The sequence below is a fragment of the Toxotes jaculatrix genome, chromosome 1, assembly GCF_017976425.1.
Source record: "Toxotes jaculatrix isolate fToxJac2 chromosome 1, fToxJac2.pri, whole genome shotgun sequence".
NCBI lineage: Eukaryota > Metazoa > Chordata > Actinopteri > Toxotidae > Toxotes > Toxotes jaculatrix.
The window spans coordinates 28,620,072-28,863,902 of NC_054394.1; the positions used below are offsets into that span (position 1 = coordinate 28,620,072).

The 243,831-nt window shown below is 41.4% G+C and overlaps 1 protein-coding gene, 1 long non-coding RNA gene and 2 other non-coding genes across 7 annotated transcripts; all 4 read left to right on the forward strand.

Moving 5' to 3' along the window:
- Window positions 1-77,738: 77,738 nt before the first annotated feature.
- lrp4 (low density lipoprotein receptor-related protein 4) lies at window positions 77,739-178,315 on the forward strand. Of its 2 annotated transcripts, none has more exons than XM_041037521.1 (38): window positions 77,739-78,064; window positions 123,689-123,835; window positions 141,779-141,895; window positions 146,420-146,533; window positions 146,629-146,745; window positions 147,512-147,640; window positions 151,323-151,442; window positions 151,638-151,763; window positions 152,256-152,381; window positions 152,917-153,051; window positions 153,711-153,836; window positions 154,324-154,554; window positions 155,201-155,357; window positions 155,937-156,154; window positions 161,459-161,635; window positions 163,357-163,482; window positions 164,204-164,412; window positions 164,954-165,035; window positions 165,144-165,249; window positions 165,344-165,545; window positions 165,807-165,996; window positions 166,875-167,006; window positions 167,425-167,565; window positions 167,651-167,737; window positions 167,837-168,008; window positions 168,250-168,412; window positions 168,588-168,813; window positions 168,983-169,286; window positions 169,658-169,876; window positions 170,008-170,142; window positions 170,396-170,504; window positions 170,806-170,998; window positions 171,522-171,635; window positions 171,907-172,018; window positions 172,396-172,457; window positions 173,081-173,168; window positions 173,296-173,437; window positions 175,015-178,315. In XM_041037521.1, the coding sequence occupies exons 1-38, from the start codon at window positions 78,004-78,006 to the stop codon at window positions 175,354-175,356; spliced, it is 5,757 nt and encodes a 1,918-aa protein (XP_040893455.1). In that variant the 5' UTR covers window positions 77,739-78,003; the 3' UTR covers window positions 175,357-178,315. The 2 variants fall into 2 exon arrangements, with proteins under 2 accessions (XP_040893455.1, XP_040893463.1); XM_041037529.1 differs by having other exon boundaries at window positions 170,854-170,998.
- A 460-nt stretch (window positions 178,316-178,775) lies between these two features.
- Window positions 178,776-183,915, forward strand: LOC121181679. 3 transcript variants are annotated; one of them, XR_005894063.1, is made up of 6 exons: window positions 178,776-178,890; window positions 179,288-179,371; window positions 180,082-180,202; window positions 180,972-181,076; window positions 181,780-182,572; window positions 182,842-183,915. It is a non-coding gene; the product is annotated as an uncharacterized LOC121181679 (long non-coding RNA). The 3 variants fall into 3 exon arrangements; XR_005894064.1 differs by having other exon boundaries at window positions 181,780-181,956; XR_005894062.1 differs by lacking the exon at window positions 182,842-183,915 and having other exon boundaries at window positions 181,780-182,803.
- On the forward strand, window positions 179,448-179,561 carry LOC121186466. Its single transcript, XR_005894476.1, has one exon. It is a non-coding gene; the product is annotated as a small nucleolar RNA SNORD67 (small nucleolar RNA).
- LOC121186474 lies at window positions 180,763-180,875 on the forward strand. Its single transcript, XR_005894477.1, has one exon. It is a non-coding gene; the product is annotated as a small nucleolar RNA SNORD67 (small nucleolar RNA).
- Window positions 183,916-243,831: the final 59,916 nt, after the last annotated feature.

The window sequence follows — 243,831 nt, forward strand, 5'->3', positions numbered from 1 at the left end:
AAACACTTTGTGCCACAAATTATTTTGACATCCAACTATTTCACAAAATTTTAATTTGGAATAGGCATGAAAGGCAGTATGCCACACCAGATAATTAACCCTTGTGTTCTTGGCTATTGTTTTCTCATTGTTTGGGCACCTATGCACCTTTCTGCTGTATGTGTAAAGAAATAATAATGTTATATGTTATTCATAAATAGTAATGTTTGGGGCAGCCACCGCTTTATTTATTGTTTGGATATACAAGTACTTTAAACAATGGCAGTAATCACATTTCCCTCAAAACTGTAACTGACAAATGCAAAACCCAAAACTAAGTACATGAACTGAATTTTTAGAAGATGTGATGGCACACAAACACAGAGACACCCAAAAGAACACACATGTAGCCTCCCAGCCTTAACGTGTCCTAAAAACCTAAAGAAATGTGTCTTGAGCAGAAGAAAAACAGCCATGTAAAGATTACTCATAGGTAAAAAAAAAAAAAATAAGGCTGTCACCTGTTTGTTTAAGCTGTGCGGTAATCAAACTCCTCCACTGAATCGTTGAATAGTGTGGAGTGTTCTTACCCAGAAAGGCTGTTAATTTCTTCAGCAGGTCATGTTTTTGGAAGGAGCAGTTTCAGGTTGAGACGTGCTGACATCATTTCGCTCTCGCGTTTTACGAGAGGTGACATCTATGTTGAAACCCAGCTATGAAAATAGGGAGGTGAACTGGAATTACACAAGCCACTGGCACATAAAGATCATGGTGAACATGAAGTCAGTTGTAAGTGTATGTACACCTGCATGTGTCTCTGGCAGTTTGGCACATACACTTTATGTTTGCAGATCTGCCAAGCCTCCATGTGCCCTTTCCACCCTGAAAAAGCTGCACTCTTAAAAGCTCTTCTGAGCAGCTCATTCTAACAAAGAAGCAAACATGAATGAAGGTGTGAACTAAGCCTTTAGGTACTGCAGGCCTTCCTCTTTTGCTTTCCTAAGACTGCAAGCTCACGCGATGAGTGAGGTGAGGTTGGCTTCTGATACTTGTTTCCATTTAGGTTAAAATACTTGAATTAAATAAGGTCAGATTGGTAAGAATCTCAAATCGAATCTTATTATGTACTTTTTTCATAACCATGGTGGTGACATGGCTTTCGGGGTGGCAATGTTGGTCTATCAGTCCACCACTTTGGTAAAGACTGCATCACAACCTCTATTGGATGTATTTCTGGAAATATTTTGTACAGACATTTATGGTCTCCAGCATATAAATCCTTATGACTCTCGAGGTACACTGGCTTTATTGAATGGATTTAAATTCCCATCTAAGGCCATCATCAGATCAAACATTTAATTCGTCCAACACTTTATGACCACATTCTCGTGTTAAATGTTACCATGCTAACAAACAGCTAGATTTTAGCATTGCCGCTGTAAGAATGTTAGCATGCTGGTGCCAGCTTTTCAGAAAGAGCACTGTACAACACTTTGAGTCATTTCTTTAAATTGGAATTCATCAAGCAAAACCAACAGATACTCCAAATCTAATGACAAAATATCTAACGTCCTGTTTACTGCAGTGATGGATCAGAAAAGGAGCGTTCTTTTCAGTATATTTCAGTCTTCTCAGTATATTAGCATACCCCAGGAACCACACATCAGCCTCTTCTCTTGTCAGGGGACAGCTTGTCTTCTTCTGAGTCCTTGTAACAAGACGTTGTTAAAGAGGCATTTCAAGCAAAATTCTCAGGACATAGAGCTTTAAAGGAATAGCTGTTGGTTCCCTCAGTTATTCTCATTTCAGTTGTTCTCATTGAACTCTGTTTATACAGAAAAAATAATAATGTCCAAGGCTTCCCAGTGGCCTACAGAAACTTAAACCTAACCTAAAAAGAAATTCCTGTGGCTTAACCTCCTCAGTTATTCTTTTTAAAACTCTAATAAGACACAAGAATATAAGAGTAGAGCTTTGTTTGGTGAAATGAAGGGCAGATTTTGGAGGTTTAGAGGTTTTACTTCCCTGACTCTCACACCAATCTTTGATTTTAATGAAAGTTGCTTTCACAGAGCCCTAAACACAATGGATCCCCCCCACCCCTGCATACTCTTGTGAGGATATATGTCAAAGCTGTAACAGCATACTCCATAGTATCACTTTGACTCTGCACGGGTCACATTCCTTTGTGATGGTGGAGGACGTGTGAATGGATTCACCCATGTGAGAGACAGAAGAAAAGGAGAGGAGTTAAAGAAAAAGGGGATAATAAGAGGGAGAAGAAGAAAAGCAGAGAAAATTGCCAAAAAAAAGGTGAAAAGACAAGAAAGAGGAAAAACAGAGTTATGAGGGCGAAGTCTACCGACACAGAGCACCATCTGGCACAGCTCATCCTTCCCATCATACACATTCCTGTCTGACACGCTCACAAAGCGCCATTGTACTGAACTGGATCTGACTCATATCCTTGCTACTACCTAGCCTATAAGCTACAAAAACATGCACACAAAGATACACACAAGACACACACACACACACGTTTGGCCTTGAGCCACCTCCATTGTGCAGAGTTATGGGCTGACAGTTTAATATCACCTGTAAATGATTCTCTACTGTACCGAGGAGGAGGTGTGAACTTCAAAAGATAAGGAGAGAGGAGAGGAGGAGGTGGAGGATGGATGGATGAGCCTTGATATAGTGTTGCTCCAATGTTACGTGACCTATGGTCAAAGGGGACACAGCATTCACAAAGCTAAGTGTGCGTGTGCGCGTGTGTGCGTGTGTGTGTGTGTGTGTGTGTGTGTGTGTGTGTGTGTGTGTGTGTGTGTGTGTGTGTGTGTGTTTGTGCATGCATGACACGCTGCCCTTTCTCCCCTCACCTGTTAAGTCTTCATACCTGTCAGTCATTTACACATTAGCCACTTCATTCATGTCTTAAGAAACCTGCAGAAGATCAGACACTTCAATGACAGTGGTGAAAGAAGCACTTTTACGTTATCTTTATCATTTATATAATCACAATTGTGATGCCATGAAGTGCATTCAAATCCAGCCAAAAATGTACTCAGGGAAGGAAAGTGTTGTAGTGAGAGAAAGAAAGTGAAGTGAGAGAGAAAGAGAGAAAGGTGATAAATGAAGAATGGATAGAAGGAAAGAGTGCATTTCAGTTTATTTATTGAAGTTCTACTGTCACAGAAATTTCCCCCAAATTCCTAAAAATGTGGGTTTGTCATCTAGAAAAAAAATCCACCAGCTCTGTTCATAAAATTGTAGATGAGTATCATATAATGAAGATACAGCTCAATGGCACTCTCACTACTGGACAACAAACACAATGTTCACTAATCAATTCCTGATTAAATGAAATTCATATTCTGTGTGGTGGTCTATTAGATAAGACTGTAATGGTTCACAAAGCTAATAGTGGTCATCCAGCAGTGATAATCTTTCATTCTCATTGCAAACCAGCAGGGAGAGCTCAAGTGTTGACCTGAAAAGAAAAAAGTCAAATTCATTTACTGAAATAAGAAATCAGACTAAAACCATTTCTCAAAACTAAACTGAAATGGAGATGAGGTTATCCAAAACTAAATGGAATTCTTCTACTTTCAAATCCACTAAAAACATAAAGTTTGGGATCATTAACCCCAGCTACTGCAAATGAGACAGCAGCGTGTTGAGTAATTTCAAGTACAAACCAAAAACCGTGAACTGTGTTAATAGTGGCCTAAGTTTTTATCAAGGTCTATTTGAAATATATTAGGTTTTAAGAGAACCTGTGAAAGAAACTGTTAAACAAAAATATGAATGGGCTACATTTAATTAAATATTTAACTCATAGATGCCATGTTTCTGCATTGTTACATCAAGTAGAAATATAGATGAGCATACAAATACAAATTTCATCAAAATTCAGCCACATTTATTTTTTTGTCTGTAAAAACTTTGTGATCTCCAAATCAAGTTGAAGTTTTCCAGGCACTCAAAGCAAAGGAGAGGTTTTTTTTTTTTTTTTTTTTTATCCCATTAACACTTAAACAGATACCATGAGCCTTTGCTCTACAGTCATTATGAAAAGAGCAAGCAGGTTTTTTTTTTTGGTTTTTTTTTTCAGGAGAGCTGCACCCAGAGAGTCTAATGTCCCCGGGGCAGAGGTGTGTGTCCGCCAAATGGGACAAGAGAGAAAAATCCCCAAATTCCCCCTGTGAATGGCACTGAGTAATTAATCTCCAGCAGGGGTTTGCCCTTCTATCCGACATGTGAGTGACATGCAGGTTCTGTGTGTGTGTATGTGTGTGATAGGTGTTTCATTGCCTCTCCCCCAGGCCTGCTCCATCATGGCCTCTTCTTCTTTTGATGTTTCCCTTTCTTTATTCATTCCTCTCCTCTTCCTCTTTTCTTTCTGCTGCCTGCTGCGCTCAGTGTCCTATTATTCTTCTTTGCTTTTTGGTATTTTCCACTGTGAAATGGATGAAATGTGTGTGAATGTGCGCATGTCGAGTCAGAGCTGACAGTAAGCTGACATGTATAGGTGAGATGCTGTACATACAATACTCTGGGGCCTGCATGATTTCTTTTTTTTTTTTTTAACTTAATAGACAAGTCATTGGACTTTTAAGCTGCTCCAATCAATATTTTTACGTCAGCAAAATTATAATGACTGTGCATGACGGGAAAGAGGTCACTCATGAAGACAAACTCAGAGAATAATCCCCCAGCTCAGCAGGACACCACAAATCTCCTCAGCTTTTTTTTTTTTTGCATCTTTTAGCTCATATTTTGGTTTTATGGTCAAAAACTTTACTGTTTTGGTTCAGTCTCACTGCTTTCAACTCTGCCATCGCCAGCAGCAGCAGCAGGCAGGTGTTTTTGGCAAAAAGAAAAAAAACACTGTACAGCACCAAATGGTAGATAGACACAGTTAGTGGCCAGCTGGTTAACATAGAGGAGCATTTAGCTGCTAAAGAGCCAGGAGGTAGTAGAGACCAAACCAGAGCTAAAAGGAGTGTGTTTATTGGTGTTTATTACGTTCAACGTGGCCAGAAAAAGTCAAATAAATGATAGTATTGCTCCATTCAGGCTGGGAATCTGACGTCACCTCAGGCAAATCCCCACACATTGACAACAGACCCTATATACTGTAGATTACAGCGACTTATTCTCCAGAGATCCAAATCAAGACCAGTTTGAGTGCCGATGCATTACCTGGAGTTAGACTGAAAGTGCCTGGAAAACCAGTGGATTTTTGAGAACTTCAAATGTAACCGCTCACACGCAGCAGTCATGTGTGTCTGCATTTATCATCTGTAAATACTGGAACATTTTATTTTCCATAATTGTGCTTCCTTAAATAAGATCTTACTGGTGAGGAACAGCGACGGCGTATGGGCCGTAACTTGAGAAGCAGCTATTTGTGAGTAACACAGAGTGTGTGTTAGCGCTGCAGAGGAGGAAGGGAGGAAAGCCTGCCACATTAATGACAACCACACTTATGTAAAACTCCACACAGTATTTATAGAGTCAGCTGGGCTTCAGAAGGCCACAGTTGGAAAGTCCGCAAACCGCCAGTCATGACACACGTACACAGACATACAAGCGCACACACGCCCACAAAATATAACAAAAGAAAGCACTGTGAGGCAAACAGATTTGTTAAATGGCTTTTCATCTATCATTCCTCAGTCTCTGTGATCAAATTCATCTTGTACAATAGGCAACAAAAGACTCTTCTCACAAATGTATCTGTCATCTTCTTTAGGTGTTGTGTCTGGATGCAGGTGTGTACGTACAATATCTATATTCTTTAAAGCATCCCAGGATTTTGTTTTGACCCTTTAAAGACCCTTTATCCCTGAACTTCTTAGCTAAACGCCTCCACTATCAAACAGCCAAAAATGGTGTTTCCAACTGTCAAATGATGCTATTACAGTCGTAAAATCATTTCTGCCCACATCACACAGTCCGAGGTTACAGTTCAAGCTTATTTCACAGTAACTGATTATTATTATTACTAATTATACATTTGTATAAAATGGTTTTGATGTTGGAAAAATGGTTCAGAGTTTTAGGGCAAACTTCTCATTTTTTTCAGCAGAGGTCCTAATAATCTGTTGTACTCCAGTAGTATTAAGGAAAATTATATGATGCTTCATAGTCTTTTCCCTTTGAACATGACAGCTTCTCTTCAAGTTGTAATTTTCCGTACTTTTCTCTGTTAGTACAACGCAGTTTACAAAAAGCGTAGTGCACATTATTATTAGTATATAACGAAGTGTGTGCCGCTTTGAACCATAGTGGACTGGTGCTGGATGACAGAATCAGCCCTGCTGGGTGTCTTTGACCTGATAGTGACCTCACCGTGACTTCAGACTTTCTCTGCCATATTTACCAGAGCTACATCTGTGTTTACAGAGCTGCCAGGGAAACTGCACACACAAATATACACAACATCAGTGCTGACACATCTGTATCTGTATACATTACGGAGGACATGGAAACAAATGTGTACAGCGCTGCCATAAAGACGGAAGGAAAGTGTAAAACTGTTTAAAAGCTGCCTTCGTGCCCTCTGTTCTCTCATGATGCATTCTGCAATCTTTCCTGTGCTTTTCTTTCTTTCTCTCCAGAGACCAGAGAAAGATCCATGATTGAAGGCAAACCAATGTTTGTTTAGTTATTTAGTTTGTATTAGCAGAAGAACAGACAGTAGCTAAATGAACAGAACTAAACTTTCATTATCATGCACTATCATGCTTTGTACAACATATAGATACAGTAGGTCAGGCATGACAGTAAGCCGTGCTGCAGGATGTTTGACAGCTGACATTTGGGTTTAAAATTTTGACCTTTCATGTTAGCGTCCTCATATGGCCAATTATTGTAAACAGTGTTGCTGGATGCGCACTACAAGATTAATGCCAATACACTGTCAGCTTTTCCACGGTGAGCGATGGATTAATGCACAAAGCAATTTCCTTACTTAAGCCAGGTACTAAAAAAAAAAAAAAAAAGCATTATTTTGAATAGCAACCGTAAAACAACAGTTAGCCGACAGCTAATCCTGTGTTTAGAGGCTGTTCTTTAGCTTTATTTAAAAATTTGACCATTTGCTGTGCACAACAAAATGCATTTACATGCACCACGTCAACACAAACTCCACGCTGTATATTTAAAAGTAGATAGCTATTTTAATGAGAAAAAAAAACACTGTACTGCCAATGCATCCCATTATGATAGAGGGGCAGCCCGAGGTCTTGTTGTTATAAAAAAAATATAATTCCCACCTTTTTAAGTGGTAAAATATCTGAACCATATTAGAGTAACTGCATGCTGTTAGTCTTACCTTTGATTTTCACTGCGCATCATTTTAAGTTAGTTCAGTCAGCTGTTCTCCCACCATTATATTTATTCTTAAAGAACTGCATCAGGGTAATAATATCCTCGTCTTACACCTGCTAAGAAACATCTCATGATAATCCTTGGCCTGTCCATGTCCCTGTATGGGCACCATAATAAAAATGTAAACACTGTAAATAACTCAGTTCACAGTATGTGGAAGACGTTGTCTCTTGTCTGTTTTTGTTTTAATTTATTTGGTTAGTCACACACATACACATCATGCTGATGCACCAGTCACCAGCACGATGCCCAGTTGTAATTTCGGCTGCTTATTGGAGGTCATGGCCTGATGAATCATCCACAGCTCACAGAGATGTGTCCTTAATGAAACTGAACCAAACACGTGTAACCTGAGAGTAAACATCACAAACTAGACAGATTTTGCATGTCCTCAGCTTAGAAATATATATTTTCTATTTGAACTGTATCTGTATCTTTCATTAGTTTATTTTTAGCAAGACAGTGTTCCTCCAGCTTTTGGGGGGAAAGTTACAACAGATTCAAAAGTTTCCAAAGTGGAAAGTTAAAGAGACGTAACAGTCCAACAATTTCCATTGTTCTGATATGTGGATGATTTAATTCTTGCCGGTCCTGACACCTCCTCAGAGGGATAAAAGATGCTGGAACAGTGGGGGGTCCCCATAATTGGCCCTACCCGATGGATGGTGGAGTGAACAGGATTATGGGGGTGGTGTGTGTGTGTGTGTGTGTGTGTGTGTGTGTGTGTGTGTGTGTGTGTGTGTGTGTGTGTGTGTGTGTGTGTGTGTGTGTGTGTGTGAGTGTGTGAGTGTGAGTGTGAGTGTGTGTGCATCAAGGGGTACTTGCATTTATGGAACCAGATTCACCAGAAAAACTGTAAATTGTTAAAAAGTGCGCAGCATGCTTAACACATAAACTAAAGAGGCACCACTTTGTATCACAGTCAGTAACAGGCCTCTCGTTTGTCTTTCTGAATGAAAGACAAAGTGTGTGTGTGTGTGTGTGTGTGTGTGTGTGTGTGTTTCTCTCACAAGCTGTTGTTTAAAAAAATGTGTCAGTTGTATTTCTGCTCTTATCTCGTTAAGTTTTTCGTGTGTTCATGTTGGGCCTCTCACACCAGTGTTTGTAACTGCTTTGACACCAACTCGGCTTTGCACCAATATCAGATCATGAATGAAATTGCCACCGATCTCTGTAATTGTAGTAAAATAACTCTGCTCATTTTCAGCCTCAGTAAACTCTGACACACTAATTCAACAGACACATTTTAAAGTTAAATCAACAGGAAACAGTTATTTTAGATGTGTTTAGTTTTGTAGAAAGCGGGATTTACAGTTGTGTGTTTACACTGTAGCTATACTCACTTCTACAGGAAGCAGCCAGGGTTTGTCGCTAGGTACTTTTCTTTTTCAAAAAAGTCACTAAAATGGTCTGAGCAGTCAGTAAATCTAGCGAGCAAGGAGCTAAGTTGGCAGCACTGCCTGTAAATATCCCCCTGATGACATAATAAAAACCGTTCATGCTAATTCATTTTGAAAGAGCAACAGCCAATGGGTAAACTCCAACACCTGGCCAGCCGAACAATGGTGTAACTTCATCACTCAGTCAGCAACAGACATTGGCGTTCAGAGGGGCAGACTCCGCTGTTGCGGTCCAGCCAAAAATATTGACTGTAGCAGCAGTAAAATTTTTCGTTTGGCTTCACAGCATTGTGGTATTTTGAGTTCCTCAGGTGTGGAAATGAATTCCCCTGTCTTCTCAGATGGATTTCTCCATGGTTGTCGTCAAGATGAATAAATACCAAAACAGATGCAACAACACAGTCGCTGAACACAAACAACCTTGACAATATGTTGTACTAAGTCTGGAAGACAAGTAACATGCTCAGCCACTTAACACACACTCGAGCTGCATAAACTGTAATGCTACACCAAGGTAAATGGGTTTCACAGTGCACTACTGACAACTTAGACTCCACCAAACCCCTAACAACACATTTCTTGGCCGGTTTTTAAGGTTCTCATGCGACCAGCAGCAGGACGCGCACACAGTGACATGACTGGGAAAGCCGTCCACTGGAGCCTCATTTCTGTCCTCTAGAGAATGAATAACCCTCGCTTCAGCTATCCATCCATCCATAATCGTGTTTAGGAGAGGCTGAGACGCGTCCACAAGCTTTTTCCACACAGTAAATCTGCTTTTACAGCTGGGATATCCATTCATACCACCGCATGGTTTTAACAATTTACAGTTTGTTGCATGAGCAAGGAGAATCTATCAGCAGTGTGTGTCTGTGTGTCTGTGTGTCTGTCTGTGTGTCTGTGTCTGTGTCTGTGTGTGTGAATGCACAAAACTCAGAGCTTTATGGTAAAGCTCAAGGTCTTTTGAAGCTTTTCTGCTTGCTGCGTTCATGTGGTTACACACTGAAAACTGATCAGGTGTGAGTGACATCAGAAATCAGTGGAAGTGCTGTTAGATCCAAGGACACTCTAAGACTCCAAGACAAAAAGTGTTTTCTTTAAAACAAGCACACGCTCACAGACACACACAAGCACAATGCCAGCATTAAATAAAAGCAGCTGCCCCATGTGAACCACAAGGACAAACCAACAAAGGAAATAAAAATCACTGAAGGTGTTTTGACAGAGTCTTTCACCACTTCTCTCTCTGTTTCTGGCTTACTTCTCCATTTTGTAACTGTTTTTTTTTAATAGAAGAAAAATCCTCTATCTATACTCTGTCTCTTGGCTCAGCGGGTGCTGCGCTCCTGTGGCAGCCGGCTGCAGGATGAGGATGGGTAGTTTTGTCCTGCAGCCTGACACCTGGGAGGCAGATTCAAGCTGCCGGAAGTTCAAACACTCAGACAGACATGATGCCCCCTGAGTCACTGGGACAAATACAAAGACTCTGCAAAGACAAACCTTTCTCAGCTTCTCTTCCTCTCTCTCTCCCTCTCTCTCTCTCTCTCTCTCTCTCTCTGCTGAGTTTCAAGGCCAGAGGTGTCTCTGTGGTCCAACCAGTTCTATTGTCATTCTGCTGCTCACCTTCCTCTTTTATTTCAACCTCCACTTTCTTTAAAGATACAGTCCCTGATGTTGTTGTCCAAATGAAAAGGAAAAAGTGAACATGATTTAACTTGTTTATTGACACTTTAACTGTTCCTTAAATTCTAAAACAAATAATTTTTTATTCAAACAGTGAGAACTGGCTCACACACATCTCCAAAAACTTTTAAAAACTTTAAAAAAAGTTATAGACAAGCCTGCTAAAAAAAAAAAAAAAAAAAGAGAGAAAATCACTGATAAACTCCTGATTTGTGCTGTAAAAGTTTTAATGAGAAATGAAATTGGCAGTTTGTCTTGTCATTGGCATCACAAGCCTCCAAAATATATTTTTGTAGCTGACATCTCAAAAAAAAAGAAGTAAAACGGAAGTGATATCAGTGGCTTGCAGTTCTGATCGCCCTCAAGTACTGAGTTCTCTTGAACTCTGCCTCAGCCAAATGATAAAGAAAGCTGAAACAAAAAAGCTGCTTATTTTAAAAATTAAAGTAAAAGTCAGTGACAGTTGATGATCACATGTTCTTTACTTTGACATACTGGAAAAAAAAATGTTTTAAATTGATTTAAAACTGAAACGACAGAAAACTGACAAAGAGGTACGATAATTTGGTGTGTGTGTGTGTGTGTGTGTGTGTGTGTGCATTGTTTATTTTCTAAGACATCACCAGATCCCTTATCACTACCAATCAGCAGCTTTGGAGGGCATCCATCCATCACTGTCAGCGAGCTGTTAGCCTCTTTACACACACACACACACAAACACAAACACACACCAACTGCATTTCAGATGTGCAGGTTCACAGCTTCACACTTTGTTGACAGACTGTTTTGGCAGATTTTCCTCAAGAGACCTGTTCCGAAGGAAATTATTTTTTAATTGGTCAATCAGTCCTATCAGTTATGACATCAGTTTACACATCAACTTGTAGTACATGCTGAGATCAGAGGGAACAGCATCATCACTGATTGTCAACAAACCTTTAGTTCATACCAGTTCTTCTATTCTTCTACTTTCTATTTGAAAGTAAAAACCGTCCTCTGCTAGCAGCTGTGTCCCACCGTTCGGGCCACTGTACAGTACTTTTTTACAACACAGACACAATTTTTACTTTTTTTTCTTCCAAATAATTTCACTTCGACCAAATGAACTGTAGACTGGTAAAGAACCTACTCGTGTTACTGCATGCTGTTTGCCCTAGACCTCACTCTAGAAATAGTTGTAGAAGAAACACAGATTTAATGGTCAAGTGTTCCTTTATGTCAAATGAAAGTAAGACACTTCAGTAACGTGTTTTCTTTATGTCATATTGTAATTTTAACAAATGGTTTGGGTGTAGTAAAAATTTTGTACCAAGCTAATAAAATGTTTAAGTATGGTTCTTGAAGATGTTTTACCTCTCATCCAATCCTGACTAAGTCTTCACAGACATACTGCTAATATCAGATGCTCTTACCTGTCCAGAATTCTGGATGATACAGCTTCCCTCAAAAGGCTTCCAATTTTCCAACATTTTAGAGCTCCATTTCGGATATTCTCCAGTCACCCACAACAACCCCCCACATACCCACCCACCTCCACCTCCTACTACGCTGCCATACTGTGAGGACAAAGGTGCTGGTCCCATCTGAGTGGTTCTGACTGTGTACTGGCTGTACATCTAGCTTGTGTCCACAGCTGCTCCCAAGCATCTGAGTAATTCATCAACAATCACAATAACAGACCACTGATTAGATCACAACGTGTGTGTGCTTCTGTGTCGGGATTCAGTGAGTTCATCTCAGTGTACAGCATGGAACAGACTCTGCCAACCAAATCTTTTTCTCTGCAAACACAACCTTCCACAGTCAGTGGGACTGACTGGGTGTTAGAGGGCAGGTGGGCAGGGAGCCAAAGAATGGAAGTGGGGATCTCAGGCAGACGCCTGCGGGCTGGAGATGGCCTGGAGGCTGGGCAGACAGTTGAACCTGGTTTGATGGGTGCCGGTGAAGGCAGTACTGCTCTGATGGGTGTTGATGAGGGCAGGGTTCATGTGGAGGAAGAACAGGAGGCTGACAGTAAAGCAGAGTCCCTTCTGGAGGCAGATCAGGATGCTAGGGTCCAGAGGAGGGAACCAGAGACAGGGGACCCGGACAGGCCAAAAGGCGACGCTGAGAACCAGACGAAGTGGAGGCTGGAAACTGGGGCATCGGGCAGGAAGCCTGACAATCTGGCTGGGTGGGAGCAGGCTGGTTGGCCGAAGCTGAGACGACGGTCGACTGATGGTCTGGGAGGTCTGCCTGTGAGGCGGCCAAGACTCAGGAACAGACGAGGCGTCAGCAGGGGCCTCCAACGCATGTGAGGTATTGGACGAGGTCCCCGATGCAGGGTCTAGCTTGGGGTCAGTCATGGCACTGGGCAGCGGAGGCTCTGCAACTCTAGGCAGCTGAAGGATCAGCGTCCACAAGACCCACGCTTCCTTTCAGGTGCTCCAACCACCACATAGCTGGCGGACCGACAGGGAGACAGATTAAGTGGCAGGCTGGTGGTTACTTTTTCACATGTAGTATTATTGAACTCCTGTTTTACATGAAAAAAAGGCATGGATGTGCTCAGTAAAATTTGTAAGGCAACGTGGTTTTAAATATGACAGTTGTTCTTCTGGGTGTGACATGGTTGATCGGAGTATGATGTGAAACAGGATGAAAAAGGAAAGTTTCTTATTTTTCTGTGATGGATTTTTTCACAGTGGATACTGTTTTGGATTCTGAAGCAAAGCGTTTCTTCTTGGTATTGGTATATATATATGGAATATATTTGGATTATTCAGGATGCCCCTGATAGCGTGCACATACATGTTTGTGTCTGCTTGTGCATTTGTGTGTGTGTGTGCCCCTTTCGTATTATGCTCCAGCCGTTGCGTGCTGGACAGTTCTAATTGCATTCTTCACCATGTATCTGTGAAGGTGCCCGCCCCCCCGAGCACAATTTGTCCCTAATAGCTTATCCCCCCTTCTCCTTTTTCCCATGACGTTTGTCGCCTTTGGTCCCTGTCATGCTCCTCTGTCTCCGACCATCCAGCGCCTCATTGTGATGTTCTTGCAGCAGATGGGGGCCCTTTCAGCGACATCAGCTGGGGCTTTAGCCCACCAAGACATTAGTCATGCCTCCAGGCTACCAGGGACACAAGAAGGCTAATTGGAAACAGATCACACACACACACTCACACTTGTGATCACATTTACACGTGCAATCACGCGCACAGACGAGTGAACCCACATGCAGGCCACTACACACACACGCAAACGCGTACACATACTCAACATCACACACTTAATTACTCAGACCCTCGCAGTAATACACTCTCTCACAATGCGTCACACACACACTTGCACTCTCTGTCTTTCAGAGGCCCCTCCGTGTCCCCAAAGGAAGCACCTCAGGGTGAGGGGAAGGGGGTCAGTTTATTGTTTCTTATGAAGAGCATGTGAAACAAATGAGGGACTCCACAGACGGGTAATGAGAGAGGGATAGAGGGATGAAGAGACAGACAGAAAGAGAATCCTCCACCTCCATTAATGTGGCTTTTCCTCCCTCTGTATAAAGGACAGCGTCGTCCCGGCCACATTGTGTGGAGTCAGCCCAGCGTGAACCCTTAATGGCTAATAGCAGAGCACACACAATCCCCGATCTGGCTGCACATCAACTCTGCAGCTCCCACAATCAGCTAACCGCCTCTTAATTAGCTCATCAAGCCGTGACAGGTGGTTACACTTTAGTCATACAAAATTGCCGGCTATGTCCAGGCATGCCTATAAAGGCGAAAATCTTAATCATGGTAGTTGTGGACCAGGTGCAATTTTCCAGTGGTTAACAATTCACCCCCATTCATTCTTTGTCTTTTTATTTTCTTCCCGGTGCCAAAGGTTTATAAAGATAGTTTGATGTTGACGTGATGGTGCATTCACCAGTGTTTCCTGACAAGGAGCACACACAAAAAGCTGTACTGAGCACAAATTAGCCAGAACAGCTGACAGTTGTGAAAATAAAGAGGGGCTGTGTTTTTGAAATCCCCATACTACTGGCACCAAATCACACTTTCTGCAAATCTACTGTAAGTGTTGAATCCCTTATAGATGGTGCAGAATGCGGCGGCGCGTCTGGTTTTCGACCAGCCTAAAAGGGCACATGTCACTCCGCTGCTCATTGGCCTCCACTGACTACCCGTGGCCGCCCAAATCAAATTCATAGTCACCAATGCTTGCCTACAGAGTGAATTCTAGGTCTGCACCCATCTACTTGAACTAAATCAAACAGGCTTACGCTCCTCCACGGCCACCACAATCCTCCAAGGAACATCGACTGGAATGCCGCCATCCCTGCACACAAGGCAATCACAGTCCAGACTGTTCAAGAATCTCTTGAAGACTCATCTCTTCTGAGCGCAACTCCTCTCCTAACACCCCTAACACCCTAACATACCTAACCAGCACTTCGTGTGCACATTTGATGCGCTTCTTTACCTTATCTCCTTGCACCTTGTCTCACTGAATAGATTTAGATTTAGTACTTTAGACAGAAGCTTCAGCGCTGTACCTCTCGTGTAACTCACTTTGAATGAGTGAGTCTAAACAACCACAGTAGGGACTTGGGCTCCTTGTCTGTCTAGCTCTACTTACTCTAGCAATAGTCAGCCTAATGAAGCAGGACCAGTTAATGGGTGCCAAGTTATAAAGTTAAGAGACAGAGTGCATTCATTTACCACAGTCCATCACTGCTCAGTTTTGTGCAGACATTCAGCAGGGTCCAACAGAATTGCAAAAGAGAATTCACTGGTCAGTTTTTTTTTTAGGTTTGATAACATCCAAGGCAAACACAATGTGAAGTAATTTTACTGTATTTCAGCTCCAAAAGCAGTATTTCAGTTTGATGAATGTCATGGTAATACAGAGATATTTTGGCCATGGTTATTGTTATGAAAATTTGACCTGGACCAAACAGTAGGAGGCGCTACAGGAAGGAGAAGAACATCATCCCCAGCTTCCAGGCTTCCAAGCCACATACACCACCAACTTACTCAGTTAGAAAGCACGACCAAACCAGTGGTACAATCAAACACTAATTTTCTTGGAGTAGTAATTAAGAGTGCAGATGGAACAAGTGGCAGCATGAAGCAGAACTGGGCTTTCATGAGTCAACTTGAAAACAGTTGTATTATTCAAATGATCAGTCACAGATGATAATGATTCACATTAACTTGGAGCTCGAGATTGTTTGTCTTCTTGTTGCATCATGTTGCTCAAGAAACTAACTAAATGACATTTCAGCTTGTTTCAGCTTGAAAATAATTAATTTCCATTATCAAACAGCAAAGCAAAGGGAGCGGCTGGATTTGATCTGCGTGTATTAAAACCGAGTTATTGTTGTGTGTCATTACAACAAAAGTACTGGAGATTTTCCCCGGTTTCTGAGGGTGCAGTTGCATAGCTCATACAGCACTACAACAAAAATACTTGGCACCTGTACACAGTGCCTGACAAGCAGTGAAAATTACATTCAGCACCCATGCATCATAGGAAAAACATTGATTTTCGTGTGCTTTTAAGTCTGTGAAATTGCCTGAAGGTTTCTGGGTTTCCTACTCACTGCTGCCATTTCTACTGGTTATGGAAGCCTGAGGTACGAAGAGCAGGTGGAATGCACCACAGCTGACCATTCCAGGCTTAGACACCTGTCAGTCAAGCAAACCAAGCCAATAAACATTCTTCTTTTTAAGTCGTAAGCTGTAACATTTGAAAGTGAAATTACTGAGATTCAACTTCAACAGAACTGACCTCAGTGCAGTTTTCTGAGCCGGCATCTAGTGGCTATTAGAAGAATTGCAAGCTTATGCCACTTCTGCACAATGCTCTGTTGACAGTGCCATGCTAAATGTTATTATACAGCAAAATACAGTCAGTAAATCAGTCAGGGACAGCAGCGAGCTAGTCAGCAGCGCTGAACCTTGAAATACATGAGCGAGGGTGCTTACATATGCATATACATTTTTATGGGTAGTTGCAGTAAACAGAAAGGCTGAACAGAGAATGTGAATGAAGTGCTGTTCATGAATGAAAAATATATGAAAATGTTATGCAGGAATATATGGTGTTGGATGGGAGGTTAAAGCCTGCTGGTTGGAGTCAGGTTGACTTCCAAAATGTTTGCCTCTGCTTGGGTTTTGTATATTTCTCCTTTGCTGCCAGATGACGAAGAAACAGAGCGGAGGATGTCATTCAGTATCTGCCAATTAAATGATGCCCTGGAGCATGCCTCCCTAACGCAGCTAATTTGTGCATATTCAGAGGCAGCAGTTTGGCGGCAGCGTTGGTGGAGGCGAGTGGGCGGCTACTGTACCTGTTCTCCGGATCAGCCGACTCAGCAGCAGCGGAGCAGGGTGAGTCGTGATGGACAGCGGCTGATTAGGGGAAGTCCAGAGCAGGTTGGGTTTGCTCCGATGCCCCAAGGCTTTGTCAGGGAAGAAAACATCTCAGCCTACGGTGCAAACACGCCCCCCATTACTTATTTATTCATTCTTTCTGGGTGATGTCTTGACAGCTGAGGGCTGCACTGAGCTGTGATGAACAGGATATTGTTGTTGTTGAGCTGATCCAGTGACGAACTGCTCTACAGTCCACTGGGCTTGCCTCTCACGCTGAAAACTGGGCAATGAATGACACTGAGGAGGGTAGAGAAAGAAGAAGAAGAAGGGGCAAAGACACACACATAAGGAAACGGAGCCCTGAACCACACTGGCTGACGGTCAAATTGGACAGGTGTCATTTCATCACATGATGCTGACCTGAAATCTGTCCCGAGGCTGTAAATAATACATTTGGTAAAACATTATTACCTAAATTTTCTATTTAGGTATGTGTCCTTTGTGTCTATATTTGTGTCAGGCACCCAAAATACATATAGATAGATATAGACCCCAGAGATTAGTGAAGCCCCCCCCCACCTGGTTAAGGTCTTGGTAAAATATTTAAAAAGTAAACAGGGATGTCAAGCATGACAAACAACATATCTCCTTGATTAAAACGCAACCAAAACTATGATCTTTATCTAAGATCAAAGTCCTGTTGTTTATCCAAACCTAACCACACAAGACGTGAATCTGAGCCTCTGGTGTCAAAGTCCTGTTTTTTGCACACCCATCATCCATCCCAACCACCTACTTACAGCATTCATGTGGCACAAGAATGTGGCTCTTCAATCACTACTTTAAAAAAAAAAAAGTCAAACAAATTAGAATATGAATGTAATTACTCTGAGACAGGGTTGCAATATCACATCAAGACATTTCAAGTAAATTATGCTTTATGTATGATAAGCATCTACATTTTAATTTATGGTAACAAAATTTCCAGCACTCTATAATTACACAAGTTAATACATGACATAGTAGAATTATGTTATCCAAAACTGAACTAACAGTTAATGATGTGTTTATGTGCCACCACATAATACATACACACACACACACACACACACACACATATTAACACAGAAAAAAAACATTTGGTGAAATACAAACAACTTCATAAGAATAAAAATGAAGAAGCAATTCTGTTGGGAAATGTACTCCTTGAACTGTTGAAAGGCTTTTAATGTGAAACAGATGCAGGAAGTATTGAGTTAGAATTAACAGCAAAGAACAGTAATGATAGTGGCAGCAATTATCACAGTTAATGACAGAGGCCCAGAAAAGAGTGAGACTAAAACAAGTAAAAAATATATTTACAAAAATGACAGATTTACTCATGAAGACTTGTCTGTAATAACACTGGTGAACAAAAATTAGGTCAGAAATAAGGTAAAAATAAATGCCATTCCCAGTGTATAACAATGTATGGTGTTGGTCTTCACCTAAAAGCAGCACTCTGTGCAGTTATACATGGAATAAATATATGTGAATGAACAAACAAAAAAGAAAAAGAAAGCAAAAAAGTGTATGGGTGTATACACAAAACTGATATTTATTTCTCCATATGCTGCCACTCCAGCTGTGGCAGAGCACTCAGTGGATACAGAGATGAGATGCTGAGATAGGTTAAGAATAGAGTCACTGTTTGAACTCATATACAGCCCTGAAATGTCATCATCTTGGAAATACAAACATAATATTGAAGCTTCACGTTCCCCGTTGGCTCTCCTGACATATTTCATATATTGATTTTCTAACCTCTTCCTCAGGTTATATCCCTGGAAATACCCAGAAAGCACCACGCTCAGCTCCAGCTGAGACGCTGGCTGCTGTTACAAGTGCAAGCCACGTATACTGTATGTCAATAAATTCAGTTTGATTAGAACTTTAACTAAACTGTGCATTGCATCTAAATTTTATTTTGAAACCATATTAATTATAATGAAGCACAGTTAGGATGTGCAAAGTGTGCCGTATTTACTGACTGTATGTACATTTTATATGATTGACATGACATTTACATATCATTCAGCCAGAGAGTTTATTTCATAAGTTCCTACATTTAAACATCAATGAACCCTGAGGTGTTAATTTTTACAGCTATTACCTTTGTTTGCATTTAGCATTTATTGCTTCCCTCTCCAATAATGTGGGAGTTTCACACTGGAAATATCATGGGACTAATATTAATGTAATTTATGACAGCATGGGCTTTGAGTGCCACCACTTAGGGAGCAACGCATATGCATTCAATCAATAATCACATTCTGCAAGAGCGCACGAAACTGGGATTATTAAGAGAGCATTCTTTTTGTATGCAAGTAGACACAAAAATTGAATTATTCTCATAATCAAAGTAAGAGCAGGAATTACATTAGGCTTGTGTTATGCATGAAAGTAGAGTCACTTATTCTATTAGTGTAAATCCAAAACCGCCAGTGGAGATTATTTGAACATCCACTCAATGCTGATGTGCCTCCATTTGTCCCTTATTGGTCCCTTTTGTAAAGTGACAAAGCTAAATTTCTGTACCAGTATTTGTGTGTTACTCACTCGTCATTGTTCAAATCAATGCAGGGTCAGTGGGTTTTCATGCTCGTTCTGTGGGCGCAAAGCTCTAAATTGTCACATGAACAATTATAAGACAAAGGAAATACTCTCCGGGGAGAAAACATGAAAGCAGTCAGTGAAAGCAGACATGAAACATGAAATAAGTCAAGCTATCTGAGAAGAAGTCGATTAAGGTGACGGTCATGGGTTGTACCGCTGTGTGATCATAAATATTTATACAAACTTATCATCAGATTTAGAAAGCCACATAAATCCCTTCTTCATTACAGATTCTTCTATGACATGTGACTCTGGAGAAAACACAGTCAAAACAAGGTACTTTTCTAATTATTGTGACATTTTATCCTGCACATCTTCTAATAGTGTAATTTATTCTTTTAATTACTGAGAGTGATAGAGAGTAAAGCAGAGACGTAAAAACTACTGTGGTGATGAAAAAAAGATCTTAACATGGCAATTTTTCGTTCTGATCGTACTGTTTAACTGAATTCTGATTTAACTACAGAATTGCGTCATAAAAACACATGCTGCATAAGGTTGTGTATGTGCATCACAATATGACATCCGGTCTGTTACATACACACTGATAAGATGTTCCCAAAAAGATGGGGAGGCGAGCTGATCATTATTGTCCTTAATAAATAATTTTTGGAAGCATCTGCTCAGTGTGCAGGCACCTTTTCATTCGAGATTGTTCATAAAAACATGTAAAATAACAGAGTCAAACTCACATTCATAAGCACACATCAACACCACACTACCTGTCCTGATAGCTCCCTATTAATACTGAAAGCCAATCACTGCTTGTTAATTCTCTGATAGATCACCACTGCAAAAGATCAACTACTTGCTCAGTATCTATCTTCACAAAGAGAGACAGTAGTCTAAAAAACAGCACTCATGGTTCCCCGTGCCAGGCTCATGATGAGCAATGTACCAGAAAAGGCTCAGGTACACTTGCCCAATTTTGGAACCTGACACCAACCCAAAGATGCCCCAGGTGCTGCTAACATGAGTTCTTTCTCCACCCAAATCAGCTGAAGTCCACGCCTTAAAATGCTTGTCAAATTATGCAGCCAAGTACGGGCCAGAGCTGGGTTACACATGATCTGCTCAGGGTCACAACGCAACTGATTGTGCAGACAGTCAGGGGAGATTAGCCTGACTTGGCTGGCTTCCTAAGCGGTGAGATAAAATCTTTGTGCAATGCTGATCAAGAGGCTGCAATGGATGTAGATTCAACCGAAGTAAAGCACAATATTACTGTTTGGTTTTTTTCTCGCCCAACCTTCACTGTTTCCTTACCTCAGCTGATGTAAACACTAATTAGAGTTTTATATTTCTCCGCATGCAGTCGACAGAGCTTCGCCACAGAACAATCCACGTGTTCATTAGCGATAATCTGTCTGCAGCTCCCAGAAACGGTTAAACTAAGCTTTGTTTTGCTGCTCAGGGTTGGAAGAGTTTGACTCTGCTCTCCCTTGCCTGCCTCTGAAGCAGATAAACTCTAATTTCCTCTCATTACCCAATCAGATTGGAAAAACCACCGCAGGGGCTGATGTTTCCTGTAGGGCCAGGAAGAAAAAAAAAAAACAGAAAGACAACGAGACAGAGAAAGACAAAGAGGGCAGTCAGACCGATTTCTCAGGCAGTTTGGAGGAAATGTGAGAGAGGAATAAGCCACCACTGACTCTGAATAAGAAATGTACAAAGGTCTCTCACAAGACAGAAATAAACACCAGCATACAGGTAACAATTTAAACAGAATCCCTTGTGCTCAGCCATCAGTTCACCGGCACTCAGCACAGTGAAGTGCACACAAATGGTTGGCAAATAGAGGAGGGAGGAAAACAGAGAATTATCAAAATAAAGGGAATGAGGGAGGTGAGCACTCCTTAAACGTCAACTGGAGACCCTCCAGTGTGACGACAGGAGAGGAGGAGAGCAGAATGATGGACAATCAGAAGGATTATTTCTCACTGCCAAACCACTGTCGCCTCACACTCTCACTGTAGACGGCAGACAGTTTATGGCGGAGACGGCGGAAAGAGAGTTGGTGTTTAGCTGGCAGCATCGTAGACAGGAGGAAGCTTCTTATCTTGGACAGATGGACTCACAAACAGAAAGTCTTACAGTTAAAGCACAAGTTATGGTTACATTCTTATTGTGACCCATAGTTATGCTTCATTGTTAGGCGACCTCTTGCAGTACTTGTTACAGGAAGTCAGGTGACGTTGTATAAAGAGCCACAAAAGCCACACAGGGAGGAGGCTGGGCTGGATGGATGTGTCAACAAAACACAGGACTCTGACACACGAGGCTGCTGCTCGTTTCCCCTTTGAAATCAATAGTCATCATTGTTTGCAACGACCACGATGGTTTCACAATCTGAACTGCATATCTGTTATTGTAACCATGACAACAAAGGCCCTCTAACCTTAATAAATCAACAAAATCATGATTTTTCTCTATATCTAACCAAACCGTGACCATACCAACAGCACCAGTCTAAGCATTCAGTATCTGGGATACTGAATACGTATATGATTTCTGTGAGGGTTTCGTTGTCTGTACATGGTCTATAGATAAACACAATACAAATTCCTGAGAATGGCATCGATCTACTCATCTAATTTGCAGAAAAGTCAAACTATTCCCTTACAGATAGCATTCGATCTTAATAACGGTTAACAGCTTCTCACTGGGCAAACTGAAAAGCACAGCTTAGTCAGACAGGTTTAAATGTTCTGCCAATAAAAAGGTCAACACTCACTTTATGTGGACTCTAAATAACATTATTTTTCACAGCTTTCTTGTTCTGCAGCACACATAGCTACGGACATGAGTCTTATTTTATTGGTCAGTTTAAAAAAATCCAGAGTAGAATTTTTTGGTTTGACTTTCATTATTTTATTCATATGAATGTCAGGAAGGCTGCTGCTCAGGACACTGTTTCTGTGTTTTGACGAGCTGATGATCCAGATCTGTAGCAGCCAGTGTTGTAGTGGATATTCTGACATGACTATTACACGCACAAACACACACAGTTAAACACTGCCAGGAGAAAAACTCCACTGCCGCTGCCATTGTTACTTTCTGTTGCAGTTACCACAGCAACTAATACACAAACACACACGTCTAGGCTTGTGTTTGCTCTTGCGCACATGTCCGCACCACTTGCCCTCGCCCCTCCCCTCCTCCACATCAGGCACAACCACACACACACACACACACAGAGACAGTGGTGTTGAATGACAGTGCTCCCCTGACCTTGGCGGCACTTGGAGCTCGTCCAAGCGGGAGGCTGCTGGAGGTGCTGAAGCCTGAGCGGAGCGGCGAGGTGAAGGACTGGCAGCACTGTCAGCGCTGGAGCTGCTCCGCTCTTCGTTCTTCACCTCACATTCCTCCTCCAGTGGAGGCACTCATCAAATAATTTTGACTCTACATTCACCCACACACGCACACACCCCCTCACACACACACACACACACACACACACACACACACATCAGTGCCTGTTACCTCTGCTGCTACCTCTCCATGCCTTGCTGCAGCGCCGCTGTTCTGTTGACGCTGCCATTCTGACTCAAACGCACACAGTTTGTGTTAGAAAGTGCCAACCGCAGCTATTTCATTAAATAACACACTGTACTTCCTGAGTACCAATTAAAATGCCTGTCATACACTGTGCCCTCTTTTGTGATAACGGTGTCAAGATGGGAGGAGGGTCTCATTATTTTCCCGATAATAAAGAGTGTTGTGACACAGCGGCATTAATTTATAAAGATGATGTTATCTTATCTGCCTGGTAATCAGGGATTATTTCTGCTCTTGGAGATGAACGACTTTTGGACACATTCAGGCCCCAAAGTGACAGCACAAAATGCTTCAGTACCTCTCAATAGTATCGCATGTGTACTGCCAAACACTTTACAAGTTATTCTACAGTAATTGGAGTAATTTATATACATTTGCATACATATATACATACATCTTATGAGTTCTTGTGAACTGGTTTTGGACTGTAGTGGACTGTGAGTGTTGCATTCTTTTTGAACTTTTGTTGATTTCTTTATAGATTATCTGAGTCTGAGTCTTGAAATCCTGCTTCTTATGTGTCGGTTCCTGTTCTTTATGTTGAAAGTCATATTACTCTGATTTCGGTTTCTGGAGTTTTGTTTTCAGCCTTTCCTGTTTTATTTTGTAGCCCTGGCCCTTGCGTGTCTGTTCCCAGTTCAGCCCCTGTCTTTGTCTTGTTTCCCTCCTTTGCTGATTGCCTGCCACACCCTGATTTGTGTCACATGTTGCCTATTACCCCTGTAGATATAAGTCTCGTTACTCCCTTGTACTTTTCTCCGTTACATTTAATGGCCAACACACCTGTGTCATGGCAACACAAAGTTTGATGGGGCAAAAAACACAAGCAACCGGACAGGTTCTAATGAAGCCAGAAAAACCTTATTATTTGAATTACAAACAAACCCTTTTTTAAAATGCAAGAAACAACCACATTTACACTTTGTGTTGTAGAATGTCTGTTTACTGTGGCTCTTCATCATTCACTTACATGTTCACTGTTATAACCAACCTCCAAGACACAAGGAACTGAAATCAGTGGCTGGGTGAGTGTTCAGCTAAAACTGAATTTCTTTTGCTGCATAAATCATAGTTGCTTTTCTTATGTAATGCACTCTTTTGATTTATAGCATGCGTAGGTACTGTAAATAACAGTGGCACAGTTTTTTTAATAATTTCTCAAGTGGCTTCGACTGTTCTTTATTTAGATTTTGAATACAGGAAGCTATATTTTCCAAATTCCCATGGCTCATGAGGAAATGTCTGGAGGATAAAAAAAAAACATCTTACGCTGTAATTTCACATATTCGCAGCTGGTACATAATGAGCTGAAACATGAAAACCATATAGTCAGTCCAGCAGTGATTACAACAAAACACATTCCCAAGTAATCAAGTGAGATGCTTGTTGGCTTTGACTCAACGTCAGTTTGGGATGCGACATCAGCAAAACACTGACGCTGTTAGCATGAAGCACACTGAATATCACTTCTCCTTTCCCACTCTCATGAAGTTGGGAGTGAACTTCAGCCAGAGACTGACTTTGCTCTCTCCTTCTCGTTCTTTGCCTTGTTGCTCTTTGTCAGCATGTCAGAATAATGAGGGCAAGAGAAACGCGTCGTTTGGGCCGGAGCAGGGACAACCAGCTCAGTGCCCGCATGAATATTCAGTCCTGCATATGGTGCCTCGCATGAGGATCTGCATTCACTTAAAGGCACTAATTAGGACGCTTGATTTGAAAAGAAGTTGCTGTGGTTGCTGTCAAAGCTTAGTTAGGAGTTTTTCTCCGCTCAAGAGGAACGGGACAGGCGAGAGAGGGAGAAGGTGGATCTCCTCTGGAAGTGGGTTATTCAAGTGTGGACTGACCTGTAACAAAACACTGAGGAGCTTTTATTTGGAAGGGAGAGAGAATGTCATGTCACATCATGTCATGGATCACTGAGCATAAAGTGCTGGCTCTTTTTAAAGGGTAATACTGGTGTTTTTTTTAAGTTAGTGTCAACGGTTCAGGTTCACGTCCCCAGACTGGACTTATTTACAGATATCAGGGCTGTTTTTCCCTCCCTCAGAGAAAGCAGTTTTTACTCTTGATCAGGACAAAAAATAAATCAGCTAGAGGTCTAGCAAATCAATCACAGTAAACATCTTTCTGTTCTATCCTTCTTTCCTCAGTTTTTCATTTCAGTCCAATTACACATTGAGCACAAAATAATTTGGAACATCTCACAATATACTGAAATCCACACACAGCAATGCGCCAAATTACAGGCTGAGAAAAGACTTAAAAAATAACACCTTTTAAATTGTTTATTTCTATGATTTTGCTGTATTACCAGCCGTTCCTGCTGTTTTGTCCAGCCCCTGTATGTTCGCTCAGCTTCTGTCATTTTTGTCAGTTGTCTTTGTTGAAAGATAGTTGAAAATTACAGCAAACACAACCATCGAGTATTTGTTTTCAATTCTGTATCCCAAAAAACTCACAACAGTGTAATTTGCTTCATGTCAGTTTTCTTCTTTATTAAATTAAGCCTAATTTGTCTCTTTGTCAGGGCCATAGTAACACAACAGTCCTAGTCCCAGCCATACTGTGGTGCGCACGCACACATGAAACCCTGACCCCATAACAACAGTATATCAAAAAATGTATTGTAAACATAATGCAAATATACAGGAGAAATGTACATTTGAGGAAAATGTGAACCAGATGCGAACAGAAGTGAATGTTGTATAACTCTAAACACCACTGATATCCCTTTAACAGAAACCTTACCCTACATTTACTTGTTGTACACAGTTGTTTGACCCTGTTGTCTGTGCCGAGTTCAGTCTGTCCCACAAGTACAATAAGTGTTCGGATCACGGATTGACCACATCCTTACTCTGAGGTCGCCTCTCCAGCAGTAGCCAACCCGTCATGGCCAGCGCTCAGGATGAGTTAAGGCTTTGTCCCGCTGTAAATATCTGGCAACCCACTAAGTACCTATTTGGTGGTTTGAGGCCAACTCTTCCCATGTGTGTATCTCTTTCCTGTTGAAATATGGGTAGTATCTCCATGTCATCTTTCATCCGTATCACTGCTGGTGAGGACAGCGAAGGCAACCAAGAAGTTTTTTTGAGTTGCATAAGAAGCACTTTTGAGTCCAAGACTACAGTTAGTGCTGGGCCAGAATTTTTCTTCTCCAGTTTTCCATAATACAGTTCGCAGAGGAGGGAGGAAGTTATGGCCACTTAATACCTGTTTGCAATCTCTGTAATTAGAATAAGAGATTACATCAGTTCTGCTGTAAGAAATGATCCCACAAACATTAAAGACATACATAAAAACTTTCATGGTTTAATAATTAACCTTGGTGGCAGTTTAAGGTGTACTGCATTTGGGCAGCAGGGGGACTTTTCTGTTGCAGTACCCCAGTTGGCCACAGGGTCAAATTGGCAGGAAGGCTGACTTCACTCTTGTACGACATCAGTTGAAAGAAGGCCTGTATAAGGACCCTGATCCTTGAGCCCCTAAGTAGGGTGTAGTCTGTCACTGAAGGTACTGTATATCCTGGCTTTTAGGCATTTTGTTGATCTTGTTGGCATCAAAAACATACTAAAGCAAATCTGACTCTTGCTCTACAGGATATTTCACAGATGCGACCTGTCTTTTTCTGTTTTAATAGATATTTTTAGAGAAAATTTAGAGAAAGGAGTTATAAATAGAGAGATCAGCTCTGTCCAACAGACCTACAATGGGTCAGGGATTGTTCATTTTTAATGTTTTCTGATGTGGACGTCTGCACAGGGGTACTTGTGAATGCCTGTGAGAGGGGCAAGAAACAATCAGCGCCAAAAGAAATACTGGTTGTCATTTATACGGGCCAGAGTATGACCAGGAAATTGAGAAATTGCACAGAGACGCCAAGCTCTAGCATGAAACACAAGCTGGCAGTCAAGACTTAACCAAAACGAGCTAACCAGTAGAAACAAGTCACTATATGCTGAAGCGAATTTCACTGTTGACTGTTTATTTTTGTTGAGGTCTGCTGTAGACAGCAGCTCAGAAGGATTTCTCAATGTGTGACAACCGAGGACTGACGGCTTAAATTGTGTCCTCAAAGACAAACAGAAACAAGAGAAAGGTACTATGTGAGTTTTCGTGTTACCACGTGTTTGTATGGACCAGGCTGTAACACTGTCATTCTTTGTTCTCAAATGGCTGCTAAAAATAGCTAAAGTAGCTTAGCTGCCAACCTCAGCTCCTGTTGTGTATTTTAACTGTAAATGAAGCAAAGTATTTTTCTCTGCTCTCAGTCTGTTACCAACGCTCATATTTGTACTAATAAATACGGATAAATACGCAACACAACAAGCTGTTTAGCTTTGCAGCCATGCAAACTTCAAAAACCAAGTGCGCTAGCAAAAAACAGGTGCTATGTATTCACCCAGTGTATTTTGTGAAATAATTTTATTGTTTTTGGATATTGTATTCACATATTTAAGGGAACATCTCTTATTTTGTACTGAAATTGTTGCTAAAACTGTAATAGTATAACTGCCAAACAATGAGCAAAGCTAAAACATTCATCCTAAACACAGGTTTTTGGAGAAGGATTCCTGTAATCCTGTAAGGGAACAGTTCCCTGGAGCTCTAGGAAAAACTAATCGTAATGTCAGTATCGTGAATTTGTTGGTTTATTGCCAAGCTCTTGTACAGCTTGTAAATTACTGTGAAAATACAGCCAGCAGTGGGGTAGTTGTATTTAAGTGGATATCCTGTTGAAAAAATAAAAATAAAAAATTGGGTTTAAACAATCCTGACAATCCAAATACATATACAAACTTAATAATCCAGATAAACAAAGGTATGATTGTCCTACTTACAGGAACCAGCGGCCTGCTGAGAAACACTAAACCGTTTAATTGAGGCATTTGATTTGGGCTGATGATCAACACGTCCATATGGGGGCTTAATGGATTCACTTATAATCAAGCAAGCTTAGGAGTCAAAACAAAGAGCCTCTCAGTTGGAAAGCCTTAACTGTGCTTATGTAATGTGAATGCTGTTGATACAAAAACCTCTGTGACTGGATACTAATGATATCTGAGCCTTGGGCTTAATCCAGTATGACGAGTCCTGCATGTAGAGCCCGGAGCATGATGAAGTGACTGCTCTCACAGAGAGGCCTGTACCAGAATGGTAAAGAACTAAAGAAAAAGAAAGAAACTTTTAGGGTTATTACACTGATCTTGGACAATATAAATCCACTTTATCTATTACTAAACCAATTTGTAGACTTGTAGTAACTGTCCTTTGCTTTTCCTTTGTAACTTGTAATTAGAAAAACTGGTGAAATTGGAAGTATGATTTCGTGGCAATAATTTTCTGATTACTTTTCAGTCAGCTTGTCAATTACCTAACAAATCATTTCAGTTCCTGGCTTCAGTAATTCAGACTTCCTTAGAAATGTTGTAAAACTTGACAAATTTTGTTTTCGTATTCCTAGATTATGTATCGCCTCTAACAACCAATAAATACAAACCTTATAACTTTCCACGCTTGACCACAATTTTTGAAGATATCCTATATTTTTCTTTTCTCATATTGTTTTTCTGGAAAAGAAAATATTTATTTGCCATTTTATTTTTATCATTAGTATTATGATAAGTATGCATTTTCCCCCAGTGACTTTTTTCACAGTAAAATGGTGGATGGCACGCTCAGCCTTCTGTGGAGGGAAGGTCTATCTGTGATCTGTGTACTGAGCGAGACAACCATGCAGAAAGATTCTTGTAAATGCTTATTTTACCAAGTAGATTCATGTATTTCATGATATGCTATAAATCCACCCGCTGCACTTGAGCTGAAATTCTCATCTACTCACAGACAGGACGTTACGAGGCTGTGTTATCCTAAAAGCGAAATGTTTGGACTTAAAAGATCCACACAGAAATCTGTTTATCGCTGGAGTGCCGCACTGACATTGTTTACTGAAAACCACAGCAGCACTGAGCGGCTTATGGAAAACAAAACCCCCTGAAGGTTGATAACACTGTGTGTTTAACTGCAGAGAGAACCAGGATAGGAGATGTTCTGAATATTTCCAGCCCCCCCCCCCCCCCCCCCCCTTTGGCTTTTCTTCTCTCTACACACTCTCAATCTAATTTTATTCCCTTTATTCCTTTGCCAAATCTCCGTATCAGTTTATCTTTTCTCCTCCTCCTCTGTCCTCTTCTCTCCTGCCTCATCTCCTCAGAGGTGGGGTCGAGCCTCCGGTAAAGCCAGTTCGAGCCTGCGTTGTTGACAGAATCAGGATGGCGTCCTCCCAGAGGGATGCAGGAGTGTCAGGCTGGGACAGAGACTAAGGAGGGCTGCAGGTCTCGTATTAATAACCTTTTACATTCACACACACACATATTTATCCCATATGCTCATCACTATTCATCACCAGTCAACTCCATGTCCTCCTAAGCTGACAGGAGTTGGAGAGTCACAGAAAGAAAGAGAGAAAGAAAGATGAGGTGAACAGCGAGAACAAGGAGGGATAAAAGAGTCTATCCTTCAAGTTTTTAAAGTCTCTGGAAATTCGATAGTTTCTTGCCTCTGTGATTAATGTATTACTGATTGAATCAGCATGTTAAGGTTGGACATAACGCAGTTAGAGACGGCTTGTAGCTGCAAAAATGTTTCCTTTCTACTCTTCAGCTATATTTGTCATAAATCTGGATTCTTTTAAATGAACAAAGTCTAGGAAGTGAAAGGAATGTGTTTTTGAAATAGAAGGAAATCAAATGCAAGTTTTGTTTTTGGCATTTGTTTGCCACACTTCTGGCTCCGCACTAAAGATGGCAATCTTGGTCTTTCGGTCTGTCCAACCTTTGGTCCAGAGAGAAAATATCTCCGCAATTTTTTGATGAATTACCGTGAAGGTTTAGACAGACATACACGGTACATAGAAGTTGGATCCTAAGGATTTTGGTGATCCCTTACTTATCTTCTTGCAGCACCAACAGGTGAAAGTTTTCACATATCCTGTGAAATATCTTGAAACCCATGTTCCTGACAGGATGAAACACAAGACGCTTGGTGATCGCCTGACTTTTCATCCCACTGAGAAGATGTTGAACATGTTGAACGTTACCTGCTAAACATTAACATGTAAACCTTGTCCTTGTACACACGTTACCATTGTTACCACTACCATCCTTGCTTCTCGTGCACTGTGTAAATCCTACACCACCTTGCAGAGTTGCAGTATGTTTACCCTCCAGAGAAACCATTTCATCACATACACCTCCTGGATTGACACATAAACATCTGATGGATCCAGAGTGTGCTGCAGGCATTGTTAAATTATGCAACGGTACACGTTGTGGTCAGAGGAGCTTCACTGCCAGGCGCTTAAAAATGTGCCAGAGACGGGGCGAGACGTGGTCGAGGAACTATCACCTTTTTCCACTTGAGTTTGCAGGTCTGGAAACTGTTTACAGAGCTGTTGATTCAGCTTTATGGTTATTTTGGCAGCTGTAGTTCATGATGCAGTTGAGTTGTATAAGGTTGCGCTAAGAGGTGTTTCTAATATGGAGTCTGCACTAACTCACATAAATGGGATGGACAAAATATTAGTTATTGTGTGAAACTGATACACACGTCTCTTTTCAGAGACATGTTTGACAGATATGACTTTAGGAGGCCATATAATGGTGGTGAAGTGAAGGCAAGACTGCCGGTTATGTATTGATCTATCACGGTGTTACCACATGAAAGATTAAGACAACAGTCAGTCAATCCTCTGATCCTCGGTATCATCAGAGGAAGCTTTCTGGCTCTTCTCCATCGACAGAGAATCATATAATTAACTTACAGACACTGTCCCATTATGTTTTCTGTCAATGTGAACACTCTTTCTGACTCTACAAAGAAGTCAGTTCAAACAAGCTTCCCATGCATCCTTGAAGTCGGCGTCTTATTGATTATCAATGCACCAGAAAAATCTCCTTTATCAGAGGCCCCAGTTCTTTGGCTCCTAGGTTTGTAAGACAATCGTTCACGGTCAAAAATATTGATCCAATTAGTCTAATTCACTGTAATGGAGACGGGGAGAGCCAAAACAAAGATTAAAACCCAGCCTCTTCAAACTCAGAGGAAATGTAGCTCATATGTTTATCTCAGCTCCAATCACTGGCCGAGCTAACTGAAGCTGCACAGGAAAGAAAAAGACCTGCGCTCTGTTCTCCTGCCTGCAGTACTTGTAAGCATTTGAACTAAAAAATAAGCAACTTCCAAGAACCACATGGTACAGGCAGAAAATGGAAACAGCCCTCCTTGTTGGTTCAGCAGCACGATTTAGCGTGTTTGAGTTGAAACAGGGTCAACTGCTGATTCCTTTATACAGAGACGAATGTGTTTTCTTAGCCAAAATGAGCTGAGGAAGAAGTTACCGGCACGTAGTAAGTGGGTTTGTGATATAACGATATACAGAAAATAATGAAATGTTATCCTGACATAACCCAGGCTCCCCCTCCCTCTAATGCCCTTCTCCTTTCCTTCAACATGCCTTCGATCCGTCCCACTCCTCCCTCTGCTCCGCTCACTGCCACTTTCATCCCTCTCTCATGTGATTTCCTTTAATGTTGCAGCCTGCACCAGTTGGTCTGCACAAGCGTGTCTCCGCATGTGCGGGTACGTGTACTGTACACATGAACATATGTGCACCAAACTGCGTGTAACGTTCGACTTATAGATCCAAACAGGACACATCTGCAAGGCATCAGAGATTAATAATCCGACCAAACCACACAAAACTGGCACGGCAAAGGAAATCAAGCAAAACAAAGGGGATATTACATCCTCTGCTTGTTTAGGAAGAGCTAAATATAGATGGCACATTAGGGGTTTAGCTTGGCGTAACTGGCCTCACACAGAAGGAAATACATTTTCACACATTGTCACTTTTCACCCAACCTGTAGGTTCATCGCTGCCAGGGATGATGGAAGCTAATGAAGTGTCACAGTGCCGCGCTACTGGAGACGCAGCTGGGAATCTGTGGGAGTCATCGGGACAAAAAAAAAAAAAACAGGTGAACAAGAAGAGAAAAAGTAAAGTGTAACAAGAAAATGTGGGAGGTGGAAAGTTTGACAGAGATAGAGGCTCTTCTCTGCCCTGTCGCTGTAGATGAGCCACCAAACCTTGAGTGGAAGACACAGCGGTCAACTCCAAGTTGAGTCTGAAGCTCAGCGTCTTTTACTTCGCTTTCAAATTGCGACTGGTGTTCGTTATTCAATGAGCAGGAGAAGACAGGGCCTCTGAAAAAGGCTTGTCACCTTAAAATTAGTTATATCTAATTAGTATCCACACTCTCTGCTCTGTTTTATAACCCCTGAGAAAATTTAGTCATTTAGCTTCTAGCTTAGCCAGGTAGTTGTGAACTTTGTCAGTGTGTTAGGCATGTAGCAAGGGTAAGTGGTAACTGGGTTTATCAGAGATTCTATGCTGAAAATAGTTGCCTATTTAGTTACATTAACTTAAATACTAAGAAGTAGACTTAATGTAATGTAATGTACACCAACAAATTACAGACTTCCATGATCCCCAGCGGATGAATCCTGACTTTGATGATCCCCTGACTTTTCACTGGGCGCCAACAGCAGGTCGAGGTGTATGGCAGACGTTTACTGAGCTAAACTGTACAAAACCACTGGCTTAGACATTTAAAGTTCCCAGACCAAATAACAAATAATGAAAATCCTCAAACAAGAAAGATTAAAAAAAAAAAAAACTCATAAAAAATGATTGCTAAAGTGGTTTTTGTACAACTGAATTGTTACGTGTCTGTTGAGGTAGAGTGGGGTTGTGGGTTTCCTCCCTCCTTTTCTTTCCCTCCTCCTTTCCCTCACTCTCTCCAGGTGCTGGCTTCCTGGTCTCTGAGCTAATCAGCTGAAGTCGGAAGCTCATTGGCTCCTGAAGACTTCACCTGGCCAATCTTCCAAGAGGGCAGGGTTAAAAGAAGCACTGAAGCCTGGTGCTCACGCTCTCTTTTTCCTGATTGTTAGGCCTGAGGCCTGTGAGGTGCTGAGCTGTAGGTATGCTACATGTGGTCAGGGAGGAGGTGGATCAGGTAAGCTGGGGTGCCCTGTACACTCACAACACGTAGTTTTGGGCTGTCTAAAAACACTAGTCAGCGTGGTCAGTGCCGACCCCTGTATTTGTTTTATTTAAAGTCACTTATTAGTTAGAATAGCCAGGCCCTTTTGTTTGTTCTTTTGTGTAATACTAAGAGATAGATAAGGCTGGTTTTTTTGTAAGTTTTTCTTTCATTTGGTACTGCCACACGGTCCCCTCCTCCTCCACACTTGAGAGCCTGTTGTGATTCTGTTATTAAAACTTTTGTTTGCACTGATGTTGACTCCTGCCTACTTGGTTCAAATGCTACGTCCCAGTCAACCCCTAGAGACCATCGCAGGGGACGTAACATTAGTGGGGGCTCGTCCGGGATCTTTTTCCCTGAGCTAAACAACCAAAGGTTGGAGGAGTCTGTGTAGTCTTGGTAGCATGAGCATGAGTTTTGATTTGAATGACTTTATTGACAACCCCAGCCTGGATAAACTTGGGGCTTGTCGAAAAGATGATTTACTTTGTATTGCAGCACATTTTGAAATTCCGGTGGCAAAGCATGATCTTAAAAAAGAAATTAAAAATAAAGTGGTTGAGAAACTGGGTGAACTGAAAGTCCTTGAACTTCCTGTTGGGCCTGTGCATGATGAAAATGTGGCTGTTGCAGGTCCAAGTGTTTCCCTCCAGTTTACTCCTTCAAGGCCACAACCCAAGGGTGAGGCCCCACCAGCAACCTTGCCCCGTTTTGAGCCTTTTTCTCCAGAGATACCTGGGTCAGGTTCAGATCCCAGGCTCAAAATTCGATTGGCACGTCTTCAGCTAGAAGCCCAGGAAAAGGAGAGGGTGCGACAGGCAGATTATGACCTCAAATTGCAGGTTCGTAAGCTGGAGATAGAAGCTGATAAAGAAATACAATTACGCCGGCTTGAGTTGGAGGCTATGCGAATTTCCTCAGAGCAATTGTCACAAACACCTAATGCTTCTGTGTCTTTAGTTTCACCTCCAAAACCAAGCTTTGATGTTGGTAAGAATGTTGCTCTGGTTCCACTGTTCAGGGAGTCAGAAGTTGACTCCTACTTTCATGCATTTGAGAGGATCGCCACTGCACTAGACTGGCCAAAGGATATGTGGGCTGTTTTGCTCCACTGCAAGCTGGTGGGCAAGGCCCAGGAGGTTGTGTCTTCTCTTCCTTTAGAAGACAGCTTAAAGTATGATGTCCTCAAGGAATCTGTGTTGCGGGCCTATGAGCTTGTGCCAGAGGCCTATAGACAGAGGTTCAGGAACCATAAAAAGTCCAGTGGGCAAACTTTTGTTGAATTTGCACGGGAAAAAGGGGTTCTCTTTGACAAATGGTGTACTTCTAGTGATGTAAAATATGACGATGAGTCTCTTCGCCAGTTAATACTGTTAGAGGATTTTAAGAATGCATTGCCAGAGAAAATGGTGGTATTTTTAAATGAACAGAAGGTGACTTCATTGTCTAAGGCGGCTGTATTAGCCGATGAGTTTGTATTGACTCATAAAAATGTTTTTGTGTCCTCACGTCCGGACAGACCTTCTGTGTCTCGCCCAGCAGGTTCTAGTCTTGCCCGCCCCCCTTTCGACAAACCTAAAGGTCCCTCGTCACCTCCACGAGGGGAAAGGGAGTGTTTTTATTGCCACAAGAAGGGGCATGTAGTTGCTGATTGCCTTGCCTTAAGGCGTAAACAGACCTCTTCTAATCCAGCCCAGCCACAGCCCAAAGGTATGGGGCTGATTAAGACTGTGGCACCTCTTCCCCAAGGTGACACGGAGCCACAAGGTGAAAGGCCACAGGATGAACCTGACCCATGTTATGCCCCGTTCATCTCTGATGGTTTTGTGTCACTGACTGAGGATCCAGCTGATGGTCAGCCAGTCAAGATTTTGAGGGACACTGGAGGCTCTCAGTCAATTATTCGTGAGGATGTCCTCCCTCTGTTGAAAACATTATACTGTACTTCCAGTGTTATTGTACGAGGTGTAGGGATGAAGTATGTGGCTGCTCCTGTATGCAGAATCTATGTTCACTCCACATTGGTTAGTGGATTCTATAAAGTCGCTGTTCTCCCTGCTTTGCCAGTTAAAGGGATTGATTTCATTCTGAGTAATGACATAGCTGGAGGTCGGGTTACCCCTGTTCTGGAACTTCTCCCCAAGCCTGAGACTGGTCCTCAGCTAGATGATGTTGTTCACCAGCATCCTGAAGTCTTCCCGGCCTGTGTGGTTACCAGGTCCCAATCTAAGGAAGGTGATGTTGATCTGTCAGACTCTTTTCTGGTTTCAGGACAGATGTCCAGCCCTGAGCCCAGAAATCAGCAGGGCCAAAGTAACTCAGTACCACTCCTTACCAGTCATGGTGATATACACCTGCCGGCTACCCGAAAGGAGTTCATTGTAGCACAAAAGTCTGATATGACCCTTTCCAAATGTTTTTCTTCTGTTCTTAGTCGTGAGGAAGCTATGAAAAGGAAAATGGCCTACATCCTCGAGGATGGCCTGCTTATGCGTCGCTGGGTTGAGGATCCAAATGAAAACTGGACTGCGACATATCAAGTTGTTGTTCCTGCATGCTACCGCTCTCAGGTATTGTGTTTAGCCCATGATCACCCATGGTCAGGACATATGGGGATCACCAAAACTTACAACAGAGTCCTTAGGCATTTTTTCTGGCCAGGCCTCAAGTCCGATGTTGTTAAGTACTGCCGTACCTGCCATACATGCCAAGTAGCTGGTAAACCAAATCAGGTGATTCCCCCTGCTCCTCTTCAGCCTATCCCTGTGATGGGGGTACCATTTGAAAGGGTGATAGTTGACTGTGTGGGGCCGTTACCAAAAACTAAGTCTGGACATCAATTTCTCTTGACTATAATGTGTACTGCCACGAGGTTTCCAGAGGCGGTTCCATTACGTAACATCACAGCACCTGCTGTTACCAAGGCCCTGATAAAGTTCTTTACGGTGTTTGGAATGCCCAAGGTGGTACAGACCGACCAAGGCACTAATTTCAAGTCGAGGGTGTTTGGCCAGGCATTAAAAGAGCTGGGCATCAAACATGTGACCTCTACACCCTACCATCCAGAAAGCCAGGGGGCGTTAGAGAGATTCCATCAGACTCTGAAAGCTATGTTGCGGAAACACTGTCATGATTCTGAGAGGAAGTGGGATGACAGTGTCCCACTTGTCTTATTTGCTACTCGGGAAGCTGTACAGGAGTCATTAGGTTTCAGTCCAGCTGAATTAGTTTTTGGGCATGAAGTCCGTGGACCATTAAAAGTCCTTAAGGAGCAATTGGTCACTCTTCAAACAGAGGTCAAGAGTCTCCCCGAGTATGTGGCCCTACTCAGGACCCGTCTTCAGAAGGCCTGTGCCTTAGCTAAAGAAGCCCTGACCTCCACCCAGAGCAAGATGAAGCTGCATTATGATCTGAAGGCTGTTTCTCCTTCTTTCCAGCCAGGTGACCAAGTCCTAGTCCTGTTGCCTGTTCCTGGGTCTGCGCTATCTGCTAGGTTTTCTGGTCCCTATATCATAAGTGAAAAGCTTAGTGACACAAACTATGTTGTCAAGACTCCAGACCGCAGAAGAGGTACTAGAGTGTGTCATGTCAATATGTTGAAGCCGTATTACTCTAGGAAAGAGCAGATGGAGTCCTCCATTAAAACAGACAAGGAAACAACTGTCTCTCCCGTAGCCATGGTTCACAAGGTGAACACTCCTAGTGATGATGGGCTGGTAATGCGTAATGCTACACCACAGGGAGCGAAGCTAAGTAATAGTGAAATATTGTCTAGTTTATCCTGCTACTTGGCTCATCTCCCTAAAGGTCAACGTAGTGACCTTGAGCAACTGATTGGTGACTTCCCAAGCCTGTTTAATGATGTTCCCTCACAGACTTCTGTTGTAGAACATGACATTGTGCTAACTAATCCAGCTCCAATTAAGCAGAATGCTTATCGAGTCAGTCCGGCTAAGAGGGAGACCATGAAGAAGGAAGTCCACTATCTGCTGCAGAATGGATTTGCCATACCCAGCGCTAGTCCATGGAGTTCCCCCTGCCTGCTTGACACCAAGTCAGATGGAACCCCAAGGTTCTGTACAGACTTTCGCAAGGTAAATGCAGTTACCGTACCCGATGCTCATCCCTTGCCTTTGATGGATGATTGCATAGATGAAGTGGGGCCTGCAGCTTTTGTTAGCAAACTTGACATGCTAAAGGGATATTGGCAAGTCCCCTTGACAGCCCGTGCCTCAGAAATTTCGGCCTTTGTAACTCCTGATAGTTTCTTGCAGTATACTGTAATGCCTTTTGGACTGTGTAATGCACCTGCCACCTTTCAGAGGTTGGTAAACAGAGTTTTAGGTGACATTTCAAATTGCAGATCATATCTAGATGACATTGTTGTATTTAACAGGGACTGGGCCAGCCACCTGTCCACATTGAGGGAAATTTTTGAACGCCTTTCAGCTGCATCTCTGACCCTGAACCTTGCAAAATGTGAGTTTGGAAAGGGTACTGTACTTTACCTTGGTCAGCAGGTGGGGAGTGGCAGAGTGTGCCCAGCAGGTATTAAAGTTAAAGCCATCGCAGACTTCCCAGTACCAACCACCAGGAGGATGCTGCGTCGTTTCCTTGGCATGGCTGGGTACTATCGGAGATATTGTAAAAACTTTTCATCTGTTGCAGCTCCGCTGACTGAATTAACCAGTCCTTCTTGTCCATTTGTCTGGACTACTGACTGCCAGAAGGCCTTTGAAAGCCTTAAAGGATTGTTGTGTTGCTCCCCTGTGCTGTCTGCTCCTGATTTCCGCAGGCCTTTTAAACTAGAAGTGGATGCCAGTGCTGTGGGAGCTGGTGCTGTCCTCCTTCAGGAGGATGATGATGGCATCGACCATCCTGTGAGTTACTTCTCCCGTAAGTTTGATAAACATCAGGCGAAGTATTCCACAGTTGAGAAGGAAACTCTTGCACTGTTGTTAGCCTTACAGCATTTTGAGGTGTATTTGGGGTCCAGTGCTGAGCCCATCCAGGTTTTTACGGACCACAATCCCCTAGTGTTCCTCTCAAGAATGTACAACAATAACCATCGCCTTATGCGTTGGTCCCTCATTGTTCAAGATTACAATCTTGAAATACACCATAAAAGGGGGTCTGAGAATGTCCTTGCTGATGCTTTGTCTCGTTCTTGATAGCTATGTGATTCCAAACAGGTTTGGATTTCTAAGGGTGGGGGTGTTACGTGTCTGTTGAGGTAGAGTGGGGTTGTGGGTTTCCTCCCTCCTTTTCTTTCCCTCCTCCTTTCCCTCACTCTCTCCAGGTGCTGGCTTCCTGGTCTCTGAGCTAATCAGCTGAAGTCGGAAGCTCATTGGCTCCTGAAGACTTCACCTGGCCAATCTTCCAAGAGGGCAGGGTTAAAAGAAGCACTGAAGCCTGGTGCTCACGCTCTCTTTTTCCTGATTGTTAGGCCTGAGGCCTGTGAGGTGCTGAGCTGTAGGTATGCTACATGTGGTCAGGGAGGAGGTGGATCAGGTAAGCTGGGGTGCCCTGTACACTCACAACACGTAGTTTTGGGCTGTCTAAAAACACTAGTCAGCGTGGTCAGTGCCGACCCCTGTATTTGTTTTATTTAAAGTCACTTATTAGTTAGAATAGCCAGGCCCTTTTGTTTGTTCTTTTGTGTAATACTAAGAGATAGATAAGGCTGGTTTTTTTGTAAGTTTTTCTTTCATTTGGTACTGCCACACGGTCCCCTCCTCCTCCACACTTGAGAGCCTGTTGTGATTCTGTTATTAAAACTTTTGTTTGCACTGATGTTGACTCCTGCCTACTTGGTTCAAATGCTACGTCCCAGTCAACCCCTAGAGACCATCGCAGGGGACGTAACAGAATGAATGTTCGTGGTCAGTGCTCTGGCTTCTTGATTTGGTTTGGTTCCTTTTGATTACTGAGAGAGTGATTAGAGTGAGCAGCTTGCAGTCCAATCAATCACTGATCAATTCCCTGCAAACGTGGGAGGCTGCGGGTGGCTTTTCTGAGGAGCAGCAGCACTGGTATGTAACCACTGTAAATATCAATCCCACCTCTTTCCCCCTGCAGTTATCATGACAAACTGCTGCATTTATGAGATTGGAATACATCAACGCATTTCACTAAACATCTCCCCTGTGCGCCGTTCCTCTGCTGCATTCCCTCGTTCCCTGCGTCAATCACACCTCGCTGTGTTTCTTTACTCCACCCACCACCATCATCATCATCATCACCGTCGCCATCAACAATCTCTCCCCTGTTTCTCTCCTCCATCCCTCCGTCTGCACACAGCAGCCTTCCTAAGCTAAAATCAATATGATATGGAGTGTGGCTGCTTGCCTCTCAGCTGCTGCCTATCGAAGTGATTGTCACACACGCAGAAATGAAGACAGCCTCTATTATCTTTGATTTAGCCTCACATCGCCGGCACAGGATTTCTCATCTCCCTTCCAAGCAGGCCGTGTATCACTTGTTTAGAGTAAAAATATGGCATTTATGGTGTTTTTAATACCTGCGAAAGTAAGAAAAAAAATTACATTTCCCTTGCGAAAACATGAGCTATTATACAGGATTTATTAGATGCTATATATATATCCACTGGAATCAGTTTCTGAATACATTTGAGATGATAAACAGGCCTTCGTGCTTTCACACTTCGTATCTCTAAAGTCAGCAATACATTTAAAATCACATCACTATATATATATATATATATATATATATATATATATATATACACATATATACTGTATATATATTCCCCACTTGCCCCTGCAGGAGCTTGGCTCCTCTACCAGAGGCCTGGCAGCACAGTATCTTAGTTGTTCCTCGGCCTTCACTCTTCTGGACAGAGATCTCAGATGTTGCTCCTGGGATCTGCTAGAGCCACTCTCCCAGAATGGAGTTCACAGCCCTGAGTGCTCCGACTACCACGGGGACCACTACCGCTGACCACTTGGTATTTCTCAAGCTTCTCATGTTCCTTCTTCCTGATGTTGCTATCACTTGGGATTGCTGCATCTATCACTACAGCCGCCTTCTTCTGTTTGTCCACCACGCCTGTGTCCGGTTGGTTAGACATTACCAGTTTGTCAGTCTGCCACAGTCCCTCCCCCTTGTGTGTCTGAGTTTGGGTCCTTCGATTGGGTTCCTGGCCACAGCCTTATGACAGTATAAGTATAACTATAAATATGTAAATTACAAACATGTTTTTGAATCAAAATAGTCATACAATAACAAAGCTGCAGAATTTTTTTTTTTTTTTTTTTTTTGCCACATGGGGGCAGCTGAACATCCTGAAAACACAACATCTGACATATTATCGCCTTACAAAGTTGATTTGGCAAAAATATTAGCAAACAGTCTCATATTTACACTCATTAGTTTTTGATTTTGAGTCAGGTTTGTGTCCACTAGAGAAACAAGTCCAATATCCACTCTCCTTTTAGCTCTGGTTTTGTCTTCTTCAGCTCTGGTTCACACAAAAAAACCCTGAAAAGTGCAGCTTTAATTAAAATAGCCGTCAAGTGTGTTATGACTGGAGTCGATCTTTGTGGAAACATCTTTATTTACTTTTCAGTTGTCATATCTTCCACTGGGTGAATACATTTCACAGAACCTCTCGTCCACCTGACGACAACAAACAGCTTGATATTAGCAGCCTGATTTGTGTGTGGGCTTTGACAGAAGCCAAGTCTCATCTCTGAGACTCGAATGTAATTGTAGACGTTAAAGTGTCACAGAATGACAGTGATTACAGGAGAGGCACAAGCAGGGGCTTCACATGCCCGATGTACTGCTCACCTAAAGTGATGTCTGGCTGTAATTTGGATGCTCAGTGTTTATTGTTCTGGAAACATCTTTTCAGCTCTTCTTTCTGAAAGCAGTGACAGGTGCCATTATGAGTCTGCCTGCTATTTTTGCCTCTGCAATCAAACGAAACAAATTTTGCCAAGTTTTAACCCAGAAGTCAAAATGTTTTTTTTGACCTACAGATCATAGAATCAGTAACGTTCCAACATCCACAGATCTCAGAAGTTGAATCGGTATAATTTTCTCAAAAGACAAATGTTGACACGGAAATGTTGGGAGTCCATTCCCTGTTGCCGGAATCAGTAAGTTCACAGGGTAAAAGGTCATCAAAACTTAAAACCAATAAACAAGAACCTGTTAGTCCATGTGACTGCTGTTAACAAGTCCTGACTGACCTGTAATTGAAGTGTGTGAAATTAAATGGAGCATGTACAAAATTCAATAAGCTAAACTTTTCCACTCCAGTTTGGACCAAAGAAAAGCCAGCTCTACTTTTTCACTCCGTCCTTTGTTAGTTTTTTTTTTTTTTTTTTTTTTTTAGTCTCCCAGTTTGTCTGTAAATTCCCTTGAACTGCCCTGCAACTAATCTTTGTGGCTATCCTGTTTCTCTGTCCTTCTGTCCCCACAAACACCCTCCAGCCGAGGAGCTGTGGCTGTAATGACGCTTGATGGAATTACAGTAAAAATATTGATCTGCGGCTGGCTGGAACACTGAGCAGGTCCCTACCTTGGCGGCCAGCTTTACTCAGGCTTCAAGGTCTGTTTTTAATCCTGCAGACCATCAGAGGAGGCGAAGGACCACCTGGAATAGAATTATAATAACATGATTATAAAACGTGGAACCTGGGGTGATTGTTTGTTTGTTTGTTAGCAAGATACCGCCTGAATTATTTCAGTGAGGTCATGAGCCTTAGGTGATAGAGATTGGGTTTTGTTTTGGAAAGCTCTACTTCTAATTTATTTATTTATTCATTCATTCATTCATTCATTCATTTACTGTGGTAGAGATCCAGCAGCTCACAGTAGAGAAAAGACAGGAAATGAAAGGCGAGTAGGGTGGCACGCAACAGACACCACCAGGGCTCGTCACCTGTGACCATTTATAAACCATCAACCATTATCAACTTCTTAATTTACTCATTGATCCATTTACACTGGTGAGATCACTGTCAGTCTTTGGTTCTCACCTGAAAATGTATTGGTTTGCTTCCAAGCAAACTCTGGTGCAGTTTGGTGAAAGTTAAACTACCAGCATGGCACCCACTCCTCCACCATGCTGCACTACAGAATGTTTCATCTTCTTCCTTTGATTGCATCTGCCCTTTGTTTACCTCCAAGGTCCATTATGGAGCATCAACAGAGTTCCTTCAGTTATGGAATATATCAGAGCTTTAAAGAATAAGACTGACAATTTTGTTAATAAAATTATTGTCAATAAAACCATCAAAATATTAAAATAGGTCACAAACACATATAGTTCCCATACAGATGGGAACTATAATTTCTAGGAATTAACAGGAGTAAACAGTGCAGTTGTTGGGGGTTGTTTTTAGCCTCGGGTTTGGTGAACTAACAAGTACAACAGTATGACAGCATGTGGGTCCAACTCAAAATAAACCATAGTGTGTGTGTGTGTGTGTGTGTGTGTGTGTGTGTGTGTGTGTGTGTGTGTGTGTGTGTGTGTGTGTGTGTGTGTGTGTGTGTGTGTGTGTGTGGGTGTGTGCGCGTGTGCGCGTGTGTGTGTGTTCATGGTAATGAAGGAACATGTCACTCAGTGCAATGGTGTGGCTCTGCACCTGATGTGTTTTTAATAGTGTTTGGAAAACAACGGAGCTCTATGGCACAGAGGGATAAGCTTTATCAGGCTTTGGCTGTGAAAACAGTGCTTGTAAATAGGATCAATTCATTGTTAATTTTGGTCTTTTTTTGAAAATTGTTGACTTTAAGAACATGGTATCACAAACAACATCCAGATAATTAAGTATTACAGACAGCCAAAGGCCTGGACCAGAACTGAAAGTCTACGGTTGATCTTTAATCTCCTTCAGTGCAGATCAACAGATCGAATGAATGATGCCGTTGCTGTAGTGTGTGCGTGTGTGTGTGTAATGATTCATTGAAACAGGCTGGCCAAAGAAGAGAGGAGGACGATTGAGTCATGGCTGCAGAGTGTTTACAGCTTTTTGGTTCAGCTCTTTTTACTGTGTCTATAAACCTTTTTAATCAGTTCATAACGTGTGTAAATATTCTCTGCACCTCAACCCAGCATTTTACAGAAATCTTTTAGCATAATGTAATTGCATATGCTCACCAGAAAGAGTGAGTTGAGCCCAAACTGAAAAGTTCCTCAGAGCTGCGTTCAGTCGAGTGGACGTTCACTTTCTCCCTCTGTCAGACTGGGACGATAGAATCGATTGAGACAGACAGAAGGAACTTGGTCAATTGCTGTTGCACTGGGGTTATCTAATCTTCCAGCGATCTCTGAGATGATGAGTCTGGGGACAACAAAGCCATTTTCCCCTCCTGACTGAACTAATCTAATAGTGGTCTTATCCTGCCACTTCCTGTCTCTTTGGCTGTGTTTACAGTCCGACTTTCAGAGATGGAGACTGTGGTGCCCTCGATTGTTGCACTCGAAAAAATTCTGTTTTGTTTCTTGTTTGTTTATTCGTTTTTTTATCCTTATCTTTATTTTCCTATTTTTGATCAGTCATGATTGTTACATGCTGGGAGAACAAACCACATGACTTTGGGATCAGGGAAAGATCATGGCTTTTAAACAGTTTTAAAACAGTTTAAATAAACAAACTGTTGCCTGAGCAAGCTGTGACTGTCACAAGTCACTTTTTTTTATGCTGTCTCCCCCCCCCCCCCCCCCCCCCCCACCCCCCCAGATCCAGCCCCGCTCCATCCAGGCATCCATGACAACCAGAAGAAGTCACTGGAGCAATAACAAAGACATGATCCCTCACCAGCTTCCCACCAGAGAACAAAGCCACATCTGTTTTGATGGAGTGCACAGCCGAGCTTTAAGCGCCGCTGAACAGCATCTGAATAATGCTCTCTGAGGTGATGAGTAAAGTTTCTCTGTGTCGTCCATCTGGAGGAACAGATAGAGGCCAAAACTTGTATCTGATAACATTTTCAGAAAGCTCACTGTGCACCTGTTCACACGCTGCATTTCCAGATGTATCCCCGTTCTAGTGGGGTTTCAAAAATACTTGTTGGTTGGTTGAAAACACTGAAAACACGACGTCCAAACCTGTTGACAAGACCAAAGTGACAACACAGTTGTCATCATAAAAACTATGTTTTCAGGTCACAGCCATATGATAGAGATATACAGATATATGATCCATTTCTTCTGTGTGAGCGTGTTACATGCATGTTTTGGGTGTTGATGTGTCATTGATCTTCACCAGACGTTTCTCTCACCACATTAGTGGCAGCGTGTTGCCATCAGAGTAATGACAGATGTCACTCATTGGCCCTCACCTCAGCTCTCAGGTCCCAGATGGTGTTGCTACGGTTGCCCCCCCCCCCCCCTACACACACACACTTTATCCAATCACAGCCTCCCAGAACGCCTGAGAGAAAACCGATACGCTGCTGCTGCTGCAGCACCAAGGAAGTAATACAAGCGTTCCAGACTCTGCAAACACAGACAGAGAGAGACATGGGAAAAAAAGTGTGAAACAGAGAAAGCTTTATTGAATCTATAAACACACCGGGTGTTATTACACCTTGAAATGACTGAAGAAATCAGAGCAACTTCACCTGTGGCACAAACAGGGCAGGTAACCAATGAGGTCATTGTGCAGATGAACTGTGTAAACAAAACAGAGGCTGGTGAGACTCGTGTTGGCACATGTATGTCATAAATTCCTTTTCACAACTGCACCGATTTGGCCCAGGGCTTTGTTATTATCATTTTTGCATCCATATCTCACTTCCTGGTCAGGCTGAGCTGCTTGCACCGGAGTTACAGGAGGTCACTGCGCAACTTTCTGGACCACGAAGACGGAGAAATCTTGGCAGGATTTCATACGAGGAGCCTCTTACTATTTGACCGTGAGTCATCGGATTGCAGAAAGCCAGCTTTAAATCACCACTGACAGGGAGGTAATCATCTTTACTGGAGTCTGTTGTTCTTCAAAGGCCCTTGTCCATTTTTAGCTGCATGTCGTTTTGGGAGTTCATGATGTCATCCCAGCGTTGGCTTTCAGGCCGCTCTTTTGAATCCCTGGTTCCGTTTTTAAAACCTGCCATTAGCCAACCAGGAGGCAGGGAAAGCAAAACCACCCCCCACCCCCTGAACACACACATACACACACACATTTACATTCTGTCGCTTGGAGCAAGACGATACTTCCTGGAGTTTTAATGTGCGTGTATGTAAGCGAGAGAGAGCAGATACCCGACCAAAGGCACACTGAGCATCAGCAGAGAGAGGGGACAGAGAAAAACAAACTGAGCCACGACAGATTTTCAACTGAACGCAGCGGGGATCGTTTTGTTAAGAGCCTGAGGACGTGGAAGTTGCTGAGCTCACTCTGATTATATGTATTTAAGAAGAAGAAATAGGAGTTTCAGTTTTCTTTGCTGCTCTCCACAAATTCTTGCTTTGACCCTAAAACAGTATTTTTTTTTAGGGTCAAAAAGAAAAATGTGTAATTAAAAAAATAATTCTGGTACATTTGAACAGAGGAAATCATGTAACAGGGTTGTGTGAGGTTACATGACTGTTTTACTTTTGTAATTTGTTGTGCCCAAATTTCCTGTTTACTGTTTTCAGTTTTTCCCTTCCTGTGGGTGTTTCAAGATGTGACAAGAGGCAGAACTTTTAAAACACAATCAGCATCAGTGTTGCTGTGTTTTATGGCATGTTAAGTATACTCGCTGTATGCTTTTACATCCCCTGCAGAGGCTTTGCAGCGGGAGGCTGCCTCAGCTTCAGGCTACATGACAGCTAGCTCGTCAACATGAGCAACACCACCAATACAGTGATACAGCAGGGATGCACTTCCTGTTGCGCGCTGCATCTTTAAAACGTGTATTTTAACCTGAACCAACCCAAGGCAATTTAACATTAACTTGACATACAACACACACACACACAAAAACTTTTGGTTGACGATGATTGGTGGTTGCTGTGTGGGAGTTGCGAGAAGATTTGGGGTCAGAGTTGCTCCTCTTGTACATTGTGTATATAGTATAACCCTTCACTTTACTCTGGTCAGGCTTCAGATGCTCCAATCACGTGTTTGCCAAGCTCTGGCAACAGGTTATAGAAAGACAATAAATCTCATTGTGTTCTTAAACATTCTTTCCTCAGGACTGAGGGAAGAAGTGGAAATTTCTCTGGTGGAGTCTGAACGCGCTGTCCTCCTCACAAGACCAGGTGAAAGAAAAAGAGGGGCACTCGTTTTGTATTTTTTCCACATTAAATTTCCCATCCATCACTAAGCAGCGCAGAAATACTGGAACCGAACATCTGTTTCAGGTTTGACACTGACTGGAATGAGAGGAGTTGGACACTGGAGGGTTTTTACTCTAAATGAACACCTTTCTGTGGCCTGAAGAACAGGTGTCTGGATGTCAAGAAGAGAGCTTATTCGGCTCATATAGACTAATTAAAAACATGCCAGCTAAAGCTGCTAATGTCTGGCTCGACCCCGTCTCCTCAGTTCCATTCACGCTACGAATTCGAATTCGTCTTTTACAAAGGTTTCAGTTTCAGCTTACAAAGAATCATCAGAACACCTGATTTTCTTTCAGCTCCATAAGTTTCCTCCAAAACATAGCAGGCAAAACCATTTAGTAGTTTATGTAACTGGCCACAAGTGCTTTTCAGAATGTTAATAATTGAACCATGAAGACCAGAGTTACAACTGAAAGTTAACCCGAATACCCTAAAATTTAAAAAGTGTATTTGTATTAAAGCTTTGTCCTTTTTGGTTTGTTTGTTAGTTTTTGGCAGAGAATAAAATCAAATGTCAAACTTCCTTTCACCATCTCAGGACTGTAGCAGAGATTTTTTATTTCTTGTAATTAGATGATTCAAATTTTTAAAAAATCAATAAATAAACAAAGCTGCCCTGTGCTTTTCTTTTCTTTTCTTTTCTCCCATCTTGAACACCCTAATGCAGTTTTCACTGGTCTACTAAGAGAAGACAATGGACAGAGCTCAGCTTGTGCTGAACGCCTCCGCTGACTGGGACAAAAGACAATGATCACATCACACCTGTCTTGGGTACCTCACACTGATTTCTTTTTCCTTTAAGCTTTTATTTCAAACATCCTGGAACTTGTTTTTTTAAAGACCTTAAATGGCTTACTACCAACCAGCATATCAGATTGCCTAGCGGATCACAGTCTTGTTCACAGACTTTGGTCAACAAACAAGAGTCCTATTCATATGTAGTTTTCCAGCTGATTGCATAGATTTTGCTTAACTGATGCTGTTTTCTTTCTTTGCTCTTAAATTGTCTGTGCGTTTATTTTATTTCCTTCTATTTCCTGAAAGCTTCCGCTTTGTTTTCATTGTTTAGAGCTTCCTGGGATGTGACTGATTCATTGTGACATAAAGAGTGGGAAGTGGCCACTGAAACTTAAAAAAAAAACAAACAAATCTTTTAAGGTTGAGTGTAAAAGATGCCTTTGGGAAACAGGCACCTGAGCAGGGCGGAGGGCGATGATGATGAGGGGAAGCAGGCGGGTCAAACCTCAGTGGAGACCTGCTGCCTCTGGGATCACTGGACTGGACGGCTCGCCCTGTCAATCAAGGTGCAAAGCCTCAGGCTAAACACACACACACACACACACACACATAAGGCACAAACCACACATATTGACCCACTTTAAACAGTTGAATTGAAAACAGCCCACAGTGTCAGGGCATTGTTAGTTATGGCTCAAGTAAAAATTCCAAAAGACTAATTTCCAATGCAAGAGGCTAAAATCCAGCTGGACATCAAAGATGCTGGCAGCCAGACCAGAGTGCAGAGGTGACTGTATGGAAATGAATGCACTCATATAAAATTCATGATGCATTCACTTCATGTGACAGCAAGGAGTCTTTGTTTTTCCAACTACTGTTTTTCAGTTTTTTTGCTGTTTGTGAAAAAAGCCATAAACTGGATATATATATACTCATGGAGTTTGAGTATATTAAACCATAAAATCATGCTGATTTTGATAACAATGTAAAATCCAGCCGTATAAAATAACCTTGCTTAACCGTTTGTCCTGCAGTTCCCCTCCATTTATCCAGACAGAGGCTAAATTAGCTAATAATAATATTATTACTCTATAAACTTACGCACGCTGATACCAAATTTATTTCTGATAGCATGTGTTTAGCATTAATTTAAAAAAAGCTAAATATTTTTCTTGTAATAGCTTGAAACAGCTGTGAACGAAACACCAGACTAAACAATGTGAAAAACTGTTATGTCTTGGATAAAGGTCTTCAGTGGCGACCCTCTGTCTCCTACTATATCTTTCTCTCCCTATTCTCCAAGCTGTCCGTGTTGCTGAGATTTTGAGACGAAACTCGCTGTAGAAAAACTCAACAGTGTTTTCTCAGATTCAGTTAGAGGTCCTTCTGACCAAAGGGCATCTGGCAAAAACCTGCAGCTATGTGGTTTAAACTGAGTAATTGTGTCTCTATATTTATGTGCCTCTATAAGTTCCAGAGAAATTTTACTCTTCTAATAGCGATTTAATTGTGTCTTATGCTTTCCAAAATAATGGTAGTACAAAAAAAAAGAGAAAAAAACATATAATTTTGCTACATCGTACAGTAAACCAATAATTGCCTATATTTCCTTGACTGACACCAGATATTTTGTGAGAAATATTGTTATGCTATATAAAAAATGTTTAGCAAAAAAAAAAAAAAAAATCTAACTACTATTTCCAGTCATTTCATATGCTGCATATGGCGCTCGTGGATGAACCTTAATTTCACGTAATGCAGCCTAATAAGGCCATCCACTCTGTAAATGGCTCTTGTGCAACCAACCACAGCTGGCTGCTGGGCGGTATGAAGCCAATCAGAAGCAGAGGGGGTGAGAAGTGACAGGCAGAAGAAGGTGACAAGGGTGACGAGGTTGTGTAACCACAGGAGGAAACCCACTCTGTTTACCCAAGTGATATTTTAATTTGAGCTGTGGGCTTCAACCTGTTTTTTTTCTCTGGCTCCTTTCAGTGTGGACATGCTTTTTTCACCTTCTGAAATTGGGTCTGGGACGTTAAGACAACATTGACTTTGGCAGCGACTGGGGAAGTGACGGGACTCTTAAAGTAGTTTCCTCCCTCCACCGCTCGCTGCCTGCACCCTGATCAACGTCACATCACACTCGACGTTCACAACAAGCAGACACGCCGGATCGTGTCCCCTGACGTCTCTCCGTGCCACACTGATGAGGTCACACAGTCCTGCAGAGGTCAGTGTTTTACTTTTTTACAGAACCAACAGCAGGAAGTGGATCGCGCCTGAACCTGTTCTTGGTTGGCTCCACTCGCAAAAGAAACACCAAAATCCATGCAGTCATCTCAGTTTTGCAGCTCTGCAGCGCTGGGATATTTCCACTTAGCATCTGAATTAAATCAACTACTGTCAGGCCGTCAGATGCTTTATGTCTATACTCGCGGCTGTGATGTAGACGTGCACTCCAGGGTGCCGCAGTACACCGTGACATCACAAGTTAGCGGTTGGGGGTTACAGGTGCAACAGAGCAAACACCCGACTTTAAACCATGGAGACCGGTGACACTACTTTTCAGCCTAGTAGGTCATCACAGTGGAGGGAGAAAGGAGCTGGCACGTCCCTTTAATGGAACAAAGGAGATCCAAAGAGTATTCTCACTTGTCACTGAGGAGATGGGAACTGACAAAGAAATTGATTTCCATTATCTCAGGATGTCTGACAATCTGCTCCATCACATTTGTACGTACATCAATCACGGCATCTCTGACACCAGCCCGGTGGATGTTTAGCATCGACTCCCCATCCTAGAATTTTTATTTGATTAGGTGATATCTTGTTGACATTTTGTCCTGAGAGTGCAACTAGAAGAAAACCCCAGAGTGTCCAGAATCAATGGGGTTCATCCTCTGGAAAGCATGAATGCGCTCAGGAAATTTTATTGCAATCATCAACTTAGATGCTGATATTTCCTCAGATTAAGTTAACGAACTGAATGGGATCAAGAGGAGGCCTGTGGTCAGCGTGACGCTGCCACCCAGGCCAAACTACAGAGGACAAACTGATGAGTATTCGTCTGTGGTGGCTCCTCCCCCACTGAGACCAAAGATTGAAACTAAGCCGCGCCTTGAACACAGACTAATCGTCCTCTCTCTGTTTACAGCACCCAAGGGTGAGCTTTAATGAGGCTAACGGTGATATGACTAAACATTCAGCAGCCTTCATCCGTCAGGAGAGCTGCAGGCCTGAGGCTTTTGATGTCTGTCTGAACAGGAGAAGAAGCAGAGTCCCTCCTCCTGTCCTTTCAGACGACTTTACCGTGTCTTTGTCGAAGTGGAAATATGAAATGTCACAAAGTGTGCTGTGCATGCTTGAAAATGTCAGAGATAAAGCTTCTTGTCGTACATGAATCTGCAAGAGGCTGGAGGAAGATTAAAGGAGAATCGAGAACAATTTTGTTGAAAATAACCAAAAGAAGTCTGCAGAGGTTTTTTTTTTTTGTGGTTATGACATTTCTGGCTCTCTAAAGGTAGTTTCTGGCTCCAAATCAATGTTGGAATAAAAACTCTTCAAGTGGTGCAACATATTTTGTTCTCAAGCCAAAAATGCAAATGCCAAAGCAGTTCTGTTATTTCACTGCCCAGCATGGTAATGTGTTACCTCTTGATTCAGTTTCTATTGGATCTCTGCTCTGATTATTCAGTCAAGTCCCCTCTATTGTGAAATTTAATATGTTTTGTCATTAACAGGCAACTCTGGACTGTGCTTTTCAGTGTTGCTGCAAAAGGTTTCCCAAAGTCCTTATTAATGCTAAAGTGCCAGCTTTTTACTGTCGACTCATCAGTGGTGGAAGTACTCAAATTCTTTATTTAAGTCAACATATCAACACACCAGTGAAAAAAGTTTTCACAGGTGTGGCAAGGAGATAAAGACAAAAGTAATTTATTGGCACAAAAGAGTAATTTTAGGGACAATTTTTTGGTTAACAAATTATTGAAAAATAATTGTATTGAAAAACAAATTAGCCATTTGAAGGAAATACCTGCTGTGAAAAGTGTCGTCTTAGCCTAAAAGAGCTGCTAATCCTAAACCATTCTGGGTGCTGGTGGGAGTTTTATTGTGATGTTAATTATTGACCTAAAATTGGTGATAATTAATGGAAAAAGAAACAGGAAACTTGTGATGTAAGTATCAGCTCTCAAGATCCCTGGAAACTTACATACACAAACTAGACTTGTGCTGGTGTGTATTTGCTTTGGAAGTCAGCTTGGTGTCCTTGCTGTCTCCTGCTGTTCCACAGTCCGTGTCACAGACTCAAGGCTAATGCATGCACTGTTTTTTTTTGGGGGGGGGGGGGGGGGGGGGGCGTAGCATCAAGGTGTGACGGCCCCCTCCAAGGTGAGTCCACCTGAGTGAGGAGGACGAAGAGCAAACTGTTGTGAGGGTGGACACATCAGAGCAGTGATGAATATGGATGCTGTGAGGCAGCAGAAGCTGCTGTCCTGACATAAAACATCCTGTTACTGCAGCTGAAGAACAAAACTGATGGACCTGATTCACTTTGAAGGTCTGCTGGAAGCCTGTATTAACAGAATTTTAAGATCAGTTTGAGCTCAGAGTCTTTTTCAGTCTTTTGATGCATTGCCAGATTTTTCACTGTATTACCTCCAACAATTTTTGAAGTGCACACCCACAACTTTCCTTTAAAATATTGAACACCAGTTCTACATATCTACAAATCGACAGAGTTGGCACATGGGCCTAATTAGCATAAGGTGAAATATCCAGCTGAGATAAAAGATGTTAACTTTGATATATGAACCTGACGCCAGCTAACCTGACATTTACAAACTCATTGTTCTTTGGAGATTTGGCTCATTTCTTGGTGGTAATGTTCCAAATTGGATATTACGCAACCACACACATAAAAAAACTATCAAATCATCTTTATCCTCTGCGTCCCTCAGTTATTTTCAGACTTTATTAAAAGAATAAGTACGGGCTTCCAGAAATCCACTGAACCCTTGTTATCCTGAGGTATACAGCTCACTGGTGTCAGGTGTGTCTTTATCATCAGGTTCAGGTGGTTGACACTGAGGTGTATATCTGTATTACTGTTATTGGATAATGGGGGTTGTGGTTTATTGCAGGATTTTTTTTACCCCCGCCCACTCAGGCAGCGCAGGTCATAATGGCTTCATGGCTAAGCCACAGAGGCCCAGCAAAGGTAGAGGAAGTCTGTCTGAGCTGAAGTCTTCATCAAATTGAAGTTTCCATTTTCCCTCCCTCTGAAATCCCTAAAGCAGCGCCACCGTGGATCCATTTCACACCTGGAAATAGTTTCCTCGGCGTGTGGCTTCACAACGGGCTTACAGGCAGGCGGACAGGCAGGCGGAGGATGCACGGGACATTTAAGCCTCCATCAAATAATGGCTTTGTAATTTCACAGCAAACGGCCGCGTCGAGCCAATCTCAGTCACTGCCTTTCTCTAATTTTATCTCCTCAGCTGCCTCCCTCTCTCGCCTTGTCTTCCTGTCTGTTTCGCCCCCCCTCCTCCCCACAGATGTCGCACCCTATCTCGCTCTGTTTCTCGAGCTGTCTCTATCTCTGACAGCTACAGACTCTATTAGCTGTGATTGGTTACAGTTCACAGCCATGAAATGATCCTTGGAGAGGAAAAAAAAAAAAAAAACACAAATCTGAACAACTCACATTAGCTGCATGGCGAAACCTGCTGTATCTGTACAGCAGGTGTGTGGCATGTGACAGGTAAATAATTTGATGGTGTCACTTCAGAACCTTAAAGAAACATCTGTGCCATCTCAAACCTGGCTGTCCAGCTGTGTGCCTGTCTTTGTTCGGGTCGCCCCACTGCGAGGGGAGCAGGAATCCCAGTTTCACTGTGGAATTTTCATGAAGGTGTTGCTTGTGAAAAAGTAAACGTATCTTGCGCGGTTTGTTTGAGCTTCTGTCAGATTGTTTAGGATTCGATCATTTTTCAAAGTAAAGTTGACAGTGGAGGTTATACTCTGTCAGGTGGCAGTGACTCAGAAATCTGCACTCTGCAGCTCATGTGAAGCCAAATACATAAACCAGAAAGGGCTCGGCAGATCCCAGTAACAGTGTGTCGTTACACTGTACAATGGTCTTATTGTGGGTTCAGACTGAGCACAAATCAAATCAGGGGGAAGGGAAAAGGAAACTTCCTTTGAGAGGTGGCGCTAAGATAAAAGAAAGATGTAAGTAGAAGCCAAAAAATTGGATTCGCTGTTAGAGATACAGCATGGCTTGAGGTGAAGATGTGAGTTGAATGTGTTTCGGAAAGTTTGCTCTTATCCTGAGGATGTTGCACAGCACTTTGTGAACACCCAGATGGAAAGTGGAGTCACCGGCGCTTATGCAAACACACGGTTGCTGCACATGTTGTAGAGGCGGAGTTCAGAGATTTGCAGTCGCTGATTGTGTCAATCATTCTCTTCTTTCTAAGCACAAATGCCCTCCAGTTCAGCAGTACATTCGGTACTAGCCTACACAGCGGCGCTCTTTTATTTACGACTGAGAGATCAGACGATGATTCTTTCTGTGGCTTCTGAGGTCTCTTAATAAATTTTTAACAAGGAGGCAACGTACTGTGAATCATAGCGGAGCAGACAACATCGGTCTCAGTCGCCAGTGAGCTGACATGAAAATTCGTTTTGCTTTCTGTCTGAACATGTAGTAGCAGCCACAGCTTACATCTGTACAGACAGAACGTCGGCTGTTTGCGACGATGAAAATGAAAATGAACAACAGAAGTAGTCACATTGTCACGGCAGTCACATTTGGTAGGATAAAGTAAGAAGGTGCTGCTCTTCTCTGGGATTTGGAAGGCTCACTTCCCTCCACACTGCCGTTTGTGTTATCCTGCTCACTGCTGTGTTATCCTGTGGAGGGTTGCAGACAGATATGTGCTACAGATGCTGCTTCTGTTCACCTTCCAGTGATGAGCTTCGCCGGGGGGGCATACACATGGGAGGTTCACGCTAATCCCCACCCCCAAGTTTGATACCCCTCCGGGAGCACCCACCAGCCAGTAGGAGTTACAGTCCAGTGATCGGGATATGATCCCTTAATGGCCGGCAGCAAACATGGCCAAGCTTAAAGTATTGCTTTTGAGAATTGCATTCTGGGTCTCTGCAGTGAAACTCGATATTTGCTTTCGTTTGAGATTATACAGCATCAAAAAACGAACAGAGAGTTACATGATGCATAACCAGCAGCAGCTCTCTGTGTGTAAAGGGCTTAGGGTTGGTTTTCCCTGTAAGCCCACATTCTGCTTTGACAGAAATTTCCAGAGATGTGGCACAATTATTACCAATGTTAAACACTTGATAGAGTATAAGTGTTGCAGCAAAGAGATGTTCCAGTTTTTAAAGAGTGATGTGTGTTTGTGAGCGAGTGAGTGAGTGAGCGAGTGAGTGTGAGAACATGCAATTCAAGGACTACAGAGGGCGGACCATGTGGGAGATTTAGAGATGATTTAGTGCGAGCAGTCATAGCTGTGGAGAAGTGGAAATGTTTTCCTAAGGCACACAGCACTTAACAGCCGCAGCTTAGATTCACAAGCACACACACACTCTCTCTCTCTCACACACACACACACACATACGTAACGCACATAAACACACCTAATTTCCCTCCCACTGGATTACAGCAATAATGAAGTGCAGATTGAAAAGCATTTGATGTAAGAACCTGGCAATTATATGCATTCACACACAGACAAACCCACTGTACGTTTACAGTCGCACGTACTGTAACTATACTGTACACTGCATTTCTAGCTGTGGGATATCATAAACAGATCACAGCATGCCTGGACTAAACACAACAGCACTCACAGTGATGACAAATATACTGGAGAGAGAGATGCTTAACTTTTCCACTGTCAACATCTTTTAGTGCCTTTTTCCTCTAACGTCCACCTACTCGTGGAACTCGGCTCCTGGGCACTTCCACCTGTAATCATCTTTCATTGCTCCAGTACAGTGCTAAAGGCCTTACCAGCCTCTTGAGGGGAAAAAATCCCCCATAAAACACCAACGTCAGGTGCTACAACTGAGTCTGATGACAGCAAATGTTCAGTGGTTTTGACAGCTTGTGTTAAATGTCACGTCAAAATGTTGCAGCTGTGCTGTACGAACGAATGGCAGCACCTATTCAAGTGTTTCCTGCAGAGACACAAATAAACAAATCTGAACTGGTAACACACAGTTGTGGAAATAAAGACCAGTGTGTTTCTGCAAGTTAACTAGTAAACTGAATAGCCAGTGAATGAGCAACTTAACTAACTTGAAATAAAATCCAGAGTTTAGAATCTGGTTTCACTTTATACAAAAATAAATAAATAACACAAACAAAAGCATTTAAACTATTTATGTGGTAGGACAACAAGGTTAGCAATGGTGATAATTATGGTTAGCCATCTTGGAATGATGCATGAATACAAGTGGGAAAAACAGGAAGCTTAATTCCTGTTCTTCCCATTTTACCAACATTGCGTGAATGCTGCATAAAATGCAGGTCACACTCGGGTCACAGTCGACTTTATGTGACGATGACGGCTGCGTCTCTGGTGCACTCTGTCACAGTCTTGGAGGACTGTAAACAAAAAACAAAAAAAACAAGACATGAATGTGTCTTTATGAAAATTAATCATTTTCCTCTTTTGACTTCCACATTTCAAGACTGAAAACATTAAAATAACTTGGCACAGCAATTCTCATTTCAAAGAAGTACAGCTTTTGTTTCCGTAACTTTATGTCTGATAGTATCCTGTCATGATCAGCCCCTAAGGGGGCTGTTTTCTGAACTCCCTTGGTTTGTTTTTTGGACTCTTTGTGGACATTTGGAGCTTCTGGACTCTTGTTTAGTTTTAGTAGTTCTGGTTGTGTTTCTTTAGTCAAGCTGCCCTTGTTTTGGGTGTTTGAGTTTTGGTTGTGTATTTCCAGTTTTATTTTGAAGTCGTAGCGTTTGTGTATCTTGTCTTAGTCTGCTTCCTGTCTTTGTCTAGTTTCCCTCCTTTTGTGATTGTTTGCCCCGCCCTCATTGGTTTTACCTGTTGCCTGTTACTTCCTGTATATAAGTCTCGTTGTTCGTCTGTGTCCATATTAGAGTCTGTACATGTGTCTGCATCTGAGTCTGCTTCTGTATTGCCTTTGTCCAGTCCTATGGACTTCCTGTTTCCCTGCCCATCTTGACAGTGTCCCACATACCTTTGTGGGACACTCCCGTCTTTACGCCGTTTACAGTCTTTACCTCTCAGTCAAGAAACAACAAGCAATCACAACATATTTACCAGGTATTTCGATCCAGGCAATCATCAGTCAGAGGATTTAAATAATGGAGGCCAGGCCGTTGTTGGTCAATGGGACCTGGAACATTTTTTTCTTTCGACAATCCTACCACTTCACCACTGGTGTTTACGTCTCTGTCAGCCATGCAAAGCAACATCCAACAGACTCCTTTTGACTTCACTGTTTGACAAAGAGACCAAAAACACAAACACACTGCAACGAAAGCTGAAAATGTGTTTTCACCACTCGGGTGAAATTGTCAGAAGACTCCCTGGAAAATTGTTAACTGGAATAGAAGTAGTAGGGTGAGAAAAAGTAGGTTCACCAAAGACGTAAATTTTCGTACTTAATCAGAAAAAAAGAAACTCTTGTTAAAGCACTGAACATCTCAGACTAATCAGATTCAGTCATGTAAAAATTATCTGAGGATGAAATTGGCTTCCTCAGTGCGCATATCTATTTCCAAAACCCGCACAGATTTATACACCACTGACTTACCTGTTGTTGTGTAAAATTAACCTGAATATGTTTTCCTGTCGTGAAATTTGTCTCTGTGCGTTATTTCACAATCAAAATGCGAAATGGGCGCTACCTCTCGGTGGCCGGAGGCGATTCTTGAATAATTTAGGCTTTAAACAGCCTGATGCTGCTCTATCACCTCATCACAGATTCAGTCACGGAAGCAGGTCACCAACCCTCATCTATAATCCACAAAGAGGGTTTCCCCATCCATTAACACCCTCACTGCACTGAATGTACGCAGGACTTCAAAATCCACACAAATTACATCAGGAAGGGTGGTGGATATTTTTGTGTGGGGGAAGTTGTCGTCGTGGGATGTGTTTATGTTGGCAAATGTTCAAGTATGATTTTTTTTTTTTTTTGTATTTTTAAACAGAACTACAGACGCTTTTCATGTGAACCCCACTGTAAGAAATTTCCCATCATCTCGATTAGTTTTGGCCAAATTCTCATCAGTTGCTTCAAGCTCTTTCATTCTTGCTTGACTGGGTACATTTCAACACATCAAACCACTTCATTCTGAAAAATTAACCACCAAAACTCTCAAAACACGAGGCCATTGCATCCACCAAAGAAAAATATTTTCATAATAACTTATGAACTTACGAATAATGACTTCCATGTCTTGTAATTATGACCTGGAATCTAGTAATTATGAAAAAGCGATCTGATAAGATACAAGATAACGGTCTCATGTTTATGAAATGAATCTAACGATTATATTTTTCACCCAATATGAGATTTATCTCATAATTGCATATGTTAGATTTAAAGATCATGTAATTAGTCAAAAGTACGAGCTGTGGAAGTCAAGAGATGCTTCTGTTCAGGGGAAAAAAATCTGGGATTTTGGAATTTGCCAGGGTCTGCAGCAGCTTTGTATCGGGGTATAACAGCTTCCTCTGTGGGTGATTCCTCTCATACCATGGTCCCAATCGTTATGTTGAAACTTGAGATAAAAACTACTTTACTCCTGCATCAAACAGCAAACAGACAAATCGTTGCTGGGGAGCAAAACGTTTGGAATAGCCTGCTTAGCTCGCTGCCACCGCAACCTGACACCAGATAAGAGGGGAAAAAAATGAATGGATGGATGCTCCATCAGACAGCCGGATGATGTAGTGTAGTAGTGGCAGTTTAGAAAGGTGATGTGGCCACTTCAGAGCCTTCAGAGGTTTGAGATAAAGCTCAGGAGGTGGGACAGGCGGGATGGATAGCAGGTGGGATGCAGAATGGAGATGTTCTCTTCCTGCTATCTGCTGACATTAATAAAAAAAAAAATAACAATAGAAAAAGGACAACAGTTGTGAAAGAAATAGACACAAGTTGCTGTAAGTCCACCAAAAGAAATAAAACAACTTTTAAATCGACATGTTCCTTTGATTACTGAAAAAATGTTAACTGCGCTACCACAGCTTTTGTGTTGACCAGAAGTGACGTCCACAGGACAGATGTGTCTCTCGCTACCGATTGGTTAGGTCAAAAACAAAACAAACAACGCCCCACTCCCATTGCAAACCATGAACACAATGTCAGGCTGAATGAATCAACTGAAATGCACTTCAGTCAGATTATCAGGTTCAATGCACAACCGCCGTGGCAATTTAAAAAAAATATAATGTCTGAGTGACTTCATAAAGTGGGACATGTAACCAGCTGAATGGTGCCGCCAACACGAAAGTGCCTCCAGATGCAGTTCCTTTAATGGCGTCTAGGTCCTGGCTGTAGTGAGTGTAAAACATCTCACAACGTGTCTGTAGAAATACAGAGTCAATATACCGTGTTTTTTCCCATGAGATAGGATCTTGGTAGGTAATTTCACTCACATTAATCTTGTTGACATTTTTGAAAATTATTGTTCCGTTAAAAAAGATGCCATAAATTCTCGTACAAAAGTCACAGATAATATCCAGATAAGTGGCCTGTGTGGACAATTTAATACAAGTCAAATAAAGACAAACAAAAACAACAACAAAGATACAGAGTCGCTGGTGTGAAACACCACACTGACAAAGAAGCCTTCATGGTGTGGATGTAGGTTTGGGCGGAATATTGGGCTGGTTGAAGTGAATTTTTCTAGATGAAGTGATGAAAGACTTTCCTTGTTCAAACATGGAAGCTGTTCTGTTTTTAGCTGCACTGTTGTACTGGATGTGGTTGCTGCTGCGTTGCACAGCCATAACAAGACTAAAGAAATTTGTCGAATATTTGTGTTTACATAATCACTGCCTTTGTCCTACTTGTGATATCAAATGCCAGCACTTTGATCTGTCTCACACACACACACACACACACACACACACACACACACACACACACACACACACACACACACAAACTTCCCAAAGAAAAGGACAATGTTGCTGCCTTATAGCCCCTCTGTGTAGGATTTTAAGAATTCTGAATTTGAGACAGGCCAGAGTGGTGGACTGGTTGATCAACCAGCCGACTGTCATTACAGTCATTACAGCCCAGACAACACAGCAACTCAACGCCACACAGCAAACATACCTGCATTTTGGTGATGGTGAAAGCTAAGACCCTGCCCGACAGGTCACAGCTGCTGCCTCGTTGGCTTCCATTTGATATTTACAACATTTCGCTGCTTCAGCTTCCAGTTGTAAGCAGCTGCTTCACAGTAAATACCTACAACAGAAGTGATAATGTACACTGAGCTGCAAGGAAACCTTTGCAGAAGGAGAAGGCATTTTCAGGATGGGGAAAAAAAAGGAAATTAGAAATAAGACAAATCTGGCAAATCATAGAAACAAGTGAGCCCAATTCCAAACCTCTGAATGGCCTCTTCTCACATTTTAAACTCTGTCTGAGTGTGATTCAGATAAGTTTGGTGTTTTGCCCATTAAATAATTTCAGCCAGAATCAGAGGTGTGTACGTGGGATTAAGTACAGGGATGTCATCTTCCTACGTAGATAACTAGCAATCTAGCAACTTCCAGGAAAAATACTGGAACAAGAATTAAACAAATGGCAATTGAGTTTGATTGATAGCCTCAGAATACATCAAACATATACAGATCAAAGTAAACAGGTGGGAATATTTTTAAATAATACTTTGTGTGAGGCATTTTGTAACACTGGTTTTAGAAAAGTTCCCTATGAATAAAGATTATTATTATTATTATTATTATTATTATACATTTCGGTGGAAGCATAGGATCAAGGCTTGGAATCAGTTGTAAGCTGAATTTGTAAGAGTCATTATCAGATCAAGAAGCACAAAGCAGCCTTCGGGGTTGCTTACTGAGACATGTTGCCATTGTCGTTATAATAACCACTGTTGTGATGTACTGTATCGTATAAAGACACATACAGCGGGCTGACATCCAGCAAAATGTTCTGTCAACGACAGCAGCTATGAATAAGATCAAAGTACATTTGATGGAATTTATTAACCTTTAAAGTGCATAATTGAACAGATCAAGGGATGATTGCGTCTTGTTTCTTTGATGTGCCTCGCAGCTCAGCTCACAATGTAGATTTATGAAGCCTGAATACTGGGAGTGAGAGCTTAATATCTCTCTCTGTCTATTCCGCTTTTGAAACAAATCGCCTCGTTGAGGCAGGTCCAGACTCGGGTCTTGCACAGCTTCTAGCAGAGTTGTCCCCTCTGTGTGGGACAATCACCCACTATTGAAGGACTTCTGGCGAAAAATAGTGTGTGATCATTTGTCTCTATGTGTGTGTGTGTGTGTGTGTGTGGGTAGGTGTGTGCTGTGGTAAAAGTTGCAATGTGAAATCTATCAGCAGTGGGAGAAAACTCGCCTGCAGGGCTTTTGAGGCTTTTGTGAGTTTCCACCTTCAAAAAAGAAAAAACAAAACAAACCAAAAAAAAAAAAAAAAAAACTGGCAGAGCAAACTTAATCCTGCTCCTACAGGGCAAGAGAAGGCCCGACCAACAAAAAAGAGAGACAGAAAGAGAGGGAAAAGAACAGAGCGAGGGAGGAAAGTGAGAAATTTCTAACGTCAGGGCTTTTATTTTCAAGAATACAGGGCTTAACAAATAAAGTATCACACATGATAAAAGTGCACTCAGTTTTTTTCTCATGCCACCACTTGGATCCAGACTGAAATACCTCAAACAACATTTTTTGAATTGCCATGAAACTTTGTACAAGCATTCATGGTCCCCAGAGGGTGAATCCCAATGACTGGATTTCTGTGAAAACTTGGTCCACACATTCATGTCCCCCTCAGGATGAACTGAAATATCTTTGGTAGTCACCACCATCAGATCACAATTTAAGTTGTTTAATTTATGAATAATTACTATCAGTACTAATGCCATTCTCATGCACCTCACCTGTTCTGTGCTTGTGAGGAAGTCCTGACATGCTAACATGTTGAACTAAGATGGTGAACATGGCCTGCTAAACCTCAGCATGCTGTTAGCATGCTTATATTAACATGTAGTTCAAAGCACCACTGTTCCTAAGTACAGCTTCACACAGAGTGTGGCTGTAGACTCTTAGTCTTATTATTCGACATGCCCTGCAGGCATGCTCTCAGATTTCCTGTATGACATTGATATGACACGGATATGTATGAAGTGCAAATGAAATGGCTGTAATTCACCAGAGATGAGTGTTTGAACACATGTTTACAGCAACAGTGATCTCTAATCTGTTTATCTTTGGGCTAATTTTTGAAAACCTGCCTGTATCCAACAGCCGTCTCAGATGTTACTGTAGTGTTTTAGGTGAGAGCTGACGAAAAGGCAGGTGTTTTATTGTGTATGTCTTCCACTCACCTGTTTGAAAAAGTGAGTAATTTACTGAAAGACTGATGATGATAAACTTCTGCAGACCCTGAATAGTAATTTATATCAAAACAGCAGGTGAATACAACACATGAACACACTGTAATGTACGAAAAAAAAAAAGTATGAACATGTTGAAATCCCACTTCTGGATCCACAAAATCTAATCAACAGACAGGGAGAGGTAGGTGGGAAGTTCGAGGGCAGCCAAAGTTTTTGAAGTCCTGTTCCTTTTTTCACTGTTGACAATGTGAGGTGACTGTTCAAGGAGCCTATTTTCCAACACCTGGAAGTACATCAACTTCCTCTGTTTAAATCATTAAAAAAAAAAAATAGGACAGACAGAAGTCTCAGGAAGCACTGTATTACAAGAAATGTACAATCAAAAAATGTTTAATTCTGTTTTGTCAGTGAAGAATTTTGAGATGTTGAAGTCGGTAGAAATCTTTGATTAATTTAAACAAATGAAACTCGGTCAGTTTCTCATTTTGGATTTCAGTAATTCCACAATGTTTTGTTCCTGCGCAGAACAACAAACCGTTCTGAATGTGACACCATGGCAACCATGGTTTTATTTTCATTTCAAGTCCTAACCAAAACGGCCAAGGCAATAAAAAAAAAAAAAAAAAAATAGCACAATAGAAAATACAGTACAAAATGACAAAGACACAATGCCGTGTAACTAGACAGTGTGGATTAACAACAACTAATTGGCCAAAAGTATGTGGACACTTAAACATTAAATCCTACGTGACTAACGATTGTTTATCAGCTCATTCCAAAACCATGAAATTTATCTTGTACCTTCTCTACAGCAGCGTCACATGAGGCTCACGTAATATTTAATGCTATTCGATGCACGTTGGGAAAAAAAGCCTGAAATGTCAAACACAAAGCTGAATCATTTACAGTCAGAGGTCACAACATGACCCTATAATATTGTTAAACTATTCAGGGCACACGTGAGTCCCTGTGATGACTGGAGTTGATGTTATTATTAAAAAATAATGAAACTGCAGCTTCTCTCACGTCTCCAGTCTGCTTTTCTTTAAACAGGGAGCGCTCTGTTTCAAACAAATTTCAAGCAAGTCTTTTTCAAGTATTGGAAATGTCTTGTTAAAAGATAGAAAGACAGCAGTGAAATGCATCACCGAGTCCGTAAATGCAAACACTGCAAGAGGAGAAACAAGATGCTACCATAAGAAGGGCACTTATGTAGGCACGAGAAGCAATGCTAATTTTCTCAGCACTCAGATGAAACCACATTGTAATCTACTGAGTGGTGGAGTAATGTGATCATCAGAATACCTGTTTAGCATTAAAAAAAAACTATACAAGCACTTAAGGGTACGTTAAAATGCTCCTGCTCCTTGCTAAACCTAATTCAAATGAAACAGAATATTCTGTTGCACACACACAACACAGGCCAACGCTGCTTAAGACAAAGTAGTTCACATTGAAGCCTTTCACGTGGTGCTCCATTATTATTAACCACTAATAGGCACTCTTACATGGTCCAATATAAACACAAAGCCCAAAGACCATAATCAACTATACACCCAAACAGGCCGCTTTCTGATGCTAATTTAATACCGGAGACAGAGACAGAGGAGCTGGGTGAGAGACCGCAAGTTAGCTGGTTGGAAAGCAGAGCCGCCGTGGTCTCGGAGTCGCCCTCGCCTCGCCACTGTGGCCAATTTGCAGACGTTCATTTCCTCCAATCTGTCAGGGTGGGTGGTGAGAGCAGGGGCAGCAGGAATGGATGGGACGGGGGGGGTGTAGCAAGGAGAAATAAGACTAAATGAGACTCTAGGGGACCGGGGGACCACAGAGCAGCTAGCTGTGTCCCTCTCTCTTCCAGCGCTGGAGCCTAAGTTGTCTTCCTCTTCCTCCTTTTTCATGGTTCTGGTCTCCAGAACAAAATAACCTCTTCACACTCCCACTACCACCGTGCTGACAGAAGGGGGGGATTAGCATTCAAGCACTGCTAGCAGGGCCCTTAAGATCTGCAGCGTAGCCTTTCACTCCTGTAAGCAAAACTAAGCTTGTGCTGTTCTTCCTCCTCGCCACAGAGGCCACACATTCACCCAAGAGACTTTGTTGACCCATTGGTACAAACACAGAGGGTGTTACTGTACATTTCATTGGTTTAATTTTGAATGAATGTCTGCCTTACAGCAGGAAAGAAGGAAGTGCTGGATTATCTCTTGAAGCTGAACACCACAAAACCTTTCAGTCATTATGTCTTTTTCATTTGTAAAGTGGAGGGTCGTGAAACACTAAAGATGAAACATTCACCTTGGGTGGAGTCGCCTTCGACACTCTGCTACAGAGGAATATGGATGGGTTTTGTTGGCAATTCAGATCACTTTTTTTGCCCCCAGGGGGCAATTTAAAAGGCATAAAAGTAGCTTGAAATAGACACATTCAACACTTGATGTCCTCTTTTTTTTTCTTTTTTTTTTTTGCTGTAGTTGAACATTTAATTATCATTTCATTGCCTTTGCCATTGTCCCTTTTACACTTTGGTTTTTGTATGGACTACGCCTACAAGATGAAACATGTTCATTAGTGAGCTCTGCAGGTGATGGTAGGTAGAGTTTGTCACCTTGAACAGAGCAGATTTCCCTCTCAACAGTTGTACTGTATTAAATTGCGTTGTTGTGAAATACAACAGGATTTCTAACAGTTTTATTTCATTACTGGTTCTGATTAGTTTTCAAGTTGTGATGTATGACATGTGTTCCCATTTGGCCATAAGAGGTATTTGCCAGAGGAATATTGATAGCAGTCATGACAAGTTATCGCTCCAAAACATCGTTGATCGTCCTGATATCTCACAACTTAATCTAGTACAGTCCGCGCACATGATAAGTGCTGTGGTTTATTTGTGGCATGTTTCATAAATGCTTTTATTGACATGTTTTTCATGCTTTAATACTTGGGCATGAGTGATTTGTAATTCGGAGGATTTGAGTGCAGGGCTGCCTTGTGCTGACCTTGTGGTTACAGTAATGACATGTTGAGGAGGACGATGGCGCCAGACAGCTCAGTAGACCCCTACCACACTTATAATTCGAGAACAGAATTGTTTCGGTCAGTAGCGGGTTGAATAATACCATGTGAAAGCAAACACTCCAAACAAATGCTGTGGGCCAGAGTGCATGTGTATGAATATTTCAGGAATTTAAAGCACCCAGTCGCAATATTAGGCAGCACAGACAGTGTAATTACTTTAAATATTCCTGTGAGGGATTTCACGGAGCTCAGAGTCTACGGAGAAGCTGCAGCAGCAGCTCTGAAGAGCTTCGTGTTTCATTAGGCTGATGCTCTTCACCCCCGTAACCCTGTGAGTGAGCGCATTAGAACTTCGACGTCTTGCTCAAGGACACGTGGTCAGGGAGAGTTTCAGGGATGACTACCTGGGTGACCTGAGATGACCCCTCTAAACCGGCCTGCCCCCACACTCCCTTTAATGAAACAAGTTCAAAGACGTTTTGATGCAGAGGCCGAGGGAGTTAAACAGATTTCCCTCTCAACAATTTAAGAAAGAAAAGTAGAAAGTTAAATAACTGCTTCCAGACTGTTCACTTTTAAGACAGAACCTGTTCAACAAGGTTTGTCAAGCCAGTGGTTGCCTTCATCCATCTGCCTCCAACATACACCAATTACACCAACATACACCAACATACACTAATTTACCTTAGTCATCAGTTCTTATTGTTCCATTTTAATTTAATTACTTTGCTGTGCATGCAGCTATGCAGCAGTGGGGTTTTCATGACTTGAACCACTTGATTTCTGTGCAGCATAGTTTGAACTTGACTCAGCTGAACTCGACCTGGCTCAGCGTTGATAGAACATCTAAACCCGTGAGGTCCTTACTGAACCTAATGGGTCAACTTGTGGGGTTTCTAAATGTGTGATGATTGGGATGAAGTACTTTACATTGCCTGCAGCTGTTTTTAGCCATGATGCCACAGCTCAGCACACTCCTGTTCATTGGGGATTGTTTTTTTTTTTGTGGTTGCTTTTGCTCCTCTGCCAAGTGCTGCCTGGGGACAAACTGATTCCTCTTGATTTATTATTTATGCAAACTCTTAAAACAATTCATCCAAATCATCAAAAAAAAAAAGAAAACTCTTCTTAATAAAACTCTTTAATTGATGTGCTGGATAGATGTTCGAGAACCCAGGCTCATAGCTTTGGTGGTAGAGAGGGTTGTTGATGAATCACATGGTTGGTGGTTCAGTTCCCGTGTCATTTCCAAGCATCCTTGCGCAAGACGCTGAACCTCAAATAGCTCCCAAAGTGTGTGTTTGTTGCTTTGGGTAAATGTGTCTGCCAAATTAATGCAACGAGAAGAGCACTCTCATTACGTTGCAAACGGAGTTGTATGTCGAATAGTCACTGTTGATTAAGAGTGAGACCTTGTATATGTGTCTGAGAGTGTGTGTGTGTTTGAGACTGTATGTATGTGTCGGCATGCTCGCCCACCACCACCCCCACGCCCTCCGCCCCCCCTCCGTCCCCTCCGCCCCCTCCTTGTAAAAAATATGTTTTGTTCACGCCAGATTCAGCCGCACAATTATCACTGTGGCCTTTTCTGTCTCGGCTCTTTAGGCCAAGAGATGAAGCATGAAATGAATTCTGTGGCCAGAGGCCGGGCCAGCTGGATTTGGACTGTGCCAACACAATGGCTGGGGCCGGTGCCAGGACACTTATTTGCTTTTGCTATTAAGTTGTTTCTCTTGGTGTTTAATGAGTACTGTCAGCATAAACTTCAGGTCATTATGTCTTTGGGTCTTAACCCTCGATATGTCTTGAATTTCCAGTTTCAGATGTTTCTTCTTATGCTTGGTTGTAGCTGAGCTGAGCATTGTAAGAGTAGTGCTTCTACTACCTTTCCCAGAAAATAAAAAAGAAAGAAAATGGATGGGAGATGTTTACATCAAAGGGCATTCAAATGTTTTATCCCATGTTTGATTATGCTAAACATGAAAAAGGTGAATTTTAATGACTGTTTATCAGTGTCTAATGTGAAAAGTTCATGTTCGTGACTAAAGACAATCACTAAACACAAACAAAACAGGTGTTTGCTTTCTTGGGTTGAAACTGGTTCCAGTTATAATTGTTCCCAGTGTTTTCACTGCTGATTTTGTTCATAAGTTGCAGATAAACGTATTGTCCTATGGGACTCTCACATGCTCATACATGGGTGGTAAGTATGGCTGCTGAAATTTCTAAATCACTTGTCAGAATCAAATTTTTCCCAAAGCCTGTAAAAACACAAACCAATCTGTCGGTCTATATGATGCTGTCTGCCACATGTTAATTGTTCACCTCAGTCCTGCCGAGATAAAAGCAACTAAATCTTCACTCTTACTGAACAAAATGCTGAGACTTTTTTTTTCACATGTAGAACTTCACGATTGCTTTCAAACCTCAAAAACACTCCTGTGTGTTGTTTTGCAATTTGGTTGAGCAAAGTTAAATGTAATTAAATATTATAGTGTGCAGGTTGTGCCGCAATTAAAAACATGTAGAAACATTGTTGGAAAATAAACATGTGTTCAACACACTGTCATGAAATAAACACCACAAAATGGAGGGTGCCGGTTAAGTTCACTCCACCTCCCAGCTCTTCTTCTGTTGCCCCATCATTACTCCGACTGTTTACTAATTGTGCCAGAGATGAGACGTGCCCAAGTTCAAGGGGTCCATTTACGCAACAGGTGCTGCTCATCATTCAACAGGTACGAGTACACACCTTCACCGTAAGCTGTGCACACACCCAGCCCTCCCCCTCAGCCCCAAACGCAGGTGTAAGACTTTTTACAAAGAGCAAAGTGTAAACAGGGCAGTCTTTTAGCCAGGAGGCCAACATAAAAGGCAGTTTGCGCGGTTTTGAGGCTGCTTTAGGATTGCTCGGTAGCCTATTGACACAGCTGCTGGCCCCACCTTCTGCCCATATTGCCTGAAGAAAAGAAGTTCGCATGGAAGCCTGCATGCTCCGCAATCTGTTATTTTGAAGGTTAAAAGAAAATCAGAGCGGGTAGAAGACATTCTGAAGAAGCCAGACAAAAACCCAACAAGCCTTTATAAGCCCCAGAGGATTCAGGGCTTTTGTAAACAGAAAATTAGGATTCTCTGTGTACACATGCATGCCTGCACACATAGATGCATACATATTGGTGTACACTGTACGTGTTTTTTTTTTAGTTGTGTGTGTGTGATCTTTGTGTGTGCTGTCATTCTCCAGCTGTTGCGGAGAAAGTGCTGTTGCCTCCAAAAGAAGCGGCACACAATTACAAGTTCCATTCTGAGGAGCACAAAGAGAAGGCAGCGGTGGACAGGCCGATAGAAAAGACGTCTATTTATGGTGAACTCCTGGGCATTTTACAGACGGACAGCCAGCTTTGTGCTTGTGATGGCACATGTGGATGAGGGAAATTGTCACATAATTACACCCTGTTAAGCGTCTGACCTATCATTTTGTTGAAATGTGAAAGGGGCGATTCTGCGAGCGCTTTGTTATCAATGATGGCAGAGAATTTCAAACAGAAGGGGAAAAAAATCTGAATCAAGCAAACATCAATCAGTGCATGATTTGAGGAGCATACACACACACACACACACGCTGGAGTACATCTCTGCACATAAGGCAATGATTTTTAAATGCAAAGAAAATCTGTGTGACTCCACGTTTACCAGCAGAGAGAAAGGCTACATCCACTCTGATGTGGGAATATTTGAAAGCATGTCATGTTTTTTTCTGTCTTCCATCCACACGAAGTGGAATGAAAACTGAGCTTCTGGAAAAAGAGCTTGAGCATTAAACATGTCAGCCTGATGCTGTGAAAGAAAAAACAAAACAAAACAAAGTAATCTACCTAGAATATGTACTTTCATATGTTCAACTGACCGAAACAGTATCTTACCAAGTGACAGTGTGAGAACTGAGCCGGATTCAGCTTATTTCACTGAGAGACTCTGAGTCCTCATTTCTGATCATTTCGTCAAATCCGGCCAATCACATAATCCATATGTGTCACCAAAATACATTTTTGTTTCTGTTGTCAGGCGCCTGCATGAGCTGATGGTGAGCAGATGGGACAGGTCTCAACGTAGCAACCACTGGTAGGCCTCTAATAAAACATCTTACACACACGTGAAGTTTTTTTCATAATTGAAACAGAGATGTGTCAGAATCCAAACCGGTGCCATCAGCTGCAGTGAAACACAAAATACTGTTTAGTGTAATACTGTTTTCACTGAGTCAGAGGAGGCAGACTGAGCAGAGTAACCAGCCATATTGGTCTAAACAGTGCGTCCATTCAGGCCCACCTCTTACCAAATGGCGACGGTAATGCCACCTGAAAGAGCATAAAGGGTGGGTTTTCTTGTAAACAAACAAAAGTCGTGCTTACATTTAGTGTTACTCACCAAAACACATTGTGTGTATCCTTGGGGTCTAACAAACATGCTGAGTGCATTTCCTTCCCCCTGAAACATTTACAAAGCTGATCTAAAACCTGCATTGTTTACATCTGTGTTTACTTGGCAGCAGTCTTCTTCTTCTTCTTCTTCCCTGCATTTGTTGACACGTCGCTGCGTTTCTTCGTTCAATTCCACCACATGTAGATCCGTGGAACAGTGTGAAACCATGGGCAGGTGTGTTTGTCACATCACCTGTGTGCGTGTACATGGTAATTGTACACTTTAATCCTACAGTGATAAAAGCAGCTAAATCTTCACTGTGACTGAAAGTAAACTGAGACATTTTTCACATGCAGAACCTTCAGAATTCCCAGAAATCTCCAAAATCCCCCCCCCCCCCCCCAAGTCCAATCAGAAACTTTGGAAACAATATTTAATATGCTTTAGAATGTGTTCACCTGTCCTTTGTGCTGTTTGGCACAGAAGTATTTTGTTGTTTGAACTTTTTCTGTCACGATCCACACCTAGCGTAACACCTAGCATTGCTGAGGCAAGTTGAGGGAACGCGGGTTTGCCAGAAAGGTAAATGACACCACAGAATAACTCCTGGAATGTACAAAACATCAGAGATGAAGACAAATATATGAACAGTGTGAAGGGGGATTCTCCACAAATATACACAAACTGTAACTCTGTCACTCTGGTGGCTCTGTTTTGTCAACATCCTTGTTGTGAAACGGATCATTGGCAGGTTTGGATGATGCTGTACTACTGAGGGGGTGATATGGGCTGATATGTAGCTGAGGCTGCTGGGTAGGAAGGGCCAGCAACTCCCCAGGGTGGAGCCCAGTGGATGCAGGGACACTGAATAACCAGCAGTCCTACGGTAAACATGTGAGCTGTATAGCAGCTCGGGCTTTCAGAGCTGGATGTCAATATTTGGTCCCATTCCTTGTGGTCGGGGCTGTGACGCATTCAGCCAGAGCTGGATTTGTGCTGCAGCCCTCCACAGGCTGTCCAGCCAGCAACGAACAAACAAGCTGCTCTACATTAACCAAATACCCCTTCCAATAGCAACACACAATACCTTATTATATTATTGCCCCAAACCACAAGCCGTTATGAAAAACACTGTTCAACCAGAGCTGTTTCTTTGTGATCTGCACAGAACTGATGCAAAAATAAAAGTTGTTTTACGAGGCATCTGAATGAAAACTCCAACATCTTCAAATTCTCTTCCATTATTCAGTCTCATCACACACACAGACCCAGACGTCTGTGTGATGGGTCAAAAATACAACAAACAACAGAAACAGTGAACAAGCTGAGTGAGTTAAATACTGATTGGAAAAATTCACACACATCATTTACAATCGATCTGCTTTCCATTGTCTCATCTAGCTCTGCTGCTGCTGCTGCTGCTGTTGTTGCTCTGTGGGTCTCGTTAAAACTGGGTTACTTTTGTTAAAAACTTCAACTTTGTACACGTCTAGGTTTAATATTTTGTTGTCTCAACAGCAGTTCAGTTAAAGTTAGGTAGTTAGGACTAGTAACTTTAAACCTTACAGTGTAACTCACATGCTTTCACTGAGATGACACATCGTACAAATTATTAACGCCCCTGCACTTTTACTTAATTTCTGATTGGAATTCAGTTTTGCCACAGGACTGAGGATTCATCATTTCAGATATAGCCCTATGTGTGTGTGTGTCTGTGTCTGTGTGCATGAGATCCATGTATGCGTGCAGTATGACACTTTGTGAAGGCACAGGATGATTAACAACAATTTATCCGACTTTCAAATCTTAATCTCGCCCTCAGAGATAATTCTGCCCACAAAGCCATATCAAAGCTCCTGGCCTCTGTTTCCATTTCAGCAGCTTTAACAGAAAGCCCCCATCCAGCACTTCCAGAGCTGCACCAGCTTCACCTCTCCTCAACCCAGGTCTCAGCGCGCTCCCTCTGGGTATGGAGCCTCAGAGCTGGGGCCTCTTTGGTAGCAGCGGCGCCTCCGGCACTGTGAGTCATTCAAGAACTGATGGCTTTCTAATGAGGTTTTAAGACCTGATGCCAACAGACCAGGTGTGTGAGCCTGTATAAGTGGGTTTTGCAGTGTGTGTACTTTGTGCTTGGGAGGAATGCGCATATGTTTACCTGTGTGTGAACGCGCAGATTCATTTGCGTTATGTACACCTGCAGGAACAAGTGCGTGTTTGCTTGTGTAGGTGCTGATTATGTACATTCATGTCTAAATCTCCCCTGTGACTGCTGCTGATTTAAATGGTGGATCACTAACACTGAAAGATGTCAACAACAATCTGATTCCCGTAAAATATGCTTCCCGTTGTGTTTGTACAAAACTCAATTATAATCCAGCAAAACCCAAGTGAGAAAGCCCGAATGTTTTAACAGGTGAAAGTGATGCTTTGTCTAAGTTGGTATCTATGATCCAGGATAAACTTGGTCATGTCTGCACACAATGTTTGTTAGTAACTTGCTCTGACATCGAACCTTTGAGGAACCATAGAGTCACAAACCCCTGAAATCATCATATCTTGGGGCATCTTTGTTGAACAGGACAGTTGTTCAGTTCAAAAATACTGTCAGTCTGACATAAAGAGAGAAATAAAAAAAAAAAAAAAACAATAAAACAATAACCAATCATCACAAAACCTGTTTACCTGTGAAATGTGAGACAAAAATAAATAGACTGTCAGCTCTAAATAACCCCAGTATTCTCCATTAAGACACAAAAAGAACAAGTAATGATTGGATCTAAAATAACACCAGTTTTTCTTTTGAGAATAAAAGCCCTTTTCATTGAGACCAAGGACAAGCCTGTGGTCAAAACCGAGTCTCCATGCTTCCAAAGGTCAACAAAGAAGCGAGGCGAAAGCCTGCATCTATGTCAGCGTGTGTTTGATTTTAGCCACATGTAAACGAGCCCATTGTACGGGGAGAACATGGAGAGAGCAGAGCATCCACGAAAATAAACCTCACACAGAAAAGCCCTGTAGTTAGACGGGCCACAGAACAGGCTGCTGGGCTCCGAACCACACCACAGCAGGACACACTGTGTGTGTGTGTGTGTTTGTGTGTGTGCATGTGTGTGTGTGTGTGCATGTGCAGTGGGTATGACTGTGGTACAGCAGCCAGTCCTGGCCATGTGGAGTGTGGTGTGGTCGGGTTCCCCTGCTAATTTTAATAAGGGTGTCTCTGGTTACATCATGGCCAGGAGAAACAGAAAAAGAGAGAAGAGAGGGAGACAGGAAGTAGAAAAAAAAATCTGCTGTCAGCATTATGTTTAAAGAACCATGTGGTTTAGCATGTCACATTTAGCCTGTTAGCTAGAAACAAACAAACAAAAAACATAAGTTAAAGCTGCATCCTTATTTTTTGGCCGCTTTGGGGCAGAAGAACTCCACATGGGGTCACGGCTAAAATGTTAGCGATTGGCTAGCACACAAAGAGCAACATTAGCATTTATTCTACCTGTAAGTTGTGTTTATGTTCAACTGATGAATCCATTGTTCACAGTTAGTGCTGTAAAAGCCAACACATGTTTTTTATTATTGTAAAACATATCACGCAGGTCCAGTACAGCTACCAGTGGTCCTCTGGGATTTATTGAAAGACTCGAAGCAGAAAAACTGATTTGATCGAGGGACTGAGATTTAATAGAATACCACGAAACTCACACATAACAAGCCAACCCTTTTCTTAAGACTATAAATTGTTAGATTCAGCTGCTCATTTCATTTTGCACAATATGTAAATTGTTGTATAAAGGCTTCAAATTGGCTTCAAATAACAGGTATAATTATTTATTAATTCAGGTGCACGTTTGTGTAGTCTGTGCAGATTCATTTTCCCACTGAAATGAAGTGAAACAAATGACGTCTGAAATGTAAGAAGTCTAAAAACTTAGCCCAAGATAATGTTCTGAAGATTCCGTATGTGAAAACTTTTTATAGTTAATGGGCTGAACTATGCAAAACCACTGGAATGGTCCCATAAAACTGGTGTTACTTTTGCATAACTGAGTTTCTATTTCACGCAAACATGTGACTCCTGTTTCAAGTTACTTCAGTGCTATAAATGCCCATTAACCTGCATGTATGTGTGAGGGAGTAGGTGCGAGAGAGATAGATGCTAAGGAAATTAATCAGATCCTGTGTTAATCTCCGAAAAGAATGCTCATATTAGCAAGTAGGGGAAAGGGAAGGTCGTATCTGTGTCATACGTACACATACCCTCACATATGAACAAGCATAACTACACAAAAAAGTAAAAATAAACTTCCAGCACCTGTCTGATCCTCTATCTGTGATCCTCATCTCCCAGCACACTTCTTTATTTATCAGCGGAAGCAGAAGTGATAAGCCCACAGCTGTTCTCCAAACACCACACACACACACACACACACTTACTCTGACAGCCATATGTTGCACTGGCCAAAAGGTGTCAGATACCAGTGGTGTCTTAGAAAGAGACAGAGAATATAAAAGTCGGAGGAGAACTGGTGTGACTTTTTGGCACTTTAAGTGATAAGGTTCACCTATAAGACTGTTGAAATGGTGTGTACCAGAGAATACAAAGTAATTCTCAGTGTGTGTGTGTGTGTGTGTGAGTATGTGAGTGAGACAAGTCTGAAACCTGAACGAAAGCCCTTGGTGCTGCTCAGACAGACTCCTGGCCCACTGCGGACACATTAATCACAGGTTATAATTAAATGTCTCCATCTCTTCACCCAGAGACAGGATGGGAGCTGAAAGCGGCCACAGCTGCTATGCGCTCACACTGCAGGCAGGCCGGCCGCCCAGACTTCAACCGGTCCAGGTCCCGATTCTGGATTAGCTAACCGCTCAGTCACTGCAGCGGCAACGGAATCACTTAGAGGGGACGCATGTAAAACTCATCCTGTCTTTATTTTTGTTCCCCACATTCTCCCAAAACCCCTAGTTTGGGCTCTGTTGCCTCATGTGTATAAATATTTAAGTATATCACATTTAATATTCTCATATGAGGTTAGGGCTTCTTAGTAATGCATCTAAGCGACCTCTGTAACTGTTACGGTGTCAGTATAATATTCCCAAGGAGAGTTATGTTATGTCTGTGGTGCTTGATTGCTTATTAACACCTCAGGATATTTCAAAAGCACAAGTTCATACAACATGTCATCCCCGCCACATCTAAAGGTAAAAGTGTTTATACACATGATTAATGGCCTCAATCAAAGGCAAAAAGCCTGCTGTCGTAGCCTCATCCCAGCTGAATCACAGTGCCTCCCCCAGTCTCCACCCAAGAATTTTTTTGTTTGCGTGTTTTTGTAGTGTCAGCTTGTAGTTCCCACGTGGCGTTTTACTCAGGCATATAAGCAGAAAGTGAGAAATTATTTGAGTTAAGAATGAAAGGGAGGGCATGAAAAAGTGTTTCACACTCTGCCTCAAGCGCACCTAGAGGAAAGAGAGCATAGCACCATTCAAGTTCCACAAAGATCTGTATGATGATAATATGAATAAGACTAATGATAAGACCATTACTGTCTAATAACAATGAAAATAATAAGATTGTAGCAGTGGGTGTTGAGAGGGATGGCAGAAATAACTGCAGAAAGCGACAAGAGGAGAGAGAAGAGAGACGAGAAAGCACAGCACTACAGGAGAGAGAAGACACAGAGTTAGTAACATGAATTAATGGGGTACGAATGCGTACAGATGGCGAGGGAGAGAAGGAGAGAGGAGCATCATGGGAAGCCCCCCCCGGCAGTCTAGGCCTTTAGTAGCATAACTAGTGAATGGCTCAAGGCGAGCCTAAGCCGACCGTTTATCAGAAAGGAAGCTTTATCAAAAAGGAGAGTTTTAAGTCTACTCTTAAACGTGGAGAGGGAGAGGGTGTCTGCCTCCCGGGCCTAAACTGGGAGATGGTTCCACAGTAGAGGAGAGTCATAGCTGAGGGCAGAGCCTCCCATTCTATGTTCAGAGACTCTAGGAACCACAGCCTGAGTAAGCCTGAGTAAGCCTAAGCAAAAAAAAAAAATTTGCCTGTTGGACAACATGGCTGATATTCATGCAGTCAGTGTGATGCGATCGGTTCTGTCAGGCCACGGTTTGTTTGTTTGTTTGGCTGTGCTGTAAACAGATACAAGACTTCATCTTCTCTTTAGAAGTTAACTCTGGGACCTGTACTATTTAAACTGTACTTGCTGTTACCATCAGTAAGTGCTGTTGTCAGATCATGTAAGACTCAAATCATACTTACATGGAGTTCAAGTTACTTAATGAGGATTTAATCACGCCCTGGTGAATAATGTCCTTAGAGTTTTCCCTAAAAGAAGCTTTTAATGTGTTGTTGTACTTAATGGTATCTGTGCCTCCTATGTATTGTCCCTCTCATGAGATTTTACATTTGGTAATGTAATCTAAAGGCGTAATGAATACAAACAGTGAAAATTGTTCAGTGACTTTATGATTTTTCATAGGGCTATTACAGTTCTGTCCGAGGCACTGTTCATTAAAATGCTCTGTATCAAATCATGAATAAGTGACAGCGCAGACCACTTTTATTGGGATGAAATGTAATAGTCTGATGGATGCTCCACAGGAGAATGGAGGGGAAACGTGTGCTGAATGATGATGTTCTGTTTAGAGACGAGGGAGCTCACATCCCAACTAAAGCTGCCTCATAATTAGAAAGGGAGGTCTAAAGCCTCTGTTCCAGGGATAGAGGAGAGACATGAATATGTAGACTGTGGAGCAGTGGACATGCTTGTCATTCTGTCATTTAGGAAGACAGAAAATTAAGTGGTACTAAATCAGAGTCCCATAATGAATTTTACCATATTTTTTGTTGTCATGCAAATATCACAGGAAATCTTTAAATATTATTTGTACCATAAAATATCTGGAAACCACGTGTAAAAGTGGCTAAAATGACAGTTTAAAAATGTCAGATTTTGTGTTTCTTTTTCACACTGTCATAACAAATCAATCAAGGGTCGTTAAAGTTTAACACATCTTTACTCACAGAATAAATACTTTCAGAACAGATGTTGCTTGTTATGTTTGTCAATCTGGATGTGATTCATTAAATGTAGTATACTGTATATTATTCTGCTGGTATAAGATAATAAATCGTTTTATTTATTGTTTAAGCCTTTGTACATATATTTTGTTGTAGTTTACCTCCTTGAGCGTCCTCATCTAATTTGTTCTGTGATTTATGCATGTTGGCAGCTGTCATGCTGCAATATCCCACTGCCATTAGCAAAGTGATCTATCCATCCATCTATCTATCTATCTATCTATCTATCTATCTATCTATCTATCTATCTATCTATCTATCTAAGTGCAATTTCAAATGCGACTTGGACCTTCTCATACCATCATACTAACATACATACAGGAACTTACAGTGTATGGTACTTCATTTCTTACTTAGTTTATAATTCATGGGATTTACACAGGCTCTGTTGTGCTATTACAGTATTCGTGTTTGTGATCTCTAATAGTGAGATTGTCAATTTATATGACAAAATTCTCCTTTTCAAACTCCTTGTATCAGAATAATGCTCCCATGGATGCTTGCAGTGTGTCTTTAGTCTTCATTGCCTTCATCGTGTTTATAGTTTTTATACTGTATGTCTGATGGAATCACTATCATCCTATTCATGTGGGATTTTGCGCTGTGCGTGTGTGTCACGGTTAATCGTGAGTTTATATTGACTTTTTGGATTAAACTGCATGTATAAACTTGCGGTGCGGCTGATATAATCCCTGTGGGAACTTCTTGTAATTCTAAGAAAAAGACAGCATGCGTTCACAGTGACCTTTTTGGAATTAATTACTTTTTAATACGACCATAACATCCCTCCGGTAACTTTCTGTAAATCTTTGGTACAGAATAATGACTGTATAATACCTCATCTCATGGTCATTACACCCCCACTGTGGAAACCACTGTTCTGTCATTTGCCTTCATTGACCTAAGTGACAAAGAGAGACTTTGCCCGTCTTCTTCTTCTTCTTCTCCTTTTCTTTAACACTCATTGTATAAGAAAGGGAGACAGAACGGGAGAAGTAAATAAATAAATAAATAAATAAAAACATAGGCGCATCTTAGGCGCCATTTTTATTTATATATTTATTGAATAGCGGACCATCGGACCCTTTTTAAAAAGACATTGTAATTTAAGAAATGACACAGAGATTTTGGACGAGACCATTTCTCGAAGGATAGGGAGGTTTGAATATGTAGGGGAAAGCAAAACGTCCAAATACAACAAAATGGGGAGAATTCATAGTTTGTTTTATATTTTTTACCTTCAAAATAATACTGATGTGCCACTGTTTATCGTTTACGGCCAATTTTAGAGAGATAGAATACCGCGGTAGGCACAGCTTGCTCCCCTTTAGCTTGCGTTTGGTACAACCCACAGCTCCTTTTGGTAGCTACAGCGTCCGTAACTAGAGCACAACATGTTGGAGACCGTAGCCGAGCTGTTCCCCCCAGAGTTAACTTTTTAATCCCGGTTTTGTCGCGTTATCAAACACACACACACACACACACAAGAGGAGGAGGCGGAGGAGGCCGGGGAGAGAAAGGGGGCGAAAAAGTCAGTCATGGTATGAAGTCGGCGTGAAAGCCGGAGCGTCCTTCCTGCAACAGAAGCCCGTTGATATTTAACTGTGAGGGAGAAGAAGAGGGGGAAAAAGGGAAAGGGAAGCCCGGAGAGAAGCGAGAGAAAAGCGGGGGTTCAAGATGCAGCTGGCCGCGGTGCTGTGGGGAGCCCTGATAACTTTACTGCTCAGCCGGACTCCAGGTAAGAAAATGTCCGTTTAAAAGCGTCGCGAAGTGGATTTGAAACTCCACGTGAGGGTGTTTTGGAAGAGGTATTTCTGCACCGCCGGTGTTTGGTAGTTTGTGTGTGTGTGTGTGAGTGAGTGTGTGAGTGAGTGAGTGAGTGTGTGTGTGTTTTTTCTCCCTTTTAATTCCCTCCTTATCAGCTCTGTGGTGGTTTGACTCGCACATTCAGACATCTGAACTCTGCAGCCAAGTTTCCCCCTTATTAGAGAGCGCAATTTAGGTGGTTAAAATAGAAACTCTAGTGGAAAATGTGTGTGCGTGTTCATTCTTTTCTTTTTTCTTTTTCTTTTTTTGTTTTCTTTTTCTTCCCAAATCTTGTTAGACAGTATGCTTGTGCAAGTGTTGAAGCCGATGGTCCGAGCTCTCAGAGCTGCAGCAGTTCGTCGTATTTTATCGATTTCACTTGTGAGAATGGTGCTTTTAATTTTACATTTTCACTTGTGACGCTTCTTATGTTTTGTAGTTTTGAAGCCTTGTTTGCATTGCGCTTGTGCTGTTGGGAAATATATGGGTGTTATATGTTTCAGTGCATTGAACAGTGATCATATGTATCTATCTATGTATGTTTGTGGAAGGTTTTGCTTTTTTTTTTTTGTGCATGGAATGGTGCATGAAGGTTGGGCTGCTTGTGCTACAAGATGAGGGGTGTATGCTTATGCCCAGCGCCCTGTCAAATCTCCACCAGGACAGATTCCCATCCGTCCTGGCTGATGTGCGAATTAAAAGTCCGATTCTTAAATCACTCAAAATGCTATTTTAAGCTATGGCTTGTCTTAGATGCCAAGAAGCTGAGAATTAAACATGAAATGTATGAAAGAGAATATTTGATAGATTTCTTGCTGTTGCGTGGCTCATAAGCTGGTAAAAAGTTCAGTACAGTTTGTTAAAAAAATCACTTTTCACTTGGCTCTGTTGTACAGATGATTATCTTTCGGCTGAAAACTAAATCCTTGGGTTATGACGGCAGTGTTGGTGGATGCAGCCCCTATTTTTCTGTTCACTTTAAGAAAACCAAGCGCGCTGCCCTGTGCTCTGATTGCAGGTGAACTGGGTTGTTTATCTATGATAGCCTACATCCTGTGTCCCCCCCTCCAGCAGCCCTTGTAATAGGACAGAGTGATTTCCACCACCCCCTTCCTATGTTTTCTCTAACACCTTGTATTTACAACATGTTAGAACAGCCGCTGGAATGCAGGGACCCTACTGAAGCTATTTCTAAACACACACACACACACACTGGGCTTAGTGTTACACACACACACACACACACACACACACACACACACACACACACAGTCATAAACACAGGGGTGCCGTGCCCTCTGACATGACATGAAAAGATTTACCTGACAGGGTAGGAAACATTACATCTGTAATTGGCTGGCTGGACCTCAAAAGGAGGTTGCTGTAATTGTGACATCTCCTAAATGTCACCAGGAAAGAGTCTCGCAAATGTCAGCCAGATAAGATTCAATATCCCAATTGAAAACAAAAGCCTCCCCCCACCGATGATCCACATCCTATTTATAGTTGGGCCTTTCATCCATTTAGATGTAGTTATCAACGTTTTCTCCCGCCTCCCCTCTTTATCTGGGGCGGTGGAGGTGGGGGGTGGGAGGGGGGGGACATGCTCGTTTAATTATGGACTTGTTCTGTCATAAAGCAATTAAGTCTGCCGAGCCTGTATCATGTCTTAGACGTGTCTGTTGTGTCTGTTGCGCATGAGTGTGAAGCTGCTGGCATTTTCCATTGTGACACACAACACGCGGCTTAACTGATGCTGGCTTTGTAGAAAGCCGGTGCCTTTTTGGGGTCCGAGGCTGCTGATAGGTGGCGTTTTATTCCAGCTTTTCAATTCAAGATCCTCAAATTTGATCGTTTGCTTGCCAGGAATTCTAAATAAAACATTTTCCCCCTTCAGAGGTTTATTTTTCGTCAGGATGGAAAAGCCTCTCACATAGCATTTAAACCCTCATGTGACATTGACAGTCTGACTTGTACTAATGATATTATTTTAGGGCTAGTGGCTCTCAAAGACAGGATCTCATACCACAGCCATCCAGTGGTTGGGAAATTCCAGGACATATTAAAAAAACCAACATAGATAAATATATCTTTAAACAATTAAGTGACCAAATAAAATGTTTAATGCAAAGACAAATTTCTTGAGGGTCAAGCCATTAAATGCTCATCACATTAGTAAAACCCTGACATACTGTACATTTATATACATTTTAACAGGGAACAATAACTGAAGGGGTAAAGGCTATAATTTCTAAGCTGTGTACAGTCAATGGCATTACAAACGTCAGCCGCCGGTCCCAGCTGACAGTAGATGACCTGGGGCTACGATTTATTAGTCTGACTCTGTGTATGTTCGCGTGTGTGTGTGTGTGTGTGTGTGTGTGTGTGTGTGTGTGTGTGTGTGTGTGTGGGTGTGTGTGTGTGTGAGGTCAAGATGCCTTCTCAGCTAAGTCTAGTGGCCTTGCAGAAGTGGGCTGAGTTGGACTAATGGTGTGTTGGAGAGTGTGTTGCACAGTTTAATGATGTGCTCTGGGACAGCACGACCTCTCACCCACTCCAGCGATTCCCACTGGAACCCCCCCCTTCATTTACTCATCAGCCATTGATTGGACTCACAGGTTGACTCAGAACCTCTGGTGTTGTTTCGCTGCACATGAGATCACATTAATATTTACAGAAAAACATTACTGACAGATAAGTCCATAATCCAGGGGGGTAGGGATGAAATTTTCAACCTAAATGATGATCCCTCTCCTGCAGAAGTGAGCTGGACTAAACGGAGACAGTGCTGCTGTATGAATCTGACAGCTGGGCAACTGTCCAACAACTCCTTCCTTGAATGGGGCTGGGTGGTTTGTCTGCTGCAGCCAAACAAAGAAGGCAGAGAGAAGAAAGGGGGGGGGACAGTAAAATACAATGAAAAGAGGGTGGGCTGCAACATGTGATTATTTACATCTTTAAAAAAAAATCAGTTGTAGTTTCCCAAAGCTCAAGGCCACATCTTCTAACTGCAAGTCCGACTAAAACCCAAAGGCATCCAATTTAAAATGATATAAAAGAGAGCGTAAAACAAGCAACACATCCTCTCATCTGAGAGGATCTGAGGTGAACTTTTGTGATACTGATTGGAACGGAAAGTTTGCATCGAATATCTTCTCAGACTCATGCGCCCGCTTATACTTTGATCTGTCAATTTGTGATTTAAATTGTCTGAAAAATTTATTGGCACTGGCTGTAGAAACATTTGAAACCATTTAAAGCGATGAGAGATGAGTTTTGTCAGGATCTCCACCTTGGGCACCCCTGAAAAAAAAAACTGTTTCATGTTTATTGAAGATGTTGTTGATAAACTATTTGGTAATCAGAAATAATTTTTGATTACCACTAACTAGTGGTAACCAGAAGGAGAACAAAAGATCAAGACCAGCATACAGTACAAGAGAGGGAAGCAAGGGGAGGCGGGGAGTTAGCCTTGTGTTGACTTCGCTGCACTGCACTGTGGTTCAGGTTGCTGCCAACCTCTGTGCCCTTCCCTGTTGCTTGTATCCCCTCGTTGGATTGATTAGTCCCCTGACATCGCCCTCCTCATCCTGGACTAACACACACTCTCACTAGTGGCCTTTTCAGAGGACCTGCAGGTGGGGTTTTGTGTCCCCAGCAAGCATTAGAATGTAAATTTATGATTTTGTCTTGCAAAAATTGCTTCAACACCACATTTGATTAAGTGTCCTCAGAGTAATTGTGTTGGTATTAATGGTGTTGCAATGTTGATATTTCCGAATAACTCAACGTACAGACAGATTTATTGCTCGCCAACGGGTTGTTTTTGGTACAGATTCCACTCTGCTAGTGACAAAACTTTTCTCTGAGAGGGGAAAGATTGTTTTTGAGGATGTGGCCGTGGCTCCTGTCTGTGAAACGGGACTCCTTTGTCTTTACTCCTGGCAATGTTTGATTATTTTGGCATATATGCACATTCGCCTTCCACTCTGGTGACTTTCTTGTCGGGGCTGAAGCTTTTTCATGGGCTTCAGGTGGAGGAGGAGGAGGGTGAAAGTTTCATTAATGGACCTGAGACTGGAGCTGTTGTGCTGAACGAGTGTACCGATTTTGCGGCCTGAATGAGTGTGTGTGTGTCTGTGTGCCCTCCTCTGGTCTAGCTGGTTAGGTTGGTGTCGGTCAAGCCTTTTGCTTTCACCAGGGGAAGGCAGAGTGGGCCACCTGATACCCCCACTGAGCTTTGTGTGTCTCTGCAGAGGGGATGGAATTGCACCTCCAAGGTAGCAGTGGAGGTAACCTGTGATTACTTGAGCACCCCCCCCCCCCCCAAACATTCTCATATGGATAAATGTCAGACCTCATACCACCCCTCCCCCCGTGCTCCTCGACTCATGTCCCTCCACCTTGCTATAAATCAACGGGCTCTCTCCCTGCGAGGCCGGCCTCCTCTGCGAGAGACCCCCGGGCTCTCGTCTTTGGGGCCGTTTCTGATTTCAGAACATGATGCCACGGCCCCGGGGCCCGTTTCAATTATGTTCACAGCACTAATATATGTCACAGATGTCAGCTCTGAGAGCACAGGAGCAAGCAAACAAAGTCAGCCACTGGCAGCCCTCAGTGCGTTAAGCAACGAGGTGGTGGTGTAACAACAGAAAAAATCCACTGGTGGAAATCAGTGACAGGGTTTTAATTCTGTCCGACTGCATTGCAAGAGCCACGTATGTGCGATGATTGAGGGAATTTAAAAATAAAGCTTCTAACTCTGTCCCGTTTTTCCGTTGATCATTCGACATTGACTCAGCAGGCAGGTGTAGCTCAGGTTGTAGAGTGGGCTTGGTGGTTTGATCCTCACCTCCTCCTGTCCTCATGGCAAGGTGTCCTTGAGCATGACACAAAACCCCCAAATTGCTCCCAGTGGTGGAGCAATTTACCATCAATGTGTGAATGTGAGTAGGCGAAAGTAAGACAGTGTGCTGTGTTCATTGTGCTCTGATGCTGGTAACACCAGCAAGCCCATTTTCCTAAAATCTTTATTACAACAATGTCAGTGTCAGTCTAATAAAATGCCTTGCCTGTAACAAAGTCCCACAGAAAGATCCCTGTCACTTTTTGACAATAACTTTTTTTTTTCCCAGAATGTGAAGCTGAAACTTCAGGTAACACAACAGACGTGCCTACAGGGCACAAGTCAAATAACATCACTAGTACAACGACCGTACTGTGATACTGTTACTGTCTGCTGTCGTTTCATTTTTTTTTTTTTTTTTTTTGTGACATGAATTCAGACCTCGTCACCGCAGAGCTTTGGTATCGAAAGAGGCGTTTGTCATTTTTTAGGCCATGCAGTATGAATCTGAGTTCCTCGGGGGTTGCAGATTATTGGAGACTGTAATAAACTGTGGTTCTCTGTCTCAGCGGGGGTCTGCTGTAGAGGACAGAAAGATAAGCAGGGCTGGAGACTCACTGTCTGAGCACAACCAAGGGAGGGGTTGGGGGGGGGGCAAGGACATAAAGGACATTTTGAAGGGACACACACATACAGATCCATAGTAACTTAATTCTTCTGCGGCTTCACTCCTGTCCCGCTGTGACTTAGGGGAAAAGCATTTGCGGTGGACGTTGATGGCAAAATTTGGAAGAAGACATCAGTGCGAAATGATCGGGGCTTCAGCAGATTGTTGTGATGAAAGGCCTCTTTCCGCCCCTGAACGTGGTTTCAGCCATGCATTAAAAATAAGCCACTTATTCTTGTGTGTTGTCTCGCCCCTTCGCAGACAAAAAAGACGACATTTGTCTGCTGCCACCGTCTGTATGGGTTCAGTCTTTACTAAGGGTTGGAAAAGCAAATTTGAGCAGCCATATTTGCAGCGTGTCTAATGGGTTAAACTGCACAGTGTGCCACACACACAAACATATGGTTTGGAGATGACTTCTGTCTTTGGGCAATAGAAACATCTGAACAATTTTTCAGTGCAGGACAGTTGTCCCCTTGTCATTTTATTGGGGGGAGGGGGGTCCAATCAATCTTGGATATGAATGGCCAGTTGAGAGTTTTGTGTTGTGAATAGATGGCAATTAATCATGAAGATCACTCAGTTTAACGATCATTGCTCAACAACTGATGAAACTCTTGAGATGCTAGTTTGTTTTTTGTTATTGCAGCAGTTACAGTATGAATTTGTTTATGAAAATCTCTCCAGGATGTTTTTGATTTGTGAAGACTGTGAGTAAACACACTGAGGAAATAGGTCGATATTCTGTTTGTATATTTTTCTCATTGTTAACAAACCAAGTTTTTGCTCTCGGTCTCTTCATGGGATATGTTGACCAAAATGAAAAAAAAAAGAAATACTCCATGGCTTATCCATTAACGCTATATTCATCCAAAAACTTAAAAAAGCAACACCAGTGAAACCTGCTCGTACAGTTAGTTATTTACATTTTTGTCCTTCTCCCGCCGTGTCGACCGTAGACAGAAAACAGACTGGGTGAGAGCTCAGGATATAAATAACTACAGAGACAGAGACAGACAGGCTTCTTTCCTAACTGGACATGGCCCCATTCACTACGGCGAGGTCATGGACTAAGTGAGTGTGCGTGTGTGTGTCTGTGTGTGGTGTGTGTTCACATACATGCTTTCTACTACAGTGCATGGAAGCTCACAAAACAGGCTGTCCTCTATGCAGCCTCGTGGAAGGAGGCAGATGAGGCCTTTTCTGTTAATTGATTTTAATTGTTTTTTTTTTTTTTTCTCCACAAGTTTCATCTCCAGCCCACTAACTCTGACAGAACAAACACTCACACACTTCCTTTCCATTCATATTTGGCATGTCTTCCTCTTTAACGAAATACTCCAGTGAAAATCCCATGTTTTGACCATTAAGCACTTTTAATAGTCAAAGACAAATTTTCAGTGGGAAAAAAACATTTCTGTCATTTTGCGGGTTTCTTGCCACACAGCTGCCTTTATCTCATGTGGGGTTGTTTTCCTTTTTGTCAATGTTTTCCTGATCATATCTCTACTTCTTTGATCAGCACCTTAAAGTCTTACTTATGGTCACCATCTTTAACCGTAATGGCCACCCTCTCTGTTCACCAGTGGGGGGCCTGCGGATGGGGGCCTGCAGCTGTCTCATAGATCGCCTCCCAAAAGGTTCCTGAATGAAGATGCCTGTGTGCACAAACAGCCTGTTCAGGCATATGTTTCAGAACACACACACACACTTTCACAGCTTCCATCGCAAGTTTCAGATAAGATTAGAGTGTGTGATATGATTTGACTGAGACCCCCCACACTTTCTCCCCAGCACACACTGCAGCAAATCCTGTCTGCTCACTGACACTATGAGCTACCTAACTGACTTTAGATGGAGCTTAAAGGACCTGATGCATCGATGTAGTGAACCCTGTAGTTTAACTGTGATTAGTTAAAATAGCTACATGGTTTAGACGGGTCACTAGTTTCTGTTTTTCAGAGGTAAATTTAAGAATTTAGCTGTACATCATTTGATATCCCTGTTTTCTGTTTTACTTGGTTTTGGTAAAAATTGCACAAAAATAAATGAGCTTTCTGAATTCTTACCCTGAATGTAATATAGTATATTTGAAATAAATAAAGCTTAGATCACCTCAGATGTTATCATCAATTACAACATCATTGGAATAAATTTACAGAAAAATGGGAATTTTTGATTGCAGCTAATTAATTTCTTTTCCATTTTGCACCTAATTGGCAGAACTGTCTTTATGAATTGAATCCCACTGGTTGCTATAACAGGAGCTAAAGAAATCTGGTCATTAGTTAAAGGCTGATGACGGCGATTAGGTTTATCCGTGCCCAACATTTTCATCCACATCTCACGCATAGCTGCTGTCCACATATCAGCTGACCGTGGTGTGTTGCTCAGCTCTGAAGAAAAACAGCTGAAGGGACTTGGGTGGCTTTTCGATCACACAGCGCACAGTACGAGCACGTGGTGTATCAGCGTTGCTTTTCCCTCCCACACGACCCTGTGTCTCTACAACTGCAGGGAAGCACCTGCTACATATCTGATGTCCTTCTCGTTGTTGAAACCAGTAGGAGGCACGCTACAGCACCTATGGAATTAAAAACATGTCCACAGAAATCTCAGACACATTCACAAAAACCTGCTTTAATGTCACACCGACCCCCAAAGGCTAAAGTATCTGCCTGGTGTTTGAAAATGAAGATAAAAGTGTAAGAGAGGATAGCTCCCGGCTTTTGGTTTGCTTTTAATTTGTCATAAACCAATATATATTTACTAGTTGCAGAAATATACACAGTTAAAAAATGGGAGGCTGCTACACTTATTTTGTTTATCATTTAATCTATTGATTAATCTATTTCAGTTGAACGATTAACTGTTGATTAGTTGTCTGTCTGTTTGTCTTATTTAAATTTGGATCTTTTGTACCATCAGTATCGCACGCATGCAGCTGTGGTCCGGAGTTCATGATAACAGCAGAAACTGCTTTGCCTCTTCTAGAGTATGGACTTAAATGGAAACTGGGGCATAGCATACCATAGGTAACTGCTAGCTAACAGAAAACTTTGTCGCAGTAATTATCTCATGTACACACACACACACACACACACACACACATGCACACACAGTAGCAGCTGAGACTTCCTTGGGGCTTGTATGATCTCAGAGTACCTTTGCCCTTCTACAGTGACATTACTCAGTGTTGTCCCCTCGTTACTGACGCACAGTGATGTCATCCGAAAGTGTGAGAGCTGAAACCCGACTCTGGACACACACACACACAATGCTTGACCTGAGAAAGTGCACTTGCCTCACAGCTAATCGCTGATGCAGGTGAAGCACTGTACCTGTGCGATTCACGTCATGGAGTGGAGAAATATTTGTTCCACGTCCTTGTTCTTTGCCATATGTCTTCATGCTTATGCTTCTTCTTTACATCTCACTCTTTCTTCTTCACCATTTTCTTTCAATGGACCCTTACCCTGCTGGCACTAACTCAGCCAGGCCTGTGATGAGGGAAATGGAGGTGGTCGCTGTGGAGGTGGTGAGGGTCTTTATTAAACAAACAGTGAAGGGCTTTGGAGGCCCCATTGAGGCCTGGAGCTGGAATGGGGACGCGACTGAAAGCGCTGCACTCCCTAATGAACTCGAGTGGCCCATAGAAGCGGGGCCTTTTCACAGAAGCCAAGGAGGACAAAGTGTCAAAACAAGCCCGGCCCCTCTTCGTTCACAGGGGCTAAACGCCGCCTTTTGACTCTGTGGAGTGTGGGGATCTGAAGGGGAGGCCATGAGGAGAAAGCAGGGGGGCAGGGGGGAGGCAGAATGTACTTGTTAAAACAATGGCCTCTTAAATCAAGCACCCCTCCTTGCCTCTCTTCTTCTCCTTAGCTCCTCTGCTCCAGCCTCCGTAAACCACCTCCCCCTCCACCCCCACCCCCCTTGTATCGCCTCGACTTCTAATTAGACCTACTCTTGCACAAGCAGTTGAAAGCCCCATATATTGCAGGGGCCTCAAAGGAGAGGCTTTGGAGTTGCGTCTCTGTAGCAGTGTTGCCTCTATGAAAGGTCTTAGTATTCAGAGGAGAGCCCTGTTTGGGCTCCTCAAAGCACTCAATCTGCCACTGGGGACTTGTGTACCATCATGTCCTCTCCCTTCGCCGCCGCCACTCTCCCTTCTTCCCTCTTTCTGAGCCGCTCCACCCCCTCCATTCCTCGTCTCTCCTTCTCTGTCCCACCCTCAGCCAAAACTCTTTCTTCTGTTTGTGACCCCTCCGTTGCTCCTCCATGCTTGGCTGCTCGCGGGGCGAGGCAGGAACCGTGCACTGCCGGGGCCTGAGCGCTTGCTGCCTCCCTCCCCTTAGTTGTTTAGCTATGGATGAAAAGCAGAGACAAATATGTCTGTGGTTCAAAGTCCATCCCAGCAATTACAGTGACTGATTAAGAGTTGGCCTACACAGGCAGCTATGTATAATACTACAACTCCCACTCAGTGTTTCACAACACCACCTTCAGAATAGAACTGAGCTCAGCAGTGCCTGATAAGGGCCCATGGCTGGCTGAGTCCACTGTTTACGGTGCAGTGATTGAGAGCTGGTGCCCTAAAAAGGGGCCGCGATTGTTTTATGGCCAGAGTTTATAATAAGCAGAGTAGACAGTATTGTATTCCTGTGTATTAATTGACAAACAATACAGAGAACTAAAAACTGAAGAGGGTGAGAGAACAGTTGAAGGATCAGCGACTTGACCAGAATCAGTTGATCACTTCCCAAATATGCCTGCTCTTTTCTCCACTTCGTGACATTTTAAATTGCTGAATTATTTTACAGACTTGACAAAGACACTGCTAGTCTGGGAATTCAGCATTATTTGTGTGACATTTATATACTAATTGATTAATTGACGGACCAGTGTCTTCTGAACGGAGTGTCCTCATGCTTGTGTTTATTGCCTAAAGTGTGAAATGTATGTCTGCCTCCTCTTGCGAAACAACCACATCAGCCTGGCAGCACTGGAGCTCAGTTACAAACAAAAGCTGTATTGTTTGATGTTTCTGTGAGGTTGTACTCAGATGTCTGATTTGCCTTGGATTTCCCTGTCATCATCATATGCACAAATGGTCTTAAATCAGCACTGTGATTACAGCACGGGTCAATTTCAAATGATAATGTAAACTTCAGGAATGTTTGCAAGATTGAGACTCGTTTGAACTTCTGCTCTCTTCAAAGGCATGCTGTAATCACTGCATAACTGCAACTTCAAAAAGCATGAAACTGATTTAGGTGTTTTTTTTTTTTTTTGGTTGGAAAGATGACCCTCTGCTGCAGAATAGGTTGATTAGATTTTGTGCTGATCAAAACCTGGGATTTCTGCCACTATGATGGTTTTTTGCACAGTAACATTCTTATCAGGTGCTGGACAGCGTTGTGTTCATGTGCTACGTTGTTGGGAAATAAAACCCAGAAATCAAGTCCTAAGTAAACAACGGAGGCTAACATTTTGCAAAACAAAGAATTTCTTCTTTTAACTTCTTGAATTTATTTAGAAAAGTCCAAAAGCTGAATGTCAGCATTTAAGTGAGGGCGGTTTTCTAAAGCCTTTAAAAAATACTCAAGAGGTAGTGGACTTACTGGAAGGAGGAGAAGAGAAAGGAAAGGAAAGGAAAGGAAAAGAGGACGAATAATGAGTTATACAGTGTTACAGTGACTTTGCCTGAGGATTGTAGTAGCCGCTCCCAGGGGCCCTGAGTTAGACTTTATGCCTTGAGGCAAAACTGGGGGAAGATAATAACAACAAGACTCTCCATCAGAATCAGGGGAACCATCTGCCTGGACTGAAGTGAACTGAAGCGGGCCGCAACAATATTCTGCTGAGAGTCGGCACTAATTGGGTCAGCATGATTTTCCACTTTTGTTGCTAGGTGGTTGATCTATGGGGCTTCTATTCTGAGAAGCGCCTACTTAAGTTATTGTATCCGCCATCAAGAGACAAATCCAACTATGCTGGGCAAAGTCCATCCTCGAACATTGTCCTCATTTTCATTTAGCCCACATTTATTATAGAGAGCTTGCTCCAAATCACAGTCATGGCCCAAAATGGACTCTCTCAAAGGCTTGTTCCACTTTTTTTGTGATCCTGTTTGTGTCTAAATGGCATTGAACTGAGAGGCCTTGGCCTTAAGTGTCCACTGTCTATCGTTGTCACAGATGGCAGGGACACAACAAGCTTCTATGAAGATAATTGTCAGTTGGTAACAGGCAGAGGATTCTGTGATTTTACAAAAGCTAATTCATACAGTATGTCTCCCATGATTAAAGGAGAGAAGACCTAATTTAGTGGTAAAGGTTTGACTTGAGTAGAAGTTAAATTTCTGGAAGTCGTATGGAACATGTCAAAAACTTCACTTTGGCAACAACAACAATCCCCCCCCCCCCCCCCCCCCCCATTGCTCAGATTGGACAAAGACAGAAATCTTGAGCATCAGACAGCTCAAAGGCTCCTCATATCACTTTGCATTGGTGGCAGATGCTGAGTGCGCTGTGTTATGAGGTGACTGAGAATAGAGCAGGCAGAGATGTTTTTGTCCAGATCCTGGAAGACTGGTGCTGCTTACAGATCCTGTCCAGGTGTTAGCCTGGGAGGGAGAGGAAATCTGGGGCACAGTTAAATCAGAGCCAGGCCTGGATACAGCTCTGTAGGCTGGAGCGGCATGCTGGGGTTGGGCCGGGCTGTTGAAAAACTCTGGTCAGTGTCCAGCCCGGCCTGTTCATTTCCAGTCGTCCACTGTCCTGGTAGTTTGATGGCTTCAGTTTTGTTCATATACATTCCATAAGAGCAAAACTGTTCTCAGCAGCAGAAGTGAACAACTCACATTGCAGTTGCAGACCCCTTTGTCATGTGTTTTAAAATGTTGGTTAGAATCCACTGAAAATCTGATGATCAAGTGAATGTAGGAACCATATAAAGGACTACATTAAATTAATTCAGGATTTCATTCGTGAATCCAGCCTGGAAAAGCAAATTGGACTGGAAGCATGCGTGTTGTGATAGCAGCGTTTACAAACACGGATTAGTGAGAAAATTAATTGATGCAGAGCAAACAAGGGATCTGTCAGTTTTGATGGATGTTGATAACAGGAAGTGGTGTGTGTGTGTGTGTGTGTGCCTAATGAGATACGTTACAGTCAGAGGTTTTGACCTCAACCCTCTTATCAGCCTATTTACTGTTGACGGCTAACTGCCTGTTAGTATGGGCTGGGGTCTGTGGCCTTCTGCAAAGTTCAGCCTACGGTTCTGAGGACAGTATACACTCACTGCCCTGCGCAACTTGATTTACGCCTCCGACATATAGACCGGCAGTTAGGGCACACTTGCAAATGTCTCCTGACAATGTCAGTCATTGCCCTCTCTGACTATCTGTCCTCATGCAGGCCACTTTAGATTCAGAATTGATAGCTGTAACCTTGGCAGCCGGCAGGGAGGCAGGGACACACTTTTGAGCAGCGTTCATAAAACACAGTGGCTTTTGAAATTGCTCATTTAATAGGGATGCTGTGTGGAGTCTTGCCCGCTTAAGGGAGCGATGCATGAGACTCTAAAAGCATCGCTCATTTCAAGGCTTTTTTTTTTTTTTGATGTTCCTCTTGCTCCCCCACCCCAGTGGTGAAGCATTAATTTTATGTCTGCGTTTCTGCTGGCTGCCCATAGGGCCATAGTTGCACTCAAAAATGGCTGGCTTTTTTAACCAGCTTAGTAAATGTGTGGTTTCAGAGAACTGGTCTGCTTGCTGTAATCCGTTTGGAGCTGTGCTTCACCACTGCTGTCCAAGTTGAGAGATGAGTTTTAGTTTAATAGCAGGGAAGGAAAGGTCACGACTTGTGGCTTCAGGACATTAGAGCTGTCTCCCTCCTGTACTTTGACACAGTCGTTCGTGGTAAGTCCGTGACAGGTGCCGCAGCTTAAATGTGGGTCTCCTCCGTGCCGCATTCATTTGTCTCTGTTGTGTGCGTTTTCATGTTCTGGGTGTGCGTATGTTTGCAAGACAGGTGCCAGGGCGCAGTCAAGTTGCCGGGCAGTTGCAGCAGCAGCAGGCTGGAATAAAAAGGTTCAGCTGGCGCCTGGCGCTCATAGCGCCCTACTCAGATATGTGCCTCTGGCAGTGTGCCACAAAAACACACACACCAACCTGGAGCCACTGAACTAACCCTGTTGATTGTAACAAATACACACATGCACCCCCGAACAATCGGACACACATATTCCTGATTTTCTTCCCCTCTCCTACCACAGCCGAAGCTGGCACCCCCAGCTCTGCTGTCACCCCCAGGGGTTCAGGTAGACACTGTCATCAGGCTGAGTGGTGCCAGGCCGTTTTATAATTGGATTTAGTGTTGGCACTCTTCCGTCCCCACCCCACCCCCCACCCCAGCCGGGTAGCATTGATTTATGAGGGAGGCCTGGGAGACTGTATATGACCGAGTCCAACAAGCATTGCGCCGTAAAGCTTTGTTCCCCGCCGTTAGCTTCTCCTCTGTCACTGAGCTGAGTGGCGCTGTGAATATCTAGAAATAAACTCAATACTAATTTAGATTAGTGTGCGTGATATCATTTTATTACTCCTTCTTATCTGATAAGCTGATTAAAAGTCAGTTCCAGTTTGTCGACTTGCATTGTTTTTCTGACCCATCAGAGAACAGGGATGGGAATTGCAGGATGACTCTGTTTTTGTTGTCTGCGTGTTGGTCTCATCAGTACATCTAATAGTACTTAATTGAATCTGTATCCAGCATCAAATCTTCCGATTAAATCACAATCTTTTCCAATCCCATATCAAATCTATTTAGGCGTAACTTTCAACAACTTTGAACAGATTTTAAGAATGGAAACTCAGATTGCCGTACAAATTTTCAAACAGTACTGTGCTTTATTAATAGTAAGGTTTTCCCAGATAGACTGTATTACACTTTTGGTTTTGTACATCATGCTTTTGCTATTAAAAGAAAATAAAAAGATTGAGAATTTGAAATAGTTGGTAATAGATGTTTGATTTCATACTCAACAAATCCAAGTATGTTTATCAACTTGGAACCAGATCTAAAATGAAACCAGCTGTCAGAACCCAACCTTCTTCACCATTCCAGTGTGTAGTTGAAGACTGGATGCCAGAGAAGCTCTCACTTGCTCTCCATTTACTGTAACCCCCCCCCCCCCCCCCCCCCCCCCCTCAGGGTGTAGGGTGTCAGTGACCTGCCCCCCCTCCTCCTCCTGCTTCGGTGGTTTTGAGTGACGTCTATTCTTGGCAGAGGAGTGTGCTCGTTCACTACCGCCCATCCTCACCCCTTCCCCTCGATGACCTGTTGCCCTTCAGAGGAGGACGTGGAGGTCGTGTGCCCCCAGGACTCACAAACGCTGACTGTCTGACCACTTAAGCAACAAAGAAGCAGCACTGGAATGCAAACAAACGCTCCCATTACACTTGAACTGCCTCTGACCTCGGTTTGTGTTCAGGGGGGGAGTGAGGGGGTCAGGATAAATGGGTGGATGCTGTACCTGTCATGCACCTTCTGGAGCAGCTTCTCTCGAGGAGCTGAAGTGTGAAATCTGGCTGAGCGCAGAATGAAGTCAGTTCGGTTTCAGTTTGCTTCGCAGCTGTTAGTCCTTGCACAAAAATACATAGTGTAAAGGTGTGGTCAGATTGAACAGACTCTCACACAACATCCTCGACTGGCTTTGATTATATTTTGGCACCACACTACTGAACGATACTCAACCCCAGATCTTACCTTTAGTTTTTCATAAATGCTCAGAGATTCAAAGATGACTACAATAAGCTCTTATGGTCGTCCTTCATAGAGAACGAAGTCTGTGGGCCGTGGCCTCAAACACATCATCTCGGCTGAAAGACAGTGAGGCCCATGAGGATGCGAGTCCCTGAGAGGAAAACTGAGAGAAACCCAGTAGCAGGTCGCATGACAACATGCACATAAACTGTAGTTTTCCCTTTAGCACAATTAGCTTTTACACCGATGACCCCTCAAAGATGTCAGCCCTGAAAGGAATACTGAGGCGCTGCCAGCGGCGAGTCACATGACGGGAGGAAGCTTTGAGATAAAACTCAGACAATGTCCAGGGAACGTCAAGTGCTGACCTCGTGTTCCTGATCAGTCAGACGGCTCAGGGCTCGCCGTTCTGCAACAGAGCCACCATTCATCGTAGCGACAGACTGGCTAACCCAGTCACTCCCAGACACAGCCACTGCTGACACAGCTCTAAGACAAACACATGATGCACTTCTGAACCATCCTAATTCATTCAGATCCCCCTAAAATGGGCACCATCACACAAAGGGCATGAATTCAGTTATTCCAGAAAGTATTTAAAGTTTACTGATAACTTCTGATAACTTAAAAAATCAGTATGGTAATGTAAAGAAGCTGTAATTTATAATAAACAGGATAAAACTTAAACTTTTATTTCATCCTCTGATGCACTCCCTTGATTTCTTAACTTGTCCGGCTGCTTATTCTTTGACAAAGTGCTGTAATTTATGGCTTTCTATCTGCTTCATCTACTACTTAAGTTTACAGTTTTCTCAATTTCCCCGAAGCACTTTCAGAAACTCCCTGAGAAGGAGCCTGAACATGTTGCTTTCAGCGCTGCTTGTCATGTCTCCTCAGAGAGAACAATGCTTGTAGTGATAGTAACGATAGCATAGTAAGAACAAGACACTTTTTCCAGTCAAGAAAAAGCCCACGGTCCCACCCTTAATTCAAAATGCAACATGTCTTGTTGGTGTGTATCTGTCCGGTGGAGAAGCCGGTGAATAGTATTTAAAAACAAGAAAATGTGCCCAGAAAGCTGCGAGGCCAGTCATTATTTTCAGTGTGTTACAGCCGGATCTTTGCTTCAAGGCTGAGGATAAAGCGATAAAGAGTTGGAGAAAAGGTTCTAGCTGAGAATCTGTAGTTTTCAGCCCCATCACACGTATCAGCCCTTCTTTATTTTGGTGTTTTGCGTGTCTTTGTCTTTGACCTTTTAAGCTATTTATTTTTCAGGAGATAGGCTGAGATCAAACCGTGCTGCAGAATGGCGCCATGGATCAGCAGGAACAACAAAGAGCAGTGACAAGCGTTAAAACTGTTCACTGTAGCTGAGGTTGAGTGAGCTTATTTTCACATGAAAGCCACTACATCGCTGAATATGCTTCATATTCTGTATTGAAATAGATTTTCTATTTCTAAGGACAAGTACACTGCTCCCGTTCAAAGCAGCAGCTCAAATCTCTGCCAGTGCTGAGTCATGGACGACTTAATGGTGTTGTGCCCTGTTTACTGTGTTTACAACGTCCTTGCAGATATTTCCATTCCTCTGGGAGAGAGAGGCACTTCTTATCTGCGAAGCGATTGTACTAGAAAGGAGAGAGAGATGCAGGCTGAGGAGCGAGAGGGGGAGAACATCAAAAGCAAGAGATGCTAAATATACTCATACCATTTTTGGCTCGACATGTGCATCTGTATCTCACTGTGTGGGCTTCACGAGAGGAAGCCGAACCGTCAACGTGTAACCGATTCACTCTGCTGAGAGGTTCTCGACATAGAGACGTCCCCACCGTAAGATGCCTTTGGCAGAGGAGTTGATTTATAATTCAGTGTTGCATTCAGCCAGCTGATAGCAGCACTGTGACACAACCTGGATGTGCTGTACACTCTCAGGCCTTGTTGTGACTGTCGCAACTGCTGAAATGCATTTGCATTAAAAGGCCAAATACCTAAAGTATCCAAAGCTTTTCTTTAAGTTCTTTTACTTAAACTCATTGTATCGGTAGTAAAAAATTAAAAAATTCAAAATAACACCCAGCCATAAGAATATGTCCAGTACTACTGAAAAGGTCAAAATTACTGAGGCTTTCCTCAGCTCTCTATAAATTGTCTAAGCCTAAGTTTATAGGCATTGTTGCTGCACCATCATTCTCAAGCTCACAAGTCTAAATCCAGCTCTATGGCTGCATTTCAGTGATGGCCAAACTCTCAAATAGAGACAGTGGACATCAAGCCCCAAAAGGGGTGAGTAAAACGAAAGGTGAAGGAAGAATAACCCTGCCTCACCCGTGACCCTAAACACTCGTTTACTCCCTCTGTTTCTCTACCCTTTGCCTGTCTCCCATCCAGCCACTTCATTGCTTCCTTATCCATCACACACACCCATCTCTGTATCACACAGCTGACTTTGCCAAAGGCTTATCTGAACTATTGCCAAACACCAGCCCATTGTGTATAACCCTCACAGGGACATTGGGACAGTGCCACTGATAGAGTAGCATGAATGTTATCTTCCATGCTGGACTTTGGATTGAATGTGGCTCAGATTTAAGAAGCACATGGCACTGGAAGGAAGAGGACTGGAGGTTTGCCAGACGCTCCCTTCCTCGCTTGAGTCTAGCCGTCTGGTCCTAGGTGTAACCTTGACTGTGCTGGAGATCTTTGCTCAGAAAGACTTCAAGTTCAAGATTTGCTCCAAGCCAGGACCAGCATGCCAGACTATCATGCCCAGACAAGAGCCTCTGTCTCCAGTCTGGCCTTACCTCATGGCCCCTGAGGCTGGGTGCCGAACAGTGGCGCTGCGACGACTGATAACAGAGGCGCAGTGAGTGGAAGGCAGAGGACAGGGAGACGTTCTTCTGGTGGTAGCTGAGGATCGAGACCGTGACATACACCAGAATTATCGTACACACCTCTCACAGCACCGCCCCATCCAATTTGGCTCTGTTTTTTCTTGTTTGAAAACCAAAGACTGCCCCTGGCACTTTCTTCCTTTGTTGTTTGTGAGCATGGCCAGCTGTTTATAGACTTTATTTTTTTTCTGCCTGTGGTCCTGTCAGAGGCCTGTTTTTTCCCCTCAGCTATGAAGGCTCTGTGTGCTGCTGGCTGTGGCACTCTCAGATGTTTAGAGGTTGACCTCTCCAAAACGCTGGGCTGGACTCGGACACAGTTGTGGTCATTGTTCTGGTAGTTAATGATTCTGCCCCTCCATTTTCACCCTCAGTCTCCTTCAGTTCCGCTGCCTCCTTTATAGAGTCAGGAAATGGCTGCCCCGAATGGACGTAACTTCCAGGTCAGTGGACGTGGGGTGAGGGGTCACGGTTGGGTTGAGGCAATCATAAATTGGATGACCGGGCAACTTTTTGTGTGAATTCAGCAGCCTTTCATAGTCAGTTCACACAGAAACACAGCAGCAGATGTGCACGGCACGTGCATGAAAATATATGAACGTGGGTTTGTTAGCATGCAGAGATGAGAGAACACGTGCACCCAGCTCTCCTCTTCTGTTCTTTGCCGATCTCTTTCATTTTTTCCATTTTTCTCTCCTCTACTATCCTCTGCTCTCTTCGCACTGTTCTAGCTTTTTTTTTTTTCCCTGCTCACTTCTTTCTTCACTCTCTCTCCCTCTGTTCGCCTCATTGCTAAGCAACAATGACAGCCGTGACAGATCTGCGCTTTGGCTCACACAGTGTCACATCTGACTTTAGCCGACCCCCCCCCCCCCGACATAAACACACATACACACACACATGCTATACAACCAAGTGCCCTGCTGGTTTGTGGTTTATGATACTGAAAACACCCCCCACTCAAAACAGCTCCCTGGTCAGCACCCCCTCACTGAGGTGACAGAAGGGAAGCGTCCAGCTGGATGGAACTGTTGTGTTCCTCTCCTGAGGGCTTTGATCCTTTGCCCTTCATCCCTCAAATCAGCGCCTGCCCTGCCAGCCTGGAGAGGGGGCTGGATCGCTCCTTGATTTAGCGCTGTTTCCCCTGCCCGTGGGGATGGAGGCCCGAGTGTTGGTTGGAGAGGTACGATGCATGCTTGTGTGCGGCTGCGACAGCTGCGACAAGGTGGAGTCCCTTTCTCTAGATCGGCCGCCCCACCTGCCTGCCTCCCTGCCTTAACGTCCCACTAGCTAGGCCGCACTCTTGGCTCCCCTTAGCTCCACAGTGCAGACTCATTGTCTCTAAGCTCCCGCTTGTCTCTGGGGAGCAGAGGGAGAAGGCTGAGGCTCCCTCGCTCTCCCCTCCCTTGGTACCCCCTGATCCCGGCCCCATTTTTTAAGGCTTTAAGTCTGACCTGTCAGCCGCTCTCTCTTCCCCAGAGTCAATGCAGCCCGGCCCCCTCAAAGACCCGTCCACATCGGCCTTCTGTTTGAACAGGCCCCACCAAAAGACCCCTTGTGCTGCCCTTTGTGTGCTCATAAATAAGATCAGAGTTAAAGTCCCTGTGCTCTTGTGTCCTGAGACGGGTCCTGTGGGCCAGGAGGACTAATGCTGCTTGGCAGGCCTATCGATCACAGAGCTCCTCCCCGAATGTTGACCAGCTCTGCAAATGCTCCGATGCCTCGCCCTCTACATAGAACATATATATATCACACAGTTGTAGCAGGTTGCTCAAACACATACTCACTGATATTTGCTGATATGACAGTGTACACTCTGAAACAACTGAAATTTGTCAGTATCTTTTTTTTCTATGCCATTTAGCTCCTGATAATATGAGTGATCCATGGCAACACTGGATTTTTACATTCATTACATGTGATGAATTACCTCGATTGTTTTGTTGTTTTTGTATTTAATTGCGATACCTGACTGTGTATGTCCATCTGGACAGTTTATTTATAAAATATTATTAAATAAATTTTGCATTCATCCAAAGACTTTAACCACACAGCTCACCCTAACATACATCATTCCAAGCATCAGTAGATTGCATGCACGGCAGTGTTGCTTTTCCGACTCTGGCTCACTTGTTTCTCCTTTTTCTTATCTGACACCACTTTCAGCTAAACCCCAGCCAGACCATCAAGCCCATCAAATCTCAGTGTATCCCTGCAGCCTCAGCCCTGTCCAGGAAGCTGTCTTTGCAGTCTAAATCAGTCCAGATTTATAGCAGGGCTTGGTTGGAGCAGAGCTCTGCTTAAACAATTGTCTGTCTTGTAACTTAAGAGGCAAGAAAAAAAGAGAGATGGTCTCCTAGCCTGGTGTCTGCATGAGATGTCCCAGACCTGGAGGCCACCGCATGTCTGTAGGACGAGGAAAAACAGCCAGCCAGTGCTGTAAAACTCTGGTCTTTCTTCTTTGTGGACAGGCAGAGGAAGAAGAAATAAGTGAGCGAGGGTCAGAGAAGAGGAACTTGAAGACTGAAGAGAATAACAAATAGACTGAGGTTAAAGGTCCAATGGAAGCAGAGAGGAGGCGAAGGCAGGACAAGCCAACCGAAAGGCTGTAAAGGCCAAGGGGCCGCAGAGAGAGGAAGGAAACAAGTTATCAAGGCAAGCCATTACGAGTGGATTAGGTGAGGGGAGGCTGAGCTTTAGCAACAAACCGGATTACACAATATCACTCGCAGCTCAGTTAACTGTGCTTACAGATGCCTGAGCCCCCAGCTTGAAGGAGAGAATCTTATCGGGAACTGGTTAGAGAACATGAGGAGTCTCTGCATATTTGCCCTGGGCCTGGATGATAAAGTTAAGAAAGAGGTAGTGGTGTAGTGTTGTTAGATATTATATAGCATTTCTTTCCAGCTCAAAACTTTGAGTCCTGTTTATTTCCCACTTTATCCACAACTTTGGGGCTCAGCATTCCTGCCTCAGGTGTTTTGCGCTTCCCAGAAATCATCTGTGATGTTTTCCTCCTTGGACTTTCTGTAGAGTTTAAATTTCTATAAAGGAAACATTTAGTTTCTGTTAAGCTATTGTGGGTGTTAAATAAAAAAAAAATGACCAAGGAGTCCTTATGTTTCTTCTGAACAAACTGGAAACACAACACTCATTGCTTTCTGTACAACATATGTAATAATACTGTATATTTAACACGATGTTTACAGAAGCAGAATTTTTCCTGATTTGATCAGTTTCAAAAAGTCATACCATCTATCGGTTTGCAGTGCGGCATCGATCACAAACAAAAAACCAACCACTTATATACATGCACGTGTTGTACACACAGGGAGACAATTGTCTAGCATGATGTCAGGAGGTATCGAATGTCCCGGGGTGAGAGGCTGTTTGCTCCGTGTCCAAATCCCTCTGTCATGACGATTACATGCATGTCCATGCCTCTGGAGCCATTGGCCCACCTGTTCTCATTCCTTCATCATCAAACACAGACAGGGACCCTGGCCTGGGGTGGATGGGGACAAGAGGTCACCATTGTTTTGGGGTTTTACAGGTTTTGGGGTTTTGCCTACAGTCCCAGCTGATGTGAAAAATAAGAAATTGTCACAAAGTTGGCAAAATGATTACCAGACGTTATTAGACACAGCTCCCGAACTCTGAGCTCAGAAAGCTGGGTCCAAATGGGATTCAAGACCAAAGCCACTGCTTTCAAGACATCCTGGGACATCTCGTGTCATTTGTAGTAGGACTGTAGTAGAAGAATTTGTTTCAGATACTAAACTTGATATCAAAGTCAAAGTCTATATTTAGGTTGCCCCGCAAGTGAAAAGTCAGCTGAATTCAGCCTGTTTTTTGGTGTAGTTTGGGTCTTTATAGAGGAAAACTTCCTTCACCCTGACAGAGTGCCTTTAAGAGCAGAGGAGTCAGTCTTTCTCTGTGTGTGCGGGGAGGAAGCCTTTGGAAAGTGCTCTTTAATGAGTGAATAGAGTCATCTCTAGCTGCTTCTGTGCTTCATGTGAGACTCCACCATTTTTCCTCTCTGCCTCTAATCAATCACTGAGCCCCTCTCCCTCTCTGCCCTCACTGTTTTTCTTCCTTCTCTCTTTTCTACGGGATAAGAGTCTCTTTTTTTCCCCTTCTCTGTCCCTCTTATGAAGTGAGAGGAGGTGGGTGGTGGTAATGGGGGGTGTGAGTCAGAGGAAGAAAGAAAGAGGGAGAGGGAGTGAAATACAGAAAAGAGTGCATAAAGAAGAGAAAGAATTCCTCTAGTGTTTCTTTAACATGTGTAACTGTGGTCCAGGCTGCCCGGGGGCTTTTGTTTGGGACCCACCGATCCCGGCCGGGCAATGTGGGAGCACAGCCGCAAGGGACTGTGGGAAAATCCATGGAACCAGGGATCGGCAGATGAAATGGAATATGAAACTGAGCTCCACCATCATCATCATCATTCATGAAATTAATGAAGAAGTGCAAATGTCGGTCTAAATGCAGCAGAACTTGTTATTGGTCTCAACACAGGTGTCTGTGCAGGTGATGTGGTGGCGTTGGTGGGATGAGGTGGGATGGTGTTAGCTTAGTCCCAGTTCGGTGCTCTGTGTTGGCCTCCCGCAAGGTTGGAATGCCTCGACAGGGGGAGGAGGAAGGCCGTGTTATGGGGGATGGGAGTTTGGTTAGTGATCTCTTTCTTCCTCCCTTTCTGTCTATTTTGCACGCACACACATATGCACACACACACACACACACACACCCTGTGAGTGGCCGTGTGGTTAACTCCAGCTCAAGTTCATTGTGGCTAAGTTCCGGGAGGAGGTGGTGTTGGATGGTGTTGGTGGGGTGAGGAGGAGCAGTAATTAAAGAGCTTTGAGAGAGGGGGCCCCTGCACTCTGTTAGATGCATTTCACCCCCCTCTCCCCCCTCTGCCCCTCTCCCTCCCCCTCCCCATAATCCCCACAGGAATAAACAAATTGGGTTTTTCAGCCTGCAGGCTGGGCCTGGGGGCTCCTGTAATGGGATAGACATGAGGTGTGTGTGTGTGTGTGTGTGTGTGTGTCGGACTGAGAGAGACTGTGTGTGTGAATACTAGGTATGAGAGAGAGAGAGAACATGTGTTTTTTGGTCAGTGCATACATGCGCCTGTGTGTGTGTTTGTGTGTGTCCCACCACAAGTGCAGTAAGTGGCTAATTGCTCCCAGCTCAGTGGTGAAGTGTGCAGACGGACAAAGAGGCCTCGGCTTCATTTACTTAATCTATGGGGTTGGTATCTGAACACGATTAGACTTGAATACCTCTTAAACACCTGAGCACCTTGTATGCGTGTATGTCTTTATGTGTGTGTGTGTTTAGTGAAGTTTAATGCTTGATTTGAACCAGAGATGTCACACCCTGGCTTTGTATTAAAAGAGGAATCTGTACTTTTTACAACCTGAATCTCATTGTTGCAGTTTCGTCCATCGCTCTTATCAGTCATGATGATGAGGTTTTACTCCCCAGTTTAGCTGCTTTGATGTGGGGAGTCATATCGGGCAGCTGTAAAACTTCATTTTCAAAAAGGTTTGGTAGAACTTCGGGTTTTGACTTTCCTGCCTCTTTGGACTGGATTGCAGAGGATTCACTCCATCCCCAGGTCCCAGTAATTCACCATTAATAATTATTTATGCGTTTGTCAGCTGGTGTGAGGTAACGTGTCACACACCAGCTTTATAGAAATATCTTTTATATTATGCTAACTGCCTGATGTATATCTCCCAACTGGAGACATACATCTACTGACCCACACCTGATTGCGGTGATGCCGTGCGCCCTAAAACATCGTATTCAGATGAGAGGAGCAGGAGGAGCATGATGTCAGGCAAGCCAATGAAATGAAGGAGCGAATCTAAATCCTCATCTTAAAGCTGCGATGCACAGCACATCACACGGCCGGCTTTCTTTCTTAATGAGAACAACCACCACCACCACAGTTTTGTTAAGCTAATGAGAGCTGTGTGTGTGTGTGTGTGTGTGTGTCAGACTGTGTGTGTTTTGTCATCAGGTCCTAGATGGTCCACAGCTGATCAGTTCTGAAGTGTGTGGTGTGTGTTTTTTTTTTTTTTTTTTTGTGGAGAGGGGGAGGTTAAATGAATTCAGCCCCTCTCTTCTTAATGAGTCTCAAGCACATCTCATTTCACTGGCTGTTGCACTTAAAAAAGAAAAATAGCCCCCACCCCCCCTCTCTTCAGTTACTCCACCTCCACTTCCAGTCTTTCAGGCGACTTCAGAGGGCTCTGCCATGCAAAGTAGCCAATGATTTACTAAATGGTCCTTTAATCATTACAGGTTTTATTCCCCCCTCGCCTGTCTGGAGGTCAGTAATCGTCTCTTTTTCTACACAAAAGGAGCTCTGTTTGTCGTCAGGTTGTTGACAGCCGAGAGAGGAGTCGAGAAGTTTCGGCTTGTCTGACTGCAGGTCTGATGAGGATCAGCAGGTTGTTCATTAAGCATCACTCCAGAATGTAAAGGCGCAGATGTTTTTCTGTCACTGAGGAAAGGGGGGTGTATGAGATGCCAAAAACAAAAAGTAAATAAAAAAATAAAAACTGCTGCTACAAAAACCGTGTTGAAGCTGGCATCCTGCTGAAGCTCGTCCCTCTCTGCCTCAAAGCTGCCTTGACTAAAATATCTCTGAAAAACCTCGTCAGAGAGGAAATGGCATCGGCTTTGAAAGAAAGAAAGAAAGCAAGTTTGTTTACGTCCCCGTCCCCCTCCCCACCCCTTCATCGCTGTCATCGTCCCCCTCTGTTCAGCTCCCCCAGATGCTGTTACAGTGAATGCACAACGCCTGCTTTAGCATCTCATACAGGCCTGCCCCCCCCACAATCCTCTGCTCCATTCACTTCTTCTATTCTACAAAAAGAAAAGAAAAGAAAAGGAAAGGAAAGGAAAAAAATGGATTGTGGGATGTGGAGGCCGCGGGCTGGTAAAACAGATGGACAACAAGAAGAGTAAGATGGTGGTTCTGCTGTGATTTGTCTTTAATCAGCGTGTAGAATCTTCCATCAGTGGTGTTGTGTTTCTCTGATGCTGCCAGCGTTCCTCCTCCACACTCCTCTCTTCCAAAGCATGGTGGTTTGTAACTCTTTCTGCACTTATCCTCTTGGGTTTTTTTTTTCCCTTTCACTCTATCTCTAAAGTGGGTTGCGTCTGTTATGTGTGAAGGTAAAGATCTTGCAGAACGAGGGAGAAACACAGTGGAAAGATCTGTGACAGGCGGTCAGGAGGTTGGGGGGCAGGGCGCTGAAGGAAAGTTTAGGGAAAACTGAGAATAGTAAATTATCTTTGTCTGTGCAAACTCTGATTTCTCTGCATGAGAGAGCCATGTGTTCCTCTTTCATGGCGCCCCTGTTGTACTTTATAGTGAATTTCCTCCCTGGCCTGTGCAATTATTCAGATATATCTTGTGTTGCCCTTATTAATAATTTCTTTCCTCAGCGATGCTGACGTGATTGATACATAAAAGTTTTGCTGTGTGTACAAATTAATATTTCTCTTTTTGGGTGAAAATCTGTAAAAATCAAAAACAAGCCTAATACAGAATGGGAACGAGACAAGCTGGCTGCAGCTGCGGCTTTGAAAAATTTAGCATTGGGGGTTTGATATTGTTTTGATTCTGTCGATTCTGATTCTGATTTTACTCATCAAATCCAGTTTTCATCAAAAGCTGGTAAAGATGAAGAAAGCTGGGCGTCTTTCAGTCATATGTTACGCTCTTCCTCAGCAGCTGGAGCTTACCCAACACATTCAGATGTTAAAATTTCACATGATATATTGAAAAGCTGTAGTGATATGATTATATATAGTCTTTTAAGATTAAGAATGAACTTTGGACTTGTTTTCCGTTTCTTTTATGCTCGAGTTGGATTCATGAATTTACTGTGGGCTATTAACTGGTGAAATACACTAAGTTTTTAACGTCAAATTATTGGAAATGCATCAGATTCACTTTTTCATATGAAAGTATTTTCAGTTATTTTGATGTATTCCTGCTGTCTTTTGGAAAGACACAATTTTAACTTCTTTCTCCAGTTTCCCGTACTGTAAAGACTATACACGTGTCAGTACAGTACATGTATAGTACATTTCCTCACTGTTTTCATTTCAGAACTATTTATTTCTAACCCTGATCACAGTTTTTGCAACATGCATGCATATGTAATTATCATTTTCCATAAACTGTGCAAACCCTAAGCACTGCATCATCCAGCAAAAAGAGACAATCTTTACAGCTGTATTTATCAAATTAGTGTTAAGCCATGTTCACCTGACTGATGACAACAAGGAAGCATTGTGTGTGTGTGGGTTTGTGGGTGTGTATGTTCTCAGTTGTTGACCAGCAAACCTGCAGGCATCCGAGTCAGCAGGCAGGCCCATACAGGCCCAGCGCTCAGATCAGGTCTCAGGCAGCACCTCTTCTGTCTTCTCCCAGTCTGAGCTATATCAGTCTGCCCACTTTGAGTATGTGTGTGTGTGTGTCTGTGTCTGTGTCTGTCAAAGTGGCCCAGACAGGTCCATTCTTTTAATCAAGGTTGGTTGAAAACAGACAAGAGTGATCTTAACGTCACACTCGCCAGGGGAAGAGCTGTCACTCAGCTTCAGGAGGGGACGGCAGAGCGAGGAAAGAGGAAGAAGAGGGAGAGTGGAAGGACAACGGACAAAGGAAGTAGGGATCAGAGGCATAAATAAAGATAGAGATTTAGGACAGGAAGATGGCGGAGTGGAGACGACAGAGCAGGACACATAATTGAGGCGTGCATGTGTGTCAGGAGAGCGATTCACTCTGTCCTAACAGTAAAATATTACTCTGTCATTCCATCTGTTCGCAGGCAGGTCTCTCGAGCACAGTTTGTTATGACTGAGCCCGAAACAAATTTGTCTGAATGAAAGATGCGCTGACTGCAAGACGGACATGTCGTGCTCACAATGTTGATGCACTGTCAACAATAATATGCTGAAGGATGACCTCCATCTTCCTTCCTGGATGAAAACAAGACAGAACTTGATTTTGCAGATGATGGGAAAATATTTTGTTTTGTATGAAAGTCACAAAACTCTGTGGACTCAACCGGGACTATTTTTACACTGTTAAATGTCCCGTAACTTTATCTCGTTATAACTTTTCATGGTTATGATAAAAAAGTGCGATAGGGCAAGGAACATGAGCAGTCAGATGACTGCTAATGCTTTTACTGTTCAGCTTTTTCTTTTCCAAATAAGTCCGTCTAAATTTGATTGTGAATCTTGTACCTATTTTTTGTGACATCGTCATGCTCCCCCAGTCTCAGCAGTTACCTTGGTGAGGACAGTGCTGAGAGAAATTATGGCCAAAACTATCAAAGCAAGTTCTAATAAACTGGAATTATCTCTAAAATGTCTTCTTTCTATCCAGTTCTCGGCCTTTTACTCTCTCCTCCTTTTCCTTCATTACTCTGGTGCTGTTTTGGGTGATGACTTGATCAGCTGAAGCTGCTGTCACAAGCTCACGGTGGGTGGGTGGATGGAGGCGGGCGGGGGGTGAGGGGGGGCAGCATAAAGATTGATGTCTTCATATTCCGAAATGCCTTGGGCCAAATTAACGTTTATTGAGTTACATCCTGATTTTTCTTTTATGAGAGTCTAAAACAGGATACCAGTCGCATCATCCCAGACGTTTATTAAACAACAGACAATGGCTTGGGACTGAGAAACACACACACACACGGACTCTCAATTGTTTTAGCTTTTATTGTTTATCAGAGAGGGGGAGCTTAACTCGAGGAATAGGGTTATTTTGCGATTTGATGATTGCAGCATCTACAAATGAAACTTTGATGAGCGCCGTGCTTCCACCTCTTTATGGCTGTCGATGATCCATTAACAGTTGTCATAACACTGGAGTGTAATTATTCTACAGCCAGAGGGGATACATAACTGCATCTTCAGTTCAACGCGATCTGAAGGCTGCGGTGCAGTGAGCACCACAGACTGACAGAGCTAATATTTGTGCCGTCTATTTAAACGGGAGGTTTATTAGGGCAGCAGAGCGGGGCGGCCGTCGTTTCTACTTGCAGACTTGTGAAAAGCTTTCTGTCATGTTTAGCTTCTCTCCCGGAGTTAACCTGAGCCGCTGTGCAGGAGAACACTGGCAACAAGAGCGAGGGACAGACGATGAAGTGACTGCCTTGTTTCAGAGCTACGCTATCCAAAACCTGGAAGCCTGTGTATGTGTTTCAGTGCGTTTGCTTTGTATTTGCGTTAACAGATTGTGTTTTTATTGCATAATTTTTAGTCCATAGCAAATGCACTGTCAGCCAGTGTAATTTATAATTTGACATCCCCGGTACGCAGATAATGGATTATGTGCACCATAGCAACAAAACCAGTTAGAGACGGCCTATAATTAGCCTAAGTGAAGCTGTACCTCTCCATCCTACACACACACACAGCAGAAAATTGAAAAAGTATGTTTAGTGGGAGTTATGCTTTGCCTCTTAAAATGAGTTAGATGAGAGCTGCAAATTTACTGAGCAGTTGTCTCTAATTCAAACAAGGAGATGAAAGCCTGTCATTAAATAAGCTACAGGGCTACACCTTTTTGTCACCTTGTTGTCAAGCACCAGTTATCGGACATCACAAATCTGTACTTTCTTTTCTCAGGGTTTAAGTACCAGGCAAGTAGTGTGTGGATATGACTGTATAGATCGAGGAGCTGAAAAATAAGCTTAATATTATTTACATCTGATCCTGTGTTTTTTTTTTATATACAAGTAAACTGCAACAGAAAATATATTTTCTACAAAACATAATTATATTTTCTATTTACATAAGGAGGGTATGTTGGCCAGTCACAAATATGTCGATAGTGAACAACCTGTGAGGATGGATGCATGCTTTGTACGCCTGCCATCCACCCCAACCACGGAGTCACATTTTTAGCGACTCCGCTGCTAAATGTGGCGCTCCATGCATTCATTCATTCATTCATTCAAAAAAAGTTGCCTCTGAACATAAACCAGTTGCAGTTCAGTGGTATATGAATGTGATTCCGGGGACACACGATTGCCTGATGAAGAGGATGCAAGTAAATGTCATCACTGCAGACTGTCTTTAAAATATCCTGCTGCTTCTTTTTTATTCTTAAGTTTAGTGTGAATAAAACCTGGTAGAAACGAGGAGAACAAAGAAAGAGTTTTTGCCCACTTTATGCCCAAGGAGGAAGACAAATAAGATTTTTTTTTTTACAGTTACTGCTTGTTTTCATCCCAACTTTCTTAAAAATAGCATGAGTCGAACTGTGCGCCGACCGTATCATTACACACCTAGTCTGCAGAGTTATGTTCGTCTGAATTCAGAATGAGGACTTGTGTAAACGATTGACCTGAGGAGTTGCTCTTATTCCCTTCGTCAGACCTCCGTGTAGCTGTTTGAGACCCTGACATCTTCCTAGTTTACTCAAATGATCAATCAGCCGGACAAGGTTCTGACTCTGCAGACGCCTCTAATTTCCTACAGCACAATAGATCTCCGGCACTGCCCTTTCTTTGCCTTTTCTGTTGTCTCTTTCCTCAAACAGACAATTGGTTTCTATTGATTTCCTGAGCATCATTCCCAGATGACTCATCCGCTCGCTCTGGGAGTCTGGCTCTGTGAGGAAACGCTTTCCTCAGATTTCCTGCTCTACTTTAGGTGATGCTTGTCAAGGTGGAAGGTCCTGTCTGGGCCTTCAGGCTCAGAATAGCTGCTCGTGATAGTAGGTGGGAAAGATTTATAGTGTATTCTTTCTTTAGAAGGAATAACAACGTCTTTAGTGGGGCCGAGGCTGGCAAGAGGTGTGCTGTGGCGCCCCTGAGGAGCGTTTGGCCTTCCTTGACTGTTTTGTAAGTGTTTGACAGGTGAAATAGTGTGGGAACTGCAGGGAGTGTTTCTTTAAAATGCTTTTTGTTGTGCTTGTCGGGGATGTGGAGGTGCCTGGTGAATGCTCAATAGCTCTGTAGGAGCCGCTGGTGAATGGTTGAGTGCTGGGGGGAAAATGGCTTCCCGCAAGAGCTGTGCAGATTGTTGCGGAGGCTCCTTCTATGGGGAAACTGTCCACATTTCTTTTCCCCTCAACTGCTGACTCCCACAGAGGAGTGCAGAAACAGTGTTTTTTGTTATTGATCGATCAGACTGACATGTGCTTTGCCTCGCTCTCAGCCTGAACCAGTTGGACAGTCGCCATTTGAACTGATGAGCCACATGTTCCTCTGAAGCCCCGCTCTCTCTCCAACATCCTCCGCCTGGGGAAAGAGACATGCTATAGAGTTTATTGTAATGGCACAAAGCTGTCTTGCTGTCCACACTCATTTTCATTGTTTTCACTGTTGTGTTCCATGTGTTGTGGAAATCTCACATGGGGTACTGTAAATCAAAGTCAGTTGTAATTTTGTCCCTGACAAATATGCTATTAATCAGACCAATAATTGCTTTGTTCACCCTCTCTCTGAGTTTGGTCCAAGCCCCTTCAGGCAGTAAAGATCCAGCAGGGCTTTTTCAAAGATGGAAAGATGGTTAGAGAAAGACATGGTGATGGAGGGTGAGTCACCCACATTTTGATGATTGGGGCAATGGAAGGGTCAGATGGGGTCCTGAGAACCCAGAAAAATGTGGGGCGCTTCATGCTCCCCTTCGCCTTGATTCAGATTGTTTGTCTTGGTGTTACTGAAAAAGGAAAGATGAGAAGAGTTGAGTTGAGGCAAAGAGAAATGGATGGGAAACCAAGCGAAGATTTTGAAGCAAGAGAGAAAAGGGAGAAGCAAAGAGGAATGGATGAGAGAAAACAGTTCATGTTGAGGGATATGGCTGCTGATGGACGACACTGGATGGATCGAGGAATGTGGGTTTTGCGGGAATAGCTTGTGGTTGCTTTTAGAGACGGAGAAAGTAAGGCAGAGAGCGAAGCAGAGAGAGGGATTGTTCAGAGCCAGCGCCTGGCGAGGGCCATTGTTCATCCTTCCCTTTTGAGCTTAAGGAGACAGGAGAGTTTCACACGCCACTCGCAGGCATCCTGCTGGGCAGCCCCGGAAGGGGGCTATTGCAGCCGGTAAAGAAGGACTGGCCATAGGGATAAATTACTTTGAATGGAGGGGTCTGTGTTTGCCGTTTTCTCCTCTTTTTCTAAAAGGAGCCAGAGAGGGAAAGAATTCAACCCCAACCACAGGTTGTCCGCTTCGCTTCTGGAAAGGCTCTGCCTTCCAAGTCACCAATTTAACATCCCTCCACCCCCGCCGGCCTCCAAACTCTCCACTCCCACCTCCTCTGGAATGCTCTGGGGTTTTGTTGTCCTGCAGGGACCAGGGTGTGTGTGTGTGCGTCTTATGAGGTTTCATAACTTAAAGATGTGCATATGTTCTTTTTGAGGAAAGGGAAACATAATGGCAATTACTGAAAATTCTTGGTTAGCGTACAAACAAATGTACATTTTAAACGATGACCACGTTTTATGTCTTTTGCCTCGTTTACATTCCCATATGTTTTATAAATTGTTCGAGATGAAGAGTTTCAAACACACCTTTAAAGTATGTTACATTCTGTTACAGCTGATAAATACGCCCCAGATAAGTATGCTCAGTATATAGAGACACTAACTTAAGTTCAGGTTGCCTCACCATCCATCACGATACCCTGCAGGGTTGCTGGAGGAGATAAAAAGCATGACCTTGTCTCCCATTAGGGCGTGAACGAATTACTCCTGCGAGATGATATTATATTGGTGTAAATGATGTTAGATAGGCAAAACAGAACTGCGCACACATGAGATAGTAAAACATTTAAAAATCAATATCAGAACTGACCTTTGAAATCCAGTATCAGCCTGGCTCTATTCTGATGTTTCCTGACCAGTTTGGCTGATAATTAGGAAGACTTAAAAGCTCTGACTGCCAGACATCGTGTTCACATTTGTACAGACATGAGTGTGTTTTAGCTTGGGCATGTGTGTGTGTGTGTGCACTCATCAGCGTGTGCATGTGATTGTTTCAGCCCTCCTTGTAGTTAGCAGCTCCTTTTAATGGCTGACTGTTGGACTGATGTAGAAAACAGAGAGGTCAATATTTCGAAACTGGCAAACTTTCACTCGGAGATTTGAAATTTACAAGCCCAGATTTTGCCCCAAATCCCAAATGTTAACATCATAGAGCGTCTGGTGCCAGCATGGAGGAGGTTAGAGCTGTGGAGCGGAGCCCTTCATGCTGCGTCAGTTTATAACTGGATATTACAGAGCTGGACCTCAGTGCCTGCTCTCCTCATCCAGTCAAAGCCCATAAAGTCAGTTACAGCTCGCCCGCATGGAATAATCTCCTCTTATTACACTTATCCCTTCTCTGTGAGTTCACATTCACAGACATAGACCAAATGGAGCTGCTAATACTGATCTGGCATCTGGCATCTGGCCTGCTCCGGACCGCTGTACTTGCTCGTGTTCAGAATTTGACTGTTCTGGCTTTTGATGTCTCCCAGAGCTCAGGTGAATGTTTGCACAGGTGAAAAAATCATTTGCAGTGGTTAAATTTGTGATTGGCTCAGGTGTTCAGACACGTGTAGAATGGCACAGTTAAACGTAGATAAGGCTGTCATGTGATTTGTATGTGCGAGTTGATGCAAAAATAGATTAAGTGGATTGGGTTTCTCCAAGTTGTGGCTGGTGAGATGAGACGGCCAAGTTAAAAGCTGTTTTTGAGAAAGTTTGTCAGACATCTGTCCTGGTTTGCTGTACTTTCTCCTGTACGTCACCACTGTCTGAGTTTTATTTGTACATCAGATTTGTACATCGGATTTCGGTCTTGTCCGTGTGCTGCCCTTGAGCAGGTGATCAATAACTCTCAGGGAGAGGTACTGATCTTCGGGGGTGGGGTTCTGTTGCAGACTGGAAGTTTTGGTGTAGACAGGCTGCACTGAAAGTTCATAGCACTTATGGGCTGACTCCAGTGGACTGGACCGGACCCAGGCATTAGTTACACACACACACACACACACAGAAAAAATCTAAAACTTCACCAGCAGTCAATGTGTCCTGGAGAGACGTCCTGCTGGAAATAGTAAAATTGTTCCATACACAGAGTTTTCAGACTCCAGTGGAAGCCAGTTCACCTTCCCCGCAACTCTCTGTGTTTCAGTTCCTCCTATGTTTTTATTCTACCTGGAGACTGGTTCAAGCACAGCGATGTTAACATTCCTGTTGGTTCAGCTACTTAAATTTGAGCTGAGTGAGGTCCACTGCTTTTACAACCCAGAAACATGGCTTTGATTTGCCTCCACAGAACAATAGATGCTTGCAGCTGAGACAGGTCACTCTGTGTGGGTTTATTGGACATTTTTGAGGTTTGCGTCCCAGAGTGTAGATTAAGATTCTGCCATTTTCCACTTTTTGAAGCTCAGTGTAGAATAGTAATGTAAGAACCATGAAAAATTTCTCTCATGGGTGTCGCTCTTAGGGGCCAGATGTTGGTGCTAAACTCCAGATCCTGTTTCAGTTTTAATTTACAGTGTCTTCATTTTATTTGGTTTCATTCTTGAAGATTAATTCCAGGCTCTATCAGTTAAATAGACAACTGTTCAGTACACGTGCTTTAGATTTTGTAGTAGTTCAGCAGCTTGATGCAATTCAAAATCAGCTCTTCCCAGGAAGAAGCACTGAGCTCCGGGCTCAGCTGAAGCTCTGACCCATGTACCCCTGACAGAGGCCCCTGTTGGGGATGTTTGTAAGTGTGCATGTGTGTGTGAGGGGAGGGGGGGTGGGGGCGGGGGGGTCAGCTGGCCAAAGAGACAATCTGTGGATTAGAGTGAGCTTGGACACCAAGTGCTCACTCAGCACATTACCCAGCAAGTCTAGTGTTCACAGCCAGAGGCAGAGCTCAGGGCTCCGCTGTGTTTACATTGCCAGGTCTGACACACACACACACACACACACACACACACACACACACACACACACACACCCACACCCACACTAAAACCACGCTATTCATACTAAAGCCAGTACATTGCGCTGAAATGCACAGAAAGTCTCACATTCTACAGTAAATCTGCAGTGATGCTCTTTGAACTCTTACTATGTAAGTTAGTAAGTTTTCATTCAGCCTCGTCTAAATAAATGACATCCTGATCCTATTGATCAAAAAAAAGAACTACAATCTAAGAATTTTACTAAGCGTTCAGTGTCACCGTTTGGTAATTGATCATTTTCTATAATCTATGCTATAGACATGTTTTTATTATGGAAAAAGTATTGATGTTCAGTACCCAGACCTACCCTCTGAACATCATCCTTTTCATCTCAGTGGTGTTGCATCCACACGGCTTCTTCAGCAGCCGTTGGACAAACAGACCAAACTTTCACTCTCTCTGCTTCTCTCTGCCCTCCTCACCCCTCTCACTTCATAAAAACACCACAGGAGTCCTCCCACACATGCTTATGACAGTCAGACCTGCAGCGCTTCATCTGGCTTGCGCTCGCTCGACTGTCCATCCCATACGCAGCCTCCGTCCTGTACATCTCGTGTTTCTGAATTAGTCGCTTTTAACATGTGTGTCATCTTTGTGGAAAAGTGGTCGCCCAGTTTCCAATTAGGTCATTAAATCCTTAAAACTCATGTCCAATACACAAAACAGAGCAAATGGAAGTTGTCGTAATGGATCTTTTATGTGTTTTCTCTTTGATCATAGTACAGAGTCCTTCCCTCATTCACATATTGTATACAGTGCACACACACATATTGAGTCCCAAAGCCACATAAGTACAGTGTGCAGAGGCCAGAGTCATCACAAAGGGCTGACAGTAGTGGAAAATGAAACCTAGTACGACACACTCGCCCCTCTCCCTCCTTAACCCCTTCATGGCCCTGTGACCATGCAGACCACACAGCATAACACACACACACACGGCAAGATCACTGACTTCATCTGCGATGGAGGTTTAGAACCGTATATACTCATACACCACCCGCCCACCAGACTTTCTTCCTGTTTCCTGATCCACCTGCTCACCTGTTTTCCATTTCCAATGGGTGCGACTTTCCCGCCCACCTACACACCTGTTCCTCATTTCCTTCATCTGTTCCCCAGTATTTATATCAGCGCAGCCCAGTACGTCTCCAGTACGATCCACCTGCTTACCTGCCTGTCTGTCCTGTCCATCAGTCTCTCTATATATTTTAGGTTTATTATTATTATTAATTTAATGCAAATGACAATTAGCTTTAAGCAGCAAACTCTGACAAAATATGTTTGATATTGCAGGTGCGTCCACATAAGTAAATCTAATTTAGCATAAAAAAAAAACAATTATTCAAAAACAATGAAGAGAGAATAAAAATAAATGCACCACCTAAACAGATAAAATCCTAAAACACACGTACAATGTGTTTTGTGTTGCATTCACATACTGTTTGTCATGAACTGTAACATGGGAGGTGAATGATGAACAAACCTAAACATTTCTGGAGGCTGCAGCTTTGCAGGTCGGAGGGCTGTTCAGTGTTGGTGGAAGTTTTTCGCTCCGACTGGATTCTGGTTATGTTTTATTTTCAGTTCTTGACACTTTGCCTGGAGAAAATAAGATTTGTGGGATTATGTTGGATTATTTTAAGATGCCGGCAGATTTTTTTTTTTCCACCTCGCAAAATAAAATAACATGAAAAATACACTCAAATGCTCGGGAGTTACATATTTCACAGTACGGATACGTCTGTCCTCTTTCTGTCTCTGATCCCTCCTCACTGGCACCAGCCATCTGTCCATCTGTCTGTCTGTCCCATTCTCGTGAACTCAATATCTCAGGAATGCCTTGAGGGAATTTCTTAAAATTTGGCAACGTTCACTTGGACTCGAGGGTGAACTGATTAGAATTTGGTGTTGAAAGATGAAGATTACTGTGACCTCACAAAGCACGTTTTTGGCCTTGACTCAATAATTCACACGCTAATTATGACAAAATACACTTATTAATACAGTTTATTAAATTCCTCCAGAGTCTTCACTACAGATATTATGAGCCTGGACAGACGTATAAGTAAACTACAACTTGACTAGTTGGCGGAGGCATACAACCACGAGGTGTTAATTCTAGTTTTTTTTTCTTTTTTGACCCGCATGTTTCCCCCCACCCCTTGCCCTGTGCCAGCCCACATGCCCGTCCAGCAGCCATCCACTCATCCCTGGCCAAGTCAGTGTTATCTTTGAACTGACTTCAGAGAGATTGCTGGCCAGCCACGGATGATGACACTGTGTGTGTGTGCGTGTGTGTGTGTGTGTGTGTGCGCTGTATACAGCTCCATAGCAGCACTATCCTGTCAGTCCCCCCCCCACTTGTTTGATCTCAGAGGCCTTAATTTTTTACCCTCACCAGCAGGACGATGATACATCACTGAGCGTGTAATTATGTTGTTTTCGCTCATTTCAAAGGAATAAAGGACAGTATCCTCCCACATGCTTTTGGGTCTCACTTAGTTAATAGGCAGTGACTTGGCTGAATGTATATGTGTGTGTGTGTGTGTGTGTGTTTGTGTATATGCCTGGTGTTATTTGCTTGCGTGAAGTACTGCACATGATGAACATGCAGTGCTGAGGGCCTGTAATGAAACCCCGGGCCAGGTTGGGTGAGCGTCAACATGGTTAAGCACTGCAGGCAGGCCAACAACACAGGTATAAACACACACACATGCTCAAACACACACACACACACACAAACACACACACACCGCACTGCTGAGTTATGTTACAAGAAAGTGATTGAGCACTGTAGTGTGATAAGGCTGGAGTTTTAATGAAAGTCTGAGATGAGCAGGCGTGAAAAGAACCCTGCTGCTGACCAACTGCTGCACATTTCACACACTCCTGTGTGTGTAGTGTGTAACTGAGATAACCGGGAGGATGAGCTTGTGATGACGGGCCTGTCCAGGAAGATTTTTAGCAATGCTTTGAAGATTTGGCATCAACTCTGAACTTGTTTGTCTGGTACTTTGTTTACATTCTTGGGCGCGCAAACCAGATATTTTAAGCGTTTTAAGAATTTTCCCTCGGGTTGAAAAGTGGTACATGTGTGCATCTGCTCACGCATGCTGCTCCTCCACACTTGTGTCTTTTTCCCAGCAGGGCCTAACATGTGCTGCTGTGGTTACCGGCTCGCCGCATCAGAGCAGCCTGACCTATCGCTGGCAAATTAGTAGGTGGAGATGAGCCGACAGAGAGAGGGGGGAACGGGCAGGGAAGATGAGCTGTTTGGCATCTTGAAGCCAAGTCAGCTTAACCCAGAGCCATCACAACCACAGGGAATTCAGTCAGTGTGTTCCTGGAGTGTTGCAGCAGCTTTATAGCTTCCATTTGTTTTGACGAGGAGAAATATTGATATAAAAAGCAGGAGCGGTAGCCTGTGAAATGGTGCGTATAATCATTAAAACTCTACCAATCAATATCTTTATATAACAATGGATGTGCAAAGTGAAAGGTTAGGACCCATTCAGAATCGTCACCAAGACTTTATGGCGCGTTTTAGCCTCTTTAAGCTCATTGTTTTGGTTTTATGGAACATTTACTGTGTGGTTCAGTAACACCTCATTTACAGAAGCAGCAGGCAGCTGTTTAAAAAAAAAACAAAAACTTTACACTGCCTGCCCAGAACCAGACATTAGCTTGTGATGCTACACTGGAGCATGCAGTGGCCAAAGAGCCAGGTTGAGACCAAAACTGAGCTTAAGGATAATGAATATTAGATATACATGACATGTTCATCAGGCAGAGGTATGATGTAGAAGGAGGCTGCTGCAACCTGTTACTGCTATTTTAGAAGATGAGGAAACTCATTTCATGTGTCTGCTTATGGCCACGCTTCATAACGCACACACTCGTCTTTCACACAAAGGTTTGGCGGGTGTGAGAAGAAACACAAACACTCCAGCAGCAGATAATGGCTTTCAGTTCTGATGCAGATTCACTGATTTTCAAAGAAACTATAGATGCAGCAGTTCGATTACTCAGCGCCTGTACAGTGTGTAAATATTAGAGTGAAAAGTTGTTAGCAGTGTGATCACACTCTCTTTACTCTCCCTAATGCATCTCACAATGTAATGTCAACACAATCTGAATGTTATACACTAGATAAAGGATGGAAGTGACACAATCTGCTGTGTGAGGTGAGGTTATGTTATGTATGCAGATTTGTTTTTCCTTCAAAATAATTCTGAAAAGCCAAAGATCACTTGCTTTGCATGTATAAAAAACTTCACCTCAATTTTCGAGCAGACAAGTTTGAATGAGTCTGTTAAACCTGAGAAAAACTTGAGAAAAGTGTCCATCTCAGTATCACTACTTTCAAATGTTGGATGTATTGTGGCAGCCAGATTGATTGGAAAAAAGACCAGTAAGCTATTTTTTTTCTTTAGTTTTCTCTCCTCATTTACATGTAATTAACGCAGTTTATCATTTAATTCCTCGCGAAGAAGGCGGCATGTGCCGAATCATGGGTCTGTAGAATTTAAAATTAAAGCAATGCATCAGCCTTGCAAATGTTTCCCCTGCCGTCTTTGAAGTCAACCTGGGTGCCAGCTCCTCACTAGAATCGGTGCTTTTTCAATCACATCTCAATTAACTCATGAAAAGTTGAAGCTCTTGTGTGTGTGTGTGTGTGTGTGTGTGTGTGTGTGTGTGTGTGTGTGTGTGTGTGTGTGTGTGTGTGTGTGTGTGTGTGTGTGTTTTTTTTGTTTTTTTTAAATTACGTTTTTGTTTGTCTTACATTTGGGGCAGTATTTTCACCATTCATTATTGCCTTACGATGCCAAGAAAGCCAAAACACAGTTGCAGTTCTCTCTATTCAGTATGAATGGTGAATGTCAGTTAGTACAGGTGAACAGCCGTCCTGTGTACGTGATCAGTCAAGCTTCTAATTCTGTCTCACGGTCTCACGCGGCGAGAAGTGACGAAGGATGAACACTGTTGTCTGACAGTGAGGTGGGGAACGGCTTGTGTCCATTCTCATTGTGCAGCGTTGCGTTGTGCAGCTGGTTTGGGGACTGAACAGTTGCTGACACTGCTGAGACGCAGCTGTGTCTCTGGAGTGACACTTCTACAGCTCGACACTGGCAGCGGAAGGGTGGCAGGAAGGCCGAGGGAAGACAAAAGGTTTGACTCATTCCCTCCGTGCTCCTGTCTTACCCTTCGCATTGTCAGATGGTTCATTTTCCCCCCAATTTCCCGCTCACCACTTTTTTATAGCGGTACACTCATGCGCTGAAAGAAAGACGCAGCTCCGACCCTCCAGGTAGTCTCCGGGGAGGTCCACGCCTAATTAACCGGCAGCCTTTTGACATCGCTCAAAGCGTGTGGCCACCCGCTCTCCGGGCTGGGTTACCATTGTGTGTTTTGGCCCCATTGCTCTCTCCTCAACTCTTCACACTCGTCATTTAACTATTTAACAACAGCAGGTTGTGAAATGGTGAAGTAGAGTTTTAATGCCACCTGGTTAGATCTGAGACTGCTACGGCGTGGCCGCTTCCGGCTCAGTTTGGTTGGTGAACACAGGATTTTGGCGTCTGGCTTCTGCTGTAGGTGGGTGGGTCAGGTTTAGGTGTGGTGTCAGGGTGGGTTTGCGGGATCATCTGTGTTTACCTTTTGGTGGGAGGACCACCTGTCTTGTTCCACACCAGGCCTGTTTAGACAGTTTTAGTGAAGGATCTTAGGTGGTCTTTGTTTTCTTTTTCTGTGCTGGAGGTTCTTGACTGACTCACCGCTCGTGCACCGGTCTCTGGCGGCAGCAGGTGAAGGGAGAGTTTAGTTGTCTGTCTGTGTCACTTTCGGCCTGAAGAGCAGGTTCAGCACGTCAGTCTGCATCACCTGTTCCTTCTTTCTCAGCTGGTTTGAACCATGTTGATCACCTGGCCTGTTTGCGGGTTTGATGTGGTGGCGTTATTGATTTATGTACAAAAATCTGTATATTGAGTTTGAACATAACAAATCTACAATCTGTCTTTGTTTAATAACAAATGAAATGATTTGCAGTCCTTGAAAAGACAAGGTGCATGGAGAAGTGAAGCAACCCTTGAGCAATATTTATTGTCCTTAGATCCTTAGATCAGCTTTATTGAACTCACAGGCAGAAAAGTTTCCCTTAATTAAGTTTATTGAATGTTCTGCGTTTGCCTAAATTGCAGTTACCCCCTGCAGCTCTTGGCTTGACCAGTGCACTGTGTCAAACTGATGTTCAGACAAGAACGTGGCTTAAAAATGTCCACATGTAGATTTAGTCCCACGTCTGTCCTCGCTTAACACAAACCTGTGCTCAGCTTCCGCCACCAACTGTTCCTGTGGCACCTTAACAATGCAAAGCATACATGGATTTCCAAATTCTCCTTGATGGAATGCTTTTATTGCAAAAGTCTTTTAGAGAAAGCCTGATAGATTATACTGTTCTTCGACTGCACTTTGTCCCTGTGATTCTCAGTTCAGTTTTTCCTTTTTTTTTTTCTTTCTCAGGTTTTCAGGCCACTGAATGATTTCGAGCATTTTTTTTTTTTTTTTTTTAGCAGCTCTGGTGATTCCACTGTACCTGTTCCACTTAAACTTCCTTTAATAGACTGAATCGTGTATTGTTTCTAAACTTGCACTACAGCTCAAAGGGATCCACTGTCTCTACAAAACAGCCCAGCATGTGATCTGCTATCTGTGTAATGCATCAGAGGCTTGTCATGCTGGCGCCCTTGAAAGCACCGGCCTGCCATGGCTGGCTGCTGCTGCTGCTGCTGCATGGTGTGTATGTGTGCTTGTGTGTTTGTCTGCAGCCTTACATAACAATCTAGTGAGCCGCAATGATTCTCTCTTTGCTCCTGCACTACAATCACGCTCTCAGCATGAAGGAGATACTGGCCTGTCTGCTGGTTCTGACACATATTCATACTTGTTCCTCAAACTAATAATCTGCGTGTTCATCTCTGACTCATCATTATCGGTGTCATCGGTTAACATCAGCATCTTTTTGCTTCCTTGATCGAAGTTTTGAAGTTGTGATTGCTTTTGGTTGGAGACTAGACAAGACTATGAACTGATGTTGGCGTTTTGTTTTTTGGGCCCTCAGTGTCAGCTCATAAAAAAAAAAAAAAGAACAGTATTTTCTCTTCCAGAACAGATTGAAAGAGTTAGCAGATCTGTGGCCACCCATGTAGGAAAGTATTCACATAATGCATATTTGACTATTTTATTTTTCTGATTTGACAGCTGTGAAAGTTTTCTGTATTTTTCATGGCATTCGCAGCATAAGAAACTGTTAATTTGTGGCTGATGTGCTTGTGCCAGTTCTTGTGTGTAACTGTCAGTGGTGATACGAATAATGTTCTGTGACACAGTATCGGCAGCATAACAATAATTTCTGTTCCATTACTCAGAAGCAGGTGCTTTCTTCTTCCTTTTCTTCTTTCTTGCAGACATTTTAAGTGTTTTGCTTTCTGTCAGCTCAGCTTTTTGTCCTGTTCGACACAGTGATCATGTTACTATGTGTGTGAAAATCCTCCAATTTTGAAATCTTCAGGTAAACTCTTTAAAATAATCTGAGAAACTTTGTGATGTAGTAAATATATGCAGCACAAATGAAATTATTGCCTGGGGGAAAAGAGGCACAGTTTTATGCGTCTGTGACAGGAGGCAGTATGTTCTGGGGTTGACGATCCGTGCCGTCTCTGTGAACGCCTCGGGGGAATTTCTACCAATTTGACACTATCGATCACTAAAAGATGAACTGATTAGATTTTGGTGTTCAAAGGCCAAGGTCACTGATTTTGGCCATAACTCAAGAATTCATACACTATTTATGATACACAAACATGGATGTAAACTACAACTTGTCTGGTTGGTGGAGGCGTACAGCCAGGACGTAATTATTCTAGTAATCTACAGTTACACAGAATATCTTCACCTATCGAAGATCATTCCCTGCCTGTGCTGTGATTTTTAGTTTGTAGATTTTTGAAAACTGCACTAATATTCTTTCAGTTATATATGAGAGTTAAAAAAAAAAGAACAAACTTGATATGTATCCTGTAGATTTGTTGTTTGTTTTTCTTTTTCCAATGAAAAAGGATTTGCAACACCACCGACAACACAACCGGAAATATTAAAGAAACAAAAATGGACAAAATCAGAAACTGTACACCAACTCGTCTACCCACTGACAAATCTCTTGTGGACATCTTTGCTGTATGTAATATATTGTCATACCGCTTAAATCTCCTCTTAGTCCATTCATGTGCAGTACAGTGTGTATGATGGTTTCCTGCTAAACTCCGTAAGTTTCTTTGGCTCTGGTGTGAGCAAATGGTTCCAGTATGTTTGACAAATGCACGGCCTGTGATGTGGCTTCATGTTGACACGACTTATGCTCCAGTTCACAGACTCTTAATTTAGCTCAGTGCAAAGCCACACACACACACACACACACATACACAGATGAATAAAACACACATAATATGCTTAAAGTTACAAATCCGGTACAAACCACAACAATGTAGTATAAGCTGTTGATGTTGTTCTGTGGAGTATCAGGAATTAGTCTTAGTTGGGGATTTTCAGGCCTCAGTCTGTACCTGTCTGTCTGTGTCTCTGAGTGTACACGGCACACCCCCGGGGTCCAAGGACCGCAGGAACTACAGACTGTGCAAGAAAATTAGAAAGACGACTTTAAAGACAGGAAGACTTAGATGACGCCATCCCTGTTTCCCTCCCGTTAGTGGTGAGTTCTGGAAACGAGGGGAGGGGAGAGGAAAAAAAAAGTGGGGAAGAGGAGAAAAGAAGGGAGGCAGCCGAGGGGGAAGTGTGAAGAAGGGATGGTGGAAAGAGAAGAATGGGGAGAAAGAGAGGGAGAGAGGGAAATGAAAAGAAAGAGGCCATTAATTTAGTGCTGTGGGAGGGATCTGAAGGTTACTGAGCTTTCTCTGCCAGGCCCTCCTGGGTTGACTGATGCCTTTGTGAGGAGGCCAGGAACCACACACACACACACACACACACACACATCCATGCACACAAACACACATGCGCGTTCCAAGAAACTCTGGGTTTGTTGCGGCAGGCCAGTTTCAGCAAAATGGGTACACACACAAACACACACAAACATGCACACATACACACACACGCACACACAGATGGTCATTAATAGGCTTCAAAGTGAGAGCAAAATGGGAAACCTTTACTTATTTCCTCTCCTGAACGTGATTTGCTGTGATGAGTCTGGAGGTGTGGCGACTCCGTGTTTCCTCTGCTGTGGTGGGAAACCAGAGCAGAGTGTGAACGTATGGATCCTGTGCGTGTTCGTCTGTGTACACATGCACACGGTGTAAAATGCCAGGAATCAGTGTGTTGGGCTACAGAAAATAATGAATATGTATTTCTTGTTAATGTAATATAATTTCTCCTTAATTAAAATAAGGTCAAAGATGGCGTCCTGCTTATTGCGAAGGATCTTAGCTAGAAACATCACAGTAAAACTACCTGAGGCGATGCAGCCTTGCACTCGTGGCCATAATAGCGCCTCTCTCTGTTACTCGTACAGCACACGTATGTATGTTCTGACAGAAGAGATTCATTTAATGAAATCCATTCATATTAAGATCAGGACTGTTAATTGCTCATACAATTTTCTCGTTTTCTGAATGGCACAAATTGTCCAGAAGAAACCGTATTAATATCACACACACACACACACACACACTTACGCTGCAGTGTGGCCATGGGCCAGATGGTTTGTGAAGTCTCATTTCTACATGGTGACATAGTGTGCGGCTGTATGGAGCGTATTAGGCTCCGGTTTACAGTACACAGCTCGTTGGAGCGGTGACAGAGAAGCTGCATGGCAGCAGACAGCTCAGAGAAACGCTGGTGATATATTGATCCTCGCGAAACAAAGAAAAGCAGCACATGAGTATGAGCTGAGCAGAGCAGCCTGTTATTCAGCCTGAACTGTCAGTTTGTTACCACTGCAATATTTTAGAATTAGCTAATTAGGCGTCATACATTTGGCTGTGGATGCTGTTTTTTTTTCTTTTTTTTGGTCGCTGCTCTGCTGTAGAGCTGAAGACTTGACACTTGGATTGAGGTTAAATTTAAGTCACAGAATCGTTTGTATTTCAGTTTCTGGTTTGGATGTAGGAAACAATTATAATTAAAAACACAGCTTGAATATTTAAGTAAGGCCTGTATGTTGAAAGAAAAAAATAGTCTCAGCTATGTACAAACACTATTATAAAAAAGTTCAGCACTGAGAGACCTGACTTACAGTGGGCCTGAAATTGTCCTTAAGGACTGTGACTTGGTCTGGGACCTGCTTTGACATGATTTTAGGCTTGACTTGGACTTTTAAGTGACTTTAGACTTCACTCTTACTTTCAGAAAAAAATGTACAAAAAAGCCAGATTTTTTTTTTTTTAAACTTTAATCTCCATCAGGGTAATTTAAGGAGTAAGGTCTGTGACCACTGAACCAGCAACTTTCATAAAACTGACCTTTTTTTTTTTAAGCCAGTACCTGCTGGACATCAGAATCATCTCTCTGTTGAGGAAATGCCTTCAGTGCCCTGTGGCGCTCTGATTTAGGAGCTGCTCTCTCAGTCCATTTACAGCGGCCTCATGGTTGAGTTCATTTCGTCTGAGCTTGCTGCCATATTTGTCAGATGAAGTTCTTAATCTGTACAAACACCCTAAATTGCTCCCGTTGTTTCTCCAGCAGGGCAACAACCGTTCACATGAGCAGCACCACCTTTAAATCACTCGAGAAAATCACTTGAGATGGGAGCCGCAATTTAGAGAACTGAAACCCAGTTAGCTTTAATCTGCATGGAGCCCCAGTCAGGTGCTGCTGGAGTTTACAGCTGCAGCATAAATCACAGAGAGAATCACATTAAAGTGCACTCACAAAGGCATCAGTCAGCCCAGGAGGGCCTGGCAGAGGGGCAGAGAAAGCACAAACAGAGGGGTATGTGCAGGGTGAATATATCATAATAGAAAAACAAAGCAAGATGTCACGTGGGTAATAGTCAGCGAGATTTATGCGAAAAGACAAAACCACAGTCCTGTCATGTGTTTCGGTAAATGTCCTCCCTGCTTGACTCTTGCGCAGCTGGCCCACTCCTCCCCTGGTGAATGCTGCGTTGTCTGACTCAGGGTTCAGAGGCGGGTTGTGGTTTTTCGACTGAGATGAGTTCACCTGCACATTTAATACTTTCACCTTCAGTCAGCGATGAGTAAATGAGCCAGTTATGTATAATTGGTGGAATCAGTGTTTGCGTATTTGAATTTCAAGAAACAACAAGTCAGTTAACCTGACCTGTGCCTGATTACCCTCTAACCTGCTGCTCCTCTGTGTTTTTCAGGTGTTCAGGGCAGCGCTGAGTGTTCGTGTGGGAAGAATCACTTCACGTGTGCGGTCAGTGCGTTTGGGGAGTGTACCTGCATCCCGGCCCAGTGGCAGTGTGATGGAGACAATGACTGCGGGGACCACAGCGACGAGGACGGATGCAGTGAGTTCACAATCCCCGTTTTCTGCTTTTGTCGTCCTCCTCTGTCTTTTCTTTTCTCTCTCTGTTATCAATCCAAACATGTTGAGAGGCAGATTTCATTATTAAAATCCACTCAGAGTATTTCAGAAACTAAAAAGCTCTATTTTTAATGAACTGTTCTGACCAACTGCAGTTGTGTACATCAAGTTAGTGCTGAGAAAACCCTTTTTTTCTTTAAAGAGAAGAAGCCAAACTTCTCACTTATTAAATGATGTATACGCTTCAGACAAGATTTTTGTCTAAATAAAATAACCTTAATGGTCAAAGAACTGGTGAAAGTGCTAAAAAAAAAATCTGACCTGACATTTGATATTAACTTTCAGTACTTGTCAGTTTTTGATTCACACTGCTACAGACATATTGTGGTCAGTACAAAATCATTATTAAGCTTGGATTCCCAGCCTCAGATTTAGAGTTTGTTATTGTTGTATTTAACCTTTTCATTTGAGTGTTTATGGACGGATATTTAATTTGCACTAATGTAATTTCAGCTTCAAAATATTTTATGTAATTTTAAAAGTCAGACTTGAAGTTGTTGGTCCTACCAGTTTGACAAGTGTGGTTATAAAGAGTAAAGCAGCCGTTCTCAGTTGAATATTTATTCTCTCTTGAGCAAGACATTAAAACTCCCTCCACTCAACAAAGACTCAGTTTGTACTTTGCTCTCTGGTGCAAATTTGCTTAACTGCATGACTTCTGACTTTTCCTAGAAAAGGTACAAGTGTGCTCAGGCAGAGTTTTCCTGCATAAATAGTCCAGAATAGTATGAAAAAAAATATATAATTGGGCCCATATGGATCCCATCATCACCCAGTGAAACAGTGAATGGGTCACTGGTCCAGGCGGGGTAGTATTTCTGGTGCAGAAACAGAGCGAGGCGCTCTGCGTGGCGTCTGCCCCGTGCAGAAAAATGCTTGAGTGACTTTTGGCACCAGGCAGCGTTTGGCTGGAGGGAAGTCTTGGCAGCAGAGCCAGACAGGAGTATTTTCCTGCAGAGCATGTCAGTTTGTCAAGTGGAGGAGATCTTCACCGCTCCTCTTTTACACTTCTGTGTATCGATGTGAAATGTCAGTGTGAGCGTCCTCTCTTTTTTTTTTTTTTTTCTCTCCCCGCTCATAGTGCAGAGGAGCAGATACTGCCCTTTTGTTTGACACCTCCTAAGCCTCTTTGAGAGGTGTGCGTTTGTGTGTGTCTGTGTGTGTTGATATTCCTTCTCCATCAGTCTTCTTCTGTCACATTAAGATAGTTAGGGGTTGGGAAGAGGGGATGCTAAGTGTTATTGATCTCTGGCCAGTTGAACGTTCAGTGAGTCTGATCGCCACACATCGATCTGTGGGACGTCACTTTTTTTTTTAAGGAGACACATGGATGCAGCTGACAGATATCAGAGCATTTAGCTGGACCTTCCTAATCCATTAGTACTGTCTGATCGATCCTCCGCTCCAGTCAGACTCTCGTCTTCTTGGACTCCGTCCAATCTGTCTTGTAATCGCAGACCTCATAGTACAGAGATTCCTGCTGCTGTAGTGACCAGCCACCGAATACTACAGCTATAACCCTTCAGTATTTATTCCAACACAAATGTAAAGAGGCTGATTATGTCTGTCTGGATATTTCTCATTTGCAGGAAATTTTGAATCTAAGCTCTGTTGGCTCCCTGGAGAATGAGCAAACTGGTACTGAAGCAACTCATCGCCATCTGTTTTGATGCTTAATTAATAGTTAATAGGACATTTATCAAGCAGAAATGCCAAATACTATCTTGGTACAGTTCCTGAAATGCGAGGATTTGATTTTATATCATTGTAAATGAAATATCTTTGAGGTTTGGACTTGTGGTTGGATAAAACAAGCGATTTGAGGACACCACCTTGTACTCTGGGATGTTGTGATGAGCATTTTTCACTATTTGAAATTTGAAATTCTTACAAAATTTCATTCATTTTTTTTCTGGCATTTTTCTAACCTGTGTGGTTTTCTTGTATTATGGGCACCTTAACCTCTCCAGGACTCTTTCAAATGAAACAGTTTAAGATGGAAAAAATCACAATTTTGAAATGTTCAGAGCTCAAGTTCACACTACACACTAGCTTTTTGCAACCTGTGAGAAGGGGTTGCAAATAGAAGCCAAAAAGGTTTGGAACTGCTGTCATAGGCTGAATTTATAATTCAACCACCTATTGATCACATATGAAAATTCTGATTCAGATCAGGCCAGAGTACATTCTTCAGACTTAAAGGTGCAAACACTCGGTGTATGCATGTGTGTGTGTTTTCATGTGTGTCGCTGAGGAGAGCCCAGGCCCACATGACTCAGCTTCTATTACACTGATTGAATTAAGCGAGTGGGATCGTAAAACCAAGAAGTGCGATTTTATGGTTTTTAACAGCGTTTTCTAAACACAGCGAAGAATTGAATTTATGGAGGCACAGATTCGGTGATCAGTGTAGAGAGAGCAGTCTCTACATTTCAGCAGGAACAGGAGTCGTGTGTGTGTGACTGTGAGAAAATACACTGTCACAATGAACACACAGATAAACACTGAAGAGTACCTCTTTTCAGCAGAACTGTAGCAGCGTAGTTTGTGGCATCCAGACTTTGTTTGAACTTTAACGTGTTTATCATTTATACCACTTTAACAATTACTAGAGAAAGCACAATTGTACTGAATCACCGTGGAGGAATGTGTGTGTGTGTGTGTGTGTGTGTGTGTGTGTGTGTGTGTGTGAGTGTTGAGTGTTGTTGTCAGGAGAATAGGAGCTGAGGCAAAGTGGCCGACCGTGTCTATGAAGCTATCCGTGTAAACTTCTGATCTAATTACGATGTGGGAATCATGTGGAAATGTGTTGTGCAGATGTGGCTGTTTTGTCAGTGTGTTTGCGCATGTGTGTGTGTGGGTGCATAAGTGTGTGTGCTTGTGCTTGTGTTCCCCCAGATAAAGTTTCATGGCTGCACAGAGACCAAAGAGGGAGTGAAGAAGAGTTGACGAGGGACTGGGAAGGTGCAGGCGTGTGTGTGTGTGTGTGTGTGTGTGTGTGTGTGTGTGTGTGTGTGGGTTGTGAATGTCAGTGCAGGAACTCTGTCCTACCCGAAAGGACATGCTGGCGGGTGAAGGTGAGGAGGAAATGGACTTTACAGCCGTGGGTTCTCCTCTTCACCTCACATGTAACATCTGTCTGTTTATAGCGGACCACACTGGGTGGACGGGCTGGCGGGATGGGGGTGGGATGGGGGAGTTGGGGTCATAAATCTGCCCTTTTAAGAAAAACATGTAAAGTTAAAAGGTCCGTGCCAGTGTGTTTGCAAGGTTCAGCTTCTGAACTATAAACATAAATTCCTCAGATTGTCACTGACTGTTTTTAAATGATGTGAGAAATGAAATCAGGTCTGCGCTGACCATTTTGTGATGTTACACAGTTTAAGAGTAGATTGATTTCAAGAGTGCATTGTTTTGGGTTTGTTTAGGATAAATATAGCACAACAAGCACGGCCAAATGAGCAAAGAGTTGCAGTTAAACTCAAACTCCTTCTGTCAAGGCATTTTCCTTCTGCTTATCCAGATGTGGGTTGTGGTGGCACGAACTAATCAAAGTAGCCCAGACGTATTTCTGCTCATTCACGTCCCCCAGCTTTACTTGTGAGATTTTGAAGCATTCCCAGCCCTAATGGGATATGTTGTCCCTCCAGTGTGTTCAGGGCCTGCTTTGTGGTCTCCTCAGAGTTATGTGTCCAGAATACGTCCACAAGTAGGATGATCAGATTTATATTTTCATCCAGGACAAAATTGGTCTGAGTATAGCCTGACAGAAAGCTCAGACACCCTGTGAATGAAACTCATTTTGGCTGCAGGTATCCTCAATCTCGCTCTGCTCCTCCATCCAGAGTTCATAACAAGGGGTTGGAAAAATCAGCTGGCGAATCAAGAGTTTGCCTTGAGGCTCAGTTCCTCTTCACAATGACAGCCTGGCACAGACATCAGGCTGTCATCAGTGGAGACGCTGCCCCAATCTGTCTGTCGATCTCACACTTCATTTTACCCTCTCTTGTTCAGCAGTGAAGTTGGCAATCTGTGATTTTCAGGCCATGTACTGTGACCACAATTCGCAATAAATCTAGAGAAGAAGATGTGGAATCACTGGCTACAAAGACGATCTTTGTGAGCCACAATACAGGAAAAAAAAGAAAACTTTCTCTTTCTGCCTCTGATTACATTAGAAGTGCCTGACTGAAGATGATCCAGGATGCTCAGGAAATCAGAACTGTGATCACCCAAAGCTTTTCTGTTTTCACGCCTCACTGGCTGGAGAGCAGGAAAAGCACGTCACAGGGTCACACGTCTCAAGGACAGGACACTAATTAGCCCTGATGAAATTTAACGAAGGCATAACTCACAGACGTTTCATCAAATTAATAACACCCCTTTTTTCCATTGATACCGCTGTCTGAGCTCAGGGGGCGTCCACAGTGCCGCACATGGTTAGAGCGACACTTTACTACGTTTGATCGCAGGCCAAATGGATGAGCTGTGAGAGAGTGACACGAAGCAGGGCTGCGTTAGAGGAATACTTGTTTACGTTCTTGGCAGTCGGCTCCACAGCCATAAACCCACGTAAGGAGAAGGACGGTTACATGCTGCCTTTGTGAATCTGGTTCCTATGGAAATGGCAGCGAGTGCTCATTGTGTTGAAGGCTGTGCAGCCAGAGGAGGCAAACTGAAGTGGAAAGTGAATGAACAGGGAGAAGGACGGACAGAGTGATGAAAAGAATGATGCCTGCTTCATGTTGTTGTCAGTGCTTTTCAGCCGGACCTCTTAAAGGCTGTCTTTATAATCTACTCTCCACTCGACAGAAGCTCTTCTATCTAAGGTTGTGTAGTGAACTATGTTTTTTGGAACGATAATGTAGTTCGTCATGATTCCTTTAAATGAGACACCAGCCAGCCTTGACAATTCTTACAGCTTAAGATGTTATTTTAATTCACTATGAGAAGAGGCAAAGAAAATCAGCATATTTACAGGAGCTCTAAAATATAAATTCCCTCATTTCGTGGCAGCAAAGTCGGGCAGTATAATAGGTGACACCACGATTGTGACCTTGAAGTATTTCAGACACTTTAGTACAAAGATCTAAGTTTCAGTGGTCATGTTGTAATTTTCTTATACTGCAATACAGTGTTTGTAATTACCAGAGCTATAGACTTGAAGCTCCAGGTTAGAACTCGAGTCAGACTTATGTAAACAAGAAAAAAAAAAAAAAAAAATGCTGAGAGACTTGCTTTGACAGGGAAAATGCCACGTTGTTTTAACAGTCAGCAGCTGGAAGCCTGAAAGACCTGAATCTTGACTTGCAGTGTCCTTAGCAGCGCAGTTGGACATGCCCCAGAAGACATAAAAACACCTCTGGTAGTTACAGCATTGTGTCATACTTGAAAATTTATTTTCCTGATGAGTTTTTTTTTCCTTATGGTGATTTATAGTCTTGTAACTTTAATTGTGTTTTATTAGTCTTTTACATGATTATGTATTTATGTTCATATTGAATTCAGGTCCAAGTGTTATTAAAAGGTCTCATGAAGTCTAAAAGGAAAAGGAAATGTTTTTTTTTTCTCTTTTTATAACCAGGATGTTATTTTTGTAATTTCTTTCCTTCCTACAGTTACAAAACATTTTTCAAACTGGACTCTTTGCTGAACGATCAAGCATATCGTACAGAAACAGTTGAATTTTTTACCTAAACGATTCACCAAGTCGTCTCTCATCTCTTTCCCTTATGTGCTAAGGTTTCGTAACATCTTATGTGCAACTGGTCTGTCCACCATGCAACCAGAACCGTACTTTCCTCTGAATGTGTCCTTCTGAGCTCTGTAGATACCCTGAACATAGACGAAGCCAGCGGTCTAGTTGCGTCTGACTTATGTTTCTATCCTCTTTCATATCTTATCTGGCTCTCAGTTTTCCTGATCTCTCCTCCCTGTTGAAGGCAATGAAATTTATGAACACACACCGATACAAAATGTTCCTAACAACAGTAACCACAGCAGATAAGACAGGATAACCTTGGAGGACATACGTCTTCTGTTATTTCATTCGTCTCCTCCCACCTCCTCCTCCCTTGCTGTTTTAGATCATCCTTCAAGTTATTTCCCCCTCTGCATTCACATTGAAGTAAGCAGGACTTTTGCACACACACACACAGACACACACACACACGCATACAGATGCATGGGCACACTGTTTGAGTCCTGCAGAGTTGAAAGCAGCTGAGGTTGTGAAAGAGTAAGTGCTTTTCGGCCAGAGTGAGGAGACGGGGTGCAGAAGAGATAGATGTGAAGTGTGTGTGTGTGTGTGTGTGTGTGTCTTGGGGGTGGATAGGAGATGAAATGGAAGAGGAAAAATCTCTGTTGTGCGTGATTGAAAGCACTGCATGAGGTTTGGCTTCTTCTGCTGTTGGCTCACACACGTCTGTGAGGTTTGGGAAATGGGTGTGTGCTATATACTCAAATACACACATTCACAGGTATACACACACACACACACACACACACACACACACACTCATGCCTTTGTTACACTGACTTGCGAGGACCTTCAGTTGGATGCACTTCAGGATATTTGTCGGGACCTACAGTTGAATATTTACCATTGGAACAACCCACCGATTTGGTATCAATGACTTTGTGAAGTAAAAGAAACACTTTCTCAAAAGGGAAAAAGGCAAAGTTTGTTTGTGTTTTCACAACTTTAAACAAATTAAGTTTTGAACGCAGTTTGCTGGAAGCCCTGTTTTTTTCTATCATGAATGTTGACATTCATGTGAATTCAGAACAGGGTTCATTGTACAGTCTGCATCCTGTGATTTCACGTTGAATAACACAGTAAACTTCTCCTGTCATCAGCAGCTTTAGACAGCTTTGATTTGCGGGGGTCAGGTTTTAGGTGTTCATTTTCCTTTTCTCAAAATAGATTCTGTGTTTTCATGCAGTGAATCCAAACTTATCTTTAGCTCAGTTTGAAGTCAAAAGCTATTAAACTGAATTAAGGTGAAATAAAAACTTTCATTAGGTCGTAATGACTTATTTTGAAGACTGTTTATTGTTTACAACCTTTGAAAGTGCAGCACGTCCTCACTCTTGCAATTATAAGATGGACTCGATTTGTTTTGATAGAAATCTGGACAGATCAGATTTTTTTGATCTCTTTAGCAAAGTGAATCTAAATGAAGACGACTCTGATCTCCAGACGTCGGTCTGTGAGTATGTGTCTGTTCTTGTAAGAGTGAGTTATACATCGAGTCTGATCACACTGAACGAAACAAGCGAGGAGTGACCGCAGCATCCCTGCTCCACATATCTAAAACTCAAACTGGTTCTCACGGGGGCACTGATGCAAACACACACACACACACAGACATAAACCGTCAAAAAATAAGAAATACCCCCTCCGTCCTTTAATCCACAGCGCTCCGCCTTCTTAGCCAATCAGAGAGCAGCTGTGACCGCGGGAGCTCAGCTGATCCAAAAGCAGGAACGGAGAAGATTAGGACCCCATTCCCTGCTTCTCAATGTGTCAGTTTCTCTCTGCATCCCTTCATCTTGTCCTCCCTCCATACCTCCCCCTGTCCCTGCATCCTTCTTCTCTCTGCACTCTGACCACAGGAAACCTGCAAACCCAGCTCGCTTTTCATTTTGCCCAAGACTTCCTCATTTATTTCTCACTGTGTGGTTGAATTTCCTCCTTCACTCATTTCGTCCGTCTTCCTGTCTCTTTCTTCTTGTCTCGTGTTTTCTCTCTCGCTTTCCGTCTCAGGATTCGACCGTAGTTGTTTGGACACATTAGCATAATCCTCCTTTTCTCTTTCTTCATGTCCTCTCCTCCGCCTCCTTCCTAAATATTTACTCCCTCCTCAGTAAATGAGGCGAGCACACTTGTTCACACAGAAAAAGGAGATGATTAGAGGCTGATTTAGGGCGGACAAAGCGACAGAAATAAGAAGAGAAACAAAGAGCTGGTTGGTCTGGGGCCTGGTTTTACCTTCTTTGTAAATACAAGCTTGTTTGAGTAGGTGTTAAATGTTCTGTGTGTTAGAGGTGATGGATCCGAGTTTTTAAAGTGGTCTGTGGTCGTTTAACCATTTTAATCATTTCACGGGAGTCCACACATTAGATTAAACTATGCGCCAGTTTTTTCAGCATCGTCCATCGGGGGACCGGCGTTTCACAGGCGGAGTGGAAACACAAACCTGAGTGTTTTTCTTTTAGTTTTTGTTGATTTTATTTATTTTTTTCTTTTTCTTTTATTCTATTTATTTTATTTAACAGTTTGAATTTTTTTTCCACGCTGGCTTTAGAAAATTGTGACTGTTTTTCCTGGCATTTTATAGACTTAATTAATCAGTCAGTCAAAAATTAATAATGGGCTGACTAATGAGTAATGACAGTACATGTGAGTTGCTGCTTTAGTTGAATGAAAGTGCTGCTGTGTTGTTGCCTTATAGAATAATGTCTTCAACACACTGTTTCTCTTAGACTGCCACCTGTTTGTGTTTGTGAGACGTTAATCAGTTAATGCCAAACAGGCTAAAGCCATGGAATTAAAACTGTCTTTGAATTCACGTGGCAGTAGTTTAACCCCGTGTTTCGCTGTCGAAGGCTCTGCCCACGCTGTAGTCTTATTGAAATAAAAGCGGAGGCTGTGTTTATGTAGCGCTAATGTTTGTTTGCACACACCCTAAACCTGCTGGCTTACCTCTCAACCTGACACAGTTCCAGCTTCAGGCTTCCATTTTTTTCAGCAGACAGAAAAAAAAAAGGGTGTCTGATTTGTTGATTTGGAAATCTATATGGAGTTTTAACACTGAACAGGGGTGAGGTGCACAGAGATATTTAAATGCAGCCACAGTATCTTTATCATTACCTTTATGTGACACCTCAAAGCTAATAAAACAGAACACATTCGCTGCAGGTTGGCAGCATTTTGGGTTTGAGCCAAATAACCAAGGCAAAGGGAACAAATCTGGGTTTGTGATTTACACCAAAAAAAAAAAAAAAGAAATTGTCTGCCACTGATGAAAATGCCTCAGATTTATTTTCTCTCCAAGAAAATTAATCACCCACTGACTGTTAGGGGGCTGAGCGTGCTTTTCCTCATTTCATATCACTGCAATTTATAATTACAGTACTACAGTAGTAGTTCTGTTGGGTTTTCTGACAGCCTGACAAAATAAACAATTTGCCGACGCCACCGCAGGCTGTGAGAACTTGTGTTGTGCACTTGTTGTTGGGTTTGACATTGTGTAGGGTGAATAATTAATGGACTAATTGAAAATAATGTTTGGTGATTTGTTGGTTGCAGTCCCAGAAAGGACTGCAGGAAGGTTTATAGAGACAGTTTATGTATTTTCCAGGTGTGAACTGTTGATGTTACATTGGCAGGGTAACAAGTAAGTTACCTGGATTTGATTCTGTGTTGATGTTATTTCAGCCAACATGCTTGTTCTGGAGCTCACACACAGCATCTCTGGTTTTTCAGCTTTTCAGGTTTGTGATGAATCAGTGGACGTCTGAGACGTTTGCTGGCTTGTGGATCATATCGCTCACAATGAGAACGCACGTGTTGACATTACAGCTGTCTGAAGTAGACAAACGCATTCATCTAATCACATAGCCAGACAGACGACCACAGCTGTGTTTGCTTTGGTTGATTCAGTTTTGTGTGCCAGAATTCACGTGTGTGTGCATGTTTATTACCTGCCTGAGATCCTCTCAGACTGTCCTATTATCTAAAATCAAAGCTGCACCGACACACAGAGTCAATGCTTTTTTTTTTTTTTTTTTTGTCCAGTGGGCGGCTTGAGGATTGTCGCTTTGATCCAGAGCAAGGAATCTTGTCAACGTGTGGAGAGATTACCAAACTATTTGAAGTGAATGTCCCTGATCACCTGAAAAAGCTCATTTTAGTAATTCTGATATTTGATTTATCTCGACCGGGCCACAAATTCCATTTGTACACAAGAGATATTGAAATGCCAAGGGTGGACCGCCGCAGAACTTACTGAGAACGTTCACGGTCCGAACAAGATTTTGATTTTAACGCTCCCATGACCCTTTGCTTTAAAGACACCTTCAGGACAAGCTTTGTACTGGTAGCCCTGCTTACTGGAAAGACCTGTGGGGCACACCAGCGTTTCTCTTGTCTTTTTCGTATTAAGACTCGTGTGTCTCTGCCTATTTTGAAACACTTTCCTTTTGCTGACGGTGTTTTTGCAGTGTGCGTTTTGGCTACTATCCTCTCATCCTGGTTTATATCTGAAAAATGTAACTAACTTGACCAGTAAGTGGTCACGTAGCTGAAGTGAAATATGCCAAGAGATGAATTAACTGTTACAGGCGGACGTCTAAAGAACAGACAAGGTAACATTAGGGAAATTCTAAATTCATTCAGCCAGTGACAGATAATCATAATAGTCTTATAATGTGATCATTAGACCACATTAGAGTATTTCCTGTCACTCAGCTGCCTAAGAAGAAAATGTGTGGGCTGTCAATGGCAGCACTTCAGTGTTACTCGCTGGTGTCAAGCGCTCAGCAGAGATTTGTCATGGCAACAAGCAAATGTTTCTGCATTAATCTGCTTTGATGGGGACAGTAAAACGTCTTGTGGCGATGGTGTCATTGCAAACCTCTCACAGACGCTCATGCATGTCTGTGTTTCATTAAGTACTGTACTTAAGTACAGTTTTGATGTATTTTATGTACCTTTAACCCCTCCGAATTTCAGAGACGAATATTAGGATTTTTACTCCGCTGCGTTCTTTAGACGGCTGTGGGCTGGAAGTTCAAGATTTTACTCACAAATCATGTGATCGGATTATGAAATATGATTTATCACTATGGATAAAACTACCCAACAGTAAGCTGAGTAAAACCGGCTCCACTTTAACCACCTACAACATTAAAATCCTGCTAACACATTTATAATCTGGCACAGTGAATTGTGCCATTTAGCACAATGAGCACTTTTGGTTTTGATTCTCTGGTTTCTACAAAACAGACAGTGATAAATAACAAAATAAAAAGATGCATAAACAGTCTTTACTCACAGGTTCTGAGTTTTTTATGAGTTTGATGCTATGATAAACACCTCGTAATGAGGTGATAAAGATTGATGTCAGACTGAGAAAGCTAGCAAACCTAATTCTGCTGAGAGTTTTCGATGGGTTTATGAATGCAGAGCGGCGTTGCAGGCCGAAGCGAGGCAGGAGGTCTATTTACTGTAGAGGTGGAGGAGGACGGAGAAAGCCCATCACACAAGCCGCCGCCGGACATGCTGCCAAGAAAAACTCTGCTGGCAGCCCCACTCCGCTCTGACGGACTGAAATATGTGCTGGCTACCGACCAGAGCTGCCTAGAATCAGATAAGCCGCCTCTGTTGGGATCGGCTATGAGAAGAAAATGAAGAGCAAGTGAGGAAGGAGAGACTGAGACAGACGAGAAGGACGGAGGGGATTAGTTTGTGCTGGACAGGCAGTACAAGGGCGATAGTTATAAATTCTGAAAATAATACATTTTAAAGCCTTACAAACTATTAAAGTATCCTTCACAGAGTCATTTTATTATGTTATGATGGGTTTTCAATGCGCTGCATGCCCACTCACTGACTAGCAGAGGTACAGAATGTATTGCACCTGCTTTTCTGAACCGAATTGGACTTCTTCAGCACAGACAGACAGTGCTATGCAACACATTAGATTAAGAAATTCTATTCGAAATTAGTTTTTTTTTTTCTACTTGCTCTGGTTTTTAAAATCTTGTTAAATCCATTTACCATTAAAAAAAAGCTGCAAAAAGTAAAAAACAACATAATATTTTTGTTGCCTGCCAAAAAATGGAAGGAAGACAAGGAGGGAGGAAACTGGAGGGAATGAAGAGGGAAAAGTGAAACCCAGACAGACGAATGTTTGAAGCTATAGAGGAGAATCTCTACATGCAAGAACATGAATAATTTGGGCGCAGAGTGTCAAAGGTATAAAATCAGTGGAGAAAAGAGAGTTGGAGGAGTGTGCTGCCTGTGAGCTCAGCTTTGACTCACTCTGCCTGTAGGTTCGTTTTAACTCTGAGACATTTGTTTATCAAGTCAAATTAAGAATTTGCATTGTAACTGCTTAGGTTGTATCATTGTGGGTGTGTGTCTGAACCAACTGGACCAACTAGATAACCTGACGAATGTGGATCTTATGTTGAAGACCTGCCCACAACTTTTCACCATTTTTCAGTCTTATCTCTGTATATGCTTTTAGTTTTACCTGAAAACAATTTGAAACTAAAGTGTGAATTTGAAAATAAAGGCAGTTACGTTTGACTTGCTGAGTCTGACTTTCCGTAACAGCATTAATGCTCACAAGTTGTTGCGGTTTATTTTTAATGTTCCCTTGTATTTATATTCGAGTCTTGTTTTTCCATCTCTGGCAGTATCGTCAAGGCGCCATTTACCCTCAGCTGCTGCTGTCGAGCTCATTTGTGTGCGTTAGTAATAAAAAAAGGGGCAGAGATCTCAGGATCACCACTGTGAATTAATGTTTCCAGTGGAGACAACAGCAATCTGGAGGTGAGCTGACCTGTTTGGGTCTGAAAGAGAAAACCTTTATTAAGGCTCCTCGGATGAAATACTCCTGTTAGACTTGCAGTCTCCTCTATCGCTCTCTGGAGCCCCACATCTGTTTTTCAGTCTGGGAGTGTGTCCTCTCCCTCTCTTTCTCTCACTCTCTCTCCCCCTGTTTCTCTCCCTCATCTGTCCATCCTCCCATCCTTTGAGCTGGTGTGATAAGCGGCGTTTAGGCAGATATATTGGTCCCATTAGAGCTACTTGATTCAGCTGCTCCACAGTAAAGGGGAGGCCATTAACTCTGCCGCTCAAGGCCACTTAAAGACGCACACATATATCTTCCTAAAGACATGGAGCGCACACACACACACACACACACGCGCACACACACACACAGAGCAGCATATGCAAGTCAGACATGCACATTCTGACTTCTAGATGCAGTCAGTAAGGATGCTCATTATTTTCAGTTGTCATTAAAAAAGGTACATATCATATTCTATTCACAAGCCGCACTCATTTTTTTTTTTTTACTTAATTAAAGGGATGTTCATCTATTTCCGAGAATCTAGCCTTCACCTTCAGCTTTAGTTTGCAGCGTCCCTGTAACTCCAGGCATATATTCCATCCACCCAATATGTTGAGGTCAAGGCAGAAATCTGAAGTGGAATATTCTTAACCAACAATAGTTAGACTACATATCGTGCTTATCAAATATCTATGTAACTGAAGTCATTCATTTATCCACCAATTTTATGTTTTATGAAAGAAAAATGGAAAGAAAAAACAAAAAAATCACCTTATTTTTTAGGGAGGGAATGCGTTGTTAGAGACTGACATGTTTTTGAAACTTGCATTGATGTTCTGCTTCCCATGCTGAATGTAATCAAAGGAGTCTTGAACTCAGAAGCTCGGATAGAGACTTTTATTTAATTGAAGATTTCTGTTCTGTCTCACAGCAGGACAGAGGAGTAGGCACGTCTAAAGAGAATATTTCATCCAAGGAGCTTTAGAGGGTTTTGCTTTTAGTCCAAAACATGTCGGTTCAGTGAAGGAACCACTGAAAACATCTGCTCACAGTGGTAATCTCGAGATCTCTGTGCTTTTTCATTCTTTCAGATTAAGAGACTTAATCACACACACCTGTATTAAAGGAACTTTAACAGCCAGTATCTGTATGGCTACATACCTCTAGAAGTAAAAGAAAGTACAAGATGAGTGATCAGTGTTAAGTTTAAAATAGGCAGCCTTTCAGCAAATTAGCATTTCCTTGACTGAATTTTCCATTTATTAGTTTTCTGTTTGTTGTTTTGTCTGTAAAATGTTAAAAATAAAGACAAACACCGTCATAAATCGTTAGAGCCTCAAGTGATGCCTTCAGATTGATCATTTTGTTTTGAACATGTGCTACGCAACCTAACACTGCACTTACCAAAACAAACGTTTTACTGTTTTTCTGTTGCTCGATTTAATTGATCAATCAAATGATCAGCAATAGCAATCAGTGTCTTAAAGAGGTCATCAAAAACGTCAGTTTCGATGGTAACTGATTTCTTCACTGTGTGTCTGTGTTTCTGTGTGTGTATGTGTGTGTCTCAGAGACTGAGACTTCAGAATATGATGAGAATGACAGGTGTGTGTTTGTGTGTGTGGGAATGACCTGTGGAATGCATGTGGGAATTCTGTAGCTCAGATGAGAAAAGCCCATTGGTGAAGGCCAAGCATCAGAGTGTGTGTTTGTGTGTGTGTTTGTGTGTTTTAACACATGTGAACTGAACTGCACTCAGGAGGATAACTGGTGAGCGTTCAGGGGAAGTATTTTTGGAAAGGCGCTGGAGCGTGACTGAGACAAACTGCGTGTGTGTGTTTGTGTTATTGTATCACCTGGAAGTGTCAGTCTGGGTTGTGAATGAAGTCAAACAAGTAGTTTTAAGAAACTTTTCAAAATGCCGGCAAAATCATTTGCTCTGTGTTATGGTAATCACCTCAAGAGGAGGTGACGGTGTCAGTGACAATGCTGCACCGCAGGAACAGGAAATGGACCACAATGCAATGTGTTGTGCATCTGTAGTCAGTAGCTTGTGAAATATAACACCATCTCTGATGCGTTTTTGTTTTTTTTTTGTTTTTGCTGTGGCATCATTCTGTCAGTGTTGTCACTTTTTTTTCTTGACTTGGAAAATATCTGCATCATCAGTATTGTTGTCAACTCAAGCTTTTTTTTTTTTTTTTGAGGTGGATACTTATTCTGGGAAATGTAGGAATGAGGCAAGTGGAGGGAAAGGAGGTGTACTGAAAAGTACAGTGCATGATGAAATGATTCCTGGAGTGCAACACACAACACACAGTGGACAGAGTTAAGGTTAGGAAAGCTCTTGAGAGTGTGATGATTTGTGTGTGTGTGTGTGTCAGCCTCAGAGGAATGCAGTGGTAGCGAGGAAGCAGCGCTGAGCTGAACAGAATCTGTGTGATAAGAAAGATCAAAGCGCTCAGAGACCTCATCAACCTTCCCAGCATGCTCCCTGCTGATCCACCTGATACCAGGAGCAGAATTCACCTCCTTTGTGAGTGAGTGTGTGTGTGTGTATGTGAGAGAGAGTGTGAAGTATATTTATTTGCATACGTTTTGCATCACCCCCAGTTTGTGTGCCTAAGCACTGCGCTGTGGAGGACTGTGTTTATTTGAGCTGTGCGGCGACGGTTTGCTTGTGTCTGCATGTGTGTGTGTGTGTTTGTATGTGTGAGTCTGTGCTTGTTAACACCGCCGCTCTCTACCTCCTCAGATCAGCTGAATTATTTATTGAAATGTTGAGACGCAGCATCGTGTTGAGGCCGTAAATCTGCTGACGCCCCGGTCACAGACGCATCCAAAGTGCATCAAACGACTTCACTTTGACAGCGAGGTCTGTAGATGGTCGTCAGGTGTCGGGGCTCCGCTCACTTTCAGGATGTTCGGTGCTCAGTTCCAGCTTATTGCAGCAGTTCTGGCAAATATTGATTCACTTTGTGCTCAAGTGAGTGATGTCAACAGAGAGAGAACTGTTACCGTTTCAGCCTTAAACTTAAAGGAACATACCGGTGGTTTTGCTTGTTTCAGTGGGTTGGGAATCTTTAATAATTTCACTATTTGATTTTGACTCTTGGGGTCAGAATTCATTTAAAATGTACTTCAAACTCTAGGTCCGCAACGTCGATTCTTTTCTTGATTAATCAATTACTTGTCAGGTCTAAAAATATATCAGAAAATAATGAAAAAATGCTAACTGCAATTTCCCAGAGTCCAAGTTGGCTTATGTAAATTTGTCGGTTTTGTTTGACCAATGGTCTAAAAGTGAAAAGATATTGAGTTTACTATCAAAGACTAGTTTTACAAGCTAAAACCAGATATTTTATTTGATTTTTGTTTAAAAAAAAAAAAAAAGTACTGAAACAAATAATTAATTATAAAAAACATTGCTGATCCATTTTAACTTGATGCTGGAATGAAGTGAATCTTGTGGCTCCCTGAAGGAAAGAAATAAACAAACTGATGGTACGGTTTAGATCATCGTTTGCAGATATGCATTATATATGCAAATTGAGCCAAACCACCCAGTATGGTCGTGTAATGCAGGCAAAGAGAGTTCATCAGAAGGTGAAGAGAATAAGAGGTTGACAAAGGGAGAGACTGGGCAAGTGAGAGAGTTCTGTTTGCTTATGTCTCTCTCTCTCTCTCTCTCTCTCTCTCTCTCTCTCTCTCTCTCTCTCTCTCTCTCTCTCTCTCTTTCTCTTTGTGTTTCTCTCTGAATAATGTAATATCCATGCAGGGGTATGTGGGTCAGTGGGGCTTTACTTCCCCTAGAGACCAGAGCCACACCCCATCTCACACACACACACACACACACACACACACACACACACGCTTACTTAATTCACTCTCTGGACCCTGACTCGTCCGCCTGTCTGCCTCGCTGCTTAACTCGTCGCGTGACGTCATACATTTTTCATAAAGTCTGTGTTGCTTGGTCAATATTTCATATCTGGTATTGACAGGCGGGTGAGAGTCCACTGTAAGGAGTTACTGCTCCCTCTCCTCCCTTCTCCTTCCCTGCCTCCCTCCCCTCCCTGCCTCCCTCCATGCCTCTGTGGCCTGTAATTAAATTAGCTCTGTCTGCGGATGACAAAGGGCCAGTCATTCGGGCTCTGCTTAGATAGCGAGTAGCTGCACTTAGAGAGGATATGAAGTTAAGGAGGAATGCGCTGAGCTGAGCTCAGTGCCGCTCTCTGGGTCTCAGGGTAAGAAGGTGGGAAAGAGGAGGGCTTGTGGGTCCAGATCAGGCTCAGGCTCTGTGTGAGCTGACACCGGACAGAAAAAAAAAAAACCCTCCATCGTTTACACTGCGTCTGTCAAACTCTGACCTTTACTGCAGCCATGCAGGACAATGACTGTGAAATCAGTGAAAGCTTCAGCACTGTGCTGGATTGACATCACATCTGATTGACTCTACTTATGTTTTAGTGTGACTTATGTTAGAGCTGCAACTAACAGTTATTTTTACCATTGAATAATTTGCTCATCTGCCTAAGTTAAATTTGAAAATAGTGAATAGTGCCCAAGTTGACATATTGAAATTTCTGGTTTTGTCCAAACAGCAGTTTACTTTCACAGACGACAATGAAAACAAGCAAATATTCACATCACAGAAGCTGAAACTGCAGAATCTGGATGATTCATTTTCTGACCATGGACAACTCGATTACACAGCTAATCATCTTTAGCTCTACTTTATTTATTCATTGGGGACATTACTGCACATTAATTGACATCATTGTGATATAAATTTGTTTTTCATCTGCAGCTAATGAGTAGCTTAATTATAAAGTCACTTTTTTAAAAAAGCTTTTATAATACTGACTGAAATATATCTTGGAAACAAGTATTGAAAATTGTAAAGTATTGAAATAGGTGTCAAATGTCAGATCAGATCCAGTATTGAGTATGAAAAATTTCAAACTATATGCACATATACTAATACCCAGTCTTAGTTGTTAAAGCGAACAAACCGCATAAACAAATACACAGTTAAAATGTTGTAGAGAAAGCACCTTGAAGCATCAGCTGTAAAGTTTCTTATCATTTTAGGGCAAAGTTTCACCGAATATGTGTCAGAGCTTTGTGGTGAGTGGATAAAATAATGGATGCAAAACATTACAAGAGCTCGTAAAAACTCCTGTCTCCTCTCGTCTTCCCTCAGCTTCACGCTTAGTTTGTTTGTTTGTTTGTTCATACTGACACGCTTGTTGTCTGTCCTTGTTTGTTTGCAGTGCTCCCCACCTGCTCGCCGCTGGACTTCCACTGCGACAACGGCAAGTGTATCCGTCGCTCCTGGGTGTGTGACGGAGACAACGACTGTGAGGATGACTCTGACGAACAGGACTGTCGTAAGTACACTTTCTCTCTCCCCTGTCAACACAAACACGCAAACAATGTGGCAGTTGCGGTGATATGCGCTGTCACACACACAAACACACACGCACACACACACACACACACTCGACCTGCTCCGTCAGGCTCAGGGGGATGAGTTATTAAAGTGGACAGATGTTTGAGGCAGCCATGTGCAGTGAGGTGTTGGTTTTGAGTTTAAAGGAGTTGCCGGGCTGTCGCACTCACAAAGACACACACACACATACACACGTTTGTGAGAGGTCAGCGCTCCCATGGTCACCACACAAGACATTCTTTGACCTTTGCCCTCAGTTTATATAGTTCCTATTTCTATGTGTGTGTGTGTGTGTGTGTGTGCGTGTGTGTGCGTGCGCTCATTCCAAAATACCCCTCAGCTGCCTGCCAGGCAGAATGTGGCATGCAATGGGTGAAGTAAGCAGTGTGTCTATTTCTGCAGTCGTATTTATGTATCTCTGCGTTGCTGCAGAGTGTGTGTGTGTGTGTGTGTGTGTGTGTGTATGTGTGTATGTGTGTGTATGTATGCTCCTGTATTTCTGTCTTTGTGAGGACCATTTTAAGTTTGGAAAGCGAGAGTCTCTTCCTCATTTCCTCAAAGAGCCGTTTAAGGAATTAGTGCTGCATTCATGCAACGCTGGCAGATGATGTAGAAGAGGAAAACGTCCCTTCTGACGTGTTTGTGCATCATTCCAAGGTCGTTAGGTTGCGTTCTGGGCCACGTTTAGATTACTATGTAATGTCAACGCTGTATTTCTACTGTTTGTTGTGACAAAAGATAATTGCTGCTGTGTTAACTTTCCAGAGATATAAAATCCTGTGTGCGAGTGCTACAAACTGTTGTGCAGCCTTTTGGTGTCTTTTAGGCCTTTAAATGAAATCATTTGTTACTCAAACTGGACTTGCTGCTTGTATTTCATTGTCTTTGAAAATTGGCATCTGATGTTAGAATTAGGTTTATCTTAGGTTTGGATTCAAGGATTGGGTTCTCACAAGCATAGAAATGCGCGCGTGTGTGTGTGTTCGGTACTCCATTAGTCAGGGTGGAGTAAGTGGTCAGATTCTGTGAACACATCTTCCACTTTTAGTCCCCTGTATTTACCCGTAATGACTCAGAAGGCTCCGTGTGTGCAGTCTGATCCGTGTGGACGTTCACTGCAGGCCAGTCATTCCATCGCACCGTCCGTGTCGATGCAGTGATTCAGTTTAATCACATTTAAACTCTGTGTCAGCACAGAATTAGTTACAGGGGGCGGCGTGTTCCTGATGGAGACGACACGTAGCAGAGTCAGGCGGTGTCCTTTCAGGGCCTGACGTTCATCTGAAGATAAAGTGTCTTCTTTCACAGGACGCCTTTCAGTCACAGAAAAACTTCAGCACGTTGTTTAACTCATTTAAGTCCTTAAACATGGATAATCGTCACTTTTGTTGTTTGGTATTGTTGATTTAGTTGCGGTTTTCCCTTTAATCCAGCTCATGAAACCTTGGGTCAGTGTGGGTTGACCAACATGGCAGATGTGAGTTAGATCAGAAGATGAGTAGTGCTCTTACGTCTGTATGGTAAATATTAAGCTCCTGACTGCAGATGTGTTATTGGAAGAGATACACCCAAAACGTGACAGAGGTGGTTTTCTGTAAAACCTGGTGTATTTTAGCTCATGTGGCTTGTGTGTGCAGCAGGTACAGGCAGGTTATCTCTTTCTTTTCTGAATGATTTTTCTTATCTGTCTGTCATCCGATGATTCCTTCTCCTCCTTTGTTGACCCACATACTGCATCAGCAGCCAGACACTGAATCACTTCCTGATGGTGAAGCTGGCTATGAATTTTTCATCTTCATGCCCAGTAAATTTCCCTCCCTCCCCTGTTCCCCAAACTACTTATTATTTCATGCTTCTTTCTTTCTTTCTTTCTTTTCATTTTTTCGCCCTGGCCTGTCGTCCGCCTCCCAATATATTTTGTTTCACCCCGTGCGGTGCGGTGGTTTTATTTCATTATTTAGAGATGGGGAGACAATCCTCCACGCTCGGCTGGAGCTGAAGCAGTTGTCAAGATTTCAGACAAACATGGAGACTGAGGTGTGTCTCGGTGTGGATGTGTGTGTTTGAACATGAGATACCACTCGAACACACACACACACACATGCAGGCAGCCTGGTAATGACTCTCAGCGCCCTTTGCCCTTTGACGTTTGGCATGCCGTGTGAATGATGAGCGTCTTGAGGGCTTGTTGACCTCCGACCTCCTTCTGTTTACCTCACTGGTGGGAGGGGAGAGAGAGCATGGGAGAGGCGGCGAGAGAATCAATTATTTTCTTACAAGTTCAATAATAGATTAAATGAGTATATTAGTCCATGGTGGTGGTAAAATTAAATTCTCATTTGGACCTGCCGTTGGGCTTTTATGTTTTAAGTCCTTTTTTTTCTTTGTAGGGGGGAGGGTGTTCTGGCTGAGGGGAGGCTGGTGTGGGTGAGATCAGCTAACCAATCAACCAATCAATGGGATGTATTGGACGATATTTACTGATCACAGTAAATTGCTGCAGTCATGAGAAATCAGCCTTTGATATTTCCGTCTCTAAAGGGAAAGTATGTATTTTTGAATTTATTTTGAAAGAAGCCCTGAAAATAAGCTACCAAAATGCAAACAAGTAAATAAGTAAAGAAGAAAAAAAACATTACATAAAATATAATGTTCACAGAGTCAAACTATCTTGAAATAATCTCCTCTGCTTGTTAACTGCTAGATTTTTCTCAGGTGTGCAGAAATAATTGCTATTCCGAGGTTTACGAAACATCTACACGCGACACACGGGCCCCGGAGCCTCCTGTCATGTCACTCGTCTCAGAAGTGTGCCTTTGGTCGCCTTGACTCGTGCTGCGACACACCTGAGAAAAGATGAAAAATCTCACTGAAATATAGAAAGGCTTCATCTTCTTAGTTTTTTTCCTCCGTCCCTGTATTCTGTGGGCATCCTTCTGTTTCTGTCTCTCCTTATCTCTCTCCCTGTTTGTCTCAGCTGTCTAACACTCACACACAGCAGTGATAAATTATAGATTACCTCCTGCCAGGGGCCATCCATCACTGGTTCTCCTTGACGAAGCTGCTTACTTGGCCCCGGGCGGGCACGGCTAGGCTTTGCCATTGATTGCGGTGGTAACAGTAGACGGCAGTGTTTTGAAAATCCATTCAGCCTTTTATCAATGGAGGTGTGAAAGAAACAAGGTGGAGGAGTTGTTTGGATAAATGAAAGGGTTTGAAACCGAAACACTGTCAATGTCACAGTGCTGAAAGTTCACCGGAGGGAATGACTTCTGTCTGACTGTATCATTAGGGCTGTTGTTATGAATGACAAATGTGTGTTTTATCCCATGTCTCAAGGTTAACCGTCTAGCAGCAAGAATATTTATTTAAAATATAAAACAAGCTGGTGGATGTCATGTTTGGTAGATTAAAAAAGTCCTGAGTTCAAACTGGATTTAAAATTTAAAGGAACTGATTATTTGTTAAGAAATATCTTTTTTTCACGTATTTAATTCAAGAAAATGTTTTTTTTTTTTTTACATTATACATGTAAATGCACATTTACATAATGGTGTTAAAATATGTTGGACTGAAACCTGCAAAGAGAGGTTTTGCCTGCATGGCAAACAACATTTAACTTGTACATGGCAAGACAGAGGATATTTACATGTCTAATATGTTGTGGACAGTTATACGTTTAACAAAACAGCGTTCTTCAGGTGATCTCAGCAGGGTCAAGGACTGAAATGGATGCCCTGTATTTATCCCTGTTTCGGTTAAATGACAACAGTTTGGAACATACTGAGCATACAGGTGGACAGTGGAGATGAGGATTTTTGCTTAAATTATGGCTTGAGATATTTCTGTGGATGTTTTAAGTTTTTTTTTTTTTTTTCCCTTCCGAAGCAATTCCAGCTGACCACAACCTCTGTGCTCCCTGAGGGATGAATCACCAAACGTTTTACAGCCACTCGTTAAGGTGGTTTGGTTTCACGAGTTTTTGTAAGACATTTGTTACTCGTCTTGGACAAGTGCTGGATAAATATAGTCTTTACTGTAGCAAATGTTTTCCCTCTGATCAGTCAGTGACTGTGAAGCTACCCGCTCACACACACACACACACACACACACTCAGTATGACTTTATTCAGACTTGCTCCTCACCATGTTGCGGTCGCTGTCGATCGGACGTGTTTTGTGCACAGATTGAACCACGCTGGTCTTTGAGCTGTAGACCTGCAGCCTCGGGAGAGTTCGGCATGTTTATGGAGAGAAAAATCTCAGTTTCTTCTCCTCAGTTCTTTGCTCTGAAACCGACATAAAAGGCCGCAGTTTCCCTGATGTCAGTGCAGTTTTTGGTATAAAGTCAGCAGAGCTCAGGGTCGGCTGCCTCTTATCACATTCTTGTACAGTTTCTGCTCTTTGTTTTTGTGGTTTCCTCATTATTTGTCCTCAGAAACCTTCCTTTTTTCTCCCTGCAGCTCCCAGGGAGTGCGAGGAGGACGAGTTTCACTGCCAGAATGGCTACTGCATTCGCAGCCTCTGGCACTGTGATGGCGACAACGATTGCGGGGACAACAGTGATGAACAGTGCGGTGGGTACACACTCTGAGACGCACAGGAACACCAGCATGTAAGCACATCATTCATTCAGTCTTATACGTATGACTTGTTGTGTTGTCTGTGCCAGACATGCGTAAATGTTCGGACAAGGAGTTCCGCTGCACAGATGGCAGCTGTATCGCTGAGCACTGGTTCTGTGACGGAGACACGGACTGTAAAGACGGATCAGACGAGGAAAACTGCCGTAAGTTATTCTGAGTGTGTGTGTGTGTTTAAGAAAGGGACATTAAGAGACAGGATGAATGCTTCTCATGTTAAAGCATGAAGCATAGAAACCGTGTCAAAGAGAAACCTGGTTTTCAGAATATAGAGAACAGAATACTGGTTAGCAATGGTGATTTTTATGTATTTATTTATTTTGTTTGGTTTTTTTCTGCTTGGTTTTGAACATGGTTTTTATCAGACAAATCACAACAAGCCAAGTGTTCCATAAAGACTTCAGACAGGGAACTTATCTCTGGCAGCAGAGTGGCAGGATGAAAAGAGAAGCCATTACTCATAGCAGGGGTTTGTCCTCATATCCAACATGATTAAATCCAAAGTTGGACTAGAATTCATAAGTTTCCTTATCTGAACACTGTGTTATTTTCAAAAATTCAAACGGGACAAACCGTCTGCTCCTTCACAAGAGAGTTTTCTTTATATGCCAAAGTCAGCCCGGGCTCTTTGATCAAAAACTCTTCAGGCTGCATCATCATGATTTAAAAGCCAAAAGAAGTGGAGAATTCTGTAAACTAAGATCTTACAGTAAGCTGTTTACTACAGAGCATGTAAACATATGCACAGTCCTTACAGCGAGCTGAGCTTCTCCTTCTGGTCACGTACAGTTTCTGACGGAGTCAGCACAGAACAGTTGAAGCTTTAAAAAAAAAGCGTCAGGCAGCCAACTGCTGCACCATCTTTTCCCAGCATCAGCAGCATCTGTTTAACATGTCTGTGTCTCTGAGCAGCCTCAGATGTGATGACGGCCACCTGCAGCGTGGAGGAGTTCCAGTGTGCATATGGACACTGCATCCTGGACATCTACCACTGTGACGGAGACGACGACTGTGGAGACTGGTCAGATGAGTCGGACTGCTGTAAGTCTCCCATCACTCACGCACACAAACGTGGCCGATGTATCAGTCAAGCTCTAATTTTACATGACAAAAGCTGAAACTTAGCAAAGCTTAATCCTAAACGCAAGCTTTATCTTTAGACTACCTCTGGACAGAAGCGAAGATTTCACAAAACAATGTCTCTTCACAAAGACCTCCCCACTTTAAAGATCTGAAAAGCAAACTTAGTGGAAGTCCAAGAGCAAAACAAAACACACTGTTACGGTGGAGAGCCTTATCCAACCTGTCCTGCCGGTGCTGTCTGCTTATACACACACATGCACAGATAAACGCAAACACACACACACACACACACACACTCTTCAGGATCTGTAGCAGCGCTCCAGGGTCTCACTAAACTCCATCTTGCACATGAGAGGAAGACGAGGCTCTTCTGAGAGATCAGGCCTCTGTTATGATGCTAGATGAGAGTTAGGTTTTCTCTCTCTCTCTCTCTCTCTCTCTCTCTCTCTCTCTCTCTCTCTCTCTCTCTCTCTCTCTCTCTCTCTCTCTCTCTCTCTCTGGCACAAGTCTTTCCTCCCTCCCTCCCTCCCTTCTTCTTCTTCTTCTTCTCTGCTTCACTCTCTCCCTCCATGTATCCCAAAGGCAGTGCTGCACATGTGTCTCAAAGCAGCAACTCATCCTGCAGCTTTCTGTAGTCGAACTGCACAAGTTCAGCTAGAGTTTAAAAGTACGTTAAAGGTTCATCTGAAGGGTAGGGAGTCTAAATTTAGGCATCAGTCAAAAAGTGTGGTGGTACAAGCTGAACCAACACTGACACTTAAATCTTGAAGGTGTAAAAGCCTCTTTGAAAGAGATGTGTTTGATGTTTGATGTGTTTGATTGTTTTCATGGGACCAAAAACACAGATAATCCGTTTACAGTGATGGAAAACAGAGAAAAGACACAAATCTCCACATCAGAGAAGATCAACTTTAAAATCTGGTCAAACAACTTCCACTCAGGCTTTAAGAGGCAGAGGAGTTTCTGAATGTTTTTCTTTAATGAACCTAAAACGAACTTATTCAGCGTCGATGTCACGTTCTAACGCTCGATGGCAGGTTGAGCTCGTGAACAGCTGCTGTTTGCAGACCGCTGCCCAGCAGCGTCTGTCAGAACTGGAAAACACTCAGTCTGTTACATCTTTTCAGTCACTGTATCACACACACACACACACACACACACACACACACCACACACACACACACACACACAGTGAAGCCATGGTCCAGATTAACGCAGGCTATCATGTTTCTCTCTCCTCACTCCAGAGACGCTGCCTGCTGCTGACAAATCTCTCAGCATCTCCCTCCTCGTTCTCTCATCTCTGACTTCTCACATGTTCGTTTCATTCGCTCATTGTCTATAACATCCCACCACATCTCTCTCTCTCTCTCTCTCTCTCTCTCTCTCGCACTCACACACACACACTCATCAGCACTCATACACGGTGGTTTCCCCCTTTGATGCCTTTATCTGCAGTGCGATAAGCACAGCTTCAAGGTTTTGTAACATCGTTTGATCATCTGTAAGGTCATGTTAGTCGACTGAGCTGCAGTTTCTGTTTCTCTCTTGTCTCCTCCCGCATCCAGGTTTTTTAATTGCTGCCTCGCTTCTGAAGTGTTAAATTTTTTTTTTTTTGAAAGTTGAGCTGGCATGAAAGCTTATAAAAAGAAAAAAAAAAGACAGGAGACAGGCCTTTAAAAAATGCTTAAAATAACTGCGGTGAAAACACCACAACACCTATCAGATCCAAATGAACAAGGTATAGCTAGACACACACACACACACACTCTCTGTGGTTTGTTTGGGTCTTTAAAAGTTGCAAATGTCAGTTGAAAATCAAACACGTAAAATGCCCGAAGTCCTGTTAGTCTCACGTCTTCACTTTGCAGTGAAAGGATTCTTTGTGCTGCATGGTCACTCTTAAAAACCAACAGGGTTAACAGATCAGTCTACATCCTGTCTGATGTACAGAAACCAGCTGGACCTCATGTCCCCTAAATATTCATTTCCTGCTGTCCTTTACTCCTAAGTACTTCGATTTACTCCAGAATGAGAGCGTGCGGCTTGTTTTTTTTCCGTTTTATAGTCGTAGCGAATGCTGTTCCATGAAGCGCTGAGGACAGAGGTCTGAGGACGTCTCGGCCTTCTGAAACATACAGATAGTTTGTGGACACACTCACTCACACACACAAACACACACACACAGAGGAGGCATTCCTCAGAGGCATAAGACAGCCCATCCTCAGACAGCATTCCTTGGCATCAACTCTCCAGGCACATGAAGGGCGCTTTGTTAGAGAAGAACCCTCTCTCTCTCTCTCTCTCTCTCTCTCTCTCTCTCTCTCTCTCTCTCTCCTCTCTCTCTCTCTCTCTCTCTCTCTCTTTCTCTCTCTCTCTCTCTCTCTCTCTCTCTCGATCCCCTCCCTCCCTCCGTTATGTGAATGCACACACATAAACACACGCATCCACAAACACTCACACTTGCACGCCTCGTTGCGAACACTGATACCCCTTTCGGCTGCATAGCTGAGCAGATGAAAGAGCATAGTTGGTATGTTTGTGTGTGTGTGAGTGTGTGTGTGTGTGTGTGTGTGTGTGTGTGAGCAAGCAAGAGAGAGAGAGAGAGAGAAAGAGAAAGAGACAAGGTGAGAGAGATAAAGAGTGGATGAATCAGATGAGTGTGTTTGTGGGCGTCAGTGAGTTTGTCGGTGTCCCACGCTGATTCTTGTGGCCTATAAGTCTCTCTCTCTCTCTCTCTCTCTCTCTCTCTCTCTGTGGGTGAGCCACCTGCTGTTTTGACCATCTCTCTCTTCTCTCGCCCAGTTGATAAATCTACACGGCGATACTTGAAGCTCTACAATATTTTTTTTTTCCTCGTCTTTCTTCCCCTGCTCTCCCTCGCTTGTCATTTCGTTCCTCCCTTATCTCACGCCCACCGTGGCTTCGATGGGAGCCGACTCCCTGTCCTCCCGCTGTCAGGAGGAAACATGTCAAAGAAGTGCACACACACACGCACACGTGCGTTCACACACACTCGGGATTTAAGATGCTTATGTTTGATTCAGCTTTAATCTTCTCGTCCACCTCCGTCCTCATCTGCTGCCAGTCTGAGCTTCACTTTGATCTGATCACATGTAGAGACGTGGTGGGAGTTTTAAAGGTGGGACAGCTATGATCTGTAGTCAGAGATGATCATAAGGCAGCCAAAATAAACAGAACCAATTCATGTTTATGGGGTTTACGTTTTTTTATTATGGACAGCGATCAGAGAGGAAAACTAAGAATTTCACTGTGAGTTCCAGTGACTTATTTTTCTGATTAGTCAGTTAATCATTTAGTCTGTAAAATGTCTGAAAACAGTGAGCAGCGCCTGTCACAGTTTCCCAACAGTCCAAACCCTAAGATGTTCGATTTACAATGAACATACATATTTTACCGCGCCATAAATTACTAATTTTGTGACCTGTTTTTGGAGGGTCTGAACCTCAGGGTGAAAACGTACTGATGTATAAGGTACCAGAGATTTAAGTTTGTTTTTTTTTTTTACTCAATAAAAGCGGTGAAATTACAGCTGTGATGTTATTTCTTGATGTATTTGTTGTGTTTCTAATTCACACTCATTGTGTGCATTTCTGTGTGTGTGTGTGTCTGTGTGTAGCCTCCCATCAGCCCTGCAGATCAGTCGAATTCATGTGCAGCAGTGGGATGTGCATCAACGCCGGCTGGAGGTGTGACGGCGAGTTCGACTGTGACGACCAATCAGACGAGAAGAACTGCAGTGAGTATCACGTCAGAATAACTGAACAGATCTCAGGCCAGTGCCCTGCATAGGGCTGTGAATCCTTTTTTTATTTCTGATGTATATGATTGCTTTTGTCAGTCTCAGTCTTTTATCTGACTTCATACCAGTGATGAAATAGAGAAAATAATACACAAAAAAAAAAAAAAATGTGCCCCTGTGTGTGCCCTGCAGCCACATCCATGTGCACGGCTGACCAGTTCCGCTGTGGAACTGGACGCTGTGTCCGGTTGTCATGGAGATGCGATGGCGAGGATGACTGCTCGGATCGCAGCGATGAAGAGGGCTGTGAGAAAACCGGTAAGACTGTGCCTGTTATCTTGTTTTCAGAGGCTAAATATAACACGGGTTTCAATCGTAGCCATGACAACGGCTCAGAACATCCCTCCTCTGCTGACACAGTTGCTTTCAAACAATATAGTGATCGGTTTGGCAGTTTCCTTCATTGATGGAAAGGCTCCACCAGCCTGTGGACAAACAACTGAAACTGACCTGCATGCTGGGATAGAAGTTTTACAATGAATCATGTAATGAACGAATCAGAGCTTTATTACACAATATCAGTCGACATATCACAATATTCAGTTGAATGGGAAAGTGGTCTCAGACGTTTGGGCCCCTCTGTGGTACAATTTTAACAAAGCAGTCCTGCTCGTTTTATTTTACACCATTGCCCAAAAACTTCCAATACAGCCAGTGACATTTAAAGGATAAATATCTGAAAAACACTGCAGAAAAATCTGTGCTGGTTGACAGATCTGTGTTTTCTCATATCATCATATCCTCCCACAGAGAGTCCTCCATGTGCTCCTGATCAGTTCCAGTGTGGGAATGGACGCTGTATTGGTCAGAGGAAGGTGTGTAATGAGGTCAACGACTGCGGAGACGGGACTGACGAACACCCACACCATGACTGCCGTGAGTTGATATCCGTATCTGTGCTGCAGTACTGACTGACTGAACATTGAGACTTAAAGTTCAGCCTTTTTTTTCCTTTAAAGCTTGCAAAGAATATCAAATAACACTTACTTTGAAGTGATGCTGTGACTGCCATAACAATGTTGAAGTCATAAACACCGATATGAGCATTAAATGTAAGGAATGTTAATTAAGATTCATTGACGATTGTCATTGTTCAAATTTGACACTGCTTGAGAAACTGCTTGACAATTTGACATTAGCCAAATGAAACACCAGGATTCATCTTCTTGAGGGGCAAGAAAATCCACAGTAAACAGAAACCTGGCTGGTGAACCTAAGTGTTGGTCAAGGTGAGGTTTAGCCCTTAGACTTCTTAGCCCGGACCAGAGTCAGCGCCATCACCATCATCAGGCTTCGCTGCTCGCAGGCCAGAAATATTTAGAGGTTCAACACCAGATGAGTCAGATGCCTCTTACAGTGTGTGGTTGCCTTTATACTGAATCAGCATGCTGTGTTTATGTTCCGCGTGCAGGGCCGCGCTCCAGTGAGGGCAACTGTAACCAGAATAACGGAGGCTGCTCCCAAAAGTGTCAGATGGTCAGAGGACTAGTCCAGTGCACCTGTCACACTGGATACCGGCTGATGGATGACGGCAAAGCCTGCCAGGGTACCACTTTCCTTTCTGTGTGTGTGTGTGTGTGTGTGTGTACACATTACAACCTGACCTCAGAGTTTGCACTGAAAGTGAGTGAGCAGGCTGATCCAAAATCAAAAAGTTTGAATACTTAAGCTAACTCTCTAACGGCTATTTAGGAAACAGAAAGACAAACATGAAAAACCAAAAGGACTGGCTCCTACAGGTCCCAAAATATTGCAAAAGAATAAGTTCAAATAATAAAGCAAGGAGCAAGAAGCAAGAAAGAAATTTATTCCCCAAAAGTATGAACAAATTTCCCTGGGACTTTGTGGAAAGTTTAGCTACATGCTAAGAAATTATTGATACGAGATTGGTGTTCTGGGATTTCTGCCACAAGTCTGAACTTTTATTGCCTGAAGTTTGAAATTCATGGAGACAAATGTTTGTGATGTTTGTTTCCAGATTCCAGGAGTGCGTTTGCGTGGTCAAGAAATTAATTCAAAATTTAAGGAGTGTGACATGAAGTAGGATGTGGACGTGTTTCTAAAATGTGGACGTGCTTTTTCACCTTCCACTCACCTCTGTGCACTTGGCTTTGTGTCTCGAATTTGTTGTTTACCCTGCGGAAGTTTGATGCCAACATCTCTCTGTCCTCCCCTCTTGTCCCCTGCCTCTATGGTCCATTCCAGATGTGGACGAGTGTGCTGACGAAGGCTACTGCAGCCAGGGCTGTACCAACACAGAGGGGGGGTTCCAGTGCTGGTGCGTTCAGGGCTATGAGCTCCGGCCTGACAAGCGCAGCTGCAAAGCTCTGGGTAAAAACCACTGTACTATGTTTCAACCTTGACATGTGACCGCAGAGAGTCGCTGGGGTTTGACCTCCAACAAAAACACGGTTGCACGGTGTTTATACTTGCCTCCACAGTAACCGTATCCATTCCTCTGCTCCGGGGTATTGGACTCAGACTGAGGTCGGCTCATTCGGAGGGTCTGGACTAGATTTAGATATGCAGTGGAGGTAGAGTGCAGACCTGGTACAGCAGCCTATAAATCTGCTGCACACCAGAGTTAAACCCAGGTCAGGATTGTCTGTCAGGCAGTTGCCAGCACCCAAACCTTCACCTCAATTGAGATTAATGCTCACTGTTATTAAAAGTGACCATCAGTCCCAACTCAAATGTTTTTTGTCTTTCCTCTTCTGTTCATTTCCAACTTTCACCTCATATTTGGCTTCCTGCTGTTGTCCTTTCCGCTTTAATTCACATTGGTTCCATCCCTGCCCATGTTTCCGTCCTCTTTTAGGTCCAGAGCCGGTTCTGCTGTTCGCCAACCGCATCGACATCCGTCAGGTTTTGCCGCATCGCTCTGAGTACACCCTGCTGCTAAACAACCTGGAGAACGCCATCGCCCTGGACTTCCACCACAGCCGCGAGCTGGTCTTCTGGTCGGATGTGACGCTGGACCGCATCATGAAGGCCAACCTCAACGGCTCCAACGTGGAGGAGGTCGTCTCCACCGGTCTGGAGAGCCCAGGTGGGTACGGCGACCAATAGGATGCAGGTTCAAAAGCAGGACAACAGGCTCATTTATCACTTTTTCCAATTTATTCAGCACTGCTGCTTTTTGTCCAACTATACTCTGCTCTCCCTCACTTCATCCATCACCCCGGTCATATATAACTTCAGCAGTATGACATCAATACTGTTCAAACTCAAGTCTTTTTTTGCTTTTGCTTTCTCTGTTATTTTCAGTCTACTTATGTTTTTTCTTTTTTCGGTTGCCTTTTATGTGTATCTTTGGTGCTTTCTCTGAGCCCTAGTGTCTCTCGCTCTTTTGATATCCCTGTCTCTCTTTTTTCTCTTCAGTATATTTCACTGAGTCCCAGTTACTCCTTTTTTCTTTTTTATAGTCTATCTCTGTTTCATCTCCTTTCACTTGCTCCTCTTGACTTTCTCTTTCACCCTCAATTCAAACCTTCCCTGCTGTGATGTCCTTATCATATGCTGTGAAGGCATACACATAAATAGTCCATACGATGAATACCTCAAGAGTAGTGTGAAGAACTGAGAAACAACTCATTATACGCACTTAAAACATAGTTCAGTTTTGAAAGAAGTAGATTAATTTTCTTTCAAACAGTCTACAGTCTAAAATTTAAAATGTTTTTTTTCTCCTGTAGGTGGACTGGCCATTGACTGGATCCATGACAAGTTGTACTGGACAGACTCGGGGACATCCCGTATCGAGGTAGCCAACCTGGACGGGACACACCGCAAAGTGCTGCTGTGGCAGAACATGGAGAAGCCCAGAGCCATTGCGCTGCACCCCATAGAGGGGTACGAGTCTGAACACACACATACACACACACAATCTATATAATTCACTACAGATGGTTTCAGATGTCCACAATCATATATACATATCCCCTCTGGAAGTGTCCCAGTTGTAGTGCAGCATCAGAGCACGGATTAAAGTTTGGCAGCACAGCAGTGCCCACAGGCGAGCATCTGCGTGGAGCAAGTATTTCCTGAAATGGGCAGCAGCTAAGTGTTTTCTTCCTCCTGGTTTCATATGCTGCAGTGGCAGGAGAGAGTTTTGGATGAAGCCCCAGAGAAATTTAAAGCTAGAAAACTCATTCAGCTTATTAGGTAGCTCATTTGCATGGGATAATTGAAAAATAGCAAAAAAAAAAGGTTGCTCTTCCCTCTGAGGTCGGTTAGAACAGATGAGTGATGATGAGGACGTGAATGTCGAGGACAGAGGAGACATCTGCTGTGTCTTGTGTCCTGATAACCGTCTATGTACCTCTTGTCTTTGGTGGACGCCGCGAGGATCAGCTCATTCTGCTCAAACAGCTTCAGTCTTGCAGATATAAACAAGTAAACTAACCATGACTGTCCCATTTTCCTCCTCAGTAAAATCTACTGGACAGACTGGGGCAACACACCTCGCATCGAGTACGCCAACATGGATGGTTCCAACCGGCGGGTCATCGCAGACACACACCTGTTCTGGCCCAATGGCCTCACCATCGACTATGCCGGCCGTCGCATGTACTGGGTCGACGCCAAGCACCACGTCATCGAGAGGGCTGACCTGGATGGACGCAACCGCAAGGCCGTCATCAGCCAAGGTAAACTCCCACCTGTTATCTGTCCTTTCTGGCGAGGGCTTGGTATCGAGAACCAGATCAGTATCGGAGTTTGTTACAGATACTTCTGGGTTATTTTTAAGGAACATGCTTTTTCATTCAGGTATGGATGTGCTACCCTATTTCCTTTCTTGTTGGTTATGTTCAAGTTTTGTGTTTTGTCAGTGGACTGGTGCTAGCGCCTAAAAAGTGGGGTTTAAAACCTAAATATATATATTTCTTCAGAATTTTTTTCATTGCCTGTTTGACCCACACCTGACTGAATCATGCTGCTGCACAGAGGATTTCTGATTTTCTAATTGTTAATGTCTACAATATTTAAAGGAGATCTTTAAACTTTAATCCCTCATATATTTAATTTAATATGCAGAGAGGCATAAAAGGCTTCTGTTTGACATAAAGGTACGACGACCTTGTGAACCTGAAAAATGAATCTCTGCCAGTCGTTCATCCAGGACACTCAAAAGGGTTTTTCATAGAAAGCTCAGAGTGAGCCGTCGAGAAACAGAGGAGATGTGGTTTACAGAGGTCTGGCTGGAGTTCAGATGCTCATTAAGTACCACACACACATACATAAGGGGTTAGATATAGAATGTAGCACACTCACACTACTTAATGATACCATGTGGAGTTAATCAATGCCATATTTCTACTAAGGAGCATATGCATCATGCCTACCACTGAAATACACACACACACACACAGATGCCATAAATAACATAAAGCTGTGCGTGCCTCTGTTTATGTTGTTGGTTCCTACAGTGAAGCCTGACCTTGTGTGTGTGTGTGTGTGTGTGTATGCACATATACAGATGTAAGCAGGCAGGAGGTCTCACACACACACACACACACACACACACACACACACACACACACACACTGGCTTGCTCATGTTGGTGATAACTTCTGTTGTTTCCTGATGCGTCTGAACTCGGGGTTAGATCCATGTCCCACTGCAAATATGCCAAATCAATGTTTTCACCCATAGTTAACTGGTGTACCTTTGGGGGACAGTCCGTGGACGTGGAACAAGGTGACACAACTAAGACACGACTAAGAAACAATTCAGTTTGGGGTGTGGGATCCTGAGGTCTTCAACCAAAAGAGAAGTGTGTTTTCTTTGCCGTGACTGTGAAACAAACAGGCACAAAGTGGATTTCAAATCATGAATTGGTGTTTTCAAGGTCAGGAATTTTGGAGTAATATCATTAGAAAGAAAGTTTGGTGTGAGCACAAGATTCAGCTGACAGAGTGGCTCTCAATTTGGGATTTTTTTTTTCTGATGAAGTAAAAAAAAGACTGTGGGAGCACATCAGTGAAGATCAAGAGCATTCACGAGTGTGAAAAGAGAGAGGGATGGAGAAACTGTTTGCTGTGTGTGTATGTGTGTGTATGTGTGTGTGTGTGTGTGTGTGTGTGTGTGTGTATGTGTGTGTGTGCACGCCATCAGCCCAGTGAACTCTCCTTAATGATGTGTGCTCTCGGGATAAAAGTCTGTAATTGGTCCTGTCCTTCCTCTACAGCCTCTGTTTGCTCAGACAACACACAGGACAAATGGGACGTGTGTGTGTGTGCGCGTGCGTGCATGCATGTGCACGACTGTGTATGTGTGGTTACATTGTGAGCTGCCCAGGAATGTTAACAACTGTGTGTCTCTCTACACCTGTAGTTGTGTGTGCTTGCTGGATGTGTGCCAGCTCCTCTGTACCTGCACACCTTGAGGTGGGGGACAGGAAGAGAAGAGGTTTTGTGTGTGAGTGTGTGAGTGTGTGAGTGTGTGAGTGTGTGTGTGTGTGTGTGTGTGTGTGTGTGTGTGTGTGTGTGTGAATGTGATCATATCATAGAGTACATTTGCCTGAGGACAAATGCTGGATACTGCAGTGATGCCTCATTGACGATGTGTCCTCTGCTGCATGACGATACACAGGATGTCCAATCGGTTCCACAGGAAGTAATAACAATAGCTCAATGAAACAATGCCCCCTTGTGGACAACAGCTCAGTTTACAAGTATTAACATAATGTCTTATATTTTACTAAGGAACATATAACTAGTATAATAAGAAGTGTACAAGGCAGTTCATCCTCTGGGGAGCAGCAGTGCGCTCAGTAAAAATTGTGGAAATAGGTTAGCTAAATTGACATATCACACATGCAGAGCTAATGTTATTCCTGGAGCGTAACAGTAGAGGTGAACTCATGACCAAAGTGGAAACGGTTCTTCCTCTGGTGAGCATGAATGCACTATATTTCATGTAAGTCTACCTATGTATTTCAGTTGTATACATGTAGTAAAGGTGCGAGTTACCGCAGTCACTAAGGTTCACCCTCTGGGGATTGTGAATATATATATATTGTGAATAAAGGTGGATTGTGCACTGTCCACCACAGTGCTTTCTTTTTAAGAAAACTTTTAACTTTCTCATACAATAAACCTGTACTTTTTGGACACATCTAACTGATCTGTTTATATCAGATGATCTGTCTCCTAAACCACTGGAATCGTGACCAGGTGGCAGGTTGTGTTCATTTGCCTGTTTCATTGCATCTTATGTCATGATGTCAATCTTTCTTTATGAATTTTTACAGAGTATGAAGTTACAGTTCTCAGTTTGGAGTGTTGAAGCTCTTATACTGTTTAGCTTCAAGCATAAAATACATGACAAACTTGAAACAGTTGTTTTGCTTGGTTCTCATTTTATAAACGAGTGTCGTCCATCACAACATAAGCCAAGCTTATAGTGTCCAGATGGAGGCGACGTTGTGTTGCCGATGACATGTTGATAGAGAGAGCCACAAATTCATTTCAGGCGTGAGAGGACAGGGAGGTGCCACATGTAGGTTAAAGGGGACATTACTGTGAAGGCTGGTTGGGATGTTTGATGCCCTGTCGGGCTGCAGCTGCTCCTCCAGCTGTCCCGGAAAAAAGGAACAGGAGGGGTGGGATGGGGGTGCAGAGACCCTATCAAAAACAGGCGCCTTTGTAGGTGTCGATGACTCAGAGGGAGGGAAGGGGGTGCACTGTTGTCTCCCTCATGTTAGGATAAGATCAGAAAACATATAGTCAGCCAGTATCACCTCTCACACACATGTTGGCCGAGGAGAGAGAATTCTTTAGGTATCTATTGACTAAACAGTTCCTGAGTTGTCTTGTGATTTTTTTTTAAATTTTAGACTAATTAAGTTCATTAAGTTCTTAGATGGCTGCGTTTATCTAGACAGTATTTGACTTTTGAGAACTTTGGCTTTCTGCTAAAAAAAAACCCTGCACTTCAAACAATGCCCAGTCCTGCTCAGGACACACGTTAAGGTGCCAGTAGAAGGCATTTGTAATGTGGAGAACAGAAGATGCTAAGAGTTTACCACAGCAATTAGTTATAAGAACAACTTAAGAATATTGCCCAAGATGTGCACTGAGCAGGACATTTTATAGCTATAGTAATAACTTGTTAATGCCCCCTGGTGACACTGTGTCTACATCTCTTTGTCGTTTCTGTTCTGCAGTTTTTTCTTACTTATCAGCCAATGTTTGCAATTATACCTCTAACAAGAAACAATCTGTTTCTAATTTTTAGCAAAGATTTGAGGTATTAAGAAACATTAGAAACATTTTCTGGAGGCAAACTAAAGTAAAATACGTTCTTTGTTTATTTACACTAATGTAGGTGCCTTCACCTGGACCACAGGGGCAGCTAACGGTTGTTGCTCATAAAACACAGTATGAATAGATTAAAATGCAAAAAACTTTTGTCCTGTTGAGTTTACACTTGAGTACACGTACACACACACACACACACACACACACACACACACACACAATTCCTCTGATCCTCGTGGCTCATTATCATTCTGGTCTCTCTCCAGTTTTAGCCATTTACCACTTGACATTTACGCTGTGCTGTAAAACACTGTCATTAAATGAGCAGCGCTGTTTTTAAAAGCCCTGCGCCAGCACGCTTACCACACCACTACCACCACCACCACCACCATGGCTCTATGTAGAAGCAGAAATCACTTTTTCCATCCATTCAGAACTCTGATCCAACTGGCTGTGCAGCTACTTCACTGGACGAGGGTTAAGCTGGAGAGAGGAAGAGAATGTTAATTTGGACGAGTGTGGAGGAGTCACCCTAAGCAGATGTTCCCACTGGAGACAAATCTGCAAGGAGTTCCCTGTTACACATGTTATTGTTTAGGCCAGGGTTCCACTGAAATGGGCTGCGAACACTGAGACTGACAATTATCAGCACAAATCAACAGTTTATACAAAGACAAACGTAGTCGCAGAATCAAAGCCTTAATGCTGATTTCTAATGCAGCCAACTTTTTAAAGGCCATGAAACGTACTACTCGTTATAAGTGATGGGGTTTTACATGAGCACATGATTATCTGCTAAAGTTAGAGCGACACATGGTCATTTGACCTGAATGAAATCTTGTGGTTGTGTTTTCTCTGTGCTCCTCTCACTTGTTTGAGGTGGGCGGGGGCTCCTGTCGGACAAAGTGACATCAGCTATGCTTTTCTGTTTTTTAACTTTGATTATTGCCCATTTTGCCACATACATTTAAGAGACATAAAGTAAAGATCAAAAAAACCTTTTAAAGAACATTTAGACCATCAACAGACACTAAAAGTGTCCATTTAAACCTAAACTCGTGAGACTGAGTTTGGAGAAGAACACACATACTCTATACACACCTTGTAAGTGACAGGGAGAATCTGGGCTAACTTACTGTTTCATTGTGGACAAAGACGAGGACTGTCCAGAGTCGGCGTCTTGTATTGGTCTGACCTCGTTTAAGGACTCGCCTCAATCTTGTGTTCAGGTTCTGCATGGAAAAGTTGCAATACTTAAGGAAACCGATGGAGAGCCTCTGCTTTTGGACACTCTGGCCACAACTAAACCAGCTACAGGCCAATGAGAGGCATAGTAATTGAAAGCAGCTCTAAATGGGGACGATATGACATCAGCCAAGCCCACAGCGCTGAATGGGAGGATGTTTGGAGAGCGCTGCTGGAACAAGCCAAGTGCAGCATTTGTTCTTTCCATTTTTTGTGTTTGGAAAGAGGCTTCAAATCTCCACGTTAACTTGCAGAATCAATATTTTTGCTCATTATAAGGGTGTCAAGCTCAACACCTGCATTAGTTTACTGTGATCATTAACTTGCCCCAAAAAACAGCTCATTCTTTCATGAAAAATGTCTTTGGCCCATTACTGGTTTAATCCAACGCCTCAGTTAGCATCTCCCAGTCTTTCAGAACTCAGTTTCTCTTTCCCTCTCTAGGCCTACCCCACCCATTTGCCATCACGGTGTTTGAGGACAGCCTCTACTGGACCGACTGGCACACCAAGAGCATCAACAGCGCCAACAAATTCACTGGCAAGAACCAGGAGATTATTCGCAACAAGCTGCACTTCCCCATGGACATCCACACCCTGCACCCCCAGAGGCAGCCTGCAGGTCAGTACACAGCACGATGTTTGTTAAATGTCCCTGAAATGTCCCACGTTTGACACTATTTTCACATTTTTCACTGTAAGTAATTATAAGTAGAATAGCAGACTGTAGAAGCCTGTTTCTCCAAAGAACTCATTGTTCTGTGCTTTTACAAGTCACATGTTTTATCAAAGGTTATATTGTGTTTTGAAGCTAGAATATTTTTTTGCTTTCACTCTTTCTGTTGTCAAATTACCCTAAAGTCACAAAGCAATAATTTGAATCAAGGGCAATCAACAGCATCTCAAGGAATTCAATAGATTGTTTTGATCTTGGAACAAGTACCAAAAAAAAGCACTTACAACAATATGCCATACTGTACATGGACCAAGGACAATGCAGAGTTTTTATACTGTACACAATTTCAGCTTGAGTTTAAGGCGAAAGAAAACTGGTGTTCTCCATTCACGAGGCTTGAGAACACCTTATATAGTTCCTTTGTTTACCCCACATCCCCTCAAATCGGTCTGTGATTGGGTGTTTTTTGTTTTTTTATGTGAATTCTGGGTGAGAACAATGGGCCGATTTTTAAATACATCCAAGTTTGCAGCCCGAAGCAGAAGAAAATGTTGTCATGCAGCAGGCAGGAGAATAACATGCTGAACAACAAACCATCAAACAAAAACTCAACAGTAGAAGGTGGAAGATGAGCTGGTTGAGGTCAGACAGGGAAAATAGGAATCTTCTTTTAGGGGTATTACTGCACACAGAAGTGAAAATGTTTCTCACAGGGTGTTGAACCCTGAGATGACAGAATAATTTGTTGAGCTTGTGTTAGACCCTGTGGTGAAATGGCCAGTTGAGGTGTTTTATCAGCATGATTGGAAAGACTTGTGTTCTTTGCTAACAAACCGTGTTGAACTTGAGTTCAGGCCAAGAGAAAGTTTTGGTTATCATGCTGATAAAACACTGTAAACAGCCTTGACACTAACATGAACTGTGAGCTACCTCTGTGCTGGCAGAAGGAGGTCAGTCACTTTTCTTTTTGTTTTGGAAGGGATTCATTGAGTCATGTTAATTCATATCATGAGTAAATTTGAACTCTGCACCGGTTCAGCAAATCAAAGAGACTTTCAAACTCAAGTGAAATCTAGAAACACACTCTGATATTCAAAAGACTAAAGCTCTGTAAAGTATGTGTATGAAATGCATTCAGTATATACTGTATTGCCTCCTAGTTCCGACATTTTGGGAAATACGCTCCTCTGCTTTCTCACCAACAATTAGATGAGAAGATCGATACCACTCTCATGTCTGTAGGCTAAATACAAAGCTACCGTCAGAAAGGAATTTTCTTTGTTTAGCATTGGGACTGGAAGCAGGGGAAACAGCTGGCCTCGCTCGGTCCCACCACCAACATTTTTAAAACGTGTTTTATTTTTTGTTGTTTGTTAATAACATCAGTTATTCTCAGCTGCTCACATTTGTAATTGGAGTCATTGTCCAAATGATTGGATGAAGTGGTATCACTGTAAAGAATCACTGTGTCCTCAGATTTAAACAGTGAAATTAATGAGCAAAATGTCGTCATAGAAAACAGGAATGATGGGAAAAACCAAACGAGGCCAGTGTTGTAAAAAATAACCACTGTGAAGATTTTGTTTTTTTCATGGAGAAGAATATGACATGGATCTAACCACATACATTATCATATACTGAGCTGCATGTCTCTGTCTCTCCTGTAGGTGGCAGGAACCGCTGTGGCACCAACAATGGAGGCTGCAGCCACCTGTGTCTCCCCAGCAACAAGACATACACCTGTGCCTGTCCCACCGGCTTCAAGAAGGTGGACCACTACAACTGTGCCAACAGTGAGTCCCACAATACCTAGAACTCTGATATGTGTCATAACTCAGTGGTACTTATTCATTTATTTATTTATGTAACAATAAATGCCACTCCTACAGTTTTAGCGAGTTAGCACTTGACTCTAATTGAATGCATTAAAACACTATTTAATAATTTTTATGCAGCAGTTATTACAAAACCCTCAGAAACAAAACATTTTTGTTCAACTTCTGAACGGCCATCTTTGGTCTTTTTCCAGAGGATCTTTGTCTTTCCTGTTGCTCATTAAGAGTAAAAACAGAAGTTTGAAGACAAAACCTCAGCAGCAGACGTTTAAGAAATTACTACAAGGTTTTACTCATTTAACAGTCAGTCAGTGTTTAAAAGCTAAATGAGAAAATATAATCCTGAAACATGAATTTAATCTTCCTTATCAGTCTGGCAGTCGAGGTGTGGAAGTGTAAAACAAAATAAATGACGTTATGGTCCAGTGCAGTTAAAGTGGCGCTGAACTAAAATTGACTTTTTTTGACAGTTTTGTGTCAATATCTGCATTTTATTATCATCATTTTAGATAATTAGGTCAGGGGAGGGTGATGGTGATGATATTTATCAGTCATTGTGGTTGGATTTGCCCATTAGGGGCTGCTAGTTGTCTGTGTGGTACTGCTGTTTTGCTGTGTTCACTGTTGACCCCACTGTTAAACCTAGAAGACTGACAGAAGACCTTTGGTCTTTAATCAGGTCTTGACAAGTTCCTGCTTTTTGCCCGAAGGACGGACATCCGACGAATCAGCTTCGATACAGAGGACATGTCCGATGATGTCATCCCTCTGGCTGACGTGCGCAATGCCGTGGCGCTGGACTGGGACGCCAAAGACGGCTACATCTACTGGACGGACGTCACCACTGACTCTATCAACAGAGCACTGTGGAACGGCACCAAGCAAGAGGTCAGTGACATGTGTACCCTGCCTGAACTCAACACTGAAATCCCATCAATTCTAATCTGTCCGAGACTTAACAGAGGAAGGCAGAAGCAGAACACAGATGGATTTAAGTTTATACAATACTGCCATCTACTGGGGCTGATGTGAAAGTGCAACATCAGGTCACACTTGGCAGAAAATAAGGAAGATGTAGAGCTGCTGTGTTAGATTAAGTTTATTTTGTTGTCCACTGCACAAATTCACATAGAAGAAAAAACAACATACACACAAAAACATGTCAGTAAGGTTTAAAATTATAAATGCTGACAGATGCTACTGTTCACAAAAAAAGACATTCATTGAATCCCAAAACAGAAGAATAAAACAGAAGCCAACAACAAACAGTCAATTATAATAATGATAATAATAATAATAATAATAAAGAAGCTTTATTTGTGAGAGTGGATCTCTCACATCTGAGGGCTCAAAGGTTCAAGATGTAACTTGAGGCCACATAGAAACTAGAACGTAAGAATTCAAATTGTTCTTGTCCCTGTTTTTTCAGGTGGTGGTGGACACCAGTCTGGAGAGCCCAGCAGGTTTGGCGATTGACTGGGTGACCAGCAAGTTGTACTGGACCGACGCTGGTAAACAGCATCATTTCACTTATAGTGCATCATGTACAATCACTCACATGACAGCGAGCGCGCTCAGATAACCCAAACCCTAACATTTGCCATGTCTTGGGTTCTCAGGTACGGATCGTATTGAAGTTTCTAATGCCGATGGGACCATGCGGACTGTCCTGATATGGGAGAACCTGGACCGACCCAGGGACATTGTCGTTGACCCAATCGGAGGGTGAGACATTAAGAAAGTTTAATAAGAAACGTATAAACATGAACTTCGCATGTCATTCTTGTTATTTCTCATTTGCTTGATACTTTCTCTGTAGTTTCATGTACTGGACAGACTGGGGTGCCAACCCGAAGATCGAGCGTGCGGGAATGGACGCCTCCAGTCGCATTGTCATCATCTCATCCAATCTGACTTGGCCCAACGGGCTCGCTATTGACTACGAGACCAAAAGGCTGTACTGGGCTGATGCTGGCATGAAGACAATTGAATTTGGCAACTTTGATGGTTCTGATCGACAGGTAAAGAGTTATTAAGTTATTATGCCACCATTTTATCATCACAGACTTAATGCTTTTATGCTGCTTTGTTTGATAAATTCTTTAAACTTAACCTTTAAGAGGTAGGAATATTTATTTTGTTAGCAGCAATTTGGTAAATTGTTCATCCTTGCTTAAGACTTGTTCTCTAGTTTTTCTATTCGTCTCGAATCAACACTGTAAACAGATGTTTAGGAAGCTGTACAGATCTCACCAGGCCTCTACTACTGTTTTTGTGTACAGGTTTTGATTGGCAGCCAGCTGCCTCACCCCTTTGGCCTGACTGTTCATGAGGACAAGCTGTACTGGACAGACTGGCAGTCGAAGAGCATCCAAAGCGCCGACAAGCTCACCGGCTTGGGGCGGCAAACACTGGCTGAAAACCTGGAGAACCTCATGGACATTCACATGTTCCATAGACACCGCGAGACAGGTCTGTGTGCGTCCATGTGCTAGAAAAACAACTTAAATGTACATGCACGATGCAGTTAACAGGCTGTAATTTGATGTTTACATCCGCATCACATGACTAGTGTTGGATTCAGAGTTATGAAGCAGCCTGTTTCCTGTTAGCATTAGCTTAAGCAGCCAAAGTGCAAAGCAGATTTCAAAGCAGATTTTTTTGCCATGTTAAAATAAGCTTGTGATTATGCATAGTACAAACATATCATGTTTAATGTCACCAGTGCAGTCCTGGAGTTAAGCTCAGGGAAAACGATCACAGTGAAAGTTGCACTGTTGGTTAGAACATTTTAAATTGAATGTTATACAGCCCAGAGCCGTCGGAATACCTTCAAAAACATCAGTTCACTTCCTGCACTCTTAAAACTCATACTTATTATTACATCTCAAATCTAATGTGCTGTCAAACACAGATATGAAATACACAAATGAAAAATGTGTCACAGTCCTTATTGACCGCGCTTGACATGTTCTGTGCTGTCCTGGACTTGTGTAGTCTCCTGTTACAAAGATAAAAAAAAAAATCACTTTCTGCTTTTCTGATTTTTTTTTTCTACCTTATCTCAGCTCAGACCCAGTGTCTCTGCTGACACTGGGAGGATTACAGGTAAACTGAACCCAGATCATTTGGCTGAGAGGGCAGAGAGCCTCAGGGGCTCATTCCAAACTGAAACCTCTCTGATCTCACCGATGTGTGGGGGCTTCTCTGTGCTCGTAGAAGGGTTTCACTGTCTGTTACTGCAACGTTATGTGTTTCTCATGTCTTCCATTCCCGTCCCTTGCCTCTGAGCTGACCTAGAAAGATGGATGGTGGATGAGCTGAGTCTGTTTGTGTGTCTCCATCTGTAGTGCATAACCCTTGTGCGGTGAAAAATGGAGGCTGCAGCCACCTCTGTCTCCTGGCTCCTGCTCCCAAAGCCTCCAGCTGTGCCTGTCCCACTGGGATCAACCTGCAGGCAGATGGGAAGACCTGCACGCCTGGTATGAAACAACTTCTGTCTGCATTTCAACTTTTTACCCAAAAATTAAAATATAGGGGTCATCACACAGCAGTTGCCACAATATCCGTTGAGGATAAAAGTCCATGGAGGATAAACTTACCAAAATATGCTCAGAACTTTTATGAAGTAAATGTTCTTTATAACCTAATAATCAAAATTAGACTTTGTCCATGTTTACAATGCAAACAGTAACTGCTTGTAGCTAGTGCAGAATGGCTTTTCATGGTGGAGATAAACCAAAGTGCAAAGAAATATAGGCTAAAAAATGGGTCACTGCTGAATCCTATGTCTGCTTTAACCTTTAACGCAACATTGTACTTGATGTGTGCATCTATAGAGACATGCTGTGACAAAATCCTTGAATAATATCTTTTATCTTTGTGTGTGTGCGTGCGCAGGAATGAGCAGCTTCCTGATCTTTGCACGGAGGACGGACATCAGGATGGTTTCTCTGGACATCCCCTACTTTGCTGATGTGGTTCTTGCCGTTAATAGCTCCATGAAAAACACCATCGCCATCGGTGTAGACCCCAAAGAAGGTTTGTACGTTTTAAAATGCCTGTTTCAAAAAGATAAGTGATGTAGAAATGGTGTCCTTACATGTGAATGTGTCGCCTCCTGCAGCAAAAGTTTATTGGTCGGACAGTACACTGAAGAAAATCAGCAGAGCCAACATCAATGGAACGGCACATGAAGATATCATAAGCACAGGTGAGGAGGGGGTGGCTTAAATGTATGATACTGTTTAACTCCTCCCCAGTCGCTGTGTCACGAGTCCATGTTCGTCTCTCTCCGTGTCTCTCTCTGTAGGCTTGGTGACAACTGATGGTCTAGCGGTGGATGCTCGTGGCAGGAAGATCTACTGGACAGACACAGGAACCAACCGCATCGAGGTTGCCAACCTGGACGGCTCCATGAGGAAAGTTCTCGTTTGGCAAAACCTGGACAGCCCTCGAGCCATCGCTCTCTACCATGAGATGGGGTGAGGCTGCCAGAGCACAGTAGCTTTTTATTTTCAAATCTCTCATTATACTGGCAAAGATGTAAACAGATCTTACATCGTGATTTTTCACCTCAGCTGTCTCTGAGAAAAGGGCATTGAAGAGACTTGTAATCCTCAGTCTAATATCTGCTAGACTAGTGACCCAGCATGTCCTCATCATCTTATCTTTGTCCTACATCTGTGCCCTTTGTCCCTTTCCCTGTCTCTTTCTCTTCTCCAGTTATATGTACTGGACAGACTGGGGAGAGCACGCTAAGCTGGAACGTTCAGCGATGGATGGGTCAGACCGAGTGGTCCTCATCAGTAACAACCTGGGCTGGCCCAACGGCCTGGCCATCGACATGGCCGGATCACAGCTACTGTGGGCCGACGCTCACACTGAGGTCAGGACCTCATGACACTCAAATGAATTTTCACCGCAGAAATCATAAGATGTAAAAGGACAAAAGCCCTGGTCTCATTGTCTTTAAGGGCTTGTGATGTTGACTGACCACGAGTTTATGTAAGTCAGTAGAAATCTGTAGCGATAATCCCTCTCATGTCTCTGGTTCTCTCCAGCGTATTGAGGCGTCCGACCTGAACGGGCAGAATCGCCGCACCCTCGTGACTCCTGTCCAGCACCCGTATGGTTTAACCCTGCTGGGGTCCCACATCTACTGGACCGATTGGCAGAGCCGCAGCATCCAGCGAGCTGACAAGAACACCGGGGCCAACACCATCACGGTGCGAGCCAACCTGCCCGGCCTGATGGACATCCAGGCTGTGGACAGGGAGAAGCCACTGGGTGAGTCTGAGGACAGGAAGTTGAACTTTGAACTGTGGGATGTTTGAAAGATGTCGTTTATTGAGTTACATCATGGGAAGTGTCGGGTCCTGTATTTTTGGAGTATCTGTTTCATTTTAAGTGTCCCTCTGTCTCTTTGCATCAATCCTTCTGTCTTTGGCCTCTTCAGGTTTTAATAAGTGTGGCCGGAGGAACGGGGGATGCACCCACCTGTGCCTGCCTCGTCCCAATGGCACATCCTGTGCCTGTCCCACCGGCATCTTGCTCAAGGGAGACGGCAGGTCATGTGACGATTCCCCGGAGACGTACCTGCTCTTCTCCAACCGCGTCAGCGTGCGCAGAATCTCCCTGGACACCAACGACCACACTGATGTCCACGTCCCGGTGCCTGAGCTGCACAATGTCATCTCACTGGACTACGATAGCGTGGACGGAAAACTTTACTACACCGATGTCACCCTAGATGTGATAAGGTGCACATCATCTGCATTCAGATCTCTTTGGCTATGTCGGATTTACCTTTCATTATAGCAATCAGGACTTTGAAAATACTTTAGATACTTTAAAATGCAGTTAATAATAAAGACACAAGTACAGATTCTGGATAAAGTTGATTTTTTGAAAGAAAATACACACACATCGATACTTCTTAGATTTTTCTTTAAAGAAAAGTTCAGTTTAAAATGGAAGATGTCTTATAAGCAAGTGCAGAATAACAATCAGAATATCAGTCAGAAAAAAATCTGACATTAAGACACAACAGAACCAAATATGTAATTTTATTTATGAATATTTTATTTGCTTTTATCAACCCTGTGTGATATAACTTCCACCTTTTACGTAGGCGTGCAAACCTGGACGGCACTAACATGGAGACAGTGATCAGCCAGGGCCTGAAGACCACAGATGGGCTGGCTGTAGATTGGGTGGCCAGGAACATGTACTGGACAGACACTGGGCGCAACACCATAGAGGTGGCCCGCCTGGATGGAACGAGCCGCAAAGTTCTGGTCAACAACAGTTTGGATGAACCCAGAGCCATCGCGGTGTTCCCGAGCAAAGGGTAAAACCAGAGGAATGAATGCTTCACCCTCAAATTAAGATCTGGCTCAACAAAGGGAAAGGCAGAATATCAGCAGCAAGAAGGCAAACATTTTAAGAGTTTGTTTTTACAGGTCAGTCTTGTCTCTGCAGGTTCCTGTTCTGGACTGACTGGGGTCACATTGCAAAGATTGAGCGATCGCACTTGGACGGCTCGGACCGAAAGGTCCTGATCAACACCGACCTAGGCTGGCCCAATGGTCTCACACTAGACTACGACACACGAAGGTCAGAGAGAGGAGCATATCTGTGGGGGGAGCTACCCGTATGGCTTTTTTTTCGCAATGGATCCTTGGAAATTAAATTATATCAGATATTTTGAAAGTTTCCAGTAAAGTCCTGAAAATGATACAGCAGCCAGTTATTGTAGAATTACTGAACATGCTGAGATTAAACTCTTGTTTTTACGCTGCAGTCAGGGGACATGTAAAGTGCGTTTACAGACACAAGTGTGTCAATGAATCTGTGATGTCTTCTGCAGGATCTACTGGGTGGACGCCCACTTAGACAGGATCGAGAGTTCGGACCTAAACGGGAAACTGCGGCAGGTCCTCGTCAGCCCGGTCTCCCACCCATTCGCACTCACACAGGTACCCCACCCCCCACCCCTCCTCACCCTCAGCTGTCAATCGCTGGGCTGACCCTCCTTCCTCCACTCACCTGCTCTCTCTCACTCATCGGCTCACCGTGTGACTCTCACTGGTCGTCTTTCCGTCCTCCAACTCATGCTGAACCCATTCGACTTAACCATTTCTTCTACTTCCCTTCCACTCTGACCCTCATTTTTCTTCCTGGTCTCTCCCTCCCCTTTCCCTTCCCTTTCTTCCTCCCTCCCCCCTGCTCCTTGTCTGTGTTTTTCCTCTCCTTTCTTCTTCTCCCTCGTTTCCCCAGTTGAAGCCGGTGTCCTCCCCTCTAACCCCTTTCTCCCGACTCTCGCAGCAAGACCGCTGGATCTACTGGACAGACTGGCAGACTAAGTCCATCCAGCGGGTGGACAAACACACCGGCCGTAATAAGGAAACCGTGCTGGCCAACGTGGAAGGCCTCATGGACATTATAGTGGTATCACCTCACAGACAAACAGGTGAGGAGGTTTTTCTTCCGGCACCTTCAGCAGACATGGGAGATACCAAAGACCTCACTATATATTCCTGCTTTTCCTATCAATATTAATACAAAGAAAGCAAAATCTTTACCAAACTCACTGATAAATTAAGACAAATGTAAAAAAAAATTGCCGAATTGTAGTTGTTTTTGTTTTTCCAAATTTATTAACTAAAAGTGACATGGATTTACAGGGAGGTTGTTAATTGGACAGAAGCTTACTTTAAATGATGGAAAAGGTATTTCAGTTGAGTTCGCCTCTGGTAATAAGTATGAATTGCATTTCAGATTGCACCAAACTGCATCACAGTAGTCTTTAAAACGACTGGGACCTTCATTTCCCAGTGTCACAGTGCTGTCACTTGATGCCAGCTGAATTTAAATCTCATCATTCTCTCCTGATGGAATTGGCCACAGTAAAGGAGGAAACATGCCCTGATTTCAGATGTACCACTCAGACTGTTTGATGCCAGATGTGAAATGTTCCCTATCTTCTCATTTAGGTACCAACCTGTGCGGGGTAAATAATGGCGGCTGCACTCACCTCTGCTTTGCAAAGACCAACAGTTTTGTGTGCGCCTGCCCTGATGAACCAGATGGACGACCCTGCTCCACCAGTGAGTGACCACTGTGCTTGTGCAGCCTGTGTACCTGGCTGTTGTATGTGCTGACTTTTTGGTGTTTTACTAAAAGGAACCTTGACAGCACGTCTGCTTGTTTTCACCCAAACCCCATATTGTTGGCCAATAACAAATGTTATTTCAGGTTAGAAAGCTGTAATGACAAAGAAATAAGGGTAAATTCTTTACACAGCATGAGAACATGTCTAAATAACAAAAAAAAACACTAGTTTGTTCCAGCACGCTCAGGTTATGATCTATTTATCAGTTTCAGGTTACATCCCTACCTCTCCTGCCAGAGGGACCAGCAGCACTCCTGTCCCCAACAAGATCCCCAAAGCTCCAACAGACACTCCACACAGAGGACCCTCATTTGTCAAGTATGTCTGTTTGTCCATTTGAATATTTACAGGAAAGCTCCTTTTAAAGGACTTGTGACTCTTGATTTTAAAACAGTTTCAAATAGCAGCATGTTGTCTGCACAAGATGCTGCTGGATTTTCTGTTTTAAGTCCTTCTTTTTGTTGTTGTTCATCCAATTTGGAAAAACTGCTTCAATACAAATATTATGAGGTTTTCAGCCAGCAGTAATACCACAGGCACACTCTCCCCAAAGGCCTTACAGAGACTCATCTTCAGGAAAAAAACTACATAATGGTTTTGGCTTAATAAGGTCTCCTCAACCAATATTAAGTTAAATCCCCTGACTTACAGTATATTGTATTTTCTCAAGCTGGGTTGCTGTCTTATTTTCACAGCTGCACTGACAAGAACTTAAGTGTTGAAGACTGCACAAGCAATGTGGTGAAAGCTCCTCACGGTCAGTATGCGAAACAGTTGTCTTCTCATCAGTTTGCACACTGGGAATAAGTCTTAAAGGAACAATCTGACATTCAAGTCTGACATTTGGGAAATTCAAATTAAAGGAGAAAAAAAAACATTAATTTCATCTGTACAGACCATAACCCAGTTAAACTAGGCTGGCTTAGGCAACACAGTCTCCTCCTGCTTCCAGTTTAGCTTTGCTAATGCTACAGTAATGTAGTGTTTTTTTTTCCTGAATGCACTGATATACCTGGACTTAGTTAAACCTAAAGACAACAACAACTAAAATAACAAAAACGCTTTTATGAAATGGTGAACTTTGTAGTGTTATGGTTACAAAGTGCATAGAGAAACACAATCACAATCGGTCCCTCAGCCATTATCCTGAGTTTATGATGACATGAACACTGATAGGTTGTAAATATAGGAACCTTTCCCAGTTCTACCTTCCATCCCACAGCACATAAATACAACAAAAGCTAAGCCAGAGATTTTCAGTACTGAGATAAAACTGCAGCACACAAATATATTTTCCAAAATATATTTAATAACCTTTTACGCAAAGCAAATTTGCTCTGTGAGCACACAAATGTTTAATGTCTGTGCCATCTGTTGTAGGAGAAGGTCTTCATATCAGCTATGTGATTGGTGGAGTTCTGACCATCCTGGCTATTCTGATCCTCCTCGCTGCTTTGATCATTTACAGGTCAGTACCCTGCTTGACACTTCGTCACTTTCTTACTCCCTGAGGCTGTAATTACCTCCATCCAGGACACAACAGATAGTTCAGCATGTAAGCTGTGTGCTGTTTCCCTCCTCATTTTGATCAACAGACATAAAAAGTCAAAGTTTGCTGACCCGGGAGTGAGCAACCTGACCTACAGTAACCCCTCGTACCGGACGTCCACGCAAGAGGTCAAGATCGAGGCATCGCAGAAGCCTCCGATATACAACCAGCTTCGATATAAGAAAGAGGTAACGAATGGTCTGGACACTGAAGTGAGAATGACAGGATTTTTTTTTTTTTTTTGGTTTAATAGATGAATGGATTTAAGGCGAATCCATGATATTTTCATTGAATGATCACAGACTGCGTAGGTGTATGGCGGGTAACCACAGAGACAAATGACTTCACTGTTTGTCTCTGGTCTTATTGATTGTGTTGAAATATTACAAGGTGTGACACCAGCAGGTCACAGACACCAGCGCTCATCTTTTCCTCCCCCTCTATCTCCCTCACTGCAGCTCTCTCATCCCTACAACTCCCTCTCTCCCTTTATCTTTTGACCCACTTGTCCCGTGGAGAGGTAGTTACACGGCATGGAGGAGTCGTGTCCTTTCCAGTTGTGTTTTCTCTGACTTGTCCTTGGCTGTTTCTTTGTTTTCCCTCTTTTCTTCTGTCTTTCACTGCATGTAGTCTACTGTCCAAAATTCATCATTTCTCTCTTTGGTGCAGTTTCTGAGACCTGTGATCAGCCGCATGCCAGTGTTTATATTACTGTATTTATATTAGGTTTTTTGTGAAACAGGCAAGGAAGCTAAATGGATTGATTTTGTTAAAGGTGCTACATGTATCGTCAACGTTGTTTTATAATTCTCAGATCAATAGTGAAGCCTTGAATAACCATAAACACCACAGATAAGGCTGGTAGGCTCTGTGATATAATTGACGTCACTTCTAAAACTCAAGACTACATTTCCTGTAAACTCCACCAGTTTCTACAGCAACATGTTGCTGTTTGTGAGCAGAGAATGATAGAAGTTAAGGGATGTCTGATTTTTGTTTTATTCATCAAAGTACAATCCAGTTGCAGTTCTCTGTTTGTTGCAAACCATTGCACCAGCTGTCAGTATAACTCTGGGTCTGCCTGAAAAAAAAAAACAATGAGCTGCAGATTCAGGTAAGCGCACTGGCATTGAGTGATGTGAGCTGAACTGCTTTTTCATTCCTCAAGATGAGGAGAAACTGTCCAAATTATTCCTGCTACAACAGACTGAATAATTTCCATGAATATTATACTGTAAGCAGCACAATAGCTGCATACAGTATAATGTGTTATAAAGCAATCAAGCGGATTTCACTCAGGATCACACAGGCTGACAGCCTGGTGTTTTTGTTTATGGTTATTTTATATGTGTAGCACCTGAATCTGAAAATGAAAAACTAACTCCAGAGGAAAGCACAGCATTACTAAAAGGAACCAACTTGCTGTGCATGGGTTGTGTTTGAAGGTGATATCTTGTTCTGGAGTGCTGTGCAGTTTGTCGCTGATTAATTCTTAAAGGGAAATCCACCTTTAACAGGTTGAACTTTTAAAAATTTGATGATGTTTTTCTAGTGAAGGCTTAGGGTTAAGGAAGCAGAAGAGTCAGACTATCTGTCACACCAATATGGCTGATCCAAAATGAGTACATTGAAAACATGTAAACACATTGACTCCTAGGAATTGTTTGAGTTAACAGATTTAACCTGAGGGTGGATTTTTCCTTTAAACTGCTGACTTGCATAGAGGCCGTCACTCTGACTAAAGTGATTATGTTTTGTCGTCCAGGGGGGAGTGGACGGAGGCTACACCAAGGAAAAGATCCGCATTGTGGAGGGCGTGTGTCTCCTGTCCAATGAGGAGCTTTACTGGGATGACCTAAAACAGATCAAGCCGTCCCGAGGCGGCCTGCACACCTGCATGCGCACAGACACCGTGTCCCTGCAGGCCAGCAGTGCTTCGCTAGATGATGGCGAGACAGAGCAGCTCCTCCAGGAGGAGGCGTCCGAGTGCTCCTCCATAACCACCCTGACTCCCTCAGCCATCACCCCACAGCGCCACGCCCAGCACAGCATGCCTGACACCGGCTGGACCTCCACACGCAAGCCCTCCACCGAGAGCGAAGTGTGAAGGAGGCCCCCTGCCCTCTGTACTTTATCTCAACCTCTGTTACCTAATACAAACATACACACACCTGTATTTATAGCTGGTACAAAAACACAAAGGTAAATAGGTACAAACACAGTAACAGCTGCATATGTAGAGTAACAGTACATATGAACCTGGTTAGATACAACTAAGCTCCCATAAACACAACTCCTGAAAATGGGGCTCCGTCCTACTTGTGCACACACACACACACACGGACATAGAGTACAGTCCTTCAACAGAACCCTCAGTGCTACCGCGTTTAGGCAAAATGATAAACTAATGAGCATGCTGGAATAAGAAAGCAAATAACTCTGGGGAGGAAGTGAACAGAGAGACACAAGCGTTATCTGGAGCATTTTTAAAAGGATGCAGACTCTCAGTGTGACCAACGCTTCTCTGTGTACGACTTCACCTTTATTTTTTTGTGAACTTTTTTTTTTTTTCCTTTTTGGACAAAGCTAAAATGACATACTCCCTGGACGATGTAACCATGATGCTCTCTCTAATACCACTCATGTCTTTATGAACTCTATTTATGAACGTTTTTGTACTTGTAGAGTGGGTTTGCTGACTTTCAGAGATCGGTGGGAGTGTTGTGTTAGAACTTTGTTCTGCAGGACCTGGGTATTCAAGAGTTGTATTTATGACAGTGCCAAAGGGTGGGGCTTCACAGAGTCTCCATGCTTCTTTCTGCATTTACACTTCAGTAGAAATGTATCTTAATTACGAATTTGTTTGTTTCCTTTGACTTTACTGACTTGCCCTCACCGGTGCGAGACCTCAGTGATGACATCTTCTTCTGATTTCTTATTTTACAACCTCCAACGGGTCAAGCAAGGACTTGCTGTAGCTTGGGACTCTAAGCTGGTTGCAGAAGTCCATTCATCCTCTGCAAAAGTAAACTGAAAGGAGCCTTTTGTGTGTGTTTTTCTTTTTGGTTTGTTTGGTTTTTTTTAGAGTTATGATTCAACCATTGTTGATCCTCGGGCATGGCAGAGGAAGCCGCGATGAAGTAACAGCCTAAGTGCCAAACATTTCGTTCTTTTTCCTCCTTCAGCTGTATATTTATTTTTCTCAGAGGTTTTAAAATGTACGTGACATTCTTTTTTTTTTTTTTTTTTTTTTTTTTTTTTAAGTTGGTTTTGGCCACAGAAAATCACGGAAAACAGATCTTCTCATTTACCACTACTGCTATTCAGCCATGCAGATAGTTGTGGTTTTATTTACCCAGCTGTTTGATATATGTCTCTGGCATTTGTTCTGCCCAAAAGAAACTGAGGTTTACAGTGGAACTGCTTCCTCAGTGCAGTCTCCCATTGAACATTTCGTTCATTGGTGTTTCCAGAAATTATGGTTTAGGTTCTTGTGGTTTTCTGTTCAGAGAAATGATTATCTATGAGCACTTACTGTTATAATTTCAAGCTCTTTGATTTTAATTTTAACACATTCAACAAGAATTCATTTTTTTTTAGATGCTTAAAAAACAGCTTCCTTGAATTTTGTGTGGAAGTGCATTGTGTATTATACAGTGTTGTCACCAATGTTCCCTTCTTCATCATATCCACCAACATACTCTATCAATATCATTTAGCTGTAATCTCAGCTGTCTAAAAGAAAGTATATGCCATTTGGCCATCTCTGGCCATTCTTATAGCTTCTTTGACCCACAATGTAGGAAATTGCATGAATATTTAGTTTTTACCATTCCCGTTGTAACAAATTGACTAAACTGAACGAGATAATGTTGAGAAAGGTCGTGTTGTAGGGTTAGATTTTTAGATATTTGCATCACTACAAATGTCAGTGTGATTTTGGGTCAGATTTCCTTACTCATGGAACATAATCACAATCAAAGTTCCACTTTCACTTCGGCCCGGTTGTTTTGGGGTTGTGGCAAATTTCAGAGGCAATTATATCAAACATTTGGCACATACAACCAAAAGAATCTGCGTGACCAAACAATATTAGAGGTAAATGAGAACATTTGTTCTTTTTATAATTTGAGTTTTGATCCATCAGCTCTAAATTTGTAATGCAAAGGTGCACTCCCAGTATCTGCCACAGAACAGTATAACAAATGGGTAACTTAGGAACACTGTGCATGTCTGACCCCATCAGACAGTGAGGGTTATAGTTTAGAAATATATCACTGACAACTTACTGAAAAATGAATTTAATACAAGTAAAGATATTATGCATTGCTTTAACTTTAGAGTACAATTCTGTCTGTTGCTGAAATATGGTACAAGGAAATACTATATTGTTATATTGACACATATATCAGTTAGACTTTATAGAACCGTGTATTTTGAAGTATCTTCTACAAGCTCAGCAACTTGCTGATTTGCTGCTAGACGAAGCACTGAGGCCAATGAAAGAGGGTCTTGGCAGCTACATAATTACGGTCTCTGACGGTTGGTTGACAGCAGACCTACTGAGCATCACAGCGACCCAGTAACCAATCAAACCAATCATCCCGGCTCACAGTCCCTCCAACTCTGCTGCAGGAATGCTAAAACTGTACAGATTTTATCATGCCGATATAAGCAAACATTTCTGTTGAAGATATTGCGTTGATTAAGTTGTATAGTCTTTTGTACAAAGGGATTTCATGACCGTTTTTAGACTTGTTTTAATTTTACTCACTGGAGAAGAACATTTTTTATTTTGTTTTTTTGCTGGATTATTTTAACCACTGTGTTTCCAAGCCTTGTAAATGATAGGGAAGATGCCAGTTATTTAATAGTGCTCTTTTATCTTATGAAATACTGGTCGCGTATAGCTGTTGTAAAGTTAACAAAAAGAGGTATTTATGATTTCTGTTTGGTTGTCACTTGATGTGTAAATATGAAAAGACTGTATATGTATTTCCATGGCAGTACTAACAAGCTGTGTTGTGTGATATAGTGAATTATCCCTTTGCTATCTTTTAATATAAAATTGCATTTGCATTTCAGTGAAAGTTTTGGCTCACTCATTTGTGCCTTATTGCTTTTAGACAAATGTCTTAATTGGACTCAGTGATCATATAGCAGTAAAGGAAGTTGTAGTACATTGAGGGCAGACAAAAAAGTACTAGAATTACAAATTATAAAACAACAAATGATGTACATAACTTTTAATATCAAGTAAATGTTAGGTGTGGTCAGGCAGAATGTTGGAGTAAAGAATGTGTATCAGACGATGTTCTCAGAAGATCCTGAAATAAAAGATACAAATACATGGATAGATTAAAAAAGAAAAGAAAGACAGCAACACTCAGACATCTGCAGGAAGCGACTGCGTGCATGTGACCCTAACGCAACTTGTCATTGGTGGACAAAACTTTCACCTGTCCAATAAACGTCCACCATCCCGACGTATCAACCAATCAGAGACCAGCGTTGCCCGACGCACTTGTTTGAAATCAGGAGATAAAAGACTTGCTGGGGGGGCTAAAGGGATTGGACACGCTGAGCAGGAGACGAGCAGAACTAGTTGTTAAAACTTGACCTACATCGCTACTGATTTGTTGTAAGTTTGTATAACGTGCTTTTGTTTGATCATTTTGTTTTTGGACGAACATTTATTTCTGACATTTGTGAGAAACTGGAGTGAATGCAAGATGCTAGCATAGCTAACCAGCTAACAGTGAGTCAACATTGGCTTTTCGCTTTAACTAAACTAACTTTACAGTTTGTGTGTAACTTTGAAGAACAAGTATCACTAGTAGCCAAACGTGCCGGTTTCTTTCCGTGTCTCGTAGATCGCTTTACGCGTTTTTCAGGTTTGAGTTTTTCACTATGAGTCGGAAAAGTGAGATTTGCCACGTTTTGTGCACAAGGCCTAGCTAGCTTCCTGTTTTGTTTAGCATGGTTCGTCGTTGTACACAAGTGTTGTTAACTCTCAACTCGACCTTCTCACATTACAGTGAAATAAGAGACCGGAATTAGCGGCCATGGCGGACGATACAGACTCGATGAAGCTACCTGTGGGCCAGACATGTGAACACAAGGTAAACACAGAACAAACAGGCGCCTCAGTGTCTCCGATATGTTGGCGTTGCGTGTTAAAATCGTGGGGGTGGCGGGTGTGAGAGTGATGAGTTGCACTAATCAGTTGGGGTGTCTGCTGCAGTGGCATCAGCACCCCAATCCGACCTATCCTGAGGACACACAGTGTGCACAGGGGCCATCTGACTCAACCCCACCCCCCTCTTTTATAAGACTGTTCTGCACAGTGCAGTCGAATACAACACCTCTACAGTACATCCTCCCTTCGAGACGGTAGAAATGTTCAGTTTGTGTTGAAACCGTTTCAGTGAGGAGCTGATGCATTTTGGACGTTGTACTTTGTGCTGCGAGTGAACTGTGTTGTTTTACACAGCAAGTGTTTACAGCCTCCCTGGAGGAGGATTTATTACAATATGACTAGGCTAGTTTTAGCTAGCTTACCTAATAAAGTGACAACTGAGTGTATGTGCACACCACAGCACCAGAGGAGTTTTAGTTAAGAAGTTGTTTAATTTGCCAAATATGTTGTTTTCAGCAACCAACATTTACCCTACACATGCAGTTGTAAGTTTGTGACGTTATCACAGTATGATTCAACTGAAAACAATAACATTATTATCACTTTGCCCTTGCTTCTGTTGTTCAGAAACTTTTTTTTTTCAGATTCTGTATTAACACTGCCTGTTTTATTTCTCTCCCTGTGTTTGATAAGTCGAACATCGGTGAGTGAAGGATGGATGCTGTGCTGTGGAGTTACTCAAGCTCCTCTCCCCGCTCCCTCAAGCATCACTCTCCGCTTACTGACCTGGAGTCCAGCTCTTTCATTTCTCAAGGTCTGTTTTTGGATGTGATACCATCTACCTACCTATAGAAGAATTATCTCCTCTCATTTAACTTAGGAATCCTTAGAGTTTTCTAACTTTTAATTATAATGCTTTTGATGAGTGTCCCTGAGTCAGTCAGGTTTTCCACATCTTCCTAAAAAGTTAGATTTGTCATATATCTAATCAGTATGTTATAAGCTTCAATTTGTTTTTGATCAGCATGGAACAGCATGTGTATCATTGTGCTTCTCTGTTAATATATTTTTCCATTCAATATTGTGACTTACTGTGGACATTGGAGAGCTGAGCATATTCATTATTGCAGTCAATACAGCTGCTCATCTTTTAGAAGAATCAGATAAACTCATTTACATTTAGTTTTATACCTGGAGGTATTATGAGGATGACACTCCTCTACATTGTAAGTACTGAACAGGAATCTTTTTCAGAAGTCAGAGATTAAACCTGTTTTTCAACCATGGAAACCAGGATCACACAAATTGAAATGTCTTAAATGTCCAAGACATAGTCCTCCTATTCCTTGATAGTGTTTTAGAGAGCCACTGGGGTGTGACAGTGATGAGTTGCACTATTAGTCGGGTTGCTGATTGCAGTGGCACAGCGGCCCTGTCCTGACAACCTGTGTTGACACCCATTGTGCACAGGGGCCATCTGAGTTCCTCCCCTATGATGGCGAAAAACTGGGCCACTGCTTAAAGGTTTTCTCCTGTCATTTCCTGAGTAGCCATTCTGTGTTTTTGCTCTCTTCCTTTTCCAGCCTGAAAATGGGAGAGTTCAAGGACGTGGTTAGACAGGATGTTCGAGCCACTGTGAACAAGCCCGAAGTTTTCTCTTGAAAATGGGTGGAATTACCTGAGAGCCGGTGAGGAAAAACAGCCTCAAACTCAATTAATTTGTGTTGTTAAGTGAAAAATCTTTTCCTATTCCAGTTGTTCCTCCTTTGTAGATTGTTTGTTTAAAAAGTCACAAAGCTGAAAGTTTGCTGAGTGAGTGCATACACCAAAAAAGTTACGGTACCTGATTATGAGCACTGAAAAATGAATTTCACACGGTGTAACAATCCATGTTGGACAACAATGAATCTATCAGTGCTAATAGATTGTCATTGGCCAAATCACATGAAATAAATCATAGATTTTGTTCAGGACGTTGGTGTTTCAGTGTGCTTGATGACAGAGATGCTCAGTAACCTCATGGCATCAGTCATATATAAGGTGTGGCTAATGCTGGTTTCATTTGATTCTTTCTGTGTTAATTACTCTGTACATTTCTGTTTATCATTCAACGGCCTCCATGAGCAGGCAGTTCCTCCATTGGTCACTAATGGCCCAGTTAAAACTTTGGCCAGCTGTGATCAGTGGCTGACTTGATAGTTGGACTCTTGGGGATTTTTTTTTTATTTTATTTATTTTTTTTTGGAAAACAGAAATTGCCCACGACAGCATTTTTCATGCTGCATTTCCTTTTTACTTTGTCCTGATTACTTCTTTAACCTAATCATTGACTCTTTTAAATTTTCCTCTGTCCTCTTTCTGTCTCCCTCCCTGCTTCCTTTGTCCCTGCAGGCACACTCAAACCCAGAAAACCCTGCCAGGCCAGCTGCAGCAGCCACTGGGCAAGTTGCAGGTCACAACCAAGGTTCAGCCTGGACCTTCCTCTGCTGCACATGTCTCCTGCCCTTGATCCCTGAGCTGCTGCAGTGCGACCTGAACTATTCCCATCCGATGCTGGATACAACTCCAGTATGTGTGTTTGCCCTAAACGATTTTGGGGACTTTGGAGGTCCTAAACCTTCATGTTAAGTAGTAGGAGGACTTTCTGTTGGTGTTGAATTAAAAATAAATAAATAAAATGAAATAAACTGAAGAGTGGAGTTGGGACTTTATGAAAATACACATAATACAATTAAGTTTTTGGCATCTTTCTGTTAAATATTGGAATTGATCTGACTTTTTCTAGTAGTTCAGTGTTTTCTTTTTGTCAAACCAGAAGTATCTGTGGAGCATGTGGACCTCATTCACCATGGAAACGTACAGAGTTAAACAATCGCCTATAAGAATAAATATAGGATTTTTCCAATCAAAAATCATGATTAAACTTTTAATCCCGGAAACAAGAAGAAATTTGACGACAGTGGCAAGGAAAATTCCCTTTAATGGCTCTGCGTGGGCAGCCGTCTGCCTCAGGCGGTTGGGTTGAGAGGGGGAGAGTGGAGAAAGAGATGACTTATTCCCAGTGATGACCTAGTCTCTTTGTAGGCAGTGCCTTCCTACTGCTCATCATCCTGACCCTGTTATGATGGTCATATCCTAGGTTCTGTCAGGGTACCTGAAAACCAGCATGCAGGCTCTTACACAGGTGAGGGCATAGTTCCTTTTAATCAGTTTGTGTTTTAATTTAGGATGAAAAATGGAGGATACTTCTTGAACACAGAATGGATCTATAACGAAGGAAAAAATGCAAACTGAATTTGAGCTGTGCTTGTTTTGTCTGAAGAAAACGTTTCCGCTTAAACAACTGTAGAAGCAATTTTTCATTGCTGGGAAATTGTTCTGTTTCTGCTCAATCTTGTCAGCATGTTACTCTTAAGAAAGACCAATCTGTCTTTTCTCTCTTTCGCTGGGCAGGTAGACGAGGTGCTGGAGCTGAGTAGCATGTCAGGAGTGATGGTGAGCAATGTCAGTAGAGCGGCAGCTGCCTGTCATCCACAGCATGAACACTGATGACCTTGGTGTAACTCTGAGAAGACATCTCAAAGCCCTGCAGCTCTGTTGTGAACTTTTTACTGGTGAGCAACACAAGTGAAAGTCCAGTTTGGTGCATGTCTTCAGATAAGTTTGGGCCAAAAAAATAACACAGTCCTTCTTATACTTTAGTAAATATGGACAAACTGTCATATACACTAATCAGGCACAATTTTAAAACCACTGACAGGTGAAGTGAATAACACTGATTATCTTCTTACAGCGGTACCTGTCAAGTTGTGGGGCCTATTAGGCAGCAAGTGAACAGTCAGTTCTTGAAGTTGATGTGTTAGAAGCAGGAAAAATGGGCAAGTGTGAGGATCTGAGCGACTTTGACAAGGGGTAAATTGTGACGGTTAGACGACTGGGTCAGACCAGAGTCAGATCCATGGAGGCTCCACCTCGAAAATTAAGACTTGAGGGTCTGATGCTAACGTCTAGGTGCCTGATAACACAGGACACCTTGAGAGGCCTTGTGGAGTCCGTGTTTCGATGGTTCAGAGCTGTTTTGGCAGCACGAGGGGGACCTACACAGTGTCAGGCAGGTGGGTTTAATGTTGGGGCTGATGGGTGTATTTCTAACGTCCTTGTCAGAGCAGCCAACTGTTCAGTAATCCTTTGAGTCGGGCAGTTTTGCCGTGGTGACTGGAATGAGTTGACGGTGTCTGTGGATTCCTCTGAAGGGGTTGCAGTTTTTTATGATTTCCTTGCATCATCAGAGGCCACAGCTCATCATAAATATCTTCATGTTCTCTGTGGCATTGTCAGCCAGCAGTGGGTCTCAGGCTTGATAATGTGTTTGTTTTGTTAAAGCTGGTGCTGACATAAAGTCCGTATAATTGTTATTTACTGAAGCAGTAATAAAGGAAACAACATCTTTTCCAAAAAAAATCCCTGGGAGACCATCTCTGGCGTGACCCTTATTAAACGGATCTGTATCATGAAGAATCGGTAAAATTTTCAAACCACTGTTTGTGATTTTGTTATTTCACTGAATAAAAAAACAAACAAAAACTTCATTTGTTTTTTTTTTTTTTGTGATGGAGATAAGTGATTTGGAATGTTAGGACTGTTTTTTATTAATAAATGCATCAAGACAACACTAATAGCCACAGCTGTTGGATACTGGTAACTTTATAGGGATTTACCAACCAATTTATGCCCATATAGTTATTTTGATCCTTCATTCAAATCCAATTCAAGTTGCATTGTATTGTCATTACAATTTTAGCTGCATTTTTAAAGTAGCATGACATTGGTAAGTTAATATTTTGACTTTATGGAAGTATAAATATGGTTAGCTGTTTTTGGTAGAACCGCTTCATTTGAAACGGAGACCTGTTAGGAGGGGAAATCTGGGATAGCCGCTTTATGTTGCTGTACATGTTTCCTTCCAAAAAGAGTCTGAAGTTCACATGAGAGCAGTGACAAACTTGTTTAACACTGAAAAAATCTGAAAAGCAGTGACATCCTTTTAGGGTTTTGCTCCATATTCTAAAAGCAGCTTCAGCATACTTAAATTGGGCAATAATCAGCCGACTAGTGGGAGACAAAGAGAACAGACTTTAATGCTTATGGAAACCGACCAGTGTTGTTATTCTGGATGAGTTTCTGCCTCCAGTAGAGGAAAACTCTCAGACCAGTGAAAAGAACAGCCATGCTTTGTGAAATGACAGGCAGCTGCCTCCGTAGCAGTCCATCTCTGCTGTACAGTACATTTTTAACCACCAGGTGGCAGTTGAACATCGGTATCTGTCCAGTCTGTGGCCAGGCGCATGTGGCCTAATGCTACCCCAGTCATGTGGTGGAATAAAGTAACACATTTCACTGGATTTATTCTGGTACAGAGATGCATTAGCACCTGAAGGTTCCAGCCAAACATTTATAGCTCCTGCAGGGAGGAAACTTGGTGGATAAAGCTACAATCGGTGATGAAAACCTTTGTGGTGGAGGCAGGTTCATGCTCCTTACTTCTAACTACTTCAGACTTTGTCTATACCTGTAGGTGATTTAGATTATTTGAGTTATGCTCAAATCGCACAATATTTTGAAGTTTTAGGACACAACCTTATATGTCATCCAGTCTTTATGCCAGTGCGACACAGCCACTGCCTTCCAGGTAGTGTATGACTCCATCGTCCTGGTTTATTGTCCAACCTGTGTGATGGTAGGTCATAGATGTAGTTCTCCAGTGATCCTCAGCGAGTTCAGGGTTTGGTTCTCACGTCCTGAACATGCTTCTTTCCTTTGTTCATTAAAGATGCAGCTCTGATTTTACTGTGTGGGTTGTTAATGTCTGTGTGACCGTGAGTGAGACGGCAGCAGCATTTCCTTTGACCTCAGAGGTCTGAGTGCCATGTGAGAGCTTAGTTCTTGTTCGTCTGTGTGATCATATTTTCTCCCCAAAGTTAGGGTCTGGTGTCAAAACTTTAAATGCCCGCAGTATAGTTGTGTAAGCGATTTCATTACTCACAGTATTTTTAATCTTTTTAACTACCGGGAACAAGGATATTATAGAATATTCCATGTGCGACTTTACCACATTCTGCCAAGATTTGTATTCAACTGAAAGTCTGCAGCGAAGGGCACTCACTGACTTCATTTGATGTAGAACAAGAGACTGATCAATTATTCATGCCATTAATTGTGAACTGACACCAGATTTCTTTTCAGAGCGGCACCTCAAAGGTTGCGTAGTCTTGTTTATGGCAGACCACTGTCATTAACTTGGTGCTCTCTGAGAACCATGGGAGTCATTTTTAGTGCCAGCTAACGTCAATCCAGTTGTCGTTTTTTTTTTTTTTTTTTCCCTCCCGAACCCGTCAACATCAGCCAAGCTGTCTGTCAGGCCGTGTCACAGAGCTGAGCAGTGCCCTCCATCTGGGCACTTTTCCTGTCAGACTGAACCGGACTAGACTAGACTGTAGCTTGACACCACTGCTATAGCAACCAGAGAGCAGCAGGCTACACTGTGTGTGTCTGTGTGTGTGTGAGAGAGAAGGGTGGGGGGTTGTGGTTATGTTGGCCGTGGAGAAATGTTTTGTTCAAAGATGTTTTCAGTCTCTTGTACTGAGTGAAATTTGGGCTGATGTGATGTATGGTCTGTTCACTGAGGTGTTATCTTTCAGTCCTGTTTTCCCTCTGGCTGTCTGAGGATAGCAGTCCTCCTCTCATCCCTCCTCCTCCTCCTCTTTACCTTTTCTTCTTCTTTCTTTCTGCTGCGGTTGAGACAGATGTTCTCATTCACTTCACAATGTGTTCGATTCTCTGGGAGCGACAAACTAATTATTTCCAGTTTTCATCATTTGGTTTTCATCATGGTGAGACATCATGATGCTTTGCAAACTAAATGGACTGTAGTGTGTTTTACTGCTGGATTAAGTCCTTTGGTTTTTACAGGGTCTTTCTACCTGGTCAGTTTAAGAATGAAAGGAGGGACTGAAGGAACGATATGAGATGAGTTTATCCTATGTTGAGTATAAAGTCTGGATATTCAACATTATTAACAACTTCATCTTTCAGATGAATGTAGTGTTGTTAAAAAATACAATATGTCCCGTGGCAGTGTTGGATGAAGTGTAAAACCTCCCAACCAGGAAACGTTTAAGGTCAAAGCTTAGTACTGGAATAAATGTATTTAGTGTCTTGCCCTGATGTATTTAAAATGTTGGATCAGAAAACTCCTCCTGTGAACCACCTGTTAGAGTGACTGAGATGATTACACTTAACATTTCTGGGTATGTGGGTTTCAGAGGTGTGGAAGGAGCAGGACAGTGTTTGCATTCATAAATGCAGTGCAGTAATCTAAAATTCTAAGCTTCGTCTGAAATGATGTATCGCTTTTGAACCCCGTGTTAATAAATGTTGATGTTTCCAGAGAGGTTGTGCGGTTGTGTGCTGGGTTAAAAACAGAACAGTTGCCTGGAGAGGTTGGAGAGGATATTACAAATAATATTTCCACATCAGGGATATCCTCTTTATCCTGCCGCACCTTTAACCCAGCCATCATTTGTAGAGTACAGATCATTTTTGCAAACCTAAAAATTCGAAAGCAGGTTTGACATTACACAGCAAAGCCTCGCAATTTAGACCTTTAACAGACATTCCTAATAGTGGACATTAAAATTTTATTAGTTTAGTGGCATTAACAAAGCACATTGAAACCCATAGTCCCACCAATCAAATACCCCTAACTTCAGAACACACCACAGGGCTTTTGCACTACCCTTTTTTAAATGTGCCAGAGAAGTGAAGTATGAAATGAAATTAGCTAGCTAGCCAGACTCTCAGAGCTGATTTAAAACTTTTAAGATCCTTTTTTTTTTCTTTATTGGTTGATGGCACAGTATCAAATGTAAAAGTTGACACAAAGGCTTCGCACACATTGAGTGAAACCTTCAGTGACATTCTTGCCGCTGAAATGAGCTGAATTTAATGTGGAAAAATGTTTTGTCCTCAGACCCACAGAGTCTGACAGCTTAGTAGCTGCGAAGGCTCAGTAGGTGTTCACACCTGAGGTTTGTTGTTCCTTATTTGGCTTTGTATTATTTATATTGGCTGTTGGCGGAGTTGCTCATCTCGCTGAATATGTCCATTTAATGTCATTTCACAAGTAGGAAAACAGTCATAGCTGCTTTCACACATGCCCACGAGGGATTTAAAATAGGGATTTTTTTTTCTGCTGTCTCTTGTCTCATTTCCCTCTGTGTCCCTGCAGAAAACGGTGACTCAGGGCTGTGATTGACAGCAGTGCAGAGAGCGATCATAGAGAACTGATTGACTAGACTTTCTGACCGGAGGCAGCTCTTGTTTTGCTTTTAACTTGTCTCGCCGGGGGAATTGAGGAACATCCAGCTGCCCACAGACGCTTCCTCAGTATTGGGGAGGGGGATATGTCCAACACCTGCGAGAGTAAAGCTGAGATGGGGCATCTCTTAAAAGAGATAAATATGTTTGTGCAGCCTGAGGACTCGGAGGCTGTCCTGTGAGTGTGCAGGTCCAGAGGGAACTGCACCTTTCATGGTTCTCTGACCGCACATGTGCAAGTTGCTGTGCAGATGGCGATCAAAGAAATGTTTCATATCAACAGCTATAATAGCTTTTCTGCTAACCAGGTCATGTTGATTTGTTCGGCTCCTGAAAATGACTGAACAGGGACGTAACCTCCAGTGAGCTGTGTACATGAATAAGTAGGCATACCGGTCACATGTTTCACCAACACATTAATGGAAAAAGGCAGCTCGGTGTCAGTTAAAGAGCTATACAGAAGAATAATTAGTCCCAGTTGGTCCTAGGCCAGACACTTTGTTTGTGTTGTATTTTGCCTTAAAGGGCTTTATCAGTCCACGATGAACATGATGATGTTAATCGCTGAATTTCATATTTGCTGGATGGTATCACTGAAACACTTTCAGCTTTGTACGTAGAGTTAGTCACTTTGCCCGATGCAGATAGAGTTTACGTTAACTTACATTTTGGTGTTGACTTTAAATCAATCACGACTCCAAAGTTTAGTGCTTAACCTGTTTTCCAAATTTCCATTTTTTTTCAGTAAAAAAAAAAAAAACTGATTCCCTTAACAACCTAGATAATTTAACAGTACTGCAGGGTAATGTTATGGGCACAACTTCTAATAATAGAAAACACTTTTTTTTTTCCTGTGACACTGAAATGGCTGATGACTCTAAATAATATAAATCCCATGAGCCTAAGCTGGTACTGGAGAATAAACCAGTCATGAGAGACATGAATCAGAGCTGCAGCAGAATTTGGTTTGTTGTTGTTGCAGTTCTGTATTTCCTAAATTCATCTAACAATGAACTTCTGAATGTTTTATCAGCTTACTACAAAGCCTACATTTCAGCATCAGCCTGCTGCCATTCCAACTGAAATGCTTCTTAGGATCGGTAAACTTTCCTGTTTATGTTTTTTATGTACACAAGCTTTTACCCTATATTACGTATTTGCTTGTCTTTTGCACCACTAACAGAACCAAGACTCACCCACCACCCAGAGTTGTCTGTGCAGAAAGTGGATGTGACTGGAGCCATAGATACCTGAAAATAGCTTCTCCCACTTCACGCCATTTGAGAATATGTTCAAAATTCAATTTGAAGCTGACTCTTATTTTTAAGCCACTGCATTTTTGTGTAACTGTGGATTTAGATAAGGTGCAGTTTCAAACTTTTCATTGTCACTGAAAGCGTCTGCCCCCACATCTCGTTCCTAGTTTCACTTTGTATCTGATATAATACATCTGTGGTTGTGCAAATACACAGGAGGCTTCTACAACCTACCAACATTTCTCTATATACATGTTAATATCTAAAAAAAATAGACAGGAACAGATTGAAATGCTAATGCACCTAACCGTTCCTCACTGTTTCACTCGCGTGGCGTAAACATTCTGCTGTGCGCTTCAATTGTATTTGTTCAGAAATGATGACTATCACAAAGAAAGCGAATGTCAGTACAAAAAATCTACATGGATAAATTTAATTGAAAACCTGTTCTGTGGCTTCGGAAAAGTGCGACTGATACAAATGAATCATTCCTGTGCTTTTTTTTTTTTTCTCTTACTGAAGTTGGTAGTCTCTCCTCTATCTTCCCTTCTCTAAAGCAGAGAGGACCAGACCTGAGGCTTATCTGACTGCAGTTTATCTGAATGTGAGTCATCATAAGGTTAAGTGGAAAATGGATGAAACTGGAAACGGTTTATAATAATTAGGAACAGCAAATGCCTTTGGCTGAAGCTCTGCGTTGCTTAGTAAAAGCAAGCGTAAGGCACATTTGTATCTAGCTCCATGCAAGTGTAGGTGTTCAGAAAACCACGAGGGAGCACACAAATGAATAGTGTTTGTTTGTTTCACCTCAGGAAAATGCAACTGAAATAGGCCGATGTTCAATAGACTTTATTCTGCCGTGATTCCGGTTCAAAGACATGCCGTTTATTTTCATAAAGCCTATGTCTTTGGGCAAATCAAAGCAATGAGTGCACATTCTGATATCATAGAGAGGGCTTTCAGAAATATTGCACCACCTCTCTGCTCTGAAATCATGTCATGCTGGTTGCGTTTTTGTGGTGAGATCTGTCAAAGAATGTTTTCCCCCCCTCGGATTTTCATATTCATGCGGAGCTCATGAATACATCATGACTTTTCTGTATCCTGTGCACCGGTGGAGGCAGACAGGTGATGGAAGAGCTGGGAGTTGTGAAGTTACATATTTGCTGTCAGAATAGTCCAACTTTTTCTGCTAATTTGCCTGAGCAGACCTCTACCAAAAAAACTGTCTATAAGGTGTATGGGGGCAGATTAAAACATAGACGATTACTCTCTCTGCAGTGCTCATAACTTTCATTTTTACTCTTTTACGCTCAGCCTCACCAATCCGAGCCATAATGGGGAGATGAACTGCTTTTCACAAGCCATCAGAAAGAGAGCAGGAACTTGTTAGATTAAATATGCAACAGGCTGCACATGTAGGAGACCAAAATATTTCAAAGGGAATTCTAATCTGTTCAAAATGTTTTTAGGAGTTTAGAGGACCTGGGAAATCTGAGCATTTCTAGCATGATATTGTGCGTTGATATTGTCCTGCAGTATGTGGAGTGCCTGACCCTTGCTTATCTGGCAAATGTATCACTGAAACAGATGAACAGAAGAAGAAAGCAGCTAAATTGCTCAGCTTTGTCACCGGAGATTTGGATGCTGAATAGATGTGAGCTTCAGTCAGATCCAGGCTGACATTAACCTTCCCCGCTGTCCCCTCGCCTCCTCAGAGGTCCGTCCATGATGGATGACCTCTCCCTCGCACACACAATACACACAGCTCTCACTCCTCATGCCCATTAAGAACATATCCTTATAAACGGATTAGGAGGCTGGTAATGGAAACTCAGGGAACTTGGTCCCATAATCTCCTGCTTGATACCTTTTGCTCTGATCAATCTTTGTTTGGGTGCCTCGGAGGTAGTTGTGAAATGTCATCGGCTGCTGTTTGAGAGGTGAAGCCGTGTGCATGTGTGTGGTTGAGGGTGTTCAATGTCAGATGTCGGATTCATTTGTCTAACTTGTTGGGTGCAGATTCATATTGTGCGCTGGCTTGGGGTGTTGAGAGGAGCCATTAGTTATTATCTGTGAAGGGTGTTGCATTTATGATTTATTCGGTGCTGCAGCAGAGATTGTGCTGGTGCATTATACCATCATTATGGCTTCAAGCGTGACCCAAATTTCCTCTGCCCCTCTTAACTCACCCTCCTCTCCTCCTTGTCGTCGTCCTCCTTCCACTGCGGTGTCTGAATCCAGATGGAGAGAAGACCGTACGGTGTGACCGCAGCTTATTATTGGCCTTAGCTGGACTGTGAGACCAGGCCAGAGGGACACGGAGAAGAGACAAAGAGAGAGCAGAAAAGGGGAAGCTGGGAGAAAGGAAAGCAGATTTGTACAACATGACACAAAGTGTGTCTGCAGATATCACAGATAAATTCAATAGTTTTAACGAAAGAACATAGAATTGCGACAGATCATGTAGGAAGGTTTCAGTAGACTTATGACATGAAGCTGTATTGCAAGGATTGCTGTTATCCTCATACCTGCTACCAGCTTATACCATTATGCTCATCCTTGGCTATAATATATTTGAAAATCAGGAATGCTCACTAACAGGCAATGGAAAAAGCAACAAAAAGTGTCTTACTAAAATGTTAATTCACCACAAGCCTCCAGAATGCCTCCAGTCACTCTGTTGGATTCAGCTGAGGTATGAGTGGTAGCCATTGGAGCACAAAATCTTTTCTAGGTCAAGTATCGGTATTATCTGGTCTTCTCTGACCATTACAGACTTCTTCTACCAACTGCCCCTCCTTCTCCTCGTCCCCCAGTCACTGCTCATGTGAGTGAGTCCCATGCAGGAAAACACTGTGTCATATTGTCAGATCCCTGCACTGCCTAATGCTACACTGCGGCACAGCCCTGTTGTGATGCTTATTTGACATTCCAACATGGTCTCTTGGTCTGTTTCTTTCTCCGACTCACTGCCGCTGCTTTCTGTCCTTAACCAGTTTTTTTTTTTGTCCTTGCTGTCTCAAGGTGATTCCTGACACAAACAGCAGCAGTGGGAGCCCTCAGCTCTGTCCGCTCACCATCTCACAGCCCTTTCATGCCAGAATGGTGACCTGGGAAACATCCAACCAGGTAGGCCGAACTCAGCAAAGAACGATGCGGTCAGGATCAAGGTTGAGGGCTGAGACACACGCTGCTCTGCTTGATGTAAAGGTTTATTTTATAGATTGGTAATTCAAACAAGTTTCATGAAAAAAAAATTCTGTCCCTTTATTCTTGGAGGTAAACCTTTCTTTCCATAATGGTGTTGTATTGCATTTCCCAGATGTCACCTGCATAGTGACATTAGCGTTTTCTGTCAATTAAAGCTGTATCAACTGATGGTGCTTCTCTAAGAAGGTTAATCTATTCTCTGTAGGAGCTGTGCTGAAAAGAAGTGCAGCAACAGTCGACTGTCAGTCCGGCTAAAATGCACACTTTCAATCTTTGCACTCATCAGAATGACATAAAAAATGTATAACGGGTTAACACAGCATGGTGTGGGATAAGTCAGAGCTCAAGCTGTTAACCTCCATACTTAAGTGCACCAGGCAAATAAATTCAGGCAAAAGATCAAAGATTTATTTAGGTTAATATCTAATATTGGCTCTAATATTGGTTTGAGTTTTGAAACCTGCATTAACAGATCTCCATTTGCAGGCAATACAACAGGTTGTGAACACAATACTGACATATTATCTATCACCAAAGCTGATGTAGGGAATGTGTTAACAAAAAATATGGAACAACATTATCATTCATTTGGAGTCATGTTTCTGAGCATCTGGTGAATTTAAGACCAACATTTGGTATCCTTCCCAGATGGATGACCACACCAAGGGAGATATTTTTATTTCGGGCTACTCTTTTGTACATCATTGCAGAGCTTTTAAACTGGATTAAGTATGTGTGAATCTGTTTGGGAAAAGTCATGAACCAGTTTTATTGAAAAAGATTTTCCTTCATAAGAAATATAAAAACAAAAGCCAGTGTGATGGCTCCAGTGTTAATTTATCAGGCAGGATGAAACTGTTTGGCCAAAGCACACAATCAGATACCAAGCAAATCTCCATTTTTCAGACAATTCAACTTGTTAGAGGGAAGAGCAACTTTCAGTCGAGGACACAAGTGGACAGTTCTACTGCTGAGCAGGGTGATGAGCAGGGTAACTGGAACATATATGAGACTCGGTGTGAATTTCTGCCGAGATGGGATATTAATATTCCCCATATGTGCGAGCATGAAACGGATATTATACAAAGGATTTCATTTTAGATTCAATCTCTTGGTTCAGTCGTTTTCTTTCATTTTAGGTTTGCAGGTGCAGACAGTGACTGATTAGAAAGCAGTGAAGTTAAATTGCTGGTGTGTTTGGTTTCTCTTCTTACTACTTGCTTAAAATCCTTTGGCGACCCTTCAGCCCCCTCTCTCCCCCTCTTTCTCTCTCTCTTCTTTAAGCCGCCACACCCAGATGAATCATCACTTCATAGCGAGGATTATCTCTCTGAGTCACCCTTGTTGCTAATACCACACCTGCATGGGACACCTATACCTCACACAAGGCATGGTAAGAAAGAACGTACCATATTTTTTTCTGAACAAAAGGAGTGATTTAAGGAGAAAGTCAAGATTGAGATAATATATAGATTTTTCTAAAGGTATCAGTGGTGAGGATGTGATTTTTCTATGCAAGCAGAAATCTCCCCCAACTGCATAATAAAAGTTGGAATAAGCACTGTGTTTGGACAAAAGAAAGAGTCTGGAGGATTTTTCTCTGGAAACAGCCATTGTGAGACTCTAAAAAGGGGCATGACAGCTCTTGGTGGGTACATTGTTATTTCTGCTGACCATATAGTGTGCTGATAACTTACAGAATTGCCTAGTATAAAGTCTGCTCTCCTTTGTTCAGCGTGGAGGTGAGAGGGGAGCATTGCTGCCCTTCACCCCCGGTCGAGAATACAGAGCAGGTTGTTGTGAGTCAGCAGGGGGACGCAGGTAACTTTTTAGTGTCCAGAGAAAGACAGAAAGAGGGAGAGCCACAGCCTTTCCCCGGCCAGGCAGCTGCAACATTAAAGTGAATGATGACTTTAAGCAGTATATTTGATGCCATCTGTGCTGCATTGCTGATCCTGGCGGTGAGATGTGCTCAGACGCAGCTGCCCTGACTGTCAATGAGAAGCTCGTTGGGCTCTCCAGCTCGAGATGCCAGGCCTTCAAAGAAGATTTGAAGTGCACTGAGAGAGATAAGGAAGTGAGTTGGGCGGCAAAAACACATATTTACACTTTGCTTGGATGTAATGCAGGGAATTTTATACTCTTCCCTCCGACTCAAGATTCATTAGTTTGTTGCCACGTACACAGTTGCTAGAAATTTGCTGCACTGTGCGAAATATAAATAAAAATATACAACCATAAGACATGGCTCAGGACTACAGAATTCAGATATAAGGGCAGTTTAAAAAAATAGAGGAAAGGCTCAATTGCTGAGTTTTGCCATTGAAAAAACAAATAAGTACACAACACAACACAGCCAAAATTATGTGGACACCTGAACATTGCGCCCAAATGTGATTGTTGAACATTTAGTTCCAAAGCGATGGGCATTCATGTGCTGCCTCCTCTCCTTGTTTGAAGGCTTTCCCTGACATTTTTTTTAACCTGGCAGCAGGGATTTGCTCCCATTCAGCTATAAGAGCATTAATGAGGTCCAAAACTGATGCTGGGTGATAAGAGTCTGCGTTCAAGATCATCCCAAAGGTGGTGGATGGGGTTCAGGGGTCAAGGCTCTGTGCAGGTTGCTCGAGTTCTTCCACATCACACTCAGAGCACATTTTCTTTATGGTCCTGGCTTTGTACATGGGGCTTATCCAGCTTGTTGCCACAAATCTTGGAAGAAAGCTCATGATTAAAATATCACTGAGTGCCCAAGCCAGTCCCAGAAATGCACAAATATTACAACAAACATAGTTATGTTCGGCCATATAGTTTGTATAAAGGAATCCTGTGGAGTTTTCTTGTGAACAAACAGAAGCCTTCCAAGCGCGTTGATTGCATTTTGTTCCCCCATGAAACATCTGCAAAGCCACTTTTTTTAATGTTTTGAAACATACATTGTTTGCATCCATGTTTGCTAGTTAGCTGTCTTCTAATTCCCCTCCTGAAATCTGTGAACAAAACAAAGGCACCGGCTTTAGGGTGTTGGTTAGGGTTGGGTTGGGTTAGCGGCGTTTAAAGTGTGTGAAAACACCCACCCTAATTGTTTTCTGTGTGAGCTTCACACACCTTCACTCTCAGGATCAGCACATCCTGGTAATAACAAAGTAGACGACCTCGTCTTATGGAAAATAAAAAAGCTCTTCATTGACACTCATACCCCACCTTCAGAGGGACATGTTGAAGCAGTTTGACTCTACAGGATGTCACAAGTGAATATCACAGGTTTTATTTTAACTGTTTCGAGAAATTAAAATAGAGAGGAAACCAGGCGGTGAGAAATAAACTGTGGGACCGTAACAGATTTATCACTAGGGAAGTTTAGTGAAACAGCAAACTTGTTAAACTTGTTAACGATTTGTGAAATAGGTAAAAAGCTGTTCCAGTTGCTTTGCAGACAATGAAATCAACAGATTTAACGTTTCCCACACATTTTTGCTGAGGTGTCGTGAACAAATGAACCACGTCTCATGAACTGAGTGAACATTCAAAGAAAAATTAACTCTAGCTTCCACTTTGCCGCTCTGTGGAAAGAGACAGGCGAATGTCATTTCTCCTCTGTACGTCTCCGGCTCAATTTTTCAATCCAGCCTCACAGTGAAATAAATTATGAGAGAAAGAGTGAACTGTAAGTGAACCCTCTGTGTTTCATAACCTGTAAAAGCAGTCTGACAGAAAAATCATTATTGAGGCCAATTTTGGATGCTTAATTTAAAAATCTGTACCCGGCCTTTTTCATGTAAACAGAATTGTATTTATATCCTCTACTTTTGCTGCTGTTACTTTGAGAGAGGTGCAGGAAACTGCTTTGTATTGTACTTGTGTTAATAAATTGCCATCACTTTTGTGCAGCCTTTACTTGTTTAGACTATGTAGTGACTATTTAGTAAGAATGTTTATGCAAAGGCAGATTCATTTTTGTTATTTAGAGAAATATTTGGAGAAATCTGAAAGTTGGTACAGTAGGCATGGGTGTTTGAAACCCACTGTACGCTGCTGGCGTGTGTTGTCACTTCAAGAGGCAAAACAGTTCACAAGCCTCATCATAATTAGGACAGAAACAGGTGTCTCTATAATCATCATCAACACAAACATTACTGCATGAAGGAGCAGCGCTTGTGCTAGCTCAGTTAACTGTACAGAAGAAATGAACTGTGAGAGTTTAGCAATGCGCCTATTGCCTTTATTGTTTTTTTTTCTTGCCTGTTATTTTCACATAAATACACTGGGAAGAGACTCTACTGTAAAAGAGCAAATTGCCTTGATGTCCCTCACAGGTGTGTAGCAAGTCGGAATAATTCACTGATCTCTGAACTGACGGCAGGATCATTAACAGTAAGAGTGCAAAGCTGCAAATGCAAAAGGTTTAGACTCTAATGAACACTGTACACAGGTGTCTGGGGTGAATTATGTGTATAAAAAGGTTCTCGGCTTTTACAATTGTCAGCATGGACCTTATTTTAGGAAGGTGCAATGTCTCTGCCATAAACAGCTGATAATAACAACACCTGTGCACTACGTTCATGTAATGTGATCATTTTTGAGCCCCTGTTTTGTGCCCCCTGGAGGTGATAGTTATTGCATTTGATTCCTGATGGTCTATGACTGCAATTTCCATCAATAAACTTAAAGCCGACTGTTTCTGTTTTGTGAAAATCGGCTCGGTGGTGTCTGACATATCACGCCTGTTCGCATTTATTATAAACTACAGCACCTCGTTTAGCATATTCACTGGAAGTTAATCGTTGGTAATTCCCAGATGGATCTCAGTGCCTTCTGGCTATATTTGCCCCCAAATAGTTCACTAGATGCTGGCCTTTGGCTGCCTGTGGTGACCTCCTGCAGTGATACACAGCCAGATCCTCTCACGTGTCAGGCTAATGCATTTAAATGGACTATATTAACCGCAGCTCCTGTAAAACCGTCCAGCACGGGCTGGTGTCTGTAGCATAAAACCGGGCCCTGTAATGTACAACGTTGAACGTGCACTGAAGGCAATAAACAGCATGTAGAGGAAGTAAACACACATTCAAGAAAACAGTTCATTGCACATAATTTGAAGCCATCTTTTTTTTCAGTTGTAGAGGATTATGATTAATTGCAGGTTTTCTGGTGAAAAGCATTTTCATCCACAGGCTGTAAATCCATAATGACTGTTCTGGCAAACGTCCAGCCACATAAGACTGTGCAACGTGATATGCCGACACTCTTTGCCATCTCTTTCATGGTCTGGTGGTAGTTCTGTTTCTCTGCCTTTACCTTGCCTTGCTCAGGGGCACCACAGCTGTGGTCGCAGAGGGAGGGGGGGCACTTCTCTTTCAAAACCACCCATATCCATTGTGCTTGTTCGAGGGATCGAACCGGCGACCCTCCGATCTCAGGCTGGTCCAAAGTCCACAGCACACAGTAGTGGAAAGTGGAGCCGTAATTGGTTTCTGTTAGACTGAGGGCTCTGCTGGACCTGCTGGATTTAATTTCAGTCTCTGGGAAAATAAATTTTAATATGCAGTTTTATTTAAGTTCCGTTTGTTTAAGATGTAATTCTTGAATAATGTAAGTTCATGAAGCAGAATTATACAGTTCCAGAAATGTTTTGCTTCAACTAAAACATTTTGAACTGTAGCAGATGCATCTTCCTTTTAGTTTGTGTCCGTTTGTATGTTACTGGATTTGTAAGCAGTCCTGTGCCTCTAAACAATGTTTGCATTCAATTTCATACACATACCATGTAACTGCAGCATCTTTGGTTTGGTCACATATATTCTGAACATTATATATTCGTTTGGCAGCAGGAACCACAAAAATGATGAGCTCGTTTCAGTTAATGCTCCATCGATGCAGACAGGCTCAGAGCGACACATGAAGGCAGTTTGTCTCCACTGGGTGAACAATTGGCCACTGGTGCATATGAAAACATGTGTATCTGTCATTGCCAATGTGTTTCTGCTTTTGTCCCGAGGACTGAGTTGGATTTTGTATCTAAAAGCAAAAGAAAGAAAGCCCGTGTGAACTAGCATGCTAACAGCTCTACGAGGCTAAGGCTCGCTGTAAAAAAATAAATAAATAAATAAATAAATAAAAGAAAATTGTAAGATGGATTGAGTTTCAGAGATTTTTGAACCTCCGCAGTTGTGGTGAAGTACATGTAAAATTAGTGGTGGATTACATGCCAACGTGCTCACAATTGCAATGTTAACACGTTTAGCACTTTAACATTTTTTTGTGATCATGATCTTAGTTTTGAGTTACAGCAGCTTAACCTTTAAGCTCGTCCGGGTGTAAGCAGAAAGAGACTTCAGGATTAGTTTTGATTAGCAAGTTAATGAGTTTTCCGAAATAGGAATAAACGTGGACTAGAGTTACAGAAGGACTTGTCTTCTGATGCATGTAATCACTACTTTAATGTCCTTTTATACTGATAGTGACAAATAAATGTAGCATTGTTATTCATAGGTTATGGCAGTTTGAATAATAACACTTGAGAATTACAGTGCATGTGTTTTGTGAGGGAAGAAAAAAAGAGCTTGCTTTTGACAGTGGCAGTGAGGGGCCAGCAGCTTGGCTCAGCAAATACTGTGATTAGACAGAAGCAACACTTTCTACACCTGCATGTTAAACCGATGTGTAGGTTTGAGTGGAACTCTGTGGGACACTGTAAATTGTCTCATGTGGCTGTGAAAACTCTCATATCGAAGTGCTGATTGTCAGCCCTATTAACACTGAAAAATGCAGCAAAAGAGCATTCAGTCTGAAACAACCTGCCTGTGTCAAGCCTGCACTGCTGAAAAAGAAAGAGAACACAACATTATTCTCTTTATATTATGTGTTTCTGTCAAAATTGACACTTTCAATTTTCATAACAAGTTGTAAGTTTTGTAACACGCAATGTTACACCTTTATTTCAAATTTCAAGTTCTGATTACGATTCTAAGATTTTTTTTTTCTCATTTTAACCTTGGCCAAACCTTAGCCAAGGTTTAATTTACCTTAAACTTTTTTACGCGGACAAGTGATACGAAACTTTCTGTTATTGCCACAGATGTAATCTGTAGAATGTAGTATAATGTTATTTTAGCAAAAACATGAGTGTGTGGATCACACTGAGCGAATGTATGCGCAGTGAAGTAGATTTCGCTGCAATGGTGGTTTAAAAATCTTCAATGAACATTTTGATACTTTGATTTTGCAGTAAAACCGGGTCACTGAATCCAAGCTAAAGGCAGCTGCTGTCCCCTGCAAAGATGCAAGCTACAAACATTCAGAGAACTACAAGAGGTGAGTGTTTGAGACTCGGGAATCTTTATTTTTGGTGAAGTATCGTTCTAAGTTTCCCTCTTTACACTTTAGGTGACACACCAGGGGAGTGAGGGAGGTTGGGGATTGACAAAGGGGGGTAAACTAGATCACCCCCAAAATACTTGGACGGTCCTGGCTTGTTTCTGGATATTGAATCTGTCACAGAGATAGCCTTGTACCATCTTAGGGCAGTCAGTTCAAGGCCCCTGTGATAATTATTACAGCTGACATCTGTGATCACTGTGATAGTAAACTTGAAGATAGTATGTTTTCCCTCTCGGGTTCTCTGAACAGCTGAACCCTTCTTTCAATTGCATCTCAGACAGAAGGAGAGTGTCACCTCCATCTATGAAGACAGTCAAGTTTTGGCAGTAGGCCACGGCTCGGTTTCTCCCTCCATCATCCTCGTCCTTCACCAAACTTAAGTCCTGAGCTTTGTGTTTTTTAGTTTGAAAAAAGTTGGACAATTCATAGGTCTAAATATTTCCCCAGTCCAAGCTGATGAAATTGTGATGGTGATGAAATTAACTTTCATTCACTTTTTAGGCATTGGGGCATCACAGCAGGATGTAACCACAATGCTGATATTTCAGTGGCCCATTTACACATCCAACAGGTGTGGTGCCACATCAGCATTCGTTTGGAGTCGTGTTTTTGGCCACCTATAGTGAATGTCAAATATTCAATCTTCTTTTCGTTGTGTTTTTTTGCCTTAGGGGAAATATCTTGCTCTTTAGCCACTAAATGTTCCATGTTCATCACCAGATAGTTGTTAATTTTGTCTGCCCTCAGGTGCTGGGTCAGTAGCGTACAGATGCTTTGTCAGAGCATTTTGCTGAACACAGTTTTGTCCTGCTCCTGCAAATGAGGCTGATGTGAGTGAACCAAAACAGTAAAGTCAGAGCCTAAACTGTAAAACCAAAACAATGGACTGAAAGATCCGAAAACACACTGCAGCACTGAGGTGGACTCGTCTCTGTGGATTTGACACTACGAGTGACACCTTTTGCTTTGCATTCAGTCATTTCATCCATTGTTACCATAAAAACTTTTACTACTGATTTTTGCAGTTTTAGGAAAGCTAATTAAAATTGTGTAAATGAGTATTTGTAATCCCAGTGTCATATTAATAACTTTTTATAACAAACTTCTTGTCTCATATTTGCTTTTTCCCAGTGCAGCTCATCATGCTTACATAGTACTGACAATATTAATAATGTTTATTTAAAAAAAACAAGAAAACAATCAAAACATTTTGTATTAGCTCACCAGACTGGCAGAAAGATTTGTTTTCAGAGAAATGGGACCAGATGCAAACGACTTGATGAAAACCTGTCCAGCAGTAGGAATGATATCTTCTAAATAAACTAAGGAATGAATAGTCCTAATACTTTAAATAAACCTTGCAGCTTCAGTTCTTAATTAAAATCTACATTTTGCTTGGGTCCGGGAGCTTTGATTAATTAGCATGGAACTGCAGTTAAGCACGAAGAGCATTGTTTATCTTCATCGCCGCAGAGAGAATAAGGATACTGTAACAAAGTTGTGAACAGCCCACAGTGTCTCATCCATCATTCTTTCCATGTCTGCCCGTGATAAAACGTAGGAGTTATTTTCACTTGCTTCTGCTGTCACACATACACTGTCTGTTACACTGCCACAGTGATGTGTAGTTCACTTCTCATACTCCCCTTCATCTCGTCTAACTTCTCCCTGGGGACTGAGGGACAGAATCCACACGCCATGTGTTGGACATGATTAGCTATACATCTCACTTCCTTGCCGTACACCTCACCGAGGTTGAGTAATGTCGAAGTGACAGTACTTTGCTTCTTCTCACAGCTTGAACCGACTGGAGAGAGTTGGCTGTACTGTAAGTCATCAAATAATGACAGTTCTTAGGAAGAAACGTAACTTTTTAAAGTATTAATATAATTAATATAATAACTCATTGATATAATAACTGGTACCTGCAGTATTATGATCAAAAATAGCTTTTTAGCATTAGTATGTGACTTTTTAAACCAATTAAATTATGCATTTTAAGAAAGGTTGGCATGCTGAGCTGTAGCTTCAGCCTAAAGTCTTTTGTGTTCTTGTGTTTAGAGAAAAACACAAAACAATTTCTAACTTTGAGAATACACATACAGCGAGGTGCAGACCAGTGTGAGAAAAACACAGCAAATGGTTTTAATGGTAAATTTATCATAATGAACATTTTGACAAGATAAACCCCCCACCTTTTTTTAACTAAAGGTTTGTTCACATTGAATGTGAAGCAAATAGTAGAGAAGGTACGAATAACATCAACAACAGGTAATCAGACAACTCAAGGCACGGAGACGTGTCCGCAGGATTTGAATGTACTGAAAATGTTTCAGTGCCAGGCATTGGTCCAGACATGAATCGGATCTCCGACTTCATTTTGACTTCACTTGAACATGCACGTTATGACTCACAAGGCTTGATCCCCTTTCCAAAATCGAGTGGGGAAGAATATTGTCAGAGATAGAGCTAACTGTCACACCAGTGTCCAAACTGAAGCCCCACCAGACGCTCAGCAGCCCTCGTCGTGATGTGTTTGACAGATGTGTTATACCAGATTGTGTTTGTCAGTTGAGAGCTCACTCTCAATTTACTAGACTGCAATTCTGTCCTCAGCTGGGGCCACAACCTCTGGGTAGTAACTAAGGGAGTGAAATTGAAAACGCAAGAGACAAAATTGAGTTTCCTTTGCACGTTTTGTGGACTCACCCTTAGGGATGGGGTGAGGAGCTTGGAGTGGACTTGCTGCTCATTTGCAATGAATGGACCTGATTGAGGCGGTTTGAGCATCTGATCATGTCTCCCTGAGGTGTTACAGGCACTAGTCAGAGACCCTGGGGCAGAACCAAAACACACTGGGATTATGTATAACCATCTGGCCTAGCAGTGCCTCAGGATCCCCCAGGAGGATTGTGGAGGTTGTTACTTAAATAAAGAACATCTGGGCTACTTTGTTGAACCTGCTGCCACCACTGTCTGGAGGCGGATATATAGTAAAGTCAACAGATGGATGGATTGTAACTCAATAGCAAGGATTTCTTTTAAGTGTCCGAGGCCTAGCTTTAAGGAGAGAGAGTGGGATGGAGATGAAAGAAAGGGAGGGACTATGGTGAAATGAGACTTTGCACTGATACCCTTTGTATGACAAGACATTTAAAGAAAAATAAATTTTTGATTATGTTTGCACTAATTATTTTATGATTTTATAGTTAAGTTGCATTGGCTTTGCTTCAGTGTTTCAGTGTGGACAGTGAACAGTAAAAAAGCAGCCTGAAAATGTAGGATCAGAAGCTTACAGTACAGCGATTTCACATTTATCCACACAGCCTTAGTTACCTGTGCCATCAAGATATTCAGAGAAGAAAAGGGTCGACTTGAACTTAAATTGGGCCTCTGTTTTAAAACACCTGACAGGATCTTGAATCATCTTACCTCATCCATTACAGTGACTGCCTGAACTGTTGGCTGTGGGATGATGGCTTCAGACCCTCTGAGGCCACAGAGCTGACAGAGGCGTCTTCTACCTCCAGCTTCATTTAGCGGAAAATAGTGACAAGCGTCAGTACTGTGACCTTTTGTGACCAACAAGGTAATATACCAGCGTATTATTGGTAAGGGACTTATGCAGATATTTGACATCATCGGAGTCTGAGACACCGTAGATCATGATTTCCTCCGAGAGTCTGCAAACTCCTGGAAAGGCTTTATTAAAAGGAGTGATTTATCTAATCTGGAGCGAGGAGCGATGATGTGTGAAACCATGAGAGATGATTAAACCTCTCCAGTGTCAGGGAGATGGTCCCTGTCACATCCTGTTCCCCGTCAGAATTTAAGACCCCATTGTCGTGACATGTTGTCCTCTAAACTCTGCACTGTTCGCTAATTTTCTTTTATTCCTCCCTTTATTCTTTAATCTCCAGTTTATGTGGCAGAAACACAGATTCATGAATTTAATTGCTGTAAAGATTCACCCCGCAGTGGGTGAAAGTGTCAGTACAGTAACTTTTCACAAAACTTTATTATATCCAGTGGCACTGTCTACATTTTTTTTTTCAGTGACAGCAAATTAATTGATCAGTTATCAAGCAGCGGTTATGCTTTCTGAATGAACTGCAACAGATCAGGCAAATCCCTGTTGAATGAATGCTCGGTTTTTGCCTTAATAATCCAGTTGGATGGTGTAAACATTAAATGTAGTGGGACCTGAATGTAATGGGACCCTAATGGGACCATTGTACTCAGGGTATACTCTTTTAGCTGCCATGGCCTATCTGCAAATCTTGTCAAAACAAAAACCTTCTCATTAAAATGCCTCTTCAACATTGTACCTAAACCAAACAAGCCAGTTTAAATAATGGACTCCATAAACCATTTAAAAGCCCACTTGTTTATCTGAGAAATGCATTGTCAAAAAGCTGAAAGCAGAGCTGTAGCTCATGAAAAGGTGATGGAAATACATGGTTTTCACAGAATAGTGGCAGGATTGCAGGGATATTTGTGCTGTAAGAGTATGGTAGAAAATCCTGTCTGCCTTATATCCAACAGCATGTGAATGCGTGTGTGTGTGTGTGTGTGTGTGTGTGTGTGTGTGTGTGTGTGTGTGTGTGTGTGTGTGTGTGTGTGTGTGTGTGTGTGTGTGTGTGTGTGTGTGTGTGTGTGTGTGTGTGTGTATTTGTGTGTGCATAATGAGGGCAGAATGCTGATCGCAGCATGAAGAAAGCAGGGTCTGTGTATAAATAATACAGCCCAGTGAGATTTTCATTTTCTCCCTGATTGACTCTGAATTGGAAAAGCATCTTTTGGACACTGATGGCGATGGCGAGGACTGACATCACACAGAAAGGCAGAGAGCGCAGTGAAAAGATGTATGAAAGATATCCATCCATTCATTTTCTGAACTGCTTATGCGCTTCAGTGTTGTGGGTGGCTGGAGTATATCCCAGCATGCATTAGGTGAGAGGCGGGATACTGCCTAGGCAGGTCAACAGTCTGTCACACAAGTAGGAGTAGCATGTCAGGTTGTGGTAGGTTTCCTGTTTCGTATTGCTCAAAGACCTCAAGTACATACATCAAAACCACAGAGGACAGAGACGCAGTTTGCTGCCGACAGCTGTGAACACCTTTACTTTGCTGAGGAAAGCAGTACACAAACTTAACATGGATTGGAACAACAGTAAGCAAATGTGAAAACAAAGCAGCAGGAGCAGAGACAAGAATTGAACTTGAGTTTGGACTCATCTAGTTTGTTCACTTAACCTGCCTGTCGTTTTACCATGGGAGGATACTTAACCGTTTTTGACATGGAGAGAGCATGGAAACTCTGTCCAGCTGGGTCAGGTTGATCCCAGGATATTCTCCCTGTCAGGTGTAATGTGCTGTCAATAAAGGTGATATTCAAAAAAACAAAACAAGGGTTTTATCTCAGATAAGCAAACAGCGGTGTCACCTAGAGGAAAAAGTAGTAAAAGAAACAGTGTGATCTCTTCAACAGTATTAGTATCTATCAGCCGGGCCCCTGGTCAATCGGCTCAAAGCCTGCAGTCAATAAATGACCTATCAGATAACTTACAAGAGCACCGCCGCTACATCCAATCAATTTCTTCTCTTAGAGGGCAATGTTTGTTTGTTTTTTGTGGCTTTATCTTTAATCACTGGAAATGTTGCCGTTCTGCAGTGAAGTATATATCACACACTGTCCGGTCACCTCGTCGATGGCACCCTTACTGCGCCCATTCAGCTGCATTAGGCTTTCTCCTGTTTCAGTTCTTTTATAAGTGGCTTTAAAAGCTTGTGCAAATGTCATGTGGCTAAACTGGCCCTAAAGCTAATAAACTTATATATACAGACTGCTGAAAACTTATTTCCTTACTTGTCACCATGCTTGCATGATTGTCGTCTGCCCTTTGGCTCTAAATGCTAATCCTACTAATATAATTTTGTATGAGAATTACAAACAAAAGCCATTTTGAATCGTTTCATGTCAGATACAGCATATCCAAAGGATATGAGATGTCCTACATTCAGAGATTCACTCTTGTAAATTTTATTTTATAGTAACACTTTGGCATAATTATCACTGAAACCAAATACTGTTGTCTGCTGATCAAAAGGATGTGAATATCTCAGTCCTCCCATGAGATGCCGCATAGCCTAAAAACAAATCTCCCGCTGCCTCAGATTGTATGACCGTGAATCTAATTTGAGACCGTGCCATTGTAATTGACAAGGATATACTGTGCTTTTGCATGGTGGGATATGAGGTAAATTCGAGGGCGTGCAGACCCTTGGCCTCACAGGAAAATACAATGTGTCCCATCCATCTTAGTGTCTTATGCATCAGAGCTGTGGGGCTGTTGGTGGCAGAGCTCTTTGTGTGTTATTAAAAGCTGTGCAGCCTCTCTTTGTCAGAACATACTGGGCCGTGAAGAGAATCAGAGGAGTGAAACCAGTAAGAACACAGCCTCTGGTCTTTACGAACAACAAACCACACTTACTGACTCTGCTTTCTTAGTGGGAAAGCTTTAATTCAATTCAACAGCAGCAACTTTATCACAGTACAATACCAGGCCTTGACATGTACAGACAAATTATTAGTTTTCACTTACACAAAAGTCTCAGTCCCCTCAGTGTTCTGTGAAAATCACCTACCTGTGGAAAATACTCACTGGACTCGAGGGTGAACTGATTAGAATTTGGTGGTCAAGGGCAAAGGTCCCAGTAAACTCACAAAACAAGTATTTGCCCATAATACAAGAATTCATACACTAATTGTGTTAAAATACACCCATTTGGAGTTGTGCTTTCCGTCATTCTCCTCTTCACTTGTGAACGGGAGGTATATCTTTATGTTACTGAAATATGACGTATGAGACTTTTGAGACTGGAGCAGTGTGGTTTGGTGAACGTCAGGCGGGCACATATTTACAATACCAAGACCCCTTAGCTAACTTAATCAATGAAGTCATTTCTGTCTCAGGTGAATATCTGCCAGGATAAATTTTCGTAGAACAAAAATTTTAATCTTCTCACAGCGACCGAGGTGACATCAAATTTCTACCTGATTTCATGCATGGAATATTCCTGGAAGACTTTTTCCAAATACCCACTGTTTTTTGCTTTACTGGTTTCATATTTCATTTTAGATAGAACGCACCATGCTACCCATTCCTAGTTACAAATATCAGCTGCAGCAAATGGGCTCCCATAAATATACAACAGCTTGTACACCTAGCTTGGCCATATTTTTCATTGGAAAATTGGCAGTCTCATTGTTTTTAGTCACTGGTGACGTATGCACCTCTCACTTTGTGGTTGGTAATGCTCTCGAACTTTTCAGCAGAACTGCATCATTAAACGCTGAGATATTTATCAAGAGGAGAGTGCCTCTGTGGAGAGGAGAGAACTTTACGGCGGGAGGCCCGTTTTAAAAACGCTGGTTGCCAACTCGAGCTTGTCCAGTCTGATGGAGTTACTGAGATTTTGGACCTCAGATGTTCAGCAAACAGTGTTGAGGGAGCGAGGAGGTCAGAGATTTAGAGGATGGGGGCTGGAGAAAAGGGTGTGAGAGGTTAAGAGATCATTAATGCGTGCATGTGTCCTGGATTAGAGCGCATTGATCCCAGATGAAGATGCTGGCTTTTGCTGTCTCTATTACTCTTCTCTTGCTGAAGGGGGTTTGGACATTTCACCTTCAGTTTCCTATTAGACACCCAGCTGATTAATCATTCTTTCTCCTGCTTTTATATCGTCACCTCTTTTGGTCGATGTCAACAGTCAGATCTATTTTGTGTCTGGCTGCTTCTCTTTCTTAGTTTCTTTTTTCTCTCTCTCAGCAGAACAGCAGGGCAGTTCGTCATTCCAGTTCAGTTATCTGTCATATATTTCAGTCAGCTGTGCATGCTAAACATGGATTCTTATCTTTGGAAAGGCAGGGCACATTGCACCGGTGTACAGAAGCTGCTGTTGACCTGGGTGAGCTGCGTTTTGTGCCTCCCACACCGCGATGCATTCTGGGTGCACTTTGTTGGGGTTGATGCTGTGGCAGGGGTGTATATAACATGGCATTTAAACATGGGCACGTCATTCATTCGATGTTAAGCTACACTCTTGTGCATCTGCTTATGATAAGACAACATTCAACACTGATGTATTCAGAAATTTGGTTTATTAAGTTTTTAGTTAAATCCTTAAAATTATCATTAGATCAAACCCCATTTCATATAATACCGTAGACACATTTGATCACTTCTTCAGTTTTACAGTGTCAGACGGTCACTTTAATATGCGTACATATACTGTACAGCACAAGTTGTACTGTAGGTGTTTCAGTTTATCAGCGTGAATGCTTTGTCTCTGTTCCTTTGGGATGAGATCCGCAGTACAGGATAAGAGAGAACAAAACTTTCACAACCACCCACAAATCAGCATCCACAGATTCACCCACACACAATGGCAAAACCACAAAAGTATACCAAACTGCAGGTCCGTGCTCTGCCAGTGACCCACACAATTTCACTTGCCATTTAAATATATATGAAGTCAGACCTTCCTCCCTCAGAGCAGATAGTGTTCTCAGCCAGCAAACATTAAGAAATGTGATAATGCCTCCCTTAAAGGAAAGTACATGCTCTTTGCCTTCACTTGTGCAGACTCCTTCCAACACTGTCAGACAGAGAGATGCTCACTTGTTGTTCTGTAATTATGCAAAGCTCTGCACTCAAGCAGAAAGCCGTGTCTAGGGCATCTCTGCCCTCTCTCCACCCGTATCCTCCCTCCTGGTGATGACCGAAATGTCACCATTGTATCAGGAGGAGAGTCACACTGCGTGTCCTGCACACATAGTCGCACACAAGTCAGGCATCTCCCCCCCCCCCCCCCCCCCCCACCATCATGAATATGGATATTTTCCAGATTTCCCACAAATGGGGCAGATTTGTTTTCTGCTCTCACCCTCCGGCAGGTTTAGCGATGACTTGTCGGTGTACAGGCTGAGCTCAGTTTTTCATAAGTTGGTTTCTTTCCTGCTTCATTTCCCACTCTCTCTGTTCTTGGTTTTGCCATCTGTAGTCATGATGTTCACCAATCGCAGAGCCGTAACTTCTCTCTTCACCTTCACTCTTTCTCCACTCCTGCTCTTCCTGTTATACATAATTAGGGATTTATATCATTGTTTATTTTGGCTTTTGGCTATTCTGGCTTTTTAAACTCCCGACACAGCCATTTGTCTTGATTAGTAAACACCCCCATGATTTCATTTTAGTTTTTGAATTATTTTGATCTTACTGCACACTAGAAAAGAGTCCAAATTGCTATTCATTAGGCACAATGAATAAAGTAGACGTGTTGTGGACATGATGAGGTTTAGGATTTGAGTCTTCGGAGACTTTACTTTTTCTTTCCTTATGTCTGTGTAGCAGTGGGTCATTTCTATAGACAGCAGGCAGTGATTAGAGAAACCTATGTGACACATTTTTAATTAGTGTTCAGCCCCACATCAGGAAGCCCCATGCTTTGTACGACTTACGATAACGTCAAGTTCCATGTTCTAAGTCATGGTCCTATGGAGACACATTTTCTTCTAAACTTACAAGACTATAGCAGAAAAAATACAGTAAAGAAAACAGGGTTTTTAATATACGATTTCCGAAATGGCTTTGACTTTAAAGATAGTTTGTAACGATTAAATTTGCAGGAGATTGTAAAGATCAATCAGAACAGTGGGGAGTATCCTGACGTGCTGATGGGCACTATCTGACACCATATGCTGCTGGTGTGTGTTACCCTTTAAAAGGCCCAATCCAAACTTGAAATATCAGCAAAACTGTTTGTCCATCACCATAATTCAAAAGAAGACTGCAGGCTGATATGATATCTGTCCGGGCATGATTGACAGGTTCTTTAATACAGGAACTAACACCAAAAAAAAAAAAAAAAAAAAAATCTGAGGTATTGATATATTCTGATGTGCTGAAGCTTTGTTTGCATAACTACTTTTTGTGAACACAGCATTAAACAGGGGCTAAATTTCCATTTTTCAGTGAAAATTGCTAATTTTTCAACTTTATGAAAAGTTTTAAACTGCACAGCAAACAACAAAACAGAAGTTTTTAGAGCAACTTGAATATATGTGGTGATTGATGATGTGTTCACTCACACCATAGAAAGGTGTGTTGAAGCTGACCAGAAAGGTCTGGCTGTCCAAGATAAAGTGTGCTCACTACAAAGGCAGTTGGAAATATTGAAAGTTGATCTGCAGAGGAAGGAAAGTGGGAAGTTCCGGTAATACCTGAGAGACCTCGAGCAGCTGTGTTACACGGTGATGGAAAGTGTCATTGCATCTGATCAGTTATTTATTTTTTTGAGCCATGAGCCGTGTGAAAGGCAAATGTCCATCACATTGTGTTATTTTCCATTCTTGTTACTGCTCAGCAGAGCGAATCCTGAGGCAGGTGAACATGGCGGGGTGCAGCTACATGCTACATTTAACCCCTTTATATCAGAGAAGACCTTTCTGTTGGCCTGTGAAACATGGTTCTCATGAGCAGCTGGGGCTGGCATTTCCTAGAGAAAAGGTCACTTATCTTGTAGCAGTGTTGCTTAGGATACATATAGGCTTAGATAAAATTGTCGAGAACTTCTTTGGCTTGATTATTATTTTGGTTTTATGAAAAGTAATTCCCACTTCACGTCAGTTTATAATAAAACAGGCTGCTTTGAGATTATTTGTGACCCATTGCTCCTGTCGGCTGACAGTGGTGCTGGTGCTGTTTCACTCCCTTTACAATAAAAGTTCCCGCTCTACCAACAACCAGCATCCACTCATTTAAAAAACTGAATTTCACAGATGCTCCAGACTCGTCTGAGATGATGTTGTTTATTCCTCTTTTTTTCACCACCTGAAGTGTTGCTGTTCTTCCTGGATCTTGTGGCTGGTTTTCACAAAGGTCCAGTTAGATAGTTATGCCCTCTCAATGAAATCAGTGACCTTCTCCAAGGCTGCTCTGGGCAGATTCTGAAGCAAGCAGTCAACCTTTTCATTCAAACCTACACTCTCTGATTCAGTAGCTGTTTCTGAGCCTTCTCTAGGATCATCTGTGTTGTCAGTATCTCAGGCTAAATCGCTGCCAGTTTCTGTAGTCTGCAGTTTTCCTGTATGTCGTGTCATGCTTCCATTCCGCTCTGAGGGTGTTCATCATAAAATGCTTAGGAAGATGTCTGTGAAGATACTCAGTCACTGAGGTCATGGTTATCAATGAAGGGCTGAACTGGGGGCAGTTGGACTCATTTGCAGATTCCAGTGACTGTAATGACTGTTGTTACAACAGCCAGGGGCACTAACGAGCTGAGTGGCATCACTGGCCTTGATAACGACCCCACAGAGGTTAAATACCTGGGACTCCCCTCCAGTCAGTCAGAACTGATATAATGTGAAAGACAAGACAAAGACCGACTCCTTCTTCTCTTCTATCTACTTAAAAGGATGCGAGAGTCATCTTTTTATAGCCAGACTTTGTTCTGTCTCCAAATTCTTAGTAACGATGACCAACATAATCTGTGGCTGCTCTGGCACCCCAGGAAGCATCATCCCTCCAAAATAGAGGGTCAATCTTCTGTCCATGCTTCTCTGCCCAGTGCTGTTAAGGATTGCAGGGTATTAAGAGGGATTCAGCCCACAGAAGGGGCCACGGTATTTACTGAATGAAAGCTGGGGGCAGAGATGGAAATGGCTCAAATCTGAACCTCATGCTGACAGAAAAGCAAAACCAGAGAACAAGAAGTCCCCAACTCTGTGGGGCGACATGCAGGCACGCTGTAAGGAGGGAAAGATTGTGTGGCTTTGTGCACATGCAGAGAAAAGTGAGATAATTTATTGTTTGGAGACATAAGTAGAAACAAAAAGTAGTCTGACACAGAGAGAGTTCAGCACCAGAGTTCATGCAAATAACATTAAATCAAGGCAAAAATGTACAGCTGACAAATGTATGGACGTTATCACTGTCACACCAAGAGCTGATATTGTGTATTGATCTCATGAGTTGAAAGCAGATGAAAGGAAGAGTCAGGCAACAAAAGCACATCAGTTTAAAGCAGCTGTACCACTGCTTTATCTACCACAAATTACCTTATGCTTACAGGGATATGCATCTACTGTCACACTGTTTTAAATGTGAGGTAGGAGGTTGGAAATGGTAAAACACCAATAGTACGCGTAACAGCTTATAATTGCTGTAACTTTCTAAAACAGCTGTGATTTTATAGCATTGCAGCTATTTAAAGGATATTTATATCATAGATCTTGCTCTGTAAATAACAGCTTGTTCTTGTATAAAGAAACAAACATTTGTACTTGATAATTTGATTAACTGATGAATCAGTTGTTGATTATCTAACAAGACAAACAGGTGAAAATTCCATTTTCACTTCCTGTTTGATCTTGATGTTCTTTGTCCGCCACATGTTGACCCTCAGCCCAAGGTTATGAAATGCTCTTGTAAATCTGTGTGAGTGTAAGGATTGTCTGCATTTTCTGTCTTCAGTGGTCTCTCCTGTGGTGCCTGATACACACTCAAAGGCCAGTAAATGTCAAATGCTGTGGTCTGACTCCCTCTCCTCTTTCTTCCCTCAGATCCTCCTCCCCTGCAGCGACATCTGAAGATTTTGTGCTAACCGAAGTCATGCAACGATCACACCACGTCCAGCCAGTGCTGAATGGTGGGAGTGTAAAACATACTGTGAGTAGATATACTTATTCACACATACAGACATTGCGGATGAAACATTAAGCAGCAACAGTGCCTTAGCCTATCACACTTCACTGTAGTGGTTAATGCTTATTCACACCTCCTCAGCTCCACGTAATTTTATCAGTATCTCCCAGGTCACAGTTTCCTGCCTCTGGTTCCTAAATCTCTTCATTTAATCTGTGCATGACGCCACAGACGCCATGTCTTGGTGTTAGCCACATTAGCAGCATACAGCTCAAACTTCAGTCGCTCTTGTGTTGGTTTAGGCTTTGGTGAAATATCTTTTCCCTGAGGTTAGGAAAGGTTGGAAGCTCAAAACATGATGAGTCATCCTCTGTGGACCATGAATATCTTACAGTAGTCTTCCTGGAAATCTGGCTATGAGATGTTGGATTGTCTTGTTCTGGTTGAAAGTGTTTAATAGTCCATGCCGCCGACTGTTTGATGCCCCCGTCCTTCAGGCTTGTTATTAGCAGGGCAAAAAAGGTCAGTCAGTATCATTATGGGTTAGACACACCACCTGACTTAATAATAGTTTATGTAACTGACAAACTATTTGTTTAAGTGACATGAGCCTGACCTTCTTTTTCAGTGATTTGTGCAATAGCTTAGAAAATTGGGATGTATTGGCCCACTTTTTGTAACTATGACAACTGTGTAGATATGAGAGCAGACTGGAATTCAGCCTGAAAGCTGCAGAGAGTTTGTTCCCTGTAGGTCAGCCTCCTAGGGAATCTGTAGCGCTCTTCACACCGCCTCCCGCTCCTCTCCCGCTGGGCAGCAGATTGTCTGTAAACCAGGCCACAGCATTTGGCACTGGGGTGGAGGGGAGGCAGCCCCAGACTGTTGTGGGTGTGTACGGGTATATGCCAGTAATACCGGTACAGATGGGTTGTTGAACAGTATGGGACGTCTTGAAGGGTTTCAGTGCTGACCTACATGTCTCATTAGGAACAGAAGAGAATGGAGAGACAGGAGGAGCATGACACAACGGTGCTTCCTCTGCAGTGTGCGACTGGCCGTAGTCGAGGATGAAACAGCACATCTGGATTATGATAGACAAATCTCTTTAAAGTTGAGCAGGGTGTTTGGCAGGTTACCACATATACAGCAGGCACAAACAGGCTCAAATGTAGCATCTACTTTCCCTACTTTTCCTCCTGCTGTGTTTTTAAACATTTTTTTTGTTCTTAACTCCACCATATCCGAGACACATTTTAAATTTGGAAATTCCTTGCTTTCTTCATATAATTGAAATTATCTCAAGGAAATGCATGCCAGCCTTTTCATAAGCCGACGACGGAAAGCTGACATTCTTCCTCAGGCTTCCTTTGCCTGAGATCCAAAATTCAAGACTGACGTCTGGAAGCAAGTGCATTGCAACCTCCATCTATCCGGGGTTAATTGACTCTTAGAATCCATTTCCAGTACTCATATTTCTCTGTTGCCTGAGCCATATCAATATCACTTCATTATTCCAGCAAACAAAACAGCCGTTCCAAACATAACAAACCACATATTAATTTCTGAACCTTCGCTGCTGGTAAGAACTCTGTCTAGACTGCAGCGTGCACTGAGGTGCCATCAGTTTCCAGGGGGTGTTCTCCATCTGCTCGCACAGATAAAACATTCAATTTCATTTGTGTTGTAAGTTGAGCTACATTCCCATTCTGCTCTGCCTGTGTGAGAGCAACAAGAAGCAAAGACGAGAGCAGGACGTTGGGAACAAAAGCCCACGGGGAGTTTTACCAGTCTGCCTTGGCTAACCCACTCACCAAATAATTAAGTACCCGCATCAAATACTCCACTAGAACACCCGTAAAGTACAAGCGCTGCAGTAAATATGGTGGAGACAGTGCACTAATCTTTTGGTAAACAGAAACAGTCAGAGGGTAACGAAAAGGAGAAATCCTTCAGCCATCTAAGCAGTACTGCCATGGGATAATTTCTAAGCTACCATAACATTTTTTCTTGAGGGCGTCCATATGTAACAGTTTCCACTGAGGTCCCCCCGACTCTCCTCTTATGAAAATATGTCTTTTAATTAAACTAGTTGGTGGGATGCAACGGGCTTAGGGTTTGACACCTTTGATGATCAATGTTGACTGAGAAGCCGAGCTGGCACAATGAGGACGATGCATTGTTTTCAGACCTCTTTTCCTCTTCAGGCCTCCCTGTTATCTTTCAGTCCCACTTTAAGGAACTTCATCCATCTCTGTGTATGTGTGTGTGTGTTTGGAGGCGGGGTGGGGGGGTATGATGATGGCAGAGTATGGTGTACAGACGGTGTGGTTCCATTTCTACGGCCCATTGTCCTCTATCAGGCACAACGGGATGTTATCAGCCTCAGCCAGGCTCAACCTCCTACAATGCTTCATTACCTGTATGTGTGTGCGTGAGTGTGTGTTCTCATCCCGCAAACAATGCTTCATTACATGTCTCTCCCAGGGCTCCCTTAACATTTCTTCCTGTCTCATTACCCAGTGAGAGCCGTGTTATCTGTTCCAGTCATATTTACTGAGCAGACCTTTGCCTTGTCAGAGGCACACACATACACACACATACAGAGCTGTCATGTTTGTTAGCGGCATAATCGTGATATCAGTGCTTGTAATAAAGAATTACTCAGTGTTTAATCAGTATGTGTGTGTGCATGAGACCATGCAGACATGCATTCGATATGTAAATATACACTATATCCACAAAGTGTTGTATTTTAAACAATCTGGATTAATGATCAACATTTTTTTTCTCATCTGTAATTTAAAAAAATATGCTAATAATGGCTAATTACTCCAAGTTCATTCAAAGTGCATAATCACGGTTGTGTCAAAAGCTTTCTATGAATATGCTTAGTATCAAAACTAACAATAGCAAATTTAAATCTATAATGCCTATGAAAGAAAACACTTCAGTATCAAGTTTGTTTTTTTATGGCATTTTAAAAGTCCTAATTTTAGATTATGCAAAGTTCAAAACAGAGTCAAAGAATGTTTCTGCTCTTCAGTAAGGCTTGTGGAAAAAAAACGAGTGTGAAAGTAAGGTTGGATTGTTTTATGCAGATTTCATGAGAGATGGTGACAAAAGCTGCAAGTTCAGGGTGGACTAGGATGGAGCCTTCCATGTGTATGAAGCATGTGGTGTTATGTGTAGGACTATTCCTTGCAGGAAATCAGTGTTGTGTATGTATGAATTGTTCGACCTTGTTTCCAGTCTTTTTGCTAAGCTAACCTTATCGGCTGTAGGCTGTGGCTTCAGACCAGCTTCCATACGGACATGAGAGTGGTATTGATCATCTAACTCAGCAAGAAAGCAACTAAGCATATTTCCCAAAACGTCAAACTGTTTCTTTGAGATACTGTATCTGCTTCTGAAAGTTCTGCTGCAATGCCAACACGATACAGGTGAATGCATTTTCGTTGACAATTTTCATCAGAACTGTTGTACTTCCATTACCTACTGTTGTGGTCTGGGGATAATCCTGAGAAACCAGAACATTGTGTTGTGGTGGAGGCTGAAGTATTAGAGACAATGGAAATATTTTTGCTATAGATGTGAAATGATCCATCAGATCTTTGCCTGTACAATTGTCCTTAGTCCTTTTCACCTGTAGGTCATAAGGCTCTTTGCATTTAGCAGCAATGACTCTACATCTCCCCTTTCTAATGCTGACACATGATAGAAACATTTGCCTGTTTAGGAAATGAAGACTTCAGCAGTCAGGTGGTTCAGGCAGGATGCTGTCATGGTGTGCTTTGCTCATATCCAGATATTCAAAGTCAGTCGGTGAGAGTGCAGATGAATATGATGGCAGGGCTGGAGGCTGCAGCCCGTCACGTCTAATAAGAAACTGTCAGGTTATCATAGAAAGTCTATTGATCATCCACATCTGGCCCAGTTTCCCTCCTCGGCCCAGATTAAGGATTTCACAGCACCGTCGATGGGAAATGAATCACAAAAGCACAGAGAAATAGTGGGACACAGGGAGTTGGGGGAATGTATAATTAGATGCAATTATTCAGCGTTATGCAATGTTTTTTTTTTGTTGTTTTTTTTAGTTATTTCAAGGAGCTGTGTGTCATACTGGTGTAACATAAGCTTAATGTTTAAATGAGAAACAGCATCCATTTAGGTCTCCATTTACATAATAGTGAATATTTTAACTTCAGCTTTCTATTGAAATTTAAACTTTACCTCAGCAACTGGAAATTTAAAAACCTCTACTTTATAGTCTATATTCATGGTGGTGGATGTTTGATGTGTTGTTTTAAAATGAAACTCTTTCTATTTTGCATGTGATAAAGGGGGAAATAATAAAACGGATTCAGAGGGAATTTTCTGTTAGAACCTGTCTTTTCTCATAACCAGCCTCTGAGGGGATAATGGCGCCTCAAGCTGTTGAACAGCTGATTGTGAATGCATGGTTTTTAATAAAGGCCAGCCGCCTGCTTGACGTATTATCCACAGTCTCTATACACAGTGATAAACAAGCACATTAGAGACCAGCACATCTGCTGACACCTCCTGATATACAAGGTCTTTTCAAGAATTCATTTATGTCTAGTGTTTTTTCTAAATGGGCCTGGCACTTGTGGATGGCCATGCCTCTGGGCTGCATGCCCTCTCCAATTAAAATCTGTTTGCCTAATTGATAAATGTTATCACTTAATAAGTTGTGACAGAAAATTAATGGCGCTGATCAGAGCGGGTGTATGAAGGTCGTGGTGGACGGCTGATGGTTTAATTGGTTTTTTACTCGGTTCTCAAGTTGTTTCTAGCACAGCATCCTGAAACCACCCTGATGGCCAATTCTGGCACACGTACTGCCACTTTAATCAGGATCCAGTCCACCAAATTATCCAAGACTGGCCTGTTGCCTTTAGATTTACTATATGAGAGAGAAAAGCCTTAACTGGATACTCTTATCATGCTATATTTGGTATCAGTTACCTGACGTTCAAGGCTTCCAACATTTACTTTGTGATGAGCAATTCGGTCAATTTTATTGATTTCCCACATTACCCAGAATGCCTTTTAGCAAGCCTTGGAAAAGGGTCATGAACTCGTGTTCAGGATTGTGCTTTTCAGATATAAGAGTGCATGTGGAGAGAGTGATGGCAATACCGTGGGAAACTGCAGTCAGACAAAGTTAGAAAACAGAAGAAAGTCAAGATAAAGCAGCTGAAGGGACAGATACTGTATTTTACTCAGAAATTGGAGACCAGACCAAACCAGAGCTAAAAGTCAAAAGTTAAAAGTCTAAGTTAAAGCTGCAAGCAGCGATGGGTGGGCCCTCGGACCCCTTACGACCCACGGGAGTCGCAGCTACCGCAGCCAAGCAGCAGAGTCCTCTCCTCTCTCCTGCTCTTCTCCCCAGAGAAGCACAGCAGAATACAGCAACAGAAAAGACATGGCCTCCTCCCAGCAGGGGGCGCTATGAGTGAATCATCATGTGAGCATATAAATGAGTTTGAAGATCATCCTGACTGTAAAGTTTGATCCACATTGGATGAAGGATGTGGGAGATACAGGCACAAATACATCCATTTCCTGTGTGTTGGTGAAGGGTCAAATTTGTGGCGGCGCCACGGTTAGACCGTGTAACCCTCACCAAAACATCTGATAACCTTTTGTTCCTAATGCCTTATGAGCAATCTCAGCAAAATTCAGCGTAATCTAACAATTCCCCTAGGAGGAGTTTGTTAAAGTACGGGGAGTGCGATATGCAAAATGGTGGCATTTTTCCAAAATGGCCGACTTCCTGTACATCGTGGAATTTTGCTTCAAGAGGATTTTTTTCTCGTCTGGATGTGATGCATCTGTGTACCGAATTTCAAGTCTGTAGGTCTTACGGTGAATAAAAACTCTGGGGGCGCTGCAGAGCCGTTTGGCCACGCCCGGTCGCACCCCGGACAGTGTCAAACAAGAATTTTTGTCAGGGGCAAAGTTTGGTGCACTTTCGCGCACGTTCAGGTGGTCAAATTAGCCGACAAAGTGGCGAAAGAAAAATAGAGGAGGAGGAGAATAATAATCCCTTCAGATACAAGAGGGCTTCGCACGAGTTTTCGCGCTCAGGCGATGGGTGGGCCCTCGCTTCCCTTGCGAGCTGCAGGAGTCACCGTCTCCCAGCAGGGGGCACTATTAGTGTATCATCATATGAGCATATAAATCAGTTAAGAGTGTGAAGGTCATCTTGATTATCTGTGCAGAGCAAACATGTAATTTGGTTTAATGGACAGCGTGTTATTTGTAAATTACTTTAGTGTTGTTTAGAATTTGTGTAGACATTTCAATGGTGTTATTTTCAGCCACATATGTTAAGAATACCAGGAGGTCCTTGGTTAAATATATCCTGGTATTTGTGGATATATATATGAATAAGTTAACTGTAATGTACTTTGAGTGAGTTGTGTTTATGTGACTATATGTGTAATGTGGTTACAAGAAAGTTGCACATTAAGAAAAAGTATCATGAAGTTTGTCAGAGGATAACTCACGCAGTCAGTGTTCAGTTTGAGAGATGTTGATGAAGCAGGTTAATGGAGCCTGTTGTTAAAAGTTAGACATTGTTTTTCCAAGCATTGTGTAATTTGTATTTTAACCATACACATTTCATGATTAGATGTAGGGAGGTGGGACTTTAGTTGATTCAGTGGTGTCTTATGATTGATGAATGATGTCTGTGGCCACGCCCCCTTTCGTTTTGGGAATTCTGCCAAAGTGTGAATAAAACAACAAGATGAGTTTAGGTAGACATTTTTTGCCATGTGGATGATTTGGTAATAGTTAAAGCTTTGTATAATTTGTATAGTGTGTTGGTTTTTGGTTAGCTGGGGTTTATTTTGGCAGTACAAGTGTTGATCTGCATTGTAAGATGAATTATCTGTGCAGACATAACAGGTGTTATTAAAACACATTTAAACAGTTCTAGCTTTGGTGTAGTTGAGATATGATGCAGAACTGAGATATGTTGCTGTCTTTTTTACCTGTTTTTCTGAACTTATATTTTATATGTACTGTGTTTTTATTGCTGGAGCACAACAGAGGTCTGGTGCATTTTCTACATTTCTACTGTGTTTATGTGCTCTTTACATGTCAAAATCCTTTGCTTTCTCTACTTTCTCAACAATTAAGAACTATTTCAAATCATATACAATCATGTACATCACCACTTACCCACATATGTAACGCAAAAATACATAACACATTATAGATTATATGTTATAAATCCATGCTTTGATTCTATAGCAGTAATATGTCATATACATTATTCAAAGTAAGGTTTTCTTTCCTACATTACAACAGCATTTCCATGAATGCCATATCTCATTCTAACTAGATATGTTGATGACACAATATTTAAGAAATGCTGTTGAAATAGGTTTTGCTTTACCTTTACATCACTTCAAAAAGCAAAAGGCACTGGTTATGGTACACCTAGTACGCTAGGGTGGGGTTCAATTCCCTGCAGTGCCCTGCTAATAGATTGATGATGTAAGATCCACACAAAATCCTAAATCTACACAGCTTTTCATGATAACTCCATGTTAACACATCTATGTAGAATGTATGTATTTCCATTATATAGCTCACATGGCACACTGACATAAACATTTATGGCTTCAAGTAAAAGGAGCTCAACTGCACCAATGCCTCCACTGTCTTCTCTTCTTTCCAACAGCCCTAATTTCATCTGCTCTACAGATATACAGACATACACATGTACAAAAGACATGTCTTCTCCCCCAGTAGGTGCTGTATGTGTGTAGCATAATATGAGCATGTCACTGTGCTCTCTTTTGTATGCTGATCAGTTTCTCCCTCTTCATCTGGTCTGCTTTCCAGTGAACTACATGAAAAATATACATAACTACATGAAAACTACACATATTTCCTATTCCCAGTAGTTGGCGCTATTTGTGTATCACCAATCTGTTCTGAATCACATGATCAACATGGCTGCAAAGTTTGATCCACATAGGATGAAGTATGTGGGAGATAGAGGCACAAATACATCCATTTCCTGTGTTGGCAAAGGGTCAATTTCGTGGCAGCGCGATGTCCAGAGTGTGTAACCCAGACCGTGTAACCCAGACCAAAGCTTTTCACAACTTTTAGTCATGAAGACCTTAAGAGCAAACAGAGCAATTTTCAGCATGATCGGAACATTCTCCAAGGATGAGTTTGTACAAGTACAAGCTGTGCGAAACACAGAACGGTGTTATTTTTCCAAAATGGCAGACTTCCTGTACATCGTAGAACTTTCCTCCATGAGACTTTTTTTCTAATATGGACGTGGTGCATCTGTGTACTGAATTTCAAGTCCGTGTACTTGGAATATTTTCAAATTTTAGGGGGCACTAAAGAGCCGTTTGGCCACGCTCAGTCACCCAAAAAGTGACAACCAAGAACTTTTGCCTGGGGAAAATTTTGGGCAAAGTTTGGTGAATTTTTGAGCACATTCAGAAGGTCAAATTAGCCGACAAAGCAGCAGGAGAAAAATAAAAGAGGAGGAAAGTAATAATAAATAATATAAAAGTAACAAAAGGGCTTCACACGAATTTCATGCTTGGACCCAAAAAGAAAAAGGTCATAGTAAGCTTCAAAATAAGCCAAAAAAAAGTCATGCTCAAAATGACATAAAAATGTCATACGGCCGTAAGGCGTCAAAATATGCAAAAAAGTCATATTTTGGTAAGACCTCCAAATGTCATAAAAAATGTCATAGTACAATAAGGCGTCAAAATCGGCCGGAAAAAGTCAAAATTTTTATTGAACTCAAAATGTCATAAAAAACGTCATAGTATAGTAAGGCGTCAAAATCGGACAAAAAAAGTCAACATTTTTTTGGACCTCAAAATGTCATAAAAAACGTCATAGTATAGTATGGCGTTTTTTTCGGGCAAAAAAAGTCAAAATTTTTTTCGACCTCAAAGTGTCATAAAAAACGTCATAGTATAGTAAAGCGTCAAAATCGGACAAAAAAAGTCAAAATTTTTTTGGACCTCAAAATGTGATAAAAAATGTCATAGTATAGTATGGCGTTTTTTTCGGGCAAAAAAAGTCAAAAAATTTTTCGGCCTCAAAATGTCATAAAAAACGTCATAGTATAGTATGGCGTTTTTTTTGGGCAAAAAAAGTCAAAATTTTTTTTGACCTCAAAATGTCATAAAAAAACGTCATAGTAAGGCGTCAAAATCGGACAAAAAAGTCAAAATTTTTTTGGACCTCAAAATGTCATAAAAAACGTCATAGTATAGTATGGCGTCAAAATCGGACAAAAAAAGTCAACATTTTTTTGGACTTCAAAATGTCATAAAAAACGTCATAGTATAGTATGGCGTTTTTTTCGGGCAAAAAAAGTCAAAATTTTTTTGGACCTCAAAGTGTCATAAAAAACGTCATAGTATAGTAAAGCGTCAAAATCGGACAAAAAAGTCAAATTTTTTTTTGACCTCAAAATGTCATAAAAAAACGTCATAGTAAGGCGTCAAAATCGGACAAAAAAGTCAAAATTTTTTTGGACCTCAAAATGTCATAAAAAACGTCATAGTAGAGTAAGGCGTCAAAATCGGACAAAAAAAGTCAACATTTTTTTGGACCTCAAAATGTCATAAAAAACATCATAGTATAGTATGGCGTTTTTTTCGGGCAAAAAAAGTCAAAAAATTTTTCGACCTCAAAATGTAATAAAAAACGTCATAGTATAGTATGGCGTTTTTTTTCGGGCAAAAAAAGTCAAAATTTTTTTCGACCTCAAAATGTCATAAAAAACGTCATAGTATAGTATGGCGTTTTTTTCGGGCAAAAAAAGTCAAAATTTTTTTGGACCTCAAAATGTCATAATAAACGTCATAGTATAGTAAAGCGTCAAAATCGGACAAAAAAAGTCAAAATTTTTTTGGACCTCAAAATGTGATAAAAAATGTCATAGTATAGTATGGCGTTTTTTTCGGGCAAAAAAAGTCAAAAAATTTTTCGGCCTCAAAATGTCATAAAAAACGTCATAGTATAGTATGGCGTTTTTTTTGGGCAAAAAAAGTCAAAATTTTTTTTGACCTCAAAATGTCATAAAAAAACGTCATAGTAAGGCGTCAAAATCGGACAAAAAAGTCAAAATTTTTTTGGACCTCAAAATGTCATAAAAAACGTCATAGTATAGTATGGCGTCAAAATCGGACAAAAAAAGTCAACATTTTTTTGGACTTCAAAATGTCATAAAAAACGTCATAGTATAGTATGGCGTTTTTTTCGGGCAAAAAAAGTCAAAATTTTTTTGGACCTCAAAGTGTCATAAAAAACGTCATAGTATAGTAAAGCGTCAAAATCGGACAAAAAAGTCAAATTTTTTTTTGACCTCAAAATGTCATAAAAAAACGTCATAGTAAGGCGTCAAAATCGGACAAAAAAGTCAAAATTTTTTTGGACCTCAAAATGTCATAAAAAACGTCATAGTAGAGTAAGGCGTCAAAATCGGACAAAAAAAGTCAACATTTTTTTGGACCTCAAAATGTCATAAAAAACATCATAGTATAGTATGGCGTTTTTTTCGGGCAAAAAAAGTCAAAAAATTTTTCGACCTCAAAATGTAATAAAAAACGTCATAGTATAGTATGGCGTTTTTTTTCGGGCAAAAAAAGTCAAAATTTTTTTCGACCTCAAAATGTCATAAAAAACGTCATAGTATAGTATGGCGTTTTTTTCGGGCAAAAAAAGTCAAAATTTTTTTGGACCTCAAAATGTCATAATAAACGTCATAGTATAGTAAGGCGTTTTTTTTGGGCTAAAAAAGTCAAAATTTTTCGACCTCAAAATGTCATAAAAAACGTCATAGTATGGCGTTTTTTTTGGGCAAAAAAAAGTCAAAATTTTTTTCGACCTCAAAATGTCATAAAAAACGTCATAGTATAGTATGGCGTTTTTTTCGGGCAAAAAAAGTCACCTTTTTTTTTTTACCTCAAAATGTCATAAAAAACGTCATAGTATAGTATGGCGTTTTTTTCGGTGAAAAAAAGTCACATTTTTTTTTTACCTCAAAATGTCATAAAAAACGTCATAGTATAGTCTGGAGTTTTTTTCGGGCAAAAAAAGTCAAAATTTTTTTGGACCTTAAAATGTCATAAAAAACGTCATAGTATAGTAAGGCGTTTTTTTCGGGCAAAAAAAGTCAAAATTTTTTTGGACCTCAAAATGTCATAAAAAACGTCATAGTATAGTATGGCGTTTTTTTCGGGCAAAAAAAGTCAAAATTTTTTTGGACCTCAAAATGTCATAAAAAACGTCATAGTATAGTAAGGCGTCAAAATCGGACAAAAAAAGTCAACATTTTTTTCGACCTCAAAATGTCATAAAAAACGTCATAGTATAGTAAGGCGTCAAAATCGGACAAAAAAAGTCAAAATTTTTTTCGACTTTAAAATGTCATAAAAAACGTCATAGTATAGTATGGCGTTTTTTTCGGGCAAAAAAAGTCAAAATTTTTTTCGACCTCAAAATGTCATAAAAAACGTCATAGTATAGTAAGGCGTTTTTTTCGGGCAAAAAAAGTCAAAATTTTTTTCGACCTCAAAATGTCATAAAAAACGTCATAGTATAGTAAGGCGTCAAAATCGGACAAAAAAAGTCAAAATTTTTTTGGACCTCAAAATGTCATAAAAAACGTCATAGTATAGTATGGCGTTTTTTTCGGTCAAAAAAAGTCAACATTTTTTTGGACCTCAAAATGTCAAAAAAAACGTCATAGTATAGTAAGGCATTTTTTTCGGGCAAAAAAATTCAAAATTTTTTTCGACCTCAAAATGTCATAAAAAAACGTCATAGTATAGTATGGCGTCAAAATCGAACAAAAAAAGTCAACATTTTTTTGGACCTCAAAATGTCATAAAAAACGTCATAGTATAGTAAGGCGTCAAAATCGGACAAAAAAAGTCAAAATTTTTTTCGACATTAAAATGTCATAAAAAACGTCATAGTATAGTATGACGTTTTTTTCGGGCAAAAAAAGTCAAAATTTTTTTCGACCTCAAAATGTCATAAAAAACGTCATAGTATAGTAAGGCGTTTTTTTCGGGGAAAAAAAGTCAACATTTTTTTCGACCTCAAAATGTCATAAAAAACGTCATAGTATAGTAAGGCGTCAAAATCGGACAAAAAAAGTCAAATTTTTTTTTTACCTCAAAATGTCATAAAAAACGTCATAGTATAGTAAGGCATCAAAATCGGACAAAAAAAGTCAAAATTTTTTTCGACCTCAAAATGTCATAAAAAACGTCATAGTATAGTAAGGCCTTTTTTCGGGTAAAAAAAGTCAACATTTTTTTGGACCTCAAAATGTCATAAAAAACGTCATAGTATAGTAAGCCATTTTTTTCGGGTAAAAAAAGTCAAAATTTTTTTGGACCTCAAAATGTCATAAAAAACGTCATAGTATAGTATGGCGTTTTTTTCGGGCAAAAAAAGTCAAAATTTTTTTCGACCTCAAAATGTCATAAAAAACGTCATAGTATAGTAAGGCGTCAAAATCGGACAAAAAAAGTCAAATTTTTTTTTTACCTCAAAATGTCATAAAAAACGTCATAGTATAGTAAGGCATCAAAATCGGACAAAAAAAGTCAAAATTTTTTTCGACCTCAAAATGTCATAAAAAACGTCATAGTATAGTATGGCGTTTTTTTCGGTCAAAAAAAGTCAACATTTTTTTGGACCTCAAAATGTCATAAAAAACGTCATAGTATAGTAAGCCATTTTTTTCGGGTAAAAAAAGTCAAAATTTTTTTGGACCTCAAAATGTCATAAAAAACGTCATAGTATAGTATGGCGTTTTTTTCGGGCAAAAAAAGTCAAAATTTTTTTCGACCTCAAAATGTCATAAAAAACGTCATAGTATAGTAAGGCGTTTTTTTTGGGCAAAAAAAGTCAACATTTTTTTCGACCTCAAAATGTCATAAAAAACGTCATAGTATAGTAAGGCGTCAAAATCGGACAAAAAAAGTCAAATTTTTTTTTACCTCAAAATGTCATAAAAAACGTCATAGTATAGTAAGGCGTCAAAATCGGACAAAAAAAGTCAAAATTTTTTTCGACCTCAAAATGTCATAAAAAACGTCATAGTATAGTATGGCGTTTTTTTCGGGCAAAAAAAGTCAACATTTTTTTCGACCTCAAAATGTCATAAAAAACGTCATAGTATAGTAAGGCATTTTTTTCGGGTAAAAAAAGTCAAAATTTTTTTGGACCTCAAAATGTCATAAAAAACGTCATAGTATAGTAAGGCATCAGAATCGGACAAAAAAAGTCAAAATTTTTTTCGACCTCAAAATGTCATAAAAAACGTCATAGTATAGTATGGCGTTTTTTTCGGGCAAAAAAAGTCAAAAATTTTTTTGACCTCAAAATGTCATAAAAAACGTCATAGTATAGTAAGGCCTTTTTTCGGGTAAAAAAAGTCAACATTTTTTTCGACCTCAAAATGTCATAAAAAACGTCATAGTATAGTATGGCGTTTTTTTCGGGCAAAAAAAGTCAAAAATTTTTTCGACCTCAAAATGTCATAAAAAACATCATAGTATAGTAAGGCGTTTTTTTCGGGCAAAAAAAGTCAAAATTTTTTTGGACCTCAAAATGTCATAAAAAATGTCATAGTATAGTAAGGCGTCAAAATCGGACAAAAAAAGTCAACATTTTTTTGGACCTCAAAATGTCATAATAAACGTCATAGTATAGTAAGGCGTCAAAATCGGACAAAAAAAGTCAAAATTTTTTTGTACCTCAAAATGTCATAAAAAACGTCATAGTATGGTATGGCGTCAAAATCGGACAAAAAAAGTCAAAATTTTTTTGGACCTCAAAATGTCATAAAAAACGTCATAGTATAGTAAGGCGTTTTTTTCGGGTAAAAAAAGTCAAAATTTTTTTCGACCTCAAAATGTCATAAAAAACGTCATAGTATAGTATGGCGTTTTTTTCGGGCAAAAAAAGTCAAAATATTTTTGGACCTCAAAATGTCATAAAAAACGTCATAGTATAGTAAGGCGTTTTTTTCGGGCAAAAAAAGTCAAAATTTTTTTGGACCTCAAAATGTCATAAAAAACGTCATAGTATAGTATGGCGTTTTTTTCGGGCAAAAAAAGTCAAAATTTTTTTCGACCTCAAAATGTCATAAAAAACGTCATAGTATAGTAAGGCGTCAAAATCGGACAAAAAAAGTCAAAATTTTTTTGGACCTCAAAATGTCATAAAAAACGTCATAGTATAGTAAGGCGTCAAAATCGGACAAAAAAAGTCAAAATTTTTTTTGACCTCAAAATGTCATAAAAAAACGTCATAGTAAGGCGTCAAAATCGGACAAAAAAGTCAAAATTTTTTTGGACCTCAAAATGTCATAGAAAACGTCATAGTATAGTAAGGCCTCAAAATAGAACAAAAAAAGTCAACATTTTTTTGGACCTCAAAATGTCATAAAAAACGTCATAGTATAGTATGGCGTTTTTTTCGGGCAAAAAAAGTCAAAATTTTTTTCGACCTCAAAATGTCATAAAAAACGTCATAGTATAGTATGGCGTTTTTTTCGGGCAAAAAAAGTCAAAATATTTTTGGACCTCAAAATGTCATAAAAAACGTCATAGTATAGTAAGGCGTTTTTTTCGGGCAAAAAAAGTCAAAATTTTTTTGGACCTCAAAATGTCATAAAAAACGTCATAGTATAGTATGGCGTTTTTTTCGGGCAAAAAAAGTCAAAATTTTTTTCGACCTCAAAATGTCATAAAAAACGTCATAGTATAGTAAGGCGTTTTTTTCGGGCAAAAAAAGTCAAAATTTTTTTGGACCTCAAAATGTCATAAAAAACGTCATAGTATAGTAAGGCGTCAAAATCGGACAAAAAAAGTCCAAATTTTTTTGGACCTCAAAATGTCATAAAAAACGTCATAGTATGGTATGGCGTCAAAATCGGACAAAAATAGTCAAAATATTTTTGGACCTCAAAATGTCATAAAAAACGTCATAGTATAGTAAGGCGTTTTTTTCGGGCAAAAAAAGTCAAAATTTTTTTCGACCTCAAAATGTCATAAAAAACGTCATAGTATAGTATGGCGTTTTTTTCGGGCAAAAAAAGTCAAAAATTTTTTCGACCTCAAAATGTCATAAAAAACGTCATAGTATGGCGTTTTTTTTGGGCAAAAAAAAGTCAAAGTTTTTTTCGACCTCAAAATGTCATAAAAAACGTCATAGTATAGTATGGCGTTTTTTTCGGGCAAAAAAAGTCAAAAATTTTTTCGACCTCAAAATGTCATAAAAAACGTCATAGTATAGTAAGGCATTTTTTTCGGGTAAAAAAAGTCAAAATTTTTTTGGACCTCAAAATGTCATAAAAAACGTCATAGTATAGTAAGGCATCAGAATCGGACAAAAAAAGTCAAAATTTTTTTCGACCTCAAAATGTCATAAAAAACGTCATAGTATAGTATGGCGTTTTTTTCGGGCAAAAAAAGTCAAAAAATTTTTTGACCTCAAAATGTCATAAAAAACGTCATAGTATAGTAAGGCCTTTTTTCGGGTAAAAAAAGTCAACATTTTTTTCGACCTCAAAATGTCATAAAAAACGTCATAGTATAGTATGGCGTTTTTTTCGGGCAAAAAAAGTCAAAAATTTTTTCGACCTCAAAATGTCATAAAAAACATCATAGTATAGTAAGGCGTTTTTTTCGGGCAAAAAAAGTCAAAATTTTTTTGGACCTCAAAATGTCATAAAAAATGTCATAGTATAGTAAGGCGTCAAAATCGGACAAAAAAAGTCAACATTTTTTTGGACCTCAAAATGTCATAATAAACGTCATAGTATAGTAAGGCGTCAAAATCGGACAAAAAAAGTCAAAATTTTTTTGTACCTCAAAATGTCATAAAAAACGTCATAGTATGGTATGGCGTCAAAATCGGACAAAAAAAGTCAAAATTTTTTTGGACCTCAAAATGTCATAAAAAACGTCATAGTATAGTAAGGCGTTTTTTTCGGGTAAAAAAAGTCAAAATTTTTTTGGACCTCAAAATGTCATAAAAAACGTCATAGTATAGTAAGGCGTCAAAATCGGACAAAAAAAGTCAAAATTTTTTTTGACCTCAAAATGTCATAAAAAAACGTCATAGTAAGGCGTCAAAATCGGACAAAAAAGTCAAAATTTTTTTGGACCTCAAAATGTCATAGAAAACGTCATAGTATAGTAAGGCCTCAAAATAGAACAAAAAAAGTCAACATTTTTTTGGACCTCAAAATGTCATAAAAAACGTCATAGTATAGTATGGCGTTTTTTTCGGGCAAAAAAAGTCAAAAATTTTTTCGACCTCAAAATGTCATAAAAAACGTCATAGTATAGTATGGCGTTTTTTTCGGGCAAAAAAAGTCAAAATATTTTTGGACCTCAAAATGTCATAAAAAACGTCATAGTATAGTAAGGCGTTTTTTTCGGGCAAAAAAAGTCAAAATTTTTTTGGACCTCAAAATGTCATAAAAAACGTCATAGTATAGTATGGCGTTTTTTTCGGGCAAAAAAAGTCAAAATTTTTTTCGACCTCAAAATGTCATAAAAAACGTCATAGTATAGTAAGGCGTTTTTTTCGGGCAAAAAAAGTCAAAATTTTTTTGGACCTCAAAATGTCATAAAAAACGTCATAGTATAGTAAGGCGTCAAAATCGGACAAAAAAAGTCCAAATTTTTTTGGACCTCAAAATGTCATAAAAAACGTCATAGTATGGTATGGCGTCAAAATCGGACAAAAATAGTCAAAATATTTTTGGACCTCAAAATGTCATAAAAAACGTCATAGTATAGTAAGGCGTTTTTTTCGGGCAAAAAAAGTCAAAATTTTTTTCGACCTCAAAATGTCATAAAAAACGTCATAGTATAGTATGGCGTTTTTTTTCGGGCAAAAAAAGTCAAAAATTTTTTCGACCTCAAAATGTCATAAAAAACGTCATAGTATGGCGTTTTTTTTGGGCAAAAAAAAGTCAAAGTTTTTTTCGACCTCAAAATGTCATAAAAAACGTCATAGTATAGTATGGCGTTTTTTTCGGGCAAAAAAAGTCAAAAATTTTTTCGACCTCAAAATGTCATAAAAAACGTCATAGTATAGTATGGCGTTTTTTTCGGACAAAAAAAGTCCAAATTTTTTTCGACCTCAAAATGTCATAAAAAACGTCATAGTATAGTAAGGCGTTTTTTTCGGGTAAAAAAAGTCAAAATTTGTTTCGACCTCAAAATGTCATAATAAACGTCATAGTATAGTAAGGCGTTTTTTTCGGGCAAAAGAAGTCAAAATATTTTTGGACCTCAAAATGTCATAAAAAACGTCATAGTATAGTAAGGCGTTTTTTTCGGGCAAAAAAAGTCAAAATTTTTTTCGACCTCAAAATGTCATAAAAAAGGTCATAGTATAGTATGGCGTTTTTTTCGGGCAAAAAAAGTCAAAATTTTTTTCGACCTTAAAATGTCATAAAAAACGTCATAGTATAGTAAGGCGTTTTTTTCGGGCAAAAAAAGTCACAATTTTTTTCGACCTCAAAATGTCATAAAAAACGTCATAGTAGAGTAAGGCGTCAAAATCGGACAAAAAAAGTCAACATTTTTTTGGACCTCAAAATGTCATAAAAAACGTCATAGTATAGTATGGCGTCAAAATCGGACAAAAATAGTCAAAATATTTTTGGACCTCAAAATGTCATAAAAAACGTCATAGTATAGTATGGCGTTTTTTTCGGGCAAAAAAAGGCAAAATTTTTTTGGACCTCAAAATGTCATAAAAAACATCATAGTATAGTATGGCGTTTTTTTCGGGCAAAAAAAGTCAAAATTTTTTTGGACCTCAAAATGTCATAAAAAACATCATAGTATAGTATGGCGTTTTTTTCGGGCAAAAAAAGTCAAAATTTTTTTGGACCTCAAAATGTCATAAAAAAGGTCATAGTATAGTATGGCGTTTTTTTCGGGCAAAAAAAGTCAACATTTTTTTCGACCTCAAAATGTCATAAAAAACGTCATAGTATAGTAAGGCGTTTTTTTCGGGCAAAAAAAGTCAAAATTTTTTTCGACCTCAAAATGTCATAAAAAACGTCATAGTATAGTAAGGCGTCAAAATCGGACAAAAAAAGTCCAAATTTTTTTGGACCTCAAAATGTCATAAAAAACGTCATAGTATAGTATGGCGTCAAAATCGGACAAAAATAGTCAAAATATTTTTGGACCTCAAAATGTCATAAAAAACGTCATAGTATAGTAAGGCGTTTTTTTCGGGCAAAAAAAGTCAAAATTTTTTTCGACCTCAAAATGTCATAAAAAAGGTCATAGTATAGTATGGCGTTTTTTTCGGGCAAAAAAAGTCAAAATTTTTTTTCGACCTCAAAATGTCATAAAAAACGTCATAGTATAGTAAGGCGTTTTTTTCGGGCAAAAAAAGTCAAAATTTTTTTGGACCTCAAAATGTCATAAAAAACGTCATAGTATAGTAAGGCGTCAAAATCGGACAAAAAAAGTCAAAATTTTTTTCGACCTCAAAATGTCATAAAAAACGTCATAGTATGGTATGGCGTCAAAATCGGACAAAAATAGTCAAAATATTTTTGGACCTCAAAATGTCATAAAAAACGTCATAGTATAGTAAGGCGTTTTTTTCGGGCAAAAAAAGTCAACATTTTTTTCGACCTCAAAATGTCATAAAAAACGTCATAGTATAGTATGGCGTTTTTTTCGGGCAAAAAAAGTCAAAAATTTTTTCGACCTCAAAATGTCATAAAAAAACGTCATAGTATGGCGTTTTTTTTTTGGGCAAAAAAAAGTCAAAGTTTTTTTCGACCTCAAAATGTCATAAAAAACGTCATAGTATAGTAAGGCGTTTTTTTCGGGCAAAAAAAGTCAAAATTTTTTTCGACATTAAAATGTCATAAAAAACGTCATAGTATAGTATGACGTTTTTTTCGGGCAAAAAAAGTCAAAATTTTTTACGACCTCAAAATGACATAAAAAACGTCATAGTATAGTAAGGCGTTTTTTTCGGGCAAAAAAAGTCAACATTTTTTTCGACCTCAAAATGTCATAAAAAACGTCATAGTATAGTATGGCGTTTTTTTTGGGCAAAAAAAGTCACATTTTTTTTGGACCTCAAAATGTCATAAAAAACGTCATAGTATAGTAAGGCGTCAAAATCGGACAAAAAAAGTCAAATTTTTTTTTGACCTCAAAATGTCATAAAAAAACGTCATAGTAAGGCGTCAAAATCGGACAAAAAAGTCAAAATATTTTTGGACCTCAAAATGTCATAAAAAACGTCATAGTAGAGTAAGGCGTCAAAATCGGACAAAAAAAGTCAACATTTTTTTGGACCTCAAAATGTCATAAAAAACGTCATAGTATAGTATGGCGTTTTTTTCGGGCAAAAAAAGTCAAAAATTTTTTCGACCTCAAAATGTCATAAAAAACGTCATAGTATAGTATGGCGTTTTTTTCGGGCAAAAAAAGTCAAAATTTTTTTCGACCTCAAAATGTCATAAAAAACGTCATAGTATAGTAAGGCGTTTTTTTCGGGCAAAAAAAGTCAAAATTTTTTTGGACCTCAAAATGTCATAAAAAACGTCATAGTATAGTAAGGCGTCAAAATCGGACAAAAAAAGTCAAAATTTTTTTGGACCTCAAAATGTCATAAAAAACGTCATAGTATAGTATGGCGTTTTTTTCGGGCAAAAAAAGTCAAAATTTTTTTCGACCTCAAAATGTCATAAAAAACGTCATAGTATAGTAAGGCGTTTTTTTCGGGCAAAAAAAGTCAAAATTTTTTTGGACCTCAAAATGTCATAAAAAACGTCATAGTATAGTATGGCGTTTTTTTCGGGCAAAAAAAGTCAAAATTTTTTTCGACCTCAAAATGTCATAAAAAACGTCATAGTATAGTAAGGCGTCAAAATCGGACAAAAAAAGTCAAAATTTTTTTGGACCTCAAAATGTCATAAAAAACGTCATAGTATAGTAAGGCGTCAAAATCGGACAAAAAAAGTCAAAATTTTTTTTGACCTCAAAATGTCATAAAAAAACGTCATAGTAAGGCGTCAAAATCGGACAAAAAAGTCAAAATTTTTTTGGACCTCAAAATGTCATAGAAAACGTCATAGTATAGTAAGGCCTCAAAATAGAACAAAAAAAGTCAACATTTTTTTCGACCTCAAAATGTCATAAAAAACGTCATAGTATAGTATGGCGTCAAAATCGGACAAAAAAAGTCAAAATTTTTTTCGACCTCAAAATGTCATAAAAAACGTCATAGTATAGTATGGCGTTTTTTTCGGGCAAAAATAGTCAAAATATTTTTGGACCTCAAAATGTCATAAAAAACGTCATAGTATAGTAAGGCGTCAAAATCGGACAAAAAAAGTCAAAATTTTTTTGGACCTCAAAATGTCATAAAAAACGTCATAGTATAGTATGGCGTCAAAATCGGACAAAAAAAGTCAAAATTTTTTTCGACCTCAAAATGTCATAAAAAACGTCATAGTATAGTAAGGCGTTTTTTTCGGGTAAAAAAAGTCAAAATTTGTTTCGACCTCAAAATGTCATAATAAACGTCATAGTATAGTAAGGCGTTTTTTTCGGGCAAAAAAAGTCTAAATTTTTTTGGACCTCAAAATGTCATAAAAAACGTCATAGTATAGTATGGCGTTTTTTTCGGTCAAAAAAAGTCAAAATTTTTTTGGACCTCAAAATGTCATAAAAAACGTCATAGTATAGTAAGGCGTCAAAATCGGACAAAAAAAGTCAACATTTTTTTGGACCTCAAAATGTCATAAAAAACGTCATAGTATAGTAAGGCGTTTTTTTCGGGCAAAAAAAGTCAAAATTTTTTTGGACCTCAAAATGTCATAAAAAACGTCATAGTATAGTAAGGCGTTTTTTTCGGGCAAAAAAAGTCAAAATTTTTTTCGACCTCAAAATGTCATAAAAAACGTCATAGTATAGTATGGCGTTTTTTTCGGGCAAAAAAAGTCAAAATTTTTTTGGACCTCAAAATGTCATAAAGAACGTCATAGTATAGTAAGGCGTCAAAATCGGACAAAAAAAGTCCAAATTTTTTTGGACCTCAAAATGTCATAAAAAACGTCATAGTATGGTATGGCGTCAAAATCGGACAAAAATAGTCAAAATTTTTTTCGACCTCAAAATGTCATAAAAAACGTCATAGTATAGTAAGGCGTTTTTTTCGGGTAAAAAAAGTCAAAATTTTTTTCGACCTCAAAATGTCATAAAAAAGGTCATAGTATAGTATGGCGTTTTTTTCGGGCAAAAAAAGTCAAAATTTTTTTCGACCTCAAAATGTCATAAAAAACGTCATAGTATAGTATGGCGTTTTTTTCGGGCAAAAAAAGTCAAAATTTTTTTGGACCTCAAAATGTCATAAAAAACGTCATAGTATAGTATGGCGTTTTTTTCGGGCAAAAAAAGTCAAAAATTTTTTCGACCTAAAAATGTCATAAAAAACATCATAGTATAGTAAGGCGTTTTTTTCGGGCAAAAAAAGTCAAAATTTTTTTGGACCTCAAAATGTCATAAAAAACGTCATAGTATAGTAAGGCGTCAAAATCGGACAAAAAAAGTCAACATTTTTTTGGACCTCAAAATGTCATAAAAAACGTCATAGTATAGTATGGCGTCAAAATCGGACAAAAAAAGTCAAAAATTTTTTTGGACCTCAAAATGTCATAAAAAACGTCATAGTATAGTAAGGCGTTTTTTCGGGCAAAAAAAGTCAAAATTTTTTTCGACCTCAAAATGTCATAAAAAACGTCATAGTATAGTATGGCGTTTTTTTCGGGCAAAAAAAGTCAAAATTTTTTTCGACCTCAAAATGTCATAAAGAACGTCATAGTATAGTAAGGCGTCAAAATCGGACAAAAAAAGTCAAAATTTTTTTGGACCTCAAAATGTCATAAAAAACGTCATAGTATGGTATGGCGTCAAAATCGGACAAAAAAAGTCAAAATTTTTTTCGACCTCAAAATGTCATAAAAAACGTCATAGTATAGTATGGCGTTTTTTTCGGGCAAAAAAAGTCAAAATTTTTTTCGACCTCAAAATGTCATAAAAAACGTCATAGTATAGTATGGCGTTTTTTTCGGGCAAAAAAAGTCAAAATTTTTTTCGACCTCAAAATGTCATAAAGAACGTCATAGTATAGTAAGGCGTCAAAATCGGACAAAAAAAGTCAAAATTTTTTTCGACATTAAAATGTCATAAAAAACGTCATAGTATAGTATGGCGTTTTTTTCGGGCAAAAAAAGTCTTATTTTTTTTTTACCTCAAAATGTCATAAAAAACGTCATAGTATAGTATGGCGTTTTTTTCGGTGAAAAAAAGTCACATTTTTTTTTTACCTCAAAATGTCATAAAAAACGTCATAGTATAGTCTGGAGTTTTTTTCGGTCAAAAAAAGTCAAAATTTTTTTGGACCTCAAAATGTCATAAAAAACGTCATAGTATAGTAAGGCGTCAAAATCGGACAAAAAAAGTCAACATTTTTTTGGACCTCAAAATGTCATAAAAAACGTCATAGTATAGTAAGGCGTTTTTTTCGGGCAAAAAAAGTCAAAATTTTTTTGGACCTCAAAATGTCATAAAAAACGTCATAGTATAGTAAGGCGTTTTTTTCGGGCAAAAAAAGTCAAAATTTTTTTCGACCTCAAAATGTCATAAAAAACGTCATAGTATAGTATGGCGTTTTTTTCGGGCAAAAAAAGTCAAAATTTTTTTGGACCTCAAAATGTCATAAAGAACGTCATAGTATAGTAAGGCGTCAAAATCGGACAAAAAAAGTCCAAATTTTTTTGGACCTCAAAATGTCATAAAAAACGTCATAGTATGGTATGGCGTCAAAATCGGACAAAAATAGTCAAAATATTTTTGGACCTCAAAATGTCATAAAAAACGTCATAGTATAGTAAGGCGTTTTTTTCGGGCAAAAAAAGTCAAAATTTTTTTCGACCTCAAAATGTCATAAAAAACGTCATAGTATAGTATGGCGTTTTTTTCGGGCAAAAAAAGTCAAAATTTTTTTCGACCTCAAAATGTCATAAAAAACGTCATAGTATAGTAAGGCGTTTTTTTCGGGTAAAAAAAGTCAAAATTTTTTTCGACCTCAAAATGTCATAAAAAAGGTCATAGTATAGTATGGCGTTTTTTTCGGGCAAAAAAAGTCAAAATTTTTTTCGACCTCAAAATGTCATAAAAAACGTCATAGTATAGTATGGCGTTTTTTTCGGGCAAAAAAAGTCAAAATTTTTTTGGACCTCAAAATGTCATAAAAAACGTCATAGTATAGTATGGCGTTTTTTTCGGGCAAAAAAAGTCAAAAATTTTTTCGACCTAAAAATGTCATAAAAAACATCATAGTATAGTAAGGCGTTTTTTTCGGGCAAAAAAAGTCAAAATTTTTTTGGACCTCAAAATGTCATAAAAAACGTCATAGTATAGTAAGGCGTCAAAATCGGACAAAAAAAGTCAACATTTTTTTGGACCTCAAAATGTCATAAAAAACGTCATAGTATAGTATGGCGTCAAAATCGGACAAAAAAAGTCAAAAATTTTTTTGGACCTCAAAATGTCATAAAAAACGTCATAGTATAGTAAGGCGTTTTTTCGGGCAAAAAAAGTCAAAATTTTTTTCGACCTCAAAATGTCATAAAAAACGTCATAGTATAGTATGGCGTTTTTTTCGGGCAAAAAAAGTCAAAATTTTTTTCGACCTCAAAATGTCATAAAGAACGTCATAGTATAGTAAGGCGTCAAAATCGGACAAAAAAAGTCAAAATTTTTTTGGACCTCAAAATGTCATAAAAAACGTCATAGTATGGTATGGCGTCAAAATCGGACAAAAAAAGTCAAAATTTTTTTCGACCTCAAAATGTCATAAAAAACGTCATAGTATAGTATGGCGTTTTTTTCGGGCAAAAAAAGTCAAAATTTTTTTCGACCTCAAAATGTCATAAAAAACGTCATAGTATAGTATGGCGTTTTTTTCGGGCAAAAAAAGTCAAAATTTTTTTCGACCTCAAAATGTCATAAAGAACGTCATAGTATAGTAAGGCGTCAAAATCGGACAAAAAAAGTCAAAATTTTTTTCGACATTAAAATGTCATAAAAAACGTCATAGTATAGTATGGCGTTTTTTTCGGGCAAAAAAAGTCTTATTTTTTTTTTACCTCAAAATGTCATAAAAAACGTCATAGTATAGTATGGCGTTTTTTTCGGTGAAAAAAAGTCACATTTTTTTTTTACCTCAAAATGTCATAAAAAACGTCATAGTATAGTCTGGAGTTTTTTTCGGGCAAAAAAAGTCAAAATTTTTTTGGACCTTAAAATGTCATAAAAAACGTCATAGTATAGTAAGGTGTTTTTTTCTGGCGAAAAAAGTCAAAATTTTTTTGGACCTCAAAATGTCATAAAAAACGTCATAGTATAGTAAGGCGTTTTTTTCTGGCGAAAAAAGTCAAAATTTTTTTGGACCTCAAAATGTCATAAAAAACGTCATAGTATAGTATGGCGTTTTTTTCGGGCGAAAAAAGTCAAAATTTTTTTCGACCTCAAAATGTCATAAAAAACGTCATAGTATAGTATGGCGTTTTTTTCGGGCAAAAAAAGTCAAAATTTTTTTCGACCTCAAAATGTCATAAAAAACGTCATAGTATAGTAAGGCGTCAAAATCGGACAAAAAAAGTCAACATTTTTTTGGACCTCAAAATGTCATAAAAAAACGTCATAGTATAGTAAGGCGTTTTTTTCGGGCAAAAAAAGTCAAAATTTTTTTGGACCTCAAAATGTCATAAAAAACGTCATAGTATAGTCTGGAGTTTTTTTCGGGCAAAAAAAGTCAAAATTTTTTTGGACCTTAAAATGTCATAAAAAACGTCATAGTATAGTAAGGCGTTTTTTTCTGGCGAAAAAAGTCAAAATTTTTTTGGACCTCAAAATGTCATAAAAAACGTCATAGTATAGTAAGGCGTTTTTTTCTGGCGAAAAAAGTCAAAATTTTTTTGGACCTCAAAATGTCATAAAAAACGTCATAGTATAGTATGGCGTTTTTTTCGGGCAAAAAAAGTCAAAAATTTTTTCGACCTAAAAATGTCATAAAAAACATCATAGTATAGTAAGGCGTTTTTTTCGGGCAAAAAAAGTCAAAATTTTTTTGGACCTCAAAATGTCATAAAAAACGTCATAGTATAGTAAGGCGTCAAAATCGGACAAAAAAAGTCAACATTTTTTTGGACCTCAAAATGTCATAAAAAACGTCATAGTATAGTATGGCGTCAAAATCGGACAAAAAAAGTCAAAAATTTTTTTGGACCTCAAAATGTCATAAAAAACGTCATAGTATAGTAAGGCGTTTTTTCGGGCAAAAAAAGTCAAAAATTTTTTCGACCTCAAAATGTCATAAAAAACGTCATAGTATAGTATGGCGTTTTTTTCGGGCAAAAAAAGTCAAAATTTTTTTCGACCTCAAAATGTCATAAAGAACGTCATAGTATAGTAAGGCGTCAAAATCGGACAAAAAAAGTCAAAATTTTTTTGGACCTCAAAATGTCATAAAAAACGTCATAGTATGGTATGGCGTCAAAATCGGACAAAAAAAGTCAAAATTTTTTTCGACCTCAAAATGTCATAAAAAACGTCATAGTATAGTATGGCGTTTTTTTCGGGCAAAAAAAGTCAAAATTTTTTTCGACCTCAAAATGTCATAAAAAACGTCATAGTATAGTATGGCGTTTTTTTCGGGCAAAAAAAGTCAAAATTTTTTTCGACCTCAAAATGTCATAAAGAACGTCATAGTATAGTAAGGCGTCAAAATCGGACAAAAAAAGTCAAAATTTTTTTCGACATTAAAATGTCATAAAAAACGTCATAGTATAGTATGGCGTTTTTTTCGGGCAAAAAAAGTCTTATTTTTTTTTTACCTCAAAATGTCATAAAAAACGTCATAGTATAGTATGGCGTTTTTTTCGGTGAAAAAAAGTCACATTTTTTTTTTACCTCAAAATGTCATAAAAAACGTCATAGTATAGTCTGGAGTTTTTTTCGGGCAAAAAAAGTCAAAATTTTTTTGGACCTTAAAATGTCATAAAAAACGTCATAGTATAGTAAGGTGTTTTTTTCTGGCGAAAAAAGTCAAAATTTTTTTGGACCTCAAAATGTCATAAAAAACGTCATAGTATAGTAAGGCGTTTTTTTCTGGCGAAAAAAGTCAAAATTTTTTTGGACCTCAAAATGTCATAAAAAACGTCATAGTATAGTATGGCGTTTTTTTCGGGCGAAAAAAGTCAAAATTTTTTTCGACCTCAAAATGTCATAAAAAACGTCATAGTATAGTATGGCGTTTTTTTCGGGCAAAAAAAGTCAAAATTTTTTTCGACCTCAAAATGTCATAAAAAACGTCATAGTATAGTAAGGCGTCAAAATCGGACAAAAAAAGTCAACATTTTTTTGGACCTCAAAATGTCATAAAAAAACGTCATAGTATAGTAAGGCGTTTTTTTCGGGCAAAAAAAGTCAAAATTTTTTTGGACCTCAAAATGTCATAAAAAACGTCATAGTATAGTCTGGAGTTTTTTTCGGGCAAAAAAAGTCAAAATTTTTTTGGACCTTAAAATGTCATAAAAAACGTCATAGTATAGTAAGGCGTTTTTTTCTGGCGAAAAAAGTCAAAATTTTTTTGGACCTCAAAATGTCATAAAAAACGTCATAGTATAGTAAGGCGTTTTTTTCTGGCGAAAAAAGTCAAAATTTTTTTGGACCTCAAAATGTCATAAAAAACGTCATAGTATAGTATGGCGTTTTTTTCGGGCAAAAAAAGTCAAAATTTTTTTCGACCTCAAAATGTCATAAAAAACGTCATAGTATAGTATGGCGTTTTTTTCGGGCAAAAAAAGTCAAAATTTTTTTCGACCTCAAAATGTCATAAAAAACGTCATAGTATAGTAAGGCGTCAAAATCGGACAAAAAAAGTCAACATTTTTTTGGACCTCAAAATGTCATAAAAAACGTCATAGTATAGTAAGGCGTTTTTTTCGGGTAAAAAAAGTCAAAATTTGTTTCGACCTCAAAATGTCATAATAAACGTCATAGTATAGTAAGGCGTTTTTTTCGGGCAAAAAAAGTCAAAATTTTTTTGGACCTCAAAATGTCATAAAAAACGTCATAGTATAGTATGGCGTTTTTTTTCGGGCAAAAAAAGTCAAAATTTTTTTCGACCTCAAAATGTCATAAAAAACGTCATAGTATAGTAAGGCGTCAAAATCGGACAAAAAAAGTCAAAATTTTTTTGGACCTCAAAATATCATAAAAAACGTCATAGTATAGTAAGGCGTTTTTTTCGGGCAAAAAAAGTCAAAATTTTTTTCGACCTCAAAATGTCATAAAAAACGTCATAGTATAGTAAGGCGTCAAAATCGGACAAAAAAAGTCAAAATTTTTTTGGACCTCAAAATGTCATAAAAAACGTCATAGTATAGTATGGCGTTTTTTTCGGTGAAAAAAAGTCACATTTTTTTTTACCTCAAAATGTCATAAAAAACGTCATAGTATAGTCTGGAGTTTTTTTCGGGCAAAAAAAGTCAAAATTTTTTTGGACCTTAAAATGTCATAAAAAACGTCATAGTATAGTAAGGCGTTTTTTTCTGGCAAAAAAAGTCAACATTTTTTTGGACCTCAAAATGTCATAAAAAACGTCATAGTATAGTATGGCGTTTTTTTTCGGGCAAAAAAAGTCAAAATTTTTTTGGACCTCAAAATGTCATAAAAAACGTCATAGTATAGTATGGCGTTTTTTTCGGGCAAAAAAAGTCAAAATTTTTTTCGACCTCAAAATGTCATAAAAAACGTCATAGTATAGTAAGGCGTCAAAATCGGACAAAAAAAGTCAACATTTTTTTGGACCTCAAAATGTCATAAAAAACGTCATAGTATAGTAAGGCGTCAAAATCGGACAAAAAAAGTCAAAATTTTTTTCGACCTCAAAATGTCATAAAAAACGTCATAGTATAGTATGACGTTTTTTTCGGGCAAAAAAAGTCAAAAATTTTTTCGACCTCAAAATGTCATAAAAAACGTCATAGTATAGTATGGCGTTTTTTTCGGGCAAAAAAAGTCAAAATTTTTTTGGACCTCAAAATGTCATAAAAAACGTCATAGTATAGTAAGGCGTTTTTTTCGGGCAAAAAAAGTCAAAATTTTTTTGGACCTCAAAATGTCATAAAAAACGTCATAGTATAGTATGGCGTTTTTTTTGGGCAAAAAAAGTCAAAATTTTTTTGGACCTCAAAATGTCATAAAAAACGTCATAGTATGGTATGGCGTCAAAATCGGACAAAAAAAGTCAAAATTTTTTTCGACCTCAAAATGTCATAAAAAACGTCATAGTATAGTATGGCGTTTTTTTCGGGCAAAAAAAGTCAAAATTTTTTTCGACCTCAAAATGTCATAAAAAACGTCATAGTATAGTATGGCGTTTTTTTCGGGCAAAAAAAGTCAAAATTTTTTTCGACCTCAAAATGTCATAAAGAACGTCATAGTATAGTAAGGCGTCAAAATCGGACAAAAAAAGTCAAAATTTTTTTCGACATTAAAATGTCATAAAAAACGTCATAGTATAGTATGGCGTTTTTTTCGGGCAAAAAAAGTCTTATTTTTTTTTTACCTCAAAATGTCATAAAAAACGTCATAGTATAGTATGGCGTTTTTTTCGGTGAAAAAAAGTCACATTTTTTTTTTACCTCAAAATGTCATAAAAAACGTCATAGTATAGTCTGGAGTTTTTTTCGGGCAAAAAAAGTCAAAATTTTTTTGGACCTTAAAATGTCATAAAAAACGTCATAGTATAGTAAGGTGTTTTTTTCTGGCGAAAAAAGTCAAAATTTTTTTGGACCTCAAAATGTCATAAAAAACGTCATAGTATAGTAAGGCGTTTTTTTCTGGCGAAAAAAGTCAAAATTTTTTTGGACCTCAAAATGTCATAAAAAACGTCATAGTATAGTATGGCGTTTTTTTCGGGCGAAAAAAGTCAAAATTTTTTTCGACCTCAAAATGTCATAAAAAACGTCATAGTATAGTATGGCGTTTTTTTCGGGCAAAAAAAGTCAAAATTTTTTTCGACCTCAAAATGTCATAAAAAACGTCATAGTATAGTAAGGCGTCAAAATCGGACAAAAAAAGTCAACATTTTTTTGGACCTCAAAATGTCATAAAAAAACGTCATAGTATAGTAAGGCGTTTTTTTCGGGCAAAAAAAGTCAAAATTTTTTTGGACCTCAAAATGTCATAAAAAACGTCATAGTATAGTCTGGAGTTTTTTTCGGGCAAAAAAAGTCAAAATTTTTTTGGACCTTAAAATGTCATAAAAAACGTCATAGTATAGTAAGGCGTTTTTTTCTGGCGAAAAAAGTCAAAATTTTTTTGGACCTCAAAATGTCATAAAAAACGTCATAGTATAGTAAGGCGTTTTTTTCTGGCGAAAAAAGTCAAAATTTTTTTGGACCTCAAAATGTCATAAAAAACGTCATAGTATAGTATGGCGTTTTTTTCGGGCAAAAAAAGTCAAAATTTTTTTCGACCTCAAAATGTCATAAAAAACGTCATAGTATAGTATGGCGTTTTTTTCGGGCAAAAAAAGTCAAAATTTTTTTCGACCTCAAAATGTCATAAAAAACGTCATAGTATAGTAAGGCGTCAAAATCGGACAAAAAAAGTCAACATTTTTTTGGACCTCAAAATGTCATAAAAAACGTCATAGTATAGTAAGGCGTTTTTTTCGGGTAAAAAAAGTCAAAATTTGTTTCGACCTCAAAATGTCATAATAAACGTCATAGTATAGTAAGGCGTTTTTTTCGGGCAAAAAAAGTCAAAATTTTTTTGGACCTCAAAATGTCATAAAAAACGTCATAGTATAGTATGGCGTTTTTTTCGGGCAAAAAAAGTCAAAATTTTTTTCGACCTCAAAATGTCATAAAAAACGTCATAGTATAGTAAGGCGTCAAAATCGGACAAAAAAAGTCAAAATTTTTTTGGACCTCAAAATATCATAAAAAACGTCATAGTATAGTAAGGCGTTTTTTTCGGGCAAAAAAAGTCAAAATTTTTTTCGACCTCAAAATGTCATAAAAAACGTCATAGTATAGTAAGGCGTCAAAATCGGACAAAAAAAGTCAAAATTTTTTTGGACCTCAAAATGTCATAAAAAACGTCATAGTATAGTATGGCGTTTTTTTCGGTGAAAAAAAGTCACATTTTTTTTTACCTCAAAATGTCATAAAAAACGTCATAGTATAGTCTGGAGTTTTTTTCGGGCAAAAAAAGTCAAAATTTTTTTGGACCTTAAAATGTCATAAAAAACGTCATAGTATAGTAAGGCGTTTTTTTCTGGCAAAAAAAGTCAACATTTTTTTGGACCTCAAAATGTCATAAAAAACGTCATAGTATAGTATGGCGTTTTTTTCGGGCAAAAAAAGTCAAAATTTTTTTGGACCTCAAAATGTCATAAAAAACGTCATAGTATAGTATGGCGTTTTTTTCGGGCAAAAAAAGTCAAAATTTTTTTCGACCTCAAAATGTCATAAAAAACGTCATAGTATAGTAAGGCGTCAAAATCGGACAAAAAAAGTCAACATTTTTTTGGACCTCAAAATGTCATAAAAAACGTCATAGTATAGTAAGGCGTCAAAATCGGACAAAAAAAGTCAAAATTTTTTTCGACCTCAAAATGTCATAAAAAACGTCATAGTATAGTATGACGTTTTTTTCGGGCAAAAAAAGTCAAAAATTTTTTCGACCTCAAAATGTCATAAAAAACGTCATAGTATAGTATGGCGTTTTTTTCGGGCAAAAAAAGTCAAAATTTTTTTGGACCTCAAAATGTCATAAAAAACGTCATAGTATAGTAAGGCGTTTTTTTCGGGCAAAAAAAGTCAAAATTTTTTTGGACCTCAAAATGTCATAAAAAACGTCATAGTATAGTATGGCGTTTTTTTTGGGCAAAAAAAGTCAAAATTTTTTTGGACCTCAAAATGTCATAAAAAACGTCATAGTATAGTAAGGCGTCAAAATCGGACAAAAAAAGTCAAAATTTTTTTTGACCTCAAAATGTCATAAAAAAACGTCATAGTAAGGCGTCAAAATCGGACAAAAAAGTCAAAATTTTTTTGGACCTCAAAATGTCATAAAAAACGTCATAGTATAGTATGGCGTTTTTTTCGGGCAAAAATAGTCAAAATATTTTTGGACCTCAAAATGTCATAAAAAACGTCATAGTATACTATGGCGTCAAAATCGGACAAAAAAAGTCTAAATTTTTTTGGACCTCAAAATGTCATAAAAAACGTCATAGTATAGTATGGCGTTTTTTTCGGTCAAAAAAAGTCAAAATTTTTTTGGACCTCAAAATGTCATAAAAAACGTCATAGTATA

Bases quoted from the DNA above. Each gene is read 5' to 3' on its own strand.
- lrp4 (XM_041037521.1), top strand. From the start codon at position 78,004: ATGCAGCTGGCCGCGGTGCTGTGGGGAGCCCTGATAACTTTACTGCTC. The intron at 161,636-163,356 runs GTCAGTACACAG...TCTCTCCTGTAG, and splicing joins CCCCCAGAGGCAGCCTGCAG to GTGGCAGGAACCGCTGTGGC. The intron at 167,566-167,650 runs GTTTGTACGTTT...CGCCTCCTGCAG, and splicing joins CGGTGTAGACCCCAAAGAAG to CAAAAGTTTATTGGTCGGAC.